The 242,182-nt window shown below is 40.5% G+C and overlaps 2 protein-coding genes and 1 long non-coding RNA gene across 9 annotated transcripts; 1 reads left to right on the forward strand and 2 right to left on the reverse strand.

The window, feature by feature from the left end:
- Nucleotides 1–109,192: 109,192 nt before the first annotated feature.
- Nucleotides 109,193–188,481, reverse strand: LOC110469733 (uncharacterized). Of its 6 annotated transcripts, none has more exons than XR_002465306.3 (8): nucleotides 187,832–188,481; nucleotides 180,079–180,153; nucleotides 169,409–169,535; nucleotides 122,283–122,455; nucleotides 117,504–117,788; nucleotides 114,666–116,780; nucleotides 111,040–111,172; nucleotides 109,193–109,810 (listed from the first exon to the last, which is right to left on the reverse strand). It is a non-coding gene; the product is annotated as an uncharacterized LOC110469733 (long non-coding RNA). The 6 variants fall into 6 exon arrangements; XR_013340372.1 differs by lacking the exon at nucleotides 109,193–109,810 and adding an exon at nucleotides 110,264–110,335; XR_013340368.1 differs by lacking the exon at nucleotides 109,193–109,810 and having other exon boundaries at nucleotides 110,264–111,172.
- A 2,194-nt stretch (nucleotides 188,482–190,675) lies between these two features.
- RMP24 (ribonuclease MRP subunit p24) lies at nucleotides 190,676–196,485 on the forward strand. 2 transcript variants are annotated; one of them, XM_021528780.3, is made up of 5 exons: nucleotides 190,676–190,797; nucleotides 190,870–190,892; nucleotides 191,573–191,772; nucleotides 194,753–194,961; nucleotides 195,366–196,485. In XM_021528780.3, exons 1-5 carry the CDS (start codon nucleotides 190,724–190,726, stop codon nucleotides 195,514–195,516), a joined length of 657 nt encoding a protein of 218 aa, XP_021384455.1. In that variant the 5' UTR covers nucleotides 190,676–190,723; the 3' UTR covers nucleotides 195,517–196,485. The 2 variants fall into 2 exon arrangements, with proteins under 2 accessions (XP_021384455.1, XP_021384454.1); XM_021528779.2 differs by having other exon boundaries at nucleotides 190,686–190,797; nucleotides 195,363–196,485.
- A 1,401-nt stretch (nucleotides 196,486–197,886) lies between these two features.
- RPRD1A (regulation of nuclear pre-mRNA domain containing 1A) lies at nucleotides 197,887–241,497 on the reverse strand. Its single transcript, XM_021528778.2, has 7 exons — nucleotides 241,194–241,497; nucleotides 231,853–231,982; nucleotides 231,082–231,188; nucleotides 230,909–231,003; nucleotides 229,841–229,967; nucleotides 229,567–229,742; nucleotides 197,887–202,843 (listed from the first exon to the last, which is right to left on the reverse strand). Exons 1-7 carry the CDS (start codon nucleotides 241,342–241,344, stop codon nucleotides 202,694–202,696), a joined length of 936 nt encoding a protein of 311 aa, XP_021384453.1. The 5' UTR covers nucleotides 241,345–241,497; the 3' UTR covers nucleotides 197,887–202,693.
- Nucleotides 241,498–242,182: the final 685 nt, after the last annotated feature.

The following is a 242,182-nucleotide window of genomic DNA, read 5'->3' on the forward strand; positions in this document are numbered from 1 at the left end:
GGGGCTGGCGGTAAATACCTCTGAGTAAACAAACTGTGGTGGGATTGCTCCAAGACAGGTGCTTGGCTCGCTCTCCTTAAGGATTTCAATGCCTCCTTTAAGGCTGTATGTTTCTGGAGACTCTCCTTGCCTGAAATCCATTTTGTGTGCTCCATTGAGAGAGGAAAGAGAAGATTCTAGGCCCTTCGATGGATTTCTGATAGGACATTTGTAATCCTACGTTACTACAAACCTGCTGTGTGGCTTTATTTCCTGCACTGCATCCCAATGAGGTAGGGAAATATTTTAGTCTGCCCAAGATGTCACACCCAGTGCACAGGTGGATATCCTCAGCCAGGCCAAAAGTGCACAGAGCCCCACTGCTTGTGATGACCTCTGGCCTCCGAGGAAATGATGAAGGACAAGTCTGTGTGTGTTACTTCCCCAGAGACTCTCCAAATATTTATTTTGCAGAGCAGATAGGTTTTCTATGTGTTTAATAATGTATTTGTTCAGCCAGGTAATGAATCTGTGTATTCATCAGTGATTTTTTCATCCATTCTTCCCTTGAATAATGTCCTCCAGACATTTCGTTTCCAGAGCACTCTATGTAAGGCTGTAGAATAGTAAAAGCTCTAGATAAACTTATAAGCTTCCTCAGCTAGTAAAAAAATTCTTTACCTTCTCAAAACAAAGAAAAAAAAGTCTTCATCAACTCCCGTCCCAATCCGAAACCCCCAAAGTCCTGCAGAAATTTTAACTCTTGCCTAGTATCCCTCCTGCTTTCCTAACCCTGGGATTAACTAATATTTGAGGAGTTTTTCACTGAGTATTTATTTTCAAATTTCTGGCTCAGTTCAGCAAAAGCTGTTTTGTGACTTGAGATCAAATTTGGCAAAATTTGAGAATTTTCAAGAGTCTAAAGACATTTATATTTGGGTTTTCTTTCCAGGAAAATTTCAGTGGTTTTAGCTTACATAATATTTGGACACAAGTAAATCATGAAAGAAAGAAAACCTTTGTTTGCCCAGTGCCCTTTGCAGGGAGGAAAATGGTGCCAACAGTTTCTTCCTCTCTCCTTTTTCCTTCCTTTTTTCTCTCTCCACCATGTTTGATTTGCCATTTTGACTCTAACACCCTTTTAGACCTTGCTTGTTTCTTGTTGTCTGCGGCTCCATGTTATGCTAAAACTTACTACATATGTTGCCTTTTATGTGTGTTGGGTCCTGTGTCTTGTTCTCTTCCTTACCCCTAGAATGAGTTTTCTCCAGCCCCAGGTCTTCACTTCTTTAACTGGCTATTGGTGAGTTGTTTACAGCTGTGAGATCTCCAGGCCCAGTCTGTGTCCCTTGTGTCACCACCCCAAGCCAGCACACCTCTACAGCCCCTCCAGTGTGTCCCTCTCTCAAGGCCTCTGTCCTCTCTAGTGCATCTTCACCTTAGGGTGGTGCATCTCTCGTTCTTTATAGAAAAACTGCCTCTTGCTGTGATTTATGTAAAAGTACTCTTGTATCATGCCAAGGTAAACAGAAGTAAAGCAAATTATTATCAGAGAATAATACAGATTATTAAACCAGAGAATGGTACAGATGAACTGAGCTTTGATGATGTTTCTGAATTGCTCTGGTCTGCTGGTACTTGCCCTTTCCTGGGGCAGAGTTTCATCCTCAGGCAAGCTGCTGTTACAGGCGTGACCTTCAGAGGCTCTGCAGCAGAGACACTGCTGGCTGGAATGCAGGTAGGGCAAGGAGGAGAATCAGCCCTAGCTGCAGGATGTGGATCAGTGCCTCTGCTTCTCAGGGTAATCAGGAGCTTTTATGAAAAGTCCTGTCAGTTTGTCAGAAACCCTTCAGCAGGTTTTGATCTACGGCTTGTCCTGGCAATGTGAGTGGGTAGCAGATGATAGCTGAACTGGGAGTTCTTAAAGTTTCTTTCTTCTCTCTCTTTTTTGATTATTGAAAGAAGGCTTCACTGGAAAAGCTGAATCGCTTTCCCAGATGTCTGTGGAAAGACCATATCCTTTTTTCAAAGCTAAAGAAATCCCAGTGTAATATCTCAGTTCATCTTTGGGGTCACTTCTGGCTGAGGCACTGGGCTTCATTTTGAAACAGAAACCACCCTACAGAAATAGGGATGACAGGAAAAGGACTGATGGAGATTGACAGAATAATTTAGAGAGGAATCGCCTATTTAAGGATGAGGACGAGCTGAAAGGCCTCTATTTGGAGGTTGCCTACACCTGCCTGTGCAGCTCTGAAGGGGATTCTCTTCACTGGAGAGCCTTGCCCGTAGCTTCTTTGGATGCATCAAGCAAAAGCCTTACCTGCCTCTGTATCCCTGAATCATCCCCATGAGCAGCATGACACCTCAGGGAGAGGTGAGTGGTGTGTGCAGGTCTCAGCTGTGCTGAAATCAGAGCAAATGTTCAAGCAGTGGTGGAACCTGGAGTCCTGTTCAGAGCAATTAGGTGAGCCCTGGTCTCAGTTTATCTGACCAAGCTCAGTGGTGGCAGCTGGGGACCAAAGGGTGAAAGAGCCATGTTAACCCTTGATTTTCTCATCTCCACCTTTCCTATAACTTGCTAAAACCAGCCTTCTGTCATTTCTCTCCCAAGTGAGACTCTTAGCAACAACCTTTTGGTATGTTAGAAAGCAATAATCAAATCAGTCTGCCTTCTTACTGAAGCAGAACAAATCCATGGCTGTGTTCCCAGCTGTAAACAAAGGTAAACAGATGTGGGACTGTGGTCATCTCCTTCCCAGCAGGAGGGATTATCAGAAAAACTCCATAAATAATGAAAATGTAAATGGGGCATAAAATTCTTTTTTAGATGAAACTGGAAGACCTTTGTACACCCCCTATCCAGTTTAGGTAGACAAAAATCCCTGGCTCTACTTATAAAATTAATTTTCTTCTTGGTGAATATTTTAAAACTTTGAATTCTCAAGAATTCCCCTGTCATATTTGATTGTTTATTTTCCCCTTGTTTTGTTTGCTGGCTACTTAAAATGAAGTGGTTTTCTTACCAGTGATTACCTTTTTCCTTTTCCTTTTTTTAAATTTTATTTTTTCCTATTTAGAATGCTTCTTACTCTGCCAGATTTCTCAGCTGCACACTATCTCCTTTCCCAGATTGTATCCTAACCTTTTAGGTACTAACTCATGCTTGTATTTATGTTTTCACAAGCAGTATCAGAGTAGCAGCCAAGAGGGAAATAGAAAATAATATAAATTTGAGGACAATACAGCTGCATTCTCAGTTCATATCCCACCTCTGGACATAGAAAATGGTATGTGATATTATTTCCTATGTACATTGTTATAATCATTGTTGTTTGCAGGTTATTTTAGAGACTGAACCTCTCTTCCAGGAAAAAAAAGAACCAACAAAGCAGAACGACCCACCCTCCTGCTATATCTTCAGTCCCGACACAAAATCTGTTGAGGTGAATTTTATATTGAAATAATGACAGCCTTGAAATCAAGGAGGGCCTGTGCTGTGGCTGAAGTGCTGCTGGGTGCCAAAAGCCACTCTGGAAAGTGTCTCCAGAGGCCCTCTGTAAACTCTGATTCTCTGTAAACCCCTCTGGAGTTGGGTGATCTGGGGGCTGACTGGGTTTCCCTCACTTGCACAAATACACTGCCTCTTGTTTGGGATAGGGACACTGCCTGAGCTCCTATTCCTGAGCTTTAGATGAAAATCATGTCAGACTGGGGATGCTTCTGCCACATGTCAACATAGCAGTAGATTTTTTGGTTTTGTTTTTCTTTACTGAAAATAGTATCAGGGAACTCTTGGTGACTGAAGGCAGATCCCAGAAGATCTCAGGCTAGCCTTCAGGAGGAATGTTTGCTGGAAGCCAAGCACTGGACAAGCAGTTAATGTGTTTTCAAAACAAGCCCTTGAAAAGCATTCAGTATTTCCATAGCATGAGCTCCTAGCTTTTTGTTAAAGGAGAAAATGTAACTGCACAAAAAAGCTTGTAAAGGCACCTAGACCCAAGGCTGCTGTTGTGAACTTGTTGAAATTTGTTGAGGAATGATGAAATAGCAGCCAAAAGACCACGTCATTTTATGGCTCTTTTTAAAAATACCTCTTAGAGTGAGGTTTCCTCTTTCCCATGAGCCATATGGGCTTCCACTTGCTTGGAGGGTCAGCAGTGGGGCTTGCTGCTCCCAGGTGTCACTCACGGGCACAGGCAGCTCCCTCCCTAAACCAGCAGGACAGCAGACATCGCAGGAGTTCACAGCCATGGTTTGTGTCTGCTGGAGGTGCATCCTCCTTGCCATGGCCACAGGTCTGTGCTTGCACAGAGCACGGCCACAAGCATCATTGCTGGCTGTCAGTCGTCCCCAGGAGTATTCCCCGCCGCTCCAGCAGCTAGAACCGATCATAATCCACAAGATGAAAAGCATTACTGCCACATTTCTACTGCAGCATTATGGATTATAACAATCCTATCCCTTAGGAAATAGTTCCAAATTTATTTTCTTTCAAAACGGACAGAAAAGTAGAAAATTGTCACTTTTCTGCAGAATACAAATTAAAGAAAAAGCAGTTTGGAAATACCTGTGAGTGTTGACAATATCAAGTTGTTCAATTTTTGTTCCTTTTTTGGTCATGTCCAAATACTAAATGACAAAATGTTTTATAAAATGAGTATGTACAATTTTAAAATATGACAGCAGGCAGAATGTAGCTCAATGATCTGATGAATCCAAATTATATATTCAAATATTAGTGAAAAAAACTGTGGCACTTTAAACTGCACTCCAGCCGCCATCCAAGTTTCCTCTTTCTAAAATTTATTTGAAGGTAATGTTCCTGTGAAAATATCTTCATTAAAAAAAAAAAGAATTTGTCTATTTTTTTTTGAGAAATCTTTTCTGGTTTGCTTAAGTATCCATAGTACACTGTATTTTACATTTCATATTTACAAAAACTGAGAAGGATGCTGCCTCTGTAGGAGATGCTTCCTCTCATGGGTGAGTAGTGAAACTTTTTCTTTGGAATGGGGAGAAAATAAAAACCAGTTTGATCCAGACCAAAATGACAAAGTTCTGTTTTACTCCTAATGAACTGAATACTGTTTATTGCAGCTTGGAACAAAAGAAGTGTTCTTTCAAATAATTTAATTTTATTTCTATTCTGAGCATATCCCTTGGCAAAAACAAGACAAATGCAGCAAATGCTGGGTTTAGACACATCTTGGAGGTTGTTTTGGGTTATGATTGCCTCTTCACACATACAACTAAATCTGAAGTCGCCTCTTCTGCTGCTCAGAGCACTTGGAGTACCCCTCATGAGTTTAACCTCATCTTTCATGGGAGATCATTTGCACCTTCAGCTTCCTGGAGACTCCCCTAGCAAGCACCATAAATCAGACAGTATCCATGGAAGGAGAAATGCCATCTTTCTAGCTAATGGTTTCCAGTATCTGTAAAGCAGTTTAATGTTTATTGGAACAAAGTCTAGAGCATAAGGGTTTCTCCTCTGAGCCAAGTGCCCTCACCAGATGACAACTGATCTGGCTCATTGAATGTTTTAGTCTTTGTGGAAATTATATCAATTCCAGCAGGAGGAGAAAATGAAGTAAATTTACCCCTTAGTGCCCAGAGCTGTGGTGGTAATGCTGCTCTCTTGAAAAGCTCTGGTCCAGGTCCCCTCCTCTCCCCTGGCAGACTTGAAGCCAGGTTTGGGGTTAAGCAGTGATAGGATTTCACTTCTTTGGATTCATAGGGACACTATGGCAGGGACAAAAAGGACTCCCTGATATTTTTAAGGGAGAAGCAGGAGATTTAAAATATTGCAATGCTGGCAAGCATTTGGTCTACATGCAGTCCGCAGGGGTTTCTCCTTCCCTTGGATGCCTCAGACACAGTGGAACTCCCATCATGGTGTGCCAGTCCTAGACCCTTTCCTTCTACATTTCTGCCTTGGCTGATGCCTGGATAAGCCAATCTCTGCAGTCTCTTTAAGTGACATGATGAAGAGGGTGCTAAAATAAGATTTGATGCCAGAAAGAAAAACAGGTAAGTGCTGATTGAATGTCCCAGCCTGTCTCATTTTGAGTCACAGGAAGAGAAAGAGAAAGAGTTGCATCCCAGGATGAAGAGTCATGGTGCTGATGCTGGTGCTGGAGGGGAGTTGCTCACTGGAGTGAGACTGATGGCCAATGACTGGCATAAGGGGCTGAATAGATCAGGCAGTGGTGTTCAGTACACAGTGGTAAAATTCCAGGGAGCTGACCTGCATTGTCCTGTGTCATTTCTTTAGTTTGTGTCATAGGAGATCTGGAGGGAGAAGGACAAATTTTTTGTTTGTATTAATAAAACTTATTATAGCACAATGGATTTACACACTGCTTTGCAAACTGAGCTGTGTTCCTTACCCTCTAAGTCTTTCATAGAAAATCCATTGAATAAACTCAATTAATTATTCAGATTAGAACAGCAGTGAGATGGGAACCATACAACTCTGTCCTTAAAAGTGAATTTACAGCTACATGAGGTAAATTTGAAGCATTATGTTTATTTGCTTGTATGCCTAAAAAGCTGAGATTTTTGTTTGCTTTCTTACCTTTGTCAGGAATTTTTTTTGTGCCAGAAGCTGTGCTGCTGTCAGGAACTGACCCCTGCTCTGTCTGACCAGTAGGTCAAGTAATTAATTTCTTTCGTGCACATAAAAAATGCTTTTTCTTGTCTGCATGCTTCTTGTTAGTACCTCATCTTGGAGAAACATCGGCTGCTTGCTCAGTTTTCTGCTTGAACTCAGACCTCCTTCTTATTCTGACTCAGATTAAGAGGAACACCTCCTACACCTCTGTGTGCTCAACCCCTGGACATTGCCTGCCTATGGATTTGAAGGTGGTGGAGAAAAGATCAGAGATGTAATGTGGGCCTCACCTTTTCCTTAAGGCAATCTTGGATGTGCAAAGGCTGCTGGATGGGAAATTCGGCACATAGGAGCTTTGGCAGTCTCCAGCCCTCATTCTCTGCCCTCCCACCTGCTGTTCTACTGTGTGACCTTGCCTTCCAGCTATAAGAAAGGGCTGATCATCCTCTCTCCTCCCTGCTTGGCAGCAATGCTGGAGTGCAAGTTTTGGCTAAGCACCATGACAAATCTTTGCTGGGGCCAAGCAGGGAGGAGATGAACTAGCAGATGTAATCTACAGGATTCAATTTTGCCATCCTCAAGGACATGGAATAACAAAGATCTGGCACTGAACTTTAAGCAGTGATTTTTTTAGCCTTTGTAAGGGTGTTGCCCTAGGCTATGTCCTGCTTGGATGGTGCCAAGGAAGGGTCTCCCTGTACTGCTTAGAGACCATGGTTGAATACTAATGTCTTCAGCAGCATTAAGCTAGCAAGATCACCAGATGTGCCTGCAGAGCAGTCGTGTAATGAACCTGGACTTGGCTTCCCTGCTTACAGAGGCCTTTTCTCTGCCTTAAATAGAGATGAAGGGATTTGTGTCCACTTAGGGGAAAGGCATATTACCTTGGGCCCACCTTTGTAACAAGCTGCTCCCAAATCTGGGTCACCTCCTGGTCCAGCAGCTAACTTTGTATTTGGAGCCTACCTGCAGCATTAATGGAAGTGTTTCATTTAAAACAGTGTGGAACTGGCTAGCAGTGCTTGTGAGAAACATCTTGTGCTGTTAGCAGGCTCTGGTCCAGCTGGGAAGGGATTCATTCTGCTGGCTCTGGGAGGCAGGGAGCTCATTGCTTTTCTGAAAGTATCAGGGGAGGGGAGTTGACAGCCAGAGAGAGACAAAAGTCTCTCTCTTGTATGTGAACTCCTAGATCCTCTTAGGTTAGCAGTATGGCTGCTGGGATGCAGACATGCTGGCTGGGGCTGGGCACAAGCAGGAATTTAGAGCCACCACCACTCATAGTCAGCATTTGAGCTCTGTGTCCAGACCCGATGCTCCAGAGACACCTCAAGCTCAGTGTCTGCCCAGTTAGCAGAAATAGTACTCCATGTGTGGGTGAGCTCTGTGGGACCTCTGGGCTGGACTTGTGCCTGCCCACCTGATGCACTGTGTTACCAGGCTTGCTGGTGATGATGCTGGTGTGAGCTGAGACATGGTGCTATAAGCAGCAGCAGTAAATGTTCCATTCTTGTTTTCTCCTCCTGGTATGGTGGCCCTTGAATTTGAGTCAAAACTTCCCTAAAGATATCTACTTTTTTTTTTTTATTATTATTTCTGTCACTCAAAGAGATTTTATATTACTGTGACTTATATAAATTGGGAGATATATCTTCCTGGTGTTCTTTCTTTTCTGTCTTTAGGGCTTTTAGAGCTATGTTACAGCCAAAAAACAAAGAAAATTATATACAAACAATAATTTACAGGAAAAAGAGGTCACCAAAAACATGATCCTACATCTATCAGGTGCTTTTTCTGTGTCCCAGGAATCTGCAACAAACAGAATGGCTAAAGCAAATTTGCCCTTAATTGCTGCTTGTTTACTTGCAAAACCAGGAGCCAACTCCAGAACTGTGCAGCAAGAGATCAAAAATGCATTTTCTTGAAGTGGGCTCTCTCCCCAGGTGCGTGCTATTCAGTGAGTTTTCACTCCTGGTTTCAGCATGCATGAGCTCCAAACCCTGCAGAGGTCAGTCCAAACACTGCCCCATGCGCAAGGAGGGCTGACGAACCAAAGAGTGCCTGAGTGCTGGGGGTGAAATTTGCTGGGAGGGTTGGGTCTGTCACATGCCTTGTTCATAACCTCTTTGAGTTCAAACCCTTGAATGTGTGAGAGCAAAGAGAGACTCACCTCCCAAAATTACTAAAGAGGCTCACCACAGTCAAATGCTGGACTTTCTCTCTCTCTCATTAGCAAAGAGGTTACCCTTGCTATGTAGTCAAAAATTGATCCAGAGGGAAGCATTTACCCCCCTTTGACTGTTCAGTATTTGGTCCCTAGATTATCTGATTGATGTACACTGTGCTGTATATTTTATTAGGTGAAAAAGTACCCACTGAGGCATAGTATCATTTCCAAGGGTGACCTTGTGACAGCGGGTGGCAGCAGCGCACATAAAAATGATAAAAGCCTGGCCAAAATCCCTGGCTGCATAGGTTGAAAGGGTGGCTCAGAAACTGTTGATAGATGGGTTAGATTAACCGATATGCCTTGGCTCAGAGGCTCACTTTTTTTTTTAGAAAAAAAGACAAATCAGGGAGAGAAATGAATGCAGATGGGCACATGGAAAATCAAGGGAAAGGCAAATGCAGCAGAGACAGAACGAAAAGTGGAGAAAGGTTTGATTTTTTAGAAAATAAAGCATTCTTCACGGAGAAAATATGGCCAGACTGAGGTGGCATGTTGCTTTGTGCTACTGAGGGAAACTGGAGTGTAGACTGTACTAAATTGCACATGAGTTTCTTTGTCACTATTAAGTTCTCCCTCTCTATTTCACTTGGCTGTTTGTGGTGTGTGTTTGTAGTGAGTTTTCAGGCAGTGTAGATAAATTATCACATTGATTTTTCTTTCTCACCTTTTTTTTTAGAGGGAGGTGGCCGGAGGGGGCAATGGGAAAGGTTTCTGTGTATTATAAAGAAAGCAGAGTGGCTTTTAACAACCTGCTGGGTTTAGTATCCACTGTGCAGGAGAGGCACTTGAACCAGAACTTGGAAACCAATATCTTAAACTGCAAGGCAGCTGAGGGTCTGCATCCAAATTTGCCATTCAGGACCATTTCTACAACCCAATACAGGAATAAAAAATGGAATACTAGCTTCCCAGGACTGTATATATCACAGCTCAAGACAAGGAATATCATAACTTGATGTATTCAGTGATTGATGTGAACATGGTCAATGTAACAGAACTGATTGTTTTTGCTGCTACCATTGCAGTGGGAGTATAGAAGTAACATTTTTTGTTCAACACCACTTCAGTTTTCATGCCCTGCCCTGCCAAGACAGAGATATTAAAGGTGAAGAGTGGAGAAAAAGGTTTTAAGCAGTCAAGGGAAGAGAAAAAAGATTAATATTTCTGCTCAGAAGCTGGAGATGAAAAGGGAGAGTTGTGCCCATGACAAACATTACCTTGAGTCACTCACCATTGACAAATGGGTTTGTGGACCAGAAAGTGTCATTTCTCTTTGGGGAGGCGTAGCTTAGATTGGAGACTGGTGGCAAGGAGTTTAAGTGGATTTGCCTTAGTTAACTTTCAAGATGGTGGCATCTGCTAGCAGGTCAGGAAACACAGAAACTTAACTTTTCATTCTGCAGACCGCAAGATGTCCTTTAGAGTGTGCAGGAAATATTGGAAAAGAAGTGATCCTCACTGGAAGTGTTTATTTATTGTCAGCATTTGGCAAACTTCTGCAACTAATAATTCTCTCTGAGTTTGTTGCTGGCAATGATGTGACTCCTGTGAAATCTTTGTTGCCTTATCATCCCCTAGTGCACCCTGAGAAACAAAAGTGCTGTCCCTAGCCAAAGAGTTAATTCAAAAAGTAGCCTCAGTGCATTGTCAATTACATTGGAGCTGTGCCATGTTGGTTCAGTGCAGTTTTGGTGGTTTCAGCTTGCATTGCACTCATGCATTCACTTTTTCACTTCTCTGCTCTTGGGTGTTGGATATTCATCATCTTTATAACTTGGGGTTATGCATGCTCATGTTTAGGGTCAATCTTTTTAAGTGTCTTCTGCCATCACGAAGCACCTTAAATACATCCTTACCTGATTTTGTGCACAGTGAAATGATGATGGAAAAAGGGTAGAAGGACAACAGCAGCAAGCAGAGGGCTGGCTGCTGGGGAAGGTCATGCCTCTGGCCCTGCCAGCCAGGAGGGTGTTCCAGCACCCTGGGCAAAGTGGCACATGTGGGACCTATAGCTAAGGCCAGCTCTGTTCCTGAGAGCTCAGGAGTGCTGCTGGCTCCAAGTCAGTTGTGCTGGAGAATGAAGTTGGGATTTCAGGGGGCTGGGAAGGGAAATGTCTGGGGGTGGCATGACAGCAAGCATAGCTGTCAGGTTAGCTAGAGTAATGACATGATCCTATGAATATTTACTTTCAACTATTTATAGGGTTGCGTGTTAGATGTTCTTTATGGTTATTTTAGTAGAATTAATGCTTAGGGTATATTCTCCATGAAAAATATTTCCCGTGAGTGAGTCAAATCAAATAAATAAATTTGCTGCTTGTCATAAAATAGCAAAGGTACACTCAGTTTTCCTGCTAGGATGACATCATTTCTGTGGAGATACTAGCAAAATATTCCTAGCACATACAGTGCTTCGAAATGAAAATAAGTAGAATATAAGGTATTTTGAGTGCAGTGAAAAAACCACGGTGAAGGCTGAAAAGAAACATATACCTTTTGACTTTGAATTTTATTTCAGTTTTGGGATTGTCTGGATTATATACAGTCACCTCAATCAAAACTGCTGCAGAGTAGTTAATATTTCTATGTACATATGCCAAGGAGGTTGAGGACAACAAGAAGTCAGATACTGAAATTAAAGCCATCCCTTAAGAAAACATAGGTTCCTTACTCGATACAATTGGCACTACTGCAGAAAAAGATGAACTGCTAAATGAATATTCATTATGGATAAGGGAAGGTGCTTTGTCATACATTTGGGAGCCACAGTGAGAATGAAATTCTGTTTTGAAAGTAGCTAATGAAAATGCTAGAGAGCCATTGTTAACAGTAAGCATCTTAAAATTTACATGACCCAATAAGTTTCACCCAGGAGTTCAGAAAATATTTACACAAGATCACACATTGTTTGCGAGCAAACTGTGAAGAGCACATCAGAGAAGGGTTTGCTCAGACATGAAGGTGATTGCATAAGATTGTAACAATTTTTTAAAAGATACTCTGAAACCACAGGTGGATAAAGTTTGATTTGCCTAGCAATAAATATGATCAAAAAAGAAAAAGAATTAGAGGAGAAGAGAAACAGGAAGACAACTGATGCCTTTCAATAATTTTTTTGTGGAACACATGTCCTGTGGAACTTAGCTTTTTGATGTGATTATGATTTCATTGATGATGCCTACATGATGTGCTTCTCATCATGTGTTGGACATCAGACTCAGTGTCACAGAAGATTCTAATTAAAGGTTAGCAGTGGATAAACTAAAAGTAGCACATTTTAAATGGATTAGGCCATCTCACCAATAAATCTCAAGTACTAAGCCCCAGTGGTTCCCCAGGGGTCACTTCTTGGCTCAGTTCCTTTTGTATTCCCCTAGTTTTTCATAAGAATATATAAAGTCATTGTTAATAAAGTTTGTGGATGACATAAAGGTGAAAAATAAGGACAGTCTAGTTCTACGGACTGAACCGAATTACTTGATAAGGATGGACTTTGCTGAGCTAAATCCTTTTCAATACCTCCAGATTCAAGGTCATGCATCCAGAACTGGAAAATTTTGATCACACAGTAGTAGAGGCTGTTTCCTGATAAATAGCAAGTGTGAATAAGACACGTGGTAGATAACCCACCAGCCCTGTTGAGATCATCCTGCTGAAAGTTGCTTTGACTGAGAAAATTAAAAAACCTAATTCATAGTGTCACGTGCAGGACCAGCAAGACAGTTGGTGGAAATCTGCAAACAATTCCTGGAAAATTCTGGTGAAGCAGGACTGATTTATAAAGAAAAGGACAAGGATTGGGTTAAAACTTGAATTATACTCAGTTACTGTTTTCTTTTGTTAGTTCATATTTTTGCCCTGCTTATTTAATGTATCTATTGGGCAGAGGAGAGGAGGAAATTAACCTCACATTTAACATTGTTAGCTTCCTTATTGTTCAGTAATGGATAAATACTATTCCTATATCTAATTCTAACTCTCCATGACTCTACACACAATTATTCTTTTTATCTCCAGCCTCTCTCTGTAATACTTACTTCACCCCTCTTTTCTAAGACTGGGCCCAGATGTTCCTATCTGCTATAGAGTAACTGAAAGTCCAAACCCTCCCAAAAAACCAGCAGGAGTTTCGATGCCTGTTATAAGCTGCTGAGAAGTTTGCTTCACAAAGTCTACTGGATCATAAGAACTAGAGAAAGGACAGAAAGAGAAAGGATGCAACATCCAGCTTAGCTGCAGAGACCTCCAGGGATGCAGCCACTTTCTTAACATTGTGACACTGCAGTGGAAACTACAAAACTATTGTCACTTCAGTGCTTTTGTTATAAATGGCCTGAACCCAGAGCAGCCTAGGAATAAGCAAGAAAAATCAGAGCTGCAGCTAGACCTGAGTGCCCTTACAACCCACTGGTGACTTGTGATGCTGTCTCGATGAGGAGAGGTCTGGTACAGCAGGAATGCACCCAGCATAGCACCAGTGTAGCTGGTGATGCTGAGTCCCAGAGGAGTTTGGTCTATGTGCTATGATCATGTGCAGAGCAAGAGAAAGAACGGCTGCTGTGGTCATTTAAGGGCATAAGGGAAGCGGCACAAATGGGACCGAGTCTGAATGTCCCTAAGAAAGAGGATGAATAAAAAATGGTTTTCATTAAGAGTTAGGAAGAATAAAAATAATATAATGAAGACTAGCAGAGATATAAGACAAGATAGCACTTTTACTTTCCCTGTTTCATGAAATGAGGATGATAAAACTAAGGAGATAGAATTCAGTACCAAAAAAATGGAATACTTACTTTCTCTGCCTGCTTATAAGTGAAATATAGAGCAGATTGCCATTGTATGAATACTGAAATACTTTATTTTGAATTAGTTTGCCTTTAGTTTTAATTATTATGCTAATTACTGTAATTTGTGCCACATTCTCTTGATATTCTAATGTGTGCCTATAAAGAACACTCAGAGTAATCATAATGACCATTGTTAAAAACATTGAGGGGTGGACAGATCTCTTAACAGACCTCCTGTTTCAGAGCTTAAACTGGTCTTCAGCTAGCAGAGATGGTGTGGGACAGAACATGGCTCACAAAAAACTGTGATGTGATAATGTGCAGGCCATGGCTGGAGCCAAGGTATGGGACCATTTAATCCTGGTTCTGGTTTAGTGACTTCAGTTCTTCGTTTTGGACTTGCCTTGCTGATTTCTGATTCCTTGTGTAAAGTGGTGCAGGGCTTTTGGTTTCAGCAGTATGTTGCTGGTTGACACCATGCTTTGCCCAGACATAAATGCATCAATATAGTAATTATCCCTGCTGCATTGGTCAGTCAAACGTACAATCCTTTTTCCTGATACCCTGAGAGAGTTTGCACTTAGAAGGAATCTGTCTTTTTTTTTCCGTCTGAAGAGAAAATAAAACTTTTCCCACCTGAGGTCTAGAGGAAGGTGTTTCTTTCTAGTTGGATTTCTCTTTTTCAACTGAAATTGAATAGGTATCCTATGAGCAATGTGGCAGAGAATTTTGGTCCTGCTGTGCAAGTCTTACTCTTTAGGTCCTCACTGGCAATTTGCAAGCACTTCTAAATATCTTCTGGCATGTGAGCTTTCTCTTCTCTGGATGATGCTTTTTTTGAATCCTTGTATTGTGCAAATGCTCTTGCAGGTGGCAGACATGCTGCAGACAAACCTTTTGATCCTTCAGAATTACCAACCTCTTGTAATCATGTTTTCCATCTTTGTAAATGTTGTCCCTGACACGTACAGCATCTTGTTACTCTCAGATCTTCACTCTTACTTCTTAATTTCAAACAGCATCATCGTCCCTGTCTCCCAATGTGCCACATCACATTTCCCCAAGAAAAAGAGAGTCTTCTTGAAATGATCACTAGATGGCTACACTACCGCACAGGATTCCACAGCTCTGCTTTTCCAGACCTTCAGACCATTTCTCTCAGCCCTCTAGTTCACAATATCTTTGGTCTGAATTGCATTTCAGCCACAAAATGCAATTTCCATATCTTCAATTTTCTTCTCAGCAGGTTGCAATATAACTCCACACCGTTCAAATTTATTGTACAAAGAAGTCGCTGGGGCTTAAACAGCATCTAACCTCTGAAGCATCTGGTATTGTCCGGGATTGGAAACAGGATCCTGGGCTGCCTGCCCCTTTAGTTTGATCCAATAGAGCAACTCCCGTCTTTCTGGAGTCTGTGCAGAAAGCCTTCAGGGTCAATTTGGCACAACCTAGTGTGTCTATTGACCGGCTATGGCTGAGCAGCTTCAAAAGCCCAGAGATTTGGGATGAGCATCAGTCCATGACTCAAACATTAAGCAGTCACCACTACAGCTTCAGAGGATTGAAGGGAGTTTCAGAAGGACGGAAAAAAATTGTGCTTATTTTCCTGTTGTAAGCAAGAGCAGATTTTAGGAACAAGAAGTGGCAAATAGTAGATAAGTGTTTGCCTTCGTCACTGCCTTTTTTCTGTCTTTCATTTAAATCAAAGACTAATGCAAATGTTAAACTTTCCAACAGAAATAATTTCTTGCAATAGTTGCCAGGAGGCAACTAAAAAAGACACAGTAGTATTATTTTTTGTCATATATATTTGTGTTCAGATTCATGCAGAAGAGAAATGCATTCCTCCTCCGCTAAAAGTCCCTATTTGTGCCTTTACACAAATCCTCCCACGTTCTTGCGAGTGGTTACACTAATGACATTTATGTAATATCACTGGGTGTTTACAGCTGCGTAGTCTGAACGTGAGTCTGGATATAAATAATGTGATCATAGTCTTCTGCAAGCTACAGAAATGTTATCTATGTTTTACAGATGGGGGAATTGAGGTAAATGGGGGTAAGTGAAATGAAGTGAATAACTGCTCTCGCCTGCAAGCTGTGGCACCCTACTACGTTCATGAGGGATGTAGGATGCGGACAGACAGCCAGCCCTGAGATGCCAGCAGCTGCTCGATGGTGCCAACAGCTGTGCTGTCACAGGGGCAGGAAAACAGGGCAGGAGAGCGTTCTGCAGAGAGGGGTCTGGTGAAAAGACTTGTTTTGAGAGAATGAAATAGCTGGCTGAGGAATAAGGTGTGTGGTGTGCAGTGGCACCACCCCAAGGGGCCAGAAGGGTCTAGAAGGAACTAGAATTTTTCAAGTGAGTTTTGTGCTGGCTGCTCTGGAAATGTGACTTGAAATGCAGGGCCATAGATACATTTACCTTTGCATATTTTCAATGGGAGTCCACGAAGGAGGAGAAGCATCAGAAGAGAATTAGCAAAGCTCGAGCTGTGTCTCCCCTACTGTATGGCTGTTTGGAGCTTGGAGAGAATGGCCTGTCCTCCCTGCCAGGCTACTCTGGCTGGGTACCGTGGAAGTGATTGCTGTGCACCAGTAGCCCTGGAGGCACTCAGTAGCTTCAAAGGAACAAAGTAAACCTGGATGGTTTTGCCTGTGAGTTCCCCATAGAAAATACAGCTCCCTATTTGGCAAACATTCAGCCTGTTGTAAAAGGTAAATTGAAAATGCAAAACCCCTTCATAACTGCAGATGAGCTCTAATCTGTATATTCAAAAAAGAGCATCTCAGCTGTTTTCTCTGTGTTGGCTGGAGACAGGGATGCCGTTCCTTTGGCTCAGAAGGTGCCTCAGCCATTTCAGAAGGTGAGACAATCTGGAAGATGAACTTCAAGTTGGTGTGGGCTGACTTGCTCCCAGATTTTCTGAAAAATATTAAAAATCACTATGGCTGGTGTAATTATTAGATATACAAATATGTGCATGAATGTTCCTGAGAAACATTGTGAGTTTGTAGGCAAAAGCCAGTATTAATTTCAGATGCTAATCTATAGTGACAACAGCCTGTTTTCAGGGAGCTGCTTTGCAGTCTGTGTTATTGAAGTTTAGAGGAAAAGGAAGGTACTGATGGGAGCCAATATGTCCAATACTGCCATCTCAGCAAAATTCCAGATATGTGATCAGCATTGCAGCAATCATTTTATTTTGTCAGCACAAAGCTATGAATCAAGAGTGGCTAAATGAGACACCAGTTAATAGCAGGACTGTGGCAGAACTGTATGGACCGCTTTAGACAGCAGCATGTAATTTTGGAAATGGAGCTGGGTCTTGTTTGAAGGGAAAGGGTTTAAAGGCAATGTGGCTCCTTCTGAATCCTCTACTTAGCTGTTGTAAAAATACTGATGTGTTGGCAACAAGGGTGGCTGCTTGGCTTTCACTTTTTCTGTAATTATCTGCCCTGACCCTAGATCAGCTGTCAGGATGCCCAGTGAATAGGTTACATTAAAACCCTACTCACCATTTTGCAAGTAACAAGAATTCCCAGTGGCTTCATGGGCACTGTGTGGTTCTTCTAAGAGACTCATGGCTACAAGCCCCCTTCTTGCCTCAAGGAGATTGCAAACACAAGCAAAGTTCTAACATTGCTAACGCAGCTTATGCAGCACTGTTCTCTGCTCCACAGCTTTTCTTAGGGATTTCTTTTCCACAAGAAGACAAATTGTTTTGGCTTTCCTTTATGCAAGAGCAGAGGAGAAAATGCTTTGGGCTAGGAGCATGGCCCAAAGCTCCAATAACCCTTTGCTGCCTCTGGGGCTGCTCTACACTGAGATTTTCCCAGCAACTCTGCCCTTTCACAATTCACAGGCTACGCCCCAGCTCACAAACCATTTTGTGGAGAGGTTAAAGCCAGCTCTGGACCACAAAAGTTGTGAGCAATCATCTATGCAGGAATGTGCTTGTCCCTGAGGCCCGAAAATTGACCCTCTCTCCTGGAGCAAACAGCTCCAAGGAGGAGGATGCGTACCCATGCCCCTGCAATGGGACAAAACCTATCCCAGCACAGGGCCTGGGCAGTACTCCAAATACCTCAGGGAACAAAAATTTAGTTTTTATTCTCTATTCCACCCCAGAGCTGCCTGTGGATTTCTTACAGCAGCAACTTGGCCTCAAAACTGCCAATGCGTAACACAGCATTTCATGTACTGCACTCTAGACAATTACTGTGGGATGGCTGCTTGGTATAAGCAGAGCTGCTTATACAAATGTTACCACAGCAGTCAGCCTTCTAGCCAGAAACAGCTCCTTCCTTGTCCTGTGTTAGACTTTTCCATCCAAATCTCAGGCCCTTGTTTCACCAGGGTTAGACTTTATTCAGCCTCCATTTTGAGATTAACAAGAAAGTTAATTACAAGATTAAATAATTTTTCTTTATTTTTTTTACTCCCCAAACTAGAGATAAAAGAGGCACTGAACATTCACAAACATATGATGCAGCCTTTCCCATGATTGTGCTTAAACCCCACTTGAAAGACAGACTTTTGGAACCATAAAATACTTTTATCTGTAGGATTGAAATTGGGTTAGCAATTTCCTCAAAGAACAGAAGAAAACTGACTGCTCTGGGTCATGCAGTGTGCTTGCATGCCTTTGAAGTAGTCTTTTTAAAATTAATGTCCCAATGCACAGTTAAACTCGCTGCTATTTTTTTTTCTTTTTCTGACACTAAGAGGTCATTGGAGTCAATAAGGTTATTTTTCATCTTGCTGGATAACCAGAGGATGGTGATGGGGAGCTGGGAAGTGCAGAGGTCCCCATCAGCACCCGACAGTGAATTTCAGAGGAACAATCCCATGCGCTCGTTCAGACTTTGGTTATGCGTGAGCTGTTCCTGATTCTGGCCGCAGCCACCGTCACTGCCACAGATTTATGTTGTTGTGCTTTCTCTGCTCATTACAATTTTCCAGGAGGAAAAGGCATTCATCAGCTCTGACATCAGACAAAATCTTATGAGGGCTGTTACCCAAGTCTGTTCGGCAACGAGCGCCCCAAGAAAAGTCTCGCGACTCACTCTGCCCTCGTGGGCCATGGGAATGTGTAAAGGAGCATGAGGCTAGAAGTAATTACAAGCAGGAAATAATTAGCTAGCTCCAGTTTCCACGAGGCAATGTGGTCTAATGATTTAACTCTGAACTGGTGGGCAGGACTCCTAGATCAGAGCTTGGTCCTGCTAATAGCTGTGGGCAAGTGATTTAAATCTGTATTTTGATCTCTTTGAGAATGGCATGTAGCAGTTGTGATTTCTGGAGTGAATGGGTACTGGGCTCTGATCTCCCTCCCTTATTGGAGGGGTATACTAGTGAAAGACTGCAGAAGATGAGCCTTTGAGTACTGCAAACAGTTCCTGAGGGAACCTAGAAGTGAAAAATACTGAAAATCAAATGCATTCAGCAATACTTGGAGATAATGGTTTTTAGCAGAGACACATCGTTTTGACCCTAACTTCTTTTTTGTGCTCACCTGTTGTTTGTCCTCTAATCTTTGTATTTCAAACACTCTGTGTCAAAGTCGGCTCATGATACGCCCAGGTGCAGTACCTGCTACTGTGTATTGAGCTTGTACTGCACTGACACGTAGTTAATAATTGGTTTTCATATCCATGCTCTGGCAGATGATTCTGGTCTGCCTGGTCTTATTTGGGCTGCCACTACTCTGATGTGGCATTCCTTTGCTTTTTCTCATTTTCACCTGCACTGCAGTCCAAGTAAGCTGCTGCATATAACTGAGATAGGGCAGGGGTTATCTTTGTCTTCCTCTGAATACACAGATGCATTCTAACACCTCCTAACTCTCAAGGCCACGATGTCAATAAAAATTGGAAACACTATGGCATCATCATATCTCACCTTCAATATAATGCTAACACACAGTCTGTGGCCTTGGGTACATGGTAGAGGAGTTTTTATGACTGTGTTCAGTGACTTTATAATGGCATGTGATGATTGTGCTGTCAATACCCAGCTATAACCTCTGCCTGCTGTACAGATCATTCTGCTCCCTTAACTGCTGCTCTCCAGCCCTGAGCTCTAAATTTCAAATCTGTGTGAGAAATAATGTGCGTTTGCAAAATTAAGTCTTATATTCCTCTCATTATTAATCATCCCTTCCCTGGCAGCTCCTGATTGTGGCTTCATGTTGCATTAGCATAAATGCAGTGCTTGAGATCCACCCCCACCTCGTCCTTTTCTTTCCCTGATTCCTTTTCTAACTTGTAGGCTAAGAAGGGCCATTCAGTCAGAAGGTGTCAGGTGTGAAGTGGCAGAGTTTAACAGGGAAAAAATAACAGAAAAGACTCCATGAACAATGCATTTATTAGACTGTTTCATGTTAAGAGGGAAGAAAGCGGTTTTCAGAGAATGGAGAAGAAAGATTACAGAACTGTGTGACAAGAACTGAATTCAGATTGAGGTTAGGTAACTTCACAGTGTTTCTTGGGTGTTTGGGTTTTTTCCTTTCCTGACTCAGGACAGCACTTGTAGGAAAGTCAACAGATAAGAGAGAAATAGGCCTAAACCTAAATCCTGATCTTAATTTACTGAAGCCCGGGGGAATTCTGATGTTGCTCCATGCCCAAACTTTGCATGTCATGTCCAGAGCAGAGACAGTTTGTATTTCTCCCCCCAGTTTTCTCCAGCAAAAACAGTAAAAGGAAACATGATGAGTCATGGTAATGAACTGGATGACAACACCATTTCACCATCTCAGGTGGGATGCCAGGCACCCTGGGGACACTGAGCTTATAGTGGCCACCAGCAGCCTTGCTGGGGACCCCTCCAGCACCCTGGGGGCTCCAGCTCAGGTCAGGGCATCCCATCCAAAACTGCCCTACATCAGTCTCTCTCTGTGGCAGCTTGTCTCCAGCTGGTCTAGGACCTTTTCCCCTGGATGGATCTCAGACACACAGTGCTGTGTGGTCCAACTCCAGCCCTGCATCCAGCCCTGTCTGCAGCTGCTCCTAGTTGGACCTGGACCAGATCTTGTATCACTGTTTCACAAGTATACTTATCGCAAAATTTCAAGGAAAAGCTTGAACAGCTTTTTCCTGATTTCCTTATTCTTCTTTGTTTCATTTTCCTGGGGGAAAAATACCAAAAAGACCCACAAAAAACAAAACCAAAATAGCCTCCCCTCCAAACACAAAAGAAAAAAAAAATCAAAAAACAAACAACCCAAGGAAAGGTGGAATTATGATGAAAAGGAAACTGATTTGAGTTGTGAAGAGAAAGGGAGAGCATAACTACTACTAGTGTTTTGTTGTATCTTTTCTAAAGAAAAAAAAATTTGAAAAACAGCCAAACCTTACACCTGCCCAGAAAAGAATCTATATTGCTTTAAAATGTACATTTGGCAAATGCTTTAGTTTTCATCAGCGCCTTTATTGAAAGATGGAGTCTGCTGGTATAAGCTTATTTTCTGGTGTGATAGGCTTGAAATAGGGATGGAAAGTCATATTACCATTTGATAAATTAAAATCTTAGAGATGGAATAATGATGTATGTGTAGAAGTCATGAGGGTCTTAGAAAATATTAAGAGTTTAGCTATTCTAGCCTGCAGCTTGGAACAGTTTTTGTTAGTCCAAAGCTGGGAATAAAAATGCTTTTTTCAAGGGTGGTTTGTTTGCTGCATGCTTGATGGCTAGTTCTGTCTTTTTGGTTTATAAGACTTTATGGAGCCTATTGGAATTTTTTAGACTTTCATTTTCCTTGGAATCTTTCTTCCTTTTATTTCTGTTAGCAATGGTGTATTGTCCTTAGTGTGATGTATTGCTTTTTATTAGATAGCCGTATTATCCTTTGTATGACAATATTATTTGCGTGGCATTAGCTGCTATAAGACTTGGCTCTGAGGTCTCCCAGCTGAACTCCTGCAAGTGTGAACACTCTAGGAGGATGGGCTGGTTATGCAATGAGTCCATGATCCAGACAGGCAGGAGAGAGGAAGGGGCAGCCCTGAGAGGTGAAGCCTTTGGCTGGAGCCAGCGCTGTGGGTCAGTGTACACAGCTGAACAAATCTGCAGCTGTGCCATTTGGGCACAGCATTTATCATCATGTAGGACTTGTTCCACAGTCAGGAACAGCCCAGAGTCAATCCTGAACTGAGAGGAAGGAAAATACTCTATGGATTAAAAAATACATGATTTAGCTTAAAATTTCTGTTGTATCTCACACACCTGATAGCATTCACCTTGATGAGTATGAGTTGTAAGTGTATTATGTGTTGGTGAGTGTTGGCCTGAAATGAGCTCTCTGTAAGTGTGGATGCAACCAGTTTCTGTTGCACAAAGCTCTGCGGACAGCCAGCCCAGGCCTCAGTGCTGAGACAGGAATGTTTTACTGCAGTATGGGCACAGTCCATGTGTCTTCAAGGGCTTGTGGATGGTTTAACTAAACTACTCAAGCCCTGTGCAGGTAAAAATTACATTCTATCAAGGACTACCAGCTAAACTCTCAGTGGCTTCTTGCTCATCACTTTGTTATTTTCAGAGATGAGGTCAAGAGGAACGATGAAGTGTGATGAGAGAATAATCCATTTGCTTCTGCTAAAATATGCCTAACAGAGCAAAAGGGAAATGGGCTATTCTAAAGATAGGGAAATAGCCTAGCAAAAGAAAGATGGTTTCATAAATACTATTGCTGAGGAAGCAGAAACTGTATTATTAAAAGAATTATTCTTTTGACCTCTAAATAATTCCAAGTCTATAAAAGGCAGAATTTTGTCAATAAATGAGTGTCATTAAGACAGATCCATACAGAAAAAAAGATCATAAATCAAAAGGAGGAGGGCTGCTGTATTACAGCACAGCTACAAATTGCTGTTCTGATCATTTCCACATTGTTAGCAACCTGCTGATAAATATGAAATGGGTACAAAATGTCTGTAGCTATTTCATCAGCAAAATGGTCCAGCTTTTGAAAATAGATGGAGCAGGTGGTGTTAGCTCAACACAGGCCTGGAAGAAAAGACAGTTTAGGTCTCATCTTTCATGAAGGCCCCCACAGAACACTGAATTATTTCCATTGAACTTATTTTCATTGCACCTTGCTTCTAGGAACACTCCAGTGAGGGCTCACTAGAGTTAGGTGGTAAAACACGGTGGTGGTGATATCCTTTAAATGATGTACCTGGGTAACTCCAGGATTTCCAGGGACAAACTGGGTGCATAGGGCCAGAACTAGAATGTTCAGAGGTGATAAGACACTAAGTGGGAATAAAGGAAAGAGACTAAACCTCAGTACACACACTGCTTCGAGCCTCTTTAGTATTTTCCAGAGGTTAAAAAACAAGGCAGAAGGTGAGAAGCTACCCTACTAAACACTCTCAGACTGTTACTTCTATCTTATCTAACATCTGTTTAACAATATATAATGTAACATGCCAGCTCAGTGGGTAGAAGAAAATAATTTTGCTAAGGGAAAGTGGGAGACCAGGCAGGAAAATGTATGCAAAACTCATGGAATAGAAAGGAAGGAGACTAGAAAACCTCTGATACATGAGTGGATTCAAGTGTCCAGCCCAGGCTCAGGGACGCACTGAGAGCACATGAGCTTACAAGCAGACATTTTTCCACAGCTGACTGAAACAGAGGGGCAGATGTCTTGCGGTGTGCCTGGTTCTCTCTGGAACTTGGAGTTAACGAGGCAGTGGCTAGTGCTGGAGGATGTTCTGGGCCTCCTGGCCTGAGCATCCTGACCTCTCTTCTGTCCCAGTTCTCCTGCTGGCCTTGTGTGAAGGGGTGCCCCAATCACACTGGCACGAGGCAGAGGGAAAGAGGACTGAGCCAGCAGCAGGGTGGTGGGGGAAGAAGCAGTATTGCCATGTTCATGGTCAGGTGTAAGAGAACAGCTGAGGTTGAGGGCAGAAAGGGACATGATGATGGGACATGATGCAAAGCCTGGGGGTTACAGTGGGAAGTGGTTGAGAGGTTCTGAAGTGGCAGGGAATGAAGACAGACAAAAAAAATGTGCCCTAAGGAGAACTAATGTACTTTGTTTTGCAAAGAGCTCGGCCTAGAGAAAAGTGCAGCTTTCCCCTAACCTGCTAGACTGCCAGATAACATTTGTCCAATGATTTGGGACCAGAGCACAGCAGCAAGATAAAGATGATATCATCTTCCATTATTAAATCCTGATGGAGGATTTCTTATATGCAGTCAGTTCAGACAAATGTGTTATTTTTTCTCTTGATGTGTGAGATAGTGAAAAAGTAGGACTTTCTCCTCCGAGTTTAGATTGTGGTTTGTCACTGATTAGAGGAAACAGAACTTCTCTGCACTCAGGGGCTCTGAGCCATCTCCAGGAAGCTGGTGCAGTAAACACACTCTGACAGTAGGAATTAATGTTATAATCATATCAGGACTGTGAACCATAACTTGTTGATGAAGTTGTGAGAAGTGCACTTACCAGATATAGAATGTATGAAGAGCATTTGATGCATTAAATGTCAGATCCCCACAGCCTACATTCCAGAAATAAAAAAGGATAATTAATTTCCATACATCTTGGCACACTCCATTAGAACAGTGACAGCAGAAGCAAATGTTTTTACAAGTAGTTGCTGAAAAACTCTATTGAATTTTGGGAATAAGAATGGCAATTCAGGGTCAGTCTAAAAGTTCATCTCGCTCAGTATTTTCTCTCTATAATGACTAGTGGCAGAGATTTAAGGAAAACATGAGAAATGAGGGAGCACAGGGTGATTTTTCCTTGATCTTGTCCTTCCTGCTAGCAGTCTGTGGTTCATAGACTTCATGTATTTTCATCACATATTTAAGAGCCGATGTTGGACCTATTTTATTTGTCTAACCATTTTATTTTTAACCTAGTTTTATTTTTGGTGTCAGCAGTGTCTCAGATCAGTGATTTTCACACTTATGTATACATGTGTGAAAGAGAAATTCCTTGTGTCTCTTTTTAAAACTGCCACCTGATAATTTCCCCAGTTCCCTCCTACTCCTTCCTTCCATGGTGATATATTATGAAATTGAATAACAGTCCCTTGTTCACCTTCTCCAGTCTGCTCATTAAGACTCTGAACAAGTTGATTTCCAAATTGAAATGTTGTACTTCATGTATCATATCCTCTCCTCAGGCTCATCACAACATGGTTTTTCAGTACTTCTTGTGGCAAGCAAGGAAGAACTAAATTTCATACCCATTTCTTCCCAGAATTGCTTCCATCTGATAGGTAGCAGTCACTCCCATTTGCACCAACAGTTGGTTTCCTTCCTACAACCTCTACCTGGAGATTGTTGTCTTGATCTTACCCAGCAGCACATCCACCTTTCTGGACAAGCTTTTTCACATAAGAACTCCTTATTCTTCACTTGAGTGTTTTTAGAGCAGAGGAGGTTCCCCCTCCCCACCCCCACTCCCCCATTTTAGAGACTCTTGGAACATGTGGTTTTTTGAATATCAGTAAACCCAGAGCAGCATTGGGCAAGCAAGACATTTATTCTACTTTCTCATTTCAGCCTCTGGAGAATGATTGAAGTGCGTCAGCACAGCTGTGCTAACCTGCCTCAGGAAAGGGGCAGAGAAGAGGAAGGACTGCCAAAAAGACACAGAGATATCGGCAAGATGCAATGAACATATAAAAATCTAGAAATGTGCCTGGCTCAGGAAATTCCTGAAGAATGTATAGTGCTTGGGGAAAGTTTATTGGCCAGTTCCTAAACTCTTCTCTAGGTAGAATCTTTTGAAAACTCATTTGATATAAAGTACAAGGCTAAATGGAGTTTTGATCTCACCTACTGCAGCTGCTTTTACTCTTAAAACATGGACAGATCATTGAAGTCATGTTGAGCAGATTGCACTGGGGTGGATGCAGTCCTGCTGGGTACAGATGGGGGCAGGGTGGTGTTAGGGAGGGAGTGAGGGTGCTGGGGCCTTTCCCTCCTCTAGGAAAGCTGTGTTAGCTTTCCTAAAAACACCTAAAACCAGGTAAAACTCCTTTCTACATTCGAGGTGTTCCCTGCTGAGGTTTTAACTGAGATGGTTTTTGGCCTCAGTGGTCCCCAGCAACAATTGGATTCCTCCCTTTGAGGCTTGAGCAGTTTCTTCTGTTGCATTTGTGCACCACCTAAGGGAGAGGGGGACTGGCTGAACCTCAGGGTGGTGCTGCAGGACTCGCTGCTGTTCTGCTCCTGAAAAGTCTTGCCTCACTTCTCATTTGTAAGTATGGATAAGCCTGTTTGAGCTGGAAAATCTGAAGAACTCACACTGAAGGGCACAAAATCTGTATTCTCTGATGTAATCAGTTTCAAAAACTTCTATTCTTACAGAAAATTGCAATGCCCAAAATATGGTTACTGATTCTTCTGGAACTTAAAGACAGATTTTCAGGAAGAGAGAAACACTCCTTGGGCCCTCACAACAAATACCTCTGACACCTTTCTAAGTGTTTTTCTCACTGTAGCCCTTGTGGTTTTAAGAAGTTTGACAAATAGCCTCTGTGTGTAAGGCCCATTCAAGTGTTGCTAGATCATGGCATTCATTAATCTTTTACAGACAGAATCAAAATATAAAGCCACAGTCTACTCTTACTATTCCAGGTTTTGTGTTGTGGTACTGAATGAATGGTAGCAGGAATGATTTTACTGCATAGGGATATATATCAACATTATATTTGTATTTGTACAGATATTACATTTGTAGCATAACAAAGATAAAACCTTAAAAAAATAAGGAAGGGAAAAATCTGTATTTACATACTAAACACAGGATGTATAGGTAAAAAATGCTAGAAAGGGTACTTATTATTTCAGAATCAGGTTTCTCTGTTCTGCAAGGGTTAATTACTACTGACAAAATTATTTGTTGTTATCCAATTTTTTATAAGCTATGGAAGATGGTGGAAGTGAGGGGCAGAGAAGCAGGAGGGGAGCAGTGTATAGTTGCATTGCAGCTAAAATTCTCTTTCCAAGTTTTAGCATTTCAGTGAGCAATCAAACCTCTGAATTGGGTCCTGAACTTTGAATACTCTTGAACCTGTTTCTGTGAGTAGAGCAAATATACCTGAGGTGTGTTGCACTGTAAATGACCTTTGCCCTTGATGTTCCTCTCTGTGTGTATTACAGCTTGAGTAGAAGTAACCTTTCAGGTGTATTTCACAGCATAAAACATATCAAAGCCTGCCTCATGCACCTTGTCAGGGAGTTTCCTTGATGAGTGCTGGTGGAGGCCTTTGTTCTGGTCTCAAAAATCATTGTCTATTTTCTTATCATACGTCTGTGGTACAGAATGGAAAGCCATCAACAGGACAAACTGACAACTTTGCTAGATTCTGCCTTGTAACACACTTTGTTTAGAAATGTTAAATTATTCTGCTTAAATGTTCCCATTTGAGTTGTATGTTCTGTAGGAATCTAATTGAATTACAGAAGTTGAAGGAGAATCTTGCTTTTCTTGACCTTCAGTCTCTACTTTGGAAAGCTACCTTTTCTGTGAATTTACTCTTCTAGTCTTCTGTGTTTAGCTATGGGATATGGTTAAGCTTACAGATAGCTTATTCTTACACTATGGACATATTTGGGACACTAGAGAAAATGTCAAGTTGTTTGAGATACAGTACGTATCATTGTGAACTCCTCCTTGGATGTGTTGTTAGAGCTGTTTCTTGCCTTCTCAGAGGATAGGGACAGCTGTGCAAGGATTCACCTTCAAGACAAATTAACTGGCACTGGAAATGACATTTCCTTTGTGTTCAATTACATGCCTTTTTGTTTATGTACATGGTACCACAGAACTTGCTGAGGTATCTTTAGTGCCAGAAATGAATGCACAGAGTAGCTTACCCTGGTGTAGCTTGATGCATTTCAGTACAGTTGAGCTGGGAATGAGTATGATGCATTATATTCTTTTCTATAAGTGGTGGAGTAAGGGTTTACTCCAGACGTGCTTAAGTGATGGAGCAAATATCTCAGCTGTGCCCCGCTGCTGCTGCTGTGTGCTGCTCATGCTGTGCTAGGAAGGGATGGTGCTCACACCCAGGGCCTTGGCTCTGGGCTGTGCAGAACCATCACACAGTGCTCAGTGTGGGTCTCCATAGCATTTTCCTGAAGCCAGGATTATTTGCCATTTGCATCTTTCTAGCTCATGGAAGGTGCCTTGCAGCCATCCCTGTACACCTGGGCCTGGAGCCAGGAGAAAGCCATTCAGGTTGATTTCTTCTTAAATGAACTATTGTGCATACTTACATTGGTAACAGCTCATGTCAATAGTGAATCTGAGTAGTGGATTAGAGGGCACAGGGCACATAAAGATTCTCCCTCTCAAATGCCTTGTCAGCAGATGATTGATGATGTATGAGAGATGGATTGGAAAGCCTGTAAACTGCCTTTTTCTTTTAGTCCTTTCCTACTTCCCACTGCTGCCAGCATGTTTTCATGCCTTTCTTACTGAAAGATTAGTTATTCATGACCTGCAGTCTTTAGGTTTTTCAGTAACATTTGGCAGAAAGATGAACACCCATAAGGAACAGCTGTGGGACAAACTCAACCATCAGGAAAGAATCATTGAGAGGACTGCTGCAGGATTTTTTTTTTCCCTTACATTTTTTTTCTCCTCCCATCATGCTTTTGCAATGGCTTTCTGCATCTAAGGCATCACAAGTTAAATTCTGGCTGATGTTTTTTTGATGTCCATATGGGACACTGGCACAAGGCCATTTATTACTCCAAGGTGCTGAATAACTTGGTCTCACTTCTGTTCTTGGGCCACTGAGGGAAACTGCCTCCCATCCATGTTCTCAGTTGTGAGTTTATAGGTGGGTGGCCTCAACATACAACTCCATGTTTATATGTGGATAAAAATTTCTGAACACTTCAGCTTTTGGTCTGAAAGAGTCAATATATATAGCCTGATATTAAAACATGTTTAATGATTTTTTGCACAGAAAAAATCATTTTTTACCTGCAGAAAAATATTGAATATCTATATTCTAAAAAGTTATCTTTTAGATATTTAAGGCAAATACTGTACTACAAATTAAGCTGTACTACAATTAGGAGACTTTGTGAAAAATGAGTGCCTCAGTTGGATTCTGTATAGGTCCTGCATCTGGGTTAGGGTAATCCCAGGTAAAAATACAGGCTGGGCAGAGAATGGACTGAAAACAGCTCTGAGGAGAAAGATTTGGGGATGTTGGTGGATGAGCTCTGTAGAGCATCTAGCAATGTGCATTTGCAGCCCAGAAGGCCAGCTGTGTCCTGGGCTGCATCCAAAGCAGACCAGCAGGGCAAGGGAGGGGGTTCTGCCCCTCTGCTCTGCTCTGGTGAGATTCACCTGGAGTGCTGAGTCCAGCTCTGGGGCCACCAAAATAAGAAGGACATGGACCTGTTAGAACAAGTCCAAATGAGGCCATGAAGGCGATCAGAGGGATGGAGAATCTCTTTTTGGAAGCCAGACTGAGAGAATTGTGCTTGCTCAGCTTGGGGAAGAGCAGACTGCCTCTTAGAGGGTTTAGACCCACCTTTCAGAACCTAAAGGGGGCCTGCAAGAAAGCTGGAGAGGAACTTCTCACAAGGGCATGTAGTGATAGGACAGGAAGGAATGTCTGTAAATTGAAAGAGGGTAGGTGTGATATCAGGAAGAGACTCCTTACTGTGAGGGTGGTAAAATACTGGAAGAGGGTGCCCAGAGAAGTTATGGATGTCCCATCCCTGGAAGTATTCAAGGTCAGGTTGTATGGGGCTTTGACTAATCTGGTCAAGTGAAAGTTGTCCCTGCCCATAGTGGAGATTTTGGAACTAGATGATCTCCAAAGTGCCTTCCAATCCAAACCATTTTATGGTTCTATGGAACACTGACTTACTTTTGGAAAGTCTGAGAAGGAACAGTAAATTCTGTCTCTCTCCCCAGAGCAAGCCCCTGTTACAGACCCTGATTCCTCTACCCAGAAGATGCTGTCTGTATCAGAAATACTCCAGGACTTCCTTCTGTGAGAGCCACATTACAAACGACAAAGCACCTGACTGTCACTGGACACTACTACAAACAGAGGGAGCAGCAGACAGGCAGAATTTGGCTTTCCCTCTCCATCCCTGCCCCCCGCCCCCACAGTGTACAACACACATTTACATTTGCTTTGGACAGAGTTTGTTTATCCATTCAGGAAACACAAATCATTCCTCTGTTTTAGATACCCCTTCACCAGTCTATTTTCCCCATTTTCTGGATAAGTGGAGGGCTGGCTGAGTTCACAGGAATACAGGTATCCCACTAGCACTGGCTTCTACTTTGGACAACTCAACCTATTGGTGCTGATACTCTTCATGTTTTGATCCACGTGTATGGTCTAAGTGATCAACTGCACAGCTCCACTCTCTGTTAGGAGGATTTTTTTTTTTACTAATTAACTCATTTATAGTCCAAGTAATCCCAAGTCTACAGTGAAGACATTTCACCATTAGAATATTTCTAAAAACACTTTTTCAATTATTAGGGATATTTAACTTTATTTGAACAGCTGTAGTCCTGACATGACTGTGGTTCAAAAGTGTATATTTGGCAGAAAGTCATCCTTCCTTTAATTGCAAATTAGTGTAAATCTAGCCCTCATAAAGCCACAAAGCAAGAAGATGCCAAAGACTATTACACTGTGGTGTGTTAGATTGGTGCATGAAATATTTGGTAAGGGTTCGTCTCAATTATAGCAGGGCAATAGACAAGCTTGTGTTTTTTTAAATAGCTGGAAGGGGATTTGGGATGGTAATTAATACCCTATTCGCAATCTTCCTATAGCATGGTCCAAATCACTGATGGAAAATATATCTGCGTGTTTGCTCTGATTCAAACAACTTAAAGAACAAAGCCATGAGGTGGCTTGAAAAGTAAATGAAACTGAGAGTGTGGGATAAATACAGACAAGCAAGTGAAATTGTGTCTGCATTTTTCTGTGTCCCAGGTTCACTTTGTGTTACTATTGCCCTAAAAGAAATACCAAGATGCTTTACAAATGTGAGCAGAGCTACCTAGCATGTCATTATTTTTATCTGGAAATACTTTGCCACAACACTGAGCTGAAATCAGGCAAACTAAATGTTTACCATCTTTAGAAACCTGGTGGAGATGAGATGAATGAAAAAGGGTGAGGGCTGGAGGCCATGTAGTGTTAAAAAATGCACTTAAAGATGTGACGGATATTTCAGATATTTTTTTTCCTCTGATTTGCCAAAGCTGTGTATTTCAGAACATACATTTTTTTCTTAACAAAGCTTAGACAGTTTGGAGTTGCAAAAGAGTCTATCCCTTTTCCTTATTAAGTATGATATTTTTTATATCATGCTTTTAAAAGATTGAGAATTTTTCAGTCTCTTCCACACCTGGTTGAAAGCAGTGTGTTTATATAAAGAATTAATGTCCTCCTTTGGTCTATGTGATGTGGAAATTTAATTGAAAATTCTAAGTCTGAATACTTCTAATTTTTACCTTCATAATCAGCTTGCAGGTCTCCATGTTACTTGAATGAAATTACTTTTTCCAAGTATCTAAATGTAGGCCTACTTGAATTGGTTTTTAAAATTTTCCTAGATACGTTTTATTTCAAGACAGGATGAAAATTTCTCAAGACCTAAACTTTCCCCAGTTTTTGATTAACCTTCCCTCAAAAATTGCAAATTTCAATAAAAACACTTTTTCTACACCCCATTTCAAAAGTTCCTTTTGAATTTTTCTGCGAAAAGCATGTTTTTTTATTTGCAAGTCATCGTTACTTCAAAGGCTGTAGGAAAACAGAAGCCACGGTCCTGTGCATTGGTCAGCAGACTTGGGAAACAGGAATTTTTCCAACCTGGAGGGAAGATTTTTCTTCTTTAGACCTATGAAGCACATTAGATACTCATGGGGTTTTTTCCCTAAAAAGTGTGTGTATGTCTAAGTGTGAAAGAAAAATACTAGAATTGAATGTCAGAGATTGGGTCAGGCTATGTTAGCTCTAGTCTTGCCATGTGAATTCAGAAAATTACACCCCTAAACAGCAAAAAGGTGTGATGGATGGAAGGCAACAGTTGTGCCGAAGGGAAACGTACAGCTATGTCCCACCTGCATTTGCCCCTTGGTGGCTTCATTAGGGAAGAGCTCTTCACATTTTCCTTCAGCTTGTTACCTCAGCTCCTATTTCTGGACATGGTGTCCTCAGAGTGACGTGAAACCAGAGAGGAAAATGGTAAGTGAAGAATACTCAATGCTTCTAAATTACCTTTGTTACTGTACTGTTAACTTGGCAACAAAATGCGTTTGGAATAGATCCTGGAGTTTTTAATTGCTTGAGGCAATCACCTTGGTTATTAACTCATTGGGGAGGATTCGGCTGAGGGAATCATACAGCAATTAGGGGATGCAAATCCATCACTGGTAGGTGTGAAATAATCCTTCTGTATAAAACATTCATTACTTTCCTTTGGGTGTTACTGCCAAACTCATCACCATAAACTCAGTGGACACAGGGTAATCTTTCTGATATGTTGCTGCTTGTTTTAAAGAGGTGTAGGAGGGTCAACAAACTCTCAACATGATAAAGCATATGCCCTTAAGGGTTGGCACTCTATATAGGAGGAAGGGAAATTAGCAACTGATTAATGAACTGACAGTGTACCCGTCAATAAGGGAAACAAGAACCAGATGTCTACATTCACTATATGATTCCATTTCTGAAAGTATGAGCAATTTCACTAATACCTGTGTGAGTAAGATAGGGTCTAGTGTCTTGTATTATAGAGCTTGTACAACTGTAGAGCACATTTAGAGCAAAATCCCTCTACAAGACATTTCAAGGACTGCATTAGACAGAGGACAATGCTACATACAAAATTTGAGAGCTATTACACAAGCCATAAAAATAAATTAATAAATACATTTATAGAAAGACATCCTAAGCATTATCACTTTGAAGTGTCTGCCACTTGGTAAGCCAAGTGTCTGCCACTTGGTCTTGATTTTCTTTTTCTTTTGTGAAAAGCATGGAAACTCATCTCAGTTTTCACTTGCTATGAACTGGGGCTGTTCTGTGAAAGCCAGAGAGTTTCAAGCAATTTACAATAGCTGAGGAACTGTGTTTTAAATAAGAAGACAGCCTCAGAGAACCTCTGAGGGCAAGAATAAAAACTGTCAGCAGTCTCCACCTCTTCCTGCAAGGACTGTGAGTTTGTGGAATACACCAGAGTATTGGTGACCCTGACCCACATTTGCTAGTCTGAATGTGAGCTGGATGAGGTATTCCAGCTTTTTGACTTTTCCAATGCCCCACCAATTTCACAAGAGACATTTCAGTATATGAGATTATCCCAAGACAATAGTGCAACCAGGCGAGCCCTGTCCTGTGTGGTCTGTCTGAATCAGTGTATCAGGCACACTTCACATGAAAGTCAGTCATGAAGTAGTTGTGGTTGAGAATTATAAGGGCATTGCCAAGACATGCAAGAGATGCAATTAGAAAAGCAAAAGCTCCTCTTCACTTGAAATTGGTCAGAGGTGTTAGAACCTACAAGAATGAATTCTTAAGGTACGAAAGCAACAAGGAGAAGTAGAAGGAAATTATTGGCCTGCTATCAAACAAGAAAGGTGAATTAGTTCTAAAAAATGCTGAAAAGGTTCTGAGCACATTCACCATCTCTGGCTTTACCAGCACTATTGTTTTGATAACAAAAAATCCAGGTTGATGCAAAAACAGAGGTACCATCAGCTAAAGAAGATTTGGTGTGTGAACAAGAACTTGCTGGGCCCTGATGTTATCCATTCAAGGGTGTTATCCAAGCAGAGGGCTGGTTGACATCATTGCAATGTCATTCTGCATAGTCCTTGAGAAATATGGAGAGTGGGGTTATCACAGAAGATGGGAGGAAGGTTGATATCGCCCCCATTTACCAGACAGTTGTAAAGAAGGATCCAGGCATTTATATAGGTCCATTAGTCTTACTTGAGCCCCTAGGAAAGTTATGGAAGGAATCACAGAATCACAGAATTGTTATGGTTGGAAGGAGCCTCTGAAGATCATCCAGTCCAACCCTCTGCCAGAGCAGGGTCAGATAGAACAGGTAACACAGGAATGTGTCCAGGTGAATTTTGAATGGCTCCAGAAAGGAAGATTCCACAACCTCCCTGGGCAGCCTGTTTCAGTGCTCTGCAGCCCTCAATGTAAAGTTTAAATTTATGGCCATTTTTCCTCATCCTGGATTCTGCTTTGCTGATCACAACCCTCTGAGCTCTGCTGTTCAGCCATTCTTGATGCACCTCACTGTCTGTTCATCTAACAGATGTTTCCTGAGTTTACCTAAGGGGATGTCATGGGAGACAGTGTCAAAAGCTTTGCTCAAGTTGAGGTAGATAATATCCTCTGCTCTCCTCTCCTCTCACTAACCCTTCCTGCCATGCCATCATAGAGGGCTATCAAATTGGTCAGGCATGATTTCCCCATGGTGAATCCATGCTGACTACTCCTGATGACTTTCTTTTACATGCTTGGTGATGACCTCCAGAGTAATCTGTTCCATCACCTTTCCAAGGGTGGAGGTGAGTCTGACTGGCCAATAGTTTCCCAGGTCATCCATCTTTTTGAAGGTATGAGTAACACTGTCTTTCCTCAAGTCATCGGGTATTTCTCTTGTGCTCCTGTTTTTCAGATATGATGGACATGGTTTAGCAAAATCTCCCTCAGCACCCATGGGTGTATCTCATCAGGTCCCATGGATTTATGATTGTTAACTCAGTCTAGTGAATTCAGTCTAGTGACAAGCCTCTACAACCAAGGGTAAATCTTCCTTTCTCCAGTTTCTTTTCTTCCAAAGGTCTGTTATTCTTGAGGGCTTACAACAGCAGTTAAACTGATGAAAATAAGACATTCAGTAATTCTGCCTTATCTGTGTCTTCCATCCCCAGGACACATATCTAATTCAGCAGTGGCCTCATATTTTCCCAATCTTCCTTTTACTGTTCATGCACTTGTAGAAGCCCTTTTCATTGTCCTTGATATTCCTTGCCAGGTTCAGTTCCAAGCGGGCTTTGGCCTTCCACATCTTATCCTCTCATACTCTGATGTTCTTCTAGCCCTCCCATTTGGCTTTTCCTTTTTGAACATTCCATACATTTCTTTCTTCTATTTGAGATTTACTAGATGCTCCCTGCTTATCCATGCAAGTGTCCTGCCCTCTTTACTTGATTTCTTGCACATAGGGATACACTGATCTTGAGCCTGATGGAAGTGATGCTTGAATATTGACCATGTCTCTTGGACCTTCTTCTCTTCTAGAGCCATGGGATTCTTATAAGTAGGTCTTTCAAGAGGCCAAAATTTGCTTTCTGGAATTTGAGGGTTCTAGTCCTGCTGGGCTTCCTCCATGCAGGATCCTGATTTCCACTATCTCATGGTCACTACAGCCAAGGCTGCCTCCAACCTTCACATCTTCAATCACTTCCTCCTGTTTTTTACTACAAGGTCCAATAACACCCTTCTTTGTTGGCTCCTCCACCACTTGCATCAAAATGTTTTCATCAATGATCTGCAGATTTCCTGGACTGTCTGTGCCAGGCCATTTTGTCTCTCAAACAAATATCAGTGTGATTGAAGTCCCCCAGGAGAACCAGGGCCTGTGACCCTGACAATACTTTCAGCTGTCCGTAGAAAGCCTTATCAGCTTCTTTCTCCTGATCAAGTGACCTGTAGTAGACACCCACAGCAGCACCACCCATATTCACCTGTCTCTTAATTCTTACCCGTAAACCCTCAGCTCATTTGTCTGGCCCTGGGCAGAGTTCAATACTTTCCTCTGCTCTCTCACACAAAAAAGCAACTCTAACACTGCCCCTCACTGACCTGTCCTTTCTAAAAAATACATAGCCACCCATGATAGAATTCCAGTTATGTGAGCTGTCTCACTGTGTCTCTGTAATTGCAATGAGATCATGGCCCTGCCACCACACACAGATGTCTATTTCTGTTTATTCCTCATGCTGTGTGTGTTTGTGTACAGGCACTTTAGAGTGGTGATCGAGCAATTGGATTCCCTAGACAGGGTGTAAGAGGAAAAGTCACAAATATGAGCCAGATAGAGGAGAGTCTGACATATGAGAAAAGGCTGATCAAAGAACTGGGTTTGTTCAGTCTTGAGAAAACAAGGCTTAGGGACACCTTGTCACCACATTTCAGCATATGAAGGCTACAAAGAGGATGGACAATCTCTTTTTACAAGGAGCCACACAGAAAAGATGAGGGGTAATATATATAAGTAACTTCTGGGGATGTTCTGATTGAACACAGGAGGAATATTTTGCACAATGAAAAGAATCAGCCAACAATAACCTCCCCAGGGAAGTGGTAGATTCCTGAGCATTGAACACTTTTAAGATTTGGCTGGACACGATGCTGAGCTATCTAATCTAGATCGTGCTGCTACCGTCATTTTGCCAAGAAAGGTTGGACCAGATAATCCTTGAGGTCCCCTTTCAACCTAGTATTCTATGAATAACAGCAATTTATTTTTAGAAAATTAAGTGGGTGTTCCAGGCAGCAGTCTTTGTATCCTCAGGAGTTAGCTTCCAATTTAATGTGAATAGTCCCAGCTTTAGAGCCCTTGCTTAAAAAAGTCCCTTCTCTGTAGGCAATTTGACATACACAGCCAAATTTTTGTACCTTTTTTAGGGTGAATGACTTATAAAATGCAATATGCATGAGAAAGGGAGAGAGATGAAAGCTGAATTGTAAAGAAGGAGGATATCCTCAAGGCCCCTGTGGTGACGTAGGGGGGAATTTACAAGGTCATATTGGACCTACTTTAAAATGTGCTGATGTAGAGAAGATAATGGGAAATCTTGGGGCCAACTGGGAATTGACTCACTTGTCCCTGCCTGCTGCTGCCTGTGAGTAATATTTGCAGATCACCTTTTTTTTGCTTTAAGCCACGGGAACGCCTGATGCTGACTCAACTCCAGGGGATGGAAATGTAAGCCAGATTGAAGCCAGAGGTGATTTTGTTTCCACGCATGGGGTTTTATTTTTCATTGCTTGATTAGGATCACAGCCACATCACAAGAATTGGAGAAAAAAGAAGGCATGGTATTTGTCCTTCCTGAAAGGTGTCTGGGAATTTTAGCTTTACCTGCAGCAGGCAGGAGGTGGTAAAGTTTACAACAGGATAAGCCAATTCATTTCTTCCCCTCCCCAGCTCCCCCTCTTGCCTTCCCACACTTGTCTGAGCTCTTTTTGTAAGGAAAAGATAGGGGAAGGTGACTGCGACAGATGAAAGTGATGTTAGTTATGTCAGCTGCTGTTGGAAATAGAGCAGAGGAATCCGCCTACTAAGAAATACAGCCAGAAAATAATCTGTCCCAAAGAGTTACTGCAGTCTCTGCACAGGGCAGAAGAAGCTTTTGAAGGACATCTTTTTTCTTATTACAGTAATATTTTTCAGGTTCACAAGGTGAGCACTGTATATGGGATGCAGCTGGCTACAGTGATTAATGGCTCTTTCTGCTAAGAGTTCCTCTGCAGATCCTTTGGCATTTCATGTATTCAGCAAAGCTTATTTCCACTTAACTGCAGTCTCTCTTCGTGGCTCAACATCCATTTGGACCCTTATATAGTATATCTGCATGCTAGTTAATCTCTGCTGTTGGCAAAAGGTCTGCCTATGCAGCATGCCGCTGCTTCCTCTTCCCTTGCCCCAGGCTTAAGATGATATCTTCTTATGAACAAAGTCTAGCTATATCAGCCTATAAAATCTACTTTTGAAAATTATATATTGCAAGTCATTTCCACTGAAGCGCTTGTTTGTTTTCATCTTAGAAAGAAAGTGTCATTTGCCAATTTGATACATTTTCTTTAGGTGCCTTAAAGAGATAGATATTTTCTTCCTACAGATACCTAACAGGCTTTGCACAAGACAGTGAAGTTACACGGTTTAATATAATAGTATCCTAAATGTGATCCATTGTGCAGCAAAATCAGATTGTAAAGTGGAGACAGACAAGCAAGTGCAAGAATCTTCTTCGGAGGCAGAGCCTGCTGCCAAGCAGGAGATGAGGAGAGATTCTCTGCCATGGGAATTTTTCTGGCAGTGACTGTTAGAAATCTGCAGAACTTGATAGGAGAGGCTTTGAGAGCACAAAAGATGTCCTTTATCTGTTTTACCTCTCTTGAATGCTCCTCTTGTAGTGCTTTTTGTCCCTGCTGCTCTGACTGCCATTCAAGGTGTGAGCCCTGTGGAAGAGGGGCTGTTCAGGACATTAGCTTCAAGGTGCCTTTTAAAGTAAAAACAGTTGCTGAAACTGTGGGCACAGGAAAATATCTTGTGGTTGAAAAACAGGGTGATCCTCTCTGGTGGTAGGTAGGTGGTAGAGATGGCAACTTGAGCAACTGGGTCAGTACCTTGAGTTAGAACAGAGAGTTTCTATAGCACGCAGTGATCAAGAGGTAGCTGAAACAGTCAGTCATCCTTTGGATTTACACACCATTTTTATCCCCACCCTGTCATGGATTTTTCCTTGCTTAGTGGCACAGGCAAGGTCAAAGAAAATCAGAGTTACAGATTTCCTTCCTGTTCTGGGTACAGCTCTGCCACCCCATCTCAAAGGAATTGTTTCCAATAGTCATTCATCTCTGACTGTTCCTGCTGCCTGCTCTGCAGCTACTGAAAGATATGCCAAATGTGCTGTTTCAACTTTTTGCCATTTTTGCCAGTATTATTCAAGGCATGATCACACTTCTCCATGCTGAGTTCTCTACTAATTTGGGATTGACCACAACAGCACTGCCCTCTCAGTGCAGTGTTTTGCTTATATGTTACTCTCCTTTTCAAAACTCTCTGTGGATTGCTCCAGGCTAACTTCCCTGTCTTGCTCTGCCTCTCACCTGCCATACAGCTACATTTGGCTGGTGGGAGATCTGTCTTCTCTCAACTCATGCCAACATGCCAACTTGTGTCATGTGCATTCAAACCTCAGCTGAAATATTTCCTCACTTCTACTCCCTAATTCACCACTCCTTCCCTTATTATTAGGGTGACTAATGTATTGCATATTTCTTTCAACTCTGCTGTCTTCCCAGCCTTCCTCTTTGGGTAATTCAAGTGAAGGTGAGTAATGCAGAAGCAGTGAGCATGGTGGCTATTTGGAGATGGAAGATAGTGTATTCCAGAAGCATCATTACTTGCTAAACACTGGGCTAAGGTACAGCTCTGAATACTTGCAGGCTCTAAGGATGGCTAAGGGTTGAATTTGGTGTCAGATAACTAGGATGAAGAAGACACTTAATGCTGAGGATGAGATACAAACTCACCCCAGATACAGAATCCTTTGACCTAAGGTTTAATTCACAGTATTCGTTGAGGCTTTGGTGATAGTTTAGAGATCTCTCCTGGAAATTATCTTTGTCACCATTTGCACTAGCATGTGTGTCTTTTGCACAAACACAGCAGAAATGCTCCTGTGTTGAATATCTGTGTTATGGGGAGCCAGAGGAAGGTAACAGAGCTGTCAGATCTGACAAAATTTGTGGCAGAATAGGTAAGTCCATCCTTCAAATCACACCTTACAGACTGCAGTGCCTTTGTGTATGTTGCTGTTGAGAGGAGCATAGCTAGAGAGGTGAAGTGGGGAGGAAGGTTTCCTCCCACTACTTTCACTTCTGTATAGAGAAGGTTGAGAGTGAACCAGACAAAAATGAGATGTGTTTGCAAACACTTGGCAGACTTTGAAACTAGAAAGTGCCTTTTTTTGTGTACATGCACCTTTTCAGACATGGTTGTTGTGTGAAGGGGAGGCATTGCTCATTCAAACTAGGGTGGAGATTTCAATCCAATGGCTGGAATTCACATAACTGTCAAGATAAATGAGTCTGGAGCAAAAGAAAAAGGGGCTTCAGAAGGTTAAATCTGGAAACAAACACCATTACATATTTCAGGCTTTAAATTGTGAGTCATGAATGTTAAAGACTTGAAGGTATCAACATAACATGCTTTTTATCCCAAAACAAACAACTCACTGAGTACATTTATAGAGGTCTCGTTCTTCTCCCACGCTCGGCTTCCAGGCAGATGCAGAACTACTTGTGTAAGGAAGAACTCCTTTCCTGTAGGACTGAGAGCCATGAAATGGCTAACACTGAAAGCAGATATTGCAGATGTGCTCTACAATGAATCCACAATTATTCTCCACAGTCACCTCTTGAGAGTGCATTTACTCCCACAGTGTATTTGAGAGCCAAGTAACGAAATGTGTATTAAGGTGAAAAGGAGCCCCATTGTGCATACAGCAGGCACCTTCATGCATGTTGTCTTCTGTAGCACAGAACAAGGATGAAAGGAGCAGAAATAGGCCCCAGCACATCTGTGCCTGCACTCATCTCACAAAATCTCATACTATAAGGTCCTCAGGGCTTCCAAGCATGAGGCATGGCTTGTAAATTCAGCTACTTGTATATATTCGGAGACAATTATACTGTAATTGGGTTAAGCATTTTCCAGCTGACCCCCTCCAGCTTACCACAAAGCAAGGATTTACCACATCCAGAACCCCGGTGAGTAATGTAAAAAAATAACAGGAGTGGCAATCACTGGTCTTAGTTAGCTCCTGGGTTGCAAAGATTGCACTTGGGGGATTCTGCTGGAGTCTCCAAAGAATTTCTGCATATGGGATGTGGGGAGCTGTGTCACTGTTTGAGTGTGGTAGAAGCCAGGAGGAGCTGTGGGAAATCTAAGATCACTAGGGTTCAGCAAGAAGCACTGTCAGCCCTCCTACTGCAGTGGCTATGCTGGTTGTCAGTCCTGCAGGAGGCACCTGGATCCCCCCAGGGCCCCACTGCTCCTGAAGGCTGACATTAAACACCTGTTCAGGTCCCTGTCTTCCCTACAGCATCCCTTGTGTTATGATTTGAAAGTCAGCTACAAAGATAAGACTGTGTGATTAGTGTGTCTTTTAAACCAAAGTGTATCTTAATCAGTCTGATTTACTGTCTGATTCAGTACATTAGCTGCAGCTTCCTAAGCTCCATGGTGTAATGAATATGCATACATTCAACAGTTGCAATTAGCAGGCAGCCACTGCTGGGGAAAACAAACTACCCAGGGCTTAATTCCACCTTTCCCCATAGTGACTTCAGTGGGACATTAGCTTAAACACAAGCCCCCAGATTCATCCTACAAAGCAATGGTTAATAGGCCCCCATGTTTCAAAAACCTATTTAAATAGCAAGGTTTGTGTCAATTCTAATTTTACCTGAATGAGTTTGCCTATTCCTCAGTGACCCAGGCAGGCAAATTGAAAGCACAAAGCACATACAGTACAGTACAGTACCTACGTCAGTGTTTGTTTCAGGACTGGTCATTTGGGTAAGCTGTCTCCTCTCACTGAAAGAAATAGAATTAATTAGCAAGCTTCAAGAAAGTAAAAGAGTTAAGCCTTTCCTTTGGGATTCCCAGCAGATAAGTTCAGTACTATGCAATTGTCATGAGAATTTATGAGGCAGAAGCTACTGGAGTAATGAGGAAAAATATGCACAATTAAAATTTTATTTCTGTTCTTGTCCTTTAGCTTAACCCCTTGGTGTACCATAAGCTGAAATGCTTTTGGATTTGTTTTTTATTTCCCAGAGGCTTTTCAGACAGTCTAATGCAAAATTGAAGCTATGATTGGTATATTTAAGCCCTGGGTTTTAGTTCTGCTCACAGCCGACACAGTGATTTGCAAAGAAACACTTTCACACAGTTATTTCATAAAAACCATTTATATTTAATATAAATCTGTCAAACATTCAAAACCATATGTGAAGTAATTTAAAATGCTTACAGAGTCGTAGAACATTGTGCTTTATTGCATTCAGAAGCAGAAAAAAAGGGCAAGACCTGCAGCAACAGAAATCTGAGCTCAAGCTCATCCGAAGCTGAAAGAGATAAAAGGATCCTGTTGCTCTGTACACACAGGAGAGGGAACTGACTTGCACCCCTCCATGGGTCTACTTCCTCTCTGCATGTGGCTTTTGCTCTCCTGTTCCACCCACACCAACCTCATCCTCTGAAGCTGTGCCTGAGTTTGGGCTGTTGAGATTTGGAGAGGCTCTTGACCTCTTAGCTAACGAATGCCTGTCCCTGCCTCAAAATGTTTCAGTTTCATCTCGTGCTTGTCCTGAACAAGCTGCTAAGCATGGGCCAACTAATAAGCTCTTTGCAGAGCATGAAACCAGTTTTTTTTCCTTTTCTTGGGAGAGGTACTAGGTGTTCCAGGAGAAAGGGAAAATGTTGGTTCCTCACAGCATGCTAATGCATCAGAAGATGGCCAAGGAAAAGAGAGGAAGTAGTGCAAATGCTGCCTAATCTAAATACCTTATCCCATTTACCTCCAAACCTGCCAGCAATATTTCACATTATCATAAAATCTGACCTGTGAAAATTCAAGATGACAGGTTTAAATGTTGCAAAGCAAAATAGTGAAAGGGAAACAAGATCAGGTTTAGAGTAACAGGATATTTTCTACTTAACTGTGGTGATATTATATTCCTTCTATATGTCTTGAGTCATTACTTGCATTTATTTGTTTTAATAAAAGGCAATATCTATATCTGTTTACAAATTAATAAAAATTTGTTGTTTTTATAGAAGCATTTGGGTTGGAAGGAGCTTTTAAAAGTCATTTAGTACAACCTCCCTGCAATGAGCAGGGAAATCTTCAACTAGAACTGGTTGCTCAGAGACTCATCCAACCTATCTTGAGTGTTTACAAGGATGGGACATCTCTCTGAGGCACCTGTACTAATGTCTCACAAGCTTCATTGTCATAATCTAAATCAACCCTATTTTAGTTTAAAACCCTTTGTCCTATCTTGTTTCCATCTATTTTGCAGGCCCCCTTTTTTTTCTGGAAGGCTGCTCTCTGGTCTCCCCAGAGCTTTCTCTTTTCCAGACTGGACAAACCCAACCCTCTCAGCTTTTTTCATAGAAGAGGTATTCCGTCCCTCCAATGTTGTATTACATTTCTGATGCACAAATAGAGTTGGTGGGAATTTGCCTGCATGTCATTTGGAATTGAGAATCGCACAGGAACTTCAGGGCCAATCCTGGTGCCTGCTGTGGTGCATTGGTGCTCTTTCTGTGGGTATACACAAGAGCTGGGGAACAATAAGCTCACTCTCTGTTGGGCTAGCCCTTTAGTGATGTGTATAGGACCTTGGTGTATCATAGGTAAATTCACCTTGTCATGAGCTCTGGTCACGTCCAACATCACAAAACAAAAGACAGAAGATTGGACAGTGGTAAATGGCAGTATCAAAATGGACTGACAAGCTAGGTTGGAAGGAGAAGGAATAGAGCTTTGAAATGGATGTGCGCATGAAACCCATTGCACCCTGAAATTCTGACCCTCCACTAATTATTGTACTTGTATCTCCATTCACACACACCACCGTGCATTTGGTCTACTTGTGCCTGGATGCTGGAAGGAGAAATTTCTTGTCCCTGATTCAGGACATTGGCTTACTTCTAGATTAAAGAAATTTAGTTTGTGGAAAGAAATATATTGTAAGGAATACACTGAATTAATTCCTGAAGGGCAGAGGGGGAGAACAAAAAGAGATAGCTAATGAATACAGCTTAAGAAGGAGAGTTATTTGGCAGATGCAGACTCCTGGTCAATGTGCTCTCAAGTAGATGTTGAGATGTCAGCTAGAGGGGAGAGAGATAAAGGAAGGGAATTTAGCTTCATGATTGTGCATAAAAATAACATTAAAGCTGTCCTATAACCCTCTCCCATCCATCTCCTCCAAAATGTAAGTCTGAGTGGTTGGAAAAATCCTTTCAAATGAGCCTACCCTGGTTCAAACACTGGGAAGTGCATTGTGACAGGCTCTTAACCGCAGTAGGCACCATATGTAACTGTTTCTGCTCTTTGTGGATGTGCCGTGCATACATATGCTCAGCAATGAAACATGTGTATGGTGAGGGAATGAAAAGCAGCCCATGAACTCGCTCCCTTTTTGTTCTCTCTGTGTGAGGCAAGGGGATTTATGCGTATCGTGCGCACATACATCATGAGTGTGAGAAACAATCAGCTGGAGCATTTGAAGGCTGTTTTGTGGATTGCTTGCCTGATTCCCTGAGGTGTGCCTTGCTAATTTTGTTCTCCTTTTAGAAAGAATATTTTTCTTTTCTTATTTGCTTTGGTTTCTCAAAAAAAAAAAATATATATATATACATAAAACCCAGCACATATAAAAAGCTTTTTTTTTTCTAGAAAAGCACAGTTGCAAATCTGGAGTGGGGGAATGAACCTCAAAATTGTATCCAATTCTGATTTTTTTCTTTGAATGTGGGGAGTGTAGTCTGTGTCTCAAGGGTCTTCCTTACAGTTGCAGAATTGTTCATCCCAGGGTGCCATGTGATTGTGGAGCCATCCTCTGTGGATGACCAGTTGAGGAATGATCCTGGGCAACTACAGGAACTATAGTCAGGCCCAGCAGGAATCTTGAGTAGATATTGATGGCTTGCTGTGTCTTCTGATCTTTGCAAAGACCCTTCTGGAAATTAACACCACTCTTGCTGAATGGAGTGGTTTGCTCCCCCTTCCTACCAATCCTGCACAGTGAGTGACTCACTTGTGCTAGCTAGGAGTTTCCCCACCATCGTCTGCAGAGATGCATTATCCTCATTTCATGGTCAGCAGCCGCAGCACTACTGCCACTCTTTCCTGGTACAGAACAAGCGACTCCCCTGAGAGAGTCAGTCAGTTTAATCCATTTCATCCTTAAGGAAAACGGGGCCCCAGAGGCAGTGCATGACTTGCCCCGTTGATGTGGCAAATCCTTAGTGGCACTTGGAGTCTGTGAGAGCTGAGCTGGTGGATGTTTCTGCTCGGCACTGGTTTGTGCATTGATCAGCAGGGCCCGACTCACCTCACCAGAGTAATTGTTACTGAAGCCTGCATGGCTGGCTGCTCTCCATGCTCCTGCATGCTCCCTGTGCATACATATTGCCTGATGAATGCACACCCTGTTGAGTGTTATTGCTTTCTTAATGTGCTGCAATTTTCCCCCCAATATTCTAACCGAGAATGATTTTTGCTGTAGAACATCCTCCCTCCGGTTGCCGCAACCCATATTTATTTACAAGAGCACATTTTACATCAGCTGTCGCTCCGGTCTCATTGAAATAGAAGTTTCAAGTTCACAGAACAATAAAAAATATAAATTACCTATCATAATTAACTGAACAGCATGAGCAAGCCTTCAAACACCAGACTTTGTTATGCCCTAATTATACACTGTGCACACACAAGAGCTGAAGCACCTCTGCCCGTCTGTCTGTGCTGGGGAGTGGGCACTGCCTCCGCCCAGATCTCAGCCCAGCAGGCAGCTCTTGGTGCCACAGTCCCAGCTGGTGCCGGGTTATGCATGCACGAGAGAGCTTGCCCATGCTATCCATCTTTTATTGCCATCCTGCACCATCCTTGTTGGGCCCCATGAGCAGGCCCAGGAGGGGAGGAGAAGGAGAAGGAATTGTCATTTTCTTTGAAAGGCCCTGTACACATTTGTAGAGAAACCATGGCTGCCCCTGAGATTTGTTTGCTAGCCTTCTCCACAAGTTGCAAGTAGCTGAGAGACCTTTTTCTTCTTCTGGAGGGGATGGGATAATTTCCTGCTAGAGTCCCCTGTAGCTTCCCACCTGGAGCTGTGTCTCACATCCTTCAGGTATTTGCCATACTGTGTTCAGCATCCATCGTGCTGTGGACATCACCCATTGCTGCCCCTGGGACTCCTGCAAGCCTCATTCCTCCACATCTGCTGGGTGTGCTGGTTGGAAGGATCTGAGCTGGGCCTCCACGGGTCAGGGGCAATGTTTAACCTCCTGACAAGCCACTGGTGTGCCTGCAGTTAGTTCAGCCCTTTGTCATTTTGACAGGAGGTGATTCCACACGTGCAGACCCCAGAGGAGAGAGCATTGCTCATTTTTAGGTGAGGGCAGTCAATAACTCTGGAAGGGAAGTTAAAACTTATGTCTTGCTCAAGTTATAGGCTGGAGAAAGTTAAAGACAGGAGGTTTGATTGACTGCAGCTGAGGAAAGGTTATGTGCACAGGCAATGTGTATTTCCACATCAGGAGCATCCTCGGGAAAGGTCACTGTGCTTAGGAGCTGAATCCTTGCCGCGAGGCTTTACAGGTGTTCAGGCAGCTTGTTAACAGCAGGAAACACAGAGAGTGTGAGCCCTTCTGTGGCTCATTAAAAGCCCGGGTGGGTGTGTAAACTTGGGTCTGTGCTCTTTCTGACACTGGTCTTGGTCTTTAAAATGTGTGATCTGTATTTAAATCTGTGTAAAGTGAATCTCTATTTCTTTGAGAACACTTATTTTTTGCTATGAGATGGTGTCATAGTAATGGACCCAAAGCTAAGAGCTCCATGTCAGGATGTGAGGCAGCCCTTACAGAAACAAGATATTTGACTGTTCCTATGCCTATCCAGCCAAGCCAACACCATATACTAGGATGCTGAACACTGCCTGTAAGGACTTATCCTGATAAAGCTTCATAGTTAAATTTAGAAGTTATAATTCATCAATTATGATTTGTGTTGAATAGGGGGTTTTTTTTGCCATGCAGTATGGACATGGAGCATGAACTTTTTGCACAGGTCAGAAAGGTCAGGAGAGAGTTCAATCTGCTGAAATCTTTCATAGAATCACTATCACTTTTTATAATTATTTATTGGAGAAAATCTGGTACATTTATTATACTTCTGGGGTTTATGATACTGTATTATTTTATTGTTTTATTTTAGTACTTTATACTGTAATGTTTTGACATTATTGAAACAAATTATTATTTTCTTGCTGGAGAAAACAACTAGTGAAATAATATGTTCTGAGAGCCCAAAAATAATTTTTTATTCAGCTTTGGCATTTCATAGAAAATCTGAGCACTGCTTTTCAGAAAAAAAAAAAAAATCACACTTCACCTATTGGAATTCCTGACCAGAGCTACTGTAACATTGTACGGTATTAACCCTCAAAGGATTAACAAGCATTTAAATCAAAGCTGACTGAATAAATTGTAATGAATAATTTATTCAATTAATTTCTCTTCTGTTTTATCTTTCCCAGTTTGTCTATTAATACATTGTGCTTAATTTAGTTGTTGTTTGAAATATTTTACTAATAATTTCTGTGAATTATCTGATCAGGAAAAAAAATATTAAATTTAACAGAATGTCTTATTATAATGGAGAATTTGAGAGGAAGTTTTATAGTACCATAGGATGTAGATATTCTTGGACTTCTTGCAAAAAGAAGAATATTATCTGCAACTCACAGGTGCTTGAAATAATTTCTATTTTGACATTTCTTGTTTTCATTGCTATTTGTACATATAAAAAATACAATGTAAGAGAGTCTCAAGCTATCAGTGGGTGTTCAAAAACAAGTCATGGAATGCATTTGAAATTAAAATTTTCTTGAATTTTATTTGCAATCATAAGATACATGGCCTCTGTTTATTCTCTGATTGGATGATCTCAACCTTCCAGATTACCTTCTTATGTGACTTATAAATTACATTTTAAGTCTCAATGTCCAAGAACATCCTAGAATGTTTTAAGGAAAGTTTCTGCTCGAAAGCCACTCGCAGGTGTTTTTGCGGTCAGTAAAAATTGATGGAGAAAGTGTGGGGTTTTTTTAACAGAACAGGCCTGGAAAGATTTAATATTTCTTTTTTCTAGTTATAATTCCTCAAGGAGTAAAATGTGTTTTTTCTGGAAAGGCACAGAGTAGTATTTTTCAATGATTAAGCTGACCTTACCCAAGCCACTCTCTGCACATCTGTCCACTAGGCTCTTGGTTTTGCTTTGAAGCATGGGGTGATTTTTTTGGAGACATGTCCCTGCTCACTTCCTTCTCTGCACTGGAAAACCTCCTTCAAGCTTGTCCCTCACAGCAGTGGAGAAGTCACCCACAGTAGGGTGAGCCAGATGTGTCACCAGCTGTGCTGGAAAGGAGCATTCCCAGTCTACAGTCTCCATAGCTCAAAGAACTGCTGGGCTATATTCCACTGAAGAGGGAGTTGTATGGTAAAATAATATAATTATACATGTGCATATATACACACATATATATATGTGTATGTATATATATGTATATATTATACATATATACACATATATATATACACACATACTCACATATATATGTAACACAAACAGAAAGAAAAAAGAAAACTTGCTTCCTCTGTGTCTCAGTGGTGAACTGGTGGTGTGGCACTTTGCTTGCTGGACCTTGTGGAGGGTTAGCAGGTAGTGGGAGGGTGAGAGTGAAGGAAAGTGCTTTCTGCATGGTAGTCATCAGCATCTGAGAAATGAACTGAAGGTTTCTAAGGTTTTATCTTGCTTCTTTGCTTCTATTTGGTTACATGAAATGAGATTGCATTTTTACTATCTACACAATTTTTTGATTAATTAATAACTCAGCATTACTTTAAAATCTAATTTTAATTGGAACTTTACTAGAAGCTGAAATAATTTTTCTCCTATCTTTCCCCATCTTTCCATCACTGATGTGAGTAGAAACTCCTCTGTATAATGCCTATTCCCACACAACTGAAAATGCTAGCATGACTCACTGGAGAACAGGGATAAGCTGCAGTATCCCCTCTGAGGGTCACTGCACTGCTCCTATGCCTAGAATACTTTTGTATCACTTGGTATCTTTCCTCTGCTGCAGCTTGACTCCACTCTCTGAAATAGAAATGTTTTCCCTCCTAAGACAATTTGTTCTATTTGCAATCAAAGTTTAACTGCAACACTGATGGGATTGTGCCCAGGAAAGACTCTTCCTCTCAGGCAGGTCAGGGACAAGGGCCAGAGCCAGCATAAAGGCAGGAACAAGCCTTCACAGAGCACTCTAAGCGTGAGGTGCACACCCATTCAACTGCTGCAGCAGTAACATTTCTCCCTTGGGAATGCTGAGATTTTCAAATATAGACTAAAACTGGATGACACTGTGCCTAAGAAGCAGCTTTGCTTCTGACCTACAACACTCAGACCCTGGGGAGACTCAGCTATGTATGTATGATGTCTTTAAGGGGCAAAATATTTGCCTCGGGAAAGGCTCTCTTTTTTTCCTTATGTTTGATAGAGGATAAATATAGCTTCCAGCTGTAGCCTTCTTGAGCAAAAGACCATCCTGAACATACAGATGCCAATTGATTTTGAGGGGCCAAGGTTTTCCATCTTTCCCTGTTTAATTTGTCTGGACAGGACTCCATGCACCCTTGGCACTAATTCAATGAGAAAGAGCAGTGTGGTTTAGTAAAAGGAGACTTTAGGAGGGTCTTGTCAATGCCAATGTGAAGGCAATTTAAGCAATTTTCACTTAAGAAATGCATAACAACCTTTTCACATACCAGTATGATGGTTTGGGAAAAGTTAGCAGTTTCAGAGTGATTAATAAAAACTCACCTTTCATTTGGATCTTAATTAATTCTTCTGTTATAGGAACTATGGCTTTTGCCGTTAACTGCAAGTGGCCTGACCTTCAAATAAAATGGCATGTACCTTAGAAGGAGAAATATTCCAGAGACTGTTGGAATCGTGGCACCATCTCTGTGTGCTTTGCAGGCATTTGCAAATTTTTCTACTGCCAGTTCTGATAAAGACCTTACTCTGAGCAATATCTGGTCCTTTACAGCTCTGGGTTATTCAGCAGTTGTCTTGTGCAGTATGAATGATGCAGCCCATAATAGTGGACATTGACTCTGCTCTGGTCATTTTAAATTACTTTTTTTTTGTAAAGAGTTTAGCTTACTCCCGATAATCTTTTCTGGTTTGGGATTGAAAGGCATTTCTTCAAAGCTTCTCAGTTCCCTAGAATTCTTCGCTTTATTAATGTAACATAATAAATAAAGACATTCAGGACATTCCTTCTAACACCATCAAAGCATTTAATAAGGAATGAAAAAGGATTTCTTTTGTTTCTACAATTATGACTACTGAAGCAAGCTGTGGTACTGAACATTATTTGGTTTTTGATAATTTTGTTACTTGAGAGCAGCTTAGACTACTGTGCATACGGTTACAACCCGTTATCGCAGGAGAACATAAGGCAGTGAATGCCACATGAGCAGCAGTCTCATGCAGGCGGGGAGGAAACTGATTTTGTGGGTAAAGCATTCAATTAGGACATTAAAAATATCTGGCGTATGTACGCCCCTCAGCTATATATGGTTTTTTGGGTCCTTGGAGCTGTTGTTTAGGGGTGAATCTTCAAAGACATTTAGGTATTCAGCTTTTATCTGACTAAAAGGGACTTCACCGACTTCGTGAGCTTTGTACTTTGGAGGCTCGTTTCCACCAGGTGATGATGCTTCCTTCATATCCTGTGTATTGCAATTGTAACCTTTGGACAAAAAGCACTTTCAGTGTGTCATTTCATCAGTTGCCAAAATGGAGCCAGGGACCAAATATATGGAGACTGAGCAAGGATTATACCATACTGCATGGAGTGTGTGTGCATGTATTCATGTGCACACTGTCTCTGCAGTAACCTTTTTTGCGCCTTTCTAGCTTTGTTAGTGTCAAGGTAAAAATGCTTTTCTACCTTTCCTGTCTTCTTAAATGGCTTTCCTGACTTCCCATTCTTCATTTTTCACCTGATTTGAATCTAACCTATGAAGGAAGAGGAACACCTGACTTGCTGGAGATCATCACTCCTGTGAATAAGAACTATGTTGAAAGATGTTTCAATTAGCCACAGAAACAAGTGCTTTTAAAGCAGTTAGATCTGTTTTCTTACAGATTTGACTTCTCATTTTGCATTACATTGCACTGAATAATGTGCAAAACATACAGAGGGCAAATTGGAGTGCTATGAATATGCTTATGACTATGTGCAATCTACTGTATTATACAACATGAAATTTGTTAAAATGTTAAGACAAAAAATTATTTCAAATCAGGATGACGGAAGTGTCATATGACTATATGGAAAGGCTATGTCTGCATATTTTAATCACAGCTTTTCCTCAGCTTGCTTTTAAAAGGAAATTCTGGAAAATTTTAGGCAATTCCAAGCAGCTCTTGGTTTTGATAGAACTGCAATAAGACAATCTGGTTCCATAAATCTTTTTTCAATGAAGTCTTTATAAAACCTTAATTAAAACACACTGTCTCTACTAGTGCAACAGGAAATCAGATAACAAAGCAATGGCACCCAATATGCTCCTGTAGATGAAATAATTTCCTATTTCATTTACAGTCTTAATGAATGCTTCACTTTCTCTTCATTAAGTCCATATGCATCTCTCTTTGTCCTGGAGATAATATAACTGCTGGCACCGGAGGCTGTGCTTATGCAATTGTTATTTGTAAGACCATAAAGCACATGACACAGTGTTATAGGAGCTGCCATAATGAAATCAACGGCACTGTCACTGTGCTCATGATCATTTACACCACAGACTGATCCAACTGCTGGCAACAAGTAACATCTGCTTTGAAATTCAGAGGCGAGGCCATCAAATTCTTCCAGAATTTCACATCATGAAAGAAGAAGCCAGTAGCCCCAATTATATATTGTACATAATATGGGTCTCAGTATTTTAATTACCAGTGGAAGGAGAAAGTATATCCAGCCCACATAACGTTTAAGTAGCCAGTGTACCATGAAAAAAGAAAATTAAAGAAAATGCAGCCAAAATTCATTACTCTGAAAAATTGTCAGTCTTATATCTCTTTGTGTCCTGACCCTGACTCAGTGCATTTACGTATGAGTGAAAAGGAGATTTCAATCAACAGTTTATGCAGCATGGCCAGTTTTCATGCATTCATGTGTGACCTTTCTTTTACTCTGCAGGTACAATTGGTTTCTCGGTGACATATACTTTTTTAACTTTTTCATGCTGAGATTGCATTGCAGTGCTGCTGCTTTTGCCCCCAGGAGTCACATCAGGTGACAGACTTTCAAACTGCAATTTACAGAAATGGTCTCCTGCAGGTGTCCTGAGGAGGATAAGGATCTCTTAGAGAGTGGAGAGACTGTCCCTGCCACTTTGAGAGGTGGTGTCTTATGGTTCGTGAGCAATATCAATCTCATGGGCCCTTTAAAGCAATTGCCATTCTTATACATTCTTCACCATTCTCATCTTTATTGTACTTTTCAGCGGCTCTGCAGGGCTATGAAGACCCAGGGATTTCTTTCTCAGTAGCAGCCATTTCAGCTTCACTGCTCTTCTGTAAAACTTTGTCTCTTCTCTTGGGAGTCAGCAAAAAGAGCATTTAGCTCTTTTTTAACCAGGAAGAGCAGCAGGGAAAATGGAGAGGTGAAGCAAAAGGCAGAACGACTAGCCAGGCCAAGGAGCCCAAGTTTCTGTCCAGGCTGGTCAGAGGGCCAACTCTGAGATGAGTGACAAAGACAGAGGTTGATCAGCCTGTGGTGAAAAAGAGCTAAATAGCAGGAACACCATTTTCCTTAACTGGGAATCTGATCAAAAGCCTACTTAGTTCAGTGGAAAAAGACTTCCACTGATATCAGTAGATTTTAGATCTGTCCTTCAAATTAGTTCTATCTTTGGTAATTAAAATATCTTTTGCTGCTTCCTATTCACCTTAGCATCACAGATCCCATGATTCCGTTATGGAAGGAGTGGACTTGCTCATGAGTAATAGGTGGAATTGTGGCAAGGAAGCTTCTACTCCAGAATCTGGCCTTTAAAACTTTTATTTCTAGTAAAGGTAGGAGGGCAAGAAAAAAATCCAGAGTGGTTCTCAATCTTGTGGTAAGTTTCCAGAACAGCATGACACAGCAAATCCCCATCTTAGTGGCTGCAAAAGAAGCATTGTTCATTTGGAAACATCATGAAACGGGAGCCCATATCTTTCTCATTGCCAGTCTGGAAATCAAAATGATGAAATGAACTGCTGGTTTTCATCATCACTTCACCAGTGCATTCCTGCAACAGCCTTTGTTAAGGAAATGGGAATTTAGCATCCAAGATCCAAGTTCCCTTCTGAGATCTCATGGAATATTGTGTGCATTAAGAAAAAGGATTGCAGAATTGTAGCTACTCACTGCTGTTTCTTCGGTCCAAACTCACTAGGAATATTACTTTTAAGAGGGGTAATTTGAGACATGAGGTTTACATCTGACTCTAGGCTTCAGTGAGTAGGAGCTAGTGAGTAGGACCAAACATCAAAGCCCAGATCTGCGTCTCTCCACTGGCTGTTGCAGTGTCCCAGACCATGCTCACCCAGGGCTGGAGCTGTGCTCTTGAATCTTGCCCACCAGCATCCAGCAGATTTTGAATGTCACTGTCATTCTGAGCAGTAACAATGCTCCCAATTGCTAACAATAAAATAAAGGGTCAAGAGTACTTATTTTGGTGCTCTGTCTGCATTTTTTATGTATACAGAATTTTTATGTAGATACTGGCAGAGAGCTGGAGGAAACCCACAGGTCTTTTTCTACAAAATGAGAAATTACAAAGAATAAGTCTAGGGAGTACATTAAAAGAACATAGAACAAAACCCTATTACCAGCAAATTACTGTCCATCTTTGTCCTGACCATAGAGAAGTGAAGCAAATCTCTCTCTCTTTTCTTCCAGCCATAGATGTTTTGATCATGATCAACAGCTAACACTTTATAATGCTCAAAGATATAGCTGGGTATGGAACATCTGGAGAAACCAAGGGAGAAATAGCTGGAGAAACCAGGACTGCATCGCCACATCCCTGAGGAGATTCCTATTGAATAAAATATTCCAGTGATCAAGCAGCAATTGCCAACCTGGTGGCCTGAGGGAGAACTCTGTGAGTGAAAGGCAAGCACTGCTCTCCTGGAAGCAAAGCTGAAGGTAAATAGGCACTGCTGATCTGCCACCTGTGGCATTGCTGGGCTTGGTGTGATGCTGAACACAACGAGGTCATGCTTTTAGCTATTCATGGGCACTTTTACCCATATTTTAACATGTTTTTTTCTTCATTCTGCTACTTGTTTAGCCTTCCCTCATAGTAAACCACTGCTGCTTGGTGTATGCCGGAGGGAGCAGTCTGTTTCAATTACCATGGCAGCACTACACCTCTGCTCATAACAAATAGCCATTGTGCTCCTGGCCCCAGGAAAAAGCACCACAGGGAATTGTGCTTCTGGTTTGCAGGCAACAGTTCAATTTCCTAATTTATTTTCATTATTCAAGATTTCACCTATGCCCTCTCATATTTCTCTGCCATCTACAGTCCCAAAGAAGAAGGCATTTATCCTACTTCTTTAAGGATCCCAGATTTTCAGGGGGTAAAATGGGGTCTCACATGTTTCAAGATAAATAAGACCACTAAAATTTGGCCCACCTTCATATTAGTCAAACATGCTAGCAGTTCACTGGAAGATCGTCTTCAGTACAAGATGAGTGAAGCCTCACCATAACCTAGGAAGGAGAGAGATCATCTGACTGTGTAGAGTCAGGGCAGTAAGAGGTGAGATGACTTGCCCATGGCAGCAGGCAACAGGCAGGCCAGAAATTAAAAGTCATCTCCTGACTGCCAGGCCACTATCTTTCTGCATGTAGGTCTTCCTTCTGTCATCTCAGATTAAGTGGTTGAGCATGACAGGTGAGCATGAGCAGAGGTATAAAATAACACAAGCAAATGTCTGTGTTAGGTTTACTGGCATGTGATCAAAGTCACAGTTACCAGGTACCCTATGTTAGGATTTCCCTGGATCACTGGCCATAATTTTCCATGTGCCAGCATGTAATTTCTGAAAACACTATTTTTGCTTCTATTTTGAAGTCCTCTTTCCTGTAATTTTCTTCATAGTTATCAGGGCTGGGTAGTTCTGTAAGAGCTAAGTCAGAGTGAGAGAAAACAGCAGCATGGGCGAAACATGGCAGTGATGGCAAACTTCAAAAGGTTTGGAGGTTCAGGCAGAGGTGTAAGCTTATCTCAGCTTATCCTCTTTGTTGTGGAAATTGATACAGAATTTCATAAAAACCTCAACTTGCTTGTAAGACATCTGGCAGATCAGAGCTTCATCTGGGTTTGAAATAACTTGAGAATGACCTTTCCTGCGCTGTCCACAGCAAATGAGAAGTGGCAGAAGCACATGATGGGTTTTGGTATGTGAGGACAGGCTCTCTGTCTCCCCATCCTCTGTCCTTTGTCATCAATATGTTTAAGGGCCCAGCCTGCAAACAACAAAACTCCTCACCAGCCAAAGTTTCCTTTATAAGCTTTGTGTTTGAAGGTTGGGAGAGGAAGTATGCAAAGGTGAATTATTTTATGTGAGCAGACTGATTTGTATGGGGGCCACTGGATCAGCTGGAAGCCCCACAATGCAGAGGTGCTATCTATCAGGATAAAAACGAATGTGAAACTGCAGCATAAATTCCCCCTGACATACCTCCCATGCCACTTCAGAGGAATTGATAGGTTGCATGGCTTCTGAAAAGAGTACAGATTTTGGGCTTTTGTTTTTATGCATGGCTACAAATTCCTGACACTGTGATTGTTGTCCTTGATATGAAAGTTACAAGTCATGATCCAGTAGTTTTAGCTCTCCTAGAAAAAGCTCATTAATCACTGATTTTACATGTATATAATTATTCTGTTGGAAATCTCAATCCATTTCTTTTAATGTGAGAATCAATAGTTAGAGGGCTGTCAAGTCTATTCATTATAAAATGCTGTTGTCAAGAGTATATAACCAGGCTGTAAACACTTGTTCTAATCGAAAAAATTTGCAGAGTCTGATAAAGGAGGGAAATTTCAATAATGGGGGAAAAAAAAAAGAAGTGAACAATCCATATGCTTGTTTTTAGTTAAATGTCCCTTACAGAAGGAAGTATGAGGCACCCAGCTCTGAAGGCTCAGGATGAGCTACAGTGCTCCTCTCCTTTCTGCCAGCAGAGGGAAAGAAAAGGCTGCTATTATTTCCTACTTCTTCAGACACTGCAGATGGTTTTCTGTCCCAGGCAAACAGCAGTGCAGCTCCTGATGCCAAAGTCTGCACTCCAGGCAGAGGTTTCTGTACCACGAATGCCTGTCCAGCAGGTGTTTTTAATCAAATCCAGGTCTCCTCTCCATTTTGTACATACAGTGTAATTTTGATACATGAAAGGTTCCATTAGGCAATGTCATGTTTCCTTCTGCTCTGAAACTTTGCAGTAGGTAACTCAAACCAAGGCATATAGTGTGTTCTCGCAGCGAGGCAGCTGCAGCAGAAAAAGCCATGAATTTGTGTCAGAGCTGTCACTGGAGCCTCCCTTGCTGTCACACCATTCCTTGTGGATTGGTTTCGTTGGAGGAGTCCAGTGTACTTCCCAGATCACTGTCCTCAGCTGTCTGGACAAGCAGCCTGTGGCTGCGTGCACAGACAAAACAGGAGCATGAGCTTGGATGGGGAGAGTGCCTGATTTAAACACGTTGGTATGTGCATGGATCTGCCTACAATCTGGGGCAATTTTTGAAGTCCTCAGGACTGACTACACAGCTCTGGGACTTACATTAATTTTCTAGCAGAGGGTTGTGTGTTGCTATGTGAAAAACTGTTCTTGGATAGATAAGGAGGCCAGGATGATAAAACATTTGAGTCCCATCCAGCAATGAGAATATGGAAGAGCTCAGTCCCTAAGCCCTGAACACCTCCACCTCCACTCCTTGTATGACAGAGAGTAGTCATGCTGAAAATAACTTTCCCAATTTAGACAGAGAAGTCTCTAGTGTGTCCCCTTACTTTCAGAAAGTAGGCACAAGAGGAACAAGTCAAGTGAGGGTATAGCTCTGGCTTCTTAGTATGCTGCTTCTGACAGGTGTGGGTCTGTGTGTGCCTCCTCAGTAACTACAAAAATGGTTTTGTGCAAATCATTAGACATTTCAATACAGTGTTGAGAAGCAACTTTTGCAGAACTGGATCTCTGCAATTGCATGACCAGTTATAATAGTATTCTTAAATGGCCAATGGTTCCAAACAGAGCATTAAAGCACATCAGCAAATAGTTAGGGAAACAGCTGTATTTGTGAGCCCCAGCTAAAGCTCCAGCTGCATATCTCTGTGGCACACTGTGCCTCCAGGAGCTGTGCAAAGCAGGACAAAGCAGCCTTCTATAGCAAGGCATTGGATTAAAATCTCCCTGAAAGTTTCCTGCTTCTTTCTATGGATGCTTCTGCTTTATGAAACAGAATATGAGGACCAAAATAATTCAGACTCATCCAGGATATCTAAAGGACTGGCTTGAATGCAGTGTCAGTACATTAGGTCATTAACACTCTGGGCTATGGTGATGCTCCAGAGCTTGAAGGCAATGTTTCTTGAAACCCCCAGATGTGCAGTAAAAGAGGAGGGAGGCCTCCAATGCCTCCCTCCAGTCCTTTAGCCCCACCAAGATAATCACCACAGGCTGTGGCCACAATGTAGATCTGTTTGTAGTGGGCAGTGCCTGGAGAGATGCAGAACCACATAGTCTGGAGGGAAGGACTTTGGGGACAGCTCACACCTCCAAGCAGAGCCTGCTGAAGTCAGTGCTGGCTTCTCTGGTTTTATCCAGGCAGGCACTAAAAACCTTCAAGGACAGAGCCTGCACAACCTTTTTGGATAATCTTCACCAAAGTCTGACTCTGTCTCATGGTGGAAAAGTTTCCCCTTATATCCTGTCTGGACACCCCCTTGTTAATTTTATGGGCACAGTCCTGTTCTATGATCACACCTCTCAGTGAAGAGCCTGCTTCCATCTTCTCAATAACTTCTTTGTATGCACTGGCAGCCTTATATCACACAGTACAAAGGATCTTGGTGGCCCTCTGCTTAGTTCACTCTGTTGGTCAACATCCTTATGTCTGGGAACACAAGGCTGGACAAAATAATTGCCATGTAGCCTGAGCAGTGCCAACTAAAGAGGAGTGAAATTGCACAGTTACTCACCATTTTAAATTTAAAGAAAATCTAGTAGGAAATATTTTTAGTCCTTTGTGATTTAACATTTAGCTTAACCCCAAAATCAGAGTGAGACCCAAAAGAATCCGTGAACTACTTTTTTTTTTTAATGTTCCTCAAAGCAATGCTAATAAAAAATTGCTGAAGATGTAAAAAGGATTCAAAATCCTAGTAGTTCATCAACTGCAATTAAAAAATCCTTATCCTTCATTTCAGTGCTGCTGGTTCATTTGTACATCAGAGACCGTGGGGCTGAGCAAGCATTGCAGGTAAAGATGTCAGCTCTGAGCTATTTTGGGGAGCAGGCATTCTTGCCTCAGGACATCTGAGGGAAGGTTGCAGCCAGCTCAGAAAGGCATGAAGAATTAGGATGGCCTAGGGATTTCGGGACTAGGACTCTGAAGGGGTTCTTGAGTGCTATATTGCTAACAGAATTGTACCTTTCCAAGAGGGATATTAAACACAGTGCTGCTAGGCTTCTAATTCACCTTGATGAGTTGGAAGGCTTCCTTGTGTAGCTGCTGAAGCCTGTCACTGGCACCTGAGACTGCTTCCTCAGGAAGGGCTGACTGTAGCAGTCAGTAATACCTCACAGACCAGTAGAAATATTAATATATTTTAATGCAATCGTATTTGAAAAATGCCACCGGTGAACGGCCAAAGCTGAAAGACTCTGACTTTATTATCCAGACTTTTAGTAAGGTTTTTTTCTCTTAATCCTTCAGGCAAAAATTCCCCCATTTCTTTGCTCCTAAAATCAGATTTAGTTTTAATTTTTTTGAGAATAAATTGCTGCAAATCTTTGGAGAGTCCTCAGAAATGTGATAACTGCTGTGTCAGGCATTTTAGTCAAAGAAATTCTTCAGCTGAGTTAATGGAAAATAACCTATTGCTTGCTTTTATTAACCATTGCCTGATTATTTCTTTTCCTAAGAGGCTGGAAATACTAGAAAATAGAAATAGACTAAATACCAACTGGTCACAAGTTAGTATTTTGTCTAGGCAGAGATTAAGCCAAAAAAGTGTCAAAAGAAGTAGGTAACCCACAGGGATAATGCTACCTTAATATTGTTGAAGGATTTGAATATATTTTGTGAGGTGGCATTTTTGTATTTCTTCCCATTCTTACTCTTTGTTTTGAATGCAGATAGGTTACGCGAGCTTTTATTTAACTCACATCAGCTTTCTGAATCTAAAATGAAGCATTTCAAAATTTAAAAAAGGCAAAGTCAGAAAGACTGAGACAGCAAGCAGCCCTCTCAGAGAATGTTGTTTGGAAGTTGTATTATTAGAGGTGCTGGAGCTGAGAGAGGAGAGTGTGTGCTCAAAATTCCCTGCGTCACTAAATATGACTTTCAAAACCTCGTAATGTCTTCTGTGAAAGCTACCATCCTGTCAAACATTTTTGCAGTTGATCTCCTTGTGGCTGAAACTATAAAGAAAGCTCAAATAAAGTCTCAACTATTTTTGCTATAAAAAAAAAGCCACATTCTTTTTCTTTTGTCTCCTTGTTCTAAACCCCTGGCTGTACAGCATTTGATCAAGCCTTCAAAAAGACAAAACAAAATTTTCCCTCAGGCGTAGAGCAGTCTTGGGAAGTTTTGGCTCAAGATACAGAGATATTTCTGCAAAAATGAAAATAAGATCATGGAAACAAAATCATACAGCAGCCATAACTGTTCATGGCTGTGGTGGTTTTAGTTATAGCTAGAAAAGCTGGGGGATTGATAATATTACTGAAATACTGAAATGGGGCTGGGAGTTGCGATAAAGTCAGGGCACCCTGAAGAAGCACAGCTGCTTTTCCACCTCCATGTCAGGATACAGCCATGCAGCAGCAGACAGGCAAAAGGAGGTGCTTTTGAGCTTTTTGTAGCCTCTCTGGTAAATCCTCTTCCAAAGGGAAATGCCAGAGAGTGAATGCAGCTCTTTCTCAATATCATTCAGGCACAGCTCTCAGTCCTGAATTCTGAGCTGATGTTTAAGCCATCAAAAACATATTTTATACCCGTCTTGACCTGTTTAGCAGTAGGTAACCAGGCAGCCTGCTGCTCTGTGCATGTTTGTGAGCCCACACCCCTTTTGGACAGTTACCTGCTAATAATCAGACCTGAGCTGACAGCACGAGATCATTAAGATTTTTGTCAACTCTGGCCGGCCTGATTTAAATCTGGGGTTTAGAAATTATAGCTGACCACCTACATGACCTTCTGCCAAGCAGTTACATCGGTATTTATTATATCAGATTTTTCCAACCATATATGTTCCCCTCATTTCTGTGTTATTCTGACATTATTTTCTCACCATTGTCTACCTATAATTTTCTTCAATAAACTGGCAGAATTACTACATCGCTCTTTTTCAAGGCTTGAGTATGCATTCTTCAAACAGATATTAAGCATTAAAAATAGCAAAGAGTAATGATAAATAATTGGGATGATCTGAATGATAGATGGCAAGAAATAAAGGAAATAATTTAAGGGGAAAAAATCTATTACTATCAGTAAGAAAAAGTAAAGTTGGAAAATAAATGCAGAACCTGTGCTTAATATTCTTGAGAGACCCCCAGCCCTGAACTCCAATACCAGGGATACATCTGATGTGCTGTTAACATCTATCTCAGGTAAGGATGTAGAGATTATATAGTCCACAGGGCAATCTCAAAGGTAATTTTGTCTTATGTGTATAAAATTTTGGAGTCACTGAGGTCTAGAATGCATGCCTTAAATCTGTATTAGTCCCCTTTTCTCTAAGCTATGACATCTGATCTTTGCTTTTGCAAGAAGCATAACAAAATCTCACTCTTTACCATTCCATTATGTACAGAGGTATTTGGGTTGTAGTAAACTCATATTTTTTTTGTCTCTGTGCCAGAAATAGAGCTACAGACATCAGAAAAAGTGATTGTATGTGAGCAGCTCCCAGACATCTATATGACATGCAGTGGATGGCATGATTGAAGTCTTGTAACACAGCAAAGCTGTCCAATGAAACTTTAATGTCATAGTCTCTCCTCAAATGCTGTACCTTGACACCTTATTCATTTTTGCCTTTTTTCCTTTGGACCTTCTACAGTTTTTCTAATTAGGTTTTCTGGTACTTAATGAGGGCTCTCTCTGTGAGTTCCCCTGCCCCAGAATGGAGCAGGTGAGAAAGTCCATCACCCCTCTTCACCATGATCTACTGGTTTTATCCATAATTTCAAGCAGTGAAAAATTTGCTGTCCAGTTTTGTTTTTCCTGAGTGCCTGAGATTGTTTATTTTGGGCTCCTTCTTGAAACACCTTGCTTTGTACTGTGTTAGTAGGGACTAGTGCAGGTTTTGTTTTACAGTGGATTTCCTTTTGTTACTTCTGACTTGTAATTCTCTAGATATATATGTATTGCTGTATTTTTGCCCTTTCCCCTCTGTTCCTCAGTGTGCACTTTGCAACATCATTTGCATTTCTGATGAGGTATTACTCAGAGTCAGAACTGGAAGGAACCCTGTGAACATCTTGCTCCTGCTACTCATCAGTCTCTCTGCTGCAGTTGTGTGCACTTATCACTCTCCCTTCTGCTGTTGCTCTTCCTGTAGGTCTTTATTAAGCAAATTGGTTTTGCTCGTTGGTGAACTTTGTGAATGCAAACAAGCCTGTCCTTTCATGCAATGCTTGCTCAAAACTGACTTGGAAAGATTTAAGCATGCACTTAAGTGTTGCTGAAGGGAGGCTTCTGTTCCCATTTAATTACTTTTATCCCTTACCTTTTGATTCTAGTCTTCTATGTATAAAACATCGATAACACCCCCTAGAATGGATTCTTTCTTTATCCCATATCACTTGTTGCTCATGTTTCCAATGCCCTCTTGAAGTTTTCTAATAGTTCTTTTTGTAGTGCTGGGTCGATTATTTTACTGGAGATTGAAGATAAAAGTGCTGGGCAGTAATTGCCAAGATCATTCTTCCTTCTGTGCAAATCAATACTATATTTGCTTTATTTCCAGCCTTTGGGACTTCCATAGTTCTCCATGACTTTCAAAAATAATTGCCAATGGTTCAGTAACTTAATTGGCTAATTCCCTCATCACCTGAGGATGAGTGCAACCAGACCAGCTGATCTGTATGGTGGATATTCAAAATTTCCAACTTTTCCTGCAACCTGAACTACAATAATGGCTATTTAGAAAGAATTTTCATTCTCTCCCTGTTGTTACATCTTTTTTTTTTTTTCTGTTTTATTTGGAAAAAAAAAAAAGGGGGTTATTTGGCCTTGGAAGAAATACTGTTTTTTTCATTTTCCTTTCACTTACTAATGAAACTACTTTCTGTCTAGCTTTCCTTTCCCCTACAGGACATTTGTGAAAGCCATTCTTATTCCCCAGTACTGCTTGGGTTAGCATAAATTCAGCTAGGTTTCTCCTGTCCTTATAATTTCTCTTTTCTCCTATTTTCTCCAATTTCTTTTTTATTTGCTGCCACTCAATTCTGGGTTCTGTTACCTCTGAGCAAAGCAGCCTGTACTGCTGTCACTGACCTATTCCTACAAATAATTGGAAACATATCTGGGCCAGAAGGATCCAATCCATTACCAAACTTTCTCCCATTTCTCCTTCACTGACCTGATATCCTCTCACACCTGGAATTTTTCACTGTCTTTTATTTATCAGCAACGAAAAAGGAATAGCTTTAGGGAGATAGTTATGATTGTCTTTCCAAGATACTGCTCTTCCCAAGAGAGATGTAATAGGCAGGTGCCAAGATTAGGCAAGCCCTGTGTTCCTGGTTCCCCTGAGGTCACAGCAGAGACCCTCCCTGGGGTGGCTAGCCATTTTCCCTGTAATTTGTCACTTCAACCTCAGCCAGTGTGTGATGTTCGAGCCCAGAGCTCTTTTGCTGTTGTGTCTCTCTCTCATGTACTTGTAAGGGCACTGACTTACATGACCTAGCAGGACTTTTCCATCTTTAACTTTTTAAAATGGTTTACCTTTCATAGCAGTGCTCTCTGGCTCTTTTATTTCTTGGTCTTTTCTTTTTCCCAGAGGCTCAGTTTTATATCTCCCAGGTCTCAAAATGTCCTCACTTTAATAAATGATGGCAGTTTACAAGCTGTGCTTTGGACGCTATTCTTGTTGTGCTTGAAGTATTTCTGAATAGATAATTGTCAAAAACTCTTCCCAGATTTAGGACAGATTTTTTTTCCTGTCATTGTGGTACCAGCTCTCAAAACTCATCTCTCCAGCTTTTAGAGTAGGTCATCATGTTGTCTTCAGAGTAATGTAATATAATGTGGTGTGTCAGGCAGCTCACACAACCTGTTTCTCATTTGAAGCTGCTGCTACCATAAAACTGAAATTATTTTTAGTAGAAAAATTGTTTATTCTCTTCTTTGATGTTGTTTCATGTTCACATGCCTCTATTTTATCCATTTTCCTCATGGTGGAGGCTGCCTTTTTTGCTCCATTGACCAGATACTTGGACATGAAAACATGCTACCACCTATTGCCTTAGAGAGAGAGCAGGAAACAGGTCTGGGGAAGACCACTATTATTTTCTCTCTTAGCTTTTCTATGACAGGCATTTATTGTCATGTTCCTGGCTTCCCACTGATTGTTTCTGAAGAAAACATATGGATAAGACCTTAGAAACATATTACAGGAAATATTAAAAGTACTATCTTGTTACTAAATTCATAATTATCCTTGTTTTGAGAGTACCTTGTAAAGACCAAATATGATATCACAGATGGTGTAGTTGGAAAAAAGGTGGTTAATTAAAATTTTTTTAAAAAAGAAAAAAAAAGAAAAAGAAAAAAAAAAAAAAAGAAAAGGAAAATAATTCCTCACCATTTAATTTGTACACTGTTTAGATTTTTCTGCATAACCACTATCACCCTGCTGCTCCAGGAGCCTCATGCCTTCCTCACCATATTTCTGCATAATGCAGGTTGTGCTTCTTGCTCTGACAGAAGCTGTTCCTGTCCCCAGCTTTCCATGCTCACAGATGTTTCACTTCAGATTGTTTAAATTTCATCATTACCCGAAAGAGGGAGCTGAGTGTTTCAGGACCCTGGCAGAGGATGGTAGTGACTGTCCCTGGTCATACTGCCCCACCTCTGCTCTTCAGCTCTTTTGTGAGCAGGGCTCCATTCTCATTGTTTGGGCATCTCTGTTTCCCTGAAAAAAGTGGATGAAGTTGGCCTCTTCTTCCTTGCATGATTGAAAATATTTTTATGTGTGAAGGAAATTCACATTAATGTGAATTAAAAGCATTATGAAAATGTGAACTAAATGTGAACAAAATGTGAACTACAAACATTAACGATGGTCCAGCTTGTTAACACAGTAGGTGACTTGCTGTAGTCAGTGGCAGCATCTTTTTCTTCCAGGCAATTTGCTCGCTATGACTTTGTTCTTTATTCCCTGCTGTCTTTTAGCATATCAAGAATAGAGTCCCAATTAATATTTGCCATGTTGCCTCATATTCAGCCATCAGTTAGGCTTGAAAACTCCCCATTCTTTAGGCACTTCCACTTGAAATGCATGAGATGTTGTGGAGGATGGCCAAGGGAAAGGAAGGTCCTCAAGAGCTAATAGCAAAAAAGAGAATAAACAAACACTGGTTTTGGGTAAATACCTAGGAGGATGCACACCATTGCCATGGAGGCTGAGGTTTGCCTCCCTGTGCAGAGCTGTTGAAGACACTGCTGGCATTTGTTTCTAGAATGGGTGTCTTTGATGTTGAAATGATGAAAAGATGCAAAGAAATTTTAAAAACAAGCCAAAAGAAAGAACAATATGAACACAACATCCTCCAGGAGTTCAGTTATCCAAGGGAAGGTTAGCAGGTGGTTTGAACATGTTTCCTGGATAACCATTTGGGGTGAAGGCTGATAGCTGAGGAGTCTTAAATTCAGCACACAGTATGGTTAAGCTGTCCCCTCAGACGTGGGAAGTGATGGCTGAAGTTTGTGTCTTGTCTTGGCTAGACTGATGGTTCACAGGAGGGCCAGGAGCCCCAGGGGACTGCTCCTGTTACACTGCACCTGACAGGCAGGTGTGCACCCTCCTGTAGGTCATGGCAGCAGAGGAGGTGGATGTGTTTTGCTGGTTATTGGCTGTTTTCCCTTAGATATTTCCATCCATTTGAGAGCCCCTCCACAACCAACCAAATCTGCACCTCAGGGTGCATTCAACATTTACTCACTGATGCTGGGTCTATAACACACAGAAGTGTGTCATATTTAATTTTAATTTTGTCACGCTTATGCCCACATTCCCAAATCCTGTAGCTATGGGTTGCTTGAAAGATAACAATTCCACACCAGATGTAGGTGTTTTGCTAAGACTAACAGTGAGACTAAGTGTATAAAATTGAAGAAAAGCACGCAAACCCTGGTCATTCAGACTTTGTTCTAGTCTTGTTATTTAATGAGAAGGTTCCTCTTTATCTGCTCAAAAATTATTTTCTGCTTCAACACTGTTCAGAAAATAATTTCTTACACTTTCTGTCTCACAGCAGGTTTTATAGCTGCCTTTGTTTTCAGTCTCAGTCTGATTGCAAATCTAAAATATAGGTCTTTGTTCTTTTCAAACAAAGAAAAAGCCCCTCTGAGCAGAATTTGAAGAAAGAGGTCTGTCTTCTTTTAAAGGTAGTTTTGAAAGGTTTTTCAAGTTTTGAACTGTATAGGAAATGTTAACTGGAAAGTTCCTATTGTACTGGCTCTAGAACCTTGTCAGGATCTTGGGGCTCCTATTAGTCTAGGTAATGAACAATAATAATATGATAATGACACTTTTGGATGTTTAAAATAGATTCTGTGACAATCTGCTGGTCAAATGTGATATAATCAAGTCTAATACAGTCTTAATTTTCAAGCTGTATAAAAATACAGTTTTGAGATGACATACCAGCCTGAAATAACCTTCCTGCATAATGAGTTAAGAAATTTAGGCTTTTCTTAATGACAGTTACTGAATTTCTAATTTTATCTTGGAATTTGGACACATCAAAAGAGTAACAAATAACAGCATGCTCCTCAAGAGCAAGGGACCTACTAGCATGTAATTTTTGGGTTCTTAAAACATCAGACATTAGAGACAGAGCTTCCCATACTTGAAATTTAATATTTTCTAGTTTATCAAAATCAGGTATTTGGGATCCTATTTAAACAATCAGAACATGTAAACCTCTGCAGAAACTCTGTCTTCCAGGTGTGGGACAAGTTGTGCATTTTCATTTAAACAGCATGGCAATTTCTGGCATTCACTTGACAGCAAACCAGATGCATAAAAAGTCCCAGTTGTTTTATTTCTTGGTCTAGCAATTTCAGATATGCCCAGCAGAGAGCTCTTTGTCTCTAAAACTCTCTATTTCCACGAAATATGCCCCAGAAAACTTTAGCATGAAGAAAGTATACATGAGACAAGAAAGGCAAATTATGATACAGCAACATCCCAGATCTGGCTTAAGCCAGCAAAAAGGATCTCACTGACTTAGCATGTTCTCACTGTGATCTAGGCTCCATGCCTGTAACAATTAAAACTTTAGATAGACAGGGGCCACCGAAATCTGGAGGTTCAAAGATAATAAAGGACATTAACTGAAGTCAGCTGAAAGCTGCAACTCTGTCTAATAAATTCTATATTACTAAATTTTCCTTTCCTTTTTTTTTTTTTTAAATACCACCACAGGACTCAGGTCTTGGTAATTCACATTCATAAGGAATTCTCATTTTATTTATGGAACATAGTCTGAGGAACACATTCTGAGGAATATCTTGGGAATTTGCTGCAGGAACTTCTTCCTGGCTGCCAATACAAAGCTGCAGGTAATGAAAAGTTCCTGGCAAAACTTTCTGTAAAAATGAAATGAAAGAAAAATGTTCAAGTTGTGGAACTTTACATATAAAGTACAACTCTTATCTTAAATATTTCTCCTAATCTCTCAATAATTCCTGGATTTAATTTGCTTAGGTTGCAAAAAAAGGATTAGATGTTTCCCTGCAAATATAGATGAATTATTCACTTCTCTTCTTGCTTATAAGTTGTTCACAGACCTATATTTATGAAGTAATTTGTAGTCTCTAGCAATCTCTAGCAATCTCCTTGGTGGGAAGCCCAACCCAGTATTACTCAGCAGATTTCTGCAAACTTCATTGATCCACTCTTCATGCCAAGCAGGCCATGGGTGGTCACCTAAATTTCAATGTGTGATCTCAGCTCTCTGAATGGGTAATGGCTGGTTTTGATCGTGCGATAAAGGAAAACTCTTAAGGAAAGATATTTCTCATGTGCAAGTATTCTGGCTCCTACACAAATGCAGGATTTGCAAAAAACAGCTCAAACCTCTATTAGCATCCATATGCCAAAGCCCAGCCATTCATGGGCTACTGTAGAGTAGACAGAAAGCTGCAGGAAGTTGAAGAATTCCCTGAGTTCACTCCCTTTGTGCTCTAGTTCTGTTCTCCATTTCTGGCCAAGGAAGAAACCCGGGAGAGAAAATGGAGGCTCAGTCTCTTTCTGCTTGCTTACTCTAGAGCTTGTTGGGAAGTGATTCAGCTGAATGCTGCCATGACAATACTCATTATCAACTTTACACAGTACACTAGCAAGTTAGTTTTCTTATGGAAAACCTTACTTCACCACTTTTTATCCGTCTCACCCACGGTCTCCGCCTGAAGGCTGTGATTCTCTCTGAAACATATCAGTTTGGTTCCCTGGCCAACTGAGAAAGTTAATTAGCTGTTTTCTGCTTTTCTGTTCTTATGTCTTTCTCTGTGACAGAGTGAACAAATCTTCAGCCAGAATTCGGATGCCTAAGTGATAACATGAGCGTCACCGTGCTGCCAGCCCTCCCTGCGATAACGCTTCTCCACACATAAGCAGGTTGGCCACTGAAACATTTGTCTTATTCCCTCCTTGATCCCACCCAAACCTCAAAAGCTGCAGAAGACCCTGGAAAACAGTTTTCCACAGTTTGGAGTCATGCAGAGATCCCTGTACCCATCCCTGCCTTTGCCTGGTGTTGAGGCACTCACGCTCCCAGCCTGGGTGTGCACAGGATTTGCTCCTTATTCCAGGAATGCTGCAGCTAGGAAGACTGAGAAACAGGATAAGCTTCTCAGATAAGAGAGATGAGAGCAGGTGAGAACAGGAAGGGACTAGTAGTCTGTTCCATACTGTACTGAGGAACATGAGGCACACATATTTACCACAGCTGCAGAATTCTGGCAATTTCCAGAGAATTTGTGAAGTTACTAAGAAAAAAACAGTAGTTAGCAAAGAGCTGAATAGTTTTTCAAGCCTCTAAATTTGCTCAGAATCTGAATTTGATCCCTGCCAACAAAGGTAAAATCTACCTGGTTTTAATGTGGGATGTTGTTAATATCTGAGGAAAGTTGAATAACACCAGAGCATAATCATAAACTGATCCTTAGGGATTTGTGCAGGCATATCCCTATCTATCTAACATATCCTTCTGCCTTTTCATTCTAGGCAGGCTCTTCCTCTGTGGTTTGTGAACACATTTTGCAGGGGACCAACAGCCCTCTTTTTCAGTGGCACTGAGCAGTCATGGTACACAGAAGGAAAAAACTACACTTGGAATGGTTTATATTCCAATTTCTGTTTTCCTGATTATTCTGAAAGTTGTATTATCTATTCTGCCAGAGTGGCAGCTGTTTATAAGCCTTGAGGGAGAAATGTTAAATATCACTTTCTCTTTCATAAGAAAGATGGTCTTATTTATCTGATCTGGGTTTTATTCTGTGCTTTTTATATGTCCTAAAGCATCAAATATAATTTCAGTGCTCCAGAAGTGTTCTGCCCCGTGCCTTGGAATCTGCCCACCCTGCCAGGCTTGCCACACATCTGACATTTCAAGATCATTTTGTTCTTACATGGTAATTGAGAGCTCCAAAGTTCCCTAACAGAACATAGCCCATCTTCTTTCCCTGTAAAAAGTATTGACTGTCCCAGTGATACTCTAGGTACTCTTCACAGCATTCCTGTAGAATGCGTAGCATTCCCATGGAGCAGGTCAGAAAATACAAGATTTAAAGCACAAATGATCAAAATGCTTTCATATCATGAATTCAAGCTGACCTGAGCTTTTCAGTTTCAAAGCTGTTGCATGTGTTCTCTCCACTTTTCTCAAACACATGATAGAATGAGAAAGAATGGTGTCACTAATTTGTTCACAGTCATGAACTTATTTGGTTACAATTTACAGTTAAAACAATCTCCCACAGAAGAGCGTAGGCCATAACGAATCTGAAAGAAAAAAAAGTGTTTGATCTATGTTTTAAAGATGGGCCACCGCTATGACTGTCCTTGCTGAGCAAACACGCTTGGTTTATTCTGGTTCCTGGTCCCGCCATCAGCTGAGAGAAGTAGGAGTAAGAGATGTCAGCCAGCCCCAGGCTACCCAGCACATCAATGTCTGAGCTGAGATGAGAATACAGCTCTTGCCTTCTGGGGCTGTGGTTGGACACAACTGCCTCTTCTGTGTTATCAGAAAAGCCCATTAACAGCAACTCATTTATACCAGGACACACAGATTTAATTCCTTCTTTCTTTTAAGTCCTTTCCAGTTCTCTGTCACCAAACACTGATTTAAAAATGGACACTTATCTTTCTTGGGCAGAACACTTTCAGGTGTTTGCAATCCTCTGAACTTGCTCTCTAACACTGGAAAATGATAACGCTGGTGAATTGAAGCCGGTGATAGACTTTTTAATAGGCAAATATTACCACCAGATTTACCTGCTGACAGTGGAGTCGATGTTAATGGCAATAGGTATGAACTAGGAGAACTTTGGGGTCTTTTAATGCTAAAAGCCTGAAGCAAGTAGGTTTTTAATTTGAAAGCTCCACTTACCATCTACTTATCGGGAGCCTGAGGCTTGCAAATGGGCAAAAATGGATAAAGCAGTTAAAGAGGTGCTGAAGTATTATTAGGTGTGAAGCTCTGAGTGCAGATGCTGAGTGCAATTGCTGCTTGGGCTGAGCACAGAGGTGGAGGCAGTCACTGCTAGCTGGTGACGATGTGCTCAGTGAGACACCCACGCCTACTTGAGTGTGTGTTACTGGGGAAGAGAGGATGGCAGCCTTAGGATTGGGTTCCAGGACAACCTGGCAGCAGTCAGGAAGCCATGTCTATTTTACATTTTGTCACTGGTTCCCCTCAGGAAGGCAAGCTCAGAGCAGACACACTGGAAATACTGCTGGGCTGCATGGGGTAGCTGAAGCCTTCAGTTGCACCAGTGCTGTGAAATGTCAGCTGGGAGGAACTGTGCTCCCTTTTTCTGCCTGCAAACAGCAGGAAAATTCACTGTCTCTCGCACTAGGGGTTGGCACGATGTGCAATGAGGGGCAGATCTGTGTGCCAAACAGACCAGATTTTGTTATTTGGTTTTGATTTTCCTGGGAGATGTGAAAGAAAAGGGGAGATGATAGTATGTATTTAATTTAACAGAAATTATTTGGCTTCTTACATGAAGGACACTTTTGAAAACAGGAACATCAGTGTAATGGGGGAAGCAACCTGACAAGAGGGGAGCACTTAATGTAATGTGATTGCTTCAGAGTGAACAATAAGGTCAGGGTTATGAAGAAGTCCAAACTGTGTCAGAGCTCCTCATTTCAAACTAATGAACCCCTTGATGACAGGAGCTGGAGTTCCTTGACAAAGGGGATGGACTGTTTGCAGCAAAGTGATGTCAGTGTCAGTAGTAGCACCAAGAGGTTAAAGACAGCAATTTAATTCACATGGGCAAGCGTGTGCCACCTTTCTGGTCAGGAGAGTGTAAACAAATTCCTCTTCTAGGTTCAAGTTCAACACTTTATCTTCAAACTATCAAGGCCAAACAGAGTTCAGTTTTACATGCTCACGTAGACGTTCACCTTTTATTCACCAGAAACATCTTGTTTCATGGCTCATAAATATTAAACTAATATAAATGTAACCTCTGTGGTCTCAGGGCTGATCAGAAGTGAATGAATTTGAGAACTAAAATTTAAACTGCAGTCACTTTCTCTGTAGTTAGCACTCTGATAGAGGCTGAACAAAAGCACCAGTGGCTGTGGCCAGCTCAAATGCAGAAAGGACTTTTCCCTTCATTCCCACCTCCTCCTACCCTGCCTGACTACCCACTCAACAATCACAAACACTCCAGGCTGACTTTGTGAGCTTTGAAAATAACAATAAAAACACGAATGTTTCCACCGTGCCATTCACAAATCCATGCCCCATGTAGTGTGAGGGTATGTGGGCATTGTGGTCATATCATTGCTGCCATGTCCTTCTTCACCTACTGGTTGCACCAGCACAGTCTTGAAGTCACCAGTAACAGAAATATCCAAGTGATTTTCTGCTGGAACTTCTGAGATTAAAAACTTGGCTGGGAAAAAAACAGAAGTCATAAGTCTATTTGCCTCACCTACTTACTGTGTGATTATCTGGAACAGCTTGTGAAATTATTTGGAAACCTAACATATTTAGCAGGTAGGGACGAAGACTCTCTGTAAGCTCGCCAAAAGCAAACTTTAATTCTTGATTTTGATATCAGGGGAGAGCTAAACTTCAAGTGGTCTGATGTAAGGCTTTTCTGACATTTATATAGTGAAATACAACTCAGTCCCACATTTAAAGGAAGAAAAAAAACCAGCCAGAACAAGAAAATCTCTTAGGAAAGCCTCAAGGCCAATGGTCAAAATTCAAAAGTTACCCTGACCACCCTCATTTCTCCTTTGAGTCTCTCAGAAAGATTCTTGGATTGTGCAAAGAAATATATATATATATATATATATATATATATGACTTTGAATCTCAAAAGATCAAATATTTCTGGATTATTGGATGCTTAATGCCCTCAGCTCCTGCTGATTCTGTCTGACATTATACAGCACATAAGAAATGGTAGACATGCTTCTATCTGCTACCACATATTCAAACTAGAATAGCTGTGTTATCTCTAAGGCTACTCCTTTCCCTTCCTTCTTGCCTTGTCTCTTGTGGCAAGTCCCTTCCTCAGTCTTGCCTGCTCTTTTCAGAGACAGGACAGAGAGCCTGCTTCTGCATCAGGTTTCAAATAGGATGCTCATCTCATGCCCAGAGAAGGCCAAAAAGATGGTCTGAGTAGATGAGCAGAGTGATAGAAAGTGAAATTAGCAATAAAAAATGATTAAAAGTCCATTCTGCAAATCTGCAGTGGCATAAAAAAAAGTCATGGCAGGGGCTGATGATGTCCTTTGCTGGAAATGGTGCCTGGGGCATTATTATGCTCTCATGCTAATGATGACAGATGTACAAACCACATAGGGATGGGAGTATGAGGCAGCTTTGCTCCATCCTCCAGCCAAGCCACCAAATCTGTCCAGCTAGAAAAGACCTTGTGCTGTAGTTGTGTCTCACAGAGGATGTTGTCTCCTGTCAAAAAAGGTAAGTAGGGTTGAGTATCTTTCTGAAGCAGGCCAGCTGCTGTGGGCAGCCCAGAAATGGGGTCAGAAGGAAAAGTGGGTGTCCCAGAAAAGGCTTAGGGGAATATCTTGGTACGCGAGTCACAGGCGGCCCAGTCTGCACACAGGGAGTAATCCTGAAGTCTGTGTGGAATACCCAGGCTATCAAAAGAAGATTAAAGCTTCTCCCTGTGCTGTCCTGATGGCCTTTCAGCCTTCCTGGATGAGGATGGTACCAGGAGGCTGACATGGCTGGAGGGTCTATTTTTCTGATAAAACAGCAGATGAAAACCTGACTGCCCGTATTTATTCGAGAGCTGATGGCACTTTCTGCACAGAGAGAGCAAAGAACTCTTGCCCTCTGTGAACACATAATGTCCCACTTCAGTTTCCATGGCACTTTGCTTTTCTTGGCCCAAATAATTGTTCAATTCTTGTACTGAATAGCAAATGGTTTCCGCTCAGACATGGTGGTATGACAAGGCCTGTGACAAAACATAACTTAGTGCTGACTTAACAAAGTACTTGTGTCTCTGAGGAGCCACCATGGTTGTGGTATGCGGAGAAAAGCTCCATCAGGCTAGACCTGAAAAAGCACCAGTATGTCTGAAAGTCGGAGGCTGAAACATGTGATGATGAAATGAGCACTGCACTGACACCTGTGTGCCTGGAAGTGCCCTGCTTCCTGCATGTGGCCAATGCTAACCAGAGGTGTAACCTGTGCTAGGGATGTGCTTGTGGGGCAGCAGGAGGGTACTTTCATCCTTCAGGAATGACAGTGTTCTTGGGCCAGAAACTGCTTCTCTGTGTTTTCTTTAAAAACAGTGAAGAGAGGTCCTGGAGGCAAAGGCTAGAATGGTTTCCCCAAGAAGCAAGAAAATAAGATTTCATTCCCTCATTTGTCTTGAAACAACCAAACCCACACTAATTAGGAGGTGTAGACCAGAGGTGAGATGTGGAATGTGTGGGCCTGCCTTCATCTCAGCTGAGGTCTCCTGCTTCCCAGGGCAGTGCTGAGGGGACGATAGGCTTTGGCTACCTGCTGTCCCTGTCTTCCTCTGGCTTGAAAAGAGAGTGAGTCTGAGGATGTGACATGAGTTAAGCGGGTTCTGAAACCACCTCTCAGATCAGATGTTTTGTGGATCACAGCTAAAATTTCAGTTCCCATGAGCCAACAATGTGCACTCACAGCCCAGAAAGCCAATGGAATCCTCCATTGAAAGCAGCATGACCAGCAGGGTGAGGGAGGGGATTCTGTCCCTCTGCTCTGCTCTGGCGAGACTTCACCTGCAGTGCTGCATCCAGGTCTGGGGTCCCCAGCACAGGAAGGACATGGTTTTTCTTGGAGCTGGCGCAGAGGAGGACACCAAAATCATTATAGGGATGGAGGGTCTCTTCTGTGAGGGAAGGCTGAGAGAACTGTGATTGTTTAGCCAGGAAAAGAGAAGGCTTCAGGGTGACCTAATTCTGGCCTTCCAGTACTTGAAGGGAGCCTTCAAGAAAGATAGTGAGAGACTATTTGTAAGAGCATCTAGTGACTGGACAAAGGTGAAAGGACTCAGACTAAAAGAGAGTAGGCTTAGATTAGACATTAGAAAAAAAAAATCTTTACTGTGAGGGTCATGAGGCACTGGAACAGGTTCCCCAGAGACACTAAAAGTGTTCACAGCCAGGTTGGAAGGAGCTTTGAGTAATCTGGTCTAGTGGAAGGTATCTCTGCTCATGGCAGGGGTTTGGAATTGGATGATCTTTGGGGTCCCTTCCAGTCAAAACCATTCTATGATTCTATGATCACAGTTGGACACAGAACAAGAGTTAAGTTCAAGGAAGGAGGATTTGCAAAAACTCAGCTCTGAACATCTGAAACACCTGAGTGAGAAAGAAATCATGCCTTGTAAGTCAGCAGTCTGGGTGCCCCCTGCCCAGAGAAGGATTTTTCTAATGGCACTTTTAGATGCAATGCCATGCAGAGAACTAGTGCTTATCCAGACTTTCAGGATTACCTTGATATGAAGCTTTCTGGTGTCTTTTGAAGCATTTGCCTTTTCTTTATCACAGAAAGTAATATTTGATGAAAGTGACGTTCCACATGATCCTTTCGATCAAAGCAGAATGCATTACTGTTTAACGAAGCTTGTGACTTGAGGTTCTATAAAATATGCTAAGAGCCTGCATTACAAGATCCAGTAATAGAGGAATTAGCTTATAGTGTACACAGGAGAAAAGCTTTGCTCTGAGACAATTTACAGAGGTTCTGGGAAAGAATTGCCTATAATTTTGCTCTGAAACAATGCTGCTGCTTTTATAGCAATTTTTATTGGCAACTTCATTCTCAAATGTGTTGTTTTATCATTACTTTTCTATTATTCACAGTGAAAAAATATCACCATAAAAATATTACTTGCTCCAGTACAAAACTTGGTTACTAAGGTTACTAGATGAGATCTGTTTGGAATGATTTACAGCTCCCAAACACACTTTCCTCCTGCAACGAGCTGACTGAGAAGAAGAACCTGCCCTAATAAATTAACCATGATAAATGCAGACTGACCTACAAATTAAGAAATACAAGGTTAAATACAAACATCGATCAAAGGCAAGAACTATAAATAGATAATGAACTGAAGAAACAATGCCTGCAAAGCAAAAGGCTCCTGGAGTTTTCACGTTTGCTGGCAAATGCTACTTAAGTACCCTGCTCAGCAGAAGAGGAGGATACTGCTTACATGCATTCAGAGGAAATGTTGTACAGCAGGAAAACTCATCACATCTACCTAGAGTAATTCAAGAAAAAATAAAAAACATCCCCCATGAAACTCTGTAGGGAAGTTCTGCATAACTTCTCCAGGGCCAAGACTGTGACACAGTATCACTGCCTTTACACAGATAAGAAATTTTTGCTTAGATTGTGCATTTTCTATTACTTGATTTGCAGTTGGTGAAGTCCAAAGCCATATTTTACAGAGGGGCTACCTCTTATCTTTCAACTTGTTGGTAGAACTGAAATCTGCAAAAGCAAGTACAGGAACTAACAATGAAGCATAGTTTATACAGGTAAGCAAGCACATCCCTGTGTGGCCTCACAGGTCTGTTGCCTTCAGTGCAGACATTCCACAGACATTCAGTAAGTGAGGATCCAGACTCATAGGAATGGGGCTCTTTCAGGCATGTGTTTGGATTTTGTGCTTTTGGCACCCCTGTTTTGAAAGGGAGAACCTAACCTAAAGCTCCCACCTGAAGTGGGATTCTTTCTCTGGAGCCTTATAATATGCCATTAAAGGTTTTGGGAACATCCTACTTCATTGAAAATATGATCCTTGCTGGAGGTCCCTGAGCTTTCATGGTGGTAAATAATGGGTAGACAGATGCCCTTAGAAATGCAGGACAGGCCCTAGGGAGGTGAGGAGACTAGGAAATGTTCTCTGCTAATTAAAGTCACGTTTTCATGCAGCTGCCTCTGGCAACAGGGAATATTGTACATCCCACTGGAAGGGATGTAGGAGCAGATTTAGAACTAGAATGGTACTACTCAGATGAGAACATTGTCTTTGATAACCATGGAGGAAAAAAACCAAGATGGAAAGGATATGGTTTAATTAGGCCACCAGTGTAATAACTCAGCTGGGAGAGCCACTTGGAAGTATGCTGTAGCAAACAAGCACCTTTCTTTACCCTTAAGCCTCTCTCTTTTGGAAGGCTCTGTCAGATTTCCCACTGCCAAGGCCCTGAGGAAACAGGAACAGCATGGCTGAGGCTGGAAGAAGCCCCTGGAGATTGTTGAGTGCAATGCCCCGTGCTCAGTGCAGCATCTGCTAGACAGGTTGCTCAGGATCAGGACTGTTAGCAGCCTGCTCAAGACTGCGTCCAGTCAGATTTGGAATACCTCCAAGAACACAGACTTCTTTGGGCAACTTGTCCCAATGTTTCACCAGCTTATCAGTAAAAATATTTCTATTTCTTATGTTTAAATTGATTTCTTTAAACTTTCAATTAGTGCTCATCGCTTCTTGTGCTATCACCAGGCACCACTAAGAGCTTGTCTCCATCTTCTTTACTGCCACCAATCAGGTATTTATACACAGTGACAAGATCTCCCTGGCCATCTCTTCTCCAAGCTGAGGAGAGTCCCTCCTCTCTCAGCCTCTCCTCAGGCCCCACATGGGCTTGCCCCAGATTTTACTTTCAATTCCTGGCAAATAAATGTACCTATGAAAGAACAGATTTTGCCCTAGAAGTTTCCCACAAGGTGATGCTTATAGTTAAATCTATTTCTCCTACACCCACCTCTCAGACCCAGATCTTAGAGATTTCATTTCCTCGCTGTTATCAGCTAAAGGCACATCTGCTTTCTGATTCACTTTGGATGATTTTTAAATCAATCTGGTGCTGCACTTGATTCTTTCTAATTGGTACACTCTGACTTATCACCTTGGAGAAGTCCTAGCCATGCCCTAAATCTGATTATAAAGTTAGCTTCTTAATAATATTCCAAATAATTTCTGTGCAGGTGTACAATAATAATTTTATGTGGCAGTTTCTTGGCTGTAGAAAGATGTAGGAGAGCCTGTCTTGGAGCATATTGCTCTTTTTGATGCCAGCCAAGAACCATCTTGTCATTGAGGCATTGCTGTGTGTGGTCTGCCTTCCTATACCTCCTCTGCCAGCTGCTAATTTTTTTTCTTCTTGTCACTCCATTCTAGCCAGTTTAGTGACCTTCCTCAGGAAATCAGCTGTCTGGCTGTGCCCCGAGCACACCATGATATGCTTGTGTACCTGGGCACTGTTCCCTTGGCTTGTTCACAGCATCTTGGAGTGGGATTTGGAAAATCACTGAATGTGCCACAGTTCCTGGGTATGCATGGAGGCTGTGGTATCTTATCTCTCCTTGACTTGACACTGTTCTGGATGGCAGAACTGAGAAGGAAAGGGTTTTTTCCTTTTATCAGGGGAACGAGTGAGCTCTCTCTTGCATGCTGCCAAAACAGAGTTCATCTCTGAGATAATGCTCTGACCCGTGAGGAGAGGCTGCTGACCAGGCATGAGAAATGTCTCACATTGCCCATCCAATGCTTCTGTTTTTCTGTTATCCATCACCCCAGTGTGGAGCCTTCTATCAGCTGGGGAGGGGTACAGAGAAAGGGGGTACAGGCAAAGATATTCTGACTGCTCTTTGGTCTTCCCTGTTGTGAATACTATGGGCCAAGGGTCCAAGTAAATCCCTGCCAGCTGAACCCAACCCAGAACCTGAGGAACTACCTGCCACTGGTTGCTTTACACTGGGACAACTCTTCTTGAGGAGCAACTGGGATGAGCACAAAGAAACAACAATACACCATGACCCAGCAGGGAAAACAGTAGTCCCACATATGGGGAACCTAAATGTTGTTAAATGTTCCTTTTCTTCTTCTCCCTGTCCCAAAAAGGCAGTTTAGTGGGAGCAAATTGAAGACTGCACATGATAAATGCCCAGACACACACACAGACAACTGAGCTTGGGGCTGGCTGTGGGGATGTGCTTGTTGCTGGCTTGCAGCCTAGGAAAAGCTGGAGGAAACAGTGACAGCTAACAGGAAAGCAGTGCTTTCAGATCACGAAATTTGGATGCTGCTATGGTTCCCTCTCACAAAGGCTTTACTTTCTGCTAATGAAAGATGTTCTGAAGGGGGTAAATCCCTTTCTTAACCTACTCCCACATTCTCATAAATTCATGACAGCTGATGGGCATAATTTGTTCTAATTACCTTTGGTCCCTAGAGGACTTCTTTACCCACGTGTCCTTTGAATTTAAACTACAATAACCAGCAGTGTTACTTGCTCGCATATCAGTCAGCTGTTATGTGTTTTAGCTAAGGAATAGCACAGTTCAGGTCACATATTTGTTGAATGAGTTATGAAATTTATGAACAGGTGCTCAGATCACCTTAATGAATTATATTACCGCAGCACTAATAATTCAGAGCTTCGACTGAAAGAGACAATTCCTCTAGGCTCCATCAGCCTAATTCCTCTTTGGTCATGGGACAGAGTGCAACAACCTGCTCATGCCTCACCTTGAGGAGGGAAAGGAAACCATGGTTGGACAGGTGCATAGCCCTTGTGTGGAAACACATGCCCAGATCTCGGTTTGGCTCTGCTGGCAATGGCTGTCTCATCAGCTTAGGTCTAGGTAATGGGTCAGCCAAGGAATATATACTTACTTCTGCCTCTCTGCTTTATTTAGAAAGTGGGGTTTTTTGTGCAGACTTGCTTTTTTCTGGCCAACAACCATTCATCAGCAAAGAGAAGGTCATGTACCCCTGACAGTACAGCCTTGCATCAGTAGAGCAGTGCCCAGCCTTGTTTCTCATTTAGGGTAAGGTCAGCACAGTAAGAGTGCATGCTTTGTGCTGTCAGGAGTCAGGAGTCCTGGGCTGAGTTCACTTCCATATGTGGTTCCTTTCTCCTGGCTCATCATGGCACAAACATGGTCATAACATCTGATCTCTGATAAAAACATTTCAAAATGAGCAGGTGGGAAGATGTCCACCTCTATTTTCAGAGTGAAACTAAAATGCTGTAAGTGTAACAAAAACAATGGTGAAGGATATTTAAAACATAAACGTTCTGAGGCAACCAAATATAAAGTCTGGGTCCTGGTATGATGTAAGCAGCACAGGAAGACTCCGTATTAAAAGCAAAGCCTTTTTAGCTGAATGATCAGAGAGTACTCATCTTCTGTAGTCTATAAAAGTAAATTTATATACAGGGAAAGCCTCTACAAAGTATAAACAAGATCAAAATGCAGCCTCATTACCGGTTACCCTGGTAAGTACTGTGCTGCACAGAGCTTTACAGGAGAGAGTTTCTGAGGAGAAGAAATGAGCCAGCCAAAATATTATCTTCTAGGCTCATAGCCCACTGCTTCCTGTCAGTCACTAGATAAATTCTTCCTTAGGATGATTTTCTTTGCCAAAGGGAGCACAGTGCTGCTGTCTGCGATACAGTCTCAAAAACATAGGTTTCTGTTTATCGGCTCAAGCTGTACTTGGGCTTCTGTCCCTTCACTTGGGTTTTCATGTCTCGTTGCTGGCTTGCAGCTGCAAATCAGGTGCCAGAGGAGAGTCAAATTCGATTTGATGCTGTAATTAATTCTGTAGGAATAAAAATGCTTGCAGGAATATGACAGTTCCTTCCGTCTGCAAGCAGTGATGTTAGGTTCCAGCAAGGCTAAAAATACATCATATTTACTCAAATGTAAAGCGTTGGATTAATTTTAAAGCATATTTGTTAACAGCCAAAAGTCTCTGCCTATCACAGCAGAAAAACACAGCCTATATCTGAATGCCCAGGTTCTGCTAAATTCCTTCAAGCCCTGTAAATCAGCATCAAAGGAGGAAATTGGCAGCCACTATTTGGGGTTTTGTGTCCTTTCTCCAGCTAATGCAGAGGTTCTTTTATCAAAGAGCCTAGAGTAACCCAGCAGGAAGGATTTGCATTCTCATCATGTGGTGAAGGTCCAAGTCATGAGGTCAGGGTGCAGTGGACTTGAAAAACGGGAAGCATTGGATGGGAATGTCATAGGAAGAGTTGTGGTTTGGAAATACAGAATGATGTGGAAAGAGGAAAAAGAAGGCATAGAGGTGACATATAGGCAAAATATAGCTTATTATTGTAGCTCATTAATTTACCTGTGTTGCATAATGAGCAAAAATTCCTAACCTTACCCAAATTTTAGGTAAGCTGTCTTTGTATGTGTCCTGTATGTCTAAGAAGCAGAAATTTGTGCTGTTCCCATTCATGGACAGGCTGTGGGATTCTGTTTCTTCAGTTGCTCTTCCAGTCACAAGCCAGGGACTAAGGACTGCTTGTTCCTTACACATAAAATGTTGTCATTGGGTCTGCTCTGCTGTTGACTTCACTCTGCTCACATGAGTTAAACAAAGCTGACATGGAGCAAGGCATAGAGAGTTTCTTTGTGGACCTGCCCTAAATCCTGTGCTTCCATTCCCAGAGAAACTGGACTTATTCACACACTTGAAAAAAGTTCAATACCAAGGAGAGTCTCTTCTATTCCCCAGCCGTCAGCTGCCCAAAGTCTGAAGGCCACCCTGTTGAGCCTTGAAAGCACCAGAGATGCTATGGGTACACTGATGTGGCTGTGACATGTGCCATCCACCGAGGGTGAGGAATGCACTGCCCTCCACATGAAGTTTTCAAAGGTGAAATGCTCAGTGTTGATAAGTAAAACAAATAGTAACTGTGTTATCTCAGTCACCCACTGTGTGGAGAATTGTGTGTGATGGTGTCCCATCACTCCACCACTCAGCTTCACCGTGCTTTTCAAGATAAGCTTGTTTTTTAAAAAGCTAAAAATACTTTTCCTTTAATCTAGTTTATTTTGTCAACAGTGTAATGTAATCCATGGGTCACTGTATTAGCTCCGACATGAAAAATTAGTAGCTGTGGTGCCTTCCTCAAGAAAGAGGATAATGTAGACATTTGTCAATGTGAAGGTACTAACATACTAATGGTTTTGATTTTAAACGGTGATATTTCAAACTCTTCATGTGTTTGAAAAACAGAAGAGAACCAGTGTAGGAAGGCAGCTGCTCTTCTTGAAGAATTGTATGTTTTGCAGGAAAAGCTCCTTTGACTTTAGCAACTTCAGTGCTAACAAGAGCTAAAATTTAGCCATGTGCAATCTAAATTTTTTTCCTGGGATCTATGGCTTAGTGACATGCTTAAGATTTGAAGAAAGACAGTAGAGGAAAAAAAACCTGCACTTTGTTGAGCCATCCCATGATAAAGATCTGCTAAAAATTCAAGGTTTTTCTCACCAGCTGCACACAGATTCCATTGCCCTTTCAGCTTGGAAAGTAGAGTCATTAAACATCACCTTGCTCCATTTTTCTTTTTCACTTTGTTGTTTCACTTTTTTTTTTTTTTTTTTTTTTTTTGTTACACTTATCTGTAACTGTTATGTGTTGTTTTTACTACTTTTCTGCTTCTCAGCATCCCTTCTCTTCCATGGATTTTGTCTCTACTCCTGAAGGGCTCCTTATAAAACTGGAAGCCCAGCATGGACTCATTCAGGCCACTCATTCAACTTGTTTTCCTCTATAACTTCTTGCCCATTTTCCCTCAGCTTGTCCTGATAAAGACAACAGCTGTGTGACAAAGGCATGCCAGTCTGTTTTCATTCTGTTCCAACCCTGTCCCCCACCCCTGACCTCCTCTGTGTGCCAGTCCTGCTCTGCCCTATTTCAGGGCTCCTTGCTCTGTTGTGGGGATCTAACACCCACTGGTTGTTGCAGCACACAATGCCTTCCCCCCTTGGAAGGCAGTTTTACAGGTCAAAACCACCGTGGTTTTTGCACCTCTGCAGCTCACCCGTGGCAAAGCTCAGCCAACAGCCCACTGCCAATGACCTGTGTCAGAAAGGACCTGGGAAGGGCTGGACAGGGGGTCCCCTTTTTTTGTAATCTCACCTCTGATAAGAAGTGCGTTTGGTTAAGACTAGACTTTGCCTAGAGAAACAGGGATTGTAAATAACTACACTTATTGGTGATTTTCCTTGACACAACCAGGTACAAGGGCTACCTGGACAACCAATATGGATGCAACTTTACTGGGGCTGTCAGTGCCCAGCAGCAGGGAGGCTCAGATTTCTCTAGGAGATGCTCCTGTTTTGTTTTAGCAAAGTTGTGTTTGGCACTCATGTTGATTTTTTTTTTTTTTTTTTTTTTTCCAGGAAAAGTGTAAAAAAAATGCATTGGTATATTTTCCTGTGACATGCTTCTTTCCAGCACAGAACTGAATGTTTTCCTTTCACTAGGATGTACCTGGTAACCCTTCCTAGCCAGGGGATTGTAATGTCAGTGTGGAATGGGAGCAAAAGAGCAATGTTTTATTTCAGTCAGAGGACTCTGCAAGCTTCTGCCACTGCATTGTCCTGGCTCCAACCTGCCTCATTCTGAGTGGTTCTGGGGTCACACTCCTAGAGCTTGTACCCAGCCCTAGGTCTGTCTGCTCCCTGAACCTCATTCTTCTTGATCAGAAGTATATTCTGTTCAGGTACCTTGTCTTTTTGTGCTGTCTTACCTCTCTTCTCCTACAATATCTTCAGCTCCTCCCACGCTCTCTTCCTTCTCTGTGCTATTTATCTACATCTGTTGATACTTGTGTACCCTGCTTCATTGTTCCTCTTTACATTATAATTAGGATGTCCAGCACAGCTTTAGTTCATTTAATTTAATAATCTTTTCTCTTGCTCTTCATTCTTCTTTCTCAGAACCTCACTTCTTGCTGAATTAAGTTAATTCTACTTGTTGGTTATTCAACTGTTAACGAAATGAAATATAATGACCATTTATCAAGATCTATTTTCCATTTACCCATTAAAGTGTTATGATCATTTTAATTAAAATACAGATGGGCCTGAATGGATCTGAGCAAAAACTAAAATGAAAGAAAACTCACCTCAAGGCTTATTTAAAATTTCTTCTGATTCCAAATCTCTATTTCTATAACTTCACCCAGGTCTACATCCTGTGCTCTCTTATAATACACAATTTCTTTGGTGTTAGGAGTTCACAGCTCATTTGTCTGACATTACCTGTGGTGCTAACACAAAGCTGAACTATGTAAGCCTCAATTTACCTCCCTAGAACTGAAAATTAGTCATCTGTAAGCAGTCAGTCGTGCTGATTAAAGTGATCACTAAACCAACCACATCCTTATCTATTGCTCTGTTTTAGGATTGGAAATGGTTGAATCAAATTAATTTCTGCTATATGTTCTTGCTGTCTGTCTCTCTGCCTTTTTTCCTTTGAGTTCACATTTGTTTTGAACTGAAAATGAAGCATCACAAATGCAGCTACTAAATATAAGGTACAGTCCTTAGGGAAACAACAGCCTGCTGAACACAAACAGTTTATCCTCTCTGGGTTTGGGTTGGAGTACCCAAATCAAAGAGATTCATTATCACCCCTTGATTAAAATGTTTGTATCCTCCTCTTTGTGCTCATTTTCCTTCTGATTATTTTCCCTACCCTATATGCAGCACAATCCATCCATTGCATCCTGGGCGGATCATCATCCTTTAAGGATGACCCCCCTACTACACTTAGTGACAGGTGGAGTCATTTCATTGCATCTATACGTCTGAGAGGCAGAAGAATAAAAGAGATTGGACTGAGGGCTCCAAACTGCAGGGGTTTCTCTTTTATGTCAGACATCATAAATATGTGGCACACTCACTGACTCCCAACATTTGTGCCAGCATTGATTCTCTTTGGAAATTTCATATTAAATTGCTTCTCAAAGGTTTAATGGAGAGCTGGTAAGTTGTTTCTAAAAGGGTAAGGTTTCTTTATTCTGCCTGCTCTGCCTTGTAGTATCCATGTAATACCATTAAAATTCCCTTCCTCTAAACCCTGAACAAGAAGAAACCAGACATGTTTAATACATCCTTCCTTCTTTGGTTCTCAGTCTTCAGACCAAAAATATATCTTTCCCCTTATTTAAACTGCATCTGCAAGTTCATATCAGATCACAGGAACCAAGGGCTCCATGATCCCAGTATTCCTACATCTCCATGTGATTTTGGCTGTCAAAGCTGCTAAGCATGAATGATATTGAGCTGTCCAGATTTGCAGGTAAACTTCACCTCTGCCTTTCTTCACTTGAGATTCTGCAAACCCTCTCTGCTTGTGGACCTGTGCTGTACAGAATCTGATTTCTATCATCTGCTCAAAATGAATTTTTTTCTTTCCTAAAAAGCTTTATGTAGAATAGCTCTTCAAAAATCACATTCCCCTCTAAGTATTTTTCCCTGTATTATACCTAGATATTAATTGATTGTTCCTTAGCAATCAGCCTCCTGTAATGACAGAAACAATGGATAATACGGAGTGTGTCTGCTGAGCAGTGGCAATTGTGGCACCTTTTCTGTGTCTGTAGGTTCATGGAGGCTGTCTCTCCCATTCATCTGGCTGATGATATTTGTCAGACGACTTGTGAATATACTTGACAGGTAAAACCTGAGCTTATAGGTCTGGATGCTACAACTCATTACCCAAGATCCTGACTGCTTTAGACTATAGAGAAACTTTTGTTAGGAGGTGCTGCACCCTTGGGATATGAGAAAGACTTGGGAATGGTAAAACTGAAGAATTGGATGTCTGAGCTCTGTCACTGCCCGGTCCTGGCAGCATGTGGCACCTCCTCCTGGGGGTGTGCTGCAGGGAGCAGTGCTGCAGCTCGCTGGCAGGCAGCCCTCGCCCTGCCCTGCAGGACCCTGCTCAGACAGCTGCCTTCAGCTGGCTGAGCTGATGTCTGTCCCACCATCCCTCACTGCTCCCCTCATAGTGCAGGGAGGGAAGAGTCGAGGGGAGGTACCAACTCTGCTGTTGGGGAATGCAATTCCCTGGTTCTTTCTGTACTCATCAGAGCATGGAATATTTCTGCCTGCAGCTGTAATGAAGAAACGATGTCAAGAGACAGCAGTAGCAAACCCAATCTAGCAGCATCACCTTGCAGGTAAGGGCACAACCAGCTGTGCTCCCATGCCAGCATTTAAGAAGCGTCCATTCAGAATGAATGCAGTGTGACTGAGCAGTAAGTTCACCATTTAAAGTGAAAATCAACACTTCCCAGCACTGAGGCAGATCATTAAACATTTTGTTGCATGAGCCAGCATCACTTTTCTAAAAAAAGTGTCAGGGTGTTCAGCCAAATGAGCAATTCAGTTGGCTTAACTTTCCTGACCGCTTTCTAATTTGGTTTTAATGAAGATATAATTAAGAGGTAATGTCAGTAGAGCTGAGCATTGTCACACAATAATGGTCTCCTGCTGCTGCATAAATGGTAAATGCAGTAAATACAGAAGGGAAGCCGGGATGTTTATTTTCAAAGCAGGAGGCATTGATCCTGGGACACTCTTCTGTTTCGATACCTTTATTTCCATTTTGTTAGAAAAATGAGTGGCAGCAGATTTAATTCCTTTTGGCCTGAAGCCACTTCACAGAATAGGAGGACAACTTTCAAGGTGGCTCTGCTGCAGTTGGGACGTGCTGCTGCTGGATGGTGGCTCACGGGTTAGACTAAAAATTCCTCACTTTAACCTGATTGTCCAGTGGTGTTCCTGCTGCTGGAGGGAATGCAATTGAGAGCCAGCCAGCACTACAGAATAACTTGGCCATTACAGTGCTGTTTATGAAAGAAAACCACCTTGAGAGACCAGTCCTTTTATTTTTTGACTGGCTGGACTTATGATCTTCGTCTTTTCCGGTGAATAACGTCTGCCTTCCAGCATTGCAATAGCAGAAATAAGGATTTTATGTTCTAGCCCATACCGTTCACCTCCACTGCAATTCAGGCTGCAAAATTATTTCCATTCGGAACTTCAGTTCCTATTTTTCTCTTAAGTTTTTGCAGAACATCTTTGGGGAGAAATTCTCTTCCAAGGCATTTAAGCCAAGTAATGGCTTTAACAGTTTTTGCATTATGAAGGCTGACAAGATATACTATCTCCTAAAGCTAAGACTGTTTTTTCAAGCAGAAAACTGCATGAAATAACTGCAAATGAGACTTATGCTAAAATATGGATAAATCTTGGAAGTTAAAACTTCCTGTGAAATTAGTACTTGCTGAAGAGCACTGCCTTTGTTCTGTCTGAAATATTTGGTGTTTTGAAAATGCAAACTAATGACAGTTTTAGAGCACATGGAGTAAATCTTAAGTCTTCAAGGACACTTGAGAAATAATACCTCCTATATGGTGCTCTTAATCAATAACTCTTCAAGGCATTTCATGCTGATCAGAATAAGGGCTAACCAGATATGGGTTCATTAAAAAAAATCCAGGGTTTTTCTGTTCTGAAGTAGGAGCAAATCCAGCATATCAGAAATGCTAATAAAAACCAGGAGACTGTTAGCACACCATATGTTAAGCACATCCAAGCTGAGGGGGATTTGCCTTCAAGCCCAGAGTAGTCCTTGCATTTAAATGTGCCCTAGCTACTCTGTTGCTTGCAGTCATTTTGCTGCTGTGGTGGGAGATGTTCACACTGACAGGGATGAGCCAGGATCCATGCTTTTGTGACTGAGCAGTTGGCTGGAAGATGGAAACAGCCAAACTTTCAAATCCCACTCTTGGTTCGTGCAGGTTTGGTTTGGGTCTGCCATCTTCTGTGAGAGGCTATGCTGCCCCTTCTTGTGTTCCAGTGACATGGGAAAGGGCAGAGGCTCTTCACCTATTCCTCCTTTATGAATTACAACTTGTACCAGCTCCCTGTGGCCTGAGCACTAAGGTGCTGTTTTCCATTTACTTCTCTGCAGCTGAGGTAGAGCACTCTCTCTGATGAAATGGGACATCTCCCCCTGAATCAAAGAAACTTGCCTGCCACACAGAAATTGTTCTGACATATATATTCCTAAGGAAGACTTTTTTCATCATATCACAATTTTACAGCCAGAAAATATTATTTTACCAACCTGCCAACCCCCAAGTCAGCATTGTAGCATCATCTTTTCAGAGACGAAAGACAAGATGTCATAGGCATGAAACCTGTGGCAGAGCTGGGTGTAAGACATAAGCTTCCAGTGTTCTGCACATTCAGCACTTTGCCTTAGACTTGGCTGTGGAGAGAAACTGCAGTGAGTGTTTTCAGATCCAATGCTGTGAACCTGGATGACTGCATGATTTTAAGTGTCAGGGGGCTGCAATTACATCAGGGTAACCAAGTCAGAATTTGGTTAGCATTGTGGGGAGCAATTTTGTGTCTCTGTAGGCTGTGGCCAAATCACATGCAGCAGTTGTGTTTAGATAAAGTAATACTTGTGAAGCAAAGCAAATATTAGAAAGCTAAAGGAATGCAGTGTAATAGGATCACTTTGCCCTGAGCCTGCTTCTGCTGAGACCTGGGAGATGGTCAGCTCCCCCATGCCAAGCCACTCCTACACCAGCTCAGTTTAAAAGTTCTTGGGGACAGCAAGAGGCTATTGTCCATCTGGAAGACTCTAGTGGACTACCTATCTTCTTCCCAAAAAATGGCCTTTACAGCTTACCTATGATGTCAGGAGCTGAAGGAAATAATGTAGGACTTCCCTAAGCTTTCATGCCTTGGATGCTATTTGTACTCTTTGGTAAGGAAGTCACCCTTCTTCCCAAAACATGTCCTCTGGCAGCACTCCAGAGGGCACAAGGAGCCAGTGCTCTGGGTCGCCCTTTCAGAAGGACAGGTGCATGTTTGCCCAGCTGAGAGAGGAGGATGGTGGATCCAGCAGGAGAAATCTCTGTCTGAGGCACAGTGCAAACAGCAGGAGGATGTTAGTGGCTGTAACACAAAGGGCACCTGAGGCTCCTCTCCCACTTTTACTCAGGCCCAAGCAGAGAGATGACCATGGCATACTGGTGGCAGGTGAGGGGCAGCTGCAGTGGCCTGGTGCACCCCAGGAGATCCAGCAGCTCAGAGAGCTGAGGAATTGGCCAGAGGAGCTGTCTGGGTTGTCCTCAGCCAACCAGGAAAAATTTGAGACTATGGCAGGGACAGAAGAAACCTTGCCTGAAGAGCAAGGGGTAGGATCTCCCTATCCCTAAACCACTGTGACTAAGGAATGTGCTCCTGCTTCCCTACACCACCAAAGGGCTGTCACCAAAACAGATGCACTTGTCTGGCTGCTGGAAGTAAATATGGGGAGGGAAGAGCAAGGAGCACCATATTCCCCCTTAAATTTCAGGATTTCCCCTCACCCTGTGGGAGCATTTCACTTTCCAGTAAGCAGCATTATAAATTTCACCTATTGGTAGAAGTAAAGATGTTTTATAGTTGTCCAGACTAAGCTATGATTGACCTAAAGCCTAATAAATCATTCCTTTAAAGTCTAACAAATCAATCTCCTCCCACTGTGCCTTTAACCATACTACACAGAGTGCCAGTTCTTCCTGTAAAGATAACAGGAGAGGGAGGGAACAGCTGTCACCAGCACCTAATGAATGAATGAATGAATGTTGAGCCATCCTATAGCTTCCCTCTGCTTGGCTATAGGAACAGGATGAAAACAAGCAGAGCAGAAATCCTCTGGCAAGAAGCAGTCAGAGCTCCTGAGCTTCACATCACACCTGTGCTGTCAGGGGCCAGAGCAGACCAGGAGCTCTGAAGCAGCTGCTTCCTCAGAAAGGCGTGGGGTGCTGAGGGATGGATGAGGAGTCAGAGGGACCCTCACCCTCAAAGGGCTTTTTGTTGAAAGGTGCTGCACAACACTGCACATTGTGGTGGAGGGGGCAAGGTGGAGTATTTCCAGTGGGAGATGGTGCATTTGTACAAATCAGAATGCATGCTCTTTTCTCTGTTGGAATATTGTCATTGTCCTTTATTACATTAAAGGGGAACATCTTTATCTCATGGTGATTTGGGTGGGATATGACATTGCCTAGTGTAAAGGGGGACTGTAATATCAAGGAGACAACCGTGAAATAACGCATTACACACTGAATTGAACAGCAGGCTCATTTACATTCCTTTAATTTGGAAATATGAACATTCAGAAAAGCTCTTCTCTGCTTGCATTCCCTTATTTGGGAAACATGTAAATTACATTTATGATAATTCAGTATTTAACTGGTACAAGCATTACGAATTCCAGAAGCAAACATTTTAAAATAGGCAGGAGCTGTGCCAGCCTTCTTTGGAAATGTGTGAGGTAAAAGCCACCTCTGCAGATGACTCTGAGTGCAGCGCTTCCAGCTTCTGGACCCGCACTTGCAAATGCTTGTAAAGCAGATGGGACAGCAATGGTGAGGTTTGCAGGGCTGGACCTTTGGTCCCAATCACAGTCTAGGCTTATCACATATGGCAGATGGAATTAATTAATAAAGCTCTTCTGTTGTGTGTGGAGTAATTTTTTTTTGCAGCCTATGAGATCCCAGAATTGCAAATGAAAATGACAGCAGAGGAGCTTTTAGATCAGCCGTGCTCAGATGATGCTGAGAGGCCTCTTCTACAGTAATCCCACTTTATCTAAATGCTGCATTTTCCAGTCTCTCCTTGGAAACCTTCTGCCAATTGTGAGTCATGTTCAGCTGCTCATCAGTCAGCTTATTCTATTGCGTGTGTAATAGCCCTTATTATGAAGTCATTTCTCTTGTATCTAAATGGGATTGTTCCACTTTTAATCCAAGGCCCTTCTTTCCTTCTCTGCTTCAGGCAAAGTCCATCTTGACAGGATACAAATAGAAGCATTCATCCCAGAGCTAGCTGGGGTTCCATCCTGCCCTGTGAATTACTTTCTGCCACCCTCTCCCCCATCTGTGGTTCCCTTCACCATTCCTGCTGCCCATCCTCAGGTCTTCTGTCACTTTGCACTGTCCTTCCTAGAAAGTGAGGCTTAAAAATACGTGCTGTGCTCCAGCATTACTCAGACTGCATAATGCTGCACCCATTACGCCCTTTTTGTCACATGGCAGATCTCTCTTTATACCACCCAGGGCAGTGATTGCTTTCCTCACAATGGGAACTCTTTTCATTGCCTACTGTAACCCCAAGGTATTTTCCCATTATAACATTTCCTAAATATTTTTGTTGATTATTGTTATTTCTCTCCAGGTGCAGTACTGTCACATTCATCAGTATTAAGTAAATTTTATTTTGTTAACAACTTCCCATGACTCAGAACATGCCAGGCAATTCTGCAATTGGGATTTTCTATCCCTTTTCACTTATCCATTTCATATTTCATTGCTTTCAGTGCTAGTAAGGTTAAACACAGCATTGGTTCATATAAATCAAATGACCTGAGTACAAGGGGAATAAAAATATTTGGAAAAATAATTGGAAGCTGAAATAGGATTAAAAAGAAAAAAAAGAAGAAGAAGAAGAATACACTCTTTTCTCATGAAATATGACCATTGGATTTAATTTTTTTCTCCTTGCCCAAAATTGAAAAAAAAGATAGAAGATGAAAAAACAAACAAAAAACAAACCTAATATTTTCTTCTAAAATCATTGAAAATATTTGCCAGACCTAAACTTTTATGTTAACATTTTCATCTGAGTTATCCATTGCATCCATTGGGAGCAAAGGTGTTCTGAGTAATTCTGACAGGGGCTGTGAGAAGGCAATACCTGCTTTTTTTTTTTTTTTTCTGCCTGTTTCACAGAAGGGACAGTACAGAAATCATTGCTCTGAAAAAGAGTTCATTCCCTTTCAGGAGAGCTCTGAAACATTTGCCTGCAGTTAATCAGAAGCCATGGCTCAGTGGGCTTCCACATGTCTTTGCTGTGCAGAGCAGGAACTGAAGCAAGAACGTGCTGCAAACTTCAGTCAACAGCCGTCTCTTGAGCAAAGTTTTATTCAAACAAACAAACAAGATCACCATAACAAAAAAAAAAACACCCAACACATATCTGAAAACCAGGAATGTTTATGTACTCATTTCTTGACATTTTCCATAGCCTTTTTTATATTCATGAGCAATTTCCTACGCAAACTTGTATACATCGAGGAGAAAGGACAAGCTGGTTGGAATCCTATCTGTAATAAGAAAGGCACAGCTAAACAGAGGTCTAGCTAATGAAAAAAAGACATTTTTTCTTAGAGACCCAAGTCCATGGACTGAGCTCAGAGGAGGAAATGAGAGTCTCATGCCCATTCCTCAGCAATATGCACTTTACAAGTTAGCTCTCATGCCCTGCGCACTGAACCCCTGCCAGAACAAGTACCTGCTATTGCATGAAAGTGTAAGAAGTTCTGGGCATGGGCTGTCCATGAGGGGCTGGTGGTCTTTTTAATGGCCTGATTCTTTTAATGGCCATACAAAGGCAGCACCATTTGACATGCCCTGTGAATGGCTGACTCCCAGATGCCATTATCAGCTTGTGGCCAATGTTTTAGAGTTTCAACCTCTTTAGTGAGTCTGCCTTGTAACTGCATTGCTTATTCCCATCAGGTTTGAGGAACATTGGTTTAGGCTATCCCTAAAGCAAAGAAGGGTACAGGAGGGGAGCCCAATCAGGATTCCTTGATTACCTGAGATTTGCTCTGACAGATTCATTTTCAGTAATTGTTCCTGCACACCTGATTTAGGGCTCCTCAGCAGACAGCAGTGGAAGCTGATTTCTTTGTAAGTAAGTACCCAGCAGCCAAGACTATAACATGTTATGGATGGGACCAGTAATTCACTTAATTCTGTCTCAAACCCCCTCTTTTCTATACATTTCACCTCAGAATTCTCCTGGGCAATCACTAGCCCTGCTAAATTTGTGGTTCTCATTTAATTCCCTGACATGTTCTATTTTAAGGCTTTATTTTCAGTTATTGAAGTACAAGAAGTTGCCTGGAGCCTTGCTTTCCGGAAAGGCAACAAGAGACTTCACCCTTGGTAACTTAAAAGGGAATGCTTTCCATTTCGGCATGAACATCTCAGAGGGCCTTTCTGAGCCCACTTGCACTTTTCCACAATGTTCTGTGTTTCCAATGGATGCAAATCTTTTCCTGCCCTGACAGTGGAGGGCACAGAGCTCAAACCAAGCCCCGTCAATAAAGTAACTTACTCTGAGATGAATGTCTTGGAATTAGGGATAGTGAACACATCCCTCTGCCCTAGGGTTTCTTAATTTATCTTGCATCAGGGGTTCCCTTGAGCAGGGGCACCAAGCTGCAGGGAGCCAGGGTCAGGGAACACCAGCGCATCCCCTGTGGAAACAGGCCCGTGGTCATCTGGGCTGTGGGCACACAGCCCATGCTCACACGTCATGTCATATCACTTGGGTTAAGAGGCAAATACTGCCTTATGGCACCTCACTGAGGCAGGATGTAAATGCACATAAAGATGCCATAAACAGGTAATCATTCTTTTCATGGCATTGCATCAGAAATGTTACTGAAATCACTACAAATTCCATCTGCTGTATAATCTTTTTTCTTTTACCTAGTCTATAATTAGAGCAGCTCCAAATAAAACAAAATGAAAAAACAACAACAAACCAAGCAGTATTGGATTTTTCTGTCATGATCCATGTTTAGGTTTTGGCAGGATTCAATTTTAATTTCAACTTCAATGATAACACTTCATTACCTGTGTTCTTTATTTATAGTTACACACTGCTCATTTAAACTGATGTAAATATTTTTCAGCTTGCATCCAGGAAAGTGCTACTATCATTTGTTGAAAGAAAATAATCTTCTCTCTTTTGAATAGCTGCTCTGATTTCAATGAGATGGGGTCTACAAATTCATCTACCATCAAAATATTTAGCCCTTAATCTATACAGAAAAGAAATGACAAATACATTACAAAACCCTTCCTGACAGAGCCTGTCCATGCTCTGTTTTCTAAGAATATTGCACAAGGTGATAACATGAACCACAAATAACATTCAGCATGAGTTTGAGCAAGCTAAAAAATGCTCTTTTTTTTTCTTTGGAGGTGGGATAAATAAATTGTGTTATTAAAAACAGTGATGAGCTGAGAAAAAAAAATATTGTTTTAAGTATTTTGTGCATTTAGATAACCCAAGAAGATCCCATATGGAATATGAGCAAGTGTTAACAGAAAGATCATTAATCAAGAAATACGCCTACTGGAAATAAATCCCACAACAGCTTAGGAAAACAACAGACAAAAAGTTATCCCGTGGTTAGATAAGTAAATGGATGTCAGTGTGGGAGCATTATGGCAGAGAGGAAGCAGCATGAGACCGTGAGCAGCTAAGGGTTAGGCATTTCATCATCTGACTCTCCAGCACCCCAGGAGTCCTGTGCCAATCAGCTGGTATTCAACAAGAGCAAAAAGTTTCCTCAATCGAGGCTGCTTGCTAGAGGGCATGACAGTGCCCACCAGGAGGAAACCACTGGTTTATGCAGGAGAAGTGATCCCCAGGACTGCAGCGTGGCCTGTGTGGGCACAGACACAAGGTTTCCTCTGACTCCAGTCAAGCTGAAGGAAAGCTGTGGGATGTCAGGCATGTCACCTGCATTGTCACACCCAAAGCTGTCACCTCCTGTCCAAGGTATCCAGGTAGGAAGCTCCTTCCCCACCTTCTTCCCCCCACAAGCAGGGCGGTCCAAAGCAGTGTTGCCGGGAATTCCAGTTGTTGCTCAGTAATGCTGAAAGCTGCGGAATATTATGCAAAAATTTTCATGCACAAAGGGAAAGGCCTAATTTTGAAAGAATTTATAATAGCATGGAATAATTGGTCCCTACACACAGGAAAGGTGGGAGTTATTGGTTCAGGTCTGCAGAGTGGGGGAATGGGAGATGACTGCTACTGTCTTGATGCTGTTTTGGTTTTTTGTTTGTTTGTTTGTTTGTTTTTTGCTGAGTGATGTGGCAGAGCAAACCAAAAAAAGGCAGGGCTGTAACTTTTCTCTCATCACACTAATAATCCTTAATGCTCTGAGGAAACTACCACTAAACATTTTGCACAAAGTATTTGTGGAACAGACCTTAAGAATTATTGTCAGTAAGAAAATAACAGATATTAATGAGCATCTTCCCCCAGTTAGTGCACCAGTGGAGAATTTACAAGTCCTAATGTGTACTAAATTTGAAAAGTACTATTTTAATTCCATCCTGAAGAGTATTTAAATCTAAAAGAAAATTCCCAGCTAACTAGGGGATCTAAAGAACAATTGTCAGAGCTGAAATGTCCTTACTTCCCCCAACAAAAGCAACCAAGTCCATCAGTCTCAAGGTTTTTATTCAATACTCCATTGCCAGGAAATGTTTTCAAATTCAGATGAAGGGAACAAAAATAATAACAATCCTAAATATATCATTAAAAGCTTTGTGCAACAAACAAGACAGACATTAGGTCACCAGGACATTAGAGTCCCTGATTTATGCCAGGGATGCAGCCATGCAGCACTACCAGAGAGATGAGTGCCCTAGGACTTGTGTAACAAGACATTGTATTTTTCCACATGCACTGAGCAGCTCTAAACAAAGCCAGAGGAGAAAGAAATCTTCCAAAGCCTCCTCACTTTACAGGTTGGGCAGAGATGCTTCTGTGATGAAGTGCAGTCCTTGCACAGGTCCACATTAATAGCATTTTTGGTCTACCCTGAAATTTGATGCACCTCAAAGGAAAGGAGGCTGAAGTTGTGGACTGAGGGACTCAGACAGGATGCAGAGATGGTTCTCCCAATAATGGGTGCTTTTTAGCTATGTGTACATGCGTGAATAGGTACAGATGTGTGTGAAGACTGGGGGAAGCAAACCATGGCTTCTGAACAAGCTCAGTCTCTCAGCACATACACTGCTGTGTCTTGACACCAGTTCACCTTTGATGGCACAGTATTGGCAGCAAACCTCGGGAAGCATCTGCTTGCCTTGGTAGGTAAATGAGTAGCAGCTGGGAGAAAATAGAGTTCATGTGGGGACAGAGGCATTGAAGGGCTTTCTGAGCCATTGATTTTTGCATGTTATCAAGGGAGCACAATGGGGAAACAGATTTTGTGTCAGCCCTGCTTACCCAGAAATTTCTGTATTTTGCCATCCAACCCAATTATAGATTGACTGAACCTGGTGAACACCACTTGATAACCATCACAAATTGTTGAAGCAAATTATTAAATATTTCAGAAAAATCTGTTCCAAATCCTTGCTAAAGGATTTGTGTATCTTAGGTTGCGACACAAAACATTTTGTGTGAATCATAGAATATCACTAATTGGAAAAGACCCTTAATTGGACAAGGATCATTGAAGTCTAACTCCTGACCTTGCATAGGATACCCCAAAAGTAATACCATGTGCCTGAGAGCAGTGTCCAAATACTTATTGAACTCTGTCAACCTTGGTGCTGTAAGCATTCCCCTGCGATGTGTGTTTCAGTGTCCAACCACCCTCTGAGTGAAAACCCTTTTGCTAATATCTAACCTAAACCTCCCCTGACAGAGCTTCAGGCTCTTCCCAGAGAAGAGATCAGTGTCTGCTCCTACTCTTCCCCTCACAAAGAAGTTGCAGACTGCATTGAGGTCTCCTCTCAGTCTCCTCCAGGCTGGACAGACACAAATGATCTCAGCTGCTTCTCATTTGGCTTCCCCTCAAGGCCCTTCACCATCCTTGTTGCACTCCTTTAGATGCTCTCCAATAGTTTAGTGTCTTTCTTATATTGTGGCACCCAAAACTGCCCCCAGCACTCGAGGTGAGGCTGCCCCAGTGCAGAGCAGAGTGGGACAATCCCCTCCCTTGCCTGGCTGCTGATGCTGTGCCTGATGCCCTCCAGGACGTGCTTGACCCTCCTGGCTGCCAGGGCACTGCTGGCTCATGGTCAATTTGCCATTGAGCAGGACCCCCAGGTCCCTTTCCATGGCCCTGCTTTCCAGCAGCTCATTCCCCAGTCTGTCTGTACATCCAGGGTTGCTCCATCCCAGGTGCAGAATCCAGCACTTGCCTTTGTTAAACTTCATACAGTTGGTGATTACTCAGCCCTCGATTTGTCAAGGTCTCTCTGCAGGGTCTCTCTGCCTCAACAGCTTCTCCCAATTTATTTTCATCAGCAAACATACTTGTTATACCTCCAAGTCCTGTGTCCAAGTTAATGGAGATGTTAAAGAGACAACATGTAGAAGAGAATACTGAGCTCTCTTACAGGAGAAAACCAGTGGTGACCATCAGCTGGGATGGCAATTACCCATTTACATGGCCCAGCCATCCCTTCCTACAGGTGGGTGTTGTGTATCAACTGGGTGCTGGGGTTGTTCTTGTCTCATTTCCCACTCTGCCCTCGGCACAGCCAGACCTCTGGTACCCCGAGCCATTCAGCTGCTGGGTGGACAGGACACAGATCACAGCATCCCTTTCCCCCATAACCCACAGGTTTTTTGCTCCTGTCCAACCTCATCCTGCTCATAAAGACATTGCAGTTACTATAATTTTGCAAGAACTCCAATGTTGCAGTTCCAAAGCCCTGTATTCCTTGGATTCCTTACATTTTTCCTTGCAAGCAAATGCAGGCAGTGCACAGGCTTCACTTGCATTAGGACTGTAACTCTTCTGTACGTGGTGCTGTGCTCACTCCCCTGCTGACACTTCTGAACCAAAGGTCCCCTCAAAATACTTCGTATGGAGGCAGGGTGTGCAGGATGGCAGCTAATAGCCATTTTCACACAACTCTTCAAGAAATATCTGTACCCAGGGCCAACTCAAAACGCAGCTCTGCCTTTCAATGCATCCCTCTCTGCATCTCTCTCTCTGCTCTAATCATTGGGACCCGATCGCTTCAGCAACGATGAATGTGTTGACAGGGTCTTTTTGCGTCCAGTTGTTCATGAATCGTTGTTCCTGTCACACAATAACTATAATTACTGTTTTTCTAGACCTTTGGCTGACTGTTTTAGCAGAAGAAAAAAACAGAACCAGCAGAAAAGGGAGGACGAAATATCAGACATCTTGGAAATAAAAATAACCTCTTGCCTCTTGCTATGAAAATTGTTCCCTTTAGGTCAGAGCCCATATGCACACACATGGGAACACATTATTTCCACAGTGCCTGGGGTAGTTGGGTAGTTTGTCTAGTTTTAAATTGGCCAAAGTAGATGAAGGGTGGCAGAAGGTTATTTTCAATCTGTTAACGTGTTATGGGAGACTGTTGCAGAAAGGAAGTGTAGAAGATGGGGGAAGACAGAGGGAAAATGTGAAACAAGTTTGTTTGAACTGAGGGAGCACATTATGTGAGAATTTCAAAGCTCCTTGTACCAGACTTTTATAGCAATAGCAAATAAAAAAAACTTTTCCCCCGTCCCCCACCTTTTTCTTATTCCCTGGGAAGACATGTCTTTATGTAGGATGTGGGAGTTTTGGCTTGACTGAGTCTATGGTAAAAGGATAAGAGACAACCTCACAACTGGACTTTTCCAGAAAGCTCCTGGCTGGTTACATAGTTCAGCATAACAAGAAGTGTCACCACTAATACATCCAGGAACTATGGATTTTGCATCACGCTGTTAGCCTGCCTGACCCTGGGAGATGGTGAGACCTGACCAGACAGGCAATCAGAGGACATCCTCTTCCCTTGGCAGCTGTCAGGTCCCTGCTATTCCCACTCCTTCTCCTATGAAATATCAATTTATTCCTGCTTCTTATGCTTATTCTGTCTTTGTCTGCCTTTTTTCTTTACTTTATATAAGAGAATTCTTAGCAATTTCAGACAGGTCCAGCTGTGGTTAATTTGTCATGGAGAAAATAATATCAAATGGAGCAGTGCTGGGGAAACAAACAGCTCAGTGCAAAGCCTGCCCCTAATTGATTGATGAAAAGAAAATTAGGGTTGCCTCCAGAAACAATTTCCATAGCAATGGGAATAGAAAGGAAGCTGTGCTGCAGATTGTGGGCGACCCACTGCAGCTCTTTGGCCTCTGGATTGCACGGGCAGCGAGGGGCTGCCGGCATGCCTGGGGCTCCCACTGTGGATGTGCCAGGCCAGCACGGGACCGTGCTGCCACTGATGGAGCCCAGGGCAGGGCACAGCACAGGCTGTGTCCCTGGCCAAGCCCAGTCAGGGGGCTGTGAGCACAGTGCTGCGCTGAGGGATGGAGTTTAGCTTCCTTCTCCCACTCTGCTCCCCCTCAAAAGAAACACATGCCATGTTTTGTGGGCTTTTCTCTTCCCTTTGGACTTCTTTTGGGGAAAAAAAAAAAAAATATATATATATATATATATATATATATATATTCTGCCTCAGCTCAAGTACTGATTGCTACCACTTCAAACGGACTGACTTTCTTTCATTTTCTCTGTAACAAAGTAATCCAGGAAGCTTCCCAGCAGGAGTTTTTCCCCTTCAGGAAAAGTTCTGCAAGTGCCCATGGCAACTGAGGCACAGTGGCAATGTTCTTCATTTTCTGGCTCTGGGAACATGGTTCTGGGACCATGTTCTTCATTTTTGATGGTTAAGGTGTTGTGTGTTAAAATTGACTAATGATACAGGGAACGCCTTATGTTTGCTTGATTGGAGATATCTTAAGGAAGGCCCGATTTCAGGGAAGGAAGTTCACTGCAGGAGTCTCAGGGTAGGGAAACACAGTCAACAGAAACACAGTCAACACACTGCCAACTGCTTTTGAAAACCTTGGTCATGCAAATTGGTGTGTGCCTTTTGTTTGTCAGGCAGGCCACAAAAAGCAAAATCAAGTCCCTGGCAGCTAAATCATGAACAAATGTTACTCTTAATTTGCTGTAGTACAAAATTAACTGTTTACAAATGTTAATAGACCTTAGAGAAAAACAGCTCAAAGAGGGAAAAAAAAAAGTTCCTGGACTTGGAGCTTTAAAAAACAAACAAATCCATTTTCATAGTTGTCCATTGGGCACATGTCTCCCAAGTCTTATATTTACCAGAGCTCAATCCATTAAATCCTTATATTTAATGGCTCAATCCTGACTTCAGCAAGTCAGGATTCAGCACCTAGATAGGAGGAGCCATTTCTCACAGCACAGGTGCAGTTGCTGGCTTCACCTCTGTGTTTTAAAGCCATGCCCTTTTCAAAGCCAGGATGCACACTGTTGCGTTTGGCAACGTTTTGATTGCTGGTTATGACCACGACAGCACCAGAAGAAAAGAAAAACAAGGCTGATGTGATTTCCTCTGTGCTGCCTTTGTCTGGCTTGCCTTTTTCAACAGCCATTTCTGAAGTAAATGGAAAAGCCATCACTAAACAGCCTCTCTCCTAATGAGGGGCGTCTTTGTTATTGCCATCAGTACCTGCAGCCTGGAGAACATGTAGAAGAAACCAGCAGAAATGAAATAGCCTGAAGATAGAGAAACAAAAGTATTTTCCAGCCTAAATGATTCTACAATTCTATGATTCCATGACATGTAATGCACTAATTGACCTGAAGATGGATTTCTCTCAAAGCAACATGGAATATTTTTATCTGCCTGCATTTATGGAAATAAATTTTACAGCACTGCTTTTTGGGCAGATGAAAATTAGCAGGCTCTGAGGAGCATTCATATTTCAGTAATTTGTAAAAATTTAAAAAGTTAGTGTATCAAAGACATGATTTAAGGGACAGCTGGAGGGATAAGAAATAAGAAGAAACAGACCAGTGCTGAGAATAAAGTTGGGCATTGGCAAAAATTTGTACTATTTTGCTAAATACCCTTTCAACAGCATCAGCTTTCTGGGGAAAACCAGAGTTTTCTATTGAAAAACTATTGGAGTGATGTTATGTTTGGAGCATTTTCTGATACTCAGCTTTATAGTCTGGTAATTAAAGTTTGCCACAGAGGGAGAACATGTTCTGTTGTTGTTGCTGTTGTCAATTTTTAGTAAGAAATTTTGCCTTCCCTACCTTCACTGGGGAATGAAATGTTTGCACTTGATGCAGAGCCAGAGCAAAAGACAAACAAGGAGAATGACAAAATTAGACAAGTCAAAGCACCATGATTTTTTTATCTACTCTTTGGTACTTTCTCTTCTGAGCTTTTTGTCACTTTTTTTTCTACTTTTCAGCACTCCTCTTTTAGACTATCAACTTTTTGCACAGCGAATGCTATTGAGTTTTCACACACGTTAGCATGTTGCAGTCTTGATTGGCAGAGGGTTAAGGGTTACAGCATATGCCAGTCACTGCAGAAAGACAACTGGAAGGAAAGGTCATCTGGACAGCCCTTTGCTAGAGTAAACAGTAGAGGAACCCAAATGAGAAGTTTGAAGTATTCCAGGCAAAAAAGTAAAACAAAACAAAAAACCTAAACCAGAGTGATTAGAGCCCTTCTTCTGAAAGAGACTTAAGCAAACAATGAGCTGAAAACCATCACAACCAGCACTCCTGCTGTTTGACCATTTGTCAGGCCCTGGAAAGTGTTGCTGCTGAAGGCTGGTAGTTTTGCTATGTGCTGTATTTAGCTCCAGCTTACAGTCTTGCATGCCATCAGCCCCAAGGCAAGCCTACACAATTGCTAGCTGTACTTGAGCAGTCCTCCTTAGCTTGGGCTCAAGCACTTGCTTTATGACCTTACTAGGTCTGGGTTGGCAAGGCCCTGGTGCTTGTTCACATGTATTTGTAAGGTAGGCTTGATGCTCAGATGGAAGTGGAATTGTTTCTAGAGAAAACAATAGGAATTAACAGGGTAAGAACAGATCAGACATGACATTGTCAGCAAGAGACAGGAGCTGATACCACTAAGGTGGTATGTTAAATATATTCTTACATGGTTTATTTGCAAAGAATGAAGATAATGCTCCAAGAGATGAAGAACTCCACCTGCTTTAGAGATGTAGCTATAGCAACCTCCACATGATTACATTGCTAATCTGCAGGTGTTGAAGAGGCATAGATAGATGCTGTTGAGTAATTCAGCTTCAAATAGATACTTTGATCTGCATAACAGCTTGCATTCATGTCCCAAATATGGATCATTTCCAGTTCTGCAATTCTTCCTTATAAAAGCAACATTTCTATCCTTTGTTTTATAGGAGTCTTAAAGCTTGCCACTGTTATCTAACAAGGTAATCAGCTCCTTTACTCTTGGGTGAGGCAGGAGAAAGGGAAAAGAATCCTTTTCACTGCCTAAAATGCCCAAATTATTTGTTGCATATTTTGTCCACGTGACTTCTCAATGGGAACAAAACCAAACAGAAGAGAAAACTTGTTCTACTTTCCTGCATACATTACATACTGATGGATAACTTGCATCTTCACATTAAAGACAGTCTATTCCACTGCAGACCTGGCAGCAGTACCAGATCCAGGTCGTGCTTCATTAGCAGCCACGACACTGTTAAGAACATCAAGCTAAAGTCTGTCCTGCTTTACTCTCCACAAGATACCATTGAACTTGGTGGGTTGCCTGGGATGGAAGTCAAGGCATAATATGGCTCATCATCAAACAGCTCCAAAGGAACTTGGACCTTTGATAAGCAAAATCTGCAATTCGCTGATTCAATAAAAGAAAGGAATTAAAGAGCTCCAAGAGAAAAATGACCCTTCATTTTATTCCCCTCCAATCTGTTGGAGCACTCCTGTGAAAGGGTAGTTCAGCCACACACTCACCATTTCATGAAAGGTGATTAAGAGCATTTGATGAAACATCTAAAGTCTGTATCACATGCTCTATTTCCTTCTTTTCCTGTTTTTATTCTTTTGCCATCTGAACATCCCACAGCCCAGCTGTTCCCCTCAATTCTTGAAGCACCTACACTGCCCTGCTGCCTGCCCCCATTTCATTTTTGGCTTCACAAGTTTCTTATTTATTTACCTGAATGACTTTCCTGTGTTAAAGAACAACAAATTAAAACAGAAAAGCCACTTGAGATTCGCTGGTCTATGTTGAAAGCTTGCCTTTCTTATGAAGACCACACACATGACATGTGACAGTGGACCACGGCACAAGACCCTGACGGTTCTGTCCATGGGAGCCTGTCTCATCTCTTGCCCAAGATGCAGCTCTTTCATAAAATGCTCTCTTGTTGACAAATTCAGACTTTCTTCATTCCCCCCCACAGCTCCCACTGCCTTTTTGCTGCCTTTGCTCCTGCCTCACTGACCCCCTGTTCCTGTCTCGGGGGTTCTGTATTTTGTTATAGCCCCAGCCCTCTTGCATCGACTGCCCTGGCCATCTGGGCTACCCCTGCCACCAGGAGCCACCAGGTTCCTCCACCTTCCATTCTAGAAGTAATTTCAGACTCTGTCCTTGACTCCCGTGGCTTTTCCTTAGTGCCACCTACTACTGTGTGACCCTGGCTGGGGAGGTTACTCAGCCCTTGCAAAGCTGGGGGACAGCTGGAGAGGGAAATTGTAGAATCTGTCTTGGATGCAGGGAAGCAGAACATTGTTTTTTGTTGTGCTGGTCCTGGGTCTCCTGCATGCTCGAGCCTTTTGCACTGAACTGATTGGTCCTGCCTGGTTACCCTCTAGTAACCACTCTTCCCACATCAGGTGGTCAGGCTGAAATCACAAACTCCTTCTCAGTATGGCCCTGTTAATTATACGCCTCTCTTATCACTCCTTATTAATTAAATTTTCCATTAATACTCTGCCTGATATTGATATCAAGTAAACTGGACTATATTTACCTGCATGGTTTCATTTATATCTGAATTTTGGCACAGTATTGACACTGAACTATAAGAATGTCTCCATTATTCAAAATATTAATATTAATATTAAGAATTTACATACACAAGCTAAAAATATCCTGCACTGACTCACATGGGCCATTTTTGTGGACCTTACTACTTAAAAAATGGGTTAACCCTAGTGAAAATTGTTCAATATCTTTCTTAATTAGTAATGTGTCAAAAAATGCATTATTCCAAACAGAGAGCAGAAATAATTGTTGAACAGTTTGGGGGTTTTCTTCATTGTTAATAATGACTGGGCTGTCTTTAGCTAGTAATGAGTCTATGGCATTGATAGTTTTTCTGTTTAATGTTTATAAGTTTTCAAGAAAATCCTTCTTCTTAAACAAAGTCTGACCAGCCATGAAGTTTTTTCTGATGTCTTTCTATCCTTTATCAATTTTCTACACCTCATAAACTCTTATTTATATGGATTTTTATTACTTCCCCCTTTTTGCCATATGTTGCATATTGCTTTTTAATTCATTATTCCTGCCTTCACTCTTCCACTGAAAGAGAATGTGCTTTTCACCAATATTATTCAACTCCTTTACTGTGAAGTAATGGCTTTTTGGCCATTTAATATGTGCTTCTGCCTAAAAATTTTTTACACTCAGTTTCACTTGCAACTTTTTTCCAGTTTGGGAAACTAGTGTCTTTAACTATTGAGTGTATGTGGCACTCAAAGTTACACAGCTCACCAGGGCAGTGATGGAAGCTGCCCCTAGGCAGCCTGTTCTTCCTGTTTGAGCAGGAACTTTTCCTTGTGGAAGGAGGACACCAGTCTGTGCCAGGACTGGGGCTGCAAAGGGTCTCTCCTCTGTGAAGGACACTGTTTTGGTTTCATAGGTGTGTGCAGTTTATGAAGCCATTCCCTGACCCAGAGGCAGAGCAGGTTTGCTGTCCCTGATGTGCTGTGCTTGCCATCCCCAAACCAGCGGTGTGGGGAATGTGCCACCAGGAATTCTGCCCAGCAGGTTTTACCCAGCACTTTTAGCACTGCCATCATACAGAGCCTCCAAGGTGGATTCAGCAGGCCACTTACATTGGATTTCTTCCCATTGGATTTTCATTTGCTCCTGCTTGTCTTCCAAAAGCCTCTTAGCTGTCTATAAATGCATGGAAAACAAGGACTCTGGTGACACAGAAGATGGGAAGGGTCTCTGGTCAGATAGAAACCCCTGACTCACAGACACTCATGGGAATGGGAAGCTTGGAGGCAGAAAGAGGCTGGCTCAGAGGTCAGGACAGGGTTGAACTGAACCCTCCTCCCCCTCGACTGCAAGACTTATCCTTCCTCCAGAATTGCTTTTGAGTTGTATTGCTCCCAGATGTGCAGAAGTGTTTTTAGTGAGCCCAAATAGCCTCTCAGTTATCTAGCTGAGTGGGAAATGTCATATATTGCTGTAGGAAAATCTTAACTTTCTCTCTGTATGTGCATGCTAGTCCATAGCAGAAATAGTTCCATCTACAAAAGCATTATTTTGGGAATCAAAATCAGCACTTTTTCTTGTTTGAATGTGCTATTTTTCACTTTGCTTTGCACTTCAAGTGCAAGGTCATGTGGCAAATCATTACACAAGCAATGTTTATCTCTGTTTGAAGAACTCTGTCAAGAATTGATTTGGAAAAGGTTTCAGTAGTGCCTTTTCTTTTACTTGTCAACAGTTCCATTATTCGAAGACTATTTATGCAAAATCATTTATTCTACAGGTATTTTCATTTTAATTGTAGAAAGAAGCCTTGGGGCAAGGGGAAAAGAAAAATTAATATTTTTGAAGCAGGAATAGTCATTTTTTTAAATGGCAGTGCTTAATTGTGTCAAATCCACACCCATGGATTCTATTGGAAATTCAAGGAAATGTTGTTTAGGGATCCCCTGGGGATCACTTGGGCAAGCCTCAGTGTTGAAGCTAGGACAGCATCAACCCGGGTCAGTCCAGTCTGTGCACTCACACACACCATGAACACACACACACATATCTTTGTACATGCACATACACACCAAATGACAACATTTTTGGCTTTCACTATTTTTAGTAGACTTTAAAGCCTTACACAGGTTGCTGTATCTTAGAAATACAGCTTTTAGCACCAGCTGGTTTGAGTCTGCTAAGTGTTTTATCTAGCAGATTAGATTACAAACCCCAGGGAAGAGAGAGATTTAACCACATTGTACAGCAGGTAAAGTGCTTTGGGGTCTGTGTTGTGTCATTAAGACCAATATGAGGAAGCAGCAAGACTTATCTTAATCTTGCTGATTGCCTCAATTAACACAGTCCCTATAGTGTCCTCCTTGATATCTAATCCCTGCAGTTTCTTGTTCTGTATTTTGCTCTGACAATGTTATCAGATTATTTCTAAGGGTATAAAAGTACATATTAAGTAAGTGAGGATGTGGTAGTTATTTAGAGAAGCCACATGCTTAATTAGCATGGAAATCAAGCAATGGACTATTAAGATTTTCTTGTAAGGCAGAAATGTACTGGATACAGGCCCTAAAAATAAAAATTTAAAATAAATAAATAAAAGGAAGGAAAAAATGTACAGGAAAGAAGGGTAATTATAAGCAGAATTCAAAAGCTATGCCATTCACAACAACCTGTCTACTTCTGGCAAACACTTTCATCATTTGGAAATAGCTCACACAGCAACATAAACAAGCAGCAAAAAAAGAGGGGGGTGTCCTCCCACATCTCATACATCCAAGTTGTAGTGAAATTATCTCTTACACTCATGGGGCTTTTCCTTGTTCCTGAGGGCAGACTCTACTCCCAGAGCATCCCTGACTGCATTCCTCAGTCATGCAAAGACAAATAAACATGAAGATTCAGATCTAGGGAACTTGATGGAATGATAATCTATATCTTTCCAGCCAATTCTGCAAGTGATGCCTAGCATAAAGATTGCTGTGTTAAGGAAAAAAAAAAACCAAAACAAAACAACAACCACCCTAGCTGAGAATAAAAGTCAGTTTGGGAGGCTGACAACCTTGAACTGGCAATGAGTGCTGCTATGAGAAGCAATCCCATGGCTGAAATTGCTTTCTGCTCTCTGACGTGCCATCTGATGCTCTGGACAGCTTTCAACTGGTGTTCCAGGGCCAGGATGCTGTGGTGAGTGAGCACGACTGTCATAGCAAGAGCACCTGCAGGCTCTTCCCTGGGGCAGCAGGGAGGAAGGCAGTACTCCTCCTCCCTGCAGGTACCCTGCATTGAAACCTCATCTTGAGAATTATGTCCCCATCAGCACAATCTCTCTTTCCTCTGAAGGCTCAAAAGAGAGCATCCAGTTAAGAAATTTTCCTTCTTTTTACTTTTTTCCCTCATGCCCATCTTACACACAGTGTGCAATATGGGGTCATGTTTTGTGGAAAAACGGTGGAGAGTGAAATGTTCATTTCAAATCCTGCATATTTAATCATGTCAATCCCTAAATATTTTATCTGGATCAATCTTTTATATCAGTTCATCACTCACTGGGTGGCTGGGCAAGTGCCACAAAAGAGCTCTGCAGAGGGTCTGATGGTGAACAACTGCTGCGAAGACTTTTTCCTCCCTTCTTTCCTCTGCCAAAATTTTAAGCAATGTACACCTGTTTCTGATCCAGGAAATCCACTCTCTTTTGTATTGCCTTTCCTACCCAAATGCCTGACTATGTTACAGTGAGATGCCAGGGCAGCAACAAGAAGAAATATTTCTGGAAGAGCAACAAATCTCTACTAGTGTAAGAATATCCCATCATTGCTGCTCACAATGCAGAAAACACCTCATTTGCATGTCTGTAGTTTAAATGTAAATGGTCTAAGATAAGTCATTGTCAGACCCCTGTAAATACTGATGACTGCTCCAGGACCTGGTTTGTAACCATTTCTTTCTCTTCTGTCACAATCTGAGGGCGACATATAAGCAGAGATGTGGATGGAGCTTCTGGGAGGGAAAAGAATAGCTTTGCTTAGTGGGTGACAGCAAAAGAAAAGAAGGATGTTAGGGAGGAAAATTTCCAGATGAATAATGAATTGAGCCAGGTTGGAGACTGGTGAATCTTAATTAGAAATCTGACATATCACCGGCCTCTTGCCTTTGTGCTCGTTGCACTCAAAGGGATGCTCAGTACCAGCTGCACGCCCCTGTGTTCCCCACCTCTTGGTGACTGTAATGCCACTAAGGGAGCCTGTTGTGAGACCAGGTGAGATGCAGACACCCAGGCTGGGGACAACACTACTGCTTGTCTCAGACAGATGAAAGGACAGAGAATGTGCCAGCAAAAATGATGGGAAAAGGTGACTCAGTGGCCACCCCACCCCTCTCCTGAGACTATCAGCAGGTCTGGTGAATTGTATTCAGCTTGTCTATTGTGACTAGATCCTGACACTTCTTCTTTCTGCTTTTACTTTTTTTGTAATGACAGTTTCAATACTCTATCTGAGATGTCTTGGTGAAGTGCCTGAAGTTACAGAGGGAGAGAGAATATCAATCTGCATCTGCTTTCTCCTGCAGAGAGCTGTCATCAGTCGTGTTGTCTGGACTAGGAGGTGAGGGACAGTATGACCTAAAGAGCAGCCCCATAACAAGGAGACAGGTGAGGTTCTCCCAGACTGTGCTATGAGAAGGTCATGTCCCCGGGCCTCAGTTTCTCCAACTCTAAAATGAGAAAAACACTTATTGTTCCAATTTATTTTATAGCTTAGAGGAAAAGTATTCACTAAGTGCTATGGTTTATTATTCTAATGTGACTGTAAAATCATGATGTCTTTCTTGCAAAATGATCTTTAAAACATGAAGCATTAGGATGGTGACTGAAATCATTACTATCAAATTGTTCTGCTTTTGCCCTGTCACATTGATACTTCAAAGTAAAATTGTCCTGTGGGCGTTTGTAAGATTTTATGAGGACAGCTTGTCTTTTCAAACCTTATTCAGGAGGGCAAAAAAACCTCCAGATGTTTTCTTAATGAATAAGGGCTAAGGTTTCTGCCTGCCTAATTCTGAAGCTGCCCTTTAATATTTAAATTCCAAACCCACTAACAATCAATGTGATGAACAATCAACAGGATGAAAATGAGTCTCCAGTTGTTCAGAAGTGATGCAGGCAAATGTCCCCACACCTTGGTCCTACCCAAGGCTGTTGCTCTCACTCGGACATTGAAGGGGGGAATGCTGTGGTGCCCCATCCCTCCCCCTGCCTGCAGAAAGGGAGTCAAGGTGTCTCTGCTCTCTGGTGTGAGTGTCTGCTGCCAGGGGCCATGTTTCTCTGCTGCTTTGGGGTGCATGGCACCTAGCACAGGGGAGCCACACTCATGCCACAGCTCTCTTGGGTACAACCACAGCAGAAATACAGTACAAACAAGATGGCATCATGCACTGTGCATGGACTTGTAAAGTGTCTGATTCTCCAGAACTGCTCTATCTTCTCTGTCTCAAGGCTATATTATCACCAGGTTAACAAGGCTTCTGTCCCTCCATCCTCTTTCAGACTGGGCTGCATTACAAAATCATGTTTCCTCTTCTGACAGAAAGTCAAAAGGTGCTTCAGCAGTCTTTGTGAGTGCACTCTGTTCTGTAGGGACACACCAGGAGCAGCCTTCCTCCATCAACAGCTCAACTTGAGCAACTTTCTCACTCTCCTTCAACTTGTCGCTCCCAGATCTTTAATTTCCTTGCATACACATTTTGTGGATCATAAACATGCTTTTGGATATCTATGGTTGCCCTGTTTTGACCCAATCCACAAGTACCAGGAGGGAAGCTTTCTTCACCTTTTTTTTTTCCTCCCCCGCCTAGCTATTTAGCAAAAACTGCTGCTGGGAAATGTGTTTATTTGCTTTTTCACTCTCTCTTTTTTTCCCTGCCAGTTCTCCCAAATGACCTTGGGATTTGCTAGGCAGTTTCCAAACAATTTTGATCAAATGGAAGTAGCTTCAAATGCTACAAATACAACAATGAATTAAATATGTCTAGAGTTGTTTCACTGGCAGAGAACAGTTCTTTCTTGCCCATGTGATTCAACCACTTTTCCCCAACACTGTCTTTGGAATGGTCCTGGGCTTGACTCTTATATCATGTCCAGGAATTGCTGGATGAGTGCTGGTCAGCACAGGCCAAAATGGGGTAAGGGCCACCACCATCTTGTGCTTGTGTATACATGACAGTGTGTCCATAGCCACATCTTGTTTTCTCAGATGGACATATCCAATGCGTATGCCTGAAAATCGAACAGAGGTGAAAGCCAGACAGCAGAGACCCAGGAACCTACACCAAGTAATCTGACTTTGGAAAGCCTGAACACAGGACACAGCCTCACAGCAAACTTGATTTCATCAGCTCAGGAATGTGTTGGCAGTGATTCTGGGGGTGCTCCAAGTCTGTGTGGTTGGCTTGACCCAGGGCCATTTGTTTGAACATCACTGCCCATGGCTGCTTCAGAAAATGTGTGGGAATGTGCTGTTCCCAGGCCCTCCCATCAGAAGTTTAACAAGGTCACTGGTTGCGTCCTAGGCAAAGGAGCCACCTCACTGTCCTCTCTATCACAAGGTCTGGGACCCAGCCCTAGATGTGTGATAGAGGTCACAGAATGTGATTTTCAGAAGCAATGATGCAGCTGGTCCTGATTTAAATGGGAAAGGCCTCAGGAAATGGAAATGGGCTGTAACCCCACTACCACCCAGAGTGGGAAGTGCCTGTGGTCCCCAAAAAGTGCAGCCCAAAGGACCTGCACAAAGCTGGCAGAGGGATCCAGTTTTGAAATGTCTGAACTATAGAGGACATCCCACATGCAAAGCTGGGGACCACAGCAAGTCACCAGATACAAGGCAGGAAGATACAAGTACTTCTGCCTTTAACTCTTTCTCAGGATTCCACAAGTTCATGTCTGGCTCTACAATCAGAGTTTCAAAGTCCACATGAGAAACTTCAGGTTTTGAGAAGTTGCTTTCTGCAGGGTTTCAGAGAACCACACCCTCCCTCTTCCCCCTCTTTTGCCTATTAGGTCTATGATACATGGCAACATCTCTAAATTTAATGTCACAAATGAAGTCCAGTGAAGGAAAGACCCATACTATGGCTCTGAAGCAGCTATTGAGTATGACTACTGCCTAGTTTTATGGCAAACAAGTCCATTAGCATTTAAATTGATTCTTAAATATTTTCCTAGAAATTCACAGCAATATAAGCCTTAAACCCAGGACTGGTAATATTGTGACTTTTATGTCTAATTTCAGATTTCATTTTCAGTCCAATAGATAATAATTATAAAGCCATGAAATTTCAGAGAGCTGCTTAAAAATGCACAGGTTTGTGTTTTGCCTTTAATTAGTAAAAGAAAAAAGGGAAAAAAGGAAGTAAGCATTATCCATGTCCCTGTGCAAAACTTTTGCCAAATCCTGATATTCTCAGACATAACTGATACAGTCTTGTTACAGGGCTTAAAAATTAAAAGCCTAGACTGCAGATACCCTTTAATCTGTGTAAAGGATACAAAATATAAATACCTAGCATCTGGACAATCCTGTAAACTGAATGGCACAGATGTCTGGCAGTGAATACCTATATTCATAGAATCACAGAATAATTAGGGCTGGAAATGACCGACAAGATCATCAAGTCCAACATTTGGCTGAACACCACTGTATCAATTAAACCACGTTGTTCCAAACTTGGTATAAAATAGAGGTGAAAAAGCTTGAATGGCCTCCATCCAGCCTCTGAACACATCCAGTAGGGCTCAGCTATCATGATGCTCTCCATTTGGCAGCACCTGCTCCAACAGTGCCTCTGTCCTGGGGGGGAACCGAAGATTGCAGGAGGTAAGTCACACTGAAAAAATGCTGATATTGATGCTGTGTGTACATAAGCAACAATCTTTGCCTGTTTCAGCAATGTACCTCAGGCCATTAGTTGCTCTGATAAATTTCTCCACCCATTCTGGAACCATTAAAAAATGTTTCATATGGGTACAAAAAGGCAAAACTCAGCATAAGCCAAACCTGTGTGGCTTTTCAGTGACCTTTGTGACTGAGAGTATGTTTTTGGTACATTTATTTAATCCTGGTAGCTAATGTCACCCCATGTAAATCCTTAAGAGTTTTGTGATTTTGAGAGGTGGGATTTCTCCAGATGTGGTTTCCATGTCTGAGAGCTCTGCTGCCACTTAGGTCAATCATGACTGAAATGTGAGAATCTTCAGAGACCAACAACTTAACAAAAGGACACTTAGCAATATTGCTCCTCTGCTTGAATCTGTATTTAATTATCTTGAGGAAGATATAAAGGCTGCTTTTGCAGGTGTGAGTTGCTACAAGACCCTGGGGGAAAAGAAAGAAACTATTTAAGGGAAGGAAGTGCTTGTGCTATTGCAGCCACAGAAGGCTGAGTTCACTCAGTCCTGCACAAGTGCTGATAATGTCGTACATGAAACACCCCTTCTCAGGCTTCTTTGGGAGCTCTAACATGGAAACAAGTTTAGGTGATGGAGAACCACAATACTGACAATCCCACATCTTCAGTATTACATTAAAAATTTTTAAAAAATTAAAAACATAAAAGGTTTAAAAACATCCTGGTTGAGTATCACTGAAGACATCTGATTTTGGTGGAAAAAAGGCTAAGTCAAGCTCTACATGCTTCTTATCCATGTAACAAGCATTGCTGCAGAGAATATAAGGGTAGAGAGAAATTTCTGTCACCAAATTTTATTTTACTGAGCTAAAACACAAAGGGTGTGTTTCTCTTCACCAATAAAAGTGTGACTATGACCTGAATGTCGACAGTTCAGCAGAGTGCATTCCACTGATGCTAAATTCATTTCCTTGCCAAGGACATGTATCTGTTGAGTAAAACATCAGGCTACTTACATTGTGTTTGGCACTGTATCACAGGGAACACTGCACAGCTGAGACATGCACATTCCCCCTCCCACAATTCTTCTACAAAACACACTGAACTTGTAAAAATCAGTTAAACACCTCAGAAAGTTATGTGAAGAAACAAGGTTAAATCAAGAACTTACAATCAAATCACCTTGATGAGACAAACTCGAGGTTACACCCAGGTGTTCCAGGCCATTCGATGCAATCCGTGCCTCTGAACCTTTGAAAAGGAGCTGATCCAAACAGGCCTGTAAACCTTGCATCTTTGACTACCTATATATTTTATTATAAAATAATATAAAATATAAAATTAATTTATTTCCGTGAACCTAATCCAAACTCCAGTGCAGTCAACAGAAACCTCACCACTGACTTCAAAATCAAAACCTATCACATTACCCAAAAAAAAGAAAAAAAGCTAAACAAAACAAAACAAAACAAAACAAAAAAAAAACACATGATGGATTGTTCTGTCTCCACAGAGCACAAAGTGGCTTCAGTTTTAATGCTCACACTTCAACTTTAACTCCCAAACCTGTCTGTTTTGTGCTTGTTGTGGAATGTCTTATTTATTAAACCATTTTTCATAGGAGTGCCAGGGCAATAATGTAAAAAAGCCACCAAGTTCAGGTTTACGCAAAACTGACACCACAATTCTGGTTCTATGCTCAGGGCTTCATGCACACTGGTGCAGGGACCAAGAGGAACAGTCCCTCCATGGTTTTAACCAGAATCAGATTAGGCCCTTCACTTTGAGAAGTCATTTGTCAAACAGTTCCTAAAATCAGACAGCTGAGGTCTTTTAGTGCTAACTTTTTACTCATCCAGAGATGTTTGACACTGGTTGAACAACACTTCCTTCTCTCACAGCCCCATGAGAGGGCTGGAAAACAATTAAATGTGTCTAAAGGAAAACTAGTGTAGGTGCTTGCACACCCCAATGAAGACGAAGCAGTCCCCTTCCTAAATGTAGCCAGAATGATTTGACTATAAAGGAGCTGCTACTATCTATCTAAATTATCCTGTTAAAATCTCTTTCTTTCAGTGACTACATCCTTTTATATCTTATATAGCTGGTGAACCACACACATAAACCTTTTCTCCTGATAGCCCATTAGGTATGCTTTTGAGGTACAACCTCAGTAATTGCTTCCTTCCAATGTAATTGTATTTTAATTACACATTTAAGGCCAAATTCTTTCCTCATCTATCCCAACTAAAACTCTCTGAAACCTTATTAATTTTAATTAAGTTGGAGTTGATGCAAAATTTCTAAGTGCTCAATTTTGCATTAAAAGTTTAAAATTCATTTAAACATGGATTTAATTTCCAAAAGCACTTCAGTTGGAAATGTGCTCCTACGTTTAGTCTTTCAGAGCAATAACATGAAATATATGAAACATAAAGTCCTTTCCAACAGATGATATTAGGACATAGCTCACCTTTAAATATTTCCTCATTTGCTGTAGGTACCTGAGGGATGTTTGCTACAGACTCTACCAAGACTTCTCTGTTATTAACGTCAGCAGCAGTGCTACTCCAAAGGGATAAACTGCTGCTGGAGATAAACTGTCCCTTTCTGAGAGTGGGACAGGGTTTATGTCACCAGCCAGTGCAGTAGACACAGAAAGACAGCCTGGGAATAAAGCAGGAAGGGACTTAGATCACTGAGAGCTCAAAAGGCCAGTTTGAAGGGTTCATGTGAGCAGGAAATTGATACATGGAGTTGGTCATGAAAGAGTGAGAAAACATGGAAGGAAAACTTTTCACTGTCTCACTGAATAAAAAGGACAAGAAGTGACTTGAGAGAGTCACTTATTATTTTCAAAATAATTCTTGGAACAATTGAACCATCAAGAAAGTTATTTGAAGACTTGACCTGGACAGAATAAGATTGTAGAGGGACTCAGTAATTTTGCTCAAAACTGAAAATAAAAATATGAGGTAATTGAGCCTTATGTTTCAGATGTAAGATCTCTGCCACTACACATGTCTTTGAAGACATTATAGTGCCCCTAATTAAAAGCAAGAGCTGCTTGTGGGATTCCAGAATGCAAGCAAAATTACTAAGAGAAACAGATCCAGCCCTGGAGAGATCAGCCAGCATCACAAAGAGGTCACTGCTGAGCTCTCAAGCAAGCATAGTACATGTCACTGGGCCTCCACAGCTCTCAGGTGAGGAGAGGGTAGCGCCCAGCAATGTCTCTGGAATACAGCAAGCTGGATATGCTGCACAGAGTGCCACACAGAAGGGTTGTTTGCAAAACCTGTACAGCCCAGAAGGGAGGCTCTGGCAATCACTACAGCCTACTGCCCACAGTGGGCACTGCAGGATGTACCTGTGCTGACTCCCAGCATCTCTCTTAGGCAGCCACCCAGTAGTTCCAGCAAAGGTCTGACACTCTTTACACAACATACGCTGAACACATGGGAGACAGGCTTGTCTGAGCAGAACCATGGAGCAGATCCTCTGGCCAAGCATGACTGCCCACAGAAAACACTCTCAGACAGGGAAAACAGTGAACAGGCAGAGAGATAGCCCAGCCAAATCCCTGGGGGGTGGAATGAAACAGCGTGGACAGGTCTGTTTGCTTTGAATAACAGGAACGTGTACAGCCACCCCAGCTCATTGCCCCAGCTCCACAGAGACCAGCTCCTCAGAGCAGTTTTCTAGGCTTTTGGGAGCCCTAAGTGCAAAGGGGGTGAGGCTACATGCTTTGATGTGGAACAAAACAGTGGTGAAAAGTGATTTGAGTCTGAATAATGGAAGAAAAGTCTGCCTAAGATAAATTCCTGGGAGAGAAGTTAAAAAAAGCAGGAGACAGAGCTGAATGTGAGTAAGACAGAAGACATTACAGTCATGTTGGACATGACATGCTGAATAAAATAGTGTGTGACAACAGGTCAGAAGCTTGGTGTGAGTCTCAGGGCTACATCTGTAATTGCCAATTGTGCACAAAGTCCCATGACACAGAGGAAAGCAGGGTCATATGGATGTCTGTCTGACCCTTCCATACCCTCTCCACTTTTGGTTCAAATGCAGAGAGAATGTGACACTCGCAGGCCCAGAGGGTCAGGGCAGCCTCTTACCAGCCTCTGCACCAGCTTCACATGAATCCTCAATGTCAAAATCACTAGGATTGTACTTTCTAAAGCATTATAGACAGATAAGGAACACAGGAACCCTGGATGATTAGAGACTGAAGTCAAAGAAACCCCTGGAGATGTTTGTTGTGCATGGTGTCATTTATTGTTATAACCCATGGCATTGGCCAGATGTTACAAACCCTGCAGTGTGAAAGAGCCCCAGCACCTGATGCCACCCTCAAGCCCAGGAGGAGGTTACAAAGGCATTCAGCCTGTAAACTCTTGAACAGACAGGAGACTCTGCTACTTGAGACCTCCTATCTGAGATCGTGTAACACCTGCCACACTAGATCACCACAGCCTCAAAAAATCATCTCTTTTCTTCCAGAAGGGGCAGCCAGTCATGCCAGGAGAGAACAGCACCAGATGCTACTGGCAGGGCAAAGCCAAAACTGAGAGATCTCCCAAAATGAAACAGCAGAGCTGCAGATGAGTCAGGAAAGAATTGGAGGCCAAAGCAGTGCAGGCTGACCCAGGGGCTCTCCTGACTTAGTGGACTGTGGACAGCTAAACAGGTATATTTCATCATTGCTTGTTTCATGTAAATGTTTGCTTTTAGTGTGTGTTGTTTGTGCAATGGAGGTATAATAAAGGTATTATCCCTTGTTATGCATCTTACCTGCTGGCACTGCTGAAAGCTGGTCCATGGTAGGTACTCTGGCTGAGTAGTGTGGCTACAGCATCATCTGCAGCTGTACTGCCTCTGAAAAGAGCTGTTTTCCAACAAGGAGCTTGTTTGATTTTTACAAGCAACAAGGGGCTTTTTGGCTCTTGCTCAGCATGTGTTACCTGACATGCCAGGTTTCCCAGCAGCCATGAGGAGAGTCAGACAGTGAGGAACTGCTCTGTGTACTGAGCTGAACTTGCTTTCTCATTTTTCCAAGTCTTGGCAGACAGGTAAATTTTTTACAGGTACTTGTTTCTAAATACAACATGTAACTCGTTTTGCTGCAGTCTATCCATCTAGTGTTCTGGGCTTGTGGGTACAAAGTTACCATTACCAGTTAACATGACTGAGAATTAAAAAAGAAATACGTGTTTTTCTATCAGAAACAGAATGTTTGAAGTTAAAAGGTTTCAGTTTTGAAGCTCACTGTTCCTTACCTTCTTAAATAAAGGGAAGTGGAGCTAAATGATAAATTTCTGCATAATTGAAATGCACAAACACGGGGAGAGAGACAAAAAGAGAGAAAGTTAACTGGAAGCAGCTTCCCAAGAAAGTTACTTGATCTTGTCCAACAGAACCTGCAGTTTCAAGCCATTTAGGCACTCTGGAAAATTTTCTCTGGATATGAAACACATTTACTCAGCACCCGTCAATTCTGTGCTGCAGCCAGCCCTGAAGAAAGAGAGGTCTCTCAGTGGCTGCAGCCAGTACTCTGGGCAGCTTCCAATCCTTCTCTCCTGCCAACAGTAAATAAAAGCATAATGAAATAAGAACAGCTAATGCTAACGCCCTAGAGCTGATGTTGGAACGAGGAGCGTGAGACCGGAGAATTGCAAGCAGCCTCTCCTCTCTACTGCAAAGCACTTGCAGCCCAGACGCATCCCAAGCCAGGCTGATTTTCTGTGGATTCAGTAGTTCTGAGAAGGTTCTCTCTTCCATTAATTCATTCAGCCTTCTCTCAGGCTGCACTACTGATCGATGTTTTCTACACAGGCAGCCACACAAAGGAAAAAGAGAATCAATATTCACTTTGGTCGTGGCCTCTCCAGTCCTCAGCCATTCCCATATGCGTCCTTGCGTTAACAACCCCATGTAAGGGATAGGAATGAGATCAGCAGCTGCCAGAAGGGCCCTGTGCCACAGATTTTCAAATATTGTTTTTTCTCTGTCTCTTAGGGACACATAATGCAGCTGATACTCCTGCCTTTTTATTACACCTTTTTCTATGCATGCAATTCCTATGGCAAATATATATTTAAATAAATGTAAGAAAAAAATTAAAATGAAAACCTTTTAATGAGCTCAAAAATGAGCTCAAAAAACAAAAAAATGTGAAAACTGCTTTGCTGAAGTTTTGTTCCATGCCCATAATGTATGTAAATATTTAGTAACATGCAGAAATTGCAAATGTGACTTATGCCTTCTAAGATTTCATGTTAGTTTTTCCCTTTGCAAAATTAAGGTCTCTGTGGTGGAAGCATGGCATGAAAGAACTAAGAATCGTGATGACAAAATGGTCGGTATTATTGGCATTTTTCTTTCCATTTTTTAATTTGACAGAACTAGGTAAATACCTTTCCTAAAATAATGAACCCAAATTGAATTCAGTTGAGTTACTGAGTGAAAGAATGAATTATTTTCTTAATTTCCCTTAGGAAAGAAAGGTCTCTGCATTACTCGTACATGCCATCAAATTAAAATGGTGTGAAAAAGTACAAGTTATCCAGCAATGAAATGTTGTGGAGTAAATGGGAGGCAAATGTTAAAAATCCTCCTTTGAGCAGCCAAGAAGAAAATTCCTTCATGATACATGTAGGTGACATAATCTTGGGACAGCTTTTCCATTGGCGTGGTCCTTCTTTGCATGTTTCCCAGGAGAAATCCACACATCGTTTGTCAAAGTGGCTGTAGATTTATGTCTTTGTTTTCTTAGAAATAGGAATCTTTGTCTACTCATTGGTCTTCAGAATGGAATTAAACTTCACAATTGTGTCATACATCAGTTGCCACAGACTTTCAAGCTCTTTCCTTAAGTTCCTATTTTATAGCTGAATTGAAGCATGTCTTCTGCAATTAAAAAAAAAAAAACAAGCAAAAATCAAGCATTGATTTAAGCACATCAGGTGTTAGAAAACTGTCAGACAGAATCTGATTCCTGGTCTAAGTTGTTTCATGGTTTTCCTCAGGTGGTTCATCAGTCCCTGGGCATCTGTGAACTCCCTCTAATCCAATCATGAAATGTGACTGAGGAAATTAAGTTCTTGGTGTCTAGATAGCAATTGACCTATGTAAAATACCCTTGAAAACTTATATTTCAATTGAAAGAAGTTGGAGAATCTATAAATTTTAAAAATTACTTACCTAGTATCTAAAAGGGCCTGGACTAGATCATTCAGAGAATGATGCAAGAAGTTTCACATTCCCCAGTTATAAAGTAATGCGTCAAAAAGGGATATTGTTCCTACCCCAACCTCTCATGAAGCTTTATTATGCCTTGAAGTACAAGTTTATTTCACTTACTTTTGGAGACAACTTTTATTTCATGCTGCAAATCAGGGTGGCTTATTGGAAAACACTAGATTAGCGGTTGGTTTTCTAAACCCCAGCACTGACAGTATCTGACATCACTTTCTTCAGCACTATCTTTCAAAAACCTACTAATTCCAGCCCATAGTTATGTGTAAGCTGAAAACATTACATAAATATATTGTTTCATTGGTACAACAAAGTTATTCTATGTCAAAAGAAGTCAATATTTGCCTAATTTTCATACTGATATCCCAGTCTTACCTGGTGAGTCAAAGATGGGATGTGTCATGCTGAAAGATGCCTCCACAGGCACTGGGGAGAAGAGACGGAGCTGTGACACAACATATGTACCTTGGTGGAATTGTAAATCAGACATCTCTGTGGTGACCTCAACAACTTCCCTTTCTCCTCCTTTGTCTGAGGTGCAGTCACTTTGGGTTTTGATCTTTGTACTGGCATAGTGTCACTGCTGGGTAGGGATACCTCATTCTCCTCATGTCCTTAGTCCTGATGACATTAAGCATGCTGGTGAGGCCCAGGCCCAGCCTTTGGGAGGGAAACAAAAATTAGATGTAAAACAGATTTTGAAGTAGGAAGAATTTTTCCCATGCTGAAGAGTCACAACAGTTCTAAAAGGAGAAGACATATTTTTAGTGATTAGCCGCAGTTAATCCTAAGAACGCTTTAGGCTTTGTAATAAGTCAAACACAATATCCTCTCCTCCATGGAGAAGTGAGACGTGAGGTTTCAGAGTGGAAGAACAAAAGGATTACAAATGAGGTATTTGCAATAATTCCTCCACAGCGGCTATACACGCTACATAATATTTCCCCCTAAACCAGAAATCTGCCTTGAATAAAAGGAAGAAAATGACATTAGGAGAAAGAAGTCATATCTACAAACTGCATGTAAATCAGAAGTTCATTAGGGGAGTATGCAGAAAAGCTTTTGGAATGTAATTTTGCTACCAACTAGTTTTCACAAGAGTGAAGTAAGGCTTTCAAAAGCATTATTGCTCTAAGTAATTCAAATTACCTACTCTACCTGATACTATCTCTTCCCATAGAGATTACAAAGCACTTAAATTTTTACCCACTTTGTTACAGAAATCCCTGAGGAAGATTTCAATCCATTTGCAAGCACTGCTGTGAGAAGAAAAGACACCAGAAGTTTTCAAAATGACCTCCTGCACATCTAGAGTTAAAAGCTTCTTACAAGAATTGTCTCTGTATCACAAAACTCTTTGTTCAGAAATTTACCACTGGGTCACACAAAAAAACCCCACTCTGGACCAAAAGTCAATCTACAAGGGTTCAGCTAAGAAACAAAAATTCCTGGCGCTTTGTCCCCTTCTTTTTTCTAGCACTGAAATCGAAAAGATTATATGTGTTCTACTGTTTCCAAGCATGAGTGTACTCCAATTATTTGGAATATTATTTTAATTTTAAAATGAAAAGGCGTGGGCTTATAGATGAGATTGCTGAGTGTTTGAAGTGTCAGGTGATCTCCTCCATGCTAGTGGCCATAGATAGCTCATCTGTCATTCAGAGGCATGTACCCTCTCCTAGGACATCTCCTATTTTGTAGCAGTCCAAAGCCTTTCTTTTATCTAGGCTAACCTCCCTTTGGCACCCACAGGGGTGTGTTATAGCACAGGTCACTAGGGAAGGTATCACTCAGTTTCTGCCCCTCCCCATAGCAAGCAAGACCCACACTTTGCTGTGGACATGTACTCTGCACTGACACAAAAGTGCTGGGACACTCTCACAGCCCAGAGGGGGATTTAGAGGCGTGGCTGTGTTTTATTCTGACTTGCCACGGAGCTGCACCGGACTTGGCAGCTTGCAGAGTTTTCCTGCAAGGCCACTCCTCAGGGGAGCTGAAAGAGTGTTGGACTGGGGCAGGGGAGAACTGGCCTGGCTTCAATCAAAACCTTTTCTAGAAAGGGTTTTGTACTGACATACAAGGGCCTCACTACATCCTGCTTTGTGTGCTGAAGTTTGAACAACTCCAAACTAAAAAAAAAAAATTTTAAAAGAAGATGAAGAGGAGGAAGACTGTGTGGAATAAAATGGCCCAAAGAATGAAACTTCCCATAAGTGCTACTGCCTGCTGTGCATTGAAACCCACAGGTGAAAATCTGGGATTCTTTGAACCAGGAGAGCTTTGCCTTTGGTGTACCTAGGCTTCCAGGTAAGGTCACTGCTTTGCTGTCTTTGCAGGTCCTTCAGCTTGACATGCTTGCAAATTTCCTGCAGGTCACAACAGCTACATGAGGAACACACGGCATCCTGAACAGAGCAGGAGAGAAGGGGCAGCAGGGAAGTTGCCAGAAAATGATCTAGTGGAAGGTGTCCCACCCATGGAACCAGTTGATGCCCCTGGGTGTTTGAATCAGATAATCTTTAAGGTCTTTCCCAAGCCAAGCCATTCCACCATTCTATAAAAAGACGCCATTGTGGTAAAGTGGGCAAATGTCTGTCTTATTGTGTCTGGCTGCTTGCTGTCCTAGCTGCACCTTGCTGCCTGTAAATACACAGCTGAATCCAAGCTAACTATGCAACTGAACAGTGGCAGACCAGCAGAAAAGGTGACACGATCCGGCTCTCTGGTGGCTGACAGACATCTGGAGAGAGCAGCTTGCTCACCAGAGTCTCTCAACACGACAGAGTCTCTCAACCCAAAATATGGCCTTTAGAAAGATTTGGGGCTTCTGAAAATGGCTGTGTTGTATCAATAACTGAGGGAATCACAGAGCTAGAGGGGCAAATACACAAATGCCTTAAGATACAGCATCCATGAAAAGAAAAGAAAGCAAGAAAACAAACAGTTTTAGTGTTCTTCCAGCATTGCCTCCTGCATTTACTCCAGCACGCTATATTTGGTATGGCTGTTTCTGTAGGAGAGCTACTCTCCGACAAGTCCTCATGTAGAAGCAGCAAACCTCCAAGGAGTTTAAGGCAGCTTTTATTTAGACCCACGCTTTGTTATGATACCAAGTTTAGCCTCAGTCATGCTGCTTACTGATATTCCAGTGTCTGTGGCTGCTCACAAGCTAAGGGGTCCACATTTCTCGGGTTTCATTGATTTCACAGCATTTTTGCCCATGCAAAACTCTGCTCCTGTTAATCCAAATCTTTGACTGTTGCTCAGATGTCTGGTGATGGAGAGAGGGTGGTGGCAAAGACAGCATGCAATGTACACTGATGGGGACAGGAGCATTGTGTAGCTGTCAGCACAAAGAAAGGGAGGCTCATCTTGCAGCAGCAATATTTGGGACAGAAGGCTGGAAGATCAATTTAACTCCTTTGATGTGTCATATCTTGCTAGTAAAGGTTTAAATGCTATTTCTGTCTGTCACATTGATTTTCATTATCGTGGATCCTCTTCCTGAGGTAAAGAATTTCTCTCAGAGAAGTTTTCTAAACTTGTTTAGCTTGCGGTGATGTTATGTTTTAAATTACAACACAAATACCTGCATGCATATATGCACCAGCTCTTCTTATTCATAAGAAATCTGTGTATGGCACTGTGTAATTTTAGTATTCCATGACAGCACCATTTAAATTATGTATTTTTCTTGAAAAAGAAAAAAAAAGAAAAAAGAAAACAAATCATAACTCATCCAGCTTGCAAGTACAACACCCTGTTGTGTTGCCCCTCTTCCATTAATCTGGACACTGGGAGGCATTAAGTGATGCAAGACCTTTGAATCTGCCCCCTCAGAAACTCTGAGAGCTCAGAACATTGTTCTCTATTATTGTTCCAAAATATCGGCTTGCATACTCCAAAACTATTTAAGAAATACTGATTTAATCATATACTCCCCCACATTTTTGCAACTGCCATCACTACTGTAAGTGCTAATGTGCTGAGTGGGGCAATTGTGGTGTTTTGCTGCTCTAAAGAAAAATTTTTTCCTCATAAATTCCAGGAATGGGTTCTTTCTGCTGTTTTAGCTAGTTCATGTAACAAATAATCTTTGCAATGGGAGAATTTGGCTCATCATGCAGATTTGTGTTCTTTGTAAGTGGAAAATAATAGCAGACAGTATTCGTCCTGTGTCACTGCTTTTATTCCAGTCAAGGTTGATAAAATATTTCTTGGAGAGAAATGCACAAATCATCCTGCATGGGAAACCTGATGTTAATGATGATGATGATGAGCGCAAGTTTGGGGGTAATGTTCTGGTATAGTGCAGTTCATTCCCTGTGGCATTTGGGATTTGGCTGGTGAGGCTTGATAGGAGACCAGTGAAAGTCCTTAAGGCTGAGATGAAAACCATGCACGGTGTTACTGCTGGAAGAGCTGTTTGGAGGAGCCTGAACATTCCCAGAATAGTACAGTTCCTCTAACATAGCTACAAGCAACACATCAAGCTCCAAAGAGATTCTTTTTTTAGGCTTGGCTCTAAGGAGGTGTGGGGGGGCGACGAACATTAGAAGGCTGACAATGACAAGCAGGCATTCATTTGAAGGAAAGTAATACATCTACTAAACTCCTAAAGACTAACAGCATAAAGCCTTGGCAATCCCATCACTTTCCCCAAATAGAATCATGTTAGGATTTTGGTGTATGAAAAAAAAGAAAGTCTACGACATAGAATTCTGCAGCATTGTAGTAATAATAAATATAACACAATCTGGAAATATATGAAATAAGAGCACTTTTTTTGCCTTTTTGTCTGGGCTGAGGTCTTGCAGTTGTTCCTGCATAATCATATACATCAGCACATGGAGGCCCTGGCAGTGTAAAAAATCCACTGGATTTTGCAATAATTGCACTATAACTTTATGAAATGTCCTGTACAGTTAGCATCCCACAGCATACTTATTGTTTTGTATAGACACATGATATAATGCCCCTGGGCTGCATTTTTGTAGGGATTATTTGGGTGTTTCTGTTTTGTACTGCTCCTTGAAGAGCTCACCTTCCTGAGCAGTCTGGTGAATGCAGTTCAGCATGTCTCAGCTCCTCCATGGAAAGAAAGGAAAGATCTTGTGGCTAGACATTTCTTTTTCTTAGGCATCAGGTACTTACTCTCTAGACAGCTTGGTTCTCTAGCTTACAGCTGTGGGTTTCCCTGCTGTCTTGGTCGTGTGCAGAAAATACAATCCAATTACTTCTTCCATGTGGAGAAGACGCAGAGAGTCAGCAGTGATAGATAGATCCCTGCAGGGAAGAAAGACCCATCCTCTGCAAAATAATGAACTCTGTAGCAAAGGAAAAGAAAAAGAAAAAAAAAAGATTGGAAAACCCAGCTTACAACTGAAGACCCCATGGCCTTGAGTGAACTGAAGTTGAAAGTTCATGTAGTTTTGAATCATTGCTCGAGGCTCTCTTTAGAGTCAAAGGGATCGCAGTTCATACACTGGTTACACATTTAATCCTGCTTTAGCGGCTGCAATCAAGTCAAAAGTTTTTACTGTTTGGGAGGGTTTTGAGTGAAAGCTGATACCGCGTGTGGCGAGAGAGAGCTTTTTTCAATTCCACAGACCTGAAATAATCAGTACCACAGTGTGAGCTCCACTTCATTCAGATGCAGTGTAGGCCAAAACTTCTTTCCTAGTCCTGGATATTCTTCACAGAGGTGAGAGCCTGAACATTTCTGAAGCAAACACTGGTATTTTCAATCACAGCAGCACCTGAACAAGTGATTTGATTTTAAAAGTGATGAAATGGAAACTGTTGGTGCTTTTTCACCTCTGAACATCAGACAGTAAGTTCACAGCTTTCTCTGGATGGAGGCATTTGGTATTAGCCACTGTTTTGCAATTTTCTCTCACTTCCAATGTGTTATGAGTGTCAGTGCAAAAACCTGGGTACCACTATTGTTTGCAATAAGAATCAGTAAAAATCCACTCATCACTGCTTCACCAGGATCACATTAATTATAAACACAGGTAATGGGCTGTCTTTGATGTAATTGGATTAATTATTAGGATTTCTTTGCCTACTGTGGAAAACAGTATATTTGGGGATCTTCTTAATGGAAACAGTTCCATTTGGATATGTATAAAATTGTTGATCTTGTAAAACAATGTCTGACTATATACTTTTGAACTTCTCCCTCCTCCCCAAATCAAATTTTGCCAGTTATATTTGTGGGGAAAAAAAAAATCATTCCTTGTGTGGCAGAACACAGCTTGGAAAACCTTCCAAATGCTCTTTTCCCTTCACTTTCTCTGCTTACTCAGAAGCCTGAACAGACACTATAAATTCAAGGACCCTCTCCATATTGCATGTGGAATTCACAAGCATCAGCACACACTGTGCCCTCAGCAAAGCCTGGGCTGGGTGATGGCAGGCTGGCCTCCACAGAGGAGCAACTGCATGTGCACATGGTTCCAGAGGAATCAGAATCTGGCAGAAGAATAAGACTCTGACTGTAGCCACCTCTTCTCAGGTGACCTGCACATCAATTTTTTCTTTTTCCTGGAGAAGCTGGTAAATATGTTTGAAACACACACAGGGATATTTTTCAGCCTGTTTAAGCCATGGAGGGGAAGCTTTGTGGACTACAGGACAAGTGAGTGCAATTTTAAAAACCTTTACCCTCTTTTTGTAGTCAGACGCCTAATGATGGTGAGTTTGTTAGCCTTTCCATAAGACTAATAAGCATAAGCTTATTAGGCATAAGCATCTGTTTCCATCCATGATGGAACAACTGAATTGTCTCCAAGACTGTTGGCATTCTCCTCTTAAAAGTCATTGGCAGCAGCTGAGCAGACTCAAACTGTGGTGTGGGGTTTGTGGAAAGAGCAACCTGCCACACACACATCCTTGCCCAGACAAGTTGCATTGCATGGATCTCATTTCTCTATGAATTCAGACTCTAAAAATATTTTATATTTTGCCCTCTTTATGCTATGCATTTCATTCAGCTGTGCTTCAGTCACTCTCTGCCAGCCTTTCTTGCTCTTGTGAGTCTGGAAAAGTCATAAATATGGCAGGTCCCTTTGAGCGTTAATGCTGGATGCTGTCCATGACTGCTGAGCTGCAATATGTGAGCCAGCGATACCACAAAGAGAGAGTTTATATTCCTTCCCTATTACATATTTTTAGTGTGTAAATCCACAGAGCAGAAGAAATTTATAGCGAAATGAGTGGTCATGGGGAAAGTAATCTCCATATAAAGCAGTGCCAGATACCTCTCTGTCTGGGACTCCTTCTATTGGGAAGTTTCCCACCAGGCTGAATGAAACCTTCAGCCACTGCTGTTCTTTTTTTGTGCCTCAGTTTTGCGCCGCAGTGACAGGGGGTCACTGACATTGTTTATCCATTATTCATTTATCAACGCTTCTGGGAACCAACTTAATGTCATGTATTTTTCACTTACATGAATTGCAATAAACTGGTTTCTTCTTCAAGCTTGCCTGCACTGGGAACATTTTCTAAGTTCTTTTACAGCCAGCATAGTTTAAACTGTTTGGAGGCTGCAGCAAGGACCTGGTAATAGACAACATGAGGTGAGTGATTTTTTACCAATGTGGCTTCAGACTGTAGCACTAGCTACATTTACTCAAACATGAACTATTAAGACTACATAAACCATAAATATTTTGGCTTTGTTGAAATACACAGTATCTGTCTCCCTTGGACTGAAAATGCTCCAATTACACAAACAGCTCATTCTCCCTTGAAAGGCCTGGCTTTCAGTAGAAGATTTGAGTTTTTCTTGCTTTGCTTCACTAGCCTTCTTTAAAGCAGGGTATTTTAAGTTAATATATCACTAACAAGCCCAGATGAGATTTCAGTGTAGCCTTTTCTGTCAGAATCAGAATTACATGAAGTACTGAATTTTGAGGCAGTGATATGTGTGCAGTCAAGAGGAGGTAGATTCTGATCTGGCCGGGTGAAATCCCATCATGTGCGGGCCTCTGTGCAACCAACATATTTGTGCACTAATAAAACTGAGGGGCTGGAGAGAGAAAAATATTTTCTCTGGGTCTAATAGGAAGGATGTGAATAAATCATAGCTAAAATCATGGAGTGGAAAAATTTGGTAGATACTGAAGAGATGGAGGTGGTAGATCCTTTGTTGAAGGAAGACAGCTGAGGAGAAAGAGGAGATGCTACGCAGAAGGGAGCACTCATGTCTGTCCTCAAGACCTCCTAGTCTTGACCTAAGCAATATATGTGTTATTAGATCTTGTGGATTAAAAATTATCCTGTAGTTGCAAAGATGCATTTTCTGAAGAAGTAGAATTTGCTGAATTTCAGCTGGAGTCAGATGCACATGCTTCACTTAGTCTCCAAAAATAGGAGAAGCAAGGTGGGTTGTTATAGCATAAGTCCAAATCCTCGTGTGAAAACATTTCCTTTGGCATTGAAGGCATTTCTACCTCAGGATAAGCCATGGCCAGGTTAGGGTAGCAGAGGCCATGCCCACACAGCCACGATCAGTCAGAAGTGCTCAGCCTGTCCTGGGAGCAGCAGTAGACCCTGCTTTTCCCACAGCTGCTGTATCCCCTCTGTACTGGGCTTCTGGCATATGGAGACCGGGGCTGTGCTTTGCAATGTGCCAGGAATGAGGACACAGGGAAGAGTAGAAGGCAGGAAAAAGTAGTTGTATCTCAGCCTTTACCAAGCCATTTTCCTCTTGAGAACTGATCCAAGTCTCCCTGTGAAATCAGAAAGCATGTGGTCATCCAAAGAGACACTAGGATCATCCCAAAGGAGGGACAGAGCCTCTTCCAAAGCAGAAATTGTCTGTATTTCCCTCTGGTGCTCCCATACCTTCTCAGATGGGCTACGCTGTCATCTGAGGCTTCCCCTGGAATGGGTTTGGCTTCTGGGGTTCCCACAGCTTTGGAGACCAGTAAAAGGCAACTTGAACTGTTCACTGGCCTCTGCAAAGGGGCTGGTTGGTCACTTTTCCCTTCCCCTTTTCTTTCCAGGGCCAGCCATAAGGGAGATTCAGTAGTCTGTTAGCAAGTGTGCAAGCCCAGGTTTAAATTATCTCTTGAGGACCTCTGTCTGTGGTGAGAGGGACCAGCTTGTTCACATCTTCATGTCCTTTACCCGACCAGCTGCAATTTCTGCCTGGCCAAGTGTCCCAACACAGGACTGAGACCTGTCAGCTGTGGAACGCCTCCAGAAGGAAGTTCCTGCTTCTCTTCTCTGCTCTCCTGTCCCACAGCCAAAGCAGGTTTGCATCAGGATCAAAGCTTGGTGTTCAAAGTTAGAGTGCCATGCACAGGTCTCCCTTGAGCTCTGCACTGAGTGCAAAGGACACCTGAGGGCACACAGCACCTTTCCATCATCCCAGAATTAGTTTCTCTGCAGAACAATTTTGTACTTGCAGACACTTAAGGGTGTAATGTCCCTCCTTCTTCTTGCCTCCCAGAAGCTAAGATTCTCATAAAATTCAAACATGAAAATGGTTTTGGTGGGATACTCAGCAAAAAAAAGCATGTTGAATGGTGAGACAAACAAATCCTTTCTGTCTCTGAGAAATGACTGTATGTGGTCCTTAGTGCTAGACTGCCCAGATTGCCTGCTAGCTAATGAACCCTTATCTTGCCTCTACCAAACATTTGACTGTAATCAAGGCTTTACACATTTGCTTTAGTCTATTCTTACTTCAGCTGACAGGGTGGTGAGAACTGCCTTACTAGTTCTCTTGAGGCACTGCTGGTGGCTCTCCAGGTTGCTAAATCATCATCCGTGCAGATCCTCTCTGAATTGGTGGCTTAAACACAACTTCCATGCCCTCTCTCAGTTGGATTACAGGATGGGGGGCCACGGAGTTACTCTGACCAACATGATAAAGGCAGCAGGCCCCTCTCATCCTTGCACAGCCACTGCTCAGGTTCAGGTTTGCAGTGGGTTTTGTTCTCCCTATGCAGTCAAGAAGCTTATGGGCAGCACAATACAGATCATCAGATCATGAACTATCAGCACACTTCCCTACATTTTCTGCATGGCAGACAGATGTGTAGATGGAGGTTTTTTTGTTTTGTTTTGTTTTGTTTTTTGTCTCAGAAGCCTGCAGTTTGATGATTCACCAGCATGAGCTTTGATGACTCCTACCCTCCAGTGCTGTTTCCTGCTCTACGGTTACACTGGCTGCCCAGCTGGCAAGCTGCGGGGAAACCTGCAAAGAGGGGGTGTGTGAGCCAAAAGAGCCTTGCAGTGAACAGAGAAGGCTGTGACTGGTGTGTCATCCACTTTTAATATGATCAGCTGTCCCCTTGGGGAGTGTGTCTCCCATGTATACTGCATGCTAGGCAGTATATTCCTGTGACATGCAGAAATATGGGAGAGCTAAAACCTTTTCAGGCTTTGTTGGAAGCTGTTTGTCAGTGTCTTCCCATCCTGCTACAGGGGTTTTAGTCCCAGGTGGAATCAAAAATCAAGGTTTTTCCCAGCATCAAAAATCATAGTTTTTCCCAGCTACCCCAGCTTCCTGCTGTGTCCTAACTGGAGGTACAGCTCCAGCCATGGTCCTGTGAGAAAGGGGTAGCAGGTGATCATGCCCTCCCACAACAGGAATCCATCCAGGCAAACAGGGAATGGCAGCAGCACACCAGTGTCAGCCCCCTCGAGAAAGGGCAGGTCCTCCCCAGAGGGAAGGCAGGCTGCAATGCGCTCTAAGTGGGAATTTGAAGCATCTGTATTATATCCACAAAATATCCACGTAATAATTATGGATAACATAATATCAGCTATGGACTACTGAAGAGAAAACAGCAACATTCCTTCTCACAAATGCAAGGTTAATACTTTTTATCCAATTTATTTGCTATGCTTAATTTACATTCTTTTTCATGTGGCTGTGAAAATATGCACATAAGTGTGAATTGCAAACTCCATTTAAATACTTGTACTTAATTTCATTCTTCCCCTTTCAGTAAAATTTTTGGTGGCAGACAAGCTTCTGATGGATAATTTTCATACACATCTCCAGGGTTTTTTTTTTATCTGTTATAAATTATTTCATAGCCAGATATTGCCTTAATTGTTTACATACTAACTAGGGACAGATAATGTGTAGCCTAGGCTTTATTTACCAACTTAAACCAAAATGTTACTGAATGGTTGGTAGACAAAATATTACATTGTAAGGGTTGGGTTTCTTCCCCTTGTCCTATAATATTTTACTTTGATTAAAGCTCTACTGAGGTAAAATTGCACATCTCATGCAAAAAGCAATTTACCTCAGCTCTTATTGAAGTTAACCGTACTTATTTGTCCTAGCATAATGTATTTTTCTAGCTGCATTCTAACTGCAGTGCTTTATCATATGAACCAAGCTAGATTTAATCAAATTCAGTTTGTGTTGTGAATTTTAAGACATTTGTTAAATTAGCTGGAATAAAAGCAAAACATGTGGAAGTGAGATTAAAGTTGAAAAATGCTGTTGCTAAGCTGGGCATCCAATGCTCCTTCTGCACCTTTCTTATCCCACGATACTTCTCATGCTTGAAAAGGCTCCCCAGGCTTTTTTTTTTTCTTTCTTTCCTTCTGTTCCTCAGATTGCTGGTGAGACTCATGGGATGGGAAAGATAAGAGCTATTTTATCAGGCTTCAACAACCAAGGCTAAGACCTGGCAGTTATTCCTCTTGTTGTGTCTCTCATGAGCTTTTTCTGGGCTCTGATGGATGGGACCACATTCAAGCTGGGGGCTTTTTTAATGTATTGGAGCCCATAGGGAAGCCACAGTGCTGCTACCCAGTTCCTCTCTAGACTTTCCAGTGCCCCTCAGCTGCTTTCCTGTTACTCTCCTTGTTGCCACCTGGTGGAAAAGTTGCCATTATTCACTTGTGCTGGCCCTTCAGACCTGGGTGTGCAGCTCAGGGGACCAGCACAGGAGCTGAGGGACACGGCAAAGAAAGGTCAGACCCTAACACACCTTTCCAGCAAGCAAATTACTTTCTCCTCTCACCTCTCTATTGCTTCCCCTAAAATGGCTTATTTGCACCCAGACAAGGTATTTTGGGCAATCAGAATGTTTTTGTTGTGTTGTCCTGCCAATGAAATACAACATCCATTAATTATTATTGCATTACTTTTATCAAGAAAATTTTATGTTTGTTGTTACTACGTCTTATTTTCCTCATCTGGGAATTCTTACCTACCTTAGCTTAGGCTCTCCAGTTTGAGTGACTTGAAAAGGCCATGGTAAAAAAAAGGTGAGAAATAAAAATGTCGTAGTGAAGTCAGAGTCCAGTCTCTCAGCAGAGAAGCACAGTGTTTTCATATTTTGAGACAGTTTCTCAGACAGCCAGACAAGGTGACATTAAACAAATCACACTAATTACAACACAATTTATGTAGAGAGATTTTACTGGCCTGCTAATGCTTGGCAGGAGCTGTCAAGTACTAATGTTTCAAAAAAGAGCATTTCCAGCATTCACTTTTTTTGGTCCTTAGGGAAATGGTGCAGCCTGTTGAGCTCCCTTGTTTGTGCCCCGGGAAGCAGAGTCCAACCCAAGTGCAGAGGCAGGGAGGGCTCAGACACCAGAGTTCTGGCCATGGCTCTCAGACAGAGTTACATGGAATGTGCTGTGGCCACAGGCAGATCACTCCTGAATGCACCCCATGCCAAACAAAATCTGCAAGACTTTCTGTGATCCCTGAAGGCTTTGCACCTCCCTAGCTTCACAGGTGTCCTGCTCTGTGTGTGTCATGCCCAGAGGTGCAGACAAGACCCTGCTGGAGACATTTTACATGGGTTGATGCTACATTATTTGACTGAGGAAAACATTGTGCCTTAGCTGCCTTATTAACAGAACAAGGATTAAACACTTACCTATAAAACTTGCCAACAGCACCATGAAATTTGTTTCTCAGGAGCCTGTAAAGAGCTTTAAGCTTAAACCTGAGAGATATGTAGGGCTTTACCTCCAATTCACTTGTTTAAGATTGCATTCCTGTAAGATGGTATCTCCCCCCATCCAAGCCCAGCCAGACATTCACCTTCGCAGAACCAACACAAGGGTATGGGGCACCCACTCCTCACCCGTGCTGGTGCTTGCACCACAGCTTAAACACCACAGTTTACAAGAAGCCACCCTCGCCTGAGAAGTGCTCAGGTGCATCATGCAGATTTTGCTGCAGGGACAACAGCAGCCTGGGAATAGCAAATGGCTTTGGGAGCAGGGCCAGGAGGAGAAAGCAGGAGGGAAGAAGGCTGGTAATGACCTCTCACTGTGAGGGTTTTCTGAATGAGCCTCTAGCACTGTTGTCTGAGCAGGCCTCCACTCCATGGCCACTGATCACACACAGACATAGGAACAGAATTAGAGAATATTCTGAGTTGGAGGGGACTCACAAGGACCACTGAGTCCAACTCCTACATGAACAGCCAGTGTGTGGGAAAGCGAAGCTCTGGGCTAAACCCTTAATGCAGGGGAGAGTGAGGTGCCATGGGGAAGGGTCCTCAAAATCCTGCTGCTTAGAGCTAAACGAGCCCAGACTCTCCCTCTGCTTCTCTGGGACAGCTGGAAATAGAAGCCAATTAATAACCATCTCACTCTCTGGGAAAGTAGAAATGCTCTGGCAAGCTTTTCCTCTGTGCTCAAAGGAAGATGGTATGAATCAGCCTGAGCTGGACATTCTCAAATAGGCTGGGGAGTGAGATGGCTTGCTATGGAGGTGGGCTCAGATCCTTTTCCAAAGCTGACTGAATTGGAAGCTGGAATTAGGGGTCCCCACACTCAGCCAAGTTGCTCTCATTCTCCCACAGTCATTCATGTAGCCCGTGCCTGGTTCTGGTATCATTTGGAAATGTCTGTAAGCATGGGCATACATCTGCAGAGCCTGGGCATCTTCTTTCCGGGCTTCTTATGTTTTGCTCTGAGCTAGATTTGCAAGCAACTCTGCATCTGTGCTTCCAACGCTTCATGCTGCCCATGGGAATTTATCTCTGGTGAGTCCTGGATACTTGTGGAAATTGCTCAGGAGGTAAACTGTATTTTTAAGAGGGTCATAAGAACTCAAAATGGTGTATTTAGCATCAGTTGGAGACAGGAACACCTTAAGGGGCCTTAGTGGAGGTGGCACTTTTTGCAAGCATTAAGGAAATGCAAACTCCTGCCAACCATAATAGCACCATTAAGTCCTGCAGGGCTTATTCATCCAGAGAGCATTTACAAGAATTACAAAGAAGAGGTTTGAGGGGAAAGGACTGGGTACTACAAGGGGCACAGCCTCGTGGGGAATGAATCCTCCTGATCTCACCAGGAAAAGCAATTCCTGGGAACTGAAGATGATCAACACCTTGTCTCAGCAACCTCTGGGACTTACACCTGGCTACCATCAGACACTCTCCTGCAGCAGTTACACAGAGAGCTTGTTTTCCTGTACAGCTGTACCCAGTGGCACATGTGATTGTCACCTGCTGGGCATGGGCACATTTTCACACTTGACTCACAGTTATTCCAGTGCTACAAGCCAACACAGCCCGCAGTTACACGAAAATTCAATAGGACTGAGAATGTGTATAGCAGGGGAGAGAAGTGGGTCAGAATAGTTATTTCAAGCCAATGTTGGTGACAGATGTTGGTAGCAACACTAAGTTATCAAAAGGTAACACATATATATATCTTTTCAGAATAAAAAATGAGCATCTGCACTTCATCAGGGTTTAGTGATTGCTAAATGGCTCCATTGTCAAGTGAGAAGCTTTATGAACAGAAGGGTTTGCATGAAGCAGTTGTTATTTACACCTGAAACTAGTGTACAAATAAAACCTTCATTCTTTGCTGCCAGTTCTCCTCTGCTCTGAGCCAGAGCAGCCTGTGGAGCTGCATCACAGCCCTCCCTGAAATTGCTCCTTGCAGGTGTAGCTTTTCTATGTGTTTGCTAATGGTTGTCCAGGTCAACTCACACACCGAGTCCCATTAAATTCAAGAAAACAGTGTGTTAAGAAAAGCATTATTCAGAAAAGGCAACTTTGGCCTTGGAAAAGGAGCAAGCATGGAGTTAATTTTCTGTTTTGAATTGCCCTGCAGAGGAGTTTAGTTTTTTTTCAGGGGACACCATGGATAGAAGTTTCCTTGTGCACCTGCCTCCCTTGCTTTCACCTTGAGAAGATCAAGTTGTGACCCTCTGATACCTCTAGCTGCAGCTGCACACCTCCTGTGGTAGCAAACCTCAGCTGCTACAGAAGTGCCAGGGAGCCCTATGGACCTCAGCACCAAAATTGTCCTCCAACAGGTGGAGGCAGCAAGCTCTGAATGATTGTGTCCCTTAAAGCTACCAGAAGCCTGGGGTGAAAAAATGCCACTGATGGAAGGGATAAGAATGGAACCAAGGAGCTAAAACACTTCTGATGCTCACTGGGTACCTGCATGACCAGAAGGTGCACGGGGAGGGGGTGGAAAGGGAGGTAAGTCTGAGAAAGGCAATAAAGGCGGGAGATGGGGACTGGAGTAACCCCAGGAAGATGGAAATGGAGGAGTAGAAAGAATTAGCAAAGTGAAGAGGTATTGATGGCAGTAGGAAGCATCGTTATACTGTACTGCAAAATTGTAAGGCACTGTTGTCACAGCTACACTTAAAAAACCCCACGAGCTGAATCATAGAAAAGCTTAAAATGTGCTGCTTAAAACAACAAGTTTGGCCCTTTTTTTTTCTTTTTACTTCTCATTGACAAAGGAGGATTTTGGTCATGTCTTCAGGCCTTTTTTTTTTTTTTTTCTAGAAATTAACATTTAAGAAAACACTTCTCACCAAGCTGTGTGACTCAAAGAACTGGGGCAGCTATCACAAAACTTACCACTGAATGGCAAGCACTAATAAGTGGGGGATTAAGTTTTCCCTGGACCTGCCCCTTTAAGTTCCTGGTAGCTTTGATCTAGCAGCAGAGAATTGACGTGGGAGGACAGATCACATACTCCCTCCTGGATACTCTCCTTTTGTAGCTGCATGTGATGTTGTCATTTAATCTTGACTAGAAATGGGAACTGATGTTTTGTCTTTTTGTGGGAAGCATGGCTAGGTCCCATGCAGGCATTCTCAGCCATCCACAGATTTGAAGAGGCAGTGGGAAGTGGGTCCAGTGCCAGCTATTGTGGCTTCAGGAGAGTTTCCAAGCAGAGGTTACGCTGGGGCTCGCTGCTGCCTAGGCACACATGCAGCAAAAGGCCAAGACAGAGACCCACACCCCACCTGTGAAACACTACAAGGTACAGTGCTGCCCCCCTGGCAATCTTTGTTTAGCACTCAGAAACTCCTGACAAATGGTAGAAGTCTTCAAACTGTGTCTGGGAAAAGTTTCCAAATGGACGAAGGCGTATATCTTAGAGAAATGCGGGCTCTATCCAAAGTCAAAAAAATCCAGTTTCCCATTCAGACACCATGTGAGAGTCAGCCTCAGCCTTCCGATTCACAAAGGCAAACCCAGATCTCTGCGCCCCTTTAGACAATATGAAAATTAATTTCAGCATTTAAAGATAATCCATATAAAATCAAGCTCATCCTAATCTTTCATCCAATGAGACATTTGATGTATTTGAGAGTTTATATCATCTTTTAAAATCACCGTGGCTCACTTATAAAGTCTGAAATCATCACACCCGTAACAAATCCCTTCATGGAACTTCAGTTTCTTGGAATTAAATTAGAATAGGAGGTATCTGTATAGAGAGATACACAAAATAAAACAGGCAGGGTGGCTTACAGTGATGTATACTGTCTGTAAGGGAATACATCAGTGGTTCTCCATATAAAAAACACCTTTCTATAACTATGACATGGATTAAATTACACTTTTTAATGCATTTTTTTTCTTCTCCAGTAAGAAAAAGTGATTTTCCTGGATATCACACTTGCCTGAGTCAAAGCCCATGGGTTTGTATTGTCATCTGTGTGGCTGTAAATATTCCTGTTAGATCTCTTTCTGCGGATTCTTCCTCCAAGCTGACATGATTAAAAGCAACAAATACAACATGTCTTCAGTCTACTTCCATGCTTACAGGTGTTCTGTCTCCCGAAACATATTTTATTAGCATGATGAGTATGAACAGGAAGACATCATCTTTAAATTCATTAAGAAATAAATGCATTTATATTATAAATTAGTCCTATGCTAGATTAGACTACAGATCTTTCTGTTAAAAGTAAACCATTCACTTTTCTACTTTACTTTATACAACACTGAATATTTTCTGACATTTAATAGATCACCCAAAGCCACAGATGCTCACATCAACTCTCAAACAAGCCTTCATTATTCATTAGAATTCTACTTTTTACCAAGAAAAAAGCCAAACCAATAATTTTTGCCTACTGTGTGCAACTACATTTAAACTATTGACTACCATACAAGTTTACACAGTTAAGACTCCACTAGAATGTGAAGCAGGTCCTGATGACACAAGGTCTAAAGTCATGCTGGCTCTGTTCATTTTCATGCCAGGAAGACAAAATAACCCCCTCCAAGAGACAACGGTACTCAGTAGGAAAGATTTTCCATCAGGCAGAAGTAGCAGAGATTTGGCAGAGGCTGTTGTTGGTACAGTCCCCTGTTCAGGAGTTCTCTTGGGCTTGTGTTGAGGCCCTTTGGCGCTCTCCATCACACCCCACCATTGCTGAGGGCTCCCTTCCCCTCTGCTCCAGCTCCACTCAGTGACACTGGTTATCCTCTGGCTTCTCCTCCCCTCTGCCAGAGCTCCTCTGGGTAACACTGTTTGTCCTCTGTCTTCTTCCACTTAGGCTTGTATCCAGCATCTGAGAACATTCTGCTGACTGAGTTTCACCTGCACATCGACAGGGGATTTATGGCTGCTTCTGCATGGCTTCCTGGCTGTACCAGCTCTGGTTTCCCACTCAGCATCTTCTTCTGCTTGACCACGGATGGCAAGAGAAGCCAGTCAGCAAGCCCTTTCCCTTTTCAGCTGTTTTCCAGCAAAAGAAACATTAGCATGTCAGACTGCCAGACAACACACCACAGAGATTCTCCCACATATTGCTTCTTTTGTCCTTTTTTCACATCAAGAGCTGAAGAGGTGGGTGACAGATTTCCAGTGGAAGAGGGGGGAAATTGTGCTGAGCACTGCTATTGTGACCTCTCTGTCTTTTACACTTCAGCGGGAAGAGACCCTACAGTGAGGCACTAAAACCAACAGCCTATTCACAAAGCCCCTAGGTAATTAGTCATTAAAAAATAAAATTAAAAAAAGAAAAAAGAAAAATAATTGCAATCTGCCAAGAGAGGAGAGAGGGCTTTAAAAGGATATACCTTTATAGCCATAAATCACTAAAGAAGAAGAATTAAAGGATAATGTACAAAAGGTCAATGCAATAAAAGCAATGAAAGAGACACCTGAGTTTCCTTGAAGTCACCAGGGAGGCACCTGTGCCCGTGTGCTTGCTGCATATACATGTAGCTAGATAATTGCTTGGTTAGGAACTGAAATAGCAGCATGTGGGCATCATCCAAAGGAGCAAGTAGACACACAGGAAAAAAAAATCACCAGTCCAGCCTTGGGCAAAATTTCGCTGCATGCAGAGTAGATCAACAATTTATTTCAGAAATTTACACTTTGTAAAGCATAAATAAGCAGGGAGGATCAGCGTGCACTCCAGCAATGTACATACCCTCTGACAGACACTGTGTTTGGCTCACTCTAATGAGGGCAGCCCCAGAAAGAAGACTACAGTACCTGCAGGAGTTGTGGGCTCTCAGGTTTCTTTTTTTTAACACACAGCTCGATTAATCTGAAGGTTAACTTAATTAAGTAAAGCTCATCTCCTTATCAGGCTCTTTTAGGCTTTAACAGCACACCAGGTACTGTGAGGCCATTCATTAGGCCTTACAACGTGCCTCTCAGCCAGGTAAATATGTGCTAATTGCATTTCACTGAAGGGTTCAGAAAAAGGCAGAACAGTTAAGCCCAAAGTTTTCAATGTCTGACCTTGGAAGTTGTGTAGAAACCCCAAGGAAAATGTGGGTCAGGGAATGAATTCCACAGCACCTGTGGGACCATGGGAGTTGGAAAAAGGAGGAGAAATTGAGCAGAAATGAATCCTCACAGAACACCAATCTGTGTGCTGCACCAAGCTTTTGGTGTGCTCCCAAGGCTCTTGGGGCTGAGACTGACTGTAGGAAAAGCACAGCCACCCTGCCCTGCAGCTGGGAGGCCCCAAGGAGCCAAGGGCTCTGGGATACTGTGGTAATACAATACATTTTGTTCCTGATCCATTTTAAGGTCCTGCTTTCCTCTCAGAAAAAAAAGGAGAGTTCACACCCATTAGCTTGTGTCACCTCTGGCAGGGTGGTCACGTTGCAAAGCTCCATGGAAACTCTGTGTGCCAACACAACCCGTGTCACCTGCATGCAGTGAGGAAACCCAGTGACAACAGGCCTGTGCCCCTCTTGCATGCCAATATTGTTGGTGACAGTGCAACATGCTTCCCAGGGCAGGGATGCATGTGAACACTGGAGACTGGGGAGACTCTTGTTCTGACGTGATGAGTTTGCACTGCTGTCCTACAGCCATACATACTGCAGCAAAAGAAACCTGAAAGAACTGGACACGGTCACCAAAAGAGAAAAACAGATATGAAAGAGGGTTTTCAAGGCATCCTGCCTTGAATCCATGGCCCAGTTACAGTCTTCCAGACTGTCTGCACATTCCTTATCTCCATTTTTCTTTTCCTATAAAAGACAAATGTAATGTTTATTGTTACAAGGAGTGCAATGCCATAATCAGGTTAAGAAAATAATTGACTGAATGCTGACGTACATTCCTAAAAACTTAATTCTGAAAAGCTTCAGTTGCTCATTAGGGACACTTGTCTTGTTTACAATGTCACTTCTGTTACAAGTGTTTTTAAGAGCAAATACTTCTGGGAATGAGAGAAGCCTGACAGTCTTATGAATTTGGCATGCAAATTTGTCAAGCAGATTCAGCCTTTGTTCCCTTCTCTATCAATGCTAGTAAAAAGAATGTGCATTGGCCTTTTTTGAAGAAAAAGAAACAAGATAAAGAGAAACACAAGGTGAGGTGGGGGTGGGGGGGTGGGGAGGAAAACATGAACCTAGAGCAGTATGAGCTAGCAGCAGAGGCGGGAAGAGCTGTTTGTACATCACTAGTACACTGTCTCTGTTAGCATTATGCCAGTTTGCACCTGCCTTGAAAATACATTCCTTGGAGCTGCTTAATCACTGCAGTTGCTGAAGTCTGAGAGACAGAAACATCTTGTAATAACCCTATTTTCATCCTTTCTTCAGAATTTTCAAAAATGCACCATCTCCCGCTCCAGCCAAACCAGTTATATTATTAACCTTTTACAGCTTACTTCAAAGCTTCTTGAGGAATTTTTATACTGATTTACATGAATCAAAATGGTTGCTTTCAAATCTGATTTTCCTCATATGCTGCTGCTTTGGAGGTAACCTCAGGATTGGGTTAGGATTTTCCCTTTCACGTACTAGAAATGAATCCATGTATTAAGGACACCTTTCTCTCACTGTCATGCTCATATTTACCTAATTTTTAAACAAGAAAACATTTCTTTTGAAAAAATGAAATTTGTGGTAGTCCTAACCTCTCCAAATTTGTCCTAGAGGAACAGCTACATGCACCCTGACACAGGAGATCAGCAGCCAATAACTGTAGAAGTGAAAGTGTCTCTTCACAGCCTCACCTTGAGAGGTCTTGGGCAGACATGGATTTGCAACTCTAAGGAGGATCTCCAGTCTTAGCCATTTATGAGGGACTTAAGATGATTTCCATTTCAGTACCTCTGCCCTCAAATTAAATCAAGTGTATAGAACAGCCTAACACAAGTAGCAGAGCTCTGCATGGTGTGCTGACTCTTTTTCTAAACCGGAGCCTTTGGTATTTAAGGTCTCATTCAGCCAACAACATAGCAGAGGTCAATGATTCAAGTGTCCTCTAAAACAAGAAGGACCTATTTTACTGGCAAATCACCAGCAGCAAGAGATTTAGTTAAGACTGCAAATAATGAAAGCATGACAAAAGCATGTTTTTCTCCCCTTGATCCCTTTATTGTGTATTCTGGTATAAAAACTACAACCTGCCTCCTTCCAGCATTATCCTTACTTTTAGAAGAGCTAGAGTTCTCCCCTGAATTTTGAGAGGTTGACTTTGCAGTAAAGAACCACAGGGGTTTATGCAGTGCTCTCATGGCTAACTGGAAAGATCAAGAGGAGAGGTCTGCATAAACCCATGTGGCTCAGGGTGGTATGCCAGCAAGCTGGAGCAAAGAAGTACATGCTGAGATAGTCCTGTAAACAATCTCATAAAGCAAAACAAAACAGGAGCAGACCTGGAGTCACTTTGTTGAAAGAAGTGTAAGTGGAAATATTTTGCCAAGCTGTGCAGGACTGCCAAACCCACAAATGATTTGAGACTCCCTCCCACTTCAGGGCTTGGAAAATGTATTCTGTGTTAAGAGCTGCATGTGCTCCTAGAAGCCCATAGTTTAGCCTAGAAGTCTGATTAATTCATACACAGTCTATGTGGGAGCAACAGAATAGAGATGGGGGAAAAAAGAAACTAATTAAGGGAAAATACACTTGGGAGTTCTGTGGTGGTGGAGATACTGGGTGCTATTAACAGTCAGTGAGATTGATACTGGGGCACCTTTAGAAAAGTCAGCAGATAATATGAAACAGCACTAAGAACAAATTGAGATGGGTAAAATTTACTGCTGTCTCCACTGAGACTGTAAATGGAAAACTTGGAGAGAGCCAGTAAAAATGCTAAAAGAGGCCAAACAAACAAATTCCACTAGCACCAGCAGAGTGGTTTTAAATCATGTCCTTTAATAATCTACCATTCACATTACTGTAACATGTCATTGCATTATTCTGGTCTGCAAACAATTGTTGAGTTCCCAGCTTCTGCTGCTGGAAAAAATGATGACCTGGGGGAAGGAATTTTTGTAGTAAATACCTCACCATGAATAATAAGATGAGGTTATTTAAGTGACTGCTTCTTGAAAAATTAGCCTAACTTCCTAATAACTGTACTACATAGCTTAAAGAAATCTAATTTTATCTCTGCCTCCCACACAGTAAATCTCCCTATCACATTCTTTCCTTGCTTCATTGCTATTTCTTTGCTTAATAATCACCTACTTAAAAGATCGGAGATAATATTAATAATGGGCAAATTAGATACACAGAAAAACAATGTTTTCTGTACTTTCAAAGTTACCCAGCATGACTGTCATTAAACTAAAACCAAGGCTTGAGGAGGGAGCACAGAACCGTAGGCAGGAAGCAATGGAACAGGGCAAGGACTCTGGCTAACTTAGTGTTGAGCAGACAACATTAGTCAGCGTTGTAATGCTGAAATATTTAACAACGGGAGCAGCTCTCCCCTTCAGCATTTTTCTCCCATAAACTAATTAGGCTATAATATTATGAGCACTTCCTTTGAGGCTAGGCTTTCCTCTTAGCATGACTCTTGGCAGGCTGGGCAAAGCTGGGTTATCGCTGTGATGAAGAAACTGGCACTACATTTTGCCTCAGTCTCCTTTATTATTTTTTCAAAGTTCTATATAAAGCCACTCACATGCCCAATGGCTCAATCTCACTTCCAATTAAGTCAATGATAAAACTTACATTGACTTAAATGGAAGCAGGTTTGCATCCCAAAGGCTAACAGTCAAGGCTTTTAACAGTCAGACTACTAATGGGGAAAGTAGAAAGAGTTAGAAAATGTCATCATCTTCTCTTTTCTTAGGAGCAGTAATTCAAAGTGAATAGAGTAGGCATGTTCGATTCAAAATTATTTTCAGAGAGAAAAAATACGTGGTGAGTCTATTTATAATGCAGTGATTCAGCTCTTCTTATAGTACTTGTGGATGGTTCCATGGCAGAGAAGAGGGCAGCACATAAGAATTATTGACTCTCCCTTTAAATAGTTTGCAAGGACTTTCTTAGCCCTTACTATATTCAGCCCTTACTATATCACCTAGCCTGTGCACTGCTATTAAAAGGTTTTGGCCAATTAACTTGGTTATATTGGAGTCCACTGCTGAAGAAAGAGCAAAACACCTGCAGTGCCCCAGATGCTTCCTCAACACTGGCTTCTGCTATGGACAGAGACCATACGAGGCCAGGGAAAGGATAATTTTGTATTTCTTTTTATAACACTGGCAAAATTAAGAAAATAAAAACATTAGATTAACAGTGGCCCCATTAATGTTAATTTTCTTGCTTGAACAAACATTCTTTTGGAGGAGGAAGGATAATCCATAAGTAAAAAACTTTGAAGACAGCCAGGCAGAGATGCCCAGCCTTTAAAGTTCCCATTAACCTTTTGAAGGCAGATAGTTCCACTCAACCTCCCCAGCCTCAGTGTGATTTCCACTCCTCACAGAGGGCACAGACACCCACACACAAGTGCAGCCCTCTGGAGCAGTGGTTTAGGTGGTGATACCAATTTCTCGTCCCTTCTCCCCTATCCTGCAGAGGATGAGGGATGCAGGTTGCAGTGACTAAGCTGCAGTGCCCAGCACACAGGGGCTTCTGCCAGCAGGGGGTGAGAAGGGAGGACAATGCCACCAGGTCAGTGCGCTGCACTGAGTCAGTCCCTGATGGAAACTCACCTCAATTCCAGCATGCTGGACAGCTGCCACAGGAGCCCTGCAGCTCCCCGCCTAGCACTGCCCCAGTACACACAATGGAGGCATTCCGGGGAGGATGACACCATGGAAAGTTTGGAACCTTCTGCCAGCTGGATTTGGTGCTTCTTTAGGACAGCCACAGTTGTAACTGCACACCATGTCTGGGAATAGGCCAGCCTGTCCTGGCCTGCCCTGCCAGTGTTGAAAGTATTTTCTCATTATTCTGGGTATTGTTTGTTCATCAGCTGGTGGATGTGTTCCACCTGTAGTTATGTCTTTCATCTCAGTGCCTCTTCTACTCCTTGCTTTTCCCCTGCTAGCAGAGTAGAAGGAAATGTGTTTGCCTTTTGCAATGTTGATTATCAAATTCAAACAGTAAACACTGAACTGTAGCACTGCCTGCGTAACCTGGTGTGATACACCCACACAGAAGGGAGAGGTAAAGAGAACAGCTTTTGTGAATGACATTCAGATTCAGCTTGCAGGTTTGCAACTCTTCTGCAAAACTGAAATTACTCCTGCAGCAAAGACAGTGAGCAAAGTTTCATGACCTATTACTTTACAAGGAAGCCAGGTGGCTCAGCAGAATTTGATGGAGTTGCTCTGGAGGAACACAAGGGAAACGTGTCTGACATCGTCTGCCAAACATTTGCACCTCTTCTCTGCTCAGACCATGATCTAGAAAGTACACCTGCACACACCCACACATGCTCTGTTTTTGTCTCCTTTTCTGTACCACTCTCCATTTCAAACCTTTTTTGATTGCCATGGCTTCAAAATTCAAAATAGTCCCAACCTTTCTGTAAATAAAGCAGAGTGTGGCTTTGCATTTCTGTGCCAAATGTTGAGGGCCAATGGCATTCCAAACACCCATAAAGTTGAAATAGTAGGTCAGTACAAGCACACACTGCAAAATCTCCTGGAAGAGGAGGCAATGCAGTCCTGCAGGATGTGGTTCTGGATCTCCTCCTCTTCTGCTCTCCCTCCCTCAGCCCCTGACTCTTTCTTCTTCCCTCCCAGCCCTGTTAGAGCAGGATGACTGATATTGGTGGCCTTTGCCCACTTCACATGGTGTCCTAATGAGATACCCTAATCCCAGCCTGATTCTGTCCTGCTCCAGCTACATCACATAACCTACAGATCCTCTCTGGGTCCATACAGGTCAGAGCTCTTCACAGCACAGTGATGGTGAGGACAACATAGCAATGGCATTGTATAGAAAATCTCACTTCTCTCCTCCACTGCTGGCTCCACCAGCAGTTTCTTTCTCTTTGGAGAGCAGAATCAAGGGAGAAAAGCATCAAAAGTGCAGTGGAGCCACACAGGATCCTGTTCTCTCATTGAGAGCACCCAGCAATTGGCACAGCCTGGTACCAAGTGCATGAAGATTGGCAGTGCTGCCACAGTGTCACTGTGCCAGGAGCAGGATGCATGAGGGTTCAGGACATGGCTTGTACTGCCAGGAGAGCCACTCTGCCTTTAGAAAGGTAGACAGCTTTGAAGAATATCTTTTCACAGCTAGCTGGCTTTGCAGGCCAGTGTGAAAAGTGAAAAAATCCCTCCTCATTTTCCTGCTGCCACAGGCACCAATCACTCACCCCATCACTCCCACTGGGATTCTGTGTCAACCTGCTGTCAGATTTACAGGATTGCTCTGGCAGATCTTGCTTTGCTCCCTTCTTTTGCCTGCAGGGAAGAGGCATGTACCCACAAGTGGCCTGCCTTGCCTAGCCTGGCCCCATTCAAGGAGCACCACATGACTGCCATGCCTCTTTGGTGAGGCTTAATTTACAGGGACAATCTCTTTTCTGACTACTGCAAGTTCACTCAAGGCTCTTAATGGATGTTTCCCCTGAATCATGACTACTGATAAACATTCTTCATTAAAGTACTAAATTAATCTCTGCTGAATATATGCGATGCAGCCTGAAGCCCACCTCAATCTCCATTAGCTGCGTTGTTCTTGCAGCCGAGAGAAATAAGATTTATTTTAGTCAGTAAAGTGAACAAACACCACCTGTGAACAACTCAGGAAGCTGACCTGAGCTAGAAGGTGACATTTTTACTGTTCCTTTTTGACTATAATGAAGGCTAATGATGCATGGATTATTATGTTTCCAGCAAAGCTGCCTTTTTCAGTTGAAAATGAGGTTTTTGTCAATTAAATACTCAGTGCATCAAAGACATGTAGACCATACATATGATAATTCAATTTAAAAATACTGAAAGAAGCTTTAAAGAATGGCATTGTAAATGACAGATAATTTTTTTTTGTGGTTTGAGTGAATTTTTACTTTTGTTCTCATGCTCTATATAGTGATCACAGACTGATTCAGCCTGCAAATATAATAAACAGGCTCCTTTGCTTTCCAGAAAAGTCACTGGCTAAATTAACTTATACAGTGCCACTGTTTTATGGATAAACAGGCTAAGTCAGTTCCTGATCCTGTCAGTATGGAGCTCTGACAATCACTAATTTCCATGTTTTGAAGACAGATGGAAGAACTCTTTCAGTGAACTGCATGGGACTTTCAAAGCATAAGTAGAGCTCAAATGAAGAAAAGGATGGCTCTTTATTACATCTCTTTTTCACAGTAAATGCAACTTCTGGGAATTTCAGAGCCCGTAAGAGCGAGGCCTTTTCCATGTATGTTGGAAATTAAGTTTTTGCCAGCAAAGTCAAACAGCATGTGCCAAGGAGATAGTGCCTTCCCACTTTGTCCTTCAAGATGTACTGTGCTGGAGAGGAGGAGAGGAGAGGAGAGGAGAGGAGAGGAGAGGAGAGGAGAGGAGAGGAGAGGAGAGGAGAGGAGAGGAGAGGAGAGGAGAGAGTAAGATTAATGCTGTAGTGATTATTGCTGTCAAAGGCACCTAACTCCTTCAGATTCCCTGGAAAATCCCTGCACTGCTGTAAGTTTCACTCAGTATGGGCTCTGACTAGTACAGGAGGAAATAGCTTCCACCATTTTCATTCTTTCTCCATGGTTTCCATAGCAGATTTGGCAACATCTCAAAGCTTCCTCAGCTTTATACCTATTATCAGTTACGTTATGTTACAGTGCTGCATTTTAATTGCTGGTTTTTCTAAGACAGAGGGAGCTGAATCTAAATATATCTCAAGCGCCAGCAGTGATATTTAGCACAGCTACTGTAATCAAGCATTCAGCCACCGCCAACAAATAAAACTTCTCACTTGAGCAAATAGGTTCTCTGAAAAACACCTGAATGTTAGGCAAAATTTCTTTTTCTGTTATTTTAATATCATTAGGAGGCCTCAGCTTTCTTGATTGGCAGGGTGTGCATGTAAACTGCCAAGAAATTACCCATTTTCGATCACAGCTCTTTTCCTTTTCTGAATGCAGATACTGACATCTCTAACAAAGATGCTCAGCTAGGAAGCTTTTTCTCCAGTAAGAGAAATGAAATATTGCTGAGTTAAACCCACTAATTACAGTTTATAATAACAATAGTACCTGGGGGAAAAAAATTAAACTATACTTAACTGCTGGGTTTTTTCTTTAAACTAGGGGTTTGGCTCCAGTCTGATGGCTAACTATTTGTGAAACTCTACTCAACTGGTACAGTCTTGCTGGCAGATTCCAGAGCAAAAAACTACACTTCTCTCACAGTACAGGCATATTTTTCTGTCAAATCATTTGCTTTGTAATTCAAGTGCAAAATGTAATCCATGCAATAAGAAGCAAAGTATTTGAATAAAGATCACTGAAAAAACCCTGAAGTACATCCTTCATTTTGAGTATTTTAAGAAGCTCTCGGAATTTTTGCAAGCCCATATGGGATATTTTAGAAACGGAAAAAAACACTAGGTAAAGTGCTTAGGCTGTAGTAAACTTTGCAATTGCAGAAATTTACGCCCAGAGTTCTGTTCTTCTATCCCAGTGCATGAGTTCCTGTTCTCTTCTGCAGTGTTGACACGTCCAAGGCCTTCCACTGGGACAGGAAAGTTTTTCTCACCCCTTTTCCCATCAGAAGACATACAAAAATGACTTGTATTTGAGAATACTAAAAGATGGAACGCCTCTAGCAACATTTTTCAATATTATCAGGTTTTATCCTTCAGGATTGAAAGAAGTGCTGGAGACAGAGACACATATCCACAGAGATGCAACCACTGGACTTTTCAATGCAGTGGGAATGAGTTGGATAATAGATGGCATTGGACTATTGGTCTTCTGTGGATTATTTTGCTAATTCATTCTGCTGACTTGCACCAAAAATCGGGGGATCAAACAGAAAAGTATAAATGGCATTGAAACGTCAGCCAGTGACTCAGGAGGCTACTTTCTTAATGAAAGCACTGTCTCTCATTTATATAACAACTGCACAAAGTGTGCAGGAAACACTGAACCTGATTAGAGAAGTGAAGGTGAGAATATTTATTTACATTTCTTAAAAGTACCTTTATTTTCACCCTGGGAAATAGTAATCCAAAATGGAATACAAAAATAGAGTATTTGCCTGGTAAGGCAGTCTTCAAAACTCTGTCTTGTGATGACCCAAGGTTTAGCTCCTGCTATTCTTATCTCCTTGATCAGAGCTTTATTTTGTGTGTCTTGCCCCTGAAATCAGTCAATAGAGAATGGGGCAAAGTCTGAGTGATCAGAGTCAGTCTGGAAACATATTCTAAATTATTCAGCTTTTACACCAAAATCTAAATGTTGGGACTTGTCTTTGCAGCTTCCTAGAAGACGTCAAAATGGAAGAACTGGAACATGAATATTTTTAATCACCCTTATTATATTATTTTAATAACTCAAAATACAAATCCATAATCCTTTTCTGAGTATTTCAATATTTCAATACTTTTTTAATCCATATATTTAAAACATTATATCCCAGTGTGTCCAATATAATGCAGCATTAAAAAGGAAGATTTCAGTTGAGTACACTTCATTGTATGGGACAAAAACGCATGTAATGTTTTAAACAAGTGGCAAAGTTAAGCCAAAACAAAGAAATTGTGTTGCAGCTCCTACCCAAGATGAGGGACACTCTGAAGTCAGCTGCTCAAAAAAGTGAAAAATTTGTCCCAGTGTGAAACAAAAAGTTCAGTGCTAATCATAGCCATGCTCTCTGCTTAAAACATGTGAGAATATTTATTCTAGCTCTATTTCTATGGAAAGCTCATACCTACAACAGCTGAAGTACAGATGCAAAACAAAGGAGTTACAAAAGGACAGATCATGAGATAATTGCAAACTGTTTAGTGTTTAATTCAGTGATCCTAGTGAAATTTGCAGAAAAAAACCCCAAAAAATAGAAATGCCAGTGGCATTGCAAGTATACAGTAACTTTTACTACCTGATTCAGAACTTTCAATCTGCATTCAAGATCAGCCAGAAATCTGACATCTCCTCTGGATCTAGGAGAAAGCTTCAAAGGTTAATGCCAAGGATAACATTCCTGTGTCTGCTTCTTTAGATGTTCAGTGAAGTCCCACGCCTGTACCCGTCTCTCACATTCTCTTTACATCTCTTTCATGTTGGTTTCTTCTCCTTATCTCAGACTGCTGAAAAGATGTGCCCCTCTGGCTGCAACACAAGACACGAGGGTTCAGAAAAGCTCCCATGTCCTGTGTTGTAGCCGGAGGTCTCACAATAGTTTAGAGCAAACCCTCGGGTGTGCAGGTTCCTTTTGCAGCCAAAGCTCTTTTCCTGCACTTTTAAATTCAACCTATGCGTCAATCTGCGAAAGAAAAGTGGAGAAGAATGGAAATCAGGTGCACAGATAACACTGTGTGCTGTTGGGACTGTTAACACAGCAAATGGAAAAAGCACCCAAGTAGCTGCCAACCAGGGGCAGAAAAGCCAAGTTCCGACCTGGAATCTACAGCTGCCATTTAGTTGACCTCAACAAAGACACACCAGCTCACAGCACATGGAACCAGCCCTACTGAGTTTGCAATAAGTTCTCCAGATCTTGATGGCTGAAAGTGTTTCTTTGGCAACTTTGCCAGCACCTGTTCTTTCAATAGTAGATAAAGCTAAGCAAATAATTAGCAACTAATCATGTAGAAACAAATGCTGTCTTTTGCTTCTTGTTTGCAAATTGCCCTTACACAGATCACAACACTTCCAAATTTGTTATGCAGAATTATTTATGAATGCCTTCATAATTAATAATTCCAGGTCCGCAGATCACTCATAAGGAGTTATGAACATTTGTAAATCACACTGCATTTCTAAATTATATAAGCCATGTAAGCCTTATTCCTGATGAGGTTAGTTGTCTAATTAACTAACTGACACTGTGGCTATGCAGCTCAAGAAACCACTTTTAGTGAACATTCAAACTTATGAATTTAAAGGGTCAGCATTGCTGAAAGCAGTTTCTGCTAATAAAGCTCTGTACCAAATATCCACAGAAAACAGCCCCTTGAAATGGTTCAAAGAGTTAAATTCAAATTCACTTGTGAATACAAGCAGATATTCACAGGACAGCATGTTTTTTTACTGTTTGCTCAACTCAAGTCATAAATTAATGCTAACGAAATATTCAGAGCTGTTGTTGAATTTCTTATGAGCACAGTATTTACTTCTATGTGTACTTTTCCCTGTGGACTTACATTTTGCTCCCAACTGAAATGGTTTGAAAAGCAGAGCTTGAAAATCCCTTCATATACTTATGAATCTCTCTCTCTCTCTCTCTCTCTCTCTCTCTCTCTCTCTCTATATATATATATATATATATATATATATATATATATATGTGTGTGTGTGTGTGTGTGTGTGTGTGTGTCAATCCAGCACAATGTATTGAAATGTATTCTAATAAAGATCACCACTTTGAAGCCAGGTGCACAAGATAACATTATTGCTATCTCAGTTCAAAAAATCTTTGGCAGATTTATTGCTTTTTTGTCTCTGACTCTCCACATATTACTTTTATGCTGTTGCTCCTTTAATTGGTACTTTTGCTTCTCCAAACAAGCTCGAAGAAGCGAAGAAGCGGGTGAGGAAATGAAGTGTACTTGGCTGCTATTTTTATGAAGATGACCGACTGAATGCCTGTTCAGGCACTCTGTTGATAAGTAGTCACATCAACAGAATTAAGCAAATTACATAAGCTGTTTGCTCTCAAATGTCAAACTCCTGTTCAAAATATTTTAATTTTTTAAGCTTTTCTTATCTACTTCAAATAAAAATATAAAAGTCACAGCTATCAGTTTGTTCATTTCTAGATTTAGCTTGCATGGAATAAAGTACAGTTCAACTGGTCAGACCTTAGATTAGGCAAAGGACAAAGCTATGAATTAAAAGGTCTTTCCCTAAGAGGGCATCAAAAGGAGTGCCATCAGTGTTTTTGACAGTAACATGGCTCTTTAGGTTGCCTAATGATGAGTGCAACAACAGTTTTTAGCTATTAGACTGTAACTTGAAGAATCCCCAGATCTTTTCATGCACGTATTCTAAGATTTTTGCTACAAATGATATAGTTTATCTAGAAATTAGTTATTTCCAGCCACCTGCCTTTCATATCTCGGCTGCATAGTAAAAAAAAATACCCAACCACTTTTACATTCAGTGTGAAAAAAAGTCATGTTAACCAAGCTCCATCTGTCTTACCAATTCTCTAAACTGTGCCTATAAGGCACTAAAAGGAAATCAAAACACGGAGTACTAGAAACTTGGGACCCAGAATTAATCTGCTTTTTACAGAAAAAGTATGTTCAGATAAAACTAACTTATTCACGCTATCCCATTTCTACAGCAAGGAAATTCAAGGTTATAGCTGAAACTGCATCCTTAAAGATTTGCTGATGCCCTGTGGAAAAAGCATGAAAATCTTCTGAGTCAGAGAAGATTCTGCTTAATTATTCTGCACATCCTCCTTTTGTGTCTCCTTGTTTTTGTTCACTGAAGGTATTCCTGAGAGAAGTCAGTCTGAGCCCACAAGGTTCTGTGAAAGGGTCTCATTGTTTGCTCTGTGTGACACCTCAGACAGGAAGCAGGATGTATTAGCAAGCAACCTGCTGTACACAGAGCATCCTTTTACCTCTTTTATACCACCAACAAGGATAAGTTGATTTATGGATAAATGGGAAACCTGCTCATTCCCCAAGATTCATTTCCCCAGTCTGACAGTGCAATCATCTTTCACTCCACGGCTATAAACTTGTGAGTCATGATGAATACTGATGGAATGGAGGCAGAGATTTGCAAATCACCTCTTGCCTGGTGTTTCACTCCCCTCTTCCCCAGTGTGAGAGGAAGCTGGAAGCTGCAGTGAATGATCATTGAAATCTGGCCTCTCAGCTAAGCTGGCCAGAGTAATCATCACAGTGAGTCAGTCATTCAAGAGCCATCGCTGGCAGATATCATTAGCCAGACAGTCATTACTTCTGTGGCTTCCATAAGGGGCAAGAACATAATGTGCTCATATGACCTCAGAGACATCCAAGGGGTTCTTTCTCCAGGATAAGGAGATGCTATTCCATACCTGGTCATCAAATCAAACCCCTAAACTGGAGTTCTGAGAGGAATTCTGACTTCCACCACCATGCCCACATACAAAATTTGGTGGTGTGGCTGGACCCAAAGTGAGAATTATTTTCTAGTTTCAAAAACACATTACAAGAATACTGAAGCCACAGAATAAGAATTTGAACTCAAGCCAGGGTGATTTTTCCTCATCTTCAAGCCGTTAAATGTAAACTAGCACTTTTCTTTGGATCTGGATACTGTCTTCTCTGCCCATTACTATCATTAGTTAAGGGAGAAATTTCTTGCCACTGTTAGAATAATTTTTTTTTCTCAGCCTCCATGCTTTGTAACAATTTTTGAGTTTCACATCTCTTCCACACCAATTCACCCTTTGTTTTGGAGAGGACATTTTTGCCAGGGCACACTAAAAATTTTGGTCATTTTATAGAAAAACAGATGTATGTGTTACAATTTACCTAACCACTGGGAATTAATTTGCTGTTTAAGTGACACTGTTCTAATTATATATCAGCACATTAATGTAGCTACAGGCTGTAATAATTTTCCTTTGAATGAACAGTACATGCTTCCAGCAAAGTCCTCGAGAGCTGTTTTGGAAGTCAAGAAAGCAATAATAAATTTTCTTATGCTGCTACTTCAATATAAAGCAAAGAACTGGCTAACTTTATTTTTAAGTAGATCAATCTCTATTTATTAGCAGTAAACCAATTTTGACAAACTCTGCCCTTTCATGAACACAAACCCTTGTGGTACTCAATAGGTGTACGTGACCTCAGGCAGAATTTGGCCCTCAGTGATCTTAGGTGCTCCATTAGCTTCATCTTTTTCTGATTTGCATCCACAGGGAGTTTTCCCTCATTCCAGATGCCAAAGTCTATAAGCATGCAGCTTGGGACAAGGCCTCTGTGGGTCATGCAGCAGTTCTGTGTTAACATGGTCATACAGAAGCATTTATCAGTGATGACTGTTAAACTTTAACTAGCATAATTTGAGAGAGCAAAAGAAAGGAATTTACTTTTAAATGTGGAAAGCTTTATATGATATTTTCTGAATTAAAGACCACAATTTAAAATAATCCTGTAAATTGAAAATCTATATCTGATGTGGCTGAAGAGGGACTTCTAAACCTAACTGTCTTAAATATAGATTTTAAATCAATATGAGTAGTTTTGGAGCATTACTGTTCAAGGATTTTGTGCCACTGCAGTTAAAGTATTATTAATTCATGCTCTTATCTTTTTCATTTCATAAAGTGTACGAGGGTTTTTTTTCCTGCAAGTCTATTAATGTAGGAACTATAATCCATCTTTTTCTATTTCGCCTTGGTATTGTCTCCCCAGATCAAAGTTAGATTATAACACAGAGTGAATTTCATAAATTACTTTGAATTATTTTAGAGAAAAAGAAGGAAAGGGGAAAAAAAAAAAAAAGCAGGTTAAAGTCAGAAACACATCACATATCACACAATTTACCAAGAAGCAGTCAAGGCTGCTTGAGATAATCTGCTAAAACTCAGCCATAAAAAGTTTGTTTAATTTCTAAAGATGGCAGATGTCATAAAAAAAATTGGCTGATGCAAAAATAAAGCCTCCAGAGTCTAGCAGTTCTGTTTGGATGTCAATAAAAGATAATGTAACCTGTCAAATTTGCAAGCATGTTTTATCCAACGATCATATTCTACCTTCACCATTCAAGCATTACCTTCCAAGAAACATCCACATCTGCCTGATTATCCTAAAATAATTCTGATGAAGAGAGCAGGCTGCAAATTAAAGGTGTCTTCCTCTGACTAGTTTTCTATATCTCCCCCTTCCCCAGTTTTTAATCCTTCATTTTTTACAGTTCAGCTAATTTTTTCTTGAAAGGTTAAGGAGTTAGCAATTATTTCAAAGGCTCTTGCAGATTTAGGCTAAGTGTCTCATCTGGCCTTTATTTTAAGGAGCTTCCCTTCATTCTTCATACTAAATGTCTCTCAGTAAGCACTAAGATTATTCCAGAGTTGTGTAACTTGGAGCTATTGTACCTGTTCTTAGCAGAGCATACAAACCATGGTATGGAGATGGTCTGTTGTGCTTCATGCTCCCTTGAGCTGGGGTTGCACCACCAGGCAAAATTCTAAAGGCTTGTTCTTGTTTTATGCTGATTTAGACATATTATCTCTTGAGAAATAATTTTTGTACCCCTATATCCACTATTAATTCTCCAAATGTTTTAATTTGTCTTCTATTAGCCAGCCTTCACTTTCTTTTACTGTCAGTTCATACATTGTGACATTGTAAAGTTTCAGAAATTGCTTAACTTTTTCTACTATATATGTTCAGTCCTGGAAGGAGACCCAAAAAAGGGCACAATCTCAACAAATTGAACATTTATTTTGAGGCTTCTGCTGCCAGTCCTCATCACTGAACTGTGAAAGTTCATATCATATCCCCATGATATCTCCTCATGTTGTTATGCTTGATAGATTCAATCATCCTGGCTACTGTATTTCTGGAGAATCTGTCCAAGTTCTGCATCAATCTCCAAAGAAAGCCTGAAAGTCTAAAGCTCCATTGCTTGTTTTCCAGCTGCACAGCAAGCATGTATAAAATGTATGAATCAATTAAGAGCACATCTATTTCAGGAGTTCAGATGGATGGAGCACTGGGTCAAGGTGAAAATGGTTCACCTTGAATCATGTGCCATGATTCTCTGGCATCAGTTTTTCCCAAATCAAGGAAGAGAGAGTGAAGCTGGCCCAGCATTTCCACTCAGCACAGAAGAAAACCCACTTTCACCACAGGACTGGCATCAGTTTGGGAGGAAGCTCTGTCTTGTCAGGCAGTGCTGTACTCCCACACCATGCACAGCCATGCTCTCCTTGCTGGATATCCACTGGGGCATGCCAGCACACCCTGTAGTAGAGATGTTGTGGCTTGCACAGTTCAGCCCCTTTGCCTCCCTGTCCCTGTAGGGTAAGGATGTACAAGGGACTGTCAAGGTCATTATGACCGGCCATAAGTTTTTTTTTTCTACTTCTTATTCAGCTGTGTTTTGAGCTGTTCTTTTCCCATAGAAATTAGCTTATGTAACAGCATTTGTGTCCTGCTTGTAAGCACTTAACATCATCTTTTCACTGCTTTTGAGGCACCAATTTACAAAGCAGAGTCAGGCAGTTATTAAAACTGACCTAATTAATTAAATAAAATAGAACTAAAGGAAGGCATGTGGACTGATGTAAAAGTTTCATCTAGTGGTACCCTTCACAGATACAATGACCCTCAGGCCAGTGTCTCCATGGGCTGGAGACAGTGCCACTGAATGTTGCTTCGTGGAGAACTGAGCAGCTATTGACTGAATTTTACATCTGGGAACCCTGCCACTCCCTGGCTTATCTACAGTTATATGGAAAGTGTGGGCCAGAATTAACAGTGAAAACCAGATTTTAAAGGTGGAACTGAACAGGCATCTGCTGATGTATGTAAAAATCCTTGGCAGGTTTAGAGCCGGTGTCCAGAGGGCAGCAGAAAATAGGGTTGGACACAGCGTGACTGGTGTGTCACACTGACACAGAAACGAGCCTCCCAGACACCATCAGGCACACATAGCACTTGCCACGTAGCTCCTCCCTGCTCCTTCAACTTTGCAGAAACTGATTTCCATATTTACGGTTAAGCCACCATCGGTGTTGTCTGAGATATGCAACTGAAACATGGTGGAGAATGGAGCTGATGATGGATTTAGAGATGATCTAAGTTTGTCAGTCTGTAGGTAGTTTTGTCCACTGCTACTTCCTTCCAGTACTAAGAGCTGACTATTGCTTCCAGAATTAAACACTCTATATGAAGAAATTTTTCCCACAGCACAACTGACAGAAATTTGAAATGAAATAATAATAATGTGCAGTCCACTTGCTGTCTAATGTATGTGTGGGACTGAATAGTACTTTGCAATACATTCCCTTCTTACTGAATTACTCTATTGAATTAAAGCACTTAGCTGTCACTTAGTTGTCACTACATCATTGAACTTTGATAGCTGGATGCATTCCAAAAAGCTGGGACTGCAGTTGCTTTTCTTGCAGAAATTCACAAATAAGGGAAAAAAAAGAAGATTTATTTAAAAAAAAAAAAAAATCCATTTTCAAAGCTCGACGTCATTCACCAGTCTGGAAAGTACAATTTGGATGTGAAGCATGTATCAGGTGGAAACACCCCACCCAGGGGAGGGTCTGCTGTGGATGTGTTACCAGACTCTTCCTGTGCAGTAGTACAGCAATAGCTCTGGCAGAAGCTCTGTGTTTAGCTATGCACCAATCCATACATACAAGAACAACACCCCCACTGGTAATTTCTACAAAACCATGTGGATACCTGCTACTGAATTCAGTGCAACAACCCCTCACACCCTTAGTTCATGTCCCTCTGTCTTCCATTAGTACCAATTATGCTGAATTGTGTGGGAACACACTAAACTATGGATTATAAAATTTTTTACTAAATTATTGCTGTCTACAAACATTGCACCTAGAATCCTACCTCCAGGACACTTAGCACCAGCTTAGCTGCTGCTTAGGCAACTTAGGCTGAGGCTGTGATGGTACTGAGCCACGCACTTGGGCACAGCCATTTACAACAGCATCTACACTACAGTATTTGCTTTTGATGGGTCCCACTGTACCACTCTGGTGAAGGAGCAAAGTCAGTAAGAAACTGCACTCACCAAGTCTGGTGCCTGTCTGCACAGCACAGACTTCCTGCTCTTGGTGCATTTGCCTGGTAGTGAAGGAGGTAGGCAGACAGACAGCCTGATGAAACCGGCTACCAGGGAATCATCCTGCTGTGTTCTCTGTGTCTTTGATTACTCTTTAATTCAGGGAAAATTTTGTGCAAAGTTCTTCTGACTCTGAACAAGCATATGTATGTCCATTCCAGTTCTTACAAACAGGAAAGACTACAAAATATTATGTTACCATCCTGTCCACAAATACCCTTCTGCTACCCAGCCTCCACAGAGAACAAATGCTTTCACTTACGGAAGGAATAACACACAAGGCATTTTTTGAAGTTCAGACTATTGAAGTACAGTTTTTGAGCATTTCATGTACTTCAATGACTATTCTTGCAGATAAGTGGAAAAGAAAAAGGACAGATGCCCAAAAATAGTAAGTAACTAGTCTGAGGTCATACACACTGTGCCTACAATGTCTGTCAAGGGTAGGATCAAAGCTCAAATATTCTCAAAGACAACATGTCTCCTGTACAGGGGTGAGCCTGAAAGCATGTTAGCTGTTATAGCTGAGGAGCACCCTCCAGAGCATGTGCCCTCGCAAGACCAGCACATCAGTGCACGTGTGTCACAGCCTGCTCACACACATCCTCCACTGCCTGCCTCCAAGGCAGCCGCTGCAAGGACGTGACCAAGGAGGCAAAGCCCATCACCCTTGCACCTACTCTGGACACAACCTCTTCAAAGGGTTCTACATGTGTCCAAGACACTGGACTGGAATATGATTCAGGGGCAAAGTGCCTTAGGAAAACTGCAAATTTTGGGCAACTTCGGGTGCATCACGTTCAACACTGGAAATGAAATTAAGAGATAACAGAACAGAAGGTTCCCACAGATAGCTGTTGGGGTGAAAATGGGAAGAGGGAAACAGAAAACAAAAGAATCAAGCATTTATACATTTATTACAGGAATCATTGGGTAGTATAACCTTTGGTTACTCCAGATGCCAATAGCCCTTCTGCAAAGTTGCTCATGAAAAGCAGCATACAAAAAGTACTTTGTCAGATTTTGTATTTAATTAAAATGGCTTAGATTGATCAGTAAAATGCCTTTACACAGAATGCATGTGCCATCTGGGTAAAGTGTCTCTGAGTAAATCTAGATTAGAGTTTGTGGTCTGATTTTAATTCAAGTGAATCATCTGTAAATTAATTTAAATTCAGTAAATGGTGAGAGCGTGCTAAGGATACTTGGTCCAGTGTGAGTTGAGCTTCAGAAAAGATGCTGACAAATGATAGCAAATACAGTTGAGTTGAATGCCAAGGGACAGCAGGGAATTTTTTGTGGGACACAATTTAAACTTTCTAAAGTCAGTCAGGTGAGAGGAGAGAGCTGGAGAAGATATAAAGGCATGCACATATGATAGACAGCGAGTCACTGGTAGTTTACAGTGAGTTGTTTGCAGCAGCTGACTCTCTGCGTGTGGGAAGCAGCACGAGAGGACCAGTGCAGGTTGTGGTATGTATGGTACAGGAGGGGAGTGTGGGGCTGAGAGCTGATCCTTGTGGTGGAGCTGGTGGTGACCTACACTGGCTTTGTTTTTGCCAGCAATCCAGTGCTAAAATCCACTGAGCACCAGTGTCCTGCCAGCTTCAGCAAAAGAATATGTGCTTAAATTATCTGTGAGGATTTGTGTATCAAGTGGTATTATTGCTGTCATCTGTCAATCCACCCAGAGCATTCTTCATCTTCAGCTTTGGAAATGTTGATTAACAAAGGTGGGAGAAGGTGGAGGTCTGGGAAGTTTGTAAAAGAATATATTTATATATAAAAGAAAAACAAAAAGGATTATTAGTATTCACCAAATTAATTTTCTGAGATTCTTAAGAAGTTTATTTCTCCTTAAGAGGACACAGACAGGTAGAATTATCCCCTGATGATGTTTTAGTATTCAGACAGACAGATTAACTTTGTAGTCCTGCATAAAAGAATGCAGGTAAAGGAAAAATTAACTATTGAATAAAAACCTTCTCCATCATTCAAATGTTCAAAAATTTTTCCTCTGGTAAACACTGTTTTTGTACCTCAACTCTAGGTTAAAAAAAAAAGAAAAGCAATCTCTATCACTCCAAATTATGCTCATTTACAAAACATATACAGAGAACATGCTCTACAACAAATTCCTGTGTCTTGTTATAGGAAAGGAGGCATCAAAATCCATAGTAACAGCATTTATAAGAGAAAGATCAATATGGCATCTGGTATTTCAAAGGCAGAAAATGATTCTATTACATTTCTACTGGTAGAAAATGCACTAACAAAATATCTAAAACCCATGGTGGGTTTTAGCCTCTCACACTGTGCCACTGGATAAATCATAGGGAAACCATCAAAATCCTTTATAAAAGATGCAGTAGGACCTGCTTTACCTGCTTCAGATTGAAACAACAGCTCTCCAAGAGAGTATTGTGGCTCGAGACATCACTGACATCCTCCAGTGGGCATCTTATCAGAGTATCTATATTGATGTGGGGGTAAAGCTTAAGATTTTGGGGGGTTTTGCCTTAGGTACTGTTCTAATATTGTCTCTGTGTGTGTGTGTGTGTGTGTGTAATTAATTCAGTTGTGCTGCTGGAAAAACAATAGTAACAAAGCGTGAAATACTCTGATTTTGATTCCCATTTTAGATATATAAAAGCAAAACCTAAGAAAGACTACAAGGGGATAGACCAAAGGTCTGTCCACTCCAGCAGAGTATCCTGTTTTTACAGAATTGACATTAAGAGGTGTCTGAGCACGGTTTTTGCTCCTGGGACTGTTAACAATCTCTTGTTCTGGTGTTTCAATTAAAAAAAACCCCACAGAATATGGCCATAAGTGGATGGTAATGGAATCATAAGAACAGGACAACCATATGTTAAAACTTGCTAACAATCTCTCTGCCTTTATGATTTTAGCTCAGGACCTTATTTCTCTGAATGTGGGCTTCAGGTATTTTGCAATGCTCAGTGGATTTATTTTCATGAGCTTCAGTCATCCCTTGTAAATTTTTAGAATCTACCATGTCCTTTGGTGAGGACTTTCACAAGTGATCCACCTGTCATGGGCAGAAGGGAATGAGACAGCCCCAGCCTGTGGGAAATGTCAGCCCACTGGCTGTCAGTGTTGTCATCTACTCTGATGGGGACTCACAATGGATCTACGGAGCAAAATAGTTCTGAAGAGTGATGATGATGTAGATGTTGATGGATATGCACAAAGGGGAGTTCCTCAGCATGAGAGACATGAGAGGAGAAAGCATGAAAGAAGCTGCTTAGGTGGCATTGGCATGTAGGAAGGACCAACCTAATGGGATTCCTGGAGGGAGATGGTACTCATGGCAGCCTCAGACTTTGCCAGAATGGGGGTTCTGTGAATATAGTACTGAAGAAGAGCTCAGAAGGGCAATACAGAGTCACACTCTCTTTAAAATACAAGACAAAACAGATACCACGAGGCCAGGAAGAAATCTAGAAAGTTGTATCTTTGTTCCTTAACCTTTATATAAATGATCAATCAGACAGTTCCTTCATTCTTCATGTAGAATGACTGTATTCAGAGAGGAGGTTAGACTAAAGCACCAGCTCCCCTCTTCCCCTTGGAACCTGTGTGAAGGCCCATTTTGCTGTAATCACTGACCCTTTTTTCAGTCAAATACAAATATAACTCTTCACGAGACCTGTAAATAGCTTCAGCTTAGAGTAACACTCAGTGCTGAAGACAGTGACAATTAAATCATGCTAAAGACTGAATTTTAGATGCATCTGAGACAAAAGCATAGCAACTGGTACAGGGCCTTAGGAATTTGTACATTGGTAGTAATTAATACCAATCATTAACCTGGGAGCTGCAGGCCTGGTGGTGTCTGAAGGCTTCCAGTGGTTGCTAATAAATCCAGGCTTTTATAAAAGGAACAGAGCAGTTATGGATAAAAGCAGTAGGATGGATGTGACAACCAGCAATTTTAATTTATCACCTTGTAGCTTTATTTTTGAAAGCTTTTACTTCCCACTGATTGCAGGCTTCCAATTTTGTGTTGTCATGTAATAAATTACAAAAATTATCCTCTTTTTTTTTTGACATAGTTCTTCATAGACGAAGTGTAGAAAAAGCTTCTTTTTTTAACAAAATGAATTAAGTATTGCTGCCATGGTGATTGTAAGAAGAAATCAGCACCAAAAAGTAGCATAGAAATCTAGATACAAATTTAAAATTCTCAGAAGCAGTTTAGTTTAGTCTTTTCTAACAGGAAGATTTTGCTGTGTGTATGAGGGGGATGGGGATCATTTTGAAATGCAGATATTTAACCATTTTTCTGAAAGCAGAGGACTGTCTAACTTAATGATATGTCTGAAGGAGATCTGAAGGATACTGTACGTAGCAGGGAAATGAACATACTCCTCTCCTTAGGAGTGTGAAGCTCAAGAAGGCATCATCACCCCTGAGGTGGCTGTAAGGGTGGCACCACTGTGCTGATCACTTAAAAGCTGTCCTGTTTGATCAGGAACTGCCCTATTTAGCACTAGGGTTAGTCTTTAACATTTATTAACATTCACTGCCACATTTACTGCTTACTGAATTAAAACTCTAAATATACATTCTAGACCAAAAGGTCTACTTGTCTCCTTTGCTGACAGTGCGTATGCTTTGATTGTAACCATCGCAAAATGTTAGTAATGGATGCAAAGAGAAATTGTAAAGCTAGTAAATTTGTTTTCAATATTTAAGTAATTATCTCCTATGCATTACCCACAAGAAGAGGACAAAGGTGTTCTGGGTTAATTAGAAACAAGAGCACAAGGAAATAAAAAAAAGCTTTACTCAAACCTGCAATTTTTCTAGACCAGATGTAAACCCAAAAATAGGCTGTAAGCACCTGACTAAAAGGTAAAGTCTTTGCATCAGAAATGGGTACTAAAATCAAAGATGTAAAAGTTTTGCCATTAATGTCCCCCGATGGCTGGCTGGCTGAAGGAGTCCAGGACTGACAGCTGACCAGATCTCTTCCAGGGACACAGAGCTGGTCAATTCCAACTGCTCTGTTCCCTAGCAGGTGTGGCATTTGAGATAGGTCACATTTTACAGTCAGTGACATGAAACCATTTCATAGTGATCCATGTGCTATAAGTTATAATATATTACTCAGAATATTTTAATCACCTAAAGTTCCGGGACCTCAAAGCACGTATTAATTAATGCCTTTTTTAATTAGCTCTGCCTCAGAGAGAGGAAGAAGACAAAACTGTGCAGCCTTATTAGCACTACACTCCAGATCTGTAATTAAATCCAGAACACAAAATATATAATAAGCATAGGGACTTAAAGCAGTGGAATATTGGTCATCACCACAGCAGCCTCCCACTGTTATATTTTTTTTCCTTAACATTGTACTTTTTTCTTCCAGTTGCCACAAGGGAAAAGGCAAAAGAGTTCTGCTCCTCATGGGCCAAACTCAGCTCTGTTCTTGCAGTAATATCATTTTTCTGGAATTATTCTATATTCCATTGTACTCAGAATAATAAACTATTATTATGAGGAAAAATCTTTTTGGCTATCAGCCACTGCGTATCTGTCTGCAGGCACAGAAACCTCTGCTTTGCAGCCTTCAAGCACTTTGCCTCTTTCACTGTCCAAGAATTGCTGAAGATGCTTTATTTTAAATTTCACAGCTGCTGGATTCTGAAAGGAAAAAAAATAGGTTCTTCTTATTTTCTGTCTCTTCACAATAAATTAACTGTGGGCTGAATGGGCAAGTCAGTGTTCAAAGGTCATCCAGCCAATCAGTGGAAAAGCATCAATACAACACCCAGCAGTATCAATCTCTAGCCTTGCCAAATGACCAAGCTAGGAAATTCCAGTTATTCAAGCATCTTCTTGTGTGCATTAAAGACACTAAAGACAAACAAAACTCCAATAAACTGACACTCTAAATCCCTCAAAGTCAGTAATGGTATTCTTATTGACTCCAAGTCTTTTAGGATAAGGCCTTCAGAGCCTAATTATAATACTGGGAAAAAAAATTATCTCGTTCTGTACTGGTACTATCATATAGCATTAGTTTTCAACTTTGTTTTGCTTGCAGCTCCTTAAAATTTACCCAATAGGCTTGATTTTCTTAGCAAAGTTCTATAGACACCCTAAGAGTGGTTTTCACACTCTCAGATAGGTATGGGTCATGCATTGGAAATATCTGCTAAGGGGAAGCAAATGACATTCATGTAAAAAATCCCAAATCTCACCAGCAACTAAATACAGGAAAGTTTTGTTTTCTTTTCTTAATTAGTAGTAACTAACAATATTTTTTTTTACTTTAAATTGCAATAAATCCCCTCAATTTCACTCCTCCTGCTCCATTCCATGGAATTTCTCCAAAGAAATAATGAAATTGAATAGTTATGCTTGCATAAATTGCTATTACTTTATCAATGCCTGAGCCAACAAAAGAATTTTTCATGCCCCTGCACAAAGGAGAAGGAACTGAACAGCTTTCAAGATATGTGCTATATTTCAATGTGTCCTGGTGACATGAAGAAGTATACTCTGAAAGGAGCAGAGATGGAAGAATGGGTGGAGAGGGAAATTTTTACACTCATGCTTCTTTGTAATGAATTCACCAATATTAGAGCAAATAATGCTGCCTTGCTCCAGGAACAATTCTTGGCCAATAAATTTTGCATTCTATTCTATAACACCATTTTAGTAATTTCTAAAATGCAAACCAATGTTAATGTATCAGTATCTTTTACACTTAAATGTAAGATTTTACTTTATTATTTCCTTATTTGAATTTGTTCTTATTTTGATTTACTCTATTCTAATTTATTTTGCAATTTTAACCAATTTTGGGATATATTTATTGTTTTATGAATTCTGATGGTTCTGTTAACTGAATACATCAGCATATTTAGTGGATTGTAGCAGGTTTCCATCTACTCTTCAGCATCAAACTGTAGAGACATTAATGTATGCCAAAATTAGACCAAAGCAGCAAGTGAGTTTAGACTGGTTTAACTTCCCCAAAGTTTTAGAGGAGATCATTAATGTTGCTCTGCACAGCATCTATAGTCTTATAATGAAGACATGATACGATATTGCTTTGATTACTTTCTTGCCAAGCTCTCAACACCTTGCAAGTAATTGACTTTTCATGTCCTGTTATGCTTACAGTTACCAGGTTTTCCATCACAATTCTTAACTTTGACTCCTTCTGTAAAGGGTCCTGAAGTCCTTATATTTTAAAGGTTTATTAGAAGGACCAAGAAGAAAGGAGGAAACAAAAGGCCAGGGTGTCACTACCCTGATTGATACCTATGAATAATGCTTTGCTCCATAAATAATGCATTGAACTCACAACATATGGTACAGGTGTTAGTTCTTAATATATTATAATATATTCATAATATATTCATGAATATTTGGGGACTGGGAGAAGACTTGCTTTTCATTTGAAGTTGAAAATAACAAAAGTCAACCAAAATTTTATGAAAACTGTTTACAGTGAAAAAATACACAGTAACATTAGTGCTTCAGTAGCTGAACTCCAGCCTCAGGACTCAGCTTGAGACAAAATCTCATCTCAGAATGCCTTGAATTTGAACAGATGCAAAACTTAACAGGTTCATGGAGACATCTTTAAATAGAGCATAACAGAATGTTCAGTTTACTGGGGGCAAATTTTACAGACAAATTTCATTGAAAATGTCCTTCATTTTTTTTTTGTCCAGCTTCTGCTTTCTTGTTAATACACATCCACCTAACAAAGATTTAAAAGAGAAAATCAAAGAGAAAACAAAACTAAACAAACTGGTTCAATTCCCTCTGCAGAGCATTTGCAGAAAGATATCAGACTAGATACTTTTCAGTTAGAGAAGACCAGGGGAATGGACACAAAGACTGACTTTCCACAGAAAGCTGACAGTGGTTTTGGAAATTCAGAAAAAAAAGTAATTATTTTTCCTCTCTACCCCCAGCTTCTTTCTTCTTTTTGTTCCTCAAGGAATTAATTTTTTTTAACCATGAACCCAAGTGCATTAGGGTAACTTAACTTCAATAAACTGTGCAACAGTTATTTATTTTAGAATTACAGTTGTAAAAATTGGTTAATTTACTATTAAATATTTCATCAATAAATTTACTTCCTGAATGTGTGCCTGCTAAAATGCAAAATGCTGGACCCAGTTTTTTAGCTATCTACATTCAGGTGTTAGAGCCAGAAGTGGAAAGCAAACAGAACATGGCAGATGGGTATTCTGGTGCTGCAAAGAAGTCTCTGGAGCTGTAAAAGGTAATTCAGTCCAGCTTCTGTAAACTACACTTCAGGCAAGATGACTAATAGTAATAATCACAAAATCAGCAATATAAAAGAAAATATAACTTCCTGCAATAAAATGAGAAAGGCATTCAAAGATAGAGACAAACTGGGAGTTTGACTTTGCAACACCTTGTGGTAATGAGCAGCGATCAAGATTACAAAGAAGAGATTTGTGCCTGAAAGTTGGCCTGCTTCTTTCAAGCATAACAGTTGATCTAATAAAAGGTAGTATCTCCTCTAAAACCTTGCCTCTCTTAGATTTTTGATCAATCCTTATTAGAAAAAAATAGCGCTATTTCATTTTTCATTAGAGATTTTAAAGAGCTTTACAAAGAGGTTTACAGGTATCTCTGGGATTCTTGATGCATGAAGTACAGTGTTGACTACATCCTCAGAGACATCCTTGGTGCTTTGACACTCCCTATCCCGACTTGGGCACTGATGTGCCATTAGATGGGGACAGCCAGGTGCCTCAGCACGGAACATCTGGAAGGCTGATCTGATGAAGCTGGTTGAGTGATGCTGCTGGAGATGGAGGTGCCCTTCTTTCCCCCCCACCCTCCCCACCACAGTGCTATCCTGAGCTGGGACTTGCACAACTCACCATTATGTACTGTCTCCTGAAAACTGATGCTTGACCTATCCTTTACTCACAAAACATAGACAACATCCTCTCCAAACATCATGGAGCTCTCACTTGGAATATCAAGTTCCAGTTTCAAGCACTTTTAATACCTGAAAATGTTTAGCCCCTTCTCCTCTATCTCTTGGTACAGTTCATTCATTCTCCTCCTGCCACCCTCCAGTCCAATGAACTCATTGAAATTGGAACAGCTTGAAACAAGGGAAGGACAATCTTGACTCCCTGTCCCATCACCCTTTCTCAAAACTCACTCTGAGCTTGTTGTTTAAGGTGCTTCCCCAGAGAGGCAGAAAATGCAAATTCATATTTACTTAGGCAGAGGTGGGACTTGAAGTGGGAAGAAGTGGGACCTCCCAACTGCTGGATGAATGCCTCTAGGCCAGGACAGAGTGTGCCAACATCATAACATTGAGTCTTGCATGCATTTCTAAGTTTGAAATCCTTACAGGTCTGAGGTACAAGACATGCTGAAGTGCTCAGCAGTCTCCAGGTTGGAGACACACTGGGCATGTTGAGGAGCAGGATATAAGACACATCCGGAACATCTTAACATTAGATGTTTTAGACTATACCTGATATCCAGAGACAAGTGATTCTGCCCATATGTGATTCCAAGGCCTCTATATTTTCTAATCTTGGGACTAAATACCTTCACACTTCAGGAATGCCCAAGCACCACCACCTTCCAAATCTAGAACACAGAGCAGTAGCCTATGAACAGAGGAGATATCTATGGTACAATAATTCCAGCTTTTTTAATTAATAGCTGACCTGCTCAATAAGAGCTTGGACACTGTAGAAAGAGAAACCTGATGATGGCATTAAGGTGAGCTAGGACCAAGAAAATGCAGACAAAGCTCTACATACTTGGGGTCAAACTTTCCAAGCAGTCTCATTTGAATAAGACAGTCTCCTGACTTCATTTGAATCCATTCCCATTGAAACTGCAAGCACAAAACCTGTGAAGACCATGAATTACACTCTGGACTTCGCACAGATTTCTCTATGTAAGTAATCTTACATTCATACAAAAGCAGGGTTTTAATATCCTTTGCCAGACAGCTACTGAAATTTCATGGGTGTATGAGACGGACACATTTCATGACCCTTTAACTAATTATTGTGCCATTACTACCCTTGGTGCTTTCTGCATTTGCTGACCTTAGACTAAACTTACATACCTCTCTTCACATGACTTAAGACTGAGTACAATTTTCCTCTCATACCCATTTTCATTTAACTCTGATCTGTCCCTTTTATGAAATTCTGAGTTGGTTTTCATAGAAATCTTATCTGAAATCAAAGTTCTGTTTCTATGTAAGGCTTTGGGATATGGCCTTATCTCATGCCATTATTAAAAACAGAAAGCTCTTTTCTTCAGGTATATTTTTGACCTCTGTTCTTCTGTATTTGGAACAAAACCTACAGCCTCATGACCAAGAATAGAAGCAGCATCATTCAGTTCCCAATTCTATACCTTAACCACTAGATGATGCTTCCTGTGAGTATATAAAATTTCATTTAAATGCAAAATCTCATTATGTTTGCTTACACTAACGATGTGTTAATATTATTTTTTATATCCTGACTTTCCTTGACTTCCCTAGTCCTCCAGGGCTTAGCAGATTTTCAAAGTCCATTACAACAGTGGAAGAAAGTTTATGTGACTACTTTTCACTCAGCCTGTATGTTAAAGGTTCCCATAAAACAGCTGGGGACATTTATTACACCATAGTCGTCAGCACTGTTTGAACAAAACACTCCATGACTCTGTGTGAACAAAATTTCTGACAATGCAGACATTTTAGGAAACAAGCAGAAAAATTTTGAGGATATTACCACCAGGCAGGCACTTGTATTATCCAAGAGTTCAGCACTTTCAATATGTGATGAAATATCCAAAAGAACTTTTTTTGCAACCATATGTATAGAATGGCATGCATTCTACTGAAACTGAGGACACTATATTTGTATAAAATAGTGTTAAGACAGCCTCAATCCCAGCCCATCATAATTACAGTAAAAGAAAAACAACATGTGGTTCTGTAGATAAAGTTACCAGGTAAGAGGAAAAAGAATTTTTGTTAATATATATTCCTCTGCCAAGAAATTATGACAAACAAGAAATTAAGAAACAAGTAGAACTTAATAAAAGGCTCAATAAAAGTGGCTATATTGCACACCAATCTATTGCAAAAGCTTTTAATAGTAAAACTATGACTTATTTGTGACTATCACTTATTATGTAGGTTGTGAAGATGTTTTCTGAGAGCAGAAGGAAGGTAGAAGAAGCATTCTATGTTCTACAAAAGCTTGGGTTCTATTTAAAAATTTTGTCAATCAGAAATGGATTATCTGAGGAAGAGCAATTGTAACAAGTCTCATTATCTTCTGAAAAGCCAAGGCATCACAGACAATATATTTGTCCAACAATATAACCATATGTTCATGTTCTTTTGATCAGCAATAATATTAGCCAGCTAAGCTCCAGATTTGAATAGCACTTTAGTACCCAGCTTTTCACTGAGTTGGCAGTCACAGTGAATGAAGTACTCACTGCACTGAGAGATGGTCAAAATTGGAATTTCTGTTCTGCAGGAAATTCTGCTCCTTCAAAATTTGATGTTGCTCTAAATCAGAAAGAATGTCACTACTTCAGAATTTCCAATGAAACAAATGGCTTAAAGAAAAGAGATTCAGGAATCTAAAACAAAAGCATTTTGGCAATGACAAAATAATTTATTTTGACATGACTAATGGTTTTAGTTTGATACAGTAAAAGGCTTTGCATCAATTGTATCTAAATGCTGTCTAAACCATTTGGATTACATTTGACATCATCACAGTAACATGGTTACCATTAATACATAATGTAGAAGGACAAAATAAAGAACTGGAATTACTAAACCTGAAGATTTTTATGGTACTGAAATAATTATTTCTGACAGTTCTCCATGGATATCTCCACAGTATCTGCTATAAAATCTTAACATATTACTACCCTTCATTCACTGGTAATAAACAGAACAATCCTCCCTTTTCTTGCCCCAAAACAACTCGATTGAAAAATGTGATTAGGTATGGCCTTTCTGAAGTGAGTGGGAGTTCTGGCACTGACATCAATTAAGTCAGAACTTTTTCACTGATTTCAGAAGGACTACTTGTGTACTTGAAAACATGTGAACATAAATCCTGTATTGATCTGGAACCTTAACAACAAAACTTCAAAGGAAATGATCCCATCTAATTCCCAGCTGAGAGCATAAGGCAAAACTCTTAAACATAGTGCATAGACTCTCAAAAAAGCAAAAGCATTGTCTAGCCAGATTCTGAGACCATTTTCCATTAATTTACATCATCTGGAACAACAGCAAAAATAGATTATTTCAAAATCAGTATGACCAGTCCACCAATTTTAAAGCGTCTTCAACCACAGGAAAAGAGTGACACTAGTTTTACCATACACTTAAAAAAAAAATCATTACTATTACTGCATTATTAAAATCTGCATACTTGTAAGTAAGGTAGCGATTTCCAACATGAAGAAGATACTGTTCTCAGCAGTCAATACAATAAAACTAAATCATGTAGTAAGATAAAGAAGTGATTTCACCAAATGTGGGCAAATATGCCTCAGGCACCATCTATTATGTGCACATCTGCCCACACAGCAGATTGCTCTCATCTAGTGTTATCAAAAGGCTCCATGTATTTCTCAGGAAACAAGCACAAACACTCTCAATAAATCATGGCACTAAGTACGTGTTTCTCCATCAGTAAGACATTGTCTTTCCACCTTGGTTATGCCTGAAAGAAATTTTTTTTTTTTTTTTTTTGGTGTGTGTGTGTGAATTCAGATAAAAAGAAGAGTTGATTCTCTTCTTCCCTCCTGCCTAATCCCTTGAGCACGTGCTTTACTGCAGACTTGAAAGGCCTTGTGGGTCCCTTTTGTCATGGTACAGGCAGGGCCTCATTGCCAAGCCCATCTATCTTGCGTGCCCCTTTTCTGATGGTACCTAGGAGACAAATTTCTTTGGATGTCTGCTGACCTGGATATAAACATGAAGCTAGAGATCCTTACATAATTTTTTCCCAGTATAGTCTAAAGAATATCCTCCCTGCTGCAGCTGATGAAAGATTAACAACCATCTTCATCTACCTCCAAAATCAGCTGGTGCAAAGTAAAAGGTGTCCAATAATAGAGAAGCATATTGAAGAGAAATTACAAAACAATATTTCAAGCATGAATCATGCAAGATGGCATCACAAATTATTGCAAGATGGCATTGAAATTTTCAGAATGATCACTTAAAAGTCTCTGTTTTCTTTAAATGAATGTTTATTTTTGGTACATTAACTCATTATTTTTGGTATCAGTAGGTGGGATGCATATTTTAATTTAAATGTCATAAGAATATTAGCCAGAGCTTTGCAACTGCATTCATCTAAATAGATTACTGTATTTAATACAGTATAACCTTGCTGTATTTAATGCTGTATAACCTTGCTTAGTTTCCAAAATAAATTTGCAAAGGGAGTGGATTACTTTGAGGATAATCAATGTGATAGGGAGGGGGCTTTTTTAATCTCGATTTGAAACTGATTAAGCCAAATTTGTTACATTAAGTAACCTGGGCAACCAAATAGAATTTGAACCCTTCTTCCAGGCACAGCAATATAGTTGGAAACAAAGCTGTGCCATGAAGCAGATTACTCAAAGAAAGTAGTTCTATCAACCCTATTAAAACCAGCCCAAGTGACTGAATTGTGTTCCCAAAGCAAATACACCACAGAGATGGAAAATAAGCAGTGATCTCCCTCTTGCCAAGGTCTTTATTACAAGTCCCAGCCATTACTATGGAAGAACCTGCATGGATCCCACTGGACCTATTAGAAATATGGCATCCAGAAACAAGACAAAACAGAGATGGGGGAGGCATCCACTGAAATGCAAGGCTAAGGACCACCTCTCTGTGTTGACAGATGCAATCCACCATTTTGACAATGCAACTACACTGAGGTCCTCTAATCCCCATTTAAGTATTGTTGGATACTGTTAGTGAATTTTCCACGTTTTAAATGTTCAAGGAATGATCACGCACCTTGCTCTATCAGTGCAAATTTTTACCTATGTTTATTAATTATGTCTATCGACAGCAAAAGCATGTAACAATGATGAGAATTAATGGCTTGGTAGAATGTGTGAAAGGTTCCCTAGAAACTCGTGGCTAATGGCCAGAAGTCAACATTACCACAAGCATAAAACTAGAGTAATGCAAGAATGATTCTAGGCTAATTAAGGTTCAGTAAACATTCAGCATCTGTGGGTTCCTTATGGTTTTTATTAAGCCAGAATGAAAGCTTTATGCACATAATTCTGTAGCATTTTTTTCCTTTATGCTTAAAATAAGAAGTTTCTCCCTAAAGGTCTCCCAATGTCTGAATCTTTCACTACATTTAATCACTTTTGTTGCCTTTCCTTCTTCTTGGCAGCAATTTTGCCTGAGTACTCCTGGGACTGGTGTTGCATTACAGATTCATCAATGATTTGCTGCTTACTCTACATTATCTCACAAGTGCTGAGGCAAACAGTTCCTTGCCAGGATCAAATGATCCTCTATATTCGCCTGCAGTTTAAAATCTTGTTAATGTTGACACTTCTGATGAAACCTCCACATTGACACTGGAATGTGTGAAACCTGCAGGCTTTGGTGACTGCCACATAAACAGGTACCCAGGGCACAAAGTTTTTGCTAGGTCCTCTATTTGCCCACAGGGACATAATCAGCTTAAGCAACATCCTTACCAGAAACAATGTCAAATAGAGAAGCTAACACAGCCTGTCTGTCTGGAGGTGATGCTGCTGATGGGTGTTGGTATATGTTGCTATACCAGTGTGTCTGACAATTTTGCTCTAAAGTCAATTAACTTTAATGGTAAGACTCCAAATTGCTTCAATGATCTTTGGACCAAGCTCAATAGGAACTAATTAGGTCTTGATTTCAAAGGTTAGTTGTCAAAATTATTAATGGATTTTTGTTTATTTGTTTTCAATATTGGACATGAGGATCTTTCTTAGTTATTTAGAGGAACTGACATAACTCGGAAAGTCTTAAATTAAAATACAGGTGCCAGTATTAAAAAAATTAATTTCATGTAAACAGACAAGTAAAAAAAATTTACACACTGTGCAAATGTGGACCACTTCATGGGCACAAAGGAAACACAAACTAAAGTCAGTGACACCTGTAATTTAGTTCTCTTATATTTACTACACTCCGTGGCCTTGCATGTGTTTAACATGAGTACAGCCAGGTTTACTGTCTATAGATTCCAGTTCTGCTAACAAAGTCTAGGACCAGGGCTGGACTTTTCAGAATTCATCTCACTTCCTCTGCTGAAAACTCTTGATACAGGAGAAGACGGTATGACTGAAAAACTTACCACAGGAGAGAACATACTTGAAGAAAGACTGTGATGAAGGTTCCTCATGTGGGAGTGATACCACAGCAAATGCCTGTGCAGTGTCGGCACTTTCTATGATTTATTTATTCTGTCAGCAGATCATCACCTACAAATCAAAATAAGAAATATTCAAAATCTGAAAATCACAAATTAGACCAAAGTCATTTGTGTCATGATTTTCCTCCTAATTTTACTTCCTTTATTTTCCTGGAAACATACAATACATATAATCCAATCAAATTACATTTATACATACAAGACAGGAAACATAGATGTTCTTCACTATGAATTGGTAAGAAAACAAAATTATTTAACTTGAAATGAAGTGCTCAATAGAAGACTTAAATTCAGTCTTTGGATACTAGAGTCAAATTCTCTCTGGCACTAACAAAATGTCATGTCATTTTCTGGAAGAACAAGGTCTGCCTTTTTGCTGCTGAGCTCTGAAAACCTAGTTATAGGAGCAGAGGAGAGTTTGTCTTCATGGTATGGTGGAGGGGATGAGAGAAAAGTCATAGTTCACACCCTCATGTAGTACATACAAAGGAGAGAAACAAAAAACTCTTCCTGGGGACAGGGACTGCCTTTCTTTCTCCCTGATAGGGACTAACTCCCCTGAAACAAGGGAGTAAAAGGAGGAGGGTTGCTCCCCTCTCCTCCATCTCCCGTCCACCCTGCAGTCATGAAAGGAATAAGTTCAAATGAATTCTGGCACAGAGGCTTCCCTACCTGCCCCTTTGCCAGAGGCTGTGTCAGCTGAAACGTGTGCCTGCTCTGCACCTGCTCCAAGTCAAGGTCACTCACTGTCTTAAAGCAGACGAGACACCAGGATACAATTATGATGTGCTGAAGGTTACCTAATGGAAGTCAGAGGCACAGGAATATGCATGCACATCACTTGTTCTCTGTTTGGACACAAACCCTTGGCAACTAGGTTTGGTCTGATGTGATGGGCTGAGGGCTGGGCTGCAGTTCACAGTCTCTTGCAGAGATTTAGGCTGACTGTGTAGCTCTGATGTTTAGAAGAAGTGACACTTGACTTGACATGAAGACAATGAAGCCTTTCTGAAAATCAGTTTCTCAACAGTCACAGAGTCATAGAACCATACAATGCTTTGGGTTGGAAGGGACCTTAAAAATCATAGCGTTTCAATCCCTCTGACATGAGCAGAGACATCTTCCAGTAGATCAGGTTTCTCTAAACTCTCATGTAACCTGGCTTTGAACTTTTCCAGGAATGGGGCATTCAAAACTTCTCTGGGCAAGGTCTTGTAATAGCACTGAGCAACAGTTACTCAGATTTCAAATTAAAAGAAAATAAAAATATTTTGGATTAATATGAAGAAAAATTGGAAGAGCTTAGATGCACTACATCTCTGTGCCAAGTCCAGACTAAAGTCTCAGGATTTGTAAGCATCTTTGCAACCTGTGTGAAAAATAATAACAAAACTGGCATTAAATTATGCCCAGTCAATCAGAATGATCCATAATGTGGATGTTTTTAACAAGCTGCTGCCCAACATTTTTGACATGTTTTAAAACAAGCCATCCTGATCAGCCCTGTAGAGGCGAGTGCTTCTAAACTTAATGATTCTCCAAAGAGGAGAAGGCATAAAGATTTAGCAACTCATTAGACATGACTGCACAGACCTCTGCTGCCAGCTTGGAAATGACAAATGGTTTGTTAATAGAGAAGCTTTCTTTTTGTATTATTTTTTGCCAATGAAGTGAAAACAGAGCATTGATTAAGCAATCCAAGCTAAGAAAATACCATCCAAATTGCATGAGAGCTTTCAGACCAGCAGCTTCAGACAAGGTTTCAAGGCTTTAAAATACAACTTCTGCTTGTTGCTTGATGCTTAAAGATACCTATCCTGGAGCCACAGACAGTAATTGATGTCAAGCTGACACTGTAGTTCACAGATGAATTTCAGTTGTGTGGGCAATCCACATGCACAACACTTGGGTGAAAAAATGCTTTCTGTCTCAAATGCTACGAACTGAGAGAAAGGATTAATAGAGACATCAACAAAAAAGTTCTCTGCACAAATAGAGTATGGCTGAAGAATGCCAATAGCCCAACATGCTCCTGACTCAAAATCACCCTTCTCTGTCAGATGAAATCATTTGTACAAAAATTCAGATTGAGCCTTTCACTCAGTATTAGGTTTCTGCAGAGCTAAAATTCGAAACTTATATCCTCTGGAATAATTTTACTGAAGTCACCATATGTATTCAACAGTAAATAAAAACTAGCTGTCTAGAGGTAATTAAAAATATTTTCAGGTTTTTTCTTCTTGCCGAAAATAATTAAATTTTCCAGGGGAGCTTTAAATACAAGCTTTGGCACTCACAGATATTAAAGTTTGAGTGACTCATATTCTCATTCTTTTGTGTAGCTACATTACTAGACTGTATTTCCCTCAATTCATCACAGAATAGGCTATGTCTACAGCCATAATGCAGAGATAGTGGCATGTCATGGAGCACTAAGTCCAAACAGGAAAACAGGCCCCTAAGTAGAACAGGAGCAATAAGCATCTAAACTGTCATACTCAGAAGGCATTATGGAGACTTATAAAATATGTATAAATTTTTAAGTTGAATGTTTGGTGTCTGGGCGGGGTGGGGGGGGGTGGTACTAAAATAAACTTGCAAAAAAAACCATGCCCTTTCACTAAAAATATCCCAGCACACCCATAGAAAACTGCTTCAATGAAAAATTTTCACTTTAATCAGGTCAGTTTGTCTGGACAACTGCTGGGTAAATAGCTATGCCATTCTATTTGTATTGCAGCTCATGCTCCAGAGCTCGGAAAAATCAACATAGGCATATAAGCTGAGTGAAAAATATGCTTTCTTTTTAATAGACAAACATTGAAAGCAATAGTATGGGGTTTTTTTTCAACTAGCGATCTGTATATTTTACACATACAAAAATTAAACCAGTTATTTAGTGTCTCTGGATTTTAAATCAACACCCATCATTTTACAGCCTATTAATAAATGGATTAAATCCCTGATGTAGCAGAATTGCTTTCCTGAAAAGTTCATGCAGGACAAACTCCTAAGGCTAAGATCCTGTTTTCTGAAAATCTTGCTCAGAAAACAAGCACATATATGGGAAGGAGCAAATTTCCCTTACCATGAATTATCAGCTGTATTTAACATATTATCTCCACATTCTTGACTGAAAAGTTTCCAATTGTTTGAATATCCCCTTCTTCCCTGAAAAAAAAAAACAACAAAAAAACCCAAAAAAACTCCAAAAAAACACACCCCAAAAACAAACCTCAAAACACTAAGAATAGGAGAACAAAGATTTGTGTTGATTGCTTTAGAAAAGAAACTGAGGAAAAAAAATTATCGGTGATAAAATTATTTGTATTTTTTGTTGCTGTTGAAATGAATTACTGAACACAAGATTTGTTGAGTGAGTAACTGCAACACTGGTGACAGGGGAGACCTTCTTGTAGGACTCTTTGCAACACTGTGGTGGCACCTGAAATTCTATTCACAGTTCGAGTACCATCTTGATCAGATTTTCCTTGAAATTCCTTAATATAACATTATGCAAGCACTTGTATGAGATTTGTTTTTCTTCTTTTTGTAAATCATAGGATCATAGAATGAATCGTAGAATGGTTTGTGTTGGAAGGGATCTCAAAGACCATCTAGTCCCAACCCCCCCTTGCCCTGGACAGGACACATCTCACTAGACAAGGCTGCTGAAGGCCTTGAACACTGCCATGTTTGTACCTCCCTGGACAACCTATTCCAGTGTCTCACCACCCTGACAGTAAGGAATTTCTTCATAATTACAGTTCTACAAAAAAATATTTCTTTCTAAATAGAGTACATAGTTTCATTGCCTGAGATGGAAGTAATAGCTCTGTACATACGTGAAATGACACACTTCAAAACAAAATTCTGCTTCCATTTTTTTTTCTATGACCCAGGGTCCTGCTTTGATGTGAAGATGACATATCAGGTAAGAACCTAAACACATACAGATTCCCCACTAACCTCTCCTGCATCTTTCTGACACACAATCACAGAAGTGACATTCCAGCTGACTTTTATCGGTCAAATCTAGATTCATTGATGCTGCTGAAGTAAATGGATGTATTTACATATGAAAGAGATTTGAAGAGGGCTTTTTTTTTTGTTCTCACAGCAAAAAGTTACACTACTCAAAGTAGTTGTGTCCATTTAAAAAAACTCTCTTTTTTTCATTAACTCATTATTTTAAATATATTTCATAATTTGTTTGTAGTGGAAAAAGGATTTATAAGTAGAAACCACAGGACAGTCATAATTCAGGTCACATTTGTGCAGCTCACCAGCTAATCTGAAAATCTAAATCTACTGAGACTTTCTGATATCTTCTCACAACTGTGTGTCATATAATTTATGAATAGACTCAATCCAAAAGAAAGCTTTTGAAATACAAAAAAAAAAAAAAATCTGCTTTGTCAACTACGTCTTTGTTCAGTTTGTTCATCTCTTTTGCTCAATATTTGCAAATTAACAAACAAATTGGGTTTTGGCCCATCCACTGCTTCCTCTCTGTAACAGATTAATGACTAATGCATAATCCCGCTGGATTGGTTATAAAATGCAAAGGCTGCAGTAGAGAAAATACCCCACTTTCTACTTTTACCAATTGCTTTGTGTATGGTGACAATTTTTTAAAGTGAAACAACAGGAAGATAAATGAAATTCTGTCTCCTTTCATTCCCAGTATCCTACTGAAATTTCCTACTACTCCTAACAACTGTAGTGGATGAAAATAGGAAAAAACATTCCTGCAATTGAGAGATTGAGAAATCAAGGGGACTGGGTGCAGCTACTGGTTGTGCCCCAGATTAGTGACACTGGCTTCTTTCCCACCTTTCGTAGTAACCACGAAAATGATGTTTGCTTCCTTTGGCACTGAATATATTTCACATATTTCAGTTTCAAGCTCTCTGGAGCACAGTCAGCTGCTAAATATGCTTTTCTGCTGTTAGTGCTGCACAGCCATGACACATCTTGAGACGTAACAAAAATCCAAGCAATAAGTAGTTACTGAAGATTTTTTCCATGCAATAATTTAGTTCTGTGAAAGACCATTTTCCCAAGCACTCAGAACAGTACTTGTACATTTGCAAATCACCAGCGTGCCAGAAGAATATCTAATAATACTTAAAAGACAGAAATAAAACATGAGTCAATTGACAAAAAGGCTATTAGAGAAATACTGGGCACCTGAACAAATCCTTGCATTCTTCAGTTTCCAAGAAGTTTCATCTTCCAAAACATTTTGCATTCCTTTTGATACTGTGTGTGTGTCTCTTAAACAGCTTTTACAGCACAGCTAAAAAAGCTACCACTGTGAAAAAATGCTGTACCTGGTGAAAGTACTTCAAGGAATGTAGACCCTAATCTGCCTTTTCTCTCACACATTGCTTCATAGCTTTGATTCTGAGTAGGATTATTCATATAAGAGAGAAAAAAGGTAGGCATGGGAACTTAAGAATTGCACTAACATAGTAAAGCATTGTAAAATGACAATAAAAATGGCATTTAAACTCTCTCGAGTTATGCTTATTCTGTAGTACAGAAAAGGGACAGTAAATGGAACAAGTAGCTTTTAGAAAACTGCATCCCCAAAACTGAAAAAAATTGAGATACTTGAAATAAGCAGAGTTCACACTGTGCCAAAACTACTGTCCACATGCTAGAAACTTCTGAGAAGTCAGGAAGTACAAAGATAAAGTTTGAACTTCCATGAACTTAACTGACTTCTGTCCTGCAAAGAATATTAAAGCACGTAGTAAAAGGCTCTTTGGTAGTATAAATAGAAAAAAATACCCACAAGGAAAAATGCTGTGCCACTGTGGAGGAAGGATGGAAAAGAGATTAAAGACAACATGAGGAAGGTGTCCACTAAATATTTTCCCCCAGTTTTCAATCAGAATTTTTTAGGTTAAATTTACAGACAAAGATAGGGTGAATAATAAAAATGTGGCTATGTAAATAGAAATTATCATAGCTAGCAAAAAACTCAATTCAAAAAGTTAAATGATTGAAGTCTGATTAATCACCATCTCGCACATCTAAAAATTTCTCTCACATGTAATGCTGGCCCAGTGACAAATATTTTTAATAGCACCATCTAGTTGGGAGTGAAACTGAAAAATAGTAGATATGGTTTCTTAACTTACAAAAAAATCTGTGAAGAAAAATAAGAGGAGATGGCAGTTGGGAAATTACAGGCTATTTCATTGGACCTCATTAGTATGAAAGGCTTTAAAATACATTTGAGAGAGACAATATATAAAGACACAGAGGTAAATGAAAAATGGAAAAAAAGTGCAACAGCAATTTAGCAAGAGGAGACCACACAAATCATCCACATAGTCTTCTTAGATGAGGTAAAAGATTTTGTGAACAAATTAAGTGTAATAGGTCTCATCTTTCTTTACTTTAGCAATTCATTTGACATTGTGTTATACTCTACTAAGGAATCTGAGGACTAAGACATTTTGCATAGTTAAAAAACAGCTAAAGGAGAAATAATAGCAAGTAAGAGCCATTAAGAAGGGATTTATCAAATCAATTAAGATTAGCAGTGCATCTTCAAGATCCATTCTGGAGATACTGTTGTCCTCCCATAGCTCTTGATCACTGTGACCAAGGTAGAAGAGTACCTGCACATTCTAATGTCAGTAGAGTAGTGAAACGATACAAGTGGAGCAGCTGGAAGATGTGAGCCAGAGAAAGGGGGTAGGAAACAAGGCCTGGGGCAGAACATGAAAGGGAGATGACCCAGTAATGACAAATGAGGACTACAGTTGTCAATGAGAGAGTGACAGAACAGGCAGCATGATGAGAAAGGCAAGTGATGCTGTAGAACATGAGAATGGGGATTTCCAGTAGAACCTGGGAGACAAGGAGATTTCCCATCCAAAGACACTAACAGAGCTGAGCTGTTTAGCACAGCAAGAGGAGAGCTAACTAAGCATATAACTGCTGTCTAGAAATGCCTTGAGGAAGATACCTCCCAGTAGAAGTAGCATTATCTAATTCAAGGAGCAGCAAAAGCATGGCACTGGAAGGCCATGCTTTTGTACATGCCACACGCTCATCTAGACTGTACAGAATGGAAGTGGCTATAAGCATATGAGTTTTTCAAACACTCTTCCAGACTGGTGAGTAGGGGCAAAATTACAGCCTTGGAGTTAGAGGTTAATTCATAGCTGGAAGTATCACATGCTGTAACACACTCTACAACTGCCTGGATCCACTGATTGCATCCACTGGTCACAGAGGACCCTTTAGTTTTGCCATCATTGGTTTGATGTTACTGGTTTTATTTTGGGGACATATCCAACACACCATTCCATTTTTCAAGTACACTTTTCATTACAAAATTCCTGTAAAAGCTAATTACACAGATAAAGGCTTTTGCGATAACATAGGCTACTTGCAAGTGAAAATAAATAGAAGAATGTAGAGCCCAAGATTATTTGGACAGCTAGGGCTCACATAAATATAATGTTAATAATAATTAACATTTATTATTATTAACATTAATAATTAACATTAATTGTTTTGTTAAATTATTAATTAATACAAATTATTTTGTGAAATAATTCAGGGCAAACTGCAGGATTGTTTTTAACTTATTAGCTGCTTAGAAGTATGTCAGATGGGTGTTCTAAAGAGAAATTTAACAGAAACTGTATTTTTAGAACTTCTGCAGAGATTAATTTCTCCTGAAGAGAGTGAAAATTTGGCACTTCATATGAGCAGAGATGATCTGGCCCAAACATTCTTGTTTGCAGATGATGACTACTATATTATTCACTTTGCCTTGGCACAGTCAGTCAATAGAGGGAGTGCAGCAGAATAAAAAAGCCTTTTCTCTATTTGCTGATAACATTTTTAGCACATTTAAGGAGAAATCTGAAGAACCATAGTAATTTCTACACCCTAGAAAATGTGTTGAGCAGAGAGAAAAGGACAGAGAGGACATCAGTAGTTGCAAAATACAAAACAAAACACAGAAAAATGTCTCCAAAAGGGAATGTGCAGTAATAATCCTTAAAATACATTTTAAGAATGTATTTGAAAGAACCTTTCCTGGAAATAGCATCTGTTTATACCTATTAAGTTTACACTTGAAAACAAATCAGTGGATACTATATTAGGGATGAATATAATCCTTGTATCCAAAGTAATAAATTCAAGGGATTAGCCAGAACAATAGCATTTTTATCAAAGAGAATTCATTTGTATCCATCTTCACATTACCAGAAAAGTAGCTCTCTCCTAATTAGCAGATCCTGAACATTAACCTTTTGTCTTGACTGCAATCACTTCGATTAGTGGTAATGTTCAGCCTCCTCAAAACTTCTTTCATAAATTGACTATTCCCATGGTAACAGCTGCTACTTTCATTCTACAAACACCAAGAAAATGTGATTTACTTTACATCAGTGGGCCAGGCTGGGGGTGCAATTTTGGCCTTTGTCAATGCTTTTTTCAGATAAAACTGTTTATTTCAGAAGAAGAGGAAACAGGTGCAAGCACAATTCAGGAAACAGTTGTTGACTAATCCACGAAGCAGGCCTGGCAATGCTTTGAAAGGAAGCTGTCAGACAGCCTACCTGCAATGCCAATATGTTCTGTGGCTGCATGAGGGAAGGACAAGCATTTTCAACAGTAGCCACCAAAATTAAATCAATATTTTCCAGGGGTTGTTGTTTGGATGGCATATTTTTCCTTTTTTGCTTGTTTCTTTGGTGGCTCCACAAACAGTATAAAGACATCAGCTTAATACCCCCACATGAATAGCTGAGAAATGTAAATCAAGGATTTTCATTCAAATATTGAATTTTAGCCAAAAAGAACATCAATTCATTGCTGAGATGCTGACACAGCTTCAATGATTGGTGTCTTCATCTTCAATGCTCACACAGATCTATAAACAAAGTCTTAATCTCAGTTGAAGTAAATTCCCAAAGTAGCATCAACTTCGGTGGGACCAGCATTCACAACAAAGATACTTTTTCCCCAGCAAGTCATGTGAAATTTTTCAGAGTTTATCAAACCTGAGGCTTTTTCCAGAATACCCATCTGTTGCATATGAACTCATCTGATACCTTTACCGTATTTGAAACTGAAGGTTTCCATGTCAATCTGTCAGGGTGAGAATGGATAAAAGGAGATTCACATGTACTTCTCCAGCAATTCACTGAAATAATCAAGTTTTCCCTTAGTCACAAATGTAAGATTCTGTCAGAAAATAGAACTGCAATTTTCCAAAGTTAGAATTGCATGTTCAGTTTCTTAAATTGGTTTTTAAAATACATTTTTAATTTTTTAATGAAATTTTTAAGGACTGGCAGACAGCAAAGAGACTGAAAAATTAAACACAACTCTAGAAGCCTTTATTTTTTTCCCTCTCCTTAATTCCTCATTAACCCTTTCAGCATCAGACCAGGTGATTGCTTCCCTTGCCTTACATATTTTTTATTCCTGGCATAACCAATCCCTGTTGTTAATTAGACACTTTGAAAATCTGAACACTTTTTGGCATCAGGTCCACCTTTTTAGCCAAAACTATAAGTGTTTGAGGACAGAAAAATCATGGATCTCCTTTCATGAAAGTGAACCATGGCTGAAATTGTTCAACCTACATAAACTCTGCTCATTCCAGCAGATGTTAAGATTGCTTGGAAATGGACTAATTTCTCACCCTCATGTCTGAGCATTTATCGTGCTTCTGTATCTGCAGGCTTTATTGCCATCAGAAGGTACCAAACTAAATTCCAACAGTAAAGCCCACAGTTTCTCCCACGGTAGCCGAAAAGGAAAATGCCACTAGTTAGGAGTGAATAGGAGGCTGTAAATATATTGCAAGCACTAAGCCACTGTATTTATAGTTACATGAGTATCACACTGCACACCACTCAGACTTAAACCCTCACTCTGACACGGGATCATAATCTAAAAGGGGCCAAATTAAATCTCTCTGTTCTGTGCTTACATAGGGAAAGTCTGGGTTTGAGCTGGCACCCAGCATTCCAAGCTCATGTTTATTTTCACTCCATCTCCAAAGAAAAATTGGTGAATAATCCAGAGCTGCTCATCCAGGAAAGATTCCAAAGACTTGCAAAGTTCAAGACTACAGTCCATGGAAAAAACCAAGTGCACAGATTTGTTGGCAAGAGATGCCTCTTTCCACATTCATTTGCATGTGTTCTAGAGTGGTTCTCAAATAAGGAACAAGCTTGGGAAAAGAAGTATAAGGGAAATAATTGAACTCAACCTATGAATGCTATGAATAGCCCCCAACTTTAATGCAAAGGAACACCAAAAAATAATTCAAAGTACACAAAGAAACCAGAAGTATTCAAAGTCACAAAAAAAGTAGCTAAAAAATTACTGTAGATCAATAAAAAGGAGGAAACAGTTGGCAAGAAGGGTTGCCTGTAAGACTGGCAATATCATGGTAACAAAATCATTTTAGAGGACAACTCGTGTTCTGATGCCACAGCCCAGTTTTTCAATCATGCTACAGGCATTTTAAGTTATTACAGGCTACAGGATTTTAAGTTTTTACACCCACATCCCACAGTACTAGTACTAGTACTCACCCTGTCTGGTGCCTTTCTCTGCAGTCTGGCCCATCGTCCTCCTGGGAGAGAGATGTGACTGTACCTACACTGGCCCTGGAGTCAGGAGACACAAAGGAAGCAAGCAGTGCTCATTTTCCACTTTCCTAAAGGTTTGTTCTTTCTCTGCTGCAAAGCACCAGAGCAGAGCAACTGTACCTATATGTTTTACAAGGATTTGTGGATCATAGTAAGTTCAAGGACTGGATAGCCTCAAGCTGGAAATTCCCATACTGAAGAATGATAGATGGAGAGGAGGGGATCCCAACTACAATGATTTCCAAATAAAATCCTTAGAGGTTAAGTTCTGGCTTCTCTCCCCTCAGCCCTGCAACAACATCAGCTCAGATCTCACAGGAAGCAGGCTAGGGAGGAAACCACTGTCCTGACCCACAAGTCCTATAAATCTCACTCACTCTTTGGCTCAGGAATATCAATGTGATTGCCATATTTAGTGTCTTTACTATACTTAAAAAAAGATAAATCAATAATATGGGGGATTCAGTATGTTGGTTTGTCTTTACAATTATTTTAAGTGTCTCCAACTCCTGCAAAGCAATGCATCACAGGCCCTTCCTACATCATACGAGAGAAAGATAAACAGCATCCCTGCATCACTCTTTAAGTTTTGAGGTTTTTTGCATGCTTACACCATCTATTAATGGAACTTGTCCCACACCAATTGGTGAAATAATTGCTGTCAAAGCAGATGGTAAGACACGCCTGAAAAAAGTATTTGGCATATTTTTTTCTTATGAGAGGAATGTAAGAGGAAACTTATGTACTTTCCATTTCCCAACAGCTGAAACAAAAGTTTGATCAGCAGAGTTTGAGGAATAATTACCCAGCCCCAGTGGATGCATTGTGGTGGCTACTGGCCATGGCCCTGGGTGGGTGGAAGGGTCCGGCCAGCGCTGCCCGCGTGCGGCCGCGTGGCCGCCACGAGAGCGGCACCTCCGGGGAGAATCGTCTGCCCCCGATGGTGCTGAGCGCTGCTCGGGGGTGCGCAGCTTGGGTAGCTCTGCACCATGAGAGGAGGGGAAGGGATGGGAGAAGGACACTTGTCTGCCAGCCCAAAGAGTCCAGGTGGGGCAAGAAAGTTGCCCTCTGGGGGGGTGCAGTGACAAATGCCGAAGAAATCAAAGATTACAGCAACTTAAATGGGGGTGGGTGTTGGAAAGGATGGATAAATATAATTGCCTGGCAAAAAATTCACCATAGTACAGCCCGGATGAAAACAATCCCCCCTACTGGTTGGACAATACCGTTACCTACAGATAAGTCCAAAAGTCAAATGGACTGTTCCATCTCACCCCCCAAAATGTGTGGTTCATCCCACACCTGTAACCCTCCCCTGAAACATCAGGTGTCTGTGACCCCATTGGCCCGAGTCTTGTTCCAGCCCACCTTGAAGTCCCCTGATAAGGGGTCTCTGAGGGGTCAGACGCCCTCTTGGCTCTTCCCCTCTCTTGGAACTTCCCCTCTCTTGGATCTTCCCCCTCTTGGAATCCCCTCTCTCTTGGAACTTCCACCCTCTCCTAGAGCATCCTCTCTACCCCTTGTCTCTCCCCTCCCCCGTCCCCTCAAGCCTCACCACGTGCTGTGTCTGGCAGCTCAAAGCAGGACCTTTCTGCATCCCTAAGAAAACTGATATTCTAAGAGCAGCCTTCAGAGATCTCTCGTCTCCATTCATCCAAGCTGTCCTGGAGCGCAGCTTTCCCTACAGGGGGTGGACAGGGGCACAAACCTGTCTTGCCCAATGGGGATAAACCGGAGAGGGATACAACAACCTATGATAATGTAACAGGGGTAGGTACAAGGTCACGGGACAAATAGAAAAGCTAAACTGGAGTGATTGATACAGAACTTTCTGGAAGAAACTGGGGGTGGTTACAGGATTGACAGCCAAAAGGGGATAAACAAACTCAGGTTGAGGAGAAAACAGAGAGAGGTGAGAAGACTGACAGATAACTGGGGAGCAGAGTGGCAGGAACTTTTGGGGAAACAACTTGGATCAAACCAACTGTGAGAGGACAAATGGGGGAGCATAAAGGCTAACTAACATTAATAAAACCAACTGACTAAATCAAACCACACCACAACAATGCATACCTTGCATCTAGCTCCATCTAATTCCCTCCTCTGTGGTTTATTTGCCTCATGAGCATGCCATGTGCTGGGGGCTCCTTGACTGACAGCATGGTATTGAATCTGCCCCAGGCACCAGTGCTCAGAGAGCAGCATTGTGAAGCAATTCAAGATACCAAAACCAGGAGCAAATTCATAAGGTCCTCATGATAAAGAGGCACTTTTTTTTTCTATATTCCTTGCAGTTATCTTTGAGGGATGCTGGCACAGTAACATTCTCAGTGGGAAACTACTGCTCAGTGCTGAATATGTAAGGTTAGCCACCTTACATATTCAAATAGAGATATAAATAGCACAACATTATAAAAATTAGCAACAGCACCAGAGGTCTGTGTGAGGATCAGACCTCAAAACCTGACACTGTGGAAGAGATGCTGCATTGGAGCTATCCAGGCAGAGGCTCTGCATTTGGAGAAGGAAGAAGAGCTTGCCAATTGGCATTCCATCAGTTACTTGCTGGCCAAGATTTTCAAGGTTGAACTTTATACCCGTAGCTTCCCAAAGGTCACACTTAGCAAACTGTTGGGGCTTAACAGAGCAAGGATGCATTTGACTCTTATTCCAAGGGCCTTTCCTTGATATTAATATTGATGACAGTGGAACAAACATCTCAATAGATGCACAGAAAGGCCAATGCACAAATGTGCTATACTCAACATATGGAAAAAGTCTGAAGCCTTTCAAACCACTTAATGAGAAAGCTGTGGAAATCAACAGCAGAAGGAAAAATCTAAAATGGGAGGAAGAAGCTTCTATACTACCATGCTAATTTATATTGTTAGAGAGGAAAGTACATGGCAATGTTAGCTATGCTGAGGATTTTCAAAAGTTGCATTTATTTTTGGTTTTATTTCAAAAATAGTGTTTCAATGAATATGCATCATGCTGGGTTTGTGGCACTGGTAGTGTGTTGATCACCATGGTACCTGAGCACTCAAGCCAATGATTAATCAGTGGAGCAAATGAAACAGAAGCTGAGAGCCAAAATGCACTGTGACAAGCTCTTCATAGACCTTATGTGTGCCACAGCATCTCTGCCTAGACTTCCTTCACGCTTTCCACTGTCTATCTTCCCTGCTCTTAGGATAATCAAATCTTTTTTTCTAAAAGGTGCTAAGGGATACAGAGATCTCAGACTAGCTCAGGAGAAAGGAGGAAATAAAAAAATCCCAACAAACAAACAAACAAAAAAAACCCCCACCAATACATAAATATTTTCATCAGGAAAACATTGCTTAAGCACACAAGAAGGAAAAAAAATTCATTTCCATAAATTGATTATGAATTGACAAACTTTGTTATGTCTGCCCAGCTATCAACCTAGTCTTTAAAACTACTGTTCTGAAGAGGGAAAACAAGTCTTTGCTCGCTAAGGAAATGACCTTTCAAGGGACTGATGCAGACTGTACTTGAACACCACTGTTAGCTTTATCTAATGATAATGGAAAGAATACATAAAAACATATGGCTATGTGCCTTCTTGAAAAAGACCAGAGATTCCAACAGCCCCTCTCCACACTCCAAATAAGCAACAAGTTAACACAACTCTGGTGATGTTTGTTTAACATATGTGCATGCAACTTGTGTGCGCTTTTTCTTGCTTGGGATGCTTAAGCAGAGGTCTCTGGATTTTAGAAAAGGAAATCTCCTGTTGAATTATCTACCCCTTGCTGGTTTGTTTTCTGTACAAAGTCTCAGAGGGGCACAGGAAAGCCGAGGGCCTTGCATGCAGGCCAACTTGACAAAGGTTAAATCCTTTCAGTACGGCAGAACTATAATACAACCCTCACTGAAGAAGTTTCCTGTTTTCCATCACTAATCAAGGCAATGATACTGCATTCTAATTAAATTGATGTCACGTGGAGTTTTTCCTCTTTACTGTAGCTGCTTCACACTTAGGAGGTAGTTACATCCAGTTTATCCTTTAAAAGAGGAGTAGGTTTTGGGGACAAGACCCCATTGCCAGCAATGAAAACCCAAGTGCTCACTTCCTAGTGCAGTTACAAAATGTTGTGCCTCAGCAGCAGCAGCAGCAGTTTTGAAGTAGATATAAAGCGCTGCACTACCCACTTATATTTGAATGTGAAACTCACTCTAAGCATCAGTCTGATTCTGTTACCTCTCCTGTGTCTAAATCATATCCATCACTGTCGTCTCTAAAGATTCAGGTCCTCTGTGCACTTCATCAGGCATTATAATCGAAGCTAATGAAAGACATGTTTGTTTAGCTGTTGTAAATAGCTTTGAAGATCTTGGTTTCAGCCAGGGTGATGAATTAAGGATGTCAGCTGGGCAACAGTTTAATTTGGAATGAATTTAGCTAAAATGGATTACTGAAAAAAACCAATATGGATTTTTAAAATTTATATTATTTCACAAGCTTTAGCAGTAAATATTTTACTCCTTCTTACCATCTGAGTCACCAGGCATAGTACTGGAAGAGAATCAGCAATGACACCAGCTTCTCAAACACAAGACCAACTTAGGATACTATAAACAGGTGTGAAAAGCCACTTTTCGACTGCAGCAGGGAGTACAGCCCTCAAACAGTTTATCCTTCAGCTGACTACATTTCTGCTTAATAGCAATTCTACAGAGCAACCTGAACATGGTAATTAAAGTATTTTACAACAAAACTCAGAAACCAAGAACTGCAAAGAACTATTCTGTAACACTGTTATTTATTAGAAGTACCTGGCTTTTATTTTCTCTGGTGCATTTTCAAATGAATTAAAATAATGACTTAAGGGGAAAGAAAATTATCTTTAAATAGTGGTGAGGTTTTTTTTCCTCTCCCAGGTAATTTGGAGTCAGGAGGAATTCAAAATAACAGCATGATTGTTGAAAATTACAGGGTAAGGTTGGAAACCTCTAGAGGTCATCTAGTCCAGCCTCATGCTCAACCTAGTGCAACCTTAGAACAGATCATTAAGACTTAAAAGGCAAAGGAAATAATTTAAAGCAAAAATAAAGAAAAAATAAAGTGTTCCTCTACCCCCTTTTGCACAAGAAGGAAAAAAAAATGCAAGGAAATATTTTCTTGAAACATATAGCTCTTCTCTGTTGTTTGTAAGTAAGCCCATCCTGGAAGATAGATTAAAGTTGCCACCTTTAGTTGACCTAGTTCCCTTTCTGCCTTGATGCAGGAAACATTTAGCACAACGTGTGGCAAACTCTGACTCAGTTGCCAGCATTGCTCTGCCACACTGCTGGCCAGAAAAAGCTGGGAATGATGCATGTTCGGCTCCAGTGACAGGGAAAACACTCCATATCATTCATTAGCAGTCTGCTCCAAGTTAATTAAGGAATGGAGCTGACAGCTGCTGAAGCAGGTTCCACCCCATCTTTTCCTGGGAAAGCAAGGCCTCCAGGGCAGGGCCTGGACTCCACAGCAAAGAAGAATAGGGTGGGGGAACCTTGCAAGATCTCAGTGAAACCCAGATGACTCATCAGAAAGTAAAACGTTTCTATTTTGGCAAGAGGCTGAAATAGCATCCCTGGGTTGTGCTGCAGCGCAGCAATAAATGACCCCGAGTGCCTGGGACAAACTCCTGCGCACACTGATATTCCTAACAGCAGGGGCTATTTCACATCTCATTAAGCAAAGGGGTTTACATGACAATTAACACATTAATTAGTAGCATATTTTCACAGGTGAAGCTTTGGCTTGAGATTTCAACATTTTTAGACAACTGCTCTGTGAGTGAAAGTTAAGGACTAGTTTATTATGACTCAAGGTGACAAGGACTTACAGGCACATCTGGCAAAAGAGTGTGTTTGAGTACTGAAGGACGCTGCAGCCTGGCGATGGCCTTTCCCATAACCTGCATGGAAGGAGGGCCTCCTTGTACTGTCTGCACCCTGCCACTCAAAGCCCAGCCCTAGACATGGGCAAAGCGTCAGGCTGGCCACTTCATCAGCTGACCATAAACAAGCCTAATGTACCACAAAGTCACCCAGGGACAAAGCAAGGCCTGGACTTCCAGGAGCAGTAGCTCCCATTCCTCATTCCCATGCCTCAGCCCCAGCCGCTGAACCGTGTGGCTCCCCACTACAAAAATCCCTTTGACTGTATTTATAGAGACATAACACCACACAGCAAACCCTGCTAATTTCACTGAAAATAGGTACCAGTTATAAGGGATGTTCACTGCCCTACACCTTCACATCTTAGATACAGAGTTAATAATTGCTTTAAAGAAGAGTTGGCACTATTAAGCTGCATGAATATTTCTCTCTGAGGTTTTTGTCAATACCATCTTAAATTTCTATTTTCTTTTGAGATAATGGATTTACAAGTATACAAGAAGATGTAAAGTACTGTAAAATTGAATGAAAGGAAGAACAAATTGGAAACTGAAAATTGTAGCTTTCAAGATCAGATGGATTCTGATAGTCATTGGGTCCCTTCCCTATCAAATGGACGTTGCCAACCCACAGGATGTAGTGGCATGCTTTGTATACATTATCTTTCACCTCCCTCAGGTACATACTGCAAGGAAGCTGTGTTCTAAACAATGTATAAACTAACAAAAACCACACAAATCTTTTACGTTTTGGCACTCAAAGCATAGATAAATCACTAGCCTCACCTATGATACCACTTACAAAATAAATCCAAGCTCAGGAGGAATACCAAATAACTTGTCCTTTAATTAACTTTTAAAGGCTGATGGTTTGTTTCAGAATATGATTTATTTATTTATCAGCCTGCTTTGTTTCAAATGGGTACTGACTGACCTCTAGATACCCTTGCATTTGCCCTGTGATATCCTCAGAATGTCACTGCTTTGATTCTTCATCTTTCATTTCCCAAACATTTCTTTTTGGTCACTTCTGGTAGTGGTGGCAGCTGAAGTGGAAGTTTATCTTCTGATAATCTGTACTGCTTTAATGGTTCCCGGCATCCTGAGGATATTTTCCAAGTGTTATGGTGACACCAGCTGAGATCTTGGCAATAGAAAAGTGTTTCACATGTTTATTTTCTAACTTAGTCTCTTGTGTTTTTTTTCTGTTTTCCCAAGCCTCTGCCACCCCTTGATTTCTATGGCTTAACATCTTTTGTTATTACTATATTCCTAGTTATCCCTTCTCAACATCTTTCTGATTAAAAAGCCTTTGAGAAACCTGAGGGCATTCCCACTATGCATCCAAAAATCTGTTAATAAATTTCTCCAAATCTCCAAATCACATATGTCTAAAAGCTGAGCAAAAATCCCCTCTACAAGGAACAACAATAGTCACATTTTTTTTTATATATTTCTCTATAAATTAGAGTCTAGGAACTATAGCACATAAACCTTGTATAACGATGAGCACGTTTCAAACAGTTCTAATAAAAAATATGACACATAAAACAGGTCACTGGTTTTAGCATGTCTCCAAAATAACATATGCTTGGAAATGCTTATCCTTGTAGCATCACTATTCTCTTTTTTTCTGTGAGAAAATGAATCATGCAGAAGCATGCCTGAAAAAGCAAAATTCTCATATAATTTCTATCACTCACTCAGTGTGTTCATGACTTTTATACAGCTGACTGAACATTTATTATCTCACGTGAAAGAGAAGCTGTGAGTTTGCTCACCTTTGTCACCTGCAGGATCTTTGAAATGCCTCCTCTCCTGTTTCTTCCAAAGAGTACGTTTCTGCATCTCCCAGTGCATTCCCGAGTCCACTGAACATGCAGACATCCATAAGTTCTGGCTAAGTTATCCTACGTAACTCTGAAGAGAAAAGGACAGACTTGCAAATGCTGTAGAAGGTCTTCTTTACTCTCTTTGAACATTTTGTTTTCTTGGTGCTCTGTCACAGTCAGGTCTCCGGTAGTAAACTGAACAACCTATCCTCCTGGCTCTTCTTTTCTTCTTTTTCTTTTCTGTAAACACATAATCAGGGCTTCAAATCCTTTAGGCATCACAAACTGTATTTCTCTATTGCCCTCTACTGACTGCCGGCTCACGCCGCCTTCCCGGAGAAGTGGCGAGCAACAGATCCGCGGTAGGCGCTCCTCGCCGCCCTCCCCCGGATCGATAATGATACACGATGACCAAAAGTCAACACAAATCATTCTATTTTTTCCTTTGTTACAAAACACCAGGCAAGATTTACAGCCTGTTGGCCAGCCGCGGTAGCTACAAAACGCTAAACAACAGAAGCGGGAAGCAGTTTGTAACATGGCTCTGCTAACGTGGGATGGTTTTTTTTGGTGAACAAAAGCCAGGAAAAAGTAGAGACGAATGCGTTCTGCCTTGAAATGTGGATGAATTCATCCCACTGATGCCATAAATAGTGTGCCGGGGTTCTGAGGGTTGTCTGTTTTTAAGGGTTTCGTCCTGCCAGCACTGGATGCACAGAAATACTGCCTTCTGATGGGAGTTCTGCAGGAAGGTTTTTGGCCATTTCCCCTTTATCTCTGGTGGTTTGTTTAGCACATTCAGCACCACACCTAATATGGGAAAGCCTCATGTGACAGGACCCGGGACAAGGCACATCACCCTGCGTGTGGATGGCACTGGGAGGGGCTGTTTGACTTGCTTTTTGGACAAAGATGATCTATAATGCAAAGAGAATCCAGCAAACTAGGATAAAAAAAAAAAATAAATAAAAAATAAAAAGGAATGGTCCAGTGTTGTCTCAGGAGCAGCAGAAGAAAAAAATGTATAAGCATTTCAGGCAGAATGATACTGAGGAAGATACTGAAGGAGAAAAAAGCAGTGTTATAAAGAGTGTAAAAGTGAAGGTGGAGGGGGAGGGGGGAATATAAATTTATCCTTTGCATTGTGTTAGTCATTGCTTAATAAGTACAGCATATGCTGGCTAATCAGGTCACTCAGGTACCTGTTCTCACAAGAAAAGATTAATCCATGGTGCTGGTGCAGATGCTCTGGCCCACCTGCACCACTCCAGGGGCAGAGAGAAGTCGGGTCCCAGCTCCAGGCAAAAGAAGAAATCCCTAGCATATTTCCCTTTATCTAGGCAGAAGCTGGGAAAGCACTATCTTACCTCACCATTCTTCCTCCACAACCAACTTCCCTAGGGAACAAACATGCTTGAAAAACTATAGACACAGACTCACCCCTTGAAAAAGTGTTGGAATTATTTTTGCTTACTTATGTTCAAAAAGTACTTTCATTTTTCCCTTCCGGTATTAAAAAACGGGATTATTTCATTTGCCAAAAAATCTGTTGACTGATGGACACTGATAATGTTTTGAATGGATATTGCATACTCTTTCACTCAGAAAAGGTAGGAATTCACTCAAAAATTAGGATCAAAAAAGCCAGCAACAAGGCAGCAAAAATGTAACATTGAAAGGTTAATTGAAAAAAAATTAGTTTCATTTAAAAAATAGAGTCAGCAGAGGCCCTAATTGTACCTATTATGAACATTTAATTAACGAGTCCAGATTTATTGACTGTGCAGTAAAGATGTCTTAAAGGAAGCCTTGAAATTCCTTTTTCTCTTTGCTTTTCTATTTTTAAAGTGCTTGGCTACTCCATGTCAGAAAATAAGAAATAATTATATTTATTCAAATTCCTTGATAGAATATCGAAGCCTGCTCAGCTGAATACCTCTCCTAAATGAACACCATTACCAACAGAACAAAGGATAAAAACATCTAGCAAATGAACAGGGCCAGGGGAATTAATAAAACACATCTCAAATGGTGAAAAGCTGAAGGCTTGGGGTTTGGTTTTAGGGCTTTTTTGAGAAGTTGCAGGGGAGGTTTTTGGGGTGTTTTTTTGTGGTTTTGGTAGGGGTTTTTTTAGTTTAGTTATTTTTTGGGGTCTTTTTTGTTGTTGTTGTTGTTGGTTGGTTGTTTTTAATGGGAGCACATTTGCAGAGTGCTAAAGCAAAGTCTGCAGTCGGCAAAATTCACGGAAAAGGCGCCTGCAACAGAGAGCGTGACAGATGAAGTTCAGCACTGCTGAGCATCAGGCGGATTTCGGGAGCTGCTGCTGCAGCTCTTTCACCTGAGAAGCCCTCACAGAGAAATAAAGGCGTGGCGTTTGGAGTTTTTTTGGGTTTTTTTTTTCGCAGAATCACAAAACTGTAACAGTTTGAAGGGGCCTCTGGAAATGATCCATTCCAGCCGCACTGCCAAGGCAGGGTCCCCTGGAGCAGGTGACACAGGAACGCATCCAGGTGGGACTGGCATGTCTCCAGACAAGGAGACCCACGACCTCTCTGAGCCAGCCCAAGCGCTCTGCCGCCCTCACCGTAAAGCAGCTCTTCCTCACGCTTCTTTCGCTACGGTAAAAGTTTTCTTTCCTCCTGGGAAGGCTTTTCGCACTTCGGGACAGGAGCCGGCGCGGTACCCGCAGCTGCGGCCGCGCTGCCGCCGGGCTCGGCCGGGCGCTGCACATCCCCGCCTTCCTTCCCTCCCTCCCTTCCTTCCCTCCCTCCCTTCCTTCCCTCCCTTCCTTCCCTTCCTTCCTTCCCCTCCCTTCCTTTCCGGCGGGCGGGGCTCGGCGCCATGGGCCGGCGGCGGCTGCTGGCGGCGGCGGAGCAGCTGGCCGAGGCCTGCCCGGGACAGGCGCGATTCCTGCTGTAAGGAATGGTGGCGGGGCGGGGCGGGGGCCCGGCGGGACGGCCCTGACGCTTTCCCTCTCTCCCGCGCAGGTGGATGCTCCGCAGCTCCCGAGGCGAGTGAGGGGCCCCGGGCGCGGGCGGTGGAGCCGGGGCCGGAGCGGGGCTCGGAGCTCCCGGGAGGCTGCGGAAGGACGGGAATGAATGCCGGCTCGCCCTTTCCCTGCCCTTCCCCCTGGCCCCGGCGGCTGCCGGCAGTCCTGGAGAGCTCGCCGGGAAGCAGGGCCGGGTGTCCCCCGGGGTTCAGGGAGAGGCGCCCGAGTCCGGCTCCGGCAGCAGGAGATAATGAGGCGGATGCCAGGAGCGAGCCTCTTGTTGGCTCTGAAATTTATCTCAAAGCGTTTCTTCATTCTAGCCTGAGGTCGTGTCATCTTCTCACACTTAAAATGGGCAAAGAGCTTTCTGAGACTGTGGTGTCCCTAATCTGGTAGAAGAGTGTGCCTACATGGAGCTCTTTGCAGAATTGTGAGCCTCGTTTGCTAAATATTTTTAGGAAGGAATTGCATTTTTCCCAGGAAAATCTGCAGTTACATATTGTGTAAATTTGCGCCATGCATTAATTTAGTCTGAATTGTGCTCAGCTGAGTACATTCTGGTGCTCAGCTTCCTTTTGTGTTCTAGTGTTATCTGAAGCACAAAAACATATACCTAGGTAATTTTAAAATTGAAACACACCATATAAAAGTTTGCTGATAAAACATAGTTATTTCATCCTTTTGCCTTTATTTATCTGTAGGTAATGAACGTGGATTAGAAAGGATATGTCCTTACTGCTTCCAGTTTCTGGTTCCTGATAGCTACCGGGTGCGCCTCAAACCAAAGATGAAAGTGACTCCGCAGATAGAGAAGGTTCTTAAACGTGAGGCAAAGAATTATAAACTTAACATGAAACAGACAAAGCTTTTGAGAAAGTACAGGGAGTCAAGAAGCATTCTGGTAAGGACAGTTATTTGGAACTGACATGTACATGGTATTTCCTTAAATTTCATGTCCCTATTTCAGTAGCAAAAAAAAAGAAGAGACAGAAGCCTTTCTCTTAGAAGAGGTGCCCACATATTTCTTTTTCACGAGCATAAGACTTTTCCTTTCTTTTTGGAATAACTTCTATACATAAACAACATTTTTAAAATCTGCCTTCCACAGTAGGAAGGTAGATTTAAACACAGTGACAAGACCAGTAAGCTTTTCTCTCAAAAAAATACATCGTGACTCCACATGCTAGAGAAGCTACACAAACATCTCATTTACTGCCTTTGTTTCAGTTTATCGCTTGTTGAGCAAATATGTTTTAACACAAGCTTTACTTCATGTATTTCACTAGCCTCTCATGGCTACATCAGATTATTATTGCCATCTGTATTAATAGAATTTTTTACGTTTGTCTGAATATTACTGTGTATAGGAACTAGTTTAAAACTAAACTACAGAAGTAATTTCTACAAGTTGATGTTTTTCTTGAGGCCTCAGTTATTTATCCTAAAAGTACTCAGGAATGTGACATTTAATTACTATTGGAAGAGAATAATAGTAAACATTTAACTAGTGTTTCCAAGGTATGTGCTATTTTAAAAACAGGTTATATGAATGGTTGTTGTAGTAAATGAGACAGCATCCTATTGTGCCCAGCAGTTGCTGACACACTTGGAATTTTCTTGGATAGGAGTCTTGTGATTACAGGAGTAAATTTTGTGAAACCAAAAATTATTGAAGAGTCCATTAAAAAATTTAAACCGAGGAATATATAACCAAGATTTTTACTGTCAGAGCAAGGCTGTCAGAACAAAATTAGATGCTTCATAAAGGCAGTCTCCCCAAATTGTAGATCAAAATTGAGCTTCAGAAAGGACATCTGAAAAGGTTCTTCACCCAGAGGGTGGTTGGGCACTGGAACAGGCTTCCCAGGGAAGGGGTCACAGCACCAAGGCTGACAGGAGTTTAAGAAGGACTGGGACAAGACTCAGGCACATGCTGTGATTCTTGGCATGTCCTGTGCTCAGCCAGGAGCTGAAATTTGATGATGCATGTGGGCCCTTCCAAATCAAGATGTTCTGTGATTCTTCAAACTGCTATCTTTGCTTTATTTTTCTGGTGTCACGAATGTTGAGGATGCATTAAAAACTGTCCCTTTAAGCAACTGATGAACAGAGCAGTGTCCTATGAAATAGTGATGGGCTCTTAGACTTACTGTGTAGCTGGAGAGTGTTTGTTAGAGACACACTGTGCATTCATATGAGTAGTTTAAAATTCAGTTTAAGTAGGTCCAGTTTAAACTCTGAGTAATATTTTAATCTTGGTATGTAATTACAGTTTGCTGTACTTGTGTTTTGTTCAGTTTGAATTTGTCCTGTGGATTATGATTTAAGTGTTTCTTGTCTTAAGTCTTTAAAAATGCTGTCAGCAACTGGCAGCTTTCAAAATTAGCAATGTAGATCCCCGTAATCTAATACCTGAGACTTGTGCAAATGAAAATTCCAGTGTGGTTGGGAATTAATGTGAGCAATAATGTTGCAAGTTGAACCTCTGAGAACTTTCTTAGCAAGTAGAACTTGATTTTAGATTGCTTCTGCCATAAGAAGGTATATAACATAGGGACTGTTTCAGGGCTGTAAAAATTTTTGGAGTTGACTGCTGATCCATTTCAGGGAATGGAAATTAGCTGTGAAGTGCTATGATTAATCCAGTAATTCCTGCATTGTAAAATGGTCACCTCCGTTTATATTCCATGCAGTGCTAAGTCACCATGAAATGCTGAGTTTGTTTCCCACCCTAATTTCATTTATAAGAACTAAAAACACATCAGTTCCTGAGCACTAAAATAGTTAATGTTACTTCTTTTTTTTTAGTTCATTAAGCTGACAAAATATAATGTCTAGAGGAAGTCAAAACACTTAACTAAAAATGTTTCATTTCAGCATCTCTAAAGGTGATTTTTAATAAACTATCTGAATTTACACACTTTGAAATGAAGAATGATTTGGTGTAGATGTTTTCAAAACTGCTTAGACATTTTTGTGACAGTCTTTTGAGGATGTTATTTTTAACCAGAAGCGTCACAAAACTCTTTTTCTGTCAGTCTAATTGGTGCCTCAGAAAGCTGTCTGGCTGTATTACTTTCATGTCTCTTAGTATGAGTAGTTGCCATAGCAGTAAGGGATATCAGGGATGCCTGACAGTCTCTGACTGGGTGATGTGATCAGTTCTGATGCACCTCTCAGCTTGGTGTGCTGCTGAAGTTCCCTGCAGCCTAGAGGTACACAGAGAGAAGAGAAGAGAAAGTGCCCTTTGTTTAGAACATCCTCCTTATTGTAGTAAGTACTTTTGCCCTATTACAAAGCCTCACCTTGGTTCACTAAGACTTGCTGTTTTTAGTAAGATGGATGACTGGGTTTGAGAGTTTGGTAGTTTAAATATTTTATTCCAGGATTCCCTGAAAAGTGTGCAATATAACTTCATCAGGGGTACAATATGCCAATGATTTTAGATGACAAAGAATGTCACATTTTTTAGCCAAACTCCTAGTGTATAGGAGTACTCCAGTATACTCAGCGTATCTTGTACACTCAAAATATGATTTGCCCAGTTGAGGAGCCATTTCATGTCTTGACAGGATTCTCTGTATTTCATTGTACAATATTACATTCAGCAGTATGGGTATTCTGAAACTAGTTTGTAGGGAATTGGAGTAATTTCCAGATAAACCTGAAGGACATGATTGGTTTAAGAAGCCTGAATTAAAACATGAGTTACAAAGTTATAAACATATGTTACTTTTTAGTATCTCATGTTTCATTTAAGCAAATACTTAATTTATTTCATGGTGTTTGGAGAACAGTTTGGATAATTCTTCTGATGGCTTTATAACATAAAGGTGGAAGGACTGAAAGACACCTTGGTATTTCCTTTCTTCTCTCCATAGCTGGTTACTTGCAAATCTTGCAACAAAACAACAAGATACTATGGTAAAAGCAGGGATTTTCTGGCAGCCACAACACAAAATTGTGGCACTCCAGGTATCAAATCTAGCCTGAAGACACCAGATGTAAAAATTCAGTCTGCAAAGAAAATGACACCTGTAAGCTGCAGTAGGTTGGGATCTAAAGGGAACGCTCCCTCATCACTTTCCAGGTACTTGTTTCTTTCCTATTTAAAGCAGCCCTTTGCCAAGTAGAGTGTATTAAATCTTGTTAATTTTAGATCAGTTATTTGATAAAGTTTAAATTGATAACTTAGTGTATTTCTCTGTTGGTACAGTTGAGGAGATCAGTTCTAACTTTCCAGCCTTTAAAATCAGAGATTCTCATGAAAAGCCACTGTGTGCAAAGAATGCCTAGTTACATGTGTGCCTTTAGTGCAAAATGTCTGTCCTAAAATTTGCATGACAAAGTAACACTTCTGACTTCCCACTTGCACATAGAAATACACTGTTTCTCTTGGATATTTTTCACTCAAATTATGTGTGCTTTCACAGTTAATTTTTGTTAATTCTGATTTCTCCCTTTTAAGACATTTGAATCTTTTGTTTTCAGAAGACGTGATTCTGGACACGCAACAACCAGCTCTGCTTCCAAGACTCCTCGAAACTCCAAATTTCACTTTTCTAAACTAAAACGGATGCTTGACCTAGAAGAAAAAGAGAAAAGCCAGAAGGCAGATTTCAAAACCTTCTTGACTCTACTTTAGTTATATATTATTTCAAAGTAATAAAGATTACAGCAATAAATATTGCTCCAGTTTTAGTAAATCAACAAAGTGATTCCTTTACAACTCAAGCTAACATCCTCTACCTTATGGAAGCATAGACCATGCTTTTTAGAAGGAAGGTTTGTTTCTAAGGGAAGTAATGGCCTCCCAGATAGAGATGAGAAGATAGCCAGTTTAATATGCTTGGGAATCTTGAACATGTTTTGCAGTTTTCTGATGCCCCAAGAATTAAAAGCCAGGATTTATCCTTTGAGGAAGCTGATGATTGCCCCACCAGGACAATTTAATTGTCAAGATTAAAGATTTTCAATTTATGTTTGACACAGAGCAAAGTATAAAGTCACTGTTTAGGGCTGAGGTTATAGAGGTTATAGCCTGTTCTGCTATACAGTCTGCAGTGATAGTTCCGCACATGGTGCTTCACATTGCCCCCGCCCCCCACCTGAAAAATAGAGCCAACTAGTAAATGCTTTTAACTTTCTTAGGTTTAAATATCTGTGTTTTCCTTTCCATTTGCTAGTTTAATGAATAGTTTGCTTTAAGTGCCTTTGGACTCAGTGAACACTGCTTAAGAAACAGAACCAGCAAATAACTTGATGGACTGGGAAGCAGTCCAGGACAGGAGACAATAGTTTTTTGTAAACTATACTTAAGAGTCTCAGATATTGGCATGTAACCTTTTTGTAACTCCTGTACACTTGCACAATAACTGGAAGATGCACTGCTCACTGTCTCTTATGTACATGTAGGATAAAATGAACTGCCATTCTTTAATCAAAATACAAACCTTGGAGTGTTGCCTTTTCCAGTGTAGAACTTGGCATTAATTGACATGTTGCTGTACTTACAATCCAGTCCTCTGGAAAAATACTTTGTTGATGGCAAATGTTCATTGCACAAAAGTATTTGAAAATACAAATTTTGCAATAAATTTTCTTATTAAAAGTACACACATTAGGTACTGCTGTGCTTCCCATGAGGGCATTGTGAAACCAGCACAGGCATCTGCTGTGTTTTAAGGTTCCCCAATGTTAATGTGTTTATTAGGTCAAAGCATATTTCCCCACTGTCCCTGTTTACAGTGCTTCTTACATACCATCTTGCAGTCTCAAGAATGCATTCTTTTTGGATAAAACTATAGAGAAGGGATAAAAGACATGAAGGGGGGAGCACAATCAGTGTGCAGAGAAAGTTAATGGGTGATCTATCCACAGGATCACAGGAGAGCTTGTCTAAACTGCATTTCCAAAAATGTTTTGTGGGTGGTGAGCACTGAGCTACAGGCATTCTGCACACCAAATGTGTTACCTCTGCAGCACACTATTTGTTACCAGAGATAGAACGTTGTCATGATCCAAACAACATCTTTTTTTTTTGGAATTACCAGAGTTGTCAGATACATCTAGGTATGTTGTTAAAAGCGATTGTTATTGTGAGCTATTAGACTTTATTCTGGGAACACAGAGAAAGAAGTCATTCAGTACCTTTTCTTGTTTTACAAGTGTGCTTCAAAATGGTGGGTAGAAATAATCTCCAGTGCTTTTATATTACTCCTAAGCATTTAAGAGTGCTTCTTCTGTTAACTGGACTTTCACAGAATTGGCATATTGAAAGATAGACACACATATGTATAAACATTACCTCTACACATAATATATACAGGTATATACATACATACCCACACATCAGAGGCTTCTATGCAGACACATATTACGCACATATATGCATGTCATGCACTCTTCCCTTCACAACACATTACCTTCCTGTACTTGATGAAACACTGAAAGCTGTTGGCTGTGAGAGACTTGCTGAACTCCCCTCCAAACCACTGCCAGGCCACATTACTGAATTGTGTTTGAAGAGCTGGAAGAACAACTCGAGAGAGGAAATGCCTTCAATGATTTGATTTCAGAGAGGGCAGAACTGCAGGCAGACTTTGTAAAGCAAGAGCAAGAAGGTCTCTGTTCATACAGTCCTGCAAAAAGGCATTTGATTCGTGAGTGAGAGTTATTTCCCAGCTCACACAAATTCTACTGGGCAATGTTATGTGTATCACTGGCAGTACTAGTGTTGTACCACAGTGAAAATGTTAAAAAAGTGTGACTTAGAATAACCAGCTCAACTAAATTTACAGTTCTAGAGGTAGAACATCAGACCCTTTAATGCACTGCTTTCTCACCAGAAACTGTCACACAAAATACAGGGAGTAATAAACCTCAAAATTAGTATCAAGCATTTACTCAGCACCATCAATGAGAGGAGATCTTGGCTGACTCCTAAGTATAGGGAGCAGCTGACATTAAAGCCGTTTCCCACCATGAGACTGAGAAGGCAAGCAGGGAACAGTAATTTTCAAAGATGTTTTTACAACAATGTTTTATTAAATAGGAAAGAGCATACATATAGGTGTTATTCTGAGGACATAAATTACACAAGGATTACAGGTTCTGTCAGAAAAGCACAATAATGAAACATCTTTACATTTCAAACTTTTCTTGTTAGCTTTTAACAAAGTCTATTTCTGTTGCAAACAAGTAATGAGTGCTATTGAACTTTTGCAAATTCCCACAAAAACATCATGCTTGGTAGGATACTTCAACTATTGTAGATATGAAGTCAGAATTAGATTCCTAAATAACACGATGGAAGAGATTTACTACTTAATCAAGATAAATGACACACTGAAATAGGAGCCGAGACAAAATTGGTCATTCATTAGAAAAAAATTCCACTTCAGACACTATGTTTGAGTCTGCTTTCTTTACTTGCAGGAATAATCACTGTGATTAAATGTAATGAGCAGAACTGGCCTAAATATTTGTAAATGTAACCATCAAATTTTAGATGTGCTGGTTTTCACTGATTTTCCCACTGAAAAAAACCCACACCCACAGATCTATTTCCTTATGTTTCAAAAGGCTCTTCTACAGAGAGCCAACCAAGCCTATCTATGATTTCCACATCCTCCATGGTCATCTGCACTGCTGGTTACTGCATCCTACATATGTTAGTATGTGTCCTACATATGTTAGAGTCATCATTGAAATACCAGACTGAGTTGCCACTGACTTGAGAGAGCAGAACTAGTCTGTGCAAGTTCTAACACAATGGTTTTTCTTAAGCTTCTGGTAAACAGGAATGTAATTTCATCATAATGAAAGCTCTCAATTTGACACTCAGAAGACTACTCGGATAAAATACACAATAAGCATGTGGTTTGGACTGTGTTGCTAGGGATTAACAGAGGTGCTTTAATATACTAATACAAACATTAACAGAGTGAATTAGACAAGCTAATATTATTGCAGGCTGTAGTCTAATTTCCAAAAGAACTCATGAAACATAATTTCTAAGAATGACAATTTTTGTAACTAAGGACTTCACATTTATTTTTAAAACTACAAAAGTGGGGTAGTATTCCTGGCATCTTTCAAAAAATTCTGCAAAAAACACAGTTTGAGCTTGCAAACACTAGAATATACATACAAGCAGTCCCAGTGACCTCCAAGGTAAGCATTCTCATATGGCAAAGTGCTGCAGGAATCTCTTTGCTTTTTTTTTCAGAAAATGCTTAATAAAAGTGCAATATAGTGAAGCAAATACTCTAATTATTACGTCTTTATTAATAGATGAAAAATATTCAGATATTTTATAATTGTGCCTTTTGTAGGGCAGGCATTCTGTATTGCTTAGAGCTAGACCACATTAGAAGAGGTAGGCAGGGTATGCCCACACATTTTCTTTCCCAGGATGGTAACACCTCAAAGCAGTTCTGTGGTACAATGCCAACTACAGGTAAAACTGCCCAGTCTCACAGTTATTTGTTTTGATGGAAGCTGACATGTGGTTTGCTTTACCTTTCCACCCAGGCATGTTCTCCCTTCTGTCTCCTCGGCACCCCACCCTTCCCCACCCAGCCTCTTTTCTTCCTGAGATGTCAGAAGTACGTACATTAAGCTTTGGAACCTGAGAATTTGGAGGTATTTTTTGACACTACAGGGCTGCATCTGTACTGTACCATGCTATCTCCTGCTATACTATTACAGTTATAGTATAAATCTCCTAACTACTTGATACCCGACATCTTTCCCATGTAAATAAAAAAAAACCCAGCGTACCTACCATTCATACATGATACTTGCTCTAAGAGTGACTGTTGCCTTTCACAAGTCCTCTTTTCCAAACAAATATTGAGGGATTATTTCCAAAACCCCAGCAATGAAAAACTCCTTGAAGTAAACAATTTCACGGTAAAATGAAGAAAAATATACGCCAAAAATAACACTCTCTCAAAATTAAAACGTATATACATCAAGAAAAAGTTGAGTTTTTTTCCTCACTCTTTATCCGTTCTACATTACCTGTACATAAGCAATGTTACCACTAGGAGTTATGAATAGGAAAAACAAATCCAGTGAAGTAAGTGTCATACTTTTTTTAAAACTGTTGAGAGATCAAGAAAACTCAGCAGTCAACTTTATTATTATAACTAATTTCAATTCAGGCAGCAAAAGATTGCTTAAGCTTAATTCCCTATGATTCTGAGTATCCAACATAGATTTTACAGCACAGTCTAATAAGCCTTGTCACTGCACTTATGATCACCTCTGGGAACAAATTAAGATTTCTATGCATGGAATTCAACCATGAACTCACTATTTATGCCTCTTGTTTCATGATTTGTTTTAGAATTCCTAATAGATTAAGCTGGTTTAATATTTATGGGTAATCTCAGTTCAGTCAGAGAGGGAAATAGAGGTTTTCAAACCAGGCTGGGCCTGGGAAAGAGCTGGAAAGGAATGTAAGTAATTCTCTATCTCTCTTGTTCACATTGTTTATAGGCATGTTCTGCCACTGTGCATCATTCACTGAGCACCAATGGTGTAAGATGTTTTTACTTTAAGACCAATGAAATTAGGCTACATGATGCTCTCTATAAAAAGAGAAATGTATTTAAAATAAATCAGTTCAGTTCACTTCATCTAACCTTCTAAATTAGTCTCTTTGTTCCCATCCTACCTCCACAGCAACAAATATTTACCACAAATTTGGTGCTATTCTTTAGTAAAACTGAGCTTTAACTGCAACTGCAATGCACATACATGTGAGAATTTATGTGATGAGTTTAACATACAAGAACAGAACTATTTCAAACATTAAAATTGTATCAGAACATTTTCTTATCAAGAATCTACACTGAAAAGATGTCAGTAAGTGTTATTTAATTTTGCATATTACACTTAAACTAAATAAACTAAATCCTCTGGATTCAATATAGTCAGGTTTTTTTTCCTATGGAATGGAAAATTGCCACTCAAAACTTTAAAATTTTTGGACCTGTAGTGAGCTCTGATAACTATTTTGCGCACTCCTATTTATCAGTCAGAATTTTTTAGGAAATTGTTATTCTACATTGCATGCTATAGACTATTATGTCAACAGCTTGTATTTCTATATTTTCAGGCTTTTTCCCTATGTAACTGAGTCTAATTCTTGGCAGCTTCCATGAGAAAAGGTAACTGGACTGAATTACTTATGCCCAAGTGTATCTATTTTAAAGAGAGTGGTTATTCTCCATTCACATCCTGTAAGTATTCTAGTGATTAGCCCTGTAGAAGCCAGTAACAAGTGACAGATAACTACCTTGAACAATTTCACTCCAAGACTATTTTGAATTGTTGTGGGTTTTGAAAAGAAAGAACAGCTTTTTGTAAAAAAATTTGCTTTCATGTGAGGTGTATTGAACTTGTTAACTGTGAAGTTAACTGGTACAAGACAATGCCTGACAAGTGCAAAACCATAAACAAAATGCAGTCATAAAACGATCCTCCAACTCAAAACACTTGCAGCCCAGGTTTTTTAGGTCATTAAATGCCAAAGGTACAGGTAGGCATTTTTTAAATCACTCAATGATTACATGGCTCATTGCAATGGATTGAAAAGATGTAACTTTCTGGCAATGCGCTAAATGCCTATCTGTATCTTATGTGAACTTAAAAGCTGATGCACAGTATGGAAACAAGGATTCTTCACAAATTAAGCAGTTCCCAGAAAAATACCACGTTTATGCCATGCAGCAGAGTTTTTTAACTGGGCAATAGTTTTCTGCTGTTTGAGTTATACACAGGCCTGAAAAGTCTCCTCCTGTAGTGTGAGAAAAAGACAATCAAGATTTAGAAATATTTGCTGGAGCAGGTGAAGGTGGGGAGGTGGTAGCCCATGCTGGACTCCAGGGTTTCTCAGTGGAAGAGGATGCACAGTGCAGCTGTATCACCATTTTGTTGCATGTACGGCTGGTACATTGTCAAATTTTAATAATGGGCACTTAGAAACTGAGACAGTTTAGAGAATGACCTTTCAATTTAATTAAAACTGTAAAATGGCTTCACATTTCTGGGATTAACCTTTTTAGATGGAAGCAGATGTTCCAGAAAGGGATTAAATTGCAAATGAATGGTCCCTTGATTGAGAAACTAAGCAGCTGTAAAAAGCTACTATTTCAAAACATAATTAAACTGGTCAATTTTATAGTTTCTACATGCTGACTTCTAAATGATACAAAAATATTGTAGTATTTCGAGTAGTTTGAAGATCTGCTCAGTGTAAAATGATTAATATTTTCCAATAAAAAATTGTTTGTTAGCATTTACTTCCAAAAAACCCACATTGTTTTGGGAGTGGGTAATCTAAATGTAATGGACAGTAAGATCACTTTTAACTTTGCATTAAATTGCATCTTCCTTCTTGCAAACATAAGCTTGTGATTTCCACGTTTCACTCTCCCACTAGCAACGGAAATGTCTCAAGTTAAAATTATGTTTTGATTATATACTGATCTACATTAAATACAGGGTACATAAGAAAAATTTTAGCATGTTTTTTTTACAGGGCACCCAACTAAAATCTTTACAAAAGATAATTATTCATTCTTCCATGTAACAGACAGAGATGCCACTTTTATAAATGTACCCTTATGTTCACTCACCAATAAAATAGTAAACAAATCAACTTTTTAAACCATTTTTTATAAATTATTAAAGTATTTTTACTGACACTCTGCAACAATATACAAAAATAATACTACAAGAGTACCGATTGGTCTGGCCTACCCCTCATTTCACAGAAAAGCAGAGGTTGTGGGGGGGATGTTTGGTAATCAATCATCGCTGTAGATGTCTCCTGCAAACGGTAGGTGTACGTGGCTGCCCGTGACGTTGGGAAGTCGAGAGAGATCAGGCAGGTTCTGGATGCGTGACCTGAGTTCTTTCCGCACTTGGGACACTCTGGCTAACTTGCGTTTGTACTCCTGTAATGCAGAAGAATTCAATATGAGGTTTTATTGCTATTACCATCCCTACTACTTACTGCACCTGACAGTTTCCAAACTAAGGATTCCTTCTGCAAGTTAGGTAAACAGCCTTTAACAAGTGAGAACCCAGAGATTTAGGTATTTAGGAGGCAGAGGTATCAGCTCCAGCATTTTCCCATCAATGGACTTCAGAAGCATAACCACAGAATTATTTTGCCTTGAATTCTAAGAATATAAATGCTAAATAAGAAAGACAATCACAGCTAACTCAACCACAGGCTTTTCTCCATGTAACTAGGAGAATGGGATTATTCTTAAAACTTAATTAAGTAGTTGTTACACATATTCTATTATCAATAACAGAGGCAGGAAGGATAAACTTACTGATGTTAAAGAAGTTACTTTCATCTCATACTGCTGAAATAATAAAAAACAACCAAATACCCCCTAACTAGGCCTAACAGATTCCACTGAGCTGATCAAAGGCAAGTATTTTGTATTAACTTTTACAATAAAAACATATTTCCTCAGTACATTTATGGATTTAACCCTGGGTTTTCAGAAACCTTTTGAATTGGGAATTTAGAATTTCATATTATGTTGGAATACAGGTCAAACCACTCACAATTGAAATAATGATTATGAGGCCTTTTTCACTTGAAACAACATTATATAAATAAAATTTAACATTGTAAATCAGTGCACTAGAATATAGTCAGTGGTCACCTCTTAAGAACACAAGATATAATGGAGAAGAATACCAGCTTTTATAAAATTAAAACAGTTATTCCAGAATATAAAAAGATTAACGTATAATTCACAGGAATATTTGGATTTAAAATACTTGGAAACTGTGGAAAGCAAAAGAAACTAAGCACTAGCAGACAAAGCATACTTCATGAAAAAATACCACAATTCACAACACATCAAATGCAGATATTTTCTAGTGTGGCTGCAGGTTTTGCTGCAGCCCGAGAATGGCTGGAAGTAACAACACATAGGTAATCTACAACTTGGATAATCAGCCCAGGGATAGCCAAGATCTCATGACACTTCTAAGTAAGAGTGGAGGAAAATTCTACATGATCCTGCAACAGTAACAAATACAAACACTTGATAGTTCCAGAAGTATGAAAACACTGTGCAAACGTCTATAACAGGTAACAATCCTGCTGGTTCTTTACAAGCTCTAAACATAATTTTAAATATGTTACTATATTGTTAATAACATGGAGTAGTAAGGAAGAACAATGAAAAGACCTTATCATAATAAAATCCAATACAATAGAAAAATGTAATAAAGAATGTTAGATGATTGGGACATGATCAAGATTATTGGACAAGGTCCAACACAAATTTTAAAAGCTTGCAACTACATGACCTTCTTACCAAGGGCGGTAAGAAAACCATGAGATACCTTAAATTCTTAATGAGAATAGTAATGGGTAGCTAAAAAAAATTATCAAATCTTTACACAGAAGAAAGAAAAAGTGTCCCTGAATCAGGATCATCATTCCTTGGCATCATTTATATTTCAAAATCAAATATTACATGCGGATTCTTACAAGATACTAAACACAGTGAATATACTACAGATGCCCAGTCAGTGGAACTGTAAACACTTGGTAACAGTACACAGGGTAAAGCAGCATTTATTTTAGGATACAGGTTGCCAAAGAAGTCTTACAACTCTGTGTCCCTTGGTCCTGTGAAAAACATCGCTTGCTCACACTTGTCCATAACGTTCTCTTCTGTGTAAGCAACTTCAAGACACAGCTGTGGAAATTAAGGCCTGTATCCTGACATTGTACCCCTACACTAATGCCCAAAGGCCACAAATACTTCACTGCTTCATTTTACAGCAGCATTCAGAAACCTCACTGAGCAGACTGTGCAAGAAGTGTAGTCTTTTGCCAGCATGCAAAAGGCCAATCACAGGCATTCTAACTATGCATTTTAGTCCAGGATGCCAACTCCTATTATTTTAGGGAATAGATTTTAATGCCAGAGGGCAAGACCAGCTTCAGATTTCATTGTTTAATAAAACAACCATTTTGGTGCTATATAGAATCCTAGTTAACTAGAATCCCTATTTTCAGAAGCAGGATGTCTGGAGATTGCTCATTTGGAAACAAAGATTTTGAGGAGGCTAGGTGATCTTGCCTCCACTGTGAAAGATATACTGCTGTACAGAAGAGGATGAGCAGAACCGTAAGCAGAATCAAAACACTCAAGAGACCTAAAAATCATAAAATATATTAACTACAAAATCCCTCATGCAGTTAATTCTTGTAAAGAGCTGAATCCTGCCCAAGTTCATTCTCTATCAATGAAGAATGTAAAGCAACAAATTGGTATTCCTTCACAAGCTTGAAGCCTGAAGCTAGGCAAATAGACACAGTCACTTAGCAACAGACTCAGCAGCTATATTCTTGCTAGACTTTACTCCAAAACCTGAAGTGTGCCTTATATTAGATTGTCATTTCCTTGACTACCTTAAAGTTCCCTTTAGCTGATAATAAATCATTTCCATAACAACATTGCATTTCTGACATCCAGCATTTTCCATATAAATCTGTCTGGGACTTGTTGCCTAGTGACTATCAGCTTGATCAATACTATTAACAGTAGGCTCCTTTTCCTCACTAAGGAAAATGTTCTCATAAATTGTGTCTCCCACATAACACAGTCATCTTCCTCTCACCAACATGTCTTGCATAATGCACTCTAGGGAGACAAAATTTTTTCCTTAAGCCTTCTCAGAAATATGAAACTCTGAGAAAATTTGCTCCAAGTTTTTACCACAAAACTAGAGTAAAAAAAAAAAAAAAAAAAAAAAAAAAAAAGTAAGGTTTAACAGCTGATTATATTATTCAGCAGCATAAATTATAGAATGCAATTTTAATCCAATTTTGGTAATCCAAAGTATATGTGAGATCTGAAACTGCAGGTGAGATGTTCACAGTTATCCTCCCCCACAAAGAGAAAAATTATTCACCTATCCAGAGCACCTAATTGCCCATGACACTCCTGAAACAATTCTAGAAATCACTGGAGATGTCCAGTTTTTATGACTGGTGAGAAAGTCCAAAAGAGGACTGATTTTCAAGTACAGTTTAGAGGTATTTTAAAGGCAGCTGCTGTTCAGAGAATGATTCTATTTAAAACCAATAACCTCTTCTGAAAGGTTTGCTTGTGTATTTTTATGGCTGTTATTGTAGTCCTGCATGACCTAAGTAGTCCTGGACTGCTGGAATACAAGTATTCATTATCAACAACACTCACTGTATGTGCAGCCTTTACTGTTTTACAATAGCACGCACATGTACCTACAACCTTTTTCCTCATTGTGTATGTTAAGAGTGTGACAATGAGAGCAGAGAACTAGGAACTGGGATATCTAGGTGTTATTTCTAGTATTGTCGTTCCATTAGAAATGCTAGATGCTATACAACCAAGTAACAATTTAATCCTATTTTTGACACTTTTAACTGTGGAAATGTGCATGGAGAATTTCAATTTGATTGTCATTATGCTGATTTTAAGATAAATTTCAAATAACCCCTGTATAAATATGGCAAGATTTGAGATATTTACTCAAGGATAGGCAGAAGTATGATGCTTTATTTTGCTACACTGAGCTTAATCTGCATTACTTCCTGCCTATGGAGAACCTTACTTTTGGGATATATGGGCAACCTAATGTTTGGAATTAAAGTCTCTTCAATTTCTCCAGTGGTTTAAGCAAACCCTACTTTCAGGCAATATTTGTTTCTACTTCCAGTCATAAAAGTAGGTTTATGAGGTAATTGAATTTATTTGGCTCATTAGAGTCCCACCAATTACTACAGTTTCCATTACTGGACAATGTATATGGATATTTTGTGAACGTAATGCTAGTAACATATGGATTCAGAATCTAGATTAATAGTGATTCTCTATCAAAAAGTACCAGACAAAAAAAGCCAAATAATCTTTGATTAGACATTATAGACATCATAAATAATAAAAATGTGGGCAGATCAAACAAGCTGTGCACTGCAGAGAATATATTCCCTTCCAAATAAAATAGATCTTTATAAAGATGTTCTGCACTAGGAAGGTGGTACAGATAAGAAACTTAATGATATGCTTTCCCTTTATAACATTGATAGAACTTTGAACCTTCATCTGATCACTGAGGCTACAGAACACACCAAAATACAGTGGGGTAGAGTATGTATAGCAATGCAAGAATAAATGGTTTGCAGGAAAGATTTAATCTGCACCCTCATTAGCTACAGAAAGGTAAGGTGGAAATAAATATTTCAATACAGAGAAACAAAACACAGATGTTTAAAAGGCTTTTAAGGTGTTGAGGGCATGTGTGTACCATCAGCATCCATGGCCTGTATGTACACAGTATTTAAAACTGAGATCTCTGACTTTCTAGGTCCATTCCAACCTTCAGTTCCAGGTACAGATGTCAGAGCTGCATCACAGAGCAAAGGCTTCTCCTGTACTGTGTCCAACAGTGCAGAAACTACTCAAACTCTTTGAAGGTTCAGATGAAAGCATATGTCATATCATAGCCTGATATCTAGATTCTGAAGTTCAGAATCACAGTATTTATAGACTCTACCTAGCTAGACTCTACCTCCCTAGACTCCACCTCATCCAGTTTGGGTATTTTTCTGCAAGGGAAGACTGACAATTAGACTTAGAGGACTTAGGTAAGCCTCACTTGGAAAACAGATGAGCATGGTTAAATTTCATGCTGCCTTTAAAAATTTGGCTTGGCTTTCATTTGTCAGCAGTACAATTAAAAGCTCAACCTATTTACCAGTGTTCAGGATAAATGAAGCCCTGAAATAACTTTTAAGAGACTGAACCAATATCCATAAACTTTACACACAAGGTAGAAGAACTAAGGACAGTTACGACAATCTTAGGAAAGGACGGACTTGGCTAACCTTCCATTGCGCATTACCTACTTCCTAGAAAAGATATTTCTGGAAGCTTCAACTTTTTAAATATGTTAATATCTAACTGTTTTGCATTTGGTCTTGCCAGGTTTTGAACTAAGTAAATAGCACTGAAGCAATGAGCAACTATATGGTGACTGCTTTCTTTATTTTGTTTTGTTCTATGCACTGTGCCATGCATTACTTACTGTACACACTACTCTGTGCACAGATTTACTAATATTCTCAGGTTTTCTAATGGCAAGCTTCATCATTACAAAACACAATTTACTCTGCAGAAACCTTCTTTGAGCTGACAGATGAAAATTAAATGCATCCTCTAATTCTAGGTATCTAATTTTTCTTAGTACTTAAAATTTCCAAGATATTAACACTTCAAATAAATTTTCTAAGTTAAAGTATTAGAGACTCCTCAGTTTGTCTGCAAGTGAAGCAATAGGAAGCAATCAACTCAGAAGTTTGAAACCCACAAACTGAATTAGTGACCATCTGGGGAAAAGCTTGATTATGTGTCTTTGCCTACCATCAACTGCTATGATGTGATACAGACTGGAATACACTGCAGACCTTCAAACCACAAATTCCTGTCTGGAATAGTAGCAGATAAAGCATTTTATAAGGACACTTCCCATCTGAAGTGTGACTATCACAAATGCAAAGTCTTCTCAGTGGCCATAAATTATTCTTCTATTTCTTGAAAATGCAATTTTTGTCCAGCTCCTTCCAGCCTAAAACAGTATCTCATTCACAGCAGCCTTGACTCTTAGTCCCCATCTCCATTCCTAGAACATTGTTCCTAGAATCAACCTGTTTTGATTCTGTCTGTTCAATGCCTCTCAGACTCCTATCAGAGCTCTATTCAGACAGAATACAAACACTCACAACTAGTTTTTGCCTACCGCTACCCATTTCTAGCTTTTCTGATTCTGATCTACATTTCTCCCTCTCCAATCCTGGTCTCCATTTATCATTCTCTCTATAGCTCTGGTTCCAGTTACACTTGTTTCTCCCCAGTCCTATACTTAGCCTGTCCCTATTCTCCACCTATAGAATATCTTCAGATATAACAGATCATCAGATCTATTACCTCATCAGTTTTTGCTTCCTTTGTCTTAGTCCAAATGAATTCCAGTTGATTTCAGTCCTACATGGCATTACACCCTTCTGGCAGGTCACTCCCTTCTCAGGCAGCTAATCCTATTCCATTCTTTACTGTAATGTCTAGTCCCAGATCCCTTTTTAATCTTCACAGACTCTGATAACAAGTTCCATATGAATTTATCCAAGTTTTGCATTCAAACCCATTGGCTCCCATCTCCCCATTATTTAGATTCGTGGGAGCCCTGGACAACCCACCCATGGAAGAAGTTCTCACATCACAGAGAGCAAGTAGCCAAGCAGCACATGACCGGCCTTGAGAACAACTGTACATGGTTGCAATTGCAGAAATCTTTGTTAGCTGAGCTAGAAAACTCTCTGGCAGAGATCCTCACAGAAGTTAGTAATGTTTTAAATAATCTCTGATGAGCATAATAAAAGTAAGATTTTTTTTCCAAGGGGTTGTAATTTCATTAAATTCAGGTTCATTTTCATTAGTATATTAAAATGCATGTCCCCTCAGAAAAAACTATTTCCCCATTTCATATTTTGAGGAAAAACATAAATTACTTAAAGCTAATTTTTATTATTATTTTATTATAAACCTGTCTTTAGCCTTTCTGTTGAAGATTGTGTTGCCAAAGAGTTGCTCAATGTTTGTAAAAGTAGAAGAAAACAAAACAGGACTTGGAAGCCTTCAGGGAGGTGGTGGAGTCACCATCCCTGGAGGTGTTCAAGAAGCACTTGGATCTGGTAGTGGGTGATGTGGTTTAGGGGTTACAGTGGTAGTGCTGCATGGACAGTTGGGCTGGATTGGCTTGAAGGTCTCTTCCAATCTTGATGAGTAAACTTAATCAGCAGGGATATTACTAGGCTGGCTTAGTTTATATTCATCTTCCCTCAGTCATAAAAGGTCCAGGGTGATGACTATTAATTTATGAAATAAATTACTATATAAAGACATTTATTTAATTAGTTAATGTCTATGGGACTATGATTTCATTTAAAGCATTCCAGGATGGCAGACATGAGCAGCAGCTGAAATTAAGGATGCCTGCCTGAAGTTACACATGGTCTACTTGTGTTTTATTATATGATACAGCATTTATTTAGCCATTATAATAAATGCAAAGCTACACACTTCCAAGAGATGTTTAAATTATACTTCATTCTTAGGTTTGAAACACTGGCTGACAGAATGAAGCTTTGGAGAATTTTTGATGATAAGTAATCAAGTACTTCAGAACAATTCTAAGCAATTTTGCTCAAATACTCAAGTTGTTACTCTGCACATGCACACAAGGGATAAAGCAGAACAGTTCTGAAAATAAGAAAATAAAATATTTGAAAGGCTGGAAGCTTATAGATAGCTTCTTCAAGTTTAACCTATTCATGGAAAATCTACATGAAATCCGAATTACGGGGTATCGTGTTTAATTTTAAAATAATTTAAAGTGAATGAAGAATTTTGATGGTCTATTAGAAAAGCATGCCTTTAGCAATGCATGAACAGCTGAGCAAAGTCTTCAGGCTCAAATATTTACTGCACCTAACAGATGAACTGTAAAATTTGAATGTGTAAGATGCACATTCCTTAGTTGATGCATCTCTTGCCTGTAGGTCATTACAACAGTCTTAGTTCCAACTTCAGATTTCACATGTGCAACTCTCTCAACCTAAGTACTGTAAGTGTTGAACTGCAAAAACGTGGACTATGTAGTTCATTATTTAGCAGACACAAATGGACATATTAAAGTATGAAACTGCTGTAAAGCTAAGACTACATGTTCTTATTTTGAAGAAGAAAGTGAATCTGAGAATGAAAGTTAACACAGCAGGTCACTAGGTAGGGATTTATCTATAGCTAGCCAGGTCACAACTGTCTCAGATCTTTGTCAAAGACAGACCTACATAATGTAGAAGCATAAAACCTAATTTTATTGTATCAAGGTTAAGCACTAGTAGCAGTCTAATCCAAGCAGCATAGAACTTAAAGTAGGGTAACATATGTAGCTGTTGCAGCTGCAGTATAGAACCACTCAGTGTTAACCTCTGGTCAAGAAAGAAAATGAGAAAGCATAATAGTGACCTGAGACAGAGTATAAGCTTCATTTAGGGTGAAATAAATAAAGGCAGTGAAGATAGAGGACCCCAAATTTCTGCTACAGGTGAGCACACACAGGTGACCTTGATCATTTAAATAATCTATCAGTGTAGGGTCTATCTGTGCAAAAGTGGTCTTGGACATTTTTAAGAAATCCTTCCAACTACCTTTTTTTTTGTTTTTTAAATAATTCATGTCCATATTTTCCAAGTTCATAAATTATTCCTATCCTATCCAAATAAAGAGCTGTGAAAGACAGCCACCTTAAATTTCAAAACAGTCTTACTTGAACCATGTGGTTTTTAAAGATTTTTAGTGGACAGTTCTCGAAGAAGTCAAGAAATGCTATGGGCCATCCAACATGTGTTTGCTTCCAACATGTAATGAATTTTATCAGCTAGACAGTTTCATATTACACTCATTGTCAACTCATTCTCACAGCTTCATTAAGTAGGTTGAACCACCCATTTTAGATACATGGATTCTCAAGAGGAGCATTAAGTTACTGCTCAAAGATAAGCATTCCCAGGCCTGATTTGCTTAATGGCAGTTGAACATGCTCAGCGTCAATTGCTAACTAAAACTACAGTTTATATGACTAATTAGAGCAATTCTGTAAGACAAATCATTGATATGCTGCATGGTGATTTCTGTGTTTTTCTCTCATTTTGTGTGATAGTTATTTCAGATGCTGTGTTTAGCAATGGGGATGGGAGCATAAGAAAGGTAAAGCTGAAAAGGAGAACTACACAGCAGCAATAGATATTCTGATTTACCTGCCCCTCAAACACCCTGTGGGAGTATCTCCAGTGAAAACTCTATTATGCATGAAGCAAGCACCTCTTCCACGACCAACAAGAATAATAACCTAAATTTTCCAAAAATGCACAGATACAAGTTCTATAATTTAAAAAAATACAGAAAAAGTGCTTTTAAAGAAAGTGCTTATGCTCAAGCTTTAGTATTAAAATATTATGACTAGAAAAAACTGCCTTAGAAAAGTGATACCAATAGAGAGCACAGAACAATTCCAAGAAAAAATCACAATTAAAAAGTCCCTTATCAATCAACCAATTTCAGGCAGCAAATCTGGCACACCCACATTTTTTTACATTTTTTACACAATTCCAAATTGCTCAAATAGCTAGTTTTATGATAAAAAAAGATGTAAAAAGAAGTTGTCAGGGAAGAAATTATGAGAAATCAGAGGAAAAGAAAAGGTCTAGAGAGAGAGCACAACACAGAACAAGTAAACAACATTAAAAAGAACAAGACATTTACAGCGTTGTTTGCAACTCTTCTTTCCCATTATGAACTATATTGCTCCCAAAAGCCTACAGATTGCAATAACCCTACTAATGCACATCTTTCTGTGATCTACTCATAAAACATGCATCAGAGGTTAGCAATCACAGAATTACAGAATTTGGTGAGTTGGGAGGAACCCACAGGGATCACTGAGTCCAACTCCTGCCCAGGACCATGCCTACAAGTCACATCATTGTGTCTGAGAGCATTGTCCAAACACTTCTTGAACTTGTCAGGCTAAGTATTATGGCATCATTTCAATCTAAAATGTCTTAGCTTTTTAAAGCACTTTTCTTTCATTCAAGCCACCTATAGTTCATTAAAATTATCTTTAAAAACATTATCCAGGTTTATATAGAACTCTAGGAGTATCTGTGGGGGGTTTCCATTTTGTATGTGTGTATTCCTATACAGTTGTGGATGAAATTACCTTGGAAGATCAGGTCATGAGGCAAAGATAGTAAGTTAAATGTTGTTACAGTAATTCAATACTAAGATATTTGCAAACAAAATCATGAGTAATTCAGTAGACTTGTTACTTGGTAGAAAAACAGAAATTATGTAAGAAACTCCTTCAGTCCTCATGTTTACACAGTGTCAAAAGAAACAGAATTATACAAAGCAGTAAATCACTTAAATTACCTTTTTTGCCATGTACTTCTTGCATGTCAGAATGCAAGTCACTTAGATGTATTTTCACCAAATTCATTACGCTAGGTTTCTTGCATGACAGACACTTCAACCTTCTCTCTTATTAACGCTAAATCTGCCCTCACCAACTTGATACTGCTTTAAATTTGTACCAAGGGCTCTTGAGAAAATCTCAGGCTCTACTTCCAGTTGTTTAGCCTAAAATAAGAACCTGTACAACCTCTCTTTTTAAAAGTTGGTTTTCCTGACAATGTTTTAGAAAAGCAGGGTTTTAGTAGATTTGCTGTCCAAATTGCAAAGTAATGACATCTGTCTCATTTCACTGGTGAGCTGTTTCAAATTCCCTCAGACCTGAGGGAACGAGAGCTGAAGTAGTAATGGAAACAGCACTCTTGCTGCAGAAAAGGGCTTACCATGGTGACAAACTGGACTGAATACAAATCCTGTATACATGGCTAGTCTAGCAATTTAAGAACTTTTTTATTAATTGTCTATCCCTACTTGCTTTTAAAACCTTTAAGGCTGGTCTCTCCAAAGACTCATGTTTCCAGATCTCTTGTAAATGTGAAGTCTGAAAGAAAAATAAAGTACATCCAGCATCTGATGACAAAGGAAACAAAACCAGCAGGTCTGAACCTGCAGCTCACATTCAGGCAAGAGCTGGACTGACTGGCTGGCACAGCAGAATTTGCCTGTCAGGACCTGTTTAAGATTTCTGGTGTGCTGGATATGATCTGTGGCAGGCTAGAGTGTATGTTTATGAAAAAACTACACAAATACCACCTGGGTATACGTTTCCAGCCTGCCATGAGATAAACGGATCGAGTATTAAGCCTGGGTGTGCCACTTTTCTGTTACTCTGCAGTGCAATGTCATGGGAAAAGTTAACCTTTCTCCATGTAGGGTGGGAAACATGACAAAACTATTTCACCATGACTAACAATAAAATGTAAAGATTTGCACACATGATACCTTCTTAAAGAGTTACTATACAAGTCACCATGCATTTCAGATTTTAATTTTTTTTTAAAGGGCTTGCCTTGTGAAGTAAAAGATAGTTTCTCTACTGACACCCCTCAAATCCAGGCTAGCCAGGCACCATAGGCTGAAGGGCTCAACAGCCCAAATGAGTCCCTCAGTGACCCCCAGCCATCTCTAGCTGGTCTTTGATGATTCAATAGCATAGCAAGAGGAGCCCCTGCTAAAAGGGCAAGTAGCTGCTGATGGAGCAGAAACTAGATGTCTGTCCACACTTCTACAGCTAAAAAAAAAACAAAAACCAAAATAATCTTTTTGATGCTGTTCAGGGAAAGTGATTTGCTCATAGCTACCTTATCAAGAAGAGCCAAGACCACAGGATGAAATAAAAACAGCAAAAAAATTCTCCCCACAACAATACATGTGTAGGTGTAAAGCTGCAACTGTGTAGGGCATATTTCATTATCTTTCCAAATTAACTGAAAATTTGGAGGAGAAAGTTCATTGTGCAACATGGCAAAAGCTGTCTGACATTACATAAAAGTATGCTAGGTACTGTAGCATTAGAAGAAAAAGCACTGTTAATCACACATGCACCATGAAAAACTGAGCAACATGCTTTAACAAGAATGTCTGTATGCAGCAGCGTAAGAGAAAGCTTGTCTGCCATTTAACATTTTGAAGGACACGATAAACATGTCTCCTGAGGAAACGATTCAGTGAGACTGTGGACCTCGCAGCATTCTCAGAATTGCACAGTATTCCTCCCACCCACTGCAGCACTAAGAACCTGCCTGCTGACCCTCACAACAGTTTGTCTGTGCATGCAGGTTTTCCACCAGTAGCTTTGCTTTCACTGGAGCTCTAATGAAATTCAGTATTTTCCAGCAACCTCCTCCTACTGAAATACGGGCACTGGCTCACATGAAGAAAATAAATATGCTCTAAGTCTTAAATCATGCAATACATTTATGACTTCTTAAATTAAAAAAATATATACTTAAATGGTAAGCCTTTATCAATTACATTGAAAGATAGAAAACTGGAGTTTGTACTCACCATTTTGTAACTGAAGATTGTAAAACCTACATTATGAACATCAGTCTTTATTACTCTTGGTATTTTTAAGAGTAGCTTCTGTAAACTCTCTTGCTACTTTAGTTATATATATAACTGGATGTTAGCTATTCAGACTCCAGAAGATGACGAATACTTTCAGGTAAATCCTAACCTGAAGTTCAAGGACCAAGATTATTCTACAGCCCACATATGGATTTACTCTTAGAAGCCTAAGAATTATTGCTTACGATTTAACAGAAATGCAAGGTTGAAGCCTACAGCTCCCATTGAGCATGCACAATTTTTCTGATCATGCTGCATAAGAGCATTATTGAGCATGGCTTCAAGGATTTGGGGCTAGGACATTTGCTTACTTGTATATGCACACATAGAGCACAGAGGACACTAACGGAAAAAGTGAGATGCTCCTAGTCAGGAGTGACAGGAATCATCTCTATCTTAAACTGTTAGAGTTGAAAAAAAATTATGCAAATTATAATATTGTGCTTTACATATGGATCAACACCACCTTTTCAACTGGCTTAAAAGCAGTTGAATGATCCAATATAAATAACACTGATTAGCCAAATAATAAAGCAGCATCCTTCATGGACTCACAGACTAAGCACAAAGGACAACAACTCTACTGGTGTGTGGGCCAGGAAAAAAAAGAATAACTTGGTGTTCCAGAAAAGCAGTCTTCTCTTTGCATAAAGCAGAAGACACTAATCAGCCAGAAGGTAAAAAAGTTTCAAGGTGCCATTTTCTAGAAATGCTAAGAACATGGGTACAAAAAGCTGCAGATGGCTGCCCATTACATTTTTAATGACATTAGGATGACTTCTCCTTATAGGCACTACAGTAAGGAAGTGCATTAACAATCCATATAAATTAAGGTGAGAAGCTAGCCAGAAAACCAAAAGAGCAGTGTTTTAAACACTACTGTCTGGAGGATAGCCTAGTAATTTTAGATTTCTTGCTACTGTGTTCTAAGACAGCACTATTGTACAAGAAGAAATCCAGAAAACCAGGAATTACTGGTTCTTAAAAAGAATGTGTTGTCTGAAAAAGTTCAGGCAGGTTCTCAAAACCAAACCTGTGTGTAGTGACTGTACTTTCTGCCTTGGGTTTGCACCTGCTTTATTTCACAATCTTTCAGCTTGAAGATTAAACATCTGTCAGATAACACTCCTTGAGCAAGAATGTTTGATTTCTTCCATGCATAACATTATAAATAGGGACTTTCCATTCCTACATTTTCAGATAAGCTAAGTGCAATAGTTGTGTTATCACCAAGAAAGCAAACAACAGGTATACACACACACACACAGAATTTAATTCTCTCTACAGAAGTTGCATCTAATATTATCCTATGCCAAATGAACATGTTTTTCTACTGGAAATTATACTCTATTCACTACATCACCTGTGACAGCAATCACAAGAAATGTCTGGCTTTCAAGATGGCAAGCTGAACTGTTTTGTTTAAACAGTCAGTGTAAAAAATACTAATTACAGTGGTATAGCTCCTAGATTTAAATAATGTAAAAGTAACAACTGTTTTATGTCCTACTATTTTAAAAAACAACAGCAGCAAAAAAAATTGCCACAACAAAAATTTGTCACAACAGAAGTCATGTCAGTGGAAGACAGAAACTGAGGGGAAGAGGAAACCATGATGTACTGGCACTCATCCAGCATCTCTCACACTGATTATGGAATCATAGATGAGTAAGACTAAACAGATATGTCTGGAAGCTAAGTGCTGAGCTATCAGTTTAACAAAATCCCTGATTTCCTCTGGCTGACAAATACTTCAAAATAAAGTTGATGATGGCACAGTTCGCCAAATTTATCAATCAAATATGCTGGCCTTATGAGCTACAGCTACCACCTTTTGCCAGTGGTTGACTACAGCAGAAGGATGTCAATTATTTCTACCAGAAAACAGCTAACTTAGTATGGGAAATTTTATGTTTCTAGAACACATCAAGAATTTAAACTTGGTTTTGCCTTTATAATCTGAAATCTTGGGCAATGAAGAGCTCCAGCTTTCACTGTTGGGTCTGGATGTGGATGTGTAGGACAGCAAAGACAAGGTGGAGGGATGCAGAGAAAAAGGAGATTCTATATGAATGTGATGTTCTCGGTGGTCTCTGGTTTGGTGCCCATGGTTTGAAGAGAATGCAGAATGATAGTGCACAAAAGAAGAAATAAAGTGATGGGTCATTTCAACTAGCAAATAGGGATGTGATGCAGAAAATTACTGATTTCAGATCTACTGCCTTTGCAGAATCATTCCTCCTACTCTGGTAGCTACTAGCAACCTATAAATAAATTACATCAAAACTTTGTGTGTTTGAAACATTGCCAAATGTAACAGTCGGGGGAGTAACACTGTCTGCTGTCTCCTGCCTTCTATCTTCTTTGGGGTCAAAGGGTTCACATTTACTGAGAACATGACAGTTCTGAGGCTTGTCTTTTAAGAAGTTAGAAGGAGCTCAGTGTTGCACATAAAATCTGAGAACTGTTTAAAGGCATAAATGTAATAAAAACAATGACATCCCTCTACCTCCTTTGCTGTCCAATTTTGGGTGTAAAATGCACGTTTTTGTTACCAACCTAACATTTGAGGAAATGGAGCCCAATAAGCATGTACTTCAGCTGTAGGACCACAGACAGATGTAAATCTTGATACTCCAGGCCTCTTCACATTTTATTGCTACTTTTGACATGTTGTTCAAGTTCTGTTTTCAGAACTGACCTTAAAATAATTGTCTTTTGAAGGGCAGAACTCAAAGCTCAATGCTATCTCCAACTTACAATTTGTTCTTCAAATCTGACTGTCTTTCAATGTATTAAGCAGCCACTACACCATTTTCTACCCTAAATTCTGCTTGCAGCCAAGCTTAAAACTGTTGCATATGCTGACTACAAAACCAATTTTCCACACCTTTACAGGGCAATAAAAAGTCTGGTTTGGATGCATGGGGATGAAGAAAAAAACAGCAAAATACAATGGAAAATGTCTAACTTTTGGGAAGATCAAAAGTTAAAATGTTATAGTGATTTCTATTTCTAGTTGTTAACATCAGCCTACACTTAAATCAGAGATTCAAAAATTAATTTTAAATACTTCAGGATTTGTGCTAGATCACAAAATACTGGTAAATATCCCCTTTGGTGCACAGCTTCAGTAACATCTATAATTACTTTAGAAAGCATGTAGCATTTCTTCTACTTCTCAGCTTCTTCTCTCACCTCCATTTAAAAATTATATGTATGCTATGGAATACAAACTCAACTATAGAGAGAGAGAGAGCGCATCCCTTCTGCACTGAGAAAATAAGCCTGATTCAAGGAGAGAAGGCCTGGGCCAGATAATGCTCTTAACAGTACCTTATCTCATCAGAGTCCTTATTTCCTCCACTAACCAAAGTGTAAGAAATTTATCTCTGCCTAAATCTTTGCAATGTATTCATCTCCTACCTATGGCCCTTAAAAATACCATCCTCACTACACTGACTTAAAGTGCATCCTTTCCAGTTTGGTAGTGTAGAAGTGCAGAAAAAGAAGTAACGAAAATTCCTTTTTGACACTAACAAAATGTTCCAAATATTTTCATTTAAGTATGTAACATCTCACTTTAAATACTAAACATATTTGTCAATTTCAAGAAGTTGCAACGTGGTTGTTTTTTTTTTTTTTTTTATTTGTGATGAAGGGGTGTACTCTATTAGATAATAGGGTTATCATGCTAGTGTGCATAAGGGTGGGGGGTTTTATAATCAACTTGAATTCATAATATATTTCTAGATTACCAACCCAGTCAGAATATAAGAACTTGCTGTGATGCCAGTTTCACAGATGAAGGAAATTAAATAAAGATGCTTTTGTGAAAAAAATAAATGTAATATTGAATCAGGCAAGAAAATAAAACAGCTAGTTGTATTGGGAGAGAACACCTAAAATACTGGCTCCTTAAATTACTTACTTCCAGAGAAACATCATTTCAATGTTATCATTTCAGACACCTATTTTACAGCCACAGTTGTGCCAGATGTTCTAACTCCATCCCAGTTAGTCCAATTCTTCATCCCACAGTAGCTCCCAGCCAGTGTGCACCCTCCACCTCTCCCCTTTCCACCCCAATATTCCTCAACATCTTCTACATCATCTAACTATTGTGGCAAAGAGCAGTGGAAGTTAGGTTGGTTCCATGCTCCATTGGCTGACTAGGAGAGACTGAGGGAAGAAGAGCTACTGAAACATTCCTCTAGGCCTCTCTTCTCTTTATGTATTCACATAAGTAATTTCATCAAACTTTTAAGAGCTAAATACTTAGGATAGTTTCCCTGCCAAAGGAAAGAATTTATATGACTGGCAGCATAACTTCAACAGTCAAGTCTCACAGGAAATTGGACAATACCTGTAAGCCTTATGCAACAACTCACTCTCTCCTCTTCTGCCAATCACTGCCAGCAGCAACTGAGGAATATTACAAAAATGTTTTGCTTCTCTAATGAAGTTACCTTTATACACTCTTTATGTCAGAGATACATATTCATACTATATAAATAAAATGAAATTCCAAGACAACATGGAGCTCATTTACAGGACTTATACATCATCCTGAGTTGTTTCTCTGCATTCTGCTTCTCCATATTTCAATCAATTTTAGTCCTCAGCCTTTCAAACTTTGGCAGTGGAAAAACTTTATCACCTACGTATTAGACTAATACAATACTCTTTATTTTTGGCAGAACTGAAAAATATCACAACTGCTTCAGTCAAATGAAAAAGTCAATGTACTCTGGCTATTCCTTTAGTTTAGAATAAAGCTTTAAGGCAAGTGTAAGAACACTTTACACGAATCAGGTAGCAGTGAGTACTCCGTGACAACTTCCATTTCTTCCTAATATTCTCAACAAGAACTGTGGAATACATTGTTTCCTCACTGCTGCTACAACAGCATCAACTACTCTTGCATCACACCACCCAGAGTAATACTGATACAGCTCCAAAGGAGAGTCAAAGACAGCTGGTGTTTCAACACTGTCCTCAGCCTCAGCTCACACTTTCCAAGTTGCTCTCCCTATTCTGTAGACACATGTACCATACCCTCAATGAGAGAAATCCAGTTATGAAGAAAATAATCCACTTCTTGACACATTTTGAAATAAGGTGCCATGGGGAAAACTAAACCACAGTTGCTACTACCTAAAAGGAAACATTACCCAAAGTTCTGTATTTCACCAATGTGCTTTAACAGAAAGATACAGATGGTTTAAGAACTGGATTTTTCAGCACAGTCCAGCTAAGGATTATGTTACCTAACGGTTTTCATCTTTTCTCTTGACCTACTACACCATGAAGTGGCCTACTATTATCTAAGCTTTTTAGGACTGAGGACAACTGGTTTAAATTTAGAAGACTGGATATTTTGAAGTAAATTCCCCAGGTTTACCATATGAAGAAATTAGTGTAACTGTGATGGTTTGGTGGTTTTGATTTGTAAAATTCAGATTCATTATGAGTCCTACTGAAGACTGTTTCTGCTCTCTACATTTAGCTTTAGCTGAAGAGATGGATGTTGTCTGCAACATCACAATAAACCCTGTGACTAGTTTAGTAGCACTATTACAGAAGATCATAAAGAATTTAAACCAGGAAAACTCAATAGCTTTGGTTCCTGATTAAAGCAGTTCAACTACTAACTCCTTCATAAGCTCAATTCTGACAATAAAATTATTAAAACTAAAAAATATTCTGTTATTAAATATTTGTAAATATTCTTCAATGTTCTTATTATTTCCAGTGATATTTCACCCATAACTGATAGGCTTAGTAGTAGACAAATTTCAATTAAAGCTCTCGGCTGTAAGAAAAAAAAAAAAAAACAAAGAAAAAAAGAAAAAACCAAACCAAACCAAACCAAACAAAAAAACCAAAAAAAACCAAAAAAAAAACAACAACAAAAAAAAAACCCAACCAACCAACCAAAAAGCCCACATGGAAAAGCACAATGTTCTTATACACTACAAACTGTCGACTCAAAACTAGGAATATTTCACTCTTAATACTTTTTTAAATGCAAACAGGTTTTCGTCATGAAGATGGCAGCTATACTTCCTAATCACTTTGTGCAAGTTAACATTGACTACTTTCCCCTATGCCGACTTTAAATACAATATTATTATTTCATTAATAGGCTCTGACAGTATTGGCTGCCTCAAACCACTACATAAGATGATGAATTATTTTCCTATGTAAATGTGAAAACAGTGAGGTATCAGTGCTCTGTCAAAGATCTACAGCAATTGGATGCATATTTTCTTTAAATTCTATCTCCCAGCTACTTGCTGTTCACCTGAAGACTTTCCTTGCTGTGCATATTCAAATTCTCCAAAAGGTATCAGCTCTGTTCACGACAGCATGAGTGTCACTATGTTCTACATCAGATTTTACAGAATTTTTTTCTTCTACATAATAACACTGGAGTGGTTTTGAGTGAAAACATCAGAAGTTTGCTGTAGAATAAAATCTGTTGTGTGTTGTTTCAGCAAGGATGAGAGAAAAAGCAAGCTGATGTTCTATTTCTTTTCTTTTTTCTGTCAGAGATTTCTACAAGCAGCTCTCATCAGCCCTTCCAATCAACCAGGCAAAACATTATCAAAAAAGCAGCAAAAGCATGTAGTTACTGTTTTAGGTCATAGTAAAGTGTAACTTGAGCATGGTGCTTCCTTTTAACTTCATAAGAACTTCATTTGACAAAAAAGCCCCTTATTTATCATAAAGTTTCTAGATCTTAGTGATAGCAGAAAAACTAAATAAAAAATTTAAAACTGTTAAAGTTGTTAAACAACTTTTGAGTATCAGCCCAACAACACAGACTTTAATGTGGACACTATTTACAGAGAACTCCAAGGAGCACAGCTGTTGAGTCGCCTGCAATTATCTTCAAATCCACACCACCTTATTTTCCTATTAAATGAAACTACCAGTATATATTAGCTAAAGCAAGATATTTTGCTTGAGCTTTTTCATACAAATAAACTCAAATTGTGCAGCAGAGCTTTCCAACACCCTCCCTTCCTTCTCCTTTTTCATCTTTAACCTTACGGGGTTTTTGAAACTAGATTACGAATGTTTCCTTAGTAACTCCCATATAGAAAGACTGATGTCTAGTCTGCCTAGAATGACTGACTACCTAATATTCAGTGTGGTCTTATGTTCTTATTTAGAGTTCATAACCGCTTCAACAAATAATTACAAAAGATTCTAATTGTGGGATATAAGCAGGGTTTACAGTTCTGCTGACTTTGTATTCAAAATACAAATTTAAAAAAATCTTTAAATTTATTAAGTCCTGAAACAAACATCATATTTTTAATAAAAATATTTAAACAATAAGAATATTACTGTTGGAAATTAAGGCTTGCGCTAAAGGTAGTCTGAACTTGAAAAACCTCACTGCTACTACTGACATAAATAAACACTACAGTATCAGTATTTCCTACATCAGCTTCTTATATCCAGCTTTTATCTTTATTCCTGATCAAAGCAAAGTATCTACTGCAGAATATACTACAGAAAAATCATTTGCTAATCTACAGCTATTCTTCAAGAAACTTAAAGTTATTCCCTTTACAATTTCCCATCATCTCAGATATTTGCACAAGGTTTTACATACCTGCAAAACTTGTTCTTCTGAGGATGACACAAATAGATCCATTCATTTTGGTTAACCGAATGAAGTTTTTGGCTGGCAATAGCCAGGAACATTCTGGCTAGGAGTCTCACAAACAGCAAGTCCTAGCTAGGCAAGTCCAGTATCTTCTCTCAGTATTTTTATAATGAGGGATTCAAAACCCACCTCAAGGGTATTAAAGTACCTGGCATGTTGCAGTATCTCATACATATATACCTTTCTTTCCCCTTTCAATAAAAACTAATGGGTAAGTTGCAGAATGAAAGCTAAAAAATCTCACAATAAGGGTAAAATGGATAAAAAATGTAACAGCTGTAACATTTTTATTACCTTGTTTCAAAACCAGAATATTTTGAATGAAAAACAATGCTTTAAAATGTGGTGAACTGAAGCAAAAGGTTATCTTTATTTCAAAAGGATGAGCAAAGTACAACCTACAACTTATTCCATCTGGATTCCAGGATTTATATTCAAATATCTGATAAGTCGATTTAAAAGGAGAAAGCTGTCAAGTGTTTCTGCTGCTCTGCATGACAACATTGAACTGTGAAGTCTAATCTTCTTTCAGGTAAAAACTGAGTAACTCTATTCTATGGTATATGAGGCTGTAGTCGGTAAGTCACTTTATGAAAGAGGTCTATTTATTACTCAAGTACAGAGAGGTTACAAGTTTGTTGTGAAAACGGGTCAAATAAGCATTATTCTCACAGAATGGGTATAACACAAGGGAACAAAATGCACTGACCATTTGACTTTGTTGTGTTTGACCTAAGGGCTGCTGTTCTCCACTAGTCTTGTAAATTACTTCTACAAAACTCTACAAGTTTATCTATTCTGTCACAGAAAAAGTGCTTATGAAAAGTAAGAAACCACATCTGAAAAGATAGGTGAGCAACCTGTAAAAATTTCCACTGCAGATGAGAGATGCAACCTATGTCTTATTTTAAACATTCCCTCACCTTAACTTCCAACTAAATAAACCTTAAGGAGAAATTACTATTTCAGTGATCACTTAATTCTCCCCAGTCACTTTGGGTAGATAATCCGAACTACTGATCTTACTAATTTTGGTTTTTACAAAACACAACCCCAGCGCTGGTATTCTGTAAAAGATTTGCTCTGTGCAACTCTAATAAAGGATTTACACTACACAAAGCCTCTCAAATAGCCATTCAAATGGCCAACTTACAAGCAAGGCATCTCAACCAATCTATACAAATATCTAAGCACAGTGTCCTGCTCCTGAATCACAATTCATTTCATACACAGCAGGATAGGGAAAGCTAGAACAGAAAGAATATGCCCATCAGAGACCTTTACATTTCCTTCCTGATGGCAAAGAGCTACATACATTTCTCTGAAAAACAATGCAACTTACTTGGAACTGGGCCACCAGAGAAAGAAAGAAATTTCAGCAAAGGCTCTCCCCTCTTCATTATAAAAATAAGAGATCCACAGTCATGCTCTCCTCAGCCCAAGAATATCAGCCTCAACTCAAAAGATTTCCTTCAGTAGATGTTATATATTCCCTGAACTGGAAGCTCTGCCAAGTCAGCTTCAAATTTTGAACCTGCAGTCTTGAAAACTGAATACAATGCTTCATTGTGTAAAGAGATCACACAATATGGTCTGTTTGTGCCACTATTGAGTACTATTTCTGTTACCAAGCATGTATCAGAAGATCTTAAAACGAAGATCCTACTGGGTTTGGATGAACCTTACTGACCACTTCCTGATACCTTTCAGTTACCAATTCTGTAATCAATGCACTGTTAACTGCTCAGCTGAATTACTGTGTTGCTGCTGCTTTATGGAGTTGTAAATCACCTTCAATGCTACAACTCCACCCCATAACAAAAGGCAATGTAGGGCTCATCCTACAAATCAATCTTCAACCAAAGCTCAGTAAAGTAGTTTAGGTACGCAGCTGCAAGGATATGAAGAAATTAATCCAAATTACCAGAAGTGGACTTGAAAAATATGAAGCATAATGGAATATATTACTATAAGTACTCTGTCACTGAGCAAAAAAAGCTGACATACTAAAATACTAAGGATGAATAAGAAGTTTAAAGAAAAAAAAGAAAGCAAACAAGGAAAGCACTATACCCTTCCCCTTCCTAATGTGAAGGCTATGATGAAGGGCAACAGTAGACAATAGTACTAACCCAGTTCAGTATTGCAAAACAAAGCTTAAGGATAAGAGGCCTGTTATACCACTGCCAGCCCTAAACTGTTTGCTTAGTATTTTTGTCTACATTTGAAATCATTAAATATGAACTAAGCAGGGAAGAAAAAAAAAAAAAAAGTCAAATCCAAAGCTAAAGTCAAGGCTGACTAACTGCTTGCTGTTTATCTGTAAAATTCCAAGACAAAACTAAAACCTTTAGGAAGACAAGTCAAGCTATGTGGAGTCATAAAAGCTCAATCATGAAATAAATGCGCATTGAACATATAATATTCTCTCAACATGCTAAGAAACCACAATTAAAACCAGATGTGTGAGTGTAAGACTATCAACACTGCTTACAGAGCTGTAGAAAATCAGAAATGCAAGACAGTACCATTATGTTTTTTAATTAGATGCAAGCTGCTAAATGAGAGCAGGCTTCCATTTAGCAGAGTAGCACTTTCCTCATAAAACTTTGAATCTAGACACAACAGTCCCAAATTTAAAGTGGTAAACTATCAAAGAAGTATGCAAGAAACTGTATATCCACCATATGCTACGTGTAGCAATACTACATCTTTCCATAAGGTCAAAATGAAGGTGAGATGGTGTCTAGTGATCGCCTACTCACACCTGTTCACGAGTCACATTAAATGTCCAACTATCAAACATTTTATTTGAAATTTAGTAAGAGACTAATCACTCTATAACCCAGGAGACTGTGGGAGGGAGAGGTAAACATAAAGAAACATGAGAGAACAATAAATCAAGTACTTCTCTTGTTCATGTAATTTTTAAGGCCATATTAATTCTAGAATAACAGGACAGTCTTATCAAAAGAACATGAGCCATCTGGGTATCAATTTATGTACCAAATTCCTTGGTATAACATAACTGTGTAACATAAAAATCTCATTTTATCCTTCAGTAATACCAAGAGACCAACCAGTATTTTTGTCCAAAAACTAGGGGATGGGCAGGGAGATAGGAGGGAGATACAACACAGAAGAAAAGAGGGGGAAAGTCAACAAAAGTAGTAGAAAACGAGAATGGTATTAGCCATCAAAGGCTTCAGAAAAAATATTTCTGCAAAATTTTTCATTTTCTCTAATAGACAGAATCCTATCTAGCTAGAAATCCTAGCTGGAGCCACAGTACACTGAACCTTAAATATTTATGCTGTTTTAAAACTACCAACAATGAAGGGAACAGACTTCCTCAGCACAATCCTAAATTTCGGGGGCGGGGCGGGGAGTCTAAAGGGGCCTAAGTGCAATTATAAAGCACATCTCGGTTACCTAACAAAGTGAGAGTTTTTCTACTGTGCTTGTGAAGGAGAAGTCTTACATCCATCACTTCTCATTTCTGATCATGTAAACAGTGTAAGTTAAAAAGCAAAAAGCTGGATAAAGTCTTGTTTTCATAACTTTCTCCTTTTGGAAATGGCAACTTCAATGCAAGCAACCCCCAAACTTCTGCACTGGGAATTTTGATTTATTTCACTGAAAGAATGTGCGAGTTTTAGGAACAACCGTGTGAAAGTTTTAGTCTTCAGGAAAAAGAAATGACACTGGATAAATACTTATCCATCTCAGGCATAAACTCAGTAATGCTTGTGAGAATACAGATGAAAATAACAGAGGTTTGGTATGAGTAGTTATAGAATTCTTCCTCTTTAAGTTTTCAAAAACAACAGACAATACAAGATTTTGATTCTTAAATTTATTTTTAGCAGGATGTGTTTACTAATGGATGGTGACATCATTAGAAGATAGGTCCATGTCCACCACCTGCAACAGAAGCTAGACAGATATTAAAGAAAACAATTTAAGAGTTAAAGATGACACTACTTACCCCAAACATATTTAGGAAAGTCACCTACCAAGCAGTACAGTTAGCTTTTGATGCACATATGACATTATTTACCTGTTATTAATATTTCCTGTCAAGATTTAGCACATACATTACCTTGCTTTGATGGGAATCATGCACTTCTGTTTCAGAAAAAAACTACTAGACTCTTTTTCTTAAAAAGTTAAGAAAGATGGAAAGACTGGTTAAGCAAAATTACTTACCTGTAAATTATCTTTGGAAGATAAAAGATCTGAAAATTTAGGTCTAAAGCTTCTATGTAATGCTGGAAGCTACTGAAAATTCTTTGGGAATTCCAATTCAAATTGTTAAAAAGGTTAACAGCAGCTAACATTTCTAGATACACCTAAGAAAACATCCACTTGCTCCTTCCTTTACCTGCTTGGTACACTAAGGAATCAGTAAAATAGGATCTCAGCATTATATTCACAAATTGGTGATAGTAATTCAGGAAGAAATAAAAACTTTGTTAACAACTGAGAGATCATGTTATACTCGGTAAAGTATCAATAGCCAGAAGTCTAACACAAGAAACAAGCTTGTCTGGAACAAATTAGTTTCACCAAAAATGAAACTTGAACAGCAAAACCTAGGGACAGACAGTTCAGGGAAATACATGCTCAAAGAATTCTGTGACAGGCCCTCTCCCAGTGCTATTTCAAATGAGAAGTCTATAAGCAATGTGCAATTTGAGCCATGGAATTTCCCAATCTCCAAAAACAGGGAGTCCTTGCTTCATCTACATTTCTTACTCACCAAAATAAATCCTAAATGTGCTAAGACAGCAAGCCCTATAGACAACATCACTAAGACATCCTAATCTTACATTTCAAAACTTCAGAATGTTTATCGGCCTTTACTTCCCAAACAAAAAAGCACTACTGATATTGAGCATGAAGTTACTTTACTCAACACTAGTTTGGAAACTTAATTTTAAGGTTCTTGTTTTTTGAAATCTCTTGTCTCTAAGGCCTTTATTAGTAAGTGGGTTAACACCATCCTGGCTCATAGTTCTGTATTAGGAAATCATATTTATGTCACACTAATCAGCCTAAAAACATTCTTAGTTGAACAGTGTACTTCAACATCCTAGGACTTCACCTGTTTAAAACAGGCTGCTAACACTGAGACTGTCTCCTACTTTTTAAAGAAAGACCTCAAACTAGTCTGAAAATGAAACTATGCTATATTAGAATTAAATTCTTTATCAGTTTAAATAATTCAGCCAAGAAAACATGTGAAGGACCATAACAGCCCAATAATATGTAATTGCCTTCTCTCAGAATTAGGAATTATCTGATCTAGTAATATTGGGAAATTACACTGGTTTGTATTTATTGAAAACAACCAACAAGGATGGAATCTGTTCACACCTGTGCTACTATTTTTAATTTCTTTTAAACTGAGCTCTCTTATTTTACAGAACGGTAAATCTGTCTGAAGGACTAAGTCACTGCCTTTTGAGTAACTCACTATCCTGGCAGTCTACCATAACTACACAGGATATACCTGCTGGTATTGAGCTACATAAATAAGTCAGTGCCTCTAGACAACCAGCCTTTCAATGAAACTGTGCAAACTTGTCCTTCAAACCCATTACACAGGCAGCAGGCAGGTAGGGCATGTGATGAAAAGCTTAAGGCTTCCTGTTCTTTAATCTTCCAGGTTCCATTACGCAGTTGGATCAGCTGCAACTGAAATCAGCACTACCATGCATGCCATCTATCTTACATGAAGCTGGTTGATATTCCTCCCACAGGACAAACACAGTAAGGTTGATAGGAAGAACCTTCATCAACTGCTTTTCTGTGAGGCATAGAGGAAAGTAAGTCAGGAAATAAAAGTAGCTAGGAATGACACAACTGATCTGAGTGATGACTTCAAATACATTAAGAACAGCATTTTCCAGAAACAAAGCACAACAAAATCTGAATCCAAGTTATGAAGCTAAAGGTAAAGAAACCACTAGGGAAAGAAAGTGTTCTTGACAGGCATATATGACAAAACCTGGAGAATAATTGATTTTGGGACCATATGTGCATATGCTGCAGTTACAGGGTATCGTGATTGTTCAGACATCTCCCCTTGCAAAACGATGCAGCTTCAATTCCATTATTGTAATACTCAAGTTAGGAGTGGGAAGCAATTGACGTGTAATTATGTACATATTCCATGTATGTGGAATGGTCAACAGGAGACTTTACAGTAGTATATGATAGGAAAGAAAACCAGATGACTGCTAACAGCAAGGAACAGAATAACTTAAGGGATCATTTGCCAATAATGAGCTGTTCAACCTGTATCCTTCTTTTATTACAATCTCTCTGGTCGTGCTGGTGTTTGTACTGATAACCAGCTGTGTTAGAGGCTGTAGAAGCTATAAGTACATTTCCCTAGGTTCAATGGATGCTTGAGTCAGGTTAAAAATTGGTGCTGAAACCTGGAATTAAATTACTATCCTTTAGCAAATACGTAACTAAGACAACAATGAATGAAAAGAGCATGGAAAGAAAATGACACTGGATAATTAAGCTTGTAACACCAGGGATAAGACTTTCTATCTGCACTACTAAAACTAAGTCTGTAGGTATAATCAAGATAGAATAGCTAAAAAAAGCAGAAAGAGCTGGTTTAGTAGGTTTCGAACGCTAGAATCAAATAATGTGTTACTAATGTGCTGGAAGTAAAGACATAACAGTGGCAAAAAAATATTTCTCTTTGGAGAGAAAAGTTGTTCAGGCTAACTAAAAACATTTGCAAGAACAAGCTTTAGTGAAGAAGAGACTAAAACAAAACATTACGCACTTCCAGCTTATGTTCTTTCTCTGCAAGGAACTCTTTTTGACATCGGAGAAAGTCTGATAACATTCGAGTTAGCTGTTTTCTATCATCTATTTCAGCTGCCAACCTGCCATTGTAATCCGCCAGCAACATACATGCATCATCTACCATTTTGGAAAGTTGCTCTCCAGATTCTTTATCTAAAAAGCAAGCAGAGAAAAACAGAGAAAGCGTGATTCCATTACGTACCATTATGTTCTTAGAAGAGCATTTCGGTTACCAAGCTCCCAACCCTCACCTGTTATTCTGTCTAACAGGGACACATCCTGGACCTCTAGAGGCAAGGAAGCTATTCTCTGGTGAACTGCTGCATCCCCAGAGGCAGCATTTTCTAGTTCTTGTAATGCTCTAATGAGATCTGTGGTCTGAAAAAAGCATGCAAGATTGAGAACTAGTTTAAATAAATAGATCCTAGAACAAAACAAAAGTATTTTACAACAAATTTACAGTATTGATTTGATGGTAATTTTAGCAGCATTTACAGTATCACCTCTAGAGTCAAAACAAAACCGAATCTTTAATCTCAGCACAACATTGCAGTGTTTCTAGTTTTAAGGTCACCTTTCTACAAGAGCTTTTTCATTTAAATTCGTGGTATAGGAATACTTATAAACCTTTTCTTCTTGACAGTAGTGATTATTTTACAGTACGTTTCATTTTTTTATACATTTTTTAAAATTACTTTTCTTGCTGTTTTGCTTCACTATTGCAAAAGACTGCACTTCTGGAAGTAGGGCTGATATTCACAGAAGCCCAAATAGCTGCTACAGAGAAACATACTCAATTGTGATGACTTGAGGACAGTAGTTCTTTGCTATAACAAAAATCCTTTTGAGACAGGGCAATACCGCAACAAAACCCCACAAGAAAGAGCTGTAACAGTGAAAGGTAGACAAGAATTTTTCACAACCATTGTGAGTGAAACTTTGGGAAATATTTTATCGATAAATTCATAACAATCTTACACTCTAGTAGTGTTCCTACTACCCTGAAAACTGAATAAGAACTAAATACATTGTAGAAAGTACTGCTGAAATCCTGATATGAATAAAGCTGGACATACAGTTCAAACATTTGGGTTTAGTATAAAATACATAGTTACAGCATACCCCACTGAAAAAATATTATAAGAAAGTTATTTATAAAAACTTTATAAAAACTAATTATAAAAAGTTTTATGTGTAGCCACCCTTCCCCAGAAACAGTACTTTACTGAAAAACAGAAACTATTCAAAAAAAAAAGAGTAACAGAAAAATTCTATATTAAACCATATGTAAATAGATAATTTTATAAACATGCTTTTACCTGAGGAGGATCAGTGGGAGAACTTCGAGGTGAACAGTTATTTTCATCAACTTTGATCTGTTCATAGGTGCGCTTCCTCACCTTTCTGTCTCCATCTAAAAACAAACACAGCAGTCAGGGAAGTGCTATTTCAAACAGGAGACTGAACCATCATACACTCACAGAATACTCACACAAAGCTTGCCTAAGTTGTTCTAATACATCGTTTTCATAAACAGACCTTTCTTCCCAGATAGACAGCACTCGGCCAAGGTGTTTCTTACAACTCTCATCAGACTCACTGTTACAAGGGAAAAAAGCAAATATCAGCACTAGGTAAAAGTATAGCACTGCTTCATAATTATTTTTCACAAAAGGAGCTTCACCGATTTTAGCAATATCCAAGCATCAGAAGTGAAATAATCTCAGAAAATAACTAATTCACATTTTAAAGAAAGCAAAAACCAGCTCAATGTGCTCTAGCAAGCAGATGACAAAAAAAAAAGGGGCAACACCCAACTCTTGTTTTTTTTTTTTCAACCCATAAATCTGCAAACACTAAAAATAGTTTTATGCTGCTTCAACAGCTGTGTATCGTTGTGAAAATAATCCTGTATCAAGACTCTAGTTTCCTCATGCAATGGTATTAGAGGCTGCTGGGGAAAAACAAATCATGCAACACCTAGTAATGAAAAATGTTAAACTGTTGTACCACATAAACACAGACAGTAAGCAAGTTTTACATTCAGGAAGAGCTAACAGCCTTCCAAGGCAAAAAGGGAATGAATGCTGATGAATTTACTACAACAGCAGTAAGACTATTAAAGATCACAAGAACAATGAATAAATGAAACAAGATTTCAAGTACAGAAATAGCACATGAAGACTAGTTGGGCCAAAAGACATCAACTGAAATGCCCCTCAAATGCAGTGTGAAGGACACTGCACATACAAGTTTACTGTACCTTGAAACATGCTTAAAAGCCTCCACTATTACTGGAGCAAAGTCTTTTGTAAATTCTGGTCCTTTCCTTTTGCTGTTCTGTATGACATCATTGGCCAAGTACAGGAATGTCAGCTTCCTATTTGGTTTTGCTAATAAAAAGAAGAACAATAAATAATTAGAAATTCTATTTCCTTCAACTAATACCTATATATCTAGGTTCATACTGAATACAAACACCCACACCCTGAAATAAAGTGTGGTTTTCCCATTTTCATTACTGCTTACACCATTTCACATTTCAAGTATTTTCATGTGAAAGACTTTATTTACTCATTGGGTTTTCTCTCCCTTCTGCTCTTTGTTCAAGTTCTTCTTCCTTCACAGTATGACACAGCTTTCATTAATGCTATCTCAAAAAACCAACAGAAAAAATCCCCAGATATTCCGAAGTGCTCTTCATCCCCAAACTATTTTCAGGCATTTTCCTGAGCCTTTTATGATTCCTGTTTGGCGGCCTTCATGGATTTCTTCCAAGTACTTCCAAGCCTGCTCAAATTTCTTACACTCATGAAGTCTTCTGCTGAGGCACTTCACAGATCCACAATCATTCATGTGAACAACCTCCCCCTTTTCAGTCTGAATTTCATTCAGTCTTACATAACCACTCCTCATTATCACATTTAAGTAAACTGAACAGTCAATCCCTAGTCAGTGTCTTTGTATCACTGTGACACTCCCTCACCTCCAAATTGTTAAAACACTCATGTCAGCAGCTGTAATAGCACAAAAATGTTTTCAAAAACCACTTTCAAGCTCACGTGGTGTATCTCTTCTCCAAGCACCTTAAACGTCTTGTACCACCTCTCTTAATGTGCAAAAGACTACACGTTCCCAATTTACAAATCACTTCCCAAAATCTGTTCCATGTTTTCTACATGCTCCTACCTGGGTATTTTCACTTACACTTCATTTAACCTTCATTAGTCTGTAAGTTTCTTGGAGCTGAAACTCTTATTGTAACGTATCTATCCTTGGTTAACACCAGAATACCATTACCACCACATAATCTCAATATGTACACTCTGATTTTAAAAAGAGGTTTCTCCTGAAAGACAAGTTTTTTCTGCTCTTTCAAGGAAAGCAGCACTGTGGTAACAACAATCCAGGATTTCTTATGATTTGCGCAAGCAAATATGATTTGATTTTGTTGCTTTCTACTCCATCCTCTCAAAAATGCATAACTACCACCCTCACATATAAAGAGAAAAGTCAATGTTAATATGCTTTCACTCTAGGGAAATGTTTTTGAGAATAAATTTTGCACTACAGAAATGAAAGACTTCTCTGAAGGATTTCTCCTTGAAATACTGAATTCTTTCCAGTCTCTTGAACAAACATATCTAACAAGTTGTGAGTTCTGGATTGACTGCGGAAAAAACACTCTCTTAAATGTAAAAATGCACTTTGCTTACAGTCAAGATAAACTAAAGAGTAGGAAACAAAAACAAATTAGCCAGGAAGCGCTGGACACAAGGTGTACTCTATTAAGAGTCTGCTCCAGACAGTGAAGTCACTACATGCAAGCAGCCAGGAAATTAATCTATTTTGGTCAAAATCTGGCTAATCTATAATGTAGGTTTTATAAATTTGTGCTGCTCAATTTCTGTATTAAAATCTGACTGATAAGAAAACAACATATCTCTTATGTTTTATGTAAATCAGAGTTCTGACACCTAGCAAGTTTTGAATTATTCAAAGTGAGAAGGTCAGAAAACACATTGTTTCACAGGCATAATCAAAAAGTAACTAGTGTTTACCAATAATGGCCCTGCCCCCTCTCTAAGTCCTTAAATAAGCCCAGAATTAGGACTCAAAATCTAATGAAGCAAGCTGTTCCCCCCCTCCCCCCCCACATCCTATATCCTCTGGAACTGCATGCAGGACAGGCCTTTGCCTGTCCATTTCACCAGGAAAAAAAATCTCATTTTTTAATCCTCAGTCATGAAACCCATTTGTGAGAGACCATAATTTCCTTCTTTCCAATAAACAGCCAAATCAATTGGGCTGGCAAAGACATGAGATGGATATGCAGTGACATGAAGTCAGGTAATGCTGACTCTCACAAAGCCTTGAGTTTATCTATTAAATACAGTAAAATATTGATGTATCATATTTGGTAAAAGCATCCTTTCAGGCTTCTTTCTCCAAGTATTACATTTTCAGCTCCTGCTACAATTCAACACAAACAAAGCTGTGCAGAATGAACAAAAATCCTAGACCCACCATTAAGCTATCTCTGCCTTTGGTTGAAAACTCAACTAATGTTCTACCCTTATTATTTACAAAGAAAATTGTGAAGTAAAATTTAATTCCTCTTGCTGTAACAATGTGCTGCACAAAATTCCAAGGGTAAAAATTATGAGAAGTGCTCCCTCTCCCTTCACAAATCTTCAGGATTTACATACTGGTCTACTGGCACTCTGCCTTACACATGAGACTGAAGTGCAATGTAACCTCTGGCAACTGAGGCCGACACCTGAGCTGAAAACATTCTACTGCTAGTATAACTATATCAACTAGTGATGTCTGAAACACAAATTAAATTCAGGATCAAACAGATCTGTTCTTGAGAAAGAACTATGTTTAAAGCATCTCTCTTCAGTCGCATCTTCAGTAGCAGTGACACCAATTCTCCAGCCTGGGGCACTGATAAACCTCGGAACATCAAAATGGAACAGACAATTTTTGAAGGTCCTCAACAAATGGCAAGGCTAATAGAAAAAGCCTTCTTACTGTTAGAAGTAAATGAAGGGAGAAGACCTGTAAGAACCTAGGTTGAAGAAGGATCTGAAAGGCACACACTGCCAGAATGTACAGTGTTAGAAGTAGCCATCTCTGTACCAACAGTACCCTCTGCAAACACAAGACTGCCAAGAAATCACCTGTGTTGGATTGAGTCATCTTTTCAGAAGCTGTGCAGTGTTCATGTAACTCCTCTGCTTGTTGTGGCTAGATTCACCATTTAGCCACCAAAGTAGCTTCCTGAAGCACTGGATTCTGAAATACTTCAATATGTCAACAGTGCTGGCTGGTATAAGAGCCATACTGTGCATATTACTCTTAAAGCATCTTTGATGAGACTACATGGAATTGGCACCTTGCAAATGAAACTATGTCTGTACCAAAAATGTTTCTGACATGCTTAAATGCCAATGAATATTCTTCAGATAATAATGATATTTCACCAACAATGAGCATACTGAGATATCTGCAGTGGAGACAACATTATCAAGTCTTAGTTTTTGGCAATCCATTCTTCTCAGGAATGTATTCCTGTTAGCCCTGTCAGGGATGCCCGGTTCTCTAATAGTTCAGTACCAATGCCTGACATTATTTGCTTTAATCCATAAGACTTGGAGAACTCTTAACACTGACAAGCCACCACTTTAGTGCAAGTAACCAGTATTTTACCCTGAAATACAATAAATCAGTCACTTTCACCGAGGTTAGCCTTGGCAATCAAAGTCAGCAAAATCACCTGTATTTGTCTTCTCCAGGTTTACCTCCTGCATTCCAAATTGAGCTCCCATGAAGATTGCTAGAAACATGCCCATTAGTTTCATGCTGTTTTACACCTAGAGCCAAGAGATATTTGCTGTCACAGATATGACATATGTCATACTATGACATATACTATACTAGAAGAAACTACAGAAAAACACACAAGCATAAGAGATTTCACTTGCATCCCACTTCCCAGTACAAGTGTATAGACTGACTGAGCCATCTGAAAATGTTACATTAGGACATGGCTTTCTACAGGCCAGCTCTGCTGTGTCAACTGGCCTTGAAAGAAAATACCACTGAACAAAGGATTTGAGACAATAAGCATCAATATGTTCTCTAATATGGATTCAAATAAAGACTTTGCTAAATTGCTTTTGAATTACTTTAGTCAATACACATGCAGGAGAATTTATGAGTGACACCACTTCTCCCAAAATCCCTGGGACAGTTTCTTACAGCACACTTCACACCTTTGCAAGAGGAGCTCATGACTTCTCTGTAAATACCTGACAATCTTTCAAGCTTTTTCTAACAAGACCAAACATTGTTAAGTCAAGCAGCACTGAAACTTGAGTGGAATATCACTGATACTTCACACTGCAGAGAGCTAACATGGATTTTTATGCAAGCTGATTAAGCAGAGGATCTTTGGTAATATGACTCTAAAAAGCCACTGCCATCAGAAAAGACAATTCAAAGATAACATAATCCATAAAAGGCATGCTGCAACATGCTGCAACAACAAGCACTTAACCTTAAAATTCATTAACCTTCTACTAAGAAAAGGTTAAACTAAGCACTCCACCTTGTGCAATTACCAAGGTTTGATAATTGCAGTGGGGTTTTTTTTGAAAGAAGGAAATGGGATTGCCCATTGAATGTGTTCAAGATTTGAGGGTCCAAGTATTTTGACTGGTTTTGGGAACACAACACACAGCCACTGCTGGGAATAAGGCCCTTAGCATCAAATTACTGCAGGGATGCCAGAAAGCTGGTCACAGACCAAGGAAACCATTCCAACATAATTACTCTGCAGAAGCTTTCCACTGCACTTAGTGCATCCTGAATTACCTGAACATATGAAACAAACCAATTCCTTTCACTGCCTCACCTAGTTGGTAAAATGACAAGATGGATATGAATCAACTGCAACAACACCTTCAGGACAGTAAAAAGACCCTACACTTCAGTACCAGAATGGTGAAGGACACACAGGTACAGGTGACATGCATGTTTGGACTACACAACCCAAATATAATTGCTATAAATGGAAGGCTCTCATATTGCTACTCTGCTGCTCCTAACTGCAGATTATTTTGTAAATCATTGTAAGCAGCAAATAAGTTTCCCTAACTAGACTCAACAACACCCATTCATCTGAAGTTTCGCTTGTCTGTTGCTCTCCAAACCTTTTGGCATGGATGTCTCAACCAGGATGTGGGCATAATAACCAGTGAAATCCAAAAGCCAGTTTTTCTTCTCTTAAATAAAAGAAACCAAAATTATTTATTCTCTCACATGGGACAATGACACTATACCACCACTAAGTAAAATAATCTTACAATCACCAGAAAAGAAAGATTCCTTCTCCTGGCAGAAAAAACTACAGAAAATAATTGCTTTAAACCAGGAACTTGTTTCCTGTGATCCACTTCCCATCTGCAAGGCAATGTATTGCAACCACTTTTGGCTATAGTTGTGCTCCAAAACAGCTAAGTATTAGAGTAGCTCAGATGTAGTACAACTTTCAGATTTGCTTTAAGTGTTGCAAAGCCTTCTCAATTTACTTACTAAAATCCTCTATCTTCCAAATTTAAGCAGCTGCCACAACAGCCACTAGCTTCAGAAAAACGTATTTCATCAATGCGAACAGCTATACTGGATGAGGACCCAAGCATCAGCCTATGTCCCAGTGGCAGAAGCTGTAGACAAACCATAATCAAAAAAACCCCATGTAGCTTCTTATACCGTGAAAGACTTCAACACCCAGAAAAAAACAAAACCAAAAAAGAGTAATAAACTGGAACAGCAGGTGAACCGGCAGAGTCAAGCACTACAAATACATCTCCCTGTAACAGCCCAGATGTACCTACACAACTGTGACTCTCCTAAGGGCAATACACAATGGCTCTACTGACCTAGATAAACTGTGCAGGGAAGACAGTGATCAGTGCGACATGGGTGACAGATGAAAGCCTAAACAAGAGGTCAAGTGATTAAGGAGGATGGGGGATGATCACCATCAGTTTCTGTTACTGACTAATCATTGAGATGCTGCGTTGGGCCCTGAAGAAATAGATACCTGAATCGGGAAGTAGGTTTAAAGATACAACACAATAGTGTCCTGTGCAGGGCTAAGACTTGAACATGACGATAGCCGTGGGTCCCTTCCAACTCAGAGTATCCTGTGCTTACTAAAATATCACTAAGAAATAAATCCTTAAGTGACACAGCTGAACCTGGAAAAGCTAACACAAAATAAGATGACAGGAAAAGATTCTTATGGACAACAAAATAACAAGTCCCATATTACAAACTTTTAGCAATTTTGGGTTTTTTGCATTGAAAAAGAACATATTTTAACCAAGTACAGCAAATTGTACATTGAGCCTACTGAACAAGCAGTTACTGTTCACCCTTGAAGACAGACACTTTGAATTGCGAAACTGAAATTTTCCATTTCAAAAAATGAACATATAGCAAACCTGTACAGTTGCAGAGTGTCCTGAAACCAGGCAGCAAGAGATGTATGCAAGAGAACATACCTGACTTGCAAATAAAAAATACATTCTCAACAGACTCCATCTCAGAACAGCCTATTAAAGGCGTTTCTCCCTAAGGAGTTTCCCAGCAGCCATTCAATGACTGCAGGCTTACACAACAAATGTGTATGTTATGCCACTACTCAATTTAAAAAGAAACCCTATAAGTAATTCTCTTTATGGACACACAAAACCACAGGTTTAAATGGCCCACCAGTTGTCTCTTTAAAATGACTGAGGTACTCACCAGTTAATTAATTAGTATTACTTAACTACTTAAATACTGAATAAGCTTATGATTACTGAGTAATTAACTATTTAACTTTAAGAGTTACATTTCGTACCTCTGCAATTTAGCTGAAGCACGATCATTTCCCTCGATACACACTTTTCAAGAAAACCTGTACATGAAGGTGTACGGAACTGATGATCCATAAGAATGCCAGAATATGGGACCTAACCACTGCCAATTAATCCAAGTAAACAGAAAGGCACTAACATTTTATGCTGTCTAAATTATATGCAGATTTGAAAAGCTATCTTTTCACCTCTACTCCAACATGGCATAAAGAAAAAGATTATTTTATATATAAAAGAATCAGAACCAAACATTTAGGAAAGAGCTCTGACATTAGGACTGGTCTTTATGAATAGCTAGAGACATGTTCAGAAAGGCTCATGCAAGCTCATCTTTCACGAATCTTTTGCCAAAACTGAAAGCATCCAGAAAAAAACATAATACCATTGTACTGTGTTCAACCCAACTAGTTATACAATGTTCCTGAAAAGCAGTAGGCTGGAAGGAAGGAAGGTCTGGAGACAGGGCTGACAATAAAAAAGGGGATACAATGAAAGGAAATAAAATCTAGAAAGGCAAGGTTCAATTTTCAGTTCCAGGACACTACTGGCTAAAAATAGCAGCTAACAATGTCAATAATTTTGATATCCATGTTCCCCAAATAGCAGTAATTTTTTTCTCAGGTAGGAGAGAAATCATGTTTCTATAGCTTCAATGACAGGCAAGTCAGAAGCCTTAAACTTACTCTAGTTATGGCCTCATTGCCAATATCCTACTTTGTGGTGTTTTATGCACTTGCTTCACCACAGGACAGTTTTCCTCTCATGCTTCCCATGCTGTCTGCTTAGATCACTACTTCCACCTTTGGGTATTAGGCACCATCTTACAAACCTGTGCAGCAATTAGCCAGAAGTTAGTATCAGGTAAAGGCAAGCTAACATTTATGAAGCTTGGATATTATAAGAGATAGAAAATCAAAATAAATACTGTATATATATATATATATAGTGTATATTAACTATGGGAGCTTCAAATGAAGCTTCCTATTTTCTAACACGAAACACTTCACATAGGCCTAAAAGACCAAAAGGGTCAGGACCTTGAAAGCAACTAAGCTATTCCTAGCACAGGTAGAGTTTCACGTGCTTTCCACAGACATTTGAAGGTTTGCATCCAAAGAGAGGTCACAGCAAAATCTTACTTTGAAGCAGTAAAAGCCGGACAAAAACTTCAACAAACAAAACAAACCAAATTATGGCAGCTATTCTCACCAAAAGCTCAAAAGAAGGTTGTTATCTTGCCTCTTAATGCCACTTTCAGACATGTAGCCCAGGTTTCAAAGATTTCATTTCTCCAGTTAGTCAACCACCAAAAGAGGAAAATTAAAGTTAAGGACTGCCCATTAATATCACAGATTACTATGAACTACTGTGCATGATTATTAAGACAAGCAACAAAACTCTGTGTCTATTTCAATTCATTTAAGATACCTTCCTGGTATCATTCAAAACCCCTAACATTCGTGTTGTTTGATTAGAAGGCCCAGAAATGTGAAATGTTTCAGACACAGGTGGAAGATCCATTAATTTGCTCCTGGAACAAAAAAAGAAAGCCTGCAACTAACACAGTGAAAACGTGTTTGTGTCCTAAGATGGAATATTGCCACCAAGTCAGTCTTTCTGCAGTTAGTACAAAAAATAATTCAACTCATGCCTCAAAGTTATAAAAATAACAAATCCCAGGAAAAAATTTTAAACAATACCGCAGTAGCCATATTACACAAAACTCAGTGGTTCCTTCTTCTCTCTTATGTCCTGTAGTGGCTTAGTGCTGTTTTTCTGCTCAGTCTGAAAGACTGTGACTTCTATTTTTCCCATTAAAGATCTACATATTAATGAAGCTCCAAAAGAAGCTACTGGAAAACAGCATCATTTCGTAGTTTGAAGCAGAGTTGCAGCAAGTGAGTTTTCTTTTTCTTAAATGAACCAACTTAACAAGAAGTTATTATCCAGTCAGGTCAAATAAAGCATCCTATGCCATTTCTCCCTTTCACTCCCTGAACTACTGCCTATACCTGCAAGTGCTTTCCTGTTAAAGGGAAAACCACATTAGCATTTAAGTCTGCACGCTGATCATTGCTAAAGAAACTCATGTTTTTATTATATTAATATTGGTATTAACCATCTGGCAAAACTAGGAAGTAAAAATCACTTCGGACACATTACACTGCTCTTCCCTCAGTATATTCCCATCTTCATCTGCCCTTCAAGAACAGTTTCTGGAAAAAAAACCTGAACAGACATGGAATTCAAATAGTATTACAGCTAACCATCACTACAGACGATGAAAAGTAATACCTAAAAAGGCTCTGTCTTAAAAGAGCTGTAATACTAACAACAAAAAGCTCTGGCTCGCCGGATTCCTTCCGGTTTCCCACTTCCCTTTCTCCTTCAAATGGGGAGATAAAATACAAGGGGCAGCCTCCTTAGAGACATCTCATTATAGGGAGAAGGAAAAACGCGAAGGAAAAGAGAGGAGCGAGTAGAATAAAAAACGAGGGAGAAGCACCTGCCAGCCCACGGCCATCGAGAAACGGAGGCCCGGCGTTTAACGCTGGCCAAGCAGCCCGGCTCTCGCCGGCGCTCAGGCCTCTCCCGTCTCCCCGGCCCAGGCCGCCCCTTTCCTGCCTCCTCCTGCCCCGGCCCCGCGGGCCCTGCCCGGCCCCGGGCTCACCCTTGCGCAGCTCCCGCTCCCACACGCTGACGATGAGCGCCGAGTGCTTGCGGTGGTGGATGAGCCACAGGCTCAGCGTCTGCACGCTCTGCTGCGAGTTGCTCAGCTCCGACAGCTTCCGCTCCAGCGCCGCCTCCGAGAACGCCGACATCGCCGCACCGCCTTGGGCCCCGCCGCTCCGTCCCGTCCCGGCCGGGCCGCGCTCAGTCCCCGCCTCTCGGCCCCGACGAGGGCGGAGCCGAGCGGCGACTCCCAGCCCTTCTCGCCGCGGCGGCAGCGCCCGGCGCCAACAAAATGGCGGCGGCCGAGGCGCGCGGGGAGGCGCGCGGCCCCGCCCCCTCCTCCGGCTGCGCTCACTTCCGGCCGGGCGCGCGCGGGGGCGCGGTCTGTGCGGGACCGAGTGCCCCAGGGGCGGGGTCAGCCCGCCACCGCCCTGCCCTGGGAAATAACTTAAAAATGCCGTGCAAATCTGCCCCCAGAGCGCAACCCAAGCCTAACGGTTTCTTTCACCCAGCAGGTCAAGAACAACAGAATCATTATGGTTGGAAAGCGCCTCTGGAGACCACCCAGTCCAACCCCCTGCCAAGGCAGGGTCACCTGGAGCAAGTTACACAGAAATGTGTCCAGGTGGGTTTGGAATGGCTGCAGAAGGGGACATTATATGACCTCCCTGGGCGGCCTGTTCCAGTGCTCTGCCACCCTCACCAAAATGCAGTTCTTCCTCATGTGGGGTGGAACTTCTTGTGTTTTAGTTTATGGTCATTGCTCCTTGTGCTGTCATAGGTGCTGCTGAAAAGAGTCTGAGACCATCCTCTTGGTACCTGCTTTTGAGATACTTGATTGTATTGATGAGGTCCTCTCTCAGTTTTCTCTTGTCCAGACTAAACATCCCCAGCTCCCTCAGTCTCACCTCGTTAGAGAGACACCCCAGACCCAAAATCATCTTTGTGGCTTCCACTGGTCCCTCTCCAGCTTCTCATCTTCCTTGT

Source organism: Lonchura striata, chromosome 1, assembly GCF_046129695.1.
Source record: "Lonchura striata isolate bLonStr1 chromosome 1, bLonStr1.mat, whole genome shotgun sequence".
NCBI classification, from domain to species: domain Eukaryota; kingdom Metazoa; phylum Chordata; class Aves; order Passeriformes; family Estrildidae; genus Lonchura; species Lonchura striata.

Coding starts and splice junctions, on each gene's coding strand:
- RMP24 (XM_021528779.2), top strand. CDS start 190,724: ATGGGCCGGCGGCGGCTGCTGGCGGCGGCGGAGCAGCTGGCCGAGGCC. Junction 190,798..190,869: donor GGACAGGCGCGATTCCTGCT/GTAAGGAATGGT, acceptor TCTCCCGCGCAG/GTGGATGCTCCGCAGCTCCC. Junction 194,962..195,362: donor GCTCCCTCATCACTTTCCAG/GTACTTGTTTCT, acceptor TTTTGTTTTCAG/AAGACGTGATTCTGGACACG.
- RPRD1A (XM_021528778.2), bottom strand. CDS start 241,344: ATGTCGGCGTTCTCGGAGGCGGCGCTGGAGCGGAAGCTGTCGGAGCTG. Junction 231,189..231,852: donor GCTTTTAAGCATGTTTCAAG/GTACAGTAAACT, acceptor CCCTTGTAACAG/TGAGTCTGATGAGAGTTGTA. Junction 231,004..231,081: donor ACAACTTAGGCAAGCTTTGT/GTGAGTATTCTG, acceptor GTTTGTTTTTAG/ATGGAGACAGAAAGGTGAGG.